The sequence below is a fragment of the Lepus europaeus genome, chromosome 9, assembly GCF_033115175.1.
Source record: "Lepus europaeus isolate LE1 chromosome 9, mLepTim1.pri, whole genome shotgun sequence".
Lineage (NCBI taxonomy): Eukaryota > Metazoa > Chordata > Mammalia > Lagomorpha > Leporidae > Lepus > Lepus europaeus.
The window spans coordinates 79,176,714-79,465,071 of NC_084835.1; the positions used below are offsets into that span (position 1 = coordinate 79,176,714).

Genomic DNA, 288,358 nt, shown 5'->3' on the forward strand with positions numbered 1-288,358 from the left:
TATAGAGAGCTTTCATCTATTTCTTCACTCCTCAAATGTCCAGGATGCATGGGGGGGCGGGGTCAAAGCAGAGAGCCTGGAAGGCAATCCAGATTTCCATGTGGGTGGCAGGAGCCCAGTCATCTGAGTCCTCACTGCTGTTTCTCAGGGTCTGCCTTAGCAAGAAGCTGGAGTCAGGACCTGGAGCATCCTAACCAGTGCTATTCCAAACGCTATCACAAATGCCCATCGCACTTGATTTTTTACCTGGGGCCAAAGATTTAATATCCTTTCCACTGGGATTTTTTTTTTCTTTTTGCCTCTCTTGATAATTTTCTTTTTATAATTCCTCAGTAAAATTGTGCTTATCTCCAATAAGTTCTACTGTGATGTAAACTAATCTACACCCTCCCTTTGAATACTGCCCCCTTAAATGCTTTTACTTCAGAGATGTGGTTTTTCTTTACTTTCTCTAAACTCTGACATAGAAAGTTTTCTTTCTACCCAAGAATTTTGATGATTTTGCTTTTATGTCTGTCTGTACTGACTTATTCAATAAAAATTTTATCCCAGCTTTAGTTTTTCAGAGTAACTTCTTAGGATCTTGTTTACCATTTCCCCGACTTAGACTATGGCTTTCTTGTGAAGATTGTGGCCATATCTTCAACTGTAGCAGGATTCATTTTACAGAGACAAGACACCAAGGCCTTTTAACAGGAAGTAGTCTTTTATTATTTATGCCAGCATAAGGCCTAGGTGAAACTTTTTATCCAAAATCCTGAGCCCAGAACAAAGAGGGGTATTTCCTTATATATGATTTTAGATTCTTTGTCTTCCTTATATGGTTACATGCATACATTTGATTCAATATCCTAATGCTACATGGTACCCACAGGAATTGATACAATACCTCACATACCAACATATTCACTAATATTTATTTTGCTACTGAGCTGTATGCTGTGTAGCAAGGGTTAACATCATTGTTTGATGCTAACATGCAAAAAAAAAAAAATATGCAAGCAGGTAGTAACTTTATAGGCAAGCAACTAACAACCACATTTCATTCCTAGGACAAATTCCTCCCTTTTTCTGCTTCTGACCTTGGGAAGGCTCCTACCACAACTTGAATCATGTTAGTTAGAAGCAAGTTTAATTAGAAGACAGAGGCCTAACCACACAGCCATTGTCTTTATCATCTTATATATATTTCTCTTTTTCATCAAAACACCCTTCAATGCTTCAATCTTAATCACACCACTTAATACCTAGAAAATATTCATGTAGGTTTCATTACTCCCCTCAGTCTGGATTCTCTTTCTCTCCTCACCATGCTCAGAGATAAAAATCCATACCTCAATAAAAAGGAAATTCCTACATACACGGGGCCTTAAAATATGATCTTGAAATGATTATAATTATTTATTATTTTAAAACATTTTCTCTGGCACCTTCTCTAGATGGAAATAAATGATGTCTAAATTTCCATATTTATCACATGGAATTGTCTTTGAAGCATCAATATTGTTTGCAATTTTTTCCAAACTAGGCCATCTATATGTAAATTAAACAGCTAGCAAGTAAGAGTGAAAATAAAAGAAATAACTAAGTACATGCTGGCTTATTTAAATAAGCTTTTGAGTGTAAATTAATGTTTGATATTTAAAAATTCACTGGAGTAATATTTCTTTTCAAATACTATCATTGTTTTCACATTCCAAAGACAAATAATTTCTAATGTCTATTATTGAAAACATTTGGAATCTTGGCATGGTATGAATAAAATGCATGTAGGTAAAAAGTGAGCTTTTATTCTCACCACTTGGATTTTTGATGTTGGCAAACAACCAAAGGCTTAATGTGTACACATATAGGTAAGTCCATAACTGCTTCTTCTCAAACTGATTTTCTCACAAAGTAATATGAAACCAGTTAAAATGAACTCAGAACTCAGTAGTTGTAATCAAACAAGGAATGAAGCTCAGTCATATGCCCCTAAATTCTTTAAAAAAAAATTAAAATTTAGAACCCCAAGTATTCCTACCAATGACCTTCAGTTCTGAGATGAGCTGTCAGATGCCACCAGGGAAATTACAAAGGGAAAACTGCCGAGACTAGAAAACCACTATGAGCAGAAGTTCCCATGATTCACATTGCGAGCTCAGCCTAGGGAGGAGCCAGCTGTTCACCTTTCAGAACACAGGCTGAGTGGAGGATGAAATTTCACTACCATGTAATGGAAAAGATCTCCAACTGCCTGGCTCAGGTTGATAAAATTTGGGGGATGCTATATATTTTATTACTTATATTTGTCTGTCCATGTTGGTATTGTTGAATTAAAAAAAAAAAAAGTACCATAAAGAGATAGAAAGGGGCGGGCTTTTGGCCTAGCAATCAAGCCACAGGTCAGAACATGCATGTGCCACATCTGAGTGGCTGGGTTCAATTCTGAGTAGCTTCTTGCTAATGCAGACCATGGGAAGCAGCAGTAGAGGCTCAAGTAGCTGGGTTCCTGCCACCAGGAAGGGAGATCTGTATTGACTTCTCTGCTCTGGTTTAGGCTCCCCAGCTATTTCAGGTGTTTAGAATGTGAACCAATGAATGGAAACCCTCTCTCTCATTCCTTCTCTCTCTCTCTCTTTCTCTCTCTCTCTCTCTCTCTCTCTCATTCTCTCTCTCTCTGTGTGTCTCTTTTTCTCATCTCTCACACACACACATAAATAAATAACATTTTAAATATTTAATGAGTAAATATACTTACAAAACACACACAAAAGATTTATCATATTAAGTGATTGTTGATTTGTTTGGGCAATAGCATTCTGGAACATTCTCATAGGAGTCACCAGCATAGAGCAGTTCATCTCTCTAATATTTATCTTTGTTTCGTTATTAAAATAATCCTTCAAAAGTGATTAGTTGACCTTCTTTCAAAATGACCCTTTTTTTCTCAAAGGTATTATTTGGATCAATTTTTATCCATGAAGCACTTCTTAGTTAATTGAAAAGGTAATTGAAAGCAAAAACCAACCTTGAAGCCTACTTGTGAAGATATTTTGTAATTACAACATTAATTGAGTTAATTAAATCACCATCATTTTGAAATTACCTTCACAAAGACAGTTCCTATGTCCACACATTATCATTTCTGGAAAAAGTATTATTTCTTCAAAAATGAAATATAGGCAATCCCCAAAAGTATCAAAGAGGATTTTAAACATGAAGGCAATGCTTCCAGTTATTTTACTTTTGCATTTGCAAAACAGAAACATGTATATATTCTTTTAAATTGAAAGCAAGTAATTTTATGCCTTGGTAAAAACATGACATTTGAAATACATATGAAAGCATATAGAAGAATATGAAGAATATGAAGAATAAAGATATTTTCCATATCTACAAGGAAATGAAGCATAGTATCATAAGAAGTTTTATGTAATAGTATCCATCCAAAAACTTTTGCATTTCTATCAGACTTCCAGTATAAGCATAGAGGTCTAAGTTAGTGTTTTTCTACCTTTTTACCTGGAGTTTATATAAAAGCAAATTTTTTTTAAATGGCAAAGCAAATATAAAACCTTAAAGCTTCATTTTCAGCAAAACCAAGAAACAAACTTTGGTGTCAGACCCTAAGGAGAACCCAGTGATTTCCTAACTTTTGCTGTCCATGTGTCATCCCTTCTGCTGACTACAAGATGGACCTGAGATTTGCTTCAACCAATGAAACAATGTACTGGAGTGTCTTCCTTGTTTAGGTCATTTATATAAAACTCTTTAGCAGACTAAAAGAAGTGACAAGAAGCCCATGGCAGCTCCAGAAATCTGCATGGGCTGCAAGACTTGAAGGCAATGTATAGAGACAACAATCAGCAAAAAGCTGGGACTCTTAGCTCCACAGTTGCAAGGAAATGAATACTACAAAAAACCTAAAAAATTTTGGAAGTGATTTTTCCCCAACAAGCCTACAGAAGAAAATATAGCCCTTCTAACACCTGACACATACCCTTGTGAAACCCTGAGTAGAAGACCTGGCTGGATTGCACCTACACTCTGACTCCAAGAATTGCTACAATAAACATGTACTGTTTTAAAACCACTAAGTATCTTGTGATTTGTTATTAGCAAGAGAAAATGAACTCACAGGTATGAGCCTCAGACAGCAAAATTATTGCAGATCTAAGAACTATTAAAAGGAGTTGAAATCAAACAGAATTTTTCTAAGTTGAAAGGGTCTATCAGGGAGGAACTCAGAAAGTGGCAGTAAAGCCACATTCTATCAGAGAGAGAATATACACTAAAACACAAAAGCTTTAGAACTTCCTTTCAAAAATGGTATGGGATCAGAGGTAAGAGTGTGGACACAGTTAAGGTTAGTTCATAGATGCGGAGGAAACAGCATTACAGAGAGAGTACCATGGATGCACCATGTGTGTAGAAAACTTAACTCACACCCCAAGAACCTCCTCAGTAAATTCCATTATCTTCAATGCTAATGGGGTTTATTCTCCCTAGAGAAGAAAAAAAATCATTTGTTCAGTAGAAAGAGTCAGAAATATTTTAGGATAATCAAAGAAATTAGATCAAAGATCACTGCAGTAGAGAAACTGTATCCTATAGAAGGTAGTATCACTACTTTAAAATGAACAGTTTAACCTATATACTATGCCATTCAGGTGATTAACCAACAAATAGGGCTTTTATCAAATTCAGTCTGATGACCACCAGGGATAAATAGCCAAACTTATAAAGGCTGGAGTTCTTATTTTTTAAAAAATGGGTAAAGGCAGAAGAGAGAGAGAGAGAGAGAGAGAGATTGATTTTTCCATTCACTGGTTCACTCTAATGCCTATAACAGCCAGGGCTGGCCAACCCAAAACCAGGAGCCAGGTGCCATCTAGGTTTCCCACATGGGCAGCAGTGGCTCAAGTACTGTAGCCATCTTCCACTGCTTTCCAAGGCACACTCAAAAGGAGATGGATCAGAAGTGGCACAGCCAGGACTTGAACTGGCACTCTTACATAGGATGCTGACATCACAAGCAGCAGTTTAACCCACTGTGCCATGAGACTGGCCCCAAGTTTGGAGTTCTCAATCTGTCCTGATGGTTTATGCCACTTAATGTATTTTGTTACAGGATCTAAATATTAAGGTCTCTCAGCTCACTGCAAAGTTCACTACAGTATCTTACAGATGAAGATATCTATCTAGTAAGCAAGGAAGCTGGGAATTCCAACTCAGGATCTCACAATATTAAATATCCAAACAAACGCTGTCACTTACTTTTCACTCCACGTCAGGCAGTTTTCTAAATACTTTACATGTGTTGGCTTAGTTAATATTCAGATCAGTCTGGTGAGATAGGTTTAATCATGTTAGCCTCTTCTCATGAAAAGACACCGATGAGTTATTTCTTTACTCTGAGTGAATATTCACCATTTACCATACACATATAATAAATATATGCTTATTACCATGGTTTGGATACGGTCTGAATGTGTCCTCCAGAAATTCATGCCATCAAACTGCAGTCTCCATTTTGAGCATATTAGCAGCAGGTGGAATCTTTAAGAGATGAGACTTTGTGGAAGATGGCTGGGTCATTAGGCGTGCTGCCCTAAGAAGGAGTCAATGTAGTTATCATGGGACCCCCAGTTAGTTCCCACAAGAGCAGGTTTCTATCAAAAAGAATGAGCCTGACTCATCCACACTGCCTGGTTTCCTGCCTTACCATGTGATCCCTCCATCTAGAATACCCTCCCAACACAATGCCATCCACCATGCTTTATGTATCCAGAAAGCCCTTCAACAAAGCTAAAATTATGCCAGCACCATGATCTTACATCATCAAAACTGTGAGATAAATACACCTCTCTGTATAAGCTTCCAGGCTTCAAATATTTATACATAGCGAGAGAAAAGAGACTAAGAAAATTAGTTTGCAAAATTACTTTGAAAATATTGTCTAAAAAATATGTCAAGTTGCTGTTTATTGTTGCTACTAAAGAAAAGAAAGGGATCTGTCAGTTAAAACTGTCTCAAATAAAGCAATACATTTGATATTGTTAACAACTCCATTATTTCTGCCTCCAGGCTTGCAATTAATTTAGTAAAATATACAACTCTGCCTCAAAGAACTCCCCATTGGCTCTCTAAAATGTAGAGGTTCTGGGAATGCCCAGATTTGGGGGAAAACAGTCATCTCATCATCAAAGGTGTAAAATGAAATGTGGACTATATTTGTATGTTTAGCAAACAATGTTTTAGGTAGAAAACAAAGGCATAATTTCTTAAAAACTCACTTAGCTTAATTTCTCTCTTGAAATATTAATCCCATTAATTTTAAACTATAACTTAACCTTCTATATATAAAGATAATTAAAAAGGAACCTTAATGAAGAATGGGATGGGAGAGGGAGTAGGAGGTGGAATGGTTTGGGGGTTGGAGGGCAGGTATTGGGGGAAGAACTGCTATAATCCAAAAGTTGTACTTATGAAATTTGTATTTATTAAATAAAAGCTCTCTATAAAAAATAGACTATAGTGCAAAACCTGGATTTTCATTTAATGTTGACAAAGTATAGAAAATGAAATGTTTTGTCATAAAAAGCATCCTGACTACATTTATTTGATTCACATTTGGTATAAATGTTAGCAGCCAAAAGAAGGCACTGTAATAGCTATCTTCCATAAATGAAATGCCTTGTTTTTATGGTATATGAAATAAAGCATTTGCTTATTAACAGAGAAAAGGAAATGAATAACTATAATTAAGGCATAGGTAAATCAATTAACAATAGATAAAATTAATGAATAATTACCATATCATATACTAGTCATGTTTGATGTCTTCCCAAAAATCTAAAACATGTTATTTGAACATATAAATAAGCTCAAAGATAAAATTAATTCTGTAGTAAAACATTGGCAAGTTCTTCATTACTTTTTACAGTAAATGTCAGTAAACACAATTGAGATGATTTTTAATTTACAATAAGACTTGTATAAACTGCCAAATTTAATCTCCTTCTAACATGTTTTTAATTGTTTAATCATTAAAAAGGTAGTTTTCTCTGTTTGACAGGTTCCCTGGAGTGTAAATATTAATGCTTTTACCTTTTTAAAAAATCTGTTTATTTGAAAGGCAGAGTTATAGAGAGAAGGGGAGAGAGAGAGAGAGAGAGACAGAGACAGAGACAGAGAGACAGAGAGCTAGAGAGCTCTTCCATCTATTGATTCATTCCCCAAATGGCTACAACAGTCAGGGCTGGAACAGGCTGAAGCCAGGAGCCAGAAGCTTCTTCCAGATCTCTGGGTGGCAAGGGCCCAAGCACTTCAACAGTCTTCCATTGCTTTTCCAGGCACATTAGCAGAATTTGGTTTGGAAGTGGAGCAGCCAGGACTTGAACTGGTGCCCAAATGGGTTGCCAGGATCGCAGACAGTGGCTTAACCTGCTATGCCACAATGTTGGCCCCAATTCCTTTACCTTTCTTTACAGCAAGTAAAACTGTAGTACTGTTAGTACAGAAATGAGGAGAAAACTTTGTAGAATAGAGTTCAAAATATAAGACAAGACTGCTAAGGTCACACAGGACCTATCTAAGAGCAATGTTTCCCAAGCATTAGAACAAGGGTGGATTGATTTAGGGTAGAGAGAAAATATTCAAAGATAAGGTAAGCTGACTGGAGGGCAAACATCAGATCTAAAACTAAATCAAGCTTATGGCTGTAAGGACATGTCAGAAGACAAGTTAGATTTCCACTGTTAAGAGAAGAGCAAGAAGCCAAGTGTTGATGTTGGCAACTTAAGTAGCCAAAAACACTTGCATGTTCATGCCTTTTTATATATACTCTATAATATTCCAAACGCACTCACATGGGAGCCAGCACGATGACATGCAAATAAGGACATCTGGCAGTGGCAAACCTGGAATGAGAACTCAGCTCCCACTTGGCAAAGCAATAAAAATAAGACAAAAGAATAATGAAGAGGAGGAGAAAAATCAAAACAGAAGATGAAGAAATAAGAGGAAGAAGAAGAGAAGGAAGAATGAGAAAATCCATGGACCAACTCATTTATCCTATGGGATAGGCAATGTTATAGTTCATGTCTTTCCTCAGTTGAAGACCCTCCAGTAATCTCTTACCTCATGGTGTAGCTAAGATGGACAAATAGAAATATCCAATATTTGCTTCCTTCTCCACAAAGAACAAGAACAACAAATAAGTAGCTTTCCTTTGAGGTAAGTATCTGAAGAGCATTGGAAATTATTTTGGGGAAAAAAAGGGATCCAGTAGTACACAGAGACCTGGATGTCAATATAGAGACAGAACAAAGCCAACCAGTAACTGAGACCCTGGTCCATTGGCTGGGACAATTCCCATTACAGGGGAAAAGATTAACAAGAAAGCCTCAGCAGAGCCCACCTAGTGGGCATTCCATAACCTCACACACTAAGGACCCAGAAAGGTGAGCTACTTGGAGAGCGCATGGTCAGATGTATTGATTTCAGCAAAAGAATTCATATTATATCCCCTACAAGCTCCCAATCGTAGTCTGTGGCAGCATAGTACCATTTTGAGAAAGAATCCATACTGCCCCAGAGGACAGAAGCTCCTGCACATCCCCATCCATCCATGGAGCCCCTGGTTTAAAAAAAAAAAAAAAAATCACTGCAGCCTAATGAATCCAGCTATACCTAGAACACCTAGCAATGTAATAAATAGTGAATATTTTCTGACCACCATGAAATCATATTAGAAACCTGCAGGCGGCTGGCGCCGCGGCTCAATAGGCTAATCCTCCGCCTGAGGCGCCGGCACACCGGGTTCTAGTCCCGGTCGGGGCGCCGGATTCTATCCCGGTTGCCTCTCTTCCAGGCCAGCTCTCTGCTATGGCCCAGGAGTGCAGTGGAGGATGGCCCAGGTCCTTGGGCCCTGCACCTGCATGGGAGACCAGGAGAAGCACCTGGCTCCTGCCTTCAGATCAGCACGGTGCACCGGCCGCAGCGGCCATTGGAGGGTGAACCAACGGCAAAGGAAGACCTTTCTCTCTGTCTCTCTCTCTCTCTCTCACTATCCACTGTGCCTGTCAAAAAGAAAGAAAGGAAGAAAGAAAGAAAGAAAGAAAGAAAGAAAGAAAGAAAGAAAGAAAGAAAGAAAGAAAGAAAGAAAGAAAGAAAGAAAGAAAGACAAACCTGCAGGCTCTTCCTGTGAAGCCTGTACGCTGTGGGCTAGTGGGGTGACGGCATTCTTCAATAAGAAGCACCAGAGACAAGTTTTGGTGACCATGTCTGTTTTATTAACAATCAAGCACACCTTTTAAAGGGCAGGCAGAAGGGCTGTAGCTAATTCAGGGCAACACTAATTCTATAGAATAGAGTTGATATTAGCACCGTTATGCTTCTCCAATCAGTTTGAAGGTCATGTAGGGTTTCCAGGTGGTGCCAATGGGCCTAGGCCACACCCAGGAGCTGTTTACCTGACTGGTAATTACAAGACCCTTCAACAGGGAGTGGGGGTAGGAGAAATGTGCCTGGGGCTCCTGCCCCTGCCAGCAGTCAAGCCATCCTGGGAGGCATGGTATGTCACACCCTCCTAACCTCCAGCATGAACTAGGCAGTCAGTCCCCCCAGCGAGGCACAGAATCACCGTCAGAAATCAACAACAAAAGGAGCTCTGGAAATTACTCAGATACATAGAGATTGAACAGCATGACTCCCAGTGAACAGTGGATCATAGATGAACTCAAAAGAAAATTGAAATTTTTTTAGTCTAGTTAAAATAGAAACAAAGACACCAAAACTCATGGACAGCCAAACAATGTTAATTGGGTTTATAAGAATAAGCACCTACATAAAAAATAGAAAGATAGCAAATGAACAACACAATAATGCATCGCAAGAACTTAGAAAAACAAGAAATCAAAACCAAACTTAGTAAAAGGAAAGAAATAATGCAGACTATCAGAAATAAATGAAACAAAACTACGAGAAAAAGACAAAATAGTAATGAAATGAAATGTTGGTTATTGAAAAGATCAACAAAATTGATAAACTCTTTGTCAATAAAATCAGAGATTAAAAAGAAGATGTCACAATTGATAATACAGATATACAAATGATCCCTAGGGACAATTATGAACAATAATATGCTAACAAATTGGAAAACCTAGAAGAAACACATACACTTTTGGACACAAATAAATCACCAAAATTGGCCTATGAAGACATAAAAAAATATGAACAGACCAAGAATGAGTGAAGAGATTTAATTGCTGATAAAATATCTCTAAACAAAGAAAAGCCCAAGACCAAAGTGCTGCACTGACTAACCTTAAGAAAGAATGAACACCAGTTCTTCTCAAACTATTCTTAAAAATTGAAAGGGAGGACATTTTCCAAACTCATTCTACAATGCCAGCATTACCTTGACTCCAAAACCAGACAAGGATACTACGAAGAAAGAAAATTATGGACAAATATTCTTATTGGACACAGTGCAAAAATTTTCAACAAAATATGAGTAAATAGAATTCAATGACATATCAAAAAGGTCATTCATCCTAACAAAGCGGGATTTATCCCAGGGAACCAGGAATAGTTCAACGTATGTAAATCAGTAAACTAATACATAACATAAACATAATGAAGGATAAAAAATGACTATCTCAATAAATGCAAAATATTTTTGATAAAATTCAACACCCATTCATGACAAAAAATCTTGAATAAATTATAGAATGAACATATTGCTACACAATAAAAACTTGATGAACACACAGTAAAGATAATATTGAATTGGAAAAATGTTGAACCATTTCCTGGATGAGTATTTTGTCTAGTAGTTAACATGCCAACTGGGATGTTTACATCCCATATTTGAATGCCTGGGTTTGATTACTAGCTCAGGTCCTTTGTCTAGCTTTCTGCTTATGTGTTGCCCCAGAGGCAGAAGGAATGGCTTGAGTAGTTGAATACCAGTATAATATAAGAAACCTTGATTGATTTCCCAGATCGGATTTGATCTCATCTAGCCTCACACTCCTGGATTAGAAGAATTAATATTTTGGGGCTGGCGCTATGGCACAGCGGGTAAAGCCGCCACCTGTAGTGCTGGCATCCCATATGGGCGCCAATTTGAGTCCCGGCTGCTCCACTTCCCATCCAGCTCTCTGCTATGGTTTGGGAAAGCAGTAGAAGATAGCCCAAGTCCTTGGGCCCCTGTACTCACGTGGGAGACCCAGAGGAAGCTCCTGGCTCCTGGCTTCGGACTGGCATGGCTCTGGCCATTGTGGCCAACTGGGAAGTGAACCAGTGGATGGAAGACCTCTCTCTCTCTCTCTCTCTCTCTCTCTCTGACTCTTTTTCTCTCTATGTAACTCTGAGTTTCAAATAAATAAATAAATCTTTAAAAATATATCAAAGAAGAATTAATATATTTTTAAGATCTTCTTATTTATTTGAAAGGCAGAGTTACAGAGAGAGAGTATTCACTCCCCAGATAGCCACAAGAGCCAAGGCTGGGACAGGCTGCAGCCAAGAGCCTGGAACTCCATCTGGGTCTCCCATGTGGGTTGTGGGGACACAAAAACTCCACCCAGATTCTGCTGCTTTTCCAGGTACTATAGCAAGGAGAAATTTGGAAAGGAAATGGAATGGCTGGGACTCAAACCAGCACAAATATGGTGTGTTGCTATCATAGATGGTGGCAGCTTACCCACTGTGCCACAATGCTGGCCCCAATTAATATGATTAAAATATACATACTGGGACCAGCGCTTTGGTGTGTTGGGCTAAGCCTCCACCTACAGCACTGGCATCCCGTGTGGGTGCCAGTTCTAGTCCTAGCTGCTCTTCTTCCAATCCAGTTCTCTGCTATGGCCTGAGAAGGCGGTAGAAGTTGGCCCAAGTGCTTGGGCTCCTGTACCCGCATGGAAAACCCAGAAGCTCCTACTCCTGGCTTCAGATCGATAAAGCTACAGCCAATTGCGGCCATTTGGGAAGTGGATGGAAGACCTTTCTTTCTGTCTCTCCCTCACTCCATCTGTAACTCTATCTCTGTAACTCTACCTCTCAAGTAAATAAATAAATATTTTAAAAAAATGCATACTACCCAAAGCAATTTACAAATGCAATGCAATTCCTAGCAAAATATCAATGACATCTTCAGAGAACTAAAAAACACCATCCTAGAATTTATCCAGAAGCATAAAAGACCCTGAATAGTCAAAGTAATCTTGAAAAAAAAAAAGGCAAAGGCATCACAATACCAAATCTCAAGACATACTGTAGTGTTATTGTAACCAAAGCAACATGGCTCTATTATTCAAAACAGACTTATAGACCAGTGAAATAGAATAGAAACCCCAGAAATGAATTCATACATCAACAGCCAATTTATCTTTGAAAATGAGCTAGAAATACACCCTGGATAAAGGACAGCTTCTCCAATAAATAGTGCTAAGAAAATGGAAAATTCATATGCAGAAGATTGAAACAAGATCCCCCACAAACACACATACAGACTTCTAAGCCCATATGACTATCAACACAAATTGGATCAAAATTCTAAGTATAAGACCTGGTACTACAAAACTCATTTATTTGGTGTCTTTTCAATTTCTTGATGTAGGCATCAATTGTATTGTTGTCTTCATTCATTTCCAGAAATTTTTTTATTTCTCTTTTGATTTTTTCTATGACCCACTGTTCGTTGAGGACCATGTTGTTCAGTCTCCATGTGTTTGCATATGTTCTAGAGATTCTTGAGTTGTTGATTTCCAGCTTCATTTCATTGTGGTCAGAGATGATGCATAGCATGATTTTAATTTGTTTTAATTTGTTGAGACTTGTTTTATGGCCTAAAACATGGTCTATCCTAGACAAAGTTTCATGCATTGATGGGAAGAATGTGGATTCTACAACTGTGGCAATAAAAGGTCTGTAGCTCCATTTGATCCACAGCATCAATTAGCTCTGTTGTTGCTTTTGTATAGTTGATCTATCCACTGCTGAAAGTGGGGTATTGAAGTCTCCCATTACTATTGTATTGGAGTCTATGTCTCCCTTTAGATCCATTAACATTTGTTATAAATAGCCAGGTGCCCTGTAATCAGGTGCATATATGTTTATAATGACAACATATTCCTGTTGAATTGATCCCTTAATCATTACATAGTGCCCTTCTTTGTCTTTTTTAACAGTTTTTGTATTAAAGTCTATTTTGTCTGATATTAGGATGGCTACACCAGCTCTATGTTTCTGTTAGCATGGAATATCCTTTTCTATTCTTCCGCTTTCAGTCTGCAGGTATCTTCCAAGGTGATCAGTGTTTGAGTGTTAGCCCACAGTGGGTGCAAAACTCATCCACACTGTCATATAAACCGCACAAAGGATTATGCAGTCCTTTGTGTGGACACCAGTCCCATGACAATGACCCACCCCAGAAAATCAGGGAACTCCAAGTGTGTGGAGCTGCACACAATGATTTTCCAAAGACCCATTTACACCCTGTGTCCTTTCATGAAGTCAGAGTTCCCCCCAGTCTCAATACACAAGGCTCCTACATTCACGGAGTGCAGAGGATCCAGCCTGTCCTGTCCAGAGAGAGGCAGAGACGTTCCCAGAGCCAGCTTCCTTTAGATATTCTACCTAGGCAGTTTGAACCATAGAGCCTGGGATATGTTGAGAGGCTGGGGCACCTCAACCAGTAGTATGTGGTGACCAACCCCCTGCCAGTCCTCCCAGGCAGACTCAGATTCAGTAGGGAATGCAGATTTTCTTCTCTGGTAAAATCCATGGACTACCGGTGTGCACAAGAGCCACCAGGCATGCATGGCCCTACTCAATTCACAAAGGTGCCTTATCCCTGCCCCGGTTGCTGTGTGCTAGCACGTGAGCTGCTGCCAAGCTGCTGCCACTGCTTCTGCTGACAAGATAGTGTCTTGCATTGGCCATCTGGTGGGCATGCACACAAAAGCTGCCACAGCTTCTACTTATGTCCAAAATGACACCTGCCCTCTCAGCCAGTTTCCAGGTCCATTGTAGGGAAGGTTTGATAGAAGCAAAGAGACAGATTAAGAAACAGAGAGACAGCTCCTGTCTGCTAGTCCACTCCTCAAATGCACACAATAGGCCCATGTTGTTTATCAGTACCATAACTAGGAACTCAGTTTGGGTCTCCCTGTGGATGGCAGAAACCCAAAAACTTGGGCCATCATCTGCTGCCACCTCAATTAGCAAGAAATTGGAATTGGTGATAGAGCCAGGATGTGAATTCAGACACTCTGATATGGGATGTGGGCATCCCAAGTGTTGTCTGAACAACTATGTGATCTTCTACCTCTGTGTGTGCTTTTATCTCTCTCATATCATCTCTTTAGGTCATTGTTCTTATGTTGTCTCATCCCCATCTGTCAACAACATAATTTTATGCTATTGAGAGAGAGAGAGAGACTTGTCATTTGCTGGTTCACTCCCTTGATGGCCACAATGGCTAGGGCTGGGCCAGGCTGAAACCAAGTCGAGTTTTTGTTTTGTTTTTTGCCAGGCAGAGTGGACAGTGAGAGAGAGAGACAGAGAGAAAGGTCTTCCTTTGCTGTTGGTTCACCCTCCAATGGCCCCCGCGGCCAGCGTGCTGCGGCCGGCGCACTGCGCTGATCTGAAGGCAGGAGCCAAGTGCTTATCCTGGTCTCCCATGGGGTGCAGGACCCAAGCACTTGGGCCATCCTCCACTGAACTCCCGGGCCATAGCAGAGAGCTGGCCTGGAAGAGGGGCAACCGGGACAGAATCCGGTGCCCCGACCAGGACTAGAACCCGGGGTGCCGGCGCTGCAAGGCAGAGGATTAGCCTATTGAGCCACGGCGCCGGCCTCAAATCAAGAGTTTCTTCTGAGTCTCCCAAGTAGGTGGCAGGGGCCATCCTCAGCTACTTTTCCCAGGCCATCAGCAGGAAGCTGGAGCAGAAGTGGAGAACCTGGGACACAAACGAGTACTCACATGAGCTGCTGGCATTTCAGGCCGCAGCCTTTACCCACTATTTTTAAAGTATTAGTAAGTATTAGTATTTTTAAATTATTAGCAAGTAGTATACTTTTGCATGAATTCCTTGAGATTTATGAATTATTAGTAAATATTAGTAAAGGAATTATTAATAAAAGAATTATTAATAAATAGTGAGAAACAGCCCTCATTTAACCTGAAGAAGAAAATTAAATTTTGATTTTATTTTTGTCAGCCATCACCTAATAATCACTTTTCCCCTGCTGGGCAAAATGGAAGGGGAGTGACTGTCAATATAAAAACACATTAAATTATATAAAAAAGTATATTTCATACATCCAAATTAGTAGTCTAAGATAACCCATTTAAGAAGACACTAAAGAATTGCTGGAAAATGGAATAAAAATGTTCATTTTAGTATAATTTGCCAATGCATATCAAAATGCACACTTTCCACAAACTTTTTGAAGACCCCTCAAGTATAAAAATCTGTTCCTTCCAAATTATATATATATTTTTGGATCAAGAGGGTAAGGTAGATAATGGAGCTTTGAAGAAAACAGCATTTCAGGATGTGGACTGGGGGGCAGGCATTTTGCACAGAGGTCAAGATACTGGTTGTGATGCCCACATCCCGTATCAGAATGCATGGGTTTAAGAACCAGCTCCTCTCTCAATGCCAAATTCTTGGTTTGGACACCATGAGAGGCAGCAGATGATGGCTCAGATAGTTGAGTCCCTGCTACCCACATGGGATACACAGATTGAGGTCTGTGCTCCTAGCTTCCGCCTGGAGCAGCCCCAACTGTTGCAAGCATTTGGAGAGTGATCTAAAGAATGGGAAATATCTCTTTCTCTTTCTCTCTCTCTCTTTTCCCCCTCTCCCCTTCTTTTTCTCACTGTGTGTGTGTCTGTGTGCCTTCCAAATACATAAAATAATGTTTTTTTTAAAAGATGTGGACTGGGAAATATATTCTTATTTAAGCTCTAATACATTGTTCTTGCTGTGGATCAAATAAATCCTGCTTCACCAAATTAGAATCATGAAAATGGAACTAAACCAACCTAAGTCTAATAAAATCCCCTCTATTTTGTTTTTCTTTCTATTCTTAATATGCGTAAGCCATTTTTAGCACTCCCCCAAGCAACCTTATATACTCATATGTCTGCTTTAACTTGTCTGTGATGATTCATATTAGGAAAATCCTGAGAAATTTTAATGCAATGACAATTGCTATGAAATTGCCCTTTAGCTTAGAACTAGTCACATCTTGTCAGAGAAACTCACTTAGTCTATGAGCCATCATTTCAATGTCACAGAACATCATAGCTACATGTTATGCAGTTTAACTTCATGAACTTACATATGTATAAGTGAATCTACTAAAGTTAAAATTGAAATCTATCTCATAATAAATAAGTGTATATATTTTGAAAAGAAAACAATAAAATCAATATAAATTATGTAACAATTACATAACAAACTATTCAGGTCCTTCTGGAGCCAGACTTCATCTATTAGTTTGGGCCAGTGAAAATTCTGGCTCTTCGGATTCACAATGCATGCCCCCCCACCTGCCCCCCACATTGTTGTTGCACTGTGTACAACAGGCAAAGAAAGATTATAGTAATGATAGGCTATAGATTTTTCTTTTCTTCAAATTGGTTTCTGAACATCTTCGACCTTTGAAGTTATGTGTAATAGCAACACGCTTTCTAGCACTGTCAATGTGTTTTCAGTCCTGGGTGTCTGTTCCTGTTCTCTCAAGCATTGAGTCACTGAAAGGCATCTTTCCCACTCTTGTAGATACTTGAAAAGGAGCCATGGACATGGGAAGCCAGAGGCAAAGGCAGAACCCTGAACATCTCCTACTTTGAGGACTCACATGTATCTAACCTAGCAACAAGCAAGCTAACAAACAAAACCAAGATGAACCAATTTATCTTGAAGGGAAATATGCTTCTAATCCCTCTTTAATTAATTTCCAATGATTTATTTGTTCACGCAGTAGGAAAGAATCTCACTTCACCTCTCATATTTTCCAGGAATGTATTCCTTTTTATTTTACTATTAATCAGTTTTTTCAGTTATACAACCAAGTACTTAAAGACCAAATAAATAAATGATCAGAATACAGAGACCCTTAAACTTACTCTGGGTGCCATTGTTAAATTTATGCCATGCAACAAACCCCAATTCTAAATAGTACCAGAGCTGAAAAGAAGCTGCCCCAGCCAGTTTTCACTTATTTTAAAAAAAATTAAATGTTACTGATGTTCCTTTTAGAAAATGAACACAGGGATTCAAGAGGATTCCAAGATGGCAGAATAGAGAAAGGGCAGACTGCTCTAGGCTAGGAGAAAATAGTTTTTAAGAAGATGAGAAAGTGAATTCTCAGGGTGAGTTGGAGGGAAAGCTGCAGTAGAGATTCTGTGAAAGGAGGAAGATGCCATGGATCTGTGTGGAAGATGCAGACAAGCAGTAATAACAGACAAAACACAGGACCCCAGCAATCCAGAACCAGAGAAAGCACCACCTTTGGAGAGCAATGTGAGATCAGACTGCAGCAGCCCATGCCACTGGTGTTATAGCCGAAGGGAGAGACTAGCAAACTACATTGTCTTTGAGTATGGCCCAGAACCCTGAGGGGAACAGGGTGCCCACTCATTCAGTGAATAAAAGGGGCACAGTTCTCTCTCCCCATCCCCCCATCAACAACACCTGGCAACTGGCTGAAAGAGGGCGGAAGCAATTTTGGACATATGTGGGTAGTAATGGCTGCAGCTCTGTGCACTCACCCAGCAACTAGTGAGGTAAGATGCCATCTTGTCAACAGAGGCACCTGAAGCAGCTCAGGTGCGTGCATCTGGCAACAGGGGGGGAGAAGGAATCATTCTGACATTAATAGAGGCTGCAAAGACTCTTATATGCACCCAATAACCAGTGGTGGAGAAGGCGTGATTGCTGAATGAGTAGGGCTGAGGCCCGCAGCTATTGTGCACTTATGTGATCCAGTGATGTTACCAGAGGGAAAATTCCACATTCCCCACTGACTTTGAGTCTGGCTGTGAGGCTGACAGGGAATTGGGCACCCATATATGACTGTGAGATGTCCCCAGCCTCTCAACATATCATAGGCTCCCGGTCCCAAACCACCTAGGAAGAACACCCATGGGCAGCTGGCTCTGGGAACAAGTCAACCTCTCTGTGGACAGGACAGACTGGCAGGGCAGAGTAGATCCTCTATACTCTGTGACCATGGGAGCTCTGTCTGCTGAGACTGTGGGAAATCTGTGACAGCATGAGAATGCAGAGGGTATAGCTGGGTCTCTGGGCAATCACTGTGCAGCTCCACATAATCAGGGCTCCCTGACTGATTGGGGTGGGTTATTGCCATGGAATCTGTGCTCACACTGAGGAGTGCACTGTGAAAAGAAACAAAGAAGGGCACTATAGAATGATTAAGGGATCAATTCAACAGGAAGATGTGACTATAATATTTATATATATATATTATATATTGGATGTATATATATATATATTATATATTGGATGTATATACATCCAATCCCAGAGTGCCTGGCTAAATAAACAAATGTTGGTAGATCTAAAGGGAGACAAAGACTCCAATACAATAATAATGAGGGACTTCAGCACCCCACTTTCAACAATGGACAGATCAATTAGATAGAAAACCAACCTAGAAACATCAGAGATAATCAGCGCTATGGACCTAATTAATATCTACGGAATTTTTCATACACAGTTGTAGAATACACATTCTTCTCATCAGTACATGGAACTTTCTCTAGGGTAGACCATAAAGCCAGTCTCAGCAAATTCAAAAAAAATTGAAATCATATCATGCATCTTCTTGGACTACAATGGAATGAAGCTGGTTACTGGCAACTCCAGAATCCCTAGAACATATACTAACACATGGAGACTGAACAACATGTTTCTGAATGAGCAGTGGGTCATGGAAGAAATCAAAAGAGAAATTTTAAAAAGTCCAAAAATGTATGAAAATGACAATACACCTTATCAAAATTTATGGGACATGGCAAAATCAGTATTAGGAGGAAAGTTTATAAGGAATTGGTGTGGTGCTTACATCAAGAAATTGGAAAGGTGCCAAGTAAATGCCATTACAAATAAACAGCATTTGAAGCACCTAGAAAAACAACAACAAAGCAAACCCAAAATTAGTAGAAGGAAAGAAATAATTAAAATTAGAAAAGAAATAAACAAAATTAAAACAAAAACTACAAAAGATCAGTGAAGTGAATGGCCAGTGTTTGGAAAAACTGAACAAAATTGATACACTATTGGCCCAACTAACAACAACAACAACAACAAAAAGAGGTGGAAGACCCAAATCAATAAAATCATATATGAAAAAGGAAATTTAACAACAGATACCACAGAAATAAAAAGGACCATCAAGAATTACTACAAAGAACTGTAAGCCAACAAATCAGGACACCTAGAAGAAATGGATAGATTGCTGGACACATATAATCTACCAAAATTGAGTTATGAAGACATAGAAAACCTAAACAGATCAATAACCAAGATGGAGATAGAATCAATAAATAAGACCCTCCCAATAAAGAAAAGTTCAAGACAGAATGGCTTCCAAAATAATCAAAAGGGAGGGAAACTTCCCAAATTCTTTCTATGAAGACAGCATCACCTTAATACCTCAACCTTTCAGATGCAACAGAGGAGAAGTACAGACCAATGTCCCTGAAGAACATAGATGCAAAAATTCCCAAGAAAACACTAGAATCCCCAAGAAATACTAAAGAAATACTAAAATCTCCAAGAAATACTAAATCCCCATGAAATACTACAATCAAATCCAACAACACATCAGAAAGATCATTCACCTGGATCAAGTGGGATTTATCCCTGGGATGGTTCAATATTCACAAATCAATAAATGTGATACATCACATTAACAAACTGAAGAACAAAAACCACGTGTTTATTTCAATAGATGCAGAGAAAGCATTTGATAAAACACAATATCCTTTCATGATGAAAATCTTAATAAAATTGAGTATAGAAGGAACATTCCTCAACAAAATCAAGGCAATTTATGACAAACCCACAGTCAGAATCCTACTGAAAAGGGAAAAATTGGAAGCATTCCCATTAAGATCCAGAATCAGACAAGGATTCCCACCCTTATCATTACTAGTCAACATAGTGCTGGAAGATTTAGAGTCATTAAGCAAGAAAAATAAATCAAAGGGATACAAATTAGGAAGGAGGAAGTTAAACAATCCCTATTTGCCAATGACATGATTCTATATTTAGGGGACCCAAAAGACTCCACTGAGAGATTATTGGGACTCATAGAAGAGTTGGGTAAAGTGGCAGGACATAAAATTCACACACAAAAATCGATAGTCTTTGCATACAAAGACAATGCCATGGCTGAGAAAGAATTTCTAAGATCAATCCCATTCACAATAGCTACAAAAAAAATTAAATACCTTGGAATAAATTTAAACAAAGATGTTGTTAAAGATCTTTACAATTAAAATCACAAAACATTAAAGAAGTAAATAGAAGAGGACAGAAAAATTGGAAAAAAATCTTCCATGTTCATGTACAATTCTATTAAAATGTCCAAAACCAATTTAAAGATTCAATGTGCTCCCAACCAAAATACCAATGACATTCTTCTCTGATCTAGAAAAAGAAGATGCTAAAATCCATATGGAAACCTGAGAGACCCTGAATAGTTAAAGCAATCTTATACAACAAAATCAAAGCTGGAGGCATCACAATACCAGATTTCAAGACATACTATGGGAAAGTTATAACCAAAACAGCCTGGTACTGACACAAAATAGACTTATAGACCAATGGAACAGAATAGAAAATCCAGAAATCAATTCATGCATCTGCAACAAATTAATCTTTGACAAAGGAGCTAAAATCAATCCCTAGAGCAAAGACAATCTTTTCAACAAATGGTGGTAGGAAAATTGGATCTCCACATGCATAAATAGGAAAAAAGACCCCTACCTTACACCTTATACAAAAGTCCACTCAAAAAGGATGAAGGATCTAAATCTATGACCCAAACCCATCAAATTACTAGAGAAACTCTGAAAGACATTGACACAGGCAAGGACTTCTTGGGAAAAAACCCAGAAGCACAGGCAATCAATGCCAAAATTGACAAATGGGGTTATATCAAGCTGAGAAGATTCTGCACTGCAAAAGAAATACTCAGAAAAGTGAAGAGACCACCAGCAGAATGGGAGAAGATATTTGCAAACTATGCGACAGGTAAAGGTTTAATATCCAGAATCTATGAAGAGCTCAAGAAACTCAACAACAAAACAATCTGGTTAAGAAATGAGCAAAGTACTTGAACAGGCATTTGTCAAAAGAGGAAATCCAAATGGTCAACAGACACATGAAAGAATGCTCAGGATCACTAGCAATCAGGAAAATGCAAATCAAAACCACAATGAGATTTCACCTCAGCCCCAGTTAGAATGGCTGTCATGCATAAGTCAACAAATAAATGCTGGTGAGGATGTGGGAGAAAAGATACCGTAATTCACTGTTGATGGGAATGTAAACTGGTCCAGCCACTGCAGAAGACAGTATGGAGATATCTCAGAAATCTGAATGTAGATCTACCATATGACCCAGCCATCCCACTCCTAGGAATTTATTGAGCTCTTTACTTAGTTCAGGGTTAATCTTATGAGTATAAAGTTAACTGAAAATACATCTTTTTAAAAATTAAGAATGGGAATAGGAGAGAGGTGGAAGAAGGGTAAGAGCATGGGTGGGAGGTAGAGTAAAGTCAGAAATATCACTATGTTCCTAAATCTGTGTATAGGAAATACATGAAATTTGTATACCTTAAATTATTTTTTTTAAAAATGCAATCCAAGGAAAAGAAATAAAATGGACACAGAAAAAGCATGAATCAACCATAATTCCATTGTTTGCAAAGAATATGTTCAGATTTTTTTTAAAGATTCGTGTATCTGTTTATTTGAATGGCAGAACAACAGAGAGAGAGAGAGAGGGAGAGACAGAGACAGAGACCTTCCATCTGGTGGTTCACTCCCCAAATAACCACAGTAGCTGAGTAATGAGCCAGACCAAATTCAGGACCCAGAATCTCCATCCTATTCTCCTACATGGGTGGTAGAGACCCAAGTTGTTGAATCATCTTCTGCTGCCTTCTCAGGCATATTGGCAGGAAGCTGGATCAGAAGCATGGTGGTGGGCACTCAAACTGTTACTCTAATGTGGAATGTGGGCATTGCAAGTGACAGCTTAAACCACTGTGCCACAACATTGGCCCTAATTACAAACTTCCTTTCCCCACACACAAAAAAAGGGGATTAGATATAATTTTGTAGTATATCCAACTATATAATTTTACCATGTACTTAACACAATTTTTTTACTGTGTACAGGCAATGTTCTATGTTCTATGTTCCAGGTCTATTAACTAATGTAGTCATCCCAACAATCCTATGAACTTGGAGTTATTATTCTAACTTTACAGATGAGAAAGCTAAGAGAGGTGATAAGGAGGCATTCTAAGGGTTAGATGGCAGAGTCAGATCCATGTTGAAGCATGCTGATTCTAGGGTCCATGACTTTCAATCACTAGGAACCAATATTTAATCAAATCAGTATTTCTGGATACTTGGAATATATACTATCCAAACAAAATTCCAATGACCATTCTTGAAATCAAATTTTTACACACAAGAATAGTGGGGCCGGCGCCCTGGCTCACTTGACTAATCCTCCACCTGCAGCGCCAGCACCCTGGATTCTAGTCCCTGTTGGGGCACCGGATTCCGTCCCAGTTGCTCCTCTTCCAGTCTGGCTCTCTGCTGTGACCCGGAAAGGCAGTGGAGGATGGCCCAAGTGCTTGGGCCCTGCACCCACATGGGGGATCAGGAGGAAGCACCTGGCTTCTGGCTTCGGATTAGCACAGCGCACTGGCTGTGGTGGCCATTTTGGGGGTGAACCAACAGAAGAAAGACCTTTCTCTCTGTCTCTCTCTCTCTCTCTCTCACTAACTCTGCCTGTCAAAAAAAAAAATAGTGGATACAATAAAATATCTTTGAATTAAAATTGTTCAAATTATGTTGGAATCGAAGGAGTTTGAGATAATTAATAAATTTTTGAAGTGGTCAGTCTTACATTTGTGCAGAACACATACACAAGGACAAAGAGTCACTGTGAAACCCACAATTCCTTACCTGGCTGGATTGTCCTGTGGTTAAATGTCAGACAGAATGCATTCTAGAACTGACATAAACAAGGTTAGACTATTGCTTGCTTTTAAAGAAAAATAACCCAGTGTTTTACCTTTAGCTACACTGTTCCTCAAGGTAAAACTCCTGGATCAGTCTACTGTTTGGAACTATCTGCAGCATTCTACAATTAAAAATACTTTCTAGTACTTTTAATTCCAATGAAAATCATGTATGCATGTGTGAGTGGGTGTGTCTGTGTGTATGCATGCATTTAGAGAGAGAGAAAGAGAGAGAGAGAGAGAGACTTATTTGCAAAGTTGTGCACCAAGGCAGAGGTCTCTTTCCAATAATATAACATATATTAATGATGTTCACAATTTAATAATGAATTACTTTTTCTCTAAAATATCTCCCACTGTGATTATTTTAAAATTTACTGTATATGAGTGACATAGACATCTTTCATTTGATTATTGTTTATACCCCTTGCCTATACTCCCGCTGAACAATGGTCTTTTGACTTTTTACTTGTTGGACTCTTTTTGTCATGGAAAATTAAGCCTTTGAGTATAATGTAAATTAAAAATGTTATCTCAAAAATTAAAAATAAAGAAAGACCAAGAGAGAAGGAAGGAAGGAAAAGATAGGGAGGGAAGTATTATATTTTTAGAATTGTATGTATAAGCTGCATGGACTCTGTTCTCTTTATGAGAATTGATGAGAATTGTGTTGTGGTACTCACCACTCCTTTGCTGCGATACTGAGAATCTAATGTATTAATAAATTCCTTTTAAAAACTCCCAAAAAATACAACCAAAATGTTATTAAGGACTTCTATTTCCGTGCCATCCTTAAAAACAATTTTGAAACATGATCTCCTTAAAATTATTTAATCTTTACATAGAACAAAGACAAGAAACCAAGTTACCATTACTTTATTATATCATATAGATGTAGATACTATTTTAACACATCAACTTTTCCCTTATTTGAATCTGACAAGTACATTTAACAGCAAAGTAACTTCTTCTTTAAAAGTGTTTTTTTTTTCAGCTACTTGAAAGGCAGTCAGAGAAGAGAGAGAGAGAGAGAGATGGATGAGAGGGAAAAAAAGGAAGAGATATTTTCCATGCACTGGTTCACTCTCCAATGCCTATAAATAACCTCAGCTGGCCAGGCCAAAGCCTGGAGCCAGAAACTCCATTCAGATTTGCCACATCGGAGGCCTAACCCACTGCATCACAACACATACCTTGAATAGTAACTTCTTTTAGTAACAAAATTAAAGCTGTTTAAAGTGCTGCAAAAAATAGAACAAACTCCTTGGCATTTTAGACAATTAAGCACTCCCTCATAATGTAACAAAATCTCATCTGTACATTGACAAAAATTCAAGATCATTCAGTGAAAAAAAAAGATATTTTCCTGAATACTGAAAGAGCTAATTTTCACCTTACAGTTACAAGGAAAGAAAAATATTATATGTTTTAAATGATTGCATCAAAATAAGAAGACTTTAAGAGGGAAATTATTCTTTTAAAAGCTAAGTCTACAAAACCTAATTTCAGGTACTAATAAAAATATAGAACCCAATCAGAATTTCAGAGACATATTTAATTGAAGAACTTCTTAGTATGCAGAGGGCTACAGAAGGAATAAAGCATTTCTCATGAATGCTTTGTTTGTTCTGTACAACCAGCCCAGACCCATTCTATAAATGCCTTCAGACTCATGATGTACTCAGCTCCCTTCTCCATGATTCCACACTCCAAATAAGGTGAGTCGTGGAGAAGAAGTTGGCTGCTACATTGCCAAAATCAGATGACAATTGCACTGGCCTGGGAAAAGACAGAAAAGGGGGAGCCAAGCCTAGGGGGTAAAAATGAAACCAACAATATTGCCTTTACAACCACTCAGGTCCTTGGTTGGCCTCTTGCCTTTTGCCCAAGAGAGCCTAGGTCGTCAAGTTGCTCTGGCTCTCCAAATGGACATGCATTCTTCTGAAATCCTTTGTGTCCCAAATGGGCAACTCCATCTTTGTCTTTATTTCTTGCGTTATTTTTAAAATGTCTCATAAGGAAGCAAACTGATACAAATGATTTAGGTACAATGAAATATACCTAAAGGTGATTGAAAATCAGCATTCTTGGCTATCTAAGTAAGTCTCTGCTGCACATTTCATGGACAATATTGGCATAGAGATGAAAGAAGGGTGCCAAGAAGTATTGGCATGCCTTGAAGCACACCAGTTCTGAAACCAGGCAGCTGGTGGGGAAAAGAAATTTATTTTGTTGTCCTCAGGATGTGACTAGAACACAGTACAAGCAATGACAGGGTTGTGGGCTTGGGTCGAAAGACAGAAACTCTCCAATCAACGCTTCCAATAAGAATTGCCCCCAGCTGACTTTAGCCTCCAAATTCTAATGAAGAGGATTCAGTTATTTGATTCTCAGTAAAAGGGATGTTGATAGATAATAGAGAGAAAGAAAATAGTGATAGAGTACCTAATTTCAGCAAAACAAGTTTTTAAATGTTTTTAGTATTAGCTTTCAAGAACATCACTTCTTCTCTGGAAACTTGCCACCAGAAAGCAAGGAACTCTAGCTATAAGATATTCCTCAATCTACTATTAACTCGTGAATGCAACAGTATTTAAACAGACTGCAAAGCAAATGTATTGCACCACCTGTTTCCTCTGTCCTTCTTAGTGAAATCAGATAAGTTTTATTTGTTTATAATGCCAAAAAATGGCCATGAACTCTTCCTGTGATGCTCATATAACTCATAAGAACCAGGCATAAGAAACTCTCTCACTTTTCCCACTGCAGGAAAACCACATAACAGCCTCAGTTTATAGTAACATTTTTCTCTTTGTCTTCATTTCATTTTAAATGTTGTACTGTTTAAAAATTTTTTGTACACACTCGTTTCCAATTATGTTCCTATGGAAAAGAGTCACTCCATAGACCAGCTCAACAAACTTGCTCTCAAAGAGAGAAATTGGCAGGGTGGTGGTGGAGGGAGTTGAATCAATTCTTAAAAGTTGCACAATTTTTAAATTTAATGTTAATTGTTTCTCTCCTTAAACTTTCTTAAAATAGTAGTATTTAATATTTTTCTATTTTTAAACTATCATAAAAAGTGAGTATACAACACAGTATCAGTATAGCTTAGCTTTTATTAGATTAATATTTATCAAACATAATTACTAAGAAAATATTTGTAGAGAGGAGACCCTTTTAGCCCTCAATTCTAATGCTACAGCATGAGATTTGGTTGTTGTGCATTTTAATATTTTGCACTTCTTGGTAAAAATAAGCAACACATTGTTCTAAAAAGCAAATTGGTAGATACTGCTATATAAAATTTTTTAAATTCATTTTATATTCAGATTTTTTTCAACTTACAATGGAATTACATTTTTATAAATGAAAATATTCTAAGTCAAAAATTAATGTACTGCAACTGACCTACTGAACATCAGAGCTTAGAAACACAGTACCCTGTAGAGTTTCACCCCTGTGATTTTGTGGTTCTCTGGGAACTGAGGTTATTACTGCCCAGTATCTTGAGAGGGCATATTAACCACAATTACTAGCCTGAGAAAAGGACAAAATTCAAACTTGGAAGCATAGTTTCTATTGAATGCACATAGTTTTCACACCATGATAAAGCTGAAATATTATATGTAGCACCATCATAAGTCAGGAGCCATCTCTATATAAATCGTAACTGAAATTTGCAGTATCATTTTTGGAAACCTCCAAAACATATAGCAAAGACATCTCTAATTGTAGCATTGAGACATTATCTCTTTGTACATGCTTCTGCTAACGTAATGAATTTAGGTTCCAAGTTATTTAAGAAGTCAAGTCCATCTTCTTCCTGCTTTTCACTGCAGCAGCCTACAGAGCCAGCTGGAGAGCCTCTTCCTTCATAGTTATATGCAAGAACATAATCTTGAGATGGCATGTGCTCTTCATCCTGATTACACAGATGTAACTTCTGCAAAATTTTTAAAAATGGATTTATTATTGTTTAAAACAAGTTAAACATATGAACATAAAATTTATTTTTATTTACCTTTTATGTTTAATTTTTAACCAGTGTGTCCTCTAATGGATTCCTACACACAGAAAATGCACATGGTTGGTCTATATCACAATTGTACTATAAAGTCAGTATAGTCTACATTTCTAGTAATCCATACACATAAAAATTATGTATACAGTGTTATATTTAAGTACATTTGAGTTAGGATTAAATGCTAATTCCTGAATTTTATATATCTAGAAGTCTAGCTAGTCCACAAGGTTGAGAAAATATGTATCATGTTGAAGAATTTGACCTTGAAAGTCAAACAATCCTGATTTTTAGTCAAAGCTCTGGCTCTACCAACTAGTTATGGGATTTTTGAGCAAATTGCTAAACATCTTTAGGTTTCAATCTCTTCATTTCCAAAATGAGAATACAGTGACCATCTGGTAGGATTATTTTGGAAATTAATGGTGAAACAATAATGCAGATTTACTACATAGGCCTTAGAACCAATTTTCCAAGATAATCAAAATATGGCAAAACACAGAGTTGCACAAAAAAATTCATTGAATTTAAAATGTCAACCTAATCCATATTGCAAAAATAGGGCATTTGTAATGAAGAGAGACCAGGCATTCAGCCCTGTCTACTGCCATCAGGTATGCCACCAGTCTGTTTGTAGACTTGTAAAATTTCTAGGCCTCTACCCTTTCCTCCCCGGTAGGCTCACTCTGCCTCTAAATCAGAGCACATTTAACTGGCTTAACCTACCAATTTTACAAAAAAAAAAAAAAAGAAAAAAAGAAAAAGAAAATTAACAGCAACAACAAAAAACCCTGCTCTGGACACATCACAGAATATTGTCCATTTGTAGCCAAATCAAGGATTAAGGACTTCTGATCAGATGTTTCTGTAGGAATAGCATTGGTATCTTCTGATGAAAGAGGTGAAAACACTACACAAGAAAGAACTTCTAGGGACTTTGGCACAGAGGATACAATGCTATTTGGGAAGCCGGTATCCCATATCAGGGTGCCTCGATTCAGATCCCAGCACTGCTCCCAATTCCAGCTTCCTGCTAATCCATACCCTTGGGAAGCATCAGGTGATGACTGACCTAGATTAAGTTCCAGGCTCCTGGTTTCAGCCTGACCCAGCCTTGGCCATCACTGACATTTGGGGATGACACCAGCAAATGGAAGATTTCTGTGTGTCTGTCTCTGTTTTCCTCTCTAACTTTCAAATAAACAAATACAATAAACTAAAGAGAATTTAATCCAGAAATTCTAAACCCTAGATATACATACAAATCACCTGAAAAAAAAATGATGCCAAACTAGTTAAATGAGAATCTTTCAGGGTAGAGCACAGGCATTCATATTAGTTAAAAGCTTCCTCCCATAAAAAAAGAAAAAAAAAGCCTCCCATTGCATTTTGATGTGGATTGAGAATCTCTCATTTAATTAATCCTTCCTTTCATATTATTAATTTCCTCTAAATAAAAGCAATTTGTATTTGCTTGGTACTTAACATACTAAAAATATTTCATATAATGGTGATTATAGTGGATTATATATTTCAAAATTTTAGGGCAGTAAATATTAAAAGCTGTCACTATAAAAAATAAGCATTTGAGACAATTAATATGTTAACAAGTTTGACTTAATCACTCCACATTCTACATATAAGTATACTATAACATTTTCAACCATATAAGATTCATGATTATAATTTATAAAATTTTCATAAAATAAAAAACAAAAAATAAATATTTCACATGAATCTTGTTATTTATTGTTTATCCCAAAACTGTGTAGAAATGTTTGTTTTCCTTCTTCTATATAAAAAAGTTTCATGAGATAAAACAATATCTAATAATGAAACTTTAGTGAATGATGTGAGAAATCTCCACTTTTTATGAGATTTTAGAAATTAAGTGAAATAGAATAGAATAAAACAGACCTTTTACATTAGATAATGTAAAAGAATCAAAAAGTATTTTAAAATGACCAAAGCAAGCAAGAGAAGAGAAATGGAACAATATAGAAAAGCAGATTATGAAAATATCTTTTAATTTCAATTTCTCATTCTTTCCACTTGGATACTTAAATTTTACAGTCAAAAATACATGGGAAAACTCACTTCACCAAGTCGGGGCTGAGTGAAATTGTGCCACTCAGAGTAAGTGTATCTGCAGTTTTCCATCTCCACCTGTCCTCCCCTGCAGGAATCCAAGGTATGGTGATGCCCAGCCCCCCGACAGGAGTCTAAGGTCTGGTGTCCCTTCAGCATTTCAATGGTCTCTGGCCCTCCATTTCTGACTCCTGATCCCATGGTGCCACAAAAGCCTTGGCTAGAGTTGTTGCCAGTCTGTGTCATAAATCCATTGGCAGAGCACTGAAATAAAAGCAAATAAAGCCATTCATGTTGGGAGGAAATATCCAAGTCAATTAACAAGAAGATAAGAGAAAGAAAACACTTATTCAATCTTTCATTCATTGATCCATTCAACAGATATTAGTTTCTAATTATACGCAAAAATCCCAAGGCCTATGCAATGATGGACGTAGTCCCTCAATAGGTTTCAAGAAGCTCTTATTCCCATGGGGGGAAAAATCAAAAAATTATTCTACTATGTAGGTGAGCACAGACTGCCATAAGAGCACAAAAGCACAACATCAAAATTCAAACCCAGAGAGACCAGGTGGAGTAGTCTGGGAAAACTTGGAGCTGAGGGACTGAAGACCAGGAAGAGTGGGAGGAAGGATGCAATACCTTCAGGAGAGTCTGGACACAAAGGCAGTGGGGTGCTTCAGTCAGCTGAGAATGGTTATTGCATAGAGGACTGAGTGAGAGAGGGAGAAAGTGAAAAAGAGAGAAAAGGAGAGAGAAAGAGAGAGGGAGGGAGGGAGGGAGAGGAGAGAAAGAGAGCATGACAGAACCCACTCTGGCAAGGTATAAAAGGTCAGAGGATATAAAGATCTATAAACCACGCAAAAAATAGACATAATCATGAAGATTATGGATACCCAATGAAGTAATTTCACCTATTAGGGGGTGGAACATACTTAAAATTATCACTCTGGGCACTAATGTGGGAAATAAATATGGAGATAAGTTTAGTGTCACAGTTTAGTGACAGGGGTCACTGTATTATTGAAAAATGATAAGGACATAAGACAAAATCAAAGCAGTGATAATTGAAGAAGTGGTTGAACTCCATCAGAGTCTACTAGTGGTACAGAGGGATGAGGCAGAAAAGGGAAGAGTTAGAAACTGTCCCTTTGTGCTTCACTTGTGCAACAAGACAGAGGGTGTAACTCATTAAGATAGGGAAGATGTATTCATAGGCAAGAGGAGAGTGAGCAGTTTAATTGCGAAAACATAAACAAGAGAAACACATGGAACATCCAAGATGAACCTATGGATATGTGGATTTTGAGCTCAGCTGAGCAATCTAACCTGGAGATAAAATTCTGGAATTCACTATCAAAGATGTGGTAGTTGAAGCCACAGGAAAAGATATCCAGAGAAAATTGTACATCAAAGCCAGGTGAGTGGGGGACAGTTGGGGGGATTAATGATAGAAGCATCAGAAAAATCAAGTATTAAACTGTGAATTAGGGGGGTCGGCACTGCAGCATAGAAGGTTAATCCTCCACCTACAGTGTAGGCATCCCATATGGGAATAGATTCACGTCCTGGCTACTCCGCTTCAGATCCAGCTCCCTGCAATTGAGCCCGAGAAAGCAATATTTGAGAGAAATGTGATACCCCACATTAACAGACTGCAGAAGAAAAACCATATGATTATCTCAATAGATGCAGAGAAAGCATTTGATAAAATAAAACACCCCCACATGATGAAAACTGTAAGCAAACTGGGTATGGAAGGAACATTCCTCAAAACAATCAAAGGAATTTATGAAAAACCCACAGCCAACATCCTATTGAATGGAGAAAAGTTGGAAGCATTTCCACTGAGATTTGGTACCAGACATGGATGCCCACTCTCACCACTGCTATTCAATATAGTTCTCGAAGTTTTAGCCAGAGCTATTAGGCAAGAAAAAGAAATTAAAGGGATACAAATTGGGAAGAAAGAACTCAAACTATCCCTCTTTGCAGATGATATGATTCTTTATTTAGGGGACCCAAAGAACTCTACTAAGAGACTATTGGAACTCATAGAAGAGTTTGGCAAAGTAGCAGGATATAAAATCAATGCACAAAAATCAACAGCCTTTGTATACACAGGCAATGCCACGGATGAGGAAGAACTTCTAAGATCAATCCCATTCACAACAGCTACAAAAACAATCAAATACCTTGGAATAAACTTAATCAAGGACGTTAAAGATCTCTATGATGAAAATTGCAAAATCTTAAAGAAAGAAATAGAAGAGGATACCAAAAAATGGAAAAATCTTCCATGCTCATGGATTGGAAGAATCAATATCATCAAAATGCTCATTCTCCCAAAAGCAATTTACAGATTCAATGCAATACCAATCAAGATACCGAAGACATTCTTCTCAGATCTGGAAAAAATAATGCTGAAATTCATATGGAGACACAGGAGACCTCGAATAGCTAAAGCAACCTTGTACAACAAAAACAAAGCCGGAGGCATCACAATACCAGATTTCAGGACATACTACAGGGCAGTTATAATCAAAACAGCATAGTACTGGTACAGAAACAGATGGATAGACCAATGGAACAGAATAGAAACACCAGAAATCAATCCAAACATCTGCAGCCAACTTATATTTGATCAAGGATCCAAAACCAATCCCTGGAGTAAGGACAGTCTATTCAATAAATGGTGCTGGGAAAATTGGATTCCCACGTGCAGAAGCATGAAGCAAGACCCCTACCTTTCACCTTACACAAAAATCCACTCAACATGGATTAAAGACTTAAATCTATGACCCAACACCATCAAATTATTAGAGAGCATTGGAGAAACCCTGCAAGATATTGGCACCGGCAAAGACTTCTTGGAAAAGACCCCCAGAAGCACAGGCAGTTAAAGCCAAAATTAACATTTGGGATTGCATCAAATTGAGAAGTTTCTGTATGGCAAAAGAAACAGTCAGGAAAGTGAAGAGGCAACTGACAGAATGGGAAAAAGTATTTGCAAACTATGCAACAGATAAAGGGTTGATAACCAGAATCTACAAAGAGATCAAGAAACTCCACAACATCAAAACAAACAACCCACTTAAGAGATGGGCAAAGGACCTCAATAGACATTTTTCAAAAGAAGAAATCCAAATGGCCAACAGGCACATAAAAAATGTTCAAAATCATTAGCAATCAGGGAAATGCAAATCAAAACCACAATGAGGTTTCACCTCACCCCAGTTAGCATGGCTCACATTAAGAAATCTACCAACAACAGATGCTGGAGAGGATGTGGGGAAAAAGGGACACTAACCCACTGTTGGTGGGAATGCAAACTGGCTAAGCCACTAGGGAAGTCAGTCTGGAGATTCCTCAGAAACCTGAATATAACCCTACCATACAACCCAGCCATCCCACTCCTTGGAATTTACCCAAAGGAAATTAAATTGGCAAACAAAAATGCTGTCTGCACCTTAATGTTTATTGCAGCTCAATTCACAATAGCTAAGACCTGAAACCAACCCAAATGCCCATCAACAGTAGACTGGATAAAGAAGTTATGGGACATGTACTCTATAGAATACTATACAGCAGTCAAAAACAATGAAATCCGGTCATTTGCAACAAGATGGAGGAATTTGGAAAACATTAGGCTGAGTGAATTAAGCCAGTCCCAAAGGGACAAATATCATATGTTCTCCCTGATCGGTGAAAACTAACTGAGCACCAAAGGGGAAACCTGTTGAAGTGAAATGGACACTATGAGAAACAGTGACTTGATCAGCTCTTGTCCTGACTGTTGATGTACAATGTAATACTTTATCCCATTTTAGTATTTTTTTTGTTCCAGTACTAGTGGTTGAACTCTGTAATTAACACACAATTATTCTTAGGTGTTTAAATTTTAACTGAAAACTGATCCCTGTTAAATATAAGAGTGGGAATAAGAGAGGGACGAGATGTACAATTTGGGACATGCTCAATTGGATTTGCCCCAAATAGTAGAGTTAGAAACGTGCCAGGGAATTCCAATACAATCCCATCAAGGTGGCATGTACCAATGCCATCTCACTAGTCCAAGTGATCAATTTCAGTTCATAATTGATCACACTGATAGGTCTAACATTCAAAGGGATCACACAAGCAAGACTAGTGTCTGCTAATACTAACTGATAGAATCAAAAAGGGAGAGAACGATCCATCATGGGAAGTGGGATACACAGCAGACTCATAAAATGGCAGATGTCCTAAATAGCACTCTGGCCTCAGAATCAGCCCTTAAGGCATTCGTATCTGGCTGAAGAGCCCATGAGAGTATTTTAGGTATGGAAATCCAAGACACTCTGGGAAAAAAAAAAAAAGAAGAAGAAGAAGAAGAAGATCTAAATGAAAGATCTCAGTGAGTGAGATCCCAGTGGAAAGAATGGGACCATCAAAGAAGGTGGTACCTTTCTCTGAAAGGAGGAGAGAACTTCCACTTTGACTATGACCCTGTTGGAATAAGATCGAAGTCGGCAAACTCTAAAGGCTTCCATAGCCTTGGCAACTCATGACTAGAGCCTAGGGAGATTACTGGCACCATAAACAAGAGTGTCAAATTGTTAAGTCATCAACAGGAGTCATTGTGTACTTACTTCTCATGTGGGATCTGTCCTTAATGTGTTGTCCAACATGAAGTAATGCTATAACTAGTACTGAAACAGTATTTTACACTTTATGTTCCTGTGTGGATGCAAACTGATGAAATCTTTACTTAATATATACTAAATCGATCTTCTGTATATAAAGATAATTGCAAATGAATCTTGATGTGAATGGAATGGGAGAGGGAGCGGGAGATTGGAGGGGTGCAAGTGGGAGGGAAATTATGGGGGAGGGAAGCCATTGTAATCCATAAACTGTACTTTGGAAATTTATATTTACTAGATAAAAAAAGAGAGAGAGAGAAAGCAGTATTTGGGCCCTTGTACCCACATGGGAGACTTGCAAGAAGCTTCTGATTCCTGGTTTTTGCCTGGCCCATCCCCAGCGGTCCTGGCCATTTGGAGAGTGAACCAGTGCATGGAAGATCTCTCTCTCTCTCTCTCTCTCTCTCTCTCTCTCTCTCTGTCTCTCTCTCTCTCTCTTTTCCTCTCTATTCCTCCCTTCTCTCTCTGTATCCCTACTTTTCAAAAAAATAAATAAATCTATGAAAAAAAAAGACAGTGGAGATAATGGAAATTCTCTTCTCTTCACCCTTTTGTAACTGACTTTCAAATAAATAAAATATTTAAAAAGAAAGAATCTCCTCATAATTAGGCTCTCTAATGTGGGATCTTCTGATCAACATAAGATTTTTCTATCTTATAAAAGATTTGTGTATTCATTTGAAAGGCAGGGAGAGAGAGAGAGAGAGAGATTGAGAAATTGATTTTCTATCCACTGGTTCTCTTCCCAAATGACTGCCAACAGCCAGGAACTTCATTCCATCCCGGTCTTCTAAGTGGGTAGCAGGGGACCAATTACTTGGGCCATCTTCCATTGACTTTCCTTGTGTATTATTAGGAATATGGATCAAAAACTGAGTTGCTGGAACTCTAACTGGAATTCTGAAATGGGATGCCAGCATCACAGGCAATGGTTTAACTCACTGTGCCTCAATACCAGCCCCAGGATTTTTCCATTTAATGCACAAAATTTCTTATTAACCTGGAAAATTTTCAGCTCAGATGATTTACCAAACCTTGAATAATTCTATAAATGTCATACTACTATTTCTTTACTTTAGGGGAAAGAAACAGAAAGGAGAATTAAAAATAGCCATTTGGTGGCAATGCTATACTATATTTTTTACTAGAGTTACTGCCTTAATATAATTCTATTTAAAAAGTGCTGGCTATTAAATTTCATTTATGATATCACTTTGTCATAATAAATACAAATTCAAAGACCATATTTCTAAGCTAAGAAAAGAAGAAGTGAAAAGAAATTAAAATCAAAGTTTAGCCTCCAGTGTGGGCATTCATACCCTCGCTAATTTTCTATTCCATCCTGTCCATCTCCATCTGCATTCCCCAAAGTTATTCTCACTGGGCAGCAACAACTCTTTATCCATATCAATAAAGTTCTAGATTTACTTTTCTTGATTTTTTTCACCCAAATCCTAACCTAATCAGAATGCCTTCAATTAAAACTCTGATCCAAAACTAAAATCACCACCTTTTCTCATTGTATTAATATGGGCTTGTATACTCATTATGAAATTTATTGTCATTTGTATAACTTTCCTACATGAATAAATAATTCCAAACCTCTTTTAGAAGTGTTCCTGAGAGTGGTAAAAATTGTGAAGTGCCAATCAATTCCATCAACTGTAACCCCAAATGGCAAAGAATAAATATTAAGGAAAAGTTATTCATTACAAGATATAAAATAAGAATTTACTATGAGTAAAGAAATAAAAAAAGAACTAAATCCACTTTTCTGATCTATTTTCTGATTTTAGACATGTCAAACATAGAAGGGCTCTGATTGTGGATGATGGGAAGAAGTCAAAAGCGGGAAATGACACCTTTACCCCAAAATACAGAGAACTGGCATGTGGTTAGTGCCTCTGGCTATAACTTTGCCTCTTCATCTCTATTTTTCACTTTGTGCCTTAAATCCAATCAGTCAATAACTTATTTATGACTTTAAAAATATTCTCTGCATCCTTATTTTTTTTTTATTTTCCAGGAATTTTTTTTATTAAACTTTTATTTAATGAATATAAATTTCCAAAGTATAGCTTATGGGTTACAATGGCTTCCCCCCTCCCATAACTTCCCTCCCACCCGCAACCCTCCCCTTTCCCGCTCCCTTTCCCCTTCCATTCATGTAAAGATTCATTTTCAATTCTCTTTGTATACAGAAGATCAGTTTAGTATATATTAGGTAAAGATTTCAACATTTTGCCCATATAGCAACATAAAGTGAAAAAACTACCATTGGATTACTAATTATAGCATTAAATAGCAATGTACAGCACATTAAAGACAGAGATCCTAAATAATTTTTTTTCAAATTAATTAATTTTCTATGCCATTTCCATTTTAACACCAGGTTGTTTTTTTTTTTTTCATTTCCAATTCTCTCCATTACCATCATTCCAGTAATCTCATGTTTAAACTTCAAAATCTCCAAAACTTTCATCTATCTCATCTTTAATGTCTTCCTATTCTCATTAATCTCCTTTCTGACTCAACATCAAAGGCTTACATTTGGTCAAACTCCCGCAGAAAAGCCTTGCAGAAGTCTTTTGCACCAAAGCTATTCCTTATCAAGAGAATAAATCCAAAATCGTCCCCGTAGGATATCCACCACTTCTCTCTTCTACCTCTCTCTCTCCATACCCTCAACCTCGTTTAAGTTTTAAGTCTCTATTACAAAACATGATTTCTTTATTTCCAGATCAACTTACTTATTACTTGTTGAACAGTCCCTGAACTTTGCCATGGCCTTTTTTATTCCTTAGGCTTTTTCCTCTTCTCTGATAGAATTAAAAAGGAGAGAACGATCCATCATGGGAAGCAGGATACACAGCAGACTCATAGAATGGCAGATGTCCTAAAGAGCACTCTGGCCTCAGAATCAGCCCTTAAGGCATTCAGATCTGGCTAAAAAGCCCATAAGAGTATTTCAGGCATGGAAACCCAAGACACTCTGGCAAAAAAAAAAAAAAATGAAAATGGCCTAAATGAAAGATCTTTGTGAGAGAGATCCCTGTAGAAAGAGCTGGCCATCAAAGAAGAAAGTACCTTTCTCTGAAGGGAGGAGAGAACTTCCACTTTGACTATGACCTGGTCTAAATAAGATCAGAATCGGTGAACACAAAAGGCTTCCATAGCCTTGGCAACCCATGACAACAGCCTAGGTTGATTACTGACGCTATAAACAAGAGTATCAATTGTTAAATCAACAACAGGAGTCACTGTTCACTTACTCCCCATGTAGGATCTCTGTCCTTAATGTGTTATACTATGTGAATTAACAGTATAACTAGTACTCAAATAGTACTTTACATTTTATGTTCTGTGTGGGTGCAAACTGTTGAAATTTTTATTTAGTATATACTAAATTGATCTTCTGTATATAAAAATAATTGAAAATGAATCTTGATGTGAATGGGATGGGAGAGGGAGCAGAAGATGGGATGGTTGTGGGTGGGAAGGAAGTTATGAGGGGGAAAAAGCCACTGTACTTCAAAAGCTGTACTTTGGAAATTTATATTTAGTAAATAAAAGTTTAAAAAAAGAGAGAGAAGTTTATTTTTGGTGAAAAAAAGTTTTGGAATCCATGCATCATTTTTAATAATACATATTTCTTATCAACTTTGCAAATTCACTTTGTATGCATGAACTTCAAAAATTTTTGCACAGGGGCTGGCGCTGTGACATAGCATCCTGCAATGCTGGCATCCCATATGGGCCAGTTTGAGTTCTAGCTGCTCCACTTTCAATCCAGGTCCCAGCTAATGTGCCTGCGAAAACAGCAGAAGATGGTCCAAGTCCTTGGGCCACTGTAGCCACATGGGAGACCTGGAAGAAGCTCCTGGATTCTGGCTTCAGATCGGCTCAGCTCCAGCCGTTGCAGCCATCTGGGGAGTAAACCAGCAGATGGAAGATCTCTCTCTCACTCTCTCTCTTTCTCTCTCTGCTTCTGCCTCTCTATAATCTGCCTTTCAAATAAATAAATAAATATTTTTTAAAATTTTGCAACAAATAAAATTTTTAAATTTCATTCTCCACAAACTTTTGGAAGTCCCTGGTATACTTCCCACAGAATAACAAGTACATCAGAGGTCTCAAAAATCTATGAACAAAGAGAATGGAAGAAATCTTCCAACCCAACTCCTTTTCGCATAAATGTCTTTGATGTTTTCCAGGTTATCTTCAGAAGTCTCAGCAAACTTCTTTTTTTCTTATTATAAATGATCAGTTAGATAAACAAATAATATCTGGGAATAAACATTGTAGAAAGTGACCAAAAAGCTCATTGTTATAATAAATTTACAACATCAAAGAACAAGTTTAAATCAGAACACCAGAGATTGGAAAAGAACAAAAACAGTGTATCCAGTTTAATAAATGCCACTATACAAACATTTGAATATTTACAGACAAAATATTTATACCTACTAATTCTGGTCAAATTAAAAATATTAATTCATTCCTAAATTTTGAAATAACCTCATAAGGATGAATTATAAAAATTATGAGAAATAAAGATAAATATCCACTTAATTACTTACCACTCTGTCATCTCCAGGTGCTTCTGTGTTTGATATAATTAAGTTTTGCTGTGCTAAATCTTCAGGAAAATGTTTTCCTTTTCTGGCACCAACAATTCCACATACTAAAGTTAGCAATACAGCTGAGTTTAAAAAAATTAAAAACCTTAATTTAATACGCATTTGATATAATTTAATTTATTATGCATCATATATGCACAGTATAAAATAATCTTATGTGCAGAATATAAAATAATATTCATAGTACATTAATTTAATATCATAGTATAAAATAATAATCCTTTATTTTTGTTATTTGAAGCACAGAGGGAAAATAAAGCCAATAAGTGTGGTTTCCCCTAAATTATCTTGCCTTTCTAAATTAACAGGCCAGAATTTAGCTTGGAATTTACAATCTGCAGAGATCATATGCATTTTGATAATTTTTCTATATGATAGAGTGATTTAATTGTGCCCATTATGTTAAAATATTTTGAATTATGAGTTAAATTGTACATTAAGAAATCATTGACACTTATTTAAGACAAAGACATTGAAAAGGCTTACTGATTTTTCCCAAAAGTATTTTTGGCCAATACAAAAACACAAGACAGACCTTTTTCCCAAAATAGACTTATTTCCAACTATCTTAATTCAACATACTTTGTGTCTTGTCTGTTCACCATTTTTATTCTACTCATAATTGTGAGAGATTTGAAATAAATAAAACCAATAGGAATAACAATAACAAATCTTTACAATGTTCTACTGATTGTTTATGACAAACTGGCACAACAGGGCCCCAAATCCAGCCAACCACATGTTTTTGTACAGGCCACAAGCTAAGACTATGCTTTTAAAAGGTTGTTAAAAATTAAAAATAACAGATCATGATATGTGAAAACAGCATGAAATGCAACTTGTAATACCCATATAAAAGTTCTACTAGACCATAATTATGCCTTCATTTGCAAATTTTCTATATCTGCTTTCTTGTTATTGGGTAGATATAGTGGGTACTTCAAAAAATTCATGAAAAATGGAACAAAAAAAGAAATTTTATTTTGATACAAAAATTTTGAAATATGGTTTCATTTGAAGACCTTCGTATATAATCCAATTCTTTACAGGAAAAGTGTGACACATCTTGCCTACTCTATGTGGCCCTGTGTTTCCTTTAAGGTTCCATTTCCTAATCTTCTCCTCTTCCACTACTTTCTAGCTATACTGATCTTCCAGCTATGCATTGACTTCTCGACATATATTCAACTTGGGACCTCAGTACTGACTTTCCATCAAACTGAAACCTCTCCCCTCCCTCAGGTATTCTACATGGATAACTTTCACTTCTTCCAAAAATCAGCAACAACCTTCTCAGTTATGCCTGATTGAACTATCTACTAAAAATCTCAATCGCTAACACCAAAATCTTCACACACAAATTCCATTGCACTTTGTTTCCTAATTATTTTGCTCCATTTTTTTCCTTCACAGCATTTAACTTATTCATGCATTTTCTGCCATAATGCAATTTGTTTGTGGTTCATTTGTTTTTGTCTGTTTTGTTCACTAACTCCAAACACCCAGAACAGTTTCTGGTATACAGAAGTTATTCCATATATATTCATTTTGCTGAATTGATGAAAAATTATAAGCTTCTATTAGAAATTTGCCATACATGTCTCTAAGCACTCACTTTACAGATGCTGTCCCACAAGGTAGAACACCAAAATTGTTTCCTTGTATAGATAAGATGATTGAAGTAATTTGATCCAAGTCATATGGCATGCAAGTGACAAAGCTGGTGTACAAACCATGGCAGCCTGGTTCTATAGACTTGCTCTTACTAATGACTCCTATCACAGAACAAAGCTCATCACAGAACAAAGCTCATCCAGGCTGGAAGACTGGATGGAAATAAAAACAGGGTAAAATAAGGTGCCATTAGGAACTACACAACTTGCAAGAAGGGAGTTAGAGTGCAACATTGGCAAGATATACTCGAGAAGAGGCATTGTTGCAATCTGAACATCTCCCATAATTCTGTGGCTGAGTGGTGAGAAAACATGAAATTAAAGTGGGCTTTATTGGAATTTCATATGGCAGAACTTTCACATTGCTCTCTTTAGCTCTAAAAGAGGTAGCACTAGGATCAGGAAAGAAAAGCTATATTTTGGCAGATCTAGTGCAATACAAGGAACTTTCAAGTCCAAGTTTGAAATCTTTTACCTCAAGAATCATAATGCACCCTATAACACAAAATATATTAACAGAACTCAGATAATAACACAAAAGAAATTTAGAAAACAGATGTATGCCTAATGGATACTTGGACAAGTTTATTTTTTAAAGACCCTTTCCTGAACTTAAATCTTTTATTATTTATTTTAACTTTAAATAAATGAAAGTACTTACAAAACAGTAGAGCTATTCCCAGTAATATTGCAAGGATCGCCCATTTTCCAAGTTCTACTCGTGCACTCCTCGGGGCTGAGAAACACTGATTTGAGTGAGTACAATCACACAGATTGACTCTCAAGGTTTTTGTTGCAGATTGACCTGCTCTATCTTTTACAGTAATAGGAATGAAATATTCTTGAAGTTCAGCATTTTTCTGATACGAAAGACGGGCAGCTGTATCTGAAAGAAAATAAAAGAACTGGTTTTTTGTAATGACCATGTATCCAACACTTAGAATCCATTTCACAAAATTCATTTTAAAAACTATTATTCTTAAGGAAGAGAAAATAAATAAATAAAAATGGAGGGCTGTCATCAACATATTATCAACATTTTTGAGCCCTTTGCAACACTTTGTAAGACTTCCCTAAAGAAACAATTTGGCATTGGAGTGACCCAGTGGCATTCTAGCAATATTTAATATTTCTTTAGTTATGCAAACTAATAATGCCACATTGGCTATTATGGTTAAACCATTTTCCTTTAGAATGAGTGTACTCATAAAGAATTAACACCTTCATGTCAACACAAACGATGTCCTAAATTCAAATTCTCTTATACATTTATCTTTTGGTATCAATCCATTATATTTATGAATAAGGTAATTTTTCAAAACACAACAGAACTTTACCAATTAACACTTTATATCTGGTAGTAATCTCAATGCCAGAAAGCAAATTAATATTACTCAGGCTGCTTATAAAGCTTATACAAAACCAGGTAGGTCTATATCATAACAATTTGTTTTTATCAAGTGTGATAGCCAAATTTTTCCAACACTCTTGATATCCCATTTTAGTGACCTTATTATCATCTACCCCAAAGTTCCATAGACTTTCAATGACAGATACAACCTGCTCAAATTTCTGTAACAGACCAAGTGAAATGGTGGAGTAGTTTAGCATAAGGTGTATCCTGGAATTCATGTTGTATTTCTAAACCATGATAAATGCATCATTTTGGCTGTTAAGAACTTTCAGGTTATTTGGATGCACCACATATCTAAGAGCTCCTCAAAGAAACGTTCGTTAAACTTGGGTTTATTTTGGATCCTTCGGTACTACTATATGTGTAAGATAAGACCTCCCCCGTCGCGATCACAAGCTGAGCCACGGTCATATAATTTATTCACAGTAGTGCAGTAGCCTCAGATTTTCCTTACTACTCCGTTTTGCCCTCTTTAAATTGTCATCCTGTCACCATTGTCACCTTTGTAAGACATAAACCTGGACAAATGAGAGCTGCATTGCCATATTTGCAGACTTCAATGCATGCCTGCTGTTTGTTTCCTACTCTACAAGGGTCAGTCTCTTAGGACTGGCACATAAGGCCCTTCACCACCAGATTCTACCATTCCTGCCACCCACTTGGCATTCCTACAACAACCTTCTACACACAAGCAACACTGATTTCCTTATTCCCCTTGTATATTTCTTCTTTTATGCATATTTATTCACCTATTATATAATAAACAAATATTAGTAAGTAGCTAGTATCTAGTAATTCTGGTTAGGTGCTAGAAAAAGAAAGATGAATTACAAATGTTCTGAGAAATTCATGTACTGGAGGAGAGCAGTAAATGCATGGAAATTCAACAGGAAAGGTGCTACCACACAGCTGGAGAAAGCCACAGTGTCACTCCCACTTCGAGAAAGATTTCACCAAGGTTGAGCATTAAGCTGAAGTTTTGTCCATCTTGTTTATCTGTATAAATATCATCAGGATTTGGAACAGTGATAGATAGTAGGTGCTCCATAAATATTATGAATGAAAAAATAAAAATTTGAAAATTAAAAATTATCTTGTTTTTAAAATGTAATCTCACTTTGAGATTATACATTTTCTCTTGTTGGTGTAATATATCATTTTTAATAAAATAAAAAATACATTTACTTTCCTGTGAAATTCATATCCACAAATGCTAATGTATGGTATATAACTAGAGAATACACAATCTTAATCAAACAGATTAAGTTTTTATGAGGATTTCAATATTAAGTATATTTTCAAAATGATAAACATAATTATAAACTGCCCAATATTTTAATGAAGGATCTTTGCCCTTGTTATAGTATAAACTTTGCCTTCATAAAAATTATAATTTATTTTATTTTAATATTTGTGAAAGACTAGTTTATCCCTCCAAAATATATTAGTGGGAATCAATCTTATTTTATGTATTATGTAAGCAACAAATCTATTCCCTAGTAATTCTCAGTTGGTTTCAGGATATATCATTATTCATTATTAAATACCACTCATTATTAAATACCATTAACTCTGTGGAGGGTCCAGATTCTATTAATTTCTGGAGAAGTATTTCCCAAGCTGAAATAAAATGGAGCTCCATGGGCGGGCTCATCAGGATCAGCAGCTGAAATGTCAGTGTAGCCCATTGTTGATTTGCAGATTGTTACATAATCTTGAAGTATTTCAGGTGCATTATCATTCACATCTTCAATGTTCACTGCAAGTGTTCCAGTACACGATCTACCATCTACAAAGAAAGGAATAGGATTTAGTGTTGCTTTTAAATTTTTTTATAGTTCCTTAAGGAAAAAGATCATTTAGAATCCATATATCCATATATGGTATTTTGGTGCTTTTGTTTTTTCAAACTCTGATCATAACAGGAATGTAAATAAGATCAGAGTGATAAATTTGATATGGAGTTAATTTAAACTAATTACTGCTACTCTATCAAATACATAAATATTTTGCCAAAATGACTATCAAATAATAAAAATAAATATCTGAATTTCAAACCCTTTTTTAAATATTTATTTTATTTACTTGAAATGTTGAGTGACAGAAAGAGGAGACAGAGACAGAGAGAGAAAGAGAAATCTTTCATCAGTCGCAGCAACCAGGACAGGGCCAGGCCAAGGCCAGGGGCAAGGAACTCCATCCAGGTCTTTCCTGTGGGTGCAGGGGCCCAAGTACTTGGACCATCTTCCTCTGCTTTCCCAGGTGCATTAGCAGGGAGCTGGATTGGAAATGGAGCAACAAGACCTAGAACTTCTGCTCTGATAACATCGCAGATGGTGGCTTAATCTGCTGAACCACAGTGACAGCCCCATGATCTTTCTTTAGGTTCCTGGTATAGATGTTGAGCAGTAAGTGGCTACAGGACAGTTATTGTAATCCCCTGCAGAGTCAAACCACCCAGAGAGACTTTTAAAATATATAATGGCAAGGCTCCGCACAGGGATTCTGAGTCAGTTAGTCTAAAATAGTATCAATACATTGATATTTAATTTTAACATGAAGCCAGGGCTGAGAATCTGTGGGTGACTTTAAGAAACAGAATTCAAGGAAAGACCATTTTGAGTTAATAATCAGCTGAACCATATAAAAGCTTGATCAAGTGAAACAAAACTCTGGAACAATCTGATGATATCCTTTCATCTGCTCCTAGATTTGAGTTTTTTATGCATGACATTTAAAAAAATAGCTATTTAAGCATTTAAGAGTCTCCTATACTGGGGCTATAAAGAGAAATAAGACATGTCATCTTGTCACCAAGCATTTTTACCTCATTAGATGATTAAAAGAAATAGGAGTAGTTTTTTTTAAGTATCCCATATAATTATCACAAAATAATTCTGCACAAAAATGTCTGCAGTTGATTTTCTAATTCATTTACAAATTAAATACCACCGCCCCTTTCTTTTTACCTTGGTCTATTGCCAGGACTGTTATGTTATATAAGTCGTTTCTGAAGTCCATGGCCTCTCTATCCAGGGATTTGGAAGTTATGATTGACCCTGAAATTTCATCAATGGTGATCCACCCTTTTGGATCATTCAATTTTTTGTACCTTATAATAAAACAAGAGAAGCACATTTAGTAATGGAAGTCTTTTAAATAAGTAACCATTTAAACTATTCCAAATGTATTATTAATATGTGGTTACAGATTTCTTTGTACCTTAAGCCATTGCTATTTCTAGTTTCAGGGTCATATGCCTGATAGCCATTGATCTTTGAGCCCACTGCTGAGTTTTCTTTAATCCGAACATACTGCGCCGGAGGATTGCATTCAGGTCCTTCATCCTGATCTCTCACATGAATTGTAACCAATGCTCTATTCATGGTTGGCACTCTGGATGCAAAATCTCTGGCAAATGGATCTTCGTTGCTTACTCCAAGTTCAAGGACCACTTGATGGTTTTCTTCATAATTCAATGGCTTTAAAATGAAGAAAATGCATACTGGCATCAGTGTAAACTACATTTGCTATTTCATAGAGCAAGTGAAATTTTGTCAATATGAACAGTGCTGCAAACATTCTATGTTCACATTTTGTCAATATTAACTTTTACCCCTTGCTTAAGAGGTGATTCTGTGCTATTCCTTTAGCAAAAATGGTCCAAAAGTCCACGCAGCTGTTTTTACAGAGTAATGAAAAAGAAATTCCTGGAACATCATTACTGTCATCTTATTAAGGAAAGTTATCCTGAACCGCCAAGTAATGCAAAGAGATGACAGTGCCTAATCAGCAGGTCTAAAGGTCATCTTAGTCTCTAAGGGAAGGCAACTTTGGCTGACTCACTAACTACTATTGACAAGGTCCCAGAGCTTCCACAAGCCATGAAAAGTTAGATATTGTCTTAAACAAAACTGAAAATGAGTAACGATTTTATTTTCTGTCTAATACAGAAGAGAATTTGTTTTAATTGCCCTACAAGGCATCCAATTGGGTCATTCATTTCAGGTTTTCCTTTTATCAAAGTCCACCCAGAATCTGATTATCTCTTAGGAATCTGTTTTGCTTTTTGGTAGCTCCTTTCTGAATGACTTAAGTTAAACTTTTACACATACTCAATACAAATTTGTATGAAAATTCTACTTGTGACATTATGAGAATTATACTTTGAGATGGTCTATAATTTATCCAGTGAAACTCGGACAATGGAAACACATAAGAGTAAGAGAAATGTGATGTACTTAGGGGTAATCTTCATTAAATATACATTATAGCGCTGCTCTAAACAGTGAGGATTAACTTACTGAATCCTCACACCTTTATAAAGTGGGTGTTATCATCATCACCATTTTACAAAGTAGGAAACTAGAAAAGAGAGAGAGAGGTGGAATTTCCTAAGGCAAAAGACTCTTCTGGGCTGGAGTTTGACCACATTATCTGGTATCAGTCTATTTCTTTAACCATCAATCTATAACCCTTCCACTATACTATGCTGCTTAATTGGGTCACCGACCTCTGAAAACTATTAAATCAATATTTTTTAAAGAGTCTATTTATTTATTTATTTATTTGAGAGGTAGAATTATAGACAGAGGGAGAGACAGAGAAAAAGGTTTTCTAGCCACTGGTTCACTCCCCAAATGGCAGCAGAGGCCAGAGCTGGGCCCATCTGAAGACAGGAGCCAGGAATTTCTTCTGGGTCCTCCAAGCATGCAGGAGCCCAAGCATTTGGGCCATCTTCCACTGCTTTCCCAGGCCATAAGCAGAGAGCTGAATTAGGACAGGAACTAGCACCCATATGGGATGCTGGCATAGCAGGCGGAGACTTAGCCTACTAAGCCACAGCACCAGCCCTTAAATCAATATTTTTTAAAAGATTTATTTATTTATTTGAAAATCAGAGTTACACAGAGAGAGAAGAGTCAGAGAGAGAGAGAGAGACACACACACACAGAGAGAGGTCTTCCATCCACTGTCACTCCCCAAATGGCCACAATGGCCAGAGCTGTGCTGATCCGAAGCTAGGAGCCAGGAGCTTCTTATGGGTCTCCCACATGGATGCAGGGGCCCAAGGACTTGGGCCATCTTCTACTGCTTTCCCAGGCCATAGCAGAGAGCTGGATGGGAAGTGGAGCAGCTAGGACTCAACCCGGCACCCATATGGGATGCCAACGCTTAAGGGCAGGGCATTAACCCACTGTGCCACAGCACCGGCTCCCCAATATTTTTATAATAATTAAATTTTAGCAAAACCAGCAAAATACAAAAACATTAATTTGCACTGTACTTCAGAAACACTTTCTATTTGATTCTCTTTGTTTTTACACAGTCAACACGTAGGTAGGCATTGAATAAAATTACAGACGATAAAGAAAACTATTTTAAACTTTTTTTCACACCTATGCATTAAGATTGATATTTAAAACTGAGCATAGAGAAAATTTTTGATATTAATAGACTGACATACTGATTATCATGAGTCCACTAAAAAGTTGAGAAAATTTCTGAATCTTACAGGCTACAAAATGTACATAATTTTTTAAATTTTTAATGAATATTCCAGAAACTGGAAAGTCAAGAGGGACAGAGCACTAATATCTGTTCATCTGATGGAATGAACACTGTCTCACAAATTCACAAATTACACGTGTAGGTACTATTTGCAGAAAAAGGGCAACTGCATGAAAGAAATGGAGGAAACTTGGAGTACAGATGCTGCATTTATAGTAACAGTGCAGTTTTTCTAAGCTTAAACTGGATATTGCTTTAGTGACTTAAAACTGCAATACTAGAAATCTGGTAGGACCAAATCCCAATAATAAATAAAAGAATGTGAATTCTTTTTTAGTTTCATCACTAAAAATTATTTCAAAGATATTTTATATCTGCACTGAGGTATTTACAACAGCCTAGAAAATATGTTGTCATGGAGACAAAACTGAGGTCTCTCCATGCTGAGCATGATCAAGAACAACAGCAGAGTCACACGAACCCAGACACACCACGCTGCTGATGAAAGGGAAAACACTGAATTGGAAAAATCATCCATGACCGTATCAGCTGTGTTAGCTCATGCTCTACATGGCTACAGGAAAGTCACCTATTGTGAAAAATTATAACACTAGTCCCAAAAATATGGCAAGACTATTTAATACAAAACACTAATATCCTACAGTTTAACAAGTGATTTAACTTTCACTATTGCATTTTCATAGTTATTAGGGAGGCAGAGAAATTATACAGAAGACAACTTTCCAAAATTATACCGCCATGAGAAGCAATTTAGTATAGTGCTTAAGAGTGTATGCTTGGAGTCGGAGACATAGGTTCAAATCCTGTTTCTGTTACATCCTTGTTGTATGATTTGGGAAAGTCTCTTAATCTCTAACAGCAAGTTTCTTCTTCTGCACAACTGTTGTACGAATAATGTTCAAAACTGTAAGCATGGGGCTGGCATTGAGCATAGAAGGTAAAGCTACCCCTGCAGCACTGGCATCCCATATGGGTACCAGTTCAACTGCTGGCTGCTCCACTTCTTTTTTTAAAAAAAAGATTTATTTATGTATTTTGAAAGTCAGAGTTACAGAGAGAGGTAAATAGAGAGAGAGAGGTCTTTCACTTGCTGGTTCACTCCCCAGATGGCCACAAGGGCTGGAACTGCACCCATCAAAAACAGGAGCGAGCCAAGAGCTTTTTCTGGGTCTCCCACATGGGTGCAAGGGCCCAAGGTCTTGGGCCATCTTAGACTGCTTTCCCAGGTCACAGCAGAGAGCTAGATTGGAAGAGGAGCAGCCCATATGGGATGCCGACACTTCAGGCCAGGGCTTTAACCTGCTGCGCCACAGTGCTGGCCCCTGCTCCATTTCTGATCCAGCTACCTGCTTATGATCTGGGAAAAGCAACAGAAGATGTCCCAAGTGATTGGGCCCCTGTTACTCAATAGGGGACCTGGATGAAGCTCCTGGCTTTGTCCTGGTCCAGCACTGGCCACTACAGCCACTTTGGGGGAGAACCTCCTTCTACTCTTCCTCCTTTCTCTGTAAGTCCGACTTTCAGAAATAAGTAAATAAGGGGCCAGCGCTTTGGAATGGTGGGCAAAGCCACCGCCTGCAGTGCCAGCATCCCATATGGGCACCAGTTTGAGACCCAGCTGCTCTATTTCCAATCCAGCTCTCTGCTATGGCCTGGGAAAGCAGTAGAAGATGGCCCATGTGCTTGGGTCCCTGCATCTGCGCTAGAGCTCTGGAAGAAGCTCCTGACCCCTGGCTTTGGATTGGCACAGCTCCAGCCATTGTGGCCATTTGAGGAGTGAATCAGAGGATGGAAGACCTCTCTCTCTCTCTCTCTCTCTCTCTCTCCCCCCCTCCCTCTCCTTCTCTCTCTGTGTAACTCAGACTTTCAAGTAAAATAAATAAATCTTTAAAAAAAAGAAATAAGTAGATAAATCATTTTTATTTTTTTTTAATTTTTTTTTATGTTTGACAGGCAGAGTGGACAGTGAGAGAGAGACAGAGAGAAAGGTATTCCTTTTGCCATTGGTTCACCCTCCAATGGCCGCCGCGGTAGCGCACTGCGGCCGGCGCACCGCGCTGATCCGATGGCAGGAACCAGGTGCTTCTCCTGGTCTCCCATGGGGTGCAGGACCCAAGCACTTGGGCCATCCTCCACTGCACTCCCTGGCCACAGCAGAGAGCTGGCCTGGAAGAGGGGCAACCGGGACAGGTTTGGTACCCCGACCGGGACTAGAACCTGGTGTGCCGGCGCCGCAAGGCGGAGGATTAGCCTGTTGAGCCACGGCGCCGGCCTGATAAATCATTTTTAAATAGTAGTATAAAATAAGTGCTTTACACTACAGTTCTTAGTATTCTCTCTAGTTGTCACACAGGCAGAGAAGGGAATAAGTGTTGTATTTTTTTTTATCAACAGCCAACATAATGTATTAACAAGAAATGTCAACTAATAAGACAATGTTTGCAAGGTTTATTCAGCTAGAAGAAATATACCTGTGCAGTACTTGGTTTAACCTACTAATTATTTAATCCTTTAGAGAATACAGGGAGAAGAGAAGTAGACCCCCCATCCTGAGTAAAATTCTGACCAGGGCATTAGAACAAGAGGAATACTTTAAAATAATTAGTGCAATGATGTCATTTTTTCTTTTAACCAGTAAGGAGAAGGTTAGTCATAACTGGGCACATAGCCTACATGACAAAAGGATAGATTTCAAAGACCATAATAATACAGTGTCCGGCTTTAAAATAGAAAATGACTCAGTTAAAAAGCACGTAAAGATATAACTTGACTACACAATCACAATTCTTTTCTAAGGAAAAGGGTAAGATATCTTCATAGACAACTGTAGCTATCAAAGGAACTCTATATTTCCTTCAGGTTTCTAGACATTTGAATAAAATATGGGGAGGCCAGAATGTAGTCAGACAGAAGTAGTAACTTCTAGCATTCCACAGCAAGTAGAGATCAGTACAGAATGAAGTATTAGATACTGCATAAAGAAATGGACGAAAGGAGCTGGTTGGCTGCAAACACAAAGAAAAGATAAGAAAATGTAATAAAGGAAGCTATAACAGAGTAAATGTAAATTTTATTGATCAAAATGATAGAGGGTAGTAGGAACAATTCAAAGAGAAGAGAAGATTAATCAAGGAGCTGATGATGACAATAGGAGAGAATTTTAAAAGACAATTCGGAAAAGTAGAAACGAGTTGAAGTTCCAAAAAGAGCAGACCTCCTTGAACAAATCAAGTCACTATTTTATCAAGTCAACTATCCTAAGTATAGAAGAGATATAAAGGAACATGACCAAGAATATCAAGCTAGCAAGAGAGCAGCTCAAGGATTATGAGTAAGGCTTTGTCTCAGGCACATCTGGGTTTGCATCCTGGCTGCATGAATGGAATTATCTGTCCGGACTGGTGAAGACATTGAACTCAGTGCAGGGGCATAAGTCAGCTATCCTAGCTAAATGGGCTGCAGCACGTTCCTTCTCCTTTCACTCAGCCTTCACATCTGGAAATCAAAACAGCAGGGGTTGTTGTGAGGGTTAAATAAATCTCCTAATTCAATGTCGTTGGGGTTTTATTACACTGTTTGGGAGCATGGAAAAAAGAAGGAAAGTAGCAAAGTATTTTTAAGAAGCAACTATAAAATTGACAATAAAACTTAAAAGCAATTGTGCAAAAGAAGAAAAATGCAGACAAATCTCTCTCAGCTTCTGGATATAAATCTTACATACAAATTATAAACAAAATTCAACAGTAAAGAATATTAAAAAAATAAATCTTCTACTTAAAACAGCCATGTCTTTAAACAATTTCATTTCTAGGCATTTATATTACATGTAAATTACACATTGTGAAATAATGTATATACACAGTTATTCATTGTAACATATTTTGAAATAAAATAAAAGATTATAATTTCCATTGATATAACCTAAAATTACTTTTATATGGAATTGGTTATGTTATAGCCATACCATGGATATTATACTGTAATATCTACCATATTCAAACAGTAAAAATACAAAAAGCTATTTACACCCAATGTTTAATGGCATCATAGATAAGTTGTTGAATAAAAATAGAGCAGGTCAGGGACCATGGAATATTAATTGCTATGGTCTAAATTCCCTTAGATATGGCAGTGATTGGTTTGTATTATATATCTGTACCATGAAAGTGTAATGATCTCAGAGATATCTTTAGTGAAGAAAAATGCATTTGTTTTAAAAAAGAAACATGGTAAAACTAACAAACATATTTGTATATACATAAAATATATTTTCAAAAGCAAATAGAAATTAATAATACTATGGATTCCTTCAGGAAAAACTTATAGGGGAACAGAGTGAAAGTGAGATATTTTACTGTACACTTTTCCTCTTAAATTTTTAACTGGATTGATTTTTCAAAACTTAATTTTATAGATTGATAAATTTTAAAGTATATTATAATATAGTAAATAATCTATTAACTTTTTTATCTATTGACATTTAAAACAAGTGATATACTACAGGTTAAACACTTGGCATAATGTCCAGCATTTCCTAAGTAATAAATGTTCTCCGTTTTTGATAAGGTTCGTTTAAGATCAAGGTATCAACATGAGAATATAATTGGATTGTATGATAGGATGCTGCAAATGGCCACCATAACATAATGAGTACAAACTGCCATATGGTCTTAATGGGGTGTAGCATGGAGGAACATAAAGATCACTGACTCCGTAGCTATACAACCAAGCTTGAATTCCAGAGTGAATAATTACTATACTCATATGCTGGACTTTCGTGAATTTATGTACCTCCATCAGTCTCAAGTTGTTTTTCTTTTATTAATCGTAAACTGGGGATATTAATATCTTATCATAAAGCGGATGTGACAATTAAATATAACTTATATAAAATTGTCCTAGTATCATTTCCTGTGACATAAAGTACACTCAATTCATGGTAAATCGTTCTAAAATTTTCTGAATGTTAAAAATTGAGCAGGTATTCATTTAAGACACCTGCATTCCACATTGCAGTGCCTACGTTGAATTCCCATATTTATCTCTTGACTCCAGCTTCTGCCAATGGATTCCTGCTGCTCGCACAGGAACCCTAGATCGGGATCTGGCCCAGGCCCAGCTATTGTGAGCATTTGAGGAATGAACAAGCAGATGAGAGATCACTCTTTCTTCTTCTCTGCCTCTAAAATGAGCAAAAAAATAATTTTAAAAGTTAAAAAATATGGGATAGGCATTTGGCACAGCGATTAAGCTGTCCCTTGGAACGTTTATGTCTCATATTAGAATGCTTGGGTTCAAGTCAGCTCTACTTTCCATTCCTTACTTTGGCTAAGGCACATCATGGGAGGCAGCAGGAGAAAGTTGGAGTGGTTGGGTCACTCCAACCCATATCAGAGACTCAGACTAGTCCAGGATCCTGGTTTCAGCCTGACCCAATCCTGAATGGTGCCGGTGTTTGGACAATGAACTGGCAGCTAGAAGACCTCTCTGTCTCTTTGTCTTTCAAATAAATAAAATAAACTTTTGAAAAAGATAAACAATAAAATAATTAAAAATTCTCTAGATATTTGCAGTAGGGCATATTTAGTAAATATACATGTAACTATTCATATTATTTTCAATTAATGGAAATAAATACATACACATTTTATTGGGGTAGAAATTGTTATATTCTTCACATGTGGAATGAAGTTAAACTGACTTGGAGACAAAACAGGAAATTATAACACATTTCTGCCATCCATCTTGAAAAAGTCTAGGTCATAACCCAAAAGCCACTTCACCAGAAACAAAACCACTGTCTATCAGTCTTTCAAAATGAGAACTATTACAGCATATGGACCACAGTTCCCAAAGGCACTTGGAAAAATTATTTTTAGTGTTTCTATGGTCAGTATTCCATGGGAAAAAGATACATGGAATAGATTTATATATACTCACTGACTAGGTTTTCAGAGATATATATTCTTTTGAGAAAATTTACTATAAATAATTTTTATTAGTCAAAATAAAACTCATAACAAAAATTTAATTCCTGGTGTTATTTAAATGTTGCCTCCTTAAGAAAGACAAAACCACTGAGGTTTTGAAAGAATAAGAATTCTGATGAGACAAGTTTCTTCCATGAGTCATGAGTAATATCCTTGAATGACAGAGATCTGAGGGTAGCCTTCCCAGTCAGAAGAAAGGTAGCCCTCTGAAAGGTTGCAGCTGGAATCTCTGACTGAAGTGGCTGTAGTTGGCCTGACCTATCGATTCTGGATCTCAAACTACTCTTTTGACTTATTTCTAGAACAAAGCCACGGGAAGAGGAGGGCAGAAGGATATCTAAATAAAACCTTTACAGAACACCTGTTGCAGTCACATCACTGTTGAGACAAATGCCTATACCATGTAGGTTTCCAGCCTTGGAAACTACAGTAGGTGTATAGTAACTTTTTCAAAAAAAAAATAAAAATATATGTATCACAGACTCTCAGCCCACTCTGAACTTCAGCTGCAGCTTTGGTGGACAAATCCCATTTGTGCTAACAAATTCACAACTCCTGACTCTAGATTTCCTCCAAATCCTAAAAGCATCCTTAGCCAATGGCAGACAAAGCTCAGGCCAGGCACACAGAATTGAGTTTCCCTAGGGGTTAATCTCTAAACAACAAGACATGGATTTTGCAGAGGGGAGTAAATGCCTCAGGTACCCATCTTTGAGTAGATAGTTCTGAAGTATGTTCTATAACATGGCTTGTTTTGGATGAACACCCAATAATTCAGACTTAATTGATTTTTCATCTTTCCCTCTTACTTCCTCATTTGCACTCTGGCTTCCTGGGATCCACTTCCTAAATATCTCCCTACCTTGAGAACTTTGTCTTAGGATCTGTTTTCTCCAAAGTCCAAATGAATACTGAACTATTAAGATGGAAAACCCTCAAGGCCACTTTCTTACTTCCTCTCCTCTTACTGTCAGTTATAAAGCTTTTTTTTAAAGTAGATAGTGTTGGTATTCAATTTGAGTGGATTGCATTATATAAAATTCAAATAGAGAGGTCTGAACTCCTGTCTGTCCAAATAAAACGTTCTTTTTTTGTTTTAATCTAGAAATATAGAGCCAAGGGTCATTCCCAGAGCCCATCCTACCCTCATAATCAGAGTCCTATAATGAAACAATCAACCAAATACATGATATATACAACAAAAAATAAGTTCATCCAGTGCAGTCTGATACAAAACTGTTTCATCCTCAATATCACCTTCTAAAGGATCAGGTACAACCACACATATACAATAGAAAGGGAAAAATATGAAGTCCTAAAAAGAATCAGAAATATTTTCTAGAGAAGGTAAGTCTCAAAGAGACAAAGTAGCATTTTCAAATTAATTATATCTGTTTTGAATAGCATTAGAGTTATAGCCAGGAACAAAGACATGGGTTACAGGGAGAGTAATTTGGCTACAGTAAAATAAACACTGAGAATCAGATTCCAAGATTAAGATTCTGAAAATCAAAGTTCTCCAAATACAAAATCTGCCAATGAAGAAGATTCTTATAACTGAGAGTATTTGAGCACATTTGCTATAGAAGAAAGGCAGATATTAGTTGAGAATAGTCAAGCCAAAAAGATTACAAATTCCTTTCCAACTTCTAGAGTTTATAATCTATAACTATTTAGTTGATTAAAACCTTTTAATTGCCAAGTTGTCAATCGTCCATCATTACTTTACCTTTACAACATACAGAACACCTTCATTAGTGGTTTTGTCTGTGCTGATTTTGAAGCATCCATTTTCATTTCCTTTTAAAATGGTAAAATTGGCCCTCCAATTGGAACTATTAATTAAATCCTTATCTTCTACAGGTATTCGTAAGATTTCCACATTATATGTGTTTTCCTCGACTGATGTTTCATACTGGAAAGAGAAGGAACTCATTAAAAACTTATGACATAAAGAGAATTTTTAATAAAGACAGTTAAATGTTTCATCCATTCCAAAAATGCTTACTGAGTTTTTATGTAGATCATTTTAAAATAATGAATCACAAATACTATTGTTTCTTTAAGTGTAATCTTTTAAATGAAAGAATTTCATTACAAATGAAGACTCTAATGTTACTGGCCTTTTACAAAAGGGAGATAATATAAATACTAACATAAATAAACAAAATAAATGTATTCATCATTTATTTATATTTTAATTATATTCACAAAGTAAACATATATACTTCGAAGTATGATAAATATTTTATTCATATTCAATAGCAACTGATAAAAAACAAAGCAGTGACAAATTTCAATAGTATATGCTTACAGCATTTTGTCTGAAAGTGGGTGCATTGTCATTTGAATCTTCTACTGTAATGATACATGTTGATGTGCCAATCAATCCAAAAAACTGACCATCCATGTCTTGTACTTTCATTATCAGTATGTACTTGTCTACAACCTGAAAACAATGCAAATATTTGATGCCTTAAACACTTTTGTTTAGATTCATAAATGAAACCTCAGTTGCACATTCTTCCATTTGTGTTCACCTGTACTTTTATTGATTTCCTCATTCATATACATTCTAATAAATTCTTAGACAAATTTGAAGCTGAAAATCTAGGTAGAGCTTAAATTACCAGAAGCCATAAGTGCGTAATTAGCAGATAATAGAGAAGTTTCATGAGAGTCATGGGGAGAACACAAAATAAGAACATTTGAATTTCAATAATATGTATATGAGAGACACTACCCAAACACCAGCAGGAAGCGAAGAATTCAATCCTGGTCACCCATGTGGGTATCAGGAACCCAATTACTTGGGCCATCATTGCCTCCCGTCATTGCCTTCCTGCAGTATCAGGAAGCTGGTACCAGGACCTGGAGTCAGTTTTCAAATCCAAAGTTCTCCCACATGGGATGCAAGCATCTTAATCATTAAGCTAAACACCCATCTCAGAACATCTGTGTTCTACACAGTATTCTTTTAAAAGATGATTAAGCATAATTTGGGATGAGCTGAGCTAGAGGTCAAAGCAACCAGTTAAAGAGTTCTTGTGATAATCTATGACAAGTGGATCCAAATCTGAGTCAGTAGCAATGAGAATAAGTTACAAGAAACTTACTTAGGAGTTAGAATAAAGTAAGCCTTGATAACAGATTCTTTACACAAGTTAAGAACAAAAAGAAGACTGAGTACAGAGCTGATATCCTACTTGGGTAGATGGGCAGATAGAGATATCACCAATCTACATGGGCAATGCAGAAGGAGAGACATTTCTCTTAGAACATGAACAATACAGGGATTATCAAGGACCAGTGAAAATAATGTTTTGCTTTACACATGAATTTTATATGACTAAGAGAAATCTAAGAAAGGTTCAGAAAACACCTGGCCATATGATTCCATACTTAAGGGAGCTATCATCACCATAAATGATAGTCATCATCACCATAAATGGGAGTCATGAGTGTGTAGGTGATGATTGAATTATTGCAGGGCTCAGATTAACCAAGATAGGTCACAGGATGAGAGCTGAGGATGTAAGGAACAACAGCACTTCAGGCATGAACGAAATAGGAAATCTGGACAATGGGCACAAAAATGGAAGAATCAGAGAAGCAGGAAAAGAATCAGAAATCTAGAGAATGAGTTTTAGTAAGTGCCAACAATATATACAGACATGAGGTAACTGTTATATTTCGTAATTATGTAATCTCTGCTGACTTCTGTAAGTGAGGTTTTGCAGAGTGTGGTGATAGTAAAATGGAACCATTATTTCATCATGCAATCATCATTGTTGTCTTTTATCTTACTATTTGTGGATTCTTTCATTTTTCTTCATTTCCTATTCCCAACTTTCTAATCACTCAGAATTCGTTTTACTTGGTCTCCCTTCCACTTTAGAAATAAGCATTTTCACCTGCAGTTGACTCTTCCAAAGGCTTTGACAGCCCCATACCCTGATTTTTTCCATCATGTAAATTGTGTTTCTTTATTCCCTTTGCTCATTTTTTTACTTCCTGTGTTGTTCTCCACAACAAACTCCATAACAGTTCCTCATAAAACCTCATTACAATTTTTTTCATCCACCAAGTAAACCTGGGTTTGACCACAAAACTGTATTAACTAAGTTGGCTAACTTATTTAATTTTTCTAAACTACATCAGTCTCAATCTAAAAAACAGGGGTTTGGGGTAAGAGACTCCATTTTCACTTGATTGCCATATCATTTTCTCATACTCCACAGATGCAAAAGCATTTCTATTATTCCTCTCACATTTTCCCTTTTAGAATCATTAAGTTCGTCACATAAAATGTTTCAGTCCACCAAGAAATAAATAAATAAATAAATAAATAAAACTTCTGTTCTATTTTTGATTCCTTTTTACAGGTTTCCACCATGCCACAAAATTTCTAAAGTTTTTTTCTTTGTAAGATCTCTCCTAGTAATATTAACACTTTATTTGTGTTATTCTAGCTATAGGAAAGATCATTAAAATGTTCTGATAAGGAGGCGGCAAGATGGCGGAATAGGCAGGAAGCACATTTAGTCCGGGGGGAGAGAAAGTTCAATATAAGTGGAGATACTGCAGGGTCAAGGAAGAGTAGCGGATGAAACAGCAGAGGAAACTCTTCCGGAACTAGTGATTCACAGTGGACCTGCGTGGAGAGCGTGGGAGCCCAAGTTCGGGACACCAGCGGCAGACTCAACGCACCAGCGCTGGAACGCGAGGTGAGCCGAACCTCCATAGCCCGAGATACCAGCAGGCAAGCGGAAAGAGGAGGCTAGAGGGAACGAGGCTTGAAACTCCGTGGGGAAAAGTTCACCAGGCTAACTAGAAGAGAGAGAAAAAAAAATAAAAAAAGTGACTGATACGGACACAAGTTTCTCTCTCTCCGCTCACCTCTCACAGGCGAGCAAGACAGAGCAGGCGCCATTTTGGACATACGTCATAAGCAGGGTGACCTCAGGTCTGCACCGGCCCTGAGCCTAGCAGAAAAACCTGACTCTGTGGGGAGGGGTGAAATAACAGGAGATTAGCATCTAACTTGGCAACCCAGTGGGAGACTGCAGGAGAATTGGAGCCCACACTGAGGACAGCAGAGATTCCCTGTGTGGTCCTTGGGAAAGAGCTTCCGATCTCTGGCTCCTGTGGGTATATCATTTGCCTGCTAACTACCTCCAATTACGTTCAGCTGTGCGGAATTACTTCCCTTTTAAATCAAAAAAAGAAAGAGAGATTTACCACACCTAACCTGGGAGTGTCATCCTTGACACACCCTCAACCCTGAGGAACCAAACACAGCTCTCAGTCCACACTCATCTCAAGCCTCTAAGGCTCCACTGAAAGCAGACAGTCCACTTAATATAGAGCCATAGTGTAACAAGAAAAAACACCACAGTGAAGAAACCAAATATCTCCAACATGCCAAACAACAAACGCAAAAACCAAGCTAACAAGAACAAGGAAGAAACTATGACGCCCCCAAATGAAAAAGACACCCCAATTCAAGATTATGAAGATGATGAGATCGAAGAAATGCAAGAAACGGATCTCAAAAAATTGATAAGAACATTAAGAAGTTCTCAAAAACAAATTCTTGAACTACAGAAATCCTTCATGGACAAGATAGAAAATCTCTCTCTTGAAAGTGAAATATTAAGGAGGAATCAAAATGAAATGAAACAACTAGTGGAACAAGAAACTCTGATAGTGACTAGAAATCATAATGAAATGAAGAGTTCAATAGATCAAATGACAAACACATTAGAGAGCCTTAAAAACAGAATGGGCGAAGCAGAAGAGAGAATATCAGACTTAGAAGACAGAGAACAGGAAAGGAAACAGGCAAACCAAAGAAAAGAAGAAGAAATTAGAAATCTAAAAAATATTGTAGGGAATCTACAGGATACTATTAAAAAACCCAACATTCGGGTTCTAGGAGTTCCTGAAGGCATGGAGAAGGAGAAAGGATTAGAAGGCATTTTCAGTGAGATACTAGCAGAAAATTTCCCAGGTTTGGAGAAGGACAGAGGCATCTTAGTACAGGAAGCTTATAGAACCCCTAATAAACATGACCAAAAGAGATCCTCACCACGACATGTTGTAATCAAACTCACCACAGTGAAACATAAAGAAAAGATCCTAAAAGGTGCAAGAGAGAAACGTCAGATCACTCTTAGAGGATCTCCAATTAGACTCACAGCAGACTTCTCATCAGAAACCCTACAAGCTAGAAGGGAATGGCAAGACATAGCCCAGGTACTAAGAGAGAAAAACTGCCAGCCCAGAATACTATATCCTGCAAAGCTCTCATTTGTGAATGAAGGTGAAATTAAAACTTTTCATAGCAAACAGAAACTGAAAGAATTTGTTGCCACTCATCCTGCCCTGCAAAAGATGCTTAAAGATGTGTTACACACAGAAACACAGAAACATGGTCACCAATATGAAAGAAGGTAAAGGAAGGAAACCTCACAGCAAAAGATCACAGGAAGCTCAATTTCTCTTTGACATAGAATTAAACTCTGATGCTCTGTTAAAGCAATGTGTTAAAGTAATCTATTATGTTCTCTTGATGTCTGTTAAATTCTAATTGTTCAAAAACAGCTGAATTTTTATTAAGAGCTATGGGTTATTTAAATATGTGCTTTTTTCAAAAATTTGAATAATCACCTTGTAACAATGATCAAATTTGGTCTATGTTATGTCATGATTTTAAGAAATCTTATTTCAACCAGATATTTTGGATTTTGAGCCTTCTAGGCATTCTTGACAGGCATTCAAAAAATCAAAGTTTCAAACAATCTGGTCTCTAAAATTTCCAGTAAATCCTGGACTTTGGTTTTTCCAGTTTGGGCCCAACTGAAAAAATCGAAGGACCTATGTCTCTCATCTTATAGAGACACCAACTAATCAGTCTATTTGGAGTATATTAGAAGTACTGTCAAGATGTGATGTGGTACCAGACTTTAAGTTTCTATAATGGAAAGTGCTATTAATACAAATGTTTGAGAATTAAAAAGTCTAATGATCTTGTGTTACTAGACATGATAGTTATCTTAATGAGAAAGCCCCAGAGGCTTAAAGGGTTAAATACTTGTAAAATCCTACAGGTGCTTTCAAAAATACTGTGAAGTAAGCAAGTGCCTCTTGTTGGTTGATGAGTTTATAATTTTAAACATGGCGACTTAAAGTCTTTTGTCATCCACAGTTATATATGATCTGCTGCTCATAAAACTAAAGCGTTGTTGGTTCTGTGTTTAGCTGTCCTCCTATAGGTTCCTATGGACTTTTTCCAGCTACTTTTATTGTATTCAGTACTTTGGGATGGCTCTATAAACAGATGAAGCCAATAATGTATTAACAGTACCAACTGAGAGAAAGTATGGTTAACTGAGGTTACTAAAAAGAAAAAGCAATTCAAATCAATTGGCAATCTACAAAAAGAGTTAAAGATTTTAAAAGCTATTATTAAAATTGCTATATTGGTCTATTATGCTATATTATATGTGTGTACATATTGTATGTCCACATGGGAAAATTTTATTAAGAGTTTTATTTTAAATGGCTTATAGATAAGATTGTCCATAAATTTAAACTGCTAAAATCAATCAAAGATACATTTTAATTTGTGGGACCTGAATCTGTGTATCATATGTTTTAGACTTGTTGGTAGAAAGAAACTAAAAACATTTTAGATGGTTGTGCTTAAGTTTACTGGCTAAACAAACTACACCATGTTAGATATTTAAGAGGTGTTTTCAAATACATGATTCTTAAAATTTATAGAAGGCATTGGACCTTCTGGTAAATGTTTTCTTAAGTTGTTATCTAATGGTTGAAACGGTTTGCTAAGTATTCATGTGATATTGCTATTGTCAGCAAGCGATCTAGGACTTGCTCCCTCATTTCTCTATTCTAAGCCCAACTTGTTCTTTCATTTCTCTATTCTCTTCAAGGTAGGAAACTAATTCTATTATGAAGGAATCTGTAGGATGCACAATTTAATCTTTAGACCTTATAAAAGAGATGGCTAACATTTTTCTGCAATAGCATAGCCAAAATAAGAACTCAAATAATAATCTCATAGCTAGATTCACTTCGCCATCAGCGAAGTATACAGTAAGTAGAAAAAACCTCCCTTTCAGACCAAAGGGAAAGAAAGTTTTAAAGTGAGAATATAATTTTCCTCATGGGCATTGTCTACCTTAGAAAAACTACTACAGAACATGCCTGTGACTATAGACTTGTAGTTCAGGCCACCGAAGATTAGAGATGGGAAACGGGCACTCCCTTGACTTGCATCCTCTGGTCTGCTTTAACACAAACCAGGAGGAAAGGAAAGCTCGGCATCAGAAGCAATGGGTGGAAGGCCTATTAATGGCTGATCTGTACAGTGATCTGCCCTCAAGGAGACCCAACAGGCCAGTCCACTGCAGTGGCTTTCAATGTGGTAAGCCTGGGCTTCAGCAGAAGTCAGCTTGTGAAGAGCCCTGGCAGCTCTGCCAAGAGTTGGATCACTGGAAATGGACCTGCCCTGGAGTCAAAGGATGCCCAGGTCAGAGCCACAGATCTTATTGGCTCTAAGCTGAAAAGCCCTTCACTCAGCCCAACTTCCAAAGTGACCACTGCAGCTGAGGGGATGGTCAAGTAGGGTCAGCAACATCGCAGGCAGAACTGTAAATTTCTTGTTAGAGATGCCCCCTGCCTTTACCTGGCCAGCTCTCCTCCCAGGCCAGCCAAGTAATGAAAGTCAACAGAGTGCCTTCCCCTAGGAGGTTCACACCTCCCTTAGGATATACCCCATGTGAAGAGATAGATAGGTCTGGGCCTCTGAATTTACAAGGCCTAAAGCCCACCAGATTATTATCAAGCCGCTTCTGTCAGGTTCTATTTGCCTCTCAATCAGAAAACTTAATTGTAGCTTAGACAGCACCTTTCTTAGCTCCTCTAATAATGACTCTGTCCTTTGTTCTAGGCCCTGTCTAGTGCACTTGGGCCTCATTCCTTTGTAATCATAACCTCTACTCTACCACCAATGGCTCTACTCCCAACATGTGTGTACTGATGGTCCTCTTCCCCACTTAATGCTGTATAATTGTTCAAACCTGGTAAATGCCACTCTTAGGATCATTGGTTACTATCCTCACTCTGTCTTTTATGACCTTGTCTAAATATGATCAGAGTCGGCAAACTTGGAAGGCTTCCATAGCCTTGGCAACTCATGACAACAGCCTAGGATGGTTACTGGCGCCATAAACTAGAGTGTCAATTTGTTGGGTCAACAACAGGAGCCACTGTGCACTTGCTCCTCATGTGGGATCTCTGTCCTTAATGTGCTGTACATTTTGATTTAATGCTATAACTAGTACTCAAACAGTATGTTTCACTTTGTGTTTCTATGTGGGTGCAAACTGTTGAAATCTTTATACTAAATTGATCTGTATATAAAGAGAATTGAAAATGAATCTTGATGTGAATGGAAGGGGAGAGGGAGCGGGAGGGGGGAGGGTTGCGGGTGGGAGGGAAGTTATGGGGGGGGGGAAGCCATTGTAATCCATAAGCTGTACACTGGAAATTTATATTCATTAAATAAAAGTTAAAAAAAAAAATGTTCTGATAAGCTACATCACACATGCGAAGGTGATTCATCCATCTCAATAATGCTGAACTCTGAGTTAGATGTAGGCTGACAAACCAGAGCAATAAAAACAACAAAATATTAAAAGATTTTATGCAATAATTTGACTTTAGCAAGTCAATCAATCTCTGACAGTCACATTTCTTCTTTACTAACTGTATATAGCACCTATTCTGATAAAACAAGGAAATTAAAATGATGAAATAAAACTATACATAAAACATCTGAACACAAAGTACTAAATGCATAACATTATGCTACTATAATCATCCAAATCATATTATGGATTTCTAATAACTCATCAATTTGATCTCAAATATTTCCTGATTATACCTATATAATAACAGGATAGGGATCAAGATATAATCTATAATCATGGAACAAGCAAAACTTACTTCTCACATGACAGTTGAAGACTTTCCTGAGTGGGAACCAACCAACCACACACCAGAAATAAAATATTCTTCAATATCAACTATTTTCATAATAAATAGCATTTCATCACTTTTATAAACACTGCTTGATCTGTATTTTTATTCTTAATGACCTCTCTTACATAAGAAAATGAAAATAATATAAAACACAGAGAAAATGGCAAGGATTCTTGTGCCTAAAATAAAATTGGAAACTCTTAATTCATAGACTAGCAAGTTACAGTAAATGGAGGGTAACAGGCTCAATCCCTAGTAAATTGATATTCCACGGACTGTGCAATCTACCTCTCTATCCAAGTAATGAGAGACAGTGGTGATGACACCTGTGCTTGGATGCACAGAAAAAAGCCCAGGAGATCTTGGTGTTTGCTCCAAAATGCTGTATTTCAGTCGCGTGTGCATTGTGTCAGGTTCATCTCTGTCCGTGGCACAAACCACCCCGACAGTAGTACCTGCAGGTTTTAAAAATAATCTTTAATTTCCACAATTGTAAACTATTTTTAAAATATTTACACTTTTTGGAATAGTGGATACCTAATTTAAAATACACTACTTAACAAGAGGTATTTTGTCTTTAGCTCGGATTGATGAACATGACTTCAGATTTCTAACATAAAACATTTTGATTGTGAGAATCAAGATATACTTGTGTTTTGCTCACAGTTTAAAATGTTTGATGGTAAAGTACTAAAAGAAGTTGGCTAAATGCAATCAAGAAAAATTCGGAGCCAGTGTTGAGGCATGGTGGATAAAGTCACCACCCGGGACGCCAGCATCCCATATGGTCACTGGTTTGTGTCCCAGCTGCTCCACAAAAGCAGGGAAGATGGTTCAAGCATTTGAGCCCCTGCCAATCATGAGGGAGACCCAAATGAATCTCCTGGATCCTCGTTTCAGCCTTTCTCTCTCTCTCTCTCTCTCTCTCTCTCTCTCTGACCTTCAAATAAATGAATCTTTTAAAAAGAGAAATATATATACATATATATATATATCCCCAAATATTTCAATAACAACAAACCTTACAGGAAGAGTAAACCATGTCCCTTAGTAATTCAGAATTTTTTTAAAATTGAACTTTGATCAGCAGCAAAATCAAGACCAATTAGAGGTATAGTTGAATAGATATAAGTTGACCTTTTGTAAGCCAGTCTCTCTTTTCTGTGGCCTTTTTTACTAGTCCTTCTTTTGATTCATTCTCTCGCATCCTCTTAGTATCACACCTTTAACTGCTCTGAACCTACTGGTGTGAAATATTTAAAGTACCTGGCATTAAATGAGGCAGTAAAGTGCTTGTGTTACTTTGAAAGAAACTGAAATTCTCAAGAAAGAATTTTAAACCGATCACCTATTTTGGAAAAACAAAAAATGTAACAGATTCACAGAATTGTTAAGCTAAAAGCATTATAGGTCATCTAACATAATTAACTCCTTTTACAGGTAAGAGAACTGAAAGTAACTCCCATGAGTTCCCACAGTGACATAATGGCCTCTTACCAAAAACTAGGTTCCCAAACTCTAAATCAGTGATTTTATTTTTTAATTATACAAGTGACTAGTAAAGAGGTTGTCATCAATTATATCAAATTATCAAAATAAAATATAATGGCAAAAAGGAGTTACAATAATTGAGTGACTTTCTAAATGACTACTAGAAACTAATAAATTGACAACATCATCCTTTATGACTGTGCTCACATTTTTTCAACTTTTTAATATTTATTTTATTTATTTGAAAAAAAAAAGAGTTACAAAGAGAGAGTGAGAGACAGAGAGGGGGATAGAAAGCTTCCATCTGCTGGTTCACTCTTCAAAGGTTTAGAACAGGTGGGGACTGGGCCAGGCTGAATCCATGGTCTGTGAACTTTCTACACATGATGGCAAGTGTTGGGGATGGAGAACATGTGATGTAAGTTTCTCTAAAATTATTTTCACTATTCATTCTAATATGGAACTAGTGAGTATGTTCAACAGAAGAGACAATATAAACAAGAAATGTAAAAAACTGTGTCTTCAGTGGATGTCATTCAACATCTCCCTAAATAAAACCTCATTAAAATATCTGAAATATTCTCTTGGAGGTGAGAATAAAATTAAACCCACATATGAGAAAATGAAATAAAATATATAAGCCAAAAGTAGTAAAAGTTTAAATAACTATTAGATACCATGACAGCTAATTAGTGTCATATGGACAATAACAAAAGCTCCTGAATATCTGGAAAATGTGTACTTTGATTAGAATAGATGGAGTAAACATTTTCCAGTACATAGATACTAGTCCAATATTATCTCATGTGATCTAACCTGGAATATAACAAGCTCAATGTCTCAAAAATACGCACACAAACATATTTAACATAAAAGCGGCCTTACCAAGTCTACTACTTTCTGGAACTTTAAAATTATAAACTGCTTCAGTAAAAACAGGGTGGTTGTCGTTTTCATCCTCCACTTTGATAGGCAATGGAAGAGGAAAGTCTGCAGAATATCCATCTGCGGTGGACGCATAGGCAACCAACTGTAAGACAGGAAAAAGCTAATTTAATAGTCCATCAGATGCTATCAAAGAGATGAGAAGATGTTCTATCTGTTACCTTCTTTGCAAAACTTTCCAGTAATAAAGCACTTCAAAGATTTTTGTCCAATAGTTCTGAAATTATCAAAGCATCAAATAGAGAAATACCTTACAGCAAAGATTATTTAGCATTTTGTGGAAATAGATACCTTGCAAATAAAACTTAAGGCAGAGTACAGTGAAGACAGGGATGACTCTGTCCATTATTCTGGGGAATTAAATGTGAATATGAGTAAATGTGAATATGAGGGTTCTTTAAAAAGTTCTCAGAAAAATATTACAAGATAAGCTTACTATGGTGTAAAAATCAAAATCCCTGCAAGTTTTTTTTGGAATATGCATTTTCCATTGACTTTTTGAAGACCCCTCATATGGCAACTCAACATCATCCTTATTTTCTCCATAACCAGAAAGTTACATCAGGGAGAACAGTTAAACCCAACACAATGTGAAAAATCCCTGCTACATCATCTAAATAATGCACGAGTCCCAACCTTGTCACTTCAAAGATCTTCTATTGTTTTACTTCATAGAACACATATTTTAAAGAGTTTTTCTAACAAGATAAGTTTTTATTATTATTAATTAATCAAAGGCAATGAGATGTAAAAAAAATGCATTTCTAGTCAGTATGTGATTATAACACTGTGTTGAACATTTTCTAGCCAAAAATAAAGAATATCCTCCCTATGGGGGACACTAGTCATGTTTCTTATCCTAGAATAGAATCTCTCTTCCCAGTGGTGAATCAATCCCACTAAACCACACAGATGACACATGACCCATGCCATGTACCATATTACACTGAAAATTGTCTGAGTAATTTCCCATCAACTCTAAACTCATCCATATCAGAATGCTGGCTTATAAACCCTTATTTGAATTTGGTTTCCCATTTTTGCTTCCTTATCTAGATTTAGACATGATTAGACAGGATTAGACAGGCTCCATGGTGCAGTAGGCTAATCCTCTGCCTGTGGCGCTGGCATCCCATATGGGTGCCGGTTCTAGTCCAGGCTGCCCCTCTTCTGATCTAGCTCTCTGCTATGGTCTGGGAAAGCAGTGGAAGATGGCTCAAGTCCTTGGGCCCCTGCACCCACGTGGAAGAATCGGAAGAAGCTCCTGGCCCCTGGCTTCAGATCAGCTAAGCTCTGACTGTTGTAGTCATCTGGAGAGTGAAGCAACAGAAAGAAGACCTTTCTCTCTGTTTCTCCCTCTCACTGTATGTAACTCTACCTCTCAAATAAATAAATAAAATCTTTTAAAAAAAATCATACATAGGCATGAAGGCAAAAAAGGTAGATCAGTAAAAAAAAAAAAAAAAAAAGAAGATGAAGAAGAAGAAGAAGAAGATCCTGCCAATTGACTCTGGATAGGTCTTAGAGGAAAATGTAGTAGCAATGAAATAAATGTTTCATAATCAAAATCAACACCCAGGAAATTTACTGAAATTTAGATTCAAATACAATTAAACTCCATTGCCTTCTTTCAGACTTACCTAACAAAATTGAGATAAAGAGTCAATCAAGCATTCCAAATGTTGCACATTATACTTTCCTTTGACTTTAAGGTACCCTCTAAGAGTAGAGTATAAGGAGACAGGAAAGAGTAGATGGAGTGTGCATCAGAAGAAACACAGTTTAATAATGTAAAGTCACGTTTATCAGTAAAACCCCTACATCAAAAACATCATATTCTTCACGATCCACAGGTCGGGTACAGTACAGATTTCCAGTGTCTCTTTCTATGTAAAACAAATTTAAAGGTTCTTGGTCAACTCCACGACCACTTATTGAGTAGAAGACGGTATAGTTCTGTGCTGCATCAGATTGAACCTGAAAGGAAAAAAATATAGATGTAAAAACTTCAAATAAAATTCATTAAAAGTTTGCTGCTGTGTTTATATATTGTTTATTTTTGATATTTATTTATTTTTTATTTGAAAGGGAGAGAGAGAGAGGAAGCGAGAGAGAGAATCTTCCATCCATTGAACCCTGCTTGCCACACCTTTAACAACAATGAATATTATTGTTCTTTTATATCCTTTCTATTGTAATTTTCTCTTTAATAGGGAAAGGTTTTATGTTGCAATGGTTAATCTTTTGGGATGACCATGACACCGGCCCACAGGTTTTCCTTCTTTTATGGTTGAATAAAGTTCCATAATTTCTTTATACTTTCATCTATTGGTAGACACAGATATGTTTCCATATCTTGACTACTTGGGAATAATGCACCAATGAACATGAAAGTACAGACATCTCTTCAAGCTATTGATTTTGGTCCCTTCAAACAGACACCCAAAAGTAGGAATCCTGGATTATATGATTGTATGGAATTTTTAAGTTATTGAGAAGCTTCCACAATGTTTTCCATAATGGCTGTGCCAATTTACATCCCTACCAACAGTTTCAAGAGTTTCCTTTTCTTTGTATCTTTGTCAATACTTGTTATATCTTGTCTTTTTTTTTTTTTTTTTTTGACAGGTAGAGTTAGACAGAGAGAGACAGAAAGGTCTTCCTTCCATTGGTTCACCCCCAAAATGGCCACTACAGCCGGCACTGTGCCAATCCAAGCCAGGAGCCCGGTGCTTCCTCCTGGTCTCCCATGTGGGTGGAGGGCCCAAGCACTTGGGCCATCCTCCACTGCCCTCCCAGGCCATAGCAGAGAGCTGGACTGGAAGAGGAGCAACCAGGACTAGAACCCAGCGCCCATATGGGATGCCGGTGCTGCAGAGGATTAACCAAGTGAGCCATGGCACGGGCCCCTCTTGTCTTTTTTTTTAAGTTAACCATCCTAACATGAGTGAGGTGATAAACTCATTATGGCTTTGATTTCCATTTCCTTGATGATTAGCAATGTTGAACATTTTTTTCATGTATTTGTTGGACAATTGTTTTGTCTTCTCTTTAGAAATGTCTATCCACATCTTTTGCTCATTTTAATTGGATTATTTATAGTCCTTTTGTCATTGAATTATTATTTTTATTTTCTGCATTAACCCCTTCCTTATCAGACATAGAGTTAAATATTTATCTTATTCTGTATATTATTTATTAAAGGATTCTTCTATATTTTTAAAGTATGATACTTGATGCTTTGTCGAGAATATACTTGAGAGAGTAGTAGGAGAAGAAGCAGGACAATCATCTAGAAAGTTCAGGGGAGGGGCACGAGCTGTGGCACAGCAGGTTAAAGCCCTGGCCTGCAAGGCTGGCATCCCATATGGGTGCCGGTTGGAGCCCCTGCTGCTCCACTTCCAATCCAGCTCTCTGCTGTGGCCTGGGAAAGCAGTAGAAGACGGCCCAAGTCCTTGGGCCCTTGCACCCATGTGTGAGAATTGCAAGAAGCTCTTGACTCCTGGCTTCAGATCAGCTGAGCTCTGACTGTTGCAGTCATTTGGGGAGTGAACCAACAGATGGAAGACCTCTCTCTCTCTCTCTCTCTCTCTCTCTGACTATACCTCTCTTTCTAACTGTCTTTCAAATGAATAAAATAGATCTTAAAAAAAAAAAAAAGCTCAGGGGAGAAAGGAAAGCTTATTATACTAACAGAGTGTTGCACAGGTGGCAAGAAGTGGATAGATTATGGATATAATGTCAAGGTAGAGGCCATAAGTTGGCTAGAAATACGAGGTGAAGATAGAAGTCAAGGATAACACTGTCTTAAAGGGTCCTTAGCAGCACCTATTATCTATTTTTCCTGTTTTTCTTGATATTAAAATACACTGCTGAGCACAAGGCTCAGAAGAAAGGTCCTTTCCGGTTACTCTTGAAATTAGATACAACTACAAACAAAAATCAGGACAATGTGAGGTGATCAAAAATAAGCAAGAACCAGGCAGTGTTATAAAAGGTGAAGGAATGTATTCTCCCTTTTGGATGCAGTGATGAACCATCTTGAACCTGCAGAGATGATCAAGCCAAAAAACAAAAGCACCTGGGTCTGTAGTGTTAGATCATTCATTTACATGAGAGGAATAAATTTGTGTCTTGTTTAAGCCACTATTGTTTGGTATCTCAGTAAAATGCACCTATATCAATATCCTGCAATACTATAGGTATTTAAAAGAATAACTGCTTGGGCCTGGTTCTGTGGCGTAGTGGGCTAAGCCTCTGCCTGCAACACCAGCATCTCTTATGGAGGCCGGTTCATGTTCTGGCTGTTCCTCTTCCTATCCAGCTCTCTGCTATGGCCTGGGAAAGAAGTTGAAAATGGCCCAAGTGCTTGGGCCCTTGCATTAATGTGGGAGGCTCAGAAGAAGTTCCTGGCTGCTGGCTTCGGATCAGCCCAGCTCCAGCCATTGTGGCCATTTGGGGAGTGAACCAGCAGACAAAAGACCTTTCTCTCTGTGTCTCCCTCTCAATGTGTATAACTCTACCTCTCAAATAAAATAAATAAATCTTTTCCTAAAAAGTATAACAGTGAGAAAAATAAATGGATACAGAAATTGGCACACAATGTCCATCTCATTGTCCTTCCATATCTCTCATAGTGTAAATGCTAGAAAGATTAAAAAAAAAAAAAAAAGGCCCCCAAATTTTCCAGAATCCTCAGAAAACAAATATGGATCATCCTGTGTGCTTGTGCAAGATTTTAGATCTAAGCCTGGAGAGAGTAAAAAGTAAGTGTGAAAGACTCTGGAAAGATAGTTAAAAATGCAAACAGGTAGCACACAGGTCACAATACCAGCACTAACCGTAGTAATAGAAATTCACAGAGAAAAGGGTAAGCACAAGGCCACAGCCCTACGTTAGTCATTGTTTTCATTGTGTATGTTTCATTAAATTTGAACAAAAACACATAGCTTAATCATGTTATTATTCTGCTTAAAAATGCTAAGAATTAAATAATTAACTTAAACTTCAGAACAGCATGGTTCATAAGAGTCTGACCCCTACCTGACTCTTCTGCTTCATCTTCCTGTTCAATCCCATCAGTAAGGAAGCCTAAGCTCCCCACAGCTCCTCTGAGCAGTCATTCGTGCTGCCACTGTGTGCTTCCCTCATCTTCCATCTTCCACAAGAATTGCCTGCACAAGACTGCTCCTTCCTTCAGGACTCTGCTCAGATGGCTCCTCCACTAAGCCTTTCCTTCTGTTTTACCACTTTATCTCAGGGCTTGGTTTCCATCTCAGATGCTAGCAGATCATTACTAATCACTATTACCATCATTTATCTACGTCTATCTCCTTCACTAGTCTGCAAGCCACATGAGAGCAAGGGGTATGAGAAGAGTGCTATCCACAGAATATAGTAGGTACCAATAACTAATGCTAAATGAATGAGTAAATGCACACAGATCATTGAATGACTGTAGAATCTGTCTCACAATGTTAGTTTTTCAATGATTTGGGTTTTTTGCATATTACTCACTTTCATTATACTTCATAAACATCTTAAATCATATCTATTTATTTTGAAATGTACAAAAAGTTATCAAGGGCAGGCATTTGGTGCAGCAGGCACATCACCACTTGGGATGCCCACATCTCATGTTGGAGTGCCTATGTTCAATCCCAGCTATGCTCCTGATAATGTGCATCTGGGAGGCAGAAGATGATGTCTCAAGTATTGAGGTCCCTGCCACCCACACGAAAGATGTGGATTCAGTGCCTGTCTCCTCTCTCCCTCTCTCTCTCTTCTTCTACCTTTTGCATAAACAAAATTAAAAAGGAAAATGAAAAAGTTACTTGATCTGAGCAAAACAGACTCAGACCTAAAGCACTCTTTATTAGAAGGAATGTAAACTTACTTGTTGAAGCAGTAAAGGAAAAGGACCCAAGGAATTCTCTTGCATTGAGCAAGGAATAGGTGCCCATCTTCTCTTGGCTCGCCGGAGGACAGTTTCTTTAGTGTGTCTTTTCTTCAAGACCTGAATTCAGAGAATGAAACAGTAAGTCAACAGAAGTATCATTTTTTACTTTGGTATAAAATAGTGGACAGCCCATTACACTAACCCTCCCTTCTTAGAAATGTCCATGCTGCAGCTAAGCCAGTTAATAAAGTCTTTTTTCATTAAACGTGCAGGAAAGAATGTACCTAGATTTTAAAAGTTTTGTAAACTAGAGAATTTCCTTTTGTATACCTTTCTAATACTGACCTTAATTGAGATTAGAAAAATTATCTCTCTAATACTAGTTCCTCTTGCTCTGTCCAAACTAAGGACAGAATATATACAGCCCTTCCATATTCTTTCTGCTAAAAATTCATGCTCTCAGGTAAGAAATGGGAAGAAATGCATATCATTCACTGCCTTTGTTCTATGTGCCTTGTCTAATATTGTACGTGGCAGCCAGCACTGGTCATGTGATTACTTAAATTTAAATTTAGTGAATTTAATTAATTTAATAAATCTGACAACTAAATGAATTAAAAGTTCTGTACTTGGTTGCATCAGCCATAAGCCAAGTCCTTGGTAGCCATTAATAATGAGCTACCATATTGAACAGTGAAAATTAGAAAACATTTCTATCATTGCAAAGTGTTCTTTTGAACTCTTTAGTGAAGACTATCTCATTTCATGGTGTAGTAAGGGAGAGTTCATGAGAACTAAGTAATAAATAATTCTATTAACCTTTAGTAAGGTGCTAATCAGTCATTTTAAATTAGCTTTATTGTTAATAGTTAGCATAGATTAGGTGTGATCCAGTCAAAATCTTTAATCATCAGTGACTACTTTCATAGCCCTTTGCCTTCCTAATAAAATACTTCCAGTAGTACAAAATTTCTGAGTGCTATAATAGAAGAATAAGCAAACTGACACTGGTACATAAAAGCCATTAATTAGAATTTATAGGTGCAACAATAGATTTAGCAAAGGATAACTGAAGCCCATGTTTAACAATATTAAGAAAGAGATGAAGAAAGGAAAATTGGGATATAGGTAGACAGGAGAAAAGGGAAGGCAGCAGGGGAGAGGAGGGCATTCCCTATTTACCCTTTGTTCCTCATTGCAATTTTCAAATAGAGTATTTTAATAAGAACTAAACATGTCTGAAAATATACAATGTCGTTTGAATACCTTCTTCTGATGTTCTAGGAGCACAGTAATCTCTTTCTGTATCCCTGTCTTTATGTCAGAAAGCCATATGGTGAATGATCTTTTCTCATCAGACAGCATCATAGCTCTGACTGTGTACACTGACCCATCATCCAGAACTCTGAAATCAGGATCACTTGACTGGATAAGGTCTGCAGACCTGAGGCACTCTTTGAAATTAACTGTAAGAAAAATTTCCATATTGTAAGGTATAAAGGCTCCCACACACAAAATGTTACAAGAATTTCTATAAACCTCTTGAAAATCAAGAAGTGGCATGAAATAAACCACTTTGTCTATATTCTTCTAATGCTTAAAATCATAGATTAATAAAGTGCTTTTATATGTAATGATTGATATAATTAGAACATTTAATCTAGAATTTACTGCAGAATTCAATGGAGTTATAAAAAGTAGAAACATAATTTAAAATTATCTTGAATTATGTCATTAATAAGTAGCTAATTCCAAAAGTAAAAATAAAATACCATCCTATTTCCAGCCTTGGTAAACTAAATTTCTGTTTTTTTAAAAAAAAAAAAAAAAAACTTGTTTAAAACTTCTCACCTCTGCCGACTATTTTGTCTGCCTCCAGTTGAGAAGGTACATTAAATACCACCTTTTTGCAGGCCTCACCAGCAAAACTGAAGACCTAGAATAATAATAATAATAATAATAATAATACAATGTAGAATGAAAAACAAAGACCACATGATCACCCCAATAGATGCAGAACAGGTGATTCACAAAATCTAACACTCTCAAAAAACTAGGACCAGAAGGGAACTTAATCAACATGATAAAAGGCATCTATGAAAAACGTCCAACTAACTTCATAGCTAATAAAGAAAGACTGAATATTTTTCTCTAACTTTGGGAACAAAACAATGATATCGTCTTTCACCACTTCCATCCAACAGTACACTAGAATTTCTATCCAAAGCAATTATACAATAAAATAAATAAATAAAAGGCATTCAGATTGGAAAGGAAGAAGTAAAATTTCCTCTATTCACAAATAACACAGAAAAGCATAAGGAATACACTGTAAAAACTACCAAAGACAAATAAATGAGCTCAGCAAGGCTACAAAATACAAGACCAACAAATAGAATTTAAGTGCTCCTGTATACCAGCAAAGAAAAATCTGAAAACAAAATTAAGCCAACTCCGTTCACAATAGTACCAAGAATAAAATACTTGGGGACAAACTTAGTGAAAGAAGTATGAGATTTATACCCTAAAACCATAATACAATTATACCATAGAACCATAAAACATAAATCAAGATTAATACCATAAAACATAAAGAAATTTTAAAGCACCCAAATAAATGGAGAGATAATCCATCATCATTAATCAGAAGACTATTCATCTATAAATTCAATACAATCCTAGCTAACTTTTGTGAGGAAATTAGCAATTCTAATGGAAATTTAAAATATCCAAATAAACAAAAAAAATTTCCCAACTTCATAACTTTCTACAGAACCACAATAATCAATAGTATCAGTAGCATAAGGATACATATATAGACACATATAAATAAACAGAATGACATCCCAGAAATAAGTCTTTAAATTAATGGTTGGCTGCCAAAAGTTTAATGAAAGAAACAAATTTTAGACAAATTGCATTGAGACAATTAGAAATTAACACACAGAAAAGTCAATATGGACTCCTAATTAACATCATACTTTAAAAAATTAATTCAAAGTGGTTCAAAAATCTAAATGTAAAAACTAAAAGTATTTCAGGGAAAACTTAAGAGTAAATTTTAATTATCTTTGATTAGGCAATGACTTCTTGAGTATGATACCAAAAAGCACGTGATAAAGAAAAATTAATAAACAGGAGCTAATCTATATTTTATACTTGTACTCTTCAAAGGATATTATAAAGAAAGTAAAATATAACCTAAAGAATGAGAGATAATATTTTCAAATCATGTAATAATAACTGGTTTGTATCCAAAATGCATAAAGATCTCTTATAACTCAACAATAAAAAGACAAGTAACACAAAAAGTGAGAAAAGAATTTCAATAGATATGGTCCAAAGATATACACATGGCCAATAAGCAATTAGAAGGATATCTGGTATCATTAGGCATTGCAGGCAAACCTAAAGCAGAATGACATGCCTGCTGGGATGGCTAAATACATGAGGTGAAATAGCAAGGTGCAGATGAGAATGTAGAAAAACTGGAACATCTAGTGCATTACTGGAAGAAATGTGGAGCAGACACTTGAAAAGCAATTCTATTGTTTTTAAATAAACGTAAAATATGATCCAGCAATTCCACTCCACCTAAAAGAAAAGAAAATCTGTGTCCACACAGAAATTTGTACATGAATTTTAAGAGCAGCATCATTCACAGTACCCAAAAAGTGGAAACAATCCACGTACATGCTACAGCATGGTTAAACCTGAGAAATATCATGCCCAGTGAAAGGAAGCAGATACACAAGAGCCCATATTGTATGATTTCATTTAAATGAGACATCCCCAAAAGGCAACATATAGAGACAAAGTCCATTAGTAGCTTTCTATGGCTGGGGATAGAAATGAGAAATGGTTGTAAATGAGCATGAGTCTTCTTTTAATGTGATGGAAATGCTGTTAATGATTCCATAAACTGTAAATTTGCTAAAATTCAGTAAGTTGTACACTAATACAGACTAAGTGTATGGGCTGTAAGTCAAATGGGAATAAAGCTGTTTATAAAAGGGTGGGGCCAGCACTGTGGCTTAGGTCATAAAGCTATCACCTACGGCACCAGCGTCCCATGTGGTCACCATTTGTGTCCTGGCTGCTCCACTTCTGATCCAGCTCCCTATTAATCCACATGGGAAAGCAGTGGAAGGTGGTCCAAGTGCCTGTGACCCTGCACCCATGTGGGAGAGTTGGATGAAGCTCCTAGCTCCTGGCTTTGGTCTGGAAGAGCCCGGACCATTGTGCTCATTTGGGGAGTGAGCTTTCGCTCTCGCTCTCGCTTTCTCCCTTTCTCTCTGCCTTTCCCTCTCTGTAACTCTGCCTTTCAGATAAATAAATAAATCTTTAGAAAAAGGGGGAGGGTAAACAATTCAAGAAATCTGCCAATTTGAAAAAGAGTAAAAATAAGCCTTAAAAATAAATAAATAAGAAGGCAATTTTAAAGCAGCTATATTACTTGTGTTCTACTGAATATTGTTGCCAAGCAAAAGTTATCAACTTAGAGGGACAAATGAATGATTTTCTTCAACAATGCACCCATCAGTCCAAATAGGCTTTATTTTTGAATCTCAAAATAAAAATGTGTCTAATATATTCTAATCACAACCTTTGTTAACTCATCTAAATTATGAAATATTTAAATCAAATATAGCGTAATGTAATAATGCCCATGAATTCATTCAGGTTTTCTGCTTCATTGTTTCATCAAAATTTGCTAGAAACTAGTAAAGTTACTAGTCAAAGTGTAGTTACTAACCCATAAGCTGTACTTTGGAAATTTGTATTCATTAAATAAAAGTTTAATAAATGGGAAAAAAAAGAGTAACAGAATAAAAAAAATAAATAAAAACATACTATAACTAGAGTCCTACACTCTATTCCATTTCCATGTTCTCTAGGAGAGGAGTTCCTTCTGAAGTTGGATTTTTCCTCCCTTTGTCAACGTTCCTAGTTCCATTGCGTACACATGTGTGCAGCTGCAAGGTGTGCACATGTGACAGAATGCTGTGCTCTCTGAGGGCCTACATTTAGTCTCATCAGCTATTGCAAAGCAGCTCTCCAAGGTGCTATCCCTACTCATGTCCCCAGAGTACTTAACCTATTTCTCATAGTCAGTCTTTCAACTGATTTTATGACTTTTAAAGTGTTGTTTTTCTAAAGACTGCTATTTTCATTTATATTTTCTGAATTTCTAGTGTCAGCATTTTGTGTTTTATTTTGTCATTCATCTTATGTCCACTTTTGTCCTTTAATCATCTATTAAGTTTTTTTATTTTTCATTTATTTCACTTCATTTCATCTCATTTTTATTTGTAGATTTATGTGGTTTGCATCTTCACTCTTCTTGTGGTGTCTTTTGGTAAACAGAGTGCTTGAATTTTTAAATAGTCAACTTTATTATTCATTTCCTGTGGTTTTTTCAAGGCAGTCAATTTCATTAATCATTAGACTTGCATTTTATCTGCTACTTGAAGTCTTGCTCTACCCTGTCATAAATATATTATCCAATATTTTCTTTTAAAAATTGCAAAATTATTTAACATTCAACTTTTATCCACCTGGAATGTATTTTGTGTATAATTCATTTTAGATACCTAATCTCCTCTTTGTCAGATAGATAGTGAATTGATCCAGAACCATAGTAATTACTCTTCCTATGTTAATAGATTATGCATGGCTCCATAAATACAGAATCAGTTCCTGGGCTCTCTGCACTATTTTATCAGCATATGTGTTTATTCATTTCTATACTATCTAGATTTTCCTTTCATGAACATGATTCATTCTCCATTTGCTTATGATTAATTTTTGCTTTCAATAAAGCTTTATAATTTTTGATATAAAGGTCCTTCATGCTTTGTGTTCAATTTAGATATAGTAATGTTTTATTATTATAATGAATGGCACTCCTTGAAGTTTTCTAAGTGTTGATAGTTTAGAGAAATCATTTTAAAATACTGATTTTATATACAAATAGCTTGTTGACGTTTCTTTGTTCTAGTAGTTTGTCAATAGGTAGTGTTGGAACTTCCATGTAGCTAATTTATAGCCAGAAAAGTGGCAATTTAATTTTCTTATTCTATAACTCATTGATTACTGCTATCCTAATTTTTATTTTATGTGCTTTTTAGGATCTTTGCTAAAGGATTGAAGATAATCAGCAATAGTGACCATAGTGAATTTGTTTGGAAATTTAAACATAACTCTTTTACCACTTCACCATTTCTTTTTTCTTTTTTCTTTTTCTTTTTAAAGATTTATGTATTTATTTGAAAGTCAGAGTTATACAGCAAGAGAAGGAGAGGCAGAGAGAGAAAGAGAGAGACAGAGACAGAGAGGTCCTCCATCCGCTGGTTCACTCCCCAGTTGGCCACAATGGCTGGAGTGGCGCCGATCTGAAGTCAGGAGCCAGGAGCTTCCCCTGGGTCTCCCACATGGGTGCAGGGGCCCAAGGACTCAGACCATCTTTCACTGACTTCCCAGGCCATAGCAGAGAGCTGGATTGAAAGTGGTGCAGCCGGGACTAGAACCGGTACCCATACTGGGGATTTAACCCGCTGTGTCACAGCACCGCCCCTGCCACGTCACCATTTCTTATGCAACTTTTTCTTTTTTATTATATTCATACATTCATTCATGCAGTTTTGTCATGTATGCCTCATCTTATTAAGAAAGCTCATTCCCTCTATTCCTAGTTTGCTAAGGATTTTTATGCACATGTTTCTCATATATGATCTCTATAAGTGAGATTAAGTTACTATTTTCCAACTTCACATAATCCTTACAAAATGAGTTAAGTCGTGGTTTTTTCTGTTCCTTGAAATAATTCATATAAGGCAGAGATTATCTGTTCCATATAATTTGGAAAAATTCACCTATAACATATCTTGGTCTTGTGGTTATAAAGGAGTGTATGTGCAGATATTTTGCTTCTAATTCAATGTCATTGATGGCCACAGATCTACTTAGATTCTAAATACTTCCTCAAGTCGAGGTTGGCAATTTGTGTTTTTCTGGAAATTGCCCATTATGTCTGAGTTTTCGAATTCATTGGAATAATATATTAATATCTTATTTTTATCATCTGTGTCTTTTTATTGCAAAAGTTCTTTTATCTATACCTTCCTACTTTTTGTGTGACCAACATAACATGATTTGTCCATATTTACAAAGAACAGTTTTTGGTTTTGTTGATTCTTTTAATTGCTTGTTTCTTTTTTAAATGTTCTTTGCAAAATACATTATAAATATGAATTATCTCACATAATATATATATTAATTATTAAAAATTAACACTATGGTATTCACATTCAAGATTAAGAAAAAGAACATTGCTAATAATCTCAAAGTCTCTGTATATTCAAGTCCATCTCCTCAGTTACATGTGCTTCCCTCTTTCACTGCCCCAAACTCCAGTAACCACTGGTGAAGGATTTTTGTGTTTATCATTTATTTACCTGCCTTTGTTTAATTTTATTCTATGTGTACATGTTTTTAAACCTAAAGATGAGTTTTATTTTGCTGACTTTTACCTTATTTTTAAGATTTATTTTTATTTGAAAGGCAGAGTTACAGAGCAAGGAGAGAGAAAGAGATTGAGATTGGTGCATGCCCCAAATGACCACAAGCCAGAAGCCAGGATCTTCATCTGGGTCTCCCACACAGGTGCAGGGGCCAAAGAACTGGTGCCATCTTTTGCTGCTTTCCCAGGCACATTAGCAGGAAGCTGGATCAGAAGTGAAGCAGCAGGGACTTGAACTGGTACCCAAATGGGATGCTGATGCTGCACGCAGCGGCTTAACCAGCTGAAGCACAGCACAGGCCTCCGAACTTTGACTTTTAAATGCATTCAGTCATATTCTAAATGCATGTAACTTCCCTTTGCTCAAAATGTGACGTGTATTCATGCGGAGTGTTAGTAGTTCATTCCTTTTCACTGCTGTTTAGGATATCATCTTAAAGAAGCTACTATGAACTCATTCATGTAATTTTTTAAAGAAAAAATATTTATATATAGACTTCAGTTATGCTTCTTGAAACAATAAAGTAATTTAATACTATATTTTTGTGAGGGTTAGATATATTATTAAAAATAAAATAAATTAAAATGTAAAGGCACTCATATTAGCAAAATGAACCTCTGAAGACAATGGACCTTTGAAGATATTTTTAAATAATTTCTGTATAGAAGACTGCCCAATTAAAAAAAAAAAACTCAACACAAAAAATTTTTCAAAGATTCATGAATTATAGTGATAATCTGAGTTATAGAAGAATCCCTTTTAATGGAGAACTCCAGGGCAATATTAAATATATGATTTATAAAACCTAGGGTTAAAGGCAACTTTATACTAAAATGTAACAAGTTAAGTTTTAAAATATAATACAAAGTAGAGCATACTGCAGCAAAGGAGACAAAATTTTTCCTTTCACATGATAGTAATATATAAATTTTATTAATTGTATGATTGAAATACTATCAGAAAAAGGTATTAAATTCTGATAGAAAAACTGAATATGAAAGGAAGAGTGAAAATTTAAAATGCAATTATTGCACTTTTGTGTATTTCAGTTGTGTGAATTTTTTTTCTATTGTATTTATTTACAAGTCAGAATTAGAGAGAGGGAGAGCCAGAGAGAAAGTGTTCCATCCAACAGTTCACTCTCCAAATGGCCACAAGAGCCGGGGCTGGGCCAGAAGCCAGGAACTTCCTCCAGGTCTTCCACATGGGTGCAGGGGCCCAAGCATTTGGGCCATTCTCCACTGCTTTCCCAGGCACATAAGCAGGGAGCTGGATCAGAAGTGGTACAGGCCAGCGCCGTGGCTCAATAGGCTAATCCTCCGCCTTGTGGCGCCGGCACCCCGGGTTCTAGTCCCGGTCGGGGCACCGGATTCTGTCCCGGTTGCCCCCCTTGCAGGCCAGCTCTCTGCTGTGGCCCGGGAGTGCAGTGGAGGATGGCCCAAGTGCTTGGGCCCTGCACCCCATGGGAGACCAGGAGAAGCACCTGGCTCCTGCCTTCAGATCAGCGCGGTGCCCCGCCACGGCAGCCATTGGAGGGTGAACCAACGGCAAAGGAAGACCTTTCTGTCTGTCTCTCTCTCTCTCTCACTGTCCACTCTGCCTGTCAAAAAAAAGTGGTACAGCCAGGACATGAACCTGCATCCATATGAGAGGCTGGCGCTGCAGATGGGGGGGGGGGCAGTGCTGTAACGCAGTGGATTAACGCCCTGGCCTGAAGCTCCAGCATCCCATATGCCGGTTCAAGTCCCGGCTGCTCCACTTCCAATACAGCTCTCTGCTGTGGCCTGGGAAAGCAGTAGAAGATGGCCCACATCATCGCCCCCAGTTATATGAATTGAAAACACAAACCAAGCTTTCAAAAATGACATTCTTTTTCAATAGAGGAAAAAGAAGCTAAATAATGGAAATTTATGGAGTGTCTGAAATTTAAAGCATCTTGACTGACCAAATTACCGAATTTTAGTCCTCATTTTCTTCTGAGGACACTGGTCTTCTGAAAAATGGAACTATTGCCTTTCAAATTCTCACCACTTCAAATGTACACATGCAAGATTTACAGACAATTCCCATAAATTTCCCTTTAACCAAATTTATTGTAAGCTGAGAATTCTGATTAAGTCAAAACTATGAGTAATCTCAGGTTACCACAGATGCCATATATGGAACTCAACTGCCATGGAGATTACAACAGGCCCCAAAATTGTGCCCAGGTGTACTTTCTCATAGTTACTAGGAAGGTGCTGCTGTTATCTATCTGTATCTTAATGGGGACATCAGTCTCCTTTTTGCAAGGTAACTGACTATACATTCATCTAAATATATGCTAAAATTTTGACTTTCTTAAGATCCTAACTTTAAAATAAAGTACTTGGGGGGGGGGGGGCAGTGCTGTAACACAGCGGATTAACGCCCTGGCCTGAAGCTCCGGCATCCCATATGCCGGTTCAAGTCCCGGCTGCTCCACTTCCAATACAGCTCTCTGCTATGGCCTGGGAAAGCAGTAGAAGATGGCCCAAGTCCTTGGGCACCTGCATCCATGTGGGAGACCCAGAAGAAGCTCCTAGCTCCTGGCTTCGGATTGGCGCAGTTCCAGCCATTGTGGTCAATTAGGGAATGAACCATCAGATGGAAGACCTCTCTCTCTCTCTCTCTCTCTCTCTCTGCCTCTCCTATCTCTGTGTAACTCTGACTTTCAAATAAATAAATAAATCTTAGAAAAAAAATTAAAAAGCATTTCTCACTTCCTTTATTTGCCTTAACCTTTCTTTTTCACTAATATAAAAGTCAATAGAAATTATTTATCTCCCTTTTATTTTAAAAAGATGAATATGTTGGAGTCTGTGTTTGGCCTAGTAGATAAGACGGAGATTAGAAACTCTGCCTCATATCGGAGAGCCTGGGTTCAAGTCTGAGTTCCAGCTTCTGGTTCCATCTTCCTGCTAACCCAGATTCTAGGAGGCACTAAGAAATGGCACCAGTGGTTGGGTCCCTGCCATTCATGTGGGAGACCTGGATTGAGTTCCTGGCTCTCAGCTTTGGCCCAGCCCAGCCTTGGGGAAGTGAGTCAGCTGATGGAGAGCTCCTTCTCTGTCTCTCAAAGAAAAAAAAAAAAAAAAAGTCCAATGTTCTCAAGAACAACCAAAATGTTTCAGCTAAGGAGTCATATTATTCTGATGTTGCAAAACCTGAAAAGACAGAAGGCATGTTTGTTGACATAAGTTGTAGAGACACTCCACACAAAGTCACTCCAAAAAGTTATTTGGGGAAAAAAAGGATTAAAAGATATGTTTTCTTTGATACGAACACATTTTTGAAATCCATGGATAGTTTTCTTTCACAATGCACCTTTCCCACAGGCTTTTTTATGTAGCCTGGTATAGTCCAAAGGAAAAAGTACAGAGCCTGTGAGGAAAGGTTATTCTAAATATTGTGTTTTAGTTCTTTGTTAGAAAAACCTTTTAGCAAAATGATAGATTGTGTCCCAGTATGTACCATTTATCATCTACAAGGAATAACAGGATTCCCAAGGTGGATTTGTATGGAGAACAATGCTAAACATATACTAAAAAGGAATCTCATTATTTGTGACAGGCAGAAGACAAGTGATCTAAAGTTACCATCCCTAACAACTTGTGTTACATTAAAAAAGAACATTTTGGAAGACCCAAAACTTCTGACAAAGGTGAGGTGGTCTGAAGTATTTCTCTTCCGGTTTCCTCCCTTCCCCTCTCCTCTTCTCTCCTCTCCTCTCATCTCCTCTCTATGGGCTCTGTGTGTGTGTGTGTGTGTATTACAAAGTGTATTTGATCAAAGTTTATAGTGTGCTTGTGGAAGGGGGCTGAGAAAGAGATGAAAGGGGGAAACTATACTTTGGGAACATTCCTAAACTTTTGGGAGGGCTCCGGGGAAGGCCAAGAAGCTCAGTCTCAGATTTGTGTTTGAGATCTGCTTTGAAAAATGTTTCTCCTTAGAACAAGCAAGTGCTTTTGAGAGATCCTTGAAAGTCTCTATAAAATGAGCAATGTTTCTAAAATGCTGTCATTCATGTTATATTGCAAAGTTGACAGTCCTGTGAATCAGAAGAAAGTAGAGACAGAAGAGAGTCAACAGTGGGTGGAGATGCAGTGTTTGTAAACCGCGGAATGCAGGTGAAATAAACAAACACCCGGTGTACACGCTGCACTATTTAGGTTTGCTGAGGAGCCACATATTCCAGGCTCGCTGAAATTATTTTCAGAAATAACACCGAGTGTATGCCAAGATCAGAGCTGAAGCCTTCTCTGTTGAGACTCACAGCACCTTCGCGTCTTGCCACACCCCGCACCCCATGTCTCCTGTCTTCCACGCCCTCCCCTGGAGAGAGCAAGAGAAATCTGGAACAGTTTACTCTCCCCATCACCTAATTCCTTCCTAGGAAAAACACAGACACCAATATTCACGCCGTTAGAACATAAAGACAGAAAACGCTCAAACCTAGCACAGGAGGGTACATCATTTTGCAAGCCGCTCCCACTGTGAGAGTCTTTATGTCTGCCTGGTTAGCCAGTCCACGCGATTCTTGGTGCAGTTCCCTGACCCTAAATACTTGTCTACCTTAAATCACCGCTGCCGATCCATATTCATACCTCGCTGATTTAGAGGGAGGGCGCAGCTTGGACCCACCCGCCGCGCTTGGGGCCAGTGGAGCAATAAGAACCCGCAAAGCCAGGGTGGACCCCTCCCAGCGCCGTGCCCCAAGCCCCAGCTCCGCTGCGGGTAAGTCGCGGTCCGCGGTAGCAAGTGCAACTCCGACCGGATCTGAAACTTCGGTCAAAACTCCTATTTTTCTCTATAAATTTCCCTGCTTCTCAGAGTCTTCCCTAACTTCCACTTCAAGAAGGTCTCATTCTCAGCCGCAGGGTTTCGGGGAGCAGGAGACCTCGGGCTGGGCGCTATGCCCGCGCAGCTCTCCCCCCAGCCCCACTCAGTGGGACCCCATCCCTTTAGTCTCACCCTAACCCTATGGCTCGACTTCACCTCAACCTCATTCCCACACCCTGCCAGCGACCCCAGCCCGCACCCGAGCCTTCCCACACTTAGCGCCCCAGGCACCCTCCGCCCCCGGCCAGGTGGCTGGCGGGGGTGAAGGGTTGAGGCGAGCTCCTGATTAACCTTAGGGGAGCAAAGCTGGGAAACTCGTTTTGCAGAGGCAGCCTCACGCCGGGATCTGCTCCGACGGCTCCCCTCACTCTCCTCAGGAACTCCCTCGTCAGAGGTCACTGCGACCCCGGCCGAAGAGGGTGAGGGCAACTCCTTGACCCTCACCCCAGGTCCGAGACTTGCTCGCTCTGGGATCCTGAATTCCTGGCCAACAAACTTTCTCCCTCTCCACCCAAAGTGTCCCCAATTCCCTCCTCCAGCCCAGCCTGAGACCCCTGACCGAGCGGGACGACCGCGGAGACGCCCGCCCCCTCGCCCCGAAGCCAGAATTCAATCAATCCGGGTGCCCCCCCCCCCAAAAAAAAAAAAAAAAAACCAGAAATTTCCCTCCTCACCCCTCCAGGCCCGAAACCTGGGACTCCTGGGACTCACACTCACCCCGCAGGATGAAGCTGAATCCCTCGAGGCCACCTTGGCTCACTCTACTCCTGAGCGCTTCCCGGCAGGGCCCAGGGAGCACCCAGCCCTGCCCACCCCAGCTCCCGCAGTCGCGCTCCCTGGCTCACCAAGAGGGGCAGCAGCAGCAGCCTGCAGAGAGCTCCGCGCAGGGGGCTCCGCGGCCCGGCGGTGGCCATCGGGGCGCGGGCAGGAGATGGAGAACGCGGGCGTTCGGAGAGGAGACCGACCGCGAGAGGTGCGGCAGGTGCTGCTCTCGCTGCTCTTTGCCTTGACGTCGCCTGGGCCTCTCTGGCTTGCCTGCCCGCGAGCCTGCTTGCTCCTGACTCTGGATTGGACCCAGGAGCCGCCGAGCCGCCCCTCCTTGTTATTTCTCAAGTTTTATCACCGCTGCAGCGCCTGGGGAGCTGCCTGAGCCTGCCCCTCGCTCCTTGGCGGCTGCCCGGGCTCTTGCTCAGGGGAAAGCGGTCCCGGGCCCACCCTCCCCGCGCGCTCTCCCACGCCCCTCGCCTGCCCAGAGGCGTCGCGGCCGGATCTTCCCGCGGCGTCCCCATCGCTGACGCTGCTCGGCGCATTCCCACTGCAGAACCCAAACCCGCCCGCAGCGTTCCCTGCCCCAACAGGCGCCCTCCTGGGTGCCAGGAACAGCCTCGTGATTGGATCAGAGGAACCTCCCTTCCACTTCTGAACGAATTCTGGACGATGTATTTAGGTTGAAACAAAATACATACATTCTCTCCAGCTTTGACTAATATGACCAGAGAAGGAAAAGTATCCGGCGGCAGGAATAAACTGACATTTGGTGTGCTACAAATTAAAGCCATGCAAAAGAATTCCGATCTGACCCTTTCACACTCCTAATCGAGTGATTAACCGCAGAACTGTGTTTAATGCTGATTTGGTGGCCTTACATAGCCTTCCAAGAATTTGTTCCTGAATATAAATTAATTGGTTTAACACATGGTAATTGTATTAAGATAATATTTCTCAATTATTTTTTTAAATTTATTTGACAGGTAGAGTTATAGACAGTGAGAGAGAGAGACAGAGAGAAAGGTCTTCTTCTGGTTGGTTCACTCCCCAAATGGCCGCTACAGCCGGTGCTATGCCGATCAGAAGCCAGGAGCTAGGTGCTTCCTCCTGGTCTCCCATGTGGGTGCAGGGCCCAAGGACTTGGGCCATCCTCCACTGCCCTCCTGGGCCACAGCAGAGAGCTAGAATGGAAGAGGAGCAGCCGGGACTAGAACCCAGTGCCACAGGTGGAGGATTAACCAAGTAAAACACAGTGCTAACCCCAATATTTCTCAATTTGTAGTCAAAGGAAAATCTACTGGGCAAAACCTTTCACTGTAAACATTGAAGCTTTCATGTTCAATATCATACAACATTTATCAGGGTCCAAGGAAAAACAAGCATAGTGAGAAGGACTAGACCCATTCCCTGATCAAAGCAATTCAAAATCTAAGAGGGAAAAAAGGCAGGCATCAGAGTCTACTATATGTAGCTTATGACATGGGGTGCACATTCCTTTATTTCTCCATAAACCAAGTTCTGTGTGCTCTAAGACCCAGTAGGCTTGATTCCAGAGGAAATCCCTCTCAGATAGGTGTTGCTACTCAATGTGCACTCAAATATTTGCAGGTCAGGATCCCCAGACAGAGCAATCAGGAAAGATGCTACAGCAGCTTCCAATCAGCAGGCCCTGCCCACCTCTAAAAGATTCCTTGGTAAGCCATATGCTGTCTAACACTTGGGGCTTTCCTGAAACAGCCTCAGCATCAGTGATCAGACACTCTCAGCTTCCCAGTCCTACCTCTGAGATACCCAAGGTACCCCTTTGCAGAAGGCTGTGTGGAAGAGCCCTTATGTTCTAGGAGAAAACTCTCCAAACTCCAAACCTTTGCACATGATCTCAGGGAAGGGGTCTCAGAGCATCCTCTAGGCCATGACAACCTTCAGAAACAAAGTGGAATCTGCTTTCCTGGATCATGGATGAGGACTGGAGAAGCTAACACCAATTTCCCAATCTCTCTGATTTGAATTCACAGTGAGAGTGAAGGTTGAGCATAGGGTTGAAGAATTACATTTAAGAGTTGAGTGTTGGGGCCAGCACTGTGGCACAGTTGTTTAAAGCCCTGGCCTGAAGTGCCAGCATCTCATATGGGTACTGGTTCCAGTCCCTGTTGCTCCACTTCTGATCCAACTCCCTGCTAGTGTGCCTGGGAAAGCAGCAAAAGATGGCTCAAGTCCCTGGGCCCCTGCACCCGCGTACGAGACCTGGAAGAAGCTCTTGGCTCCTGACTTCGGATAGGCTCAGCTCCAGCTATTGTGGCCATTTAGAGAGCTATCAGCAGATGGAAGACCTTACTCTCTTTATCTCTCCCTCTGTCTGTAACTCTGTCTTTCAAATAAATAATACAAATATTTTTAAAAAAGGAAGACTCTTGGTATCTTGACCATCTTACTAAAAAAAAAAAAAATGAGTGTTAAGAAATCCTAGAAGAGGGGTAGGCACTGTGGCGCAGCAGGTTAAAGCCCTAGCCTCTAGTGCCAGCACCTCTTGTGGACGCCAGTTGGAGTCCTGGCTGCTCCACTTCAGATCCAGCTCCTTGCTAATGCTCCTGGGAAAGCAGCAGACGATGACCCAAGTCCAGGCCCTGGGGTCCCTGCACCCCTATGGGAGACCCAGAAGAAGCTCCTGGTTCCAGGCTCCTGGCTTCGGATTGGCTCAGCTCTGACAATTGCAGCCATCTAGGGAGTGAAACTGTGGATGGAAAACCTCTCTTTGTCTTTACCTCTCTCTGTAACTCTGTCTTTCAAATAAATAAAACAAGTGTTTAAAAAAAAGAAAAGAAATCCTAGAAGAGAGGATCTATCTCCTGTGAAGAATCCAAGATGCTTGACCTAAGAATAGAGTAATGGGGAATGGTCGAGGCAAAGGCAGCAACAAAAGGCCATGAACAGCTCTGGAGAGATTTTTGAGAACACAACAGGTGTTGTGATGCATCAGGTTAAGCCCCTGGCTGCAATGCTGTCATCCCATATGGGAGTGCCAATTTGTGTCCCAGCTACTCAGCTTCTGATCAAGCTCCCTGTTAGTGGACCTAGGAAGGCAGCAGAAGATGGCCCAAGTAACTGGGCCCCTGCCACCCAGGTGGGAGACCATGACGGAGCTCCTGGTTCCTGGCTCTCTCAGGGACCAGACCCAGATTTTTCAAAAGTGACACAGTGGCATGGGAAGCATTTTAAAACCATGCTGAGAAATAGACTTTCATCTTGAAATAATGAAGGCTCGTTCATTCCATCTGTAAAGATAATTACTTTCACAGAAGTGTCACTTTGAGTGAGTTTGCAGTCATTAAGAAACCTGTTCTTGTCTTGATATGTCTTTTTCTTGATATTTAGGGAATGAATGGATTTGGATTATTTTTTCTTTATTTTAGGTATTCTATGATTTCAAATTTATCTTCAGATTAACTAGAGTATGACCTTATTAAAGTTATTCTCCAAGTAACTAAGACTATAAAATCTCTCTTCTGGTTGTTTTGGCTGTGCTGCATAGGAAAAGATATTGTTAAGCCTACACACTGTATGACAATTGCTCTGAGCTTCCATTTATAGCTTCTACAAAATAAATGTTCTTGTAATCCATTTCATAAAGACTATAAAGAAAGCATACTGCAGATAGTTCAATTCGCAAAATTCTAGCTGCAATGTAAACATTGAATAATCACTTAATGTAGTGTTTAGTAACTACTTTGGAATTTCCTATTTTGTTATAGCATGTACTTATCCAACATCAATGCATTAGTCCAAGTCCTAACGCAAAGCAATGCATGTTTAAATTTAGAGAAGATTATTTTTAAGTTTTTTGTTTGTTTTATTTGAAAAGGGGAGAGAGAGAGAGAGAGAGAGAGAGAGAGAGAGAGATGGACCTACCTGCTAATTCACTCCCCAAACATCTACAACAGCGTAACAGCCAGGGCTAAGCCAAGCTAAAGCCAGGATTCCAACTTAACAGCTAGATCAAATATCCATCCCTAGAGAAGAATGTTTAGAGACTGTTGTAATCACTACATAAATGTGACTTGGAGATAAATTACCTACTATTTTATATGTAAATTATAATTTAAAAGGAGTTTGGTAAAAATTTATTGAAAATATGAACTGGATGCTTCCTATAATAAAATGAATTTGAAATTATCATGAGATCTCACAAAACATCAATGTCCTTTTTTAATAACCTATCCCTCAAACTGCGAAGTTGATTAGAAGTCACTGCTCAAAGGAAACCAGACAAAAATTGCAAAACAATTTAATATTTCCCTTAATTTATATTCTTGGATTGAAGGATAAGAGCAACAATAAAAAAGGTTCAAAAACAGAAGTGATTTTACTTGAAAGAACAAAACTTGAGAAAGCCAAATGAATTATAACATTTTTAGCAGCAGAAGGCAAACAAGATAATTAAGAAGAGTTCTCTGTCCCCAGCAAGGATCCTGGTCACAGAAAGGGGAGTTGATCCTAGGAACTGGGAGCTGACCCCTGGCTCACTGAGCCAGGCCACCTTACACAACCGGGCTCCAACAGGTATGGGCCTAACACACCCACTCATCTCAGTGGATTATAGGGATAGTGGCATGCCAAGTGTGGGTCTCCTCAAGTCCATAAAACACTGCAAGGCAACTCTGTGGTGTCAAACTTGTAAGCAAGACATGATCAATTTGAAAAGAAAACTAAGAGATTTATTTGAAGAGTTCTTTATGTGATTCAATATGAATTCTGCCTTGGAATGTTAGCTCAGATGCACTTTTGCAATATTATTATTTAGGGTAAATAGCAACAGTGTGACTAGAGACCCTCCACTAACTTCCCAGAGCAGCACCGAGAACAGCCTTTACTTAATTATTCATTGCCAAGGACTGTTGGAGGCTTGGAGATAACAGAAAGTTTAAATCAAGCATAATCTATAAATATCACATTGCTGTCCAGTATGGGAGCCAACCCAGAAGCCCTATCTTTGCTCCCTTCAATTTCCCATCGGGAGCACTCACCTCCAAGCTCTAACTCCATGCTTACAGAAATGCTCCAGATAAAAAAAAGGGAACCTCACGTCTAGACCAGATGATCCCAGGCCTCCAAAGAAAGACGTTCCCTTTCCCCCTATTCTGAAGTAAGGCCTTACTTCTCATCCTAGGATTAATTTTTCCTCAGAATGATTGACAGCAGGATTATCCAGTACTTTTTGGGGAAAACTTATTCCTATTCACAGAGAGGTGGCCTTTCACTACAAGTATGGCAACAAGCATACAAAAGTCTGACCTTTCTATAGATTTATCCAGTCTGAGCAACACCGTGATAATAGTCCAATGCACACAGGGTATGTATGGCTCAGAAAGGTGTCTCTTTACTAGTTAGTGAGTCATCAACTATTACAATGGTTTTACTCTTCTTCCACTAAAATCGTCAGACTCCTTGACAAATATCCTCTTCTGCAAACAGTCCTTGTAAGCAGGGAGGAGCAGTCTCCTTGTGATTTCTCACTGGCCAGGAGGGAATGGTAATTTCCACACAGAAAACAAAACCCCATTGTGTGACTGATAACTTCTTATAGTAACTGAATAAAATCAGTGTAACAGAGCCTTGATACAGGGTGAATTTTGAGCCCTGCTCATCTTGGAATCAGTCCCTCATTCTCCTCTTAGGTTTCCTTCAGAATGAAAATCTCTTCCCACTGGGAGGGGCTGGAGTTCCTCCTGGACATTCCCATGTCCTCAGGAACTCAATGTGCAGAGCATTGTTCAAGATGAAGGTTGCAGGTGTGAGTGGGCTGCCTTCCAGATCTCATGTGTCATTTATCTCAGCGTCATTCCCTGATTCACTGCTCCATCAGCCTTCTCTTTTCCCAGAAGTTTAGGAAGCCCTTTGCTCCATATCAGCCTGGGGAAGTGAGCATAACCAGTTCCAGTGCCTGCCAACTAGCTCTGGAGTAGAGAAGCAGCTCTTCCGTCAGCTTTCGACTGACAGCAAATTATTTAACTCAACAGTTGTTCTTTTCTTGTTTTCTTCATTAATAGTCGTACGTTGATTGTGTATTCCTCTTGATTTGTCTTTTCAGCCTGCTCAGTTTCCCAAGCCCTTATGTCAGTAGATGAGGCATTGCTTTCCACCAATTAACTGTTTACTGTTCACTGAACACACCCAAAGCCACACAATTGGTTCTGTTCCTGCATTGCTTTCAAGTGTTACATTTGCATTTATTTTTCACTATTCTAATAAGCAGTACTCCACCCTAACAGATAAGCACTAGTCTTAACTTGTAAGCATTTATGTATCAGATTCCCATTGCTCTAAACAATGTTAATACAGAGGTCCTATCTGAACATTAGAAAAAATGAGTATTAACCCTCCTCTAAGGCATGTGGAAGGTACCAGAAAGGTTATTTTGTAGCATGTTTAATAAAAATGTGCTGCTTCTCCCACTTTCCAAGTTCTGTGGAAGATAACAAGGAAAAGCCCTGGACTTAGCTATAATACTTCACTTTTCAAATGAGAAGACTCTCTGACAAAATCCTGTACCCAAGTCCCCAAAGCAATAGTTAAGTCTGAAAATAAATGATTCCAAACTCAAAGACTGACATCAACCAGAAGAATGTCTTTGCTTCTTACTCAAAATGGCATAAAGTTGTGATTAGATATAATCTAGACAATTTCTCAACCTTCCAACTTATCTGATTTAAACTGCTGTACTACTGCAAATTGCCAAGCAGAAATTAGGGATCCCTGGATCCTAGGACAGGTGAACTAAAAGAAATTATGAATGGACAATCACCGTGGATGTGATTATGTAACCATTTCTCCCTTATTGTGCCCCGCCTTTTCAAAATATCCCCAAGATAATTGACATCAGTGTCAATCAGTCTCAGCTTCTTCTTCCTCATTTGGTACATGGAAAGTCAGGTTTTCTCTAACCAATAGATATGAGAAAGTCATGAGAACAAGCAAACTGATACAAGTATGATATAAAATGAAGAAAATCTTATTTTTGCATATTCCATTATTATAATGTATGAGTTACTCTTTTTTAATGTTTAAGATTTAGTTTATTCATTTGAAAGACAGAGAGAGACAGAGATTTCCCATCTTTTGGTTCACTATCCAAACATCCCCAGAGAGCCAAGACTGGGCCAAACCAAAGTCAAGAGTCGGGAACTCTATTTGGGTCTCCCATTTGGGTGAAAAGGAGCCAAGTGTGTTAGCCATCACTTGTTGCCTCCCAGGATGTAAATTGTAAGGAAGCTGGAGTCAGGAGTGGAGCTGGGACTTGAATCCAGACATTCCAATATGGTAATTGGGCATCCCACCCAATGCCATAGCTGCTAGGCCAACTGCCAGCCCCTAAATTATTCCTTGAAAATAAGATCTGGGACCGGCGCCGCAGCTCACTAGGCTAATCCTCCGCCTGCGGCGCTGGCACCCTGGGTTCTAGTCTCGGTTGGGGCATCGGATTCTGTCCCGGTTGCTCCTCTTCCAGTCCAGCTCTCCGCTATGGCCCAGGAGTGCAGTGGAGGATGGCCCAGGTCCTTGGGCGCTGCACTTGCATGGGAGACTAGGAGGAAGCATCTGGCTCCTGTCTTCAGATCGGCGCAGCGCACCGGCTGTAGTGGCCACTTGGGGGGTGAACCAACGGAAAAAAAGGAAGACCTTTCTCTCGTCTCTCTCTCACTGTCTAACTCTGCCTGTCAAAAAAGAAAGAAAGAAAGAAAGAAAGAAAGAAAGAAAGAAAGAAAGAAAGAAAGAAAGAAAGAAAGAGAGAGAAAGAAAGAGAGAGAGAGAGAAAGAAAGAGAGAAAGAGAGAAAGAGAGAAAGAGAGAGAGAGAAAGAAAGAAAGAAAGAAAGAAAGAAAGAAAGAAAGAAAGAAAGAAAGAAAGAAAGAAAATAAGGAGATCTGAATCTTGATCTTCTAGGCTCTCTCGGGGACACTATTCCCAATCCACCTATTTGCAGAATGAAGAAGCATTGTATTAGGGCCATTGACCAGGAATATGATAGATTTTTCACCAAGATCATTAAAGGGCCTCTGGTTTATTCCTTTCTTGGCTCTTAATTTTGAACAATTCGGGGACAAGTTTCTTTAACTCAATAGAGTCTTTGTATTTGACTATTGTTGAGGCAAAATAAAAGTGGCTTGTTTTGGCAAGCACATAGTATTAGTAAAATGAAGAGACTTGCTCCAAAAATGATAAGGACCCAAGTCTGCCAGATTTGGGTATTCTAACCTCATCTGTTGAGAGACTCTAATGAAGTTTTAAGTTTTTAACTTGTTCAACATGGTTGCCTTGGGCTAAGTTCAGGTATTTTTCAAATATCTTTTCATATCAAAAAAGCAGACAATTTTGGAAAATAGTTTTCTTCTCTATTTGATCCAATGGCATTATCTATACACCTGAATAGGTCCAAATTTACTTCAGTCAGTTGGTCAAAAAATGGTACTCTTGGCCTTTATATCTTCTCTTTGAATCATAATTTATATACAGTAAAGTTCACACACTGTAAGTGTATAGTTTGATGACTTTTGACAAATATAAATGGCTGAGCTAAATCATTCAAAGCAAGATGTGGAAAATTTCTTTCAATTCAGTAAGTATCTACCCCTACCCTGGGGAGCCATTGTTTGCTGCTTCCTGAAAGTAAACAATAGCGTTGGCTTCCCTAGAATTTCACATAAATGGAATCACACACTGTATTCATTACCTATTACTTTTTACCTATTGCAAAACATTTTTGCATTACTCCAAAATTTAATGACTAAGAACGAAGACTTCTTATTTACACTAACTATGGTTTCCAAGCTTGGCTTAGCTAACTGTTTCTGCATTGAAGGCTCTTATAAAGGCTGCAGTCAAAATATTTACCAGGTGATATCATTGTCTCAAAGCTCAGCTCTGGGAGAATTTATTTTTAAGTTCACTCGTAGGCTGTTGGCAGGCCTGATGGCCTTGGTGACTGCTGGCTGGAGACATGAGGGTTTTTTTTGTTTTGTTTTGTTTTTGTTTTTGTTTTTGTTTTGACAGGCAGAGTGGACAGTGAGAGAGACAGAGAGAAAGGTCTTCCTTTGCCGTTGGTTCACCCTCCAATGGCTGAGGTGGCTGCCGCGGCTGGCGCACCGCGCTGATCTGAAGGCAGGAGCCAGGTGCTTATCGTGGTCTCCCATGGGGTGCAGGGCCCAAGCACTTGGGCCATCCTCCACTGCCTTCCTGGGCCATAGCAGAGAGCTGGCCTGGAAGAGGAGCAACTGGGACAGAATCTGGTGCCCCGACTGGGACTAGAACCCCACAGGTAGAGGATTAGCCTATTGAGCTGTGGCGCTGGCCTGACATGAGTTTCTAATCACAGGAACTTCTCTTGGGCAGAAAACAACAGGGATTGCTGATATACCCTCAGGACAAGCAAGTAAGATAGACTCCACAACAGAAGCCAACAGCAGAGTGATAGGGACTCACCTGCTGACACTAACTCAGTTAGTATCAGTTAGTATTAGCAGGTGAGTCCCTATCACTCTGCTGAATTCTATTGGCTATAAGCAAGAGACCAGGAAGTAAGATTACATAAGGGTGTGACTACTTGAAGGCAGACATCACTGGACACCATTTTAAAGGCAAACTATTACATAGTATAGATACCTTTGTGTCTGGTTTCTATCATTCAATGTATTATACATTCATTCAACATGGTTGAACGTATATCATGACCCCTTTCCTGTTGAGTAGCATTACATTGCATGAATTTATTAAAATATACTTAGCTATTCTTTTGTGTTCTCAGCTTTTAGCCATAATGAATAAAGCTGCTATGAACATTCAGGTTCAAGTCATTTTATGGGCATAGGTTTTCATTTCTTTTTTTGTATATCCCTAGTAGCAGAATTGTCCAGTCAGAAGATAGATGTTGTATTTTATTAGAAATTGCCAGACGAGTTCCTTACTAGCAATATGTGTGAGTTTCAACTCTTCAACACCATTGCCAATACATTTTGTCAGTCTTAATAGATTTGGCCATTATGGAAAGTGTATTTTAAATTATTTATCTCAGGGCCGGCATTGTGGCAAAGTGGATTAAGCCACCGTTTGCAGCAATGGCATCCCATATGGGTGCCAGTTCAAGTCCCAGCTTTGTGCTTTAGATAGACAGCACCTTTCTTAGCTCCTCTAATAATGACTCTGTCCTTTGTTCTAGACCCTGTCTAGTGCACTTGGGCCTCATTCCTTTGTAATCATAACCTCTACTCTACCACCAATGGCTCTACTCCCAACCTGTGTGTACTGATGGTCCTCTTCCCCACTTAATGCTGTATAATTGTTCAGACCTGGTTAAGGCCACTCTTAGGATCATTCGTTACTATCCTCACTCTGTCTTTTATGACCTTGTCTAAATATGATCAGAGTCGGCAAACTTGGAAGGCTTCCATAGCCTTGGCAACTCATGACGACAGCCTAGGGTGGTTACTGGCGCCATAAACTAGAGTGTCAATTTGTTGGGTCAACAACAGGAGCCACTGTGCGCTTGCTCCTGATGTGGGATCTCTGTCCTTAATGTACTGTACATTTTGATTTAATGCTATAACTAGTACTCAAACAGTATGTTTCACTTTGTGTTTCTATGTGGGTGCAAACTGTTGAAGTAATTATACTAAATTGATCTTCTGTATATAAATAGAATTGAAAATGAATCTTGATGCAAATGGAAAGGGAGAGGGAACGGGAGAGGGGAGGGTTGCGGGTGGGAGGGAAATTATGGGAAGGGGAAGCCATTGTAATCCATAAGCTGTATACTGGAAATTTATATTCATTAAATAAAAGTTAAAAAAAAAAAAAAAAGGAAAGAAAAGAAAAAAAAAAAAAGATCCAGCTCCTTGCTAATGCACCTGGGAAAGCAGTGGAAGATGGTCCAAGTGCTTGGGACCCTGCACCCACATGGGAGACCTAGATGAAGCTCCTGGCTCCTGGCTTTGGCCTGGCCCTGCCCTGGTCATTGTGGCCATTTGGGGAGTGAAACGGCAGAGAGAATGAACCTCTCTATCTCTCTCTCCCTTCTCTCTTTTTCTCTGTAATTCTGCCTTTCAAATAAATAAATCTTTTTTTTAAAAAAAAAGTATGTATTGCATTGTATTTTTCTCTGGTAACTAATGATGGTTAGCCATTTTTCCACATGCTTATTTGACATTTTTAAGTATAATTTGGGTTATATTTATTTTATTATTGTTTTGTAACAATACTTACTAACTACTAGCACATATTTCTTTTACATGCAATGCATACTAAACATGAATTATTGAAATATTTACTAAAAAAATCAAATTTTGTAACTTTGAAGAGAATATTTGTTGAGAATGTAACTCAATTCCTTCTTCCTCCCTGACATTTTCACAGGAGCTGTTGAAGTCTTTGTCCCATAGATGGGATTTATAGACAGTGAGATGGAAGTAAATGTGTCCTAGATAGTGCACTGTTGCATAAACATTTGAAGTTTCCTTTCTGGATGCCTACAATCACTGAAGATATAGTCTCAGCTCTTCAAGAGCCTGAAAATTATGAGAAATTTTAACTACAAGGTAGCCATGGCTGATCAAGGTCTGTTACCTCCACAGGTGAGCAACAAATTTAGGAGCAGTATCATCTAGCAGCATAGTTTTTTGCTTATTTTGTTGTTTAGCTTTTAATTTCACTTTTTTTCATTTGTTTACTTTCTTATTTTTTTTTTATTTGAAAGATCCAGAGACAGAGATAGACAGAGATCTTCCATGCACTGGTTCATTGGTTCACCCTCCAAATGACCACCAGAATTGGCCCAGGCAAAAGCCAGTAGCCTAGAAATCAATCTGGTTATTCCATGTGAATGGCAGGGACCTGGACAGTTGAGCCATCATCTGCTGCACCCCAGGGTCTGCATTGGAAAGAAGCCAGATCGGAAGTAGAGGAGCAGTGTTTTGTACCAGGTACTGCTATACGGAACATGGGTATCCCAGAGTCTTAACTGCCATGCAAAACACTTGCTCCAGAAGAGTAGTTCTGAACTCTGGCTTCATGTTGACACGCATGGAGCTAACTTAATGTAATACCAACATGTAGGCCCCACCTCAGGCAAATTACATCAGAACCACTGCGTGAGTTACTTTATTTTTGTTTGTTTTGTATTCTTAAAAGCTTGAACTGTAATGTGAAGGTCAGGGAAGACATTCCTGCTCTAGATTCTTCCTCAAAATACAGTTTTTTTACTAACATTATGTACACCACTGGGTGCTTGAAGGTCCCTTGCTCACTCTGAAACATAATGATCAGGAGAAAAAAAAAAAAACTCAAGAAATAATGAGACAAAATTTTGGAAGAATTTGGACCTTTGGGGTTGTGTAAAATGCAGGTTCTTCATTAAATCTTTTTACAGAATGGCTTTATTTTCATTTAGAAGTAATGTCTTCATTCCCCATTTTTAGCCCTCCTTGCAACACTTATGTAATCTCTTTAATCTATGTTTAACAAGGAAGGTTTAGGTCTACTTTTGTGTATCTCATCAAGTCCTTTCATGGTAGGAATGGCAAAATATACTGCAGTTTCTGCCCATTTTGTTGATTCAACTGTTGTTGTATGTGCTCTTAATTTACTTTCAAAGTCTCTCCTTTGAGTTACATAAAATTCCAGTAGAAGTCTGTATCCAAGACGTGTTTCCCACACATGCCCATTCAAGTTCAATTATTTCCTTTTCATAGATAAACATTCATCACTAGAAAGCTTCCAATGATTCCACTTTTCCATGCCAAGGGGAAGAAATAATTATTCTAACTCTTGGGGCTTGGTATTTTATATGGTTTCCAGATAAACTATGTATGCCATTAGGATTTTCCTCTTCTTGCATTAAACATAATAATTACTTTGATGTCTGCAGCCATTATCAAGAAAAAAATCCCACCTTGTTTTGGTATTCATTCCCTACTTGGGTAGCCAAAATTATCATGCAATAATCTTAGCATCATGGTATAGTAAAAATGAGACAAAGATATGTTTCCATGACTGCTTATCAAATGCTGTGGCACAATACCTTTTTAATAGGGATTTATGCCTGTATTCAAACTATATCTTTTTTTTTTTTGCAATATCTCTGTTCATCTCCACTCAGAGAATAAGGGTTTTCAATTTCTTTAAACTATCTTCATTTAGCTCACGCCTTCCCTACTTTTTTGTCCATCTCACACTCTCACTTGGGACTATAATAATATTCTCCAGCCATATGTAATTCAAAGTGATGACAATATGAGTCTTGAAACCACAAGTTTCTTCCACATATCTGTTAGGAAGAAAAACCTCTGACAACTAACTAATTGCATGGTTTTAAAAGTGATTATTTTAGAGAGGTTTTCAAGGAAGATTGAGTTGCAGACTATGATTGGAGACCTGAAGAATAGAAGGGACCAATGATCTAAAGAAAAAGCATTCAGTTTGAGAGAACTATGAGAATAAAAGCCTGATCAAGACAAGTATGTTTGGGAAACAAAGAATCCAATGGGTCATGGAATAGAGGGACATAACAAAGGGTACTAAGACAAAAATTAGTAAAAAGAAGCGTCAGAGATAACACAGAACTTATAAATCTTTTTTTTAAAGATTTTATTTGTTTACTTGAAAGTCAGAATTGCAGAGAGGCAAAGTCTGCAGGGGCGGGGGCTGGGGGGGTCTTCCATCTGCTCCCCAAATGGCTACAACAATTGGAGCTGAGTTGATGCGAAGCCAGGAGCAAGGAGCTTCTTTCAGGTCTCCCACGCAGCTGCAGGGGCCATCTTCCACTGCTTTCCCAGACCGTAACAGAGAGCTGAATCGAAAGTAGAGCAGCTGGGACTTGAACCGGTGCCCATATGGGATTCTGGCACTGCAGGCAGTGGCTTTACCCACTATACCACAACGCCGGTTCCCAAACTCATAGACTTAAAGAGTTTAGGTTTTCTTTTCATCTTATCTTTTTGTAAGTAACCATTGAAGGATATTGAATGGATAAGGTGAAATGAACTGAAACATACTTTTTTTAAAGACTTATTTTATTCATTTGAAAGACAGAGTTACAGAGAGAGAGAGGTGTTCCATCCACTGGTTCACTCCCTAAATGGCTGCAATAGCCAGAGCTGAGCTGATTCAAGGTCAGGAGCCAGGAGCTTCTTCCAGGTCTCCTACACAGGTGCAGGGGCCCAAGGACTTGGGCCATCTTATTCTGCTCTCCCAGGCACATTAACAGGGAGCTGGATTGGAAGTGGAGCAGCTGAGACTCTACCTGGTGCCCATATGGGATGCCCGTGCTTCAGGTCAGGGCTTTAACCCGCTTTGCCAGCCCCATGATGCATTCACTTTTTTTCATTTTTAAAATTTATTTTTATTTATGAGAAAGACAGTAACAGAGAGAGAATGAAGGAAGAAAGGAAGGGGAGAGAGGGAGAGAGGGAGAGAGGGAGGGAGGGAGAGAGGGAGGGAGGGAGAGAGGGAGAAAGGGAGAGAGGGAGGGAGGGAGAGAGGGAGAAAGGGAGAGAGGGAGGGAGGGAGAGAGGGAGAGAGAATGAAAGACCTTGTATCCATTAGTTCACCTCTCAAATTCCTGCCACCATGTGGATGGCAGGTAGCCATGTATTTGAGCCGTCACTTGTCGCCTTGTCAGAGTGTGCACTAGAAGGAAGCTGGATCAGAAGCACAGCAGAAAGTCAAATCCAGGCATTCTCACTGCTGCACCACACCATTTATACATTTTTAAAATCACTGAGGGTTGCAAAACAGCAGATGATAAAGGGATATCAGTGATAGTGTTTATAATGTAACGAAGTCAGAAATTCACAGGACTGATGTACAGATTGGCAATGACATGTGAGAAAGAGAGGACTCCAGAATGCTCAGCCTGGCATCCAGTGTCTGTGTGTCAGAAGTTTGCAGGTCACACCAGGTTGCCATCGAGGTATTGGCTGGGCCAAATGTTCATCTAGAAATGCGACTGGGAAAGCATTCACTTCCAAGCTCACTCAGATTCTGGGAAGGATGCCTTTTGGCCGTGTAACTGGTGGTCTGCTTTTTGCTAGTTGTTGGCTGAAGGCTGCCTCCAACTCCTATAGGACTCTAGGGGCTTCTAGAGGTCATTTCAGTTCCTTGTACAAGGGCTTCCTTACTAGGGCCATTACTTCAAGCTAGAGAGAACTTATTTATCCATTCTGCTAAAACATCCCATTACCTTTGCCATATTTAATTACAAGCAAGTCAAGGATCCCACTATATTCCAGAGGAGGAAAGTATACCAAAAGCAGAAGCCATTAAAGGTTTGCCCAAACAAACAGGAAACCAGGATAAATATCCACTGACTCCTGTTCTCCTTTGGGTGAGGGTGGGTCCTTGGGAACAGGAGCTCCTCTGACCTTCCGGACTATATTTACATACAGACTGAGAGACACACCAGCAGGTGCTCAGACAGATACTGGCAACACCCAAGGAGCTGGCAACTGCAGCTCTGCTAAGACTGGATAAAGAAGGTTGTGGCATGGGGCACAAAGGGCTTCTGCTATGGCATCATTTGAGTTTCTCTTGTATAGGATTAAAAAAAAATAAAGGGGACTAGAGAAACAGATGAAGAACAACTTAAAGTTAACAAGTTTTATTCCAGTGAGAGGAAAAAAAAAAACCACATGGTGATTAAGAATTCAGACTGCAAAGCCTTAACATCTAATCCAAATACTGATTCTGCCAATCCTAGTGCTGCCACCCTGAGATAGTTATATACCATCTCTGTGCCTCAGTTTGCTCACTCATAAAATGGAATATTAATCATTCCTACCTTGTGGGGATGAGAAGAATTAACATATGTGAAGTTTTACAAGAGGATATGTCTCAAGAAAACTACTGTATGCAAGATGACTATTGTTTTTATCAAGCATTTGTTTATTTGAAATGATCAAGCAAAATAGATAATTGATAATATAAGATACAGAGCTCTGATTTCATCCTGGATGGTTCTGGTTTGTTAATGTTACCTCAAGGGATTTTTTTTTTCTTAATAATATCCCCTTTTCACTCAAAAAAGGTATTCTGCTTTGGAAGACAAATTATATAATCACCCTATGTGAGGCATGTGTTAAAGGTGATGGATAACCTGGGAACTTTAGACTTTGGTGGTGCAAGGCTTGGTGTGAGTAATCCTGAAGATCTCTCAGAAAGTTGGAGGACAACCTGTTCTAATTGCAGCCTCGTTTGTGAGATCAGCTGGGTAGTCAGCTGGAAAGTGCTGATTGAGGTGTGTTCTCCCTGGTCCTTCTGTAAATCCTGCCCCAAAAGCATTGAAGCTATAAGAAAAATACCTACAGGCTCTGTTCTATCTGTGATTCAGTGACCTTCTTCTTACACATTTCCTTTCTAGAGACTGGCAATTGGAATACTGACTTGTTTCATCTGCCATGTAGAAAGTTTCACATCACATGTTATAATTTTTAGCCTTTTTTTCTCTATCTTTGCTGGTTGCTGTTAACAGAATAAAAGTGAGAATATGCACATTTTTAAAAAAAAATGATTCATTGATTTGAAAGAAATAGTTTACAGAGAGAAGAGGAGAGAGAGAGCTTCCATCTACTGGTTCACTCCCCAAATGGCTGATGCAGCCAGGACTGGGCCAGGACAAAACCAGGAACCTGGAGCTTCTTCCAGGTCTCCCACATGGGTGCAGGAGCCCAAGTATTTGGGCCATCTCCTGCTGCTTTCCCAAGCACATTAGAAGGTAGCTGGATCAGAAGTGGAGCAGCTGGGACTCTGATAGGCACCTATATGGGATGCCAGCTTTGCTGTGGATTACTTTACCTGCTATGCCACAACATCGGCCCCTAGATGCACATTTAACATCAATTAAATGCTTATGTGCAATCTACTTCTGAAATAAAAGACTTACTAAAATAATATAAAGCTGAAAAAATTAAGTATCAGTAAAGCAACTGGAGGAATTCATTGGCACCATGGAATCCTGAATTTAACTTTATTTCCTGGATTTTTAGGCAAAATACCACTCTTTAAGTTTAGAGTTATAGCTCTCATAGTTTGATAAAAGGAAATATGAACATTCAACTATCCTTTTAAACTTTATGTTTAGTATGCAAAGAGGACCATGTATGTGGAATCTGCATTCTTCACTTATTTCTTTAGTAGAAATACTTTTTTTGCCTAAGAACTCTGTATGTTTACCCTCTGCCCCTGTCAATTCTGACTTTCTAGGCTTCTGCTTCCCCATGAGTTTAGTTGTTGGTTCTAACTGGTCCCTTTTCCATGGGAATACATTTATTTTCTATTTTTAAAATTTCTATTTATTTGAGAAGCAGAAAGACAGAAAGAGACTTAGATAGACAAACCAGACAGAGTTCCTGTCTGCTAGTTCACTCCCCCAAGCACCAAAACTGAGAGCCAGGAGCTAGGTGTGTGGCACGGACCCAATCACTTGAGCCATCACTGTTGCCTACCAGAGTCTGCATTAGCAGGCAGCTGGGATTAGAAGCTGGAGCTTGGTGTCAATTCCAAGTACTCCAAAATGCGGTGCGAGTGTCTTAAACACGAAGCTAAATGCCTGCCCATAGCAATAGTTTTTAAGCTTTTAAGTCTTTACTCTTCCCCCATCTTTGTCCCTATTTCTTTTGTCTCTCTGAAGCTGCTGGCCAAGGTTGTCATCCAATGAGCATTAGTAGTCATTGTACCCTACATAGCCTCCCTACAACAGTCAAGTGCTGCCCAACAGCTGCCACCTCCTGGACAGCTACCTGTTTGGTCTTGTCCTGCTCTGCTTTTGGAATATATGCAATGTAATTTGCATGCATCTTACTGGTTAACAGCATATGTGGAAAATTATACTTTATTGACTATTTAGTACGTGGTGCAGACCTGTGTTCCTGCCTTAAGTTTATGCCTCCAGTTCTCAAGCATGTGGTGAGTAGCAATCATGGAAAACGGTTTACATTCTAAAGTATTTAATTGACTGAGATTGTGGCATTTCTGATCAATGTACTTCAACTATTTGGTACCTATTTAGCATCTAGCACAGTATCTTGGATGAGAGCTAATTTAAAATAAGTTGAATAAAACTCTCTGAAAACTTAGTAAACTTAATTGAATTCCCTTGTTCCTATCAATATAGCCTCTGTGAGTCTGATTCAATGCAGGATTTTATTTTAATAAGCACCACAGGTGATTCTCATGCAGATGGCCTGTGAACCATGCTTTAAAAAAAACTAATGCAAACCAATATTTCAGCAATCTCACCCTAACTGAAAGCAATGAATATTCTACTCTGTTTTCTCTCTTAAATCCTAACAAAATAAGTGAAAAGGAGGCATCTAGCAGAAACTCTGTAATTCAAACCTCTTTACTATGTCCAGGTGTTCTGAACAGGGGAACAAGGGAAAAGTCACAGAGGCAATCAATAATGATACAAAACAGTCCTGGACCTACCCCATGCACCAGCTACCACTCCATGCTGCAGGGCATCCATGAAAAGCTCTTCTTTAGTCTGAACATGAGGTTACACCAAATGACTTTAAAAGTAATGAATATGGCTAAAAGCCATGTCACAGTGAAATTCCTCCATAAAGTAATATCTATGCTGTTTTAACATTTTAGCTGCTCCCTTGATATTGCTGGAGTGGGAGGTATAGGGACAGATGAGGAGAGATCTTCCTGAAAAGTAAGATTAGATCTCACTTTTAGGATTTCAGTTCTCTACCTAGAAGTACAGAACTAGAGGAGAGGAAATAAAAAAATATACAAATGATCCTCCCAACACACATACAGAAGCAAAATTTTAAAAAAGCACATATACGTAGCTGACTTACTCTTTACTAAACTTTCCCATCATTAGCTGGACAGTTTGTCCCTTACATGTTAAGGTGCCTGGCTCTGCATCTGTTATCTTCTCAGCAACACTATCAGCTCATGGTACCACTTAGTTTTTGCCTCCCAGGCTCACTGTTGAACATTTTATTTCCTTTCCTGTAATGTTTAGATGAAGGTTTTCCTCTCTCTCCTTGTACACAGAAATACTGTGGTTTCCTCTGTAGAATACTCACCTTGTCTAGTGCGGGAGGAGTACATGTATCTGTGCCACCTGCCTTGCCTTCTGGATTCGCAATACACTTCCTGAAGGAGCAGGCACTGTGGCATAGATACTGGCATCCCATACCAGAGTGCCTGACTTAAGTTCCAACTACTCTGCTTCTGATCCAGCCTCTGATAATGCACCTGGGAAGGTAGCAGATGACAGCCAAAATACTTGGTCTCTACAAACCATGTTAGAGACCCAGAAGAAGTTCCTGACTCCTAGTTTCTACTTGGCCTACCCTTGCATGTTGAAGGCATTTGGGAAGAGAACTGCAGATGTAAGATTTCTCTCTTTCTCAGTCTCTCTCCCCATGTCTGACTCTGCCTTTTAAATTAATAAAGCTTAAAAATATACTTCATGAGTTGAGGCCTGACGGGCACTTTATAAATAATTAATTTGGATTTAACAAACATGTAAGAGTTACTTGTTGAATTCTAAGACATAAGTTCTTCTAAGTTGGTTTCTTCGGGGAGTTAGAGAGGAGCCCTGGCTAAAGGAGAAAAAAGCAGTACAGTTTTGAACATAGTGACAATAATGATGGTCACAGATGATTTTCAGGGGCCAGTATTGTGGCACAGTGGATTAGACTGCTGCTTTCAACTCCAGTATCCCATATTGGAGTGCAGTTCAAGTCCTGCTATTTCACTTCCTAAATAGCTTCCTGATAATGCACCTGGGAAGATAGTCCAAGTGCTTGGGTCCCTGCTACCCATATAGAAGGCACAGATGGTGCTCCAGCTCCTGGATTCAACCTGGTCCAGCTCTGCCTGTTTCAGCCATTTTGGGGGATGAACCAGGAAATGGACGATTCTCTCTCTTTCTGTCTTGTGGTCACTGTGTTTTAGGAAGAGAAAAAGAAAGGAGGAAAGAAAGAAAGGAAAAAGAAGGAAGGAATAAATTATCTTTAAAAAATGATTCTCATATTGGCCAATGAGTTTAAAATTGAGAAAAAATTATTCCTCATGATATCCTCCAGTCTAATCTTGGTCAGGTAGGAACCTAGTACATATGTGAATTCATTCATCCAACATATGGAGTGTCTACTGCTCTACATCATTGTATATAGGGAAAGAGGTAGACTCTTAGGAGTTATATTTTACTATGATACAAGGGCCCAAGCAGGTTTATGCAATTATTGGTGATGGGAAGAGCTAAGCACAAGCCAAGATATTCAGACATTACATCTACTGTCTCCTACCTGCACCACCCCAAGGAAGCAGTAGAAGGAAGATAAACTTTGCTTTCTTTAAATGCAAATATTTGCTATTCTTTTCATTCATGTTTCTACAGTGAAAAAATAATTAAATGTGGACTCTACATCATATCTATAATGGAGAATTTATGCCAAAGAGAAGGAATATAGTGTGCAATGAATCAAAATACATAATTTGTGTAATATTTCCTTTTTCTATCTCTGCATGACCTGCATAACACAATGTGAATTCATCAAAATGTACCGACTGCTAGATTTCTACAGCCATGCAGATGTAATCCTCACTGATCTTTGTACAAGGAGAAAAGAAACACACACTCACCTACACATGCATGTATACTTACGTGTCAGTTCAAACTTTATAGCAATGTGCTTTTGACATACAGATGTCTTCTGGTTAGAGGAGATATATAAACTAAATCTGTAGAAAAAGTTATGTTTTTAGAAAATAGGAAATGGGCAATGAGTGAGCCAGGGTATTGCAAAAGAAGGGCATCCACCATGGGTGAAGCAGATAGAAAATCTGCAGGTACAGGGAGATTAGTATTAGAATGTGATTGTGTGTCCTCTAAGACCATAGAAAGTCCTTAGGTAGGAGAATGCCATAATCCTGTCTGTTCTTCTATAGCAGTTTGAAGGGCGGAAGTGGGAAGAAATTGGAGGCACAAACACCACTGGAGCTGAGTGTTGCTGAGAGTTTGAATTGGGATACTGGTGTCAAAGGAGTGGGGAATAGCAGAGGTACGGTACACCTGATTCCCATGAATTGGAGGGGTAGAAGCACAAGTTCACTCAGCAGAGTTCTTTTGCATGATCTGGAACTTTTTTTTTTTTTTTGCCTGTATTGAACACTTACCATGTGCCAGGAATCGTGTGACGTGTTTTATAAGCATTAGCCCATTAATTACTCACATCCGCCATGTCTTGACCTGCAGTGGAATATGTAGGAGGGAAGACAAGATGATTCATCATGTACTTGCTCATTATATGCCCAGTGCCCAGTCTTTGTAGTCTATGTTAAGAAGGTAATACAAGACTGCCCTGGGAAGGCATTAAATGTAGCATGAATGAATTATTTTGTGACTGAGGTTTTGTTTAAACTTGTCAGGAAGTTTGGTGGATATCAGCAACAGATAGGATATATTATGCAAAGAAGAGAGAAGAATCAAGTATTCTCAGTTTCAAGCCTAAGTAATTAACGAGGAGAGAGCCACCTACACAGGAAACTCAATAGGATGTGAGTAGACGTGGTAGCACAGTTAGTTTAACTTTTACACAGTTAAGTTTAAAGTGTTAGGTGGTTAAAAGAGTTCTCACAGAAGAACTGAATAAGAGCTCTTGGTCAATGTATACCTCATGTAACCTTTCTGGGCTTCCATTATTTAAAGGGTTCTAAGCACCTAGGAAGAACAGCATATTATTCTCAGGATGTTACCAGGTGGAGTGACCAGAGCAATGTCAGGAGTTAAGATTTTACAGTGGAGCCCATGGAAAGAGATTAAGACAGAGACAAAAGGAGAAGTCTAATCAAACTCAAAACAATTACAATCAAGGTTGATGGAGTTGGCCCTCTTCCAGGTAAAATAAATATGACCATGTGTCAAAAAATTCATGGAAAATTGATAAAAGATACATTTATTTCAGTGCAAAAATATCTTGGAATACAAGCATAATTTATTCATAAAGCATATTTCCATGAATTTTTTAATGTCCACTTCTATGTCTGATTAGGAGTTTTAACTGGCTTTTTAGGAAAGTCTCGCTATTCACACTGACTGATAGGCCTTGAATGAGTAAGCTTCCTGAATGCCAACAATGACAGACCTGGAAACTATTAGGACATTCCCCAAAGGGTGTGGCAGGAAAAAAACTGGTCAAGTTTCTGGGAAAGATGGACAGAAACATCATCGAAAGATGTCAGCTGTAGAGTGAAACCAAATCCATGAGGATTCCCAACCGAGGCATTCTCCTCTCATAGACCAATACTAATAGTCAAGATATATTGAGTGCTACTTCTGTACTGACACTTCTCATGAATTAATTTTTTTTAAAGATTTATTTATTTATTTGAAAAGCAGAGGCAGAAAGAGAGAGAGAGAGTCTTCCATCCACTGGTTCACTCCCCAATTGGCAGCAAAGGCTGGAGCTGGGTCGATCTGAAGCCAGGAGCCAGGAGCTTCTTCTGTGCTCCCACGTGAGTGCAGGGACCCAAAGACTTGGGCCTTCTTCTATTGTTTTTCCATGCCATGGAGCAGCTGGGACTCGAACTGGCGCCCATATGCGATGCTGGCACTGCAGATATTGGCTTTACCTGCTACACAGCGCTGGCCCCACGAATTAACTCTTTAAAAACGATTTATTTATTTGAAAGGCAGAGTGACAAAGAAAGGGAGAGACAGAGAGAAAAAGAACTTCAATGCCACAATAGCCAGGTTTCGGCCAGGCTAAAATCAGGAGTCAAGAACTTCATCTAGGTTTCCTATGTGGATGGAAAGTAACCCAAGTACTTGTCCCATCATCTGCTGCTCTCCAGGTACATTAACAGGAAGCAGGGTCAGAAATGGAGAAGCTGGTATGCTGGCCACTCTGGTATGCGATGCAGGCATCCCAAGCAATGGCTGAACCTGCTGTTACCCTGAATCAACTCTTTCAATTTCAATAACAGTTCAATCAAGCAGAGTCCTCCACTCTCCTCAATACAAGGAAGGAAATTAGGCAGAGAAAGCTTACGTGACTTCTCAAATTCCACAGCTAGTAAGGGGAGAGCTGAGATGTGTACCAGGACATCTTACTCTGGAATCTTTGCCCTTAAAATTACTATGGTGGCCGGTGCCGTGGCTCAACAGGCTAATCCTCCGCCTTGCGGCGCCGGCACACAGGGTTCTAGTCCCGGTCGGGGCACCAAACCTGTCCCGGTTGCCCCTCTTCCAGGCCAGCTCTCTGCTGTGGCCAGGGAGTGCAGTGGAGGATGGCCCAAGTGTTTGGGCTCTGCACCCCATGGGAGACCAGGATAAGCACCTGGCTCCTGCCATCGGAACAGCGCGGTGCGCCGGCCGCAGCGCGCTACCGCGGCGGCCATTGGAGGGTGAACCAACGGCAAGGGAAGACCTTTCTCTCTGTCTCTCTCTCTCTCACTGTCCACTCTGCCTGTCAAAAAAAAAAAAAAAAATTACTATGGCAACTACCAAAAACCCATAGAGTCCTAGGAAAGGGATTGCTAGTGTCTGCAGAACAGCTGGGTGAACGGTTGCAGAAAGGCTTGAGGGAGTCATCTTATATATACATAAGTAGAGATTCTGCTTTCCATCCAATTTGAACCCATTACTTTTATGGTATTTCAAACTAGGCAATCACTCAGCTAAGAGGTAGTTCAGCAATCTTCACACTATCCATTCTGAACAACTGGCTCTATAAGAACCAGTCAGCAGGTGATCTTTGGGAAGAGACATACTGTCAACTGACAAATGTTCCAAGACCAAAGAAAATATTTTCAGTACCTGATTTTCTTAATTTATTTTTTTAACATGAAAGAGGCTGCAGATGTAACTTATTTAAAATTAGCTGTTATTATTAGGAATGCCTTTAAGGGGGACCACTCTGCATACCTCTCATGCTTACAAACCAGTTTTTAATCAAGTATCTTACAACCAGCCTCAGAAAGGAGTTCCAATATCAGCCCCCATTTTAAGATGGCAAAAACAGACATGGAAAAAGTACAAAATTTAACCAATATTCCATAGCACTGCAGTTGTTAGAACATTTACATAAATGTAGTGGTAACAACGCACCAAAGATAGTTGCAAATCAAATTCCAAATTCTTAAAGTCTCAGGATTCCAGAAAAGGATTTGCTTCTCTAAATAAGAAAAACACAATCCCTTAAACTTACACCAGAGCCATTATTAACAAATTCACACTAATTTTAAAAAACTACTTAACTTACTTTGTCATAGTAAAATATAAGAATCTTCATAATTTATTAAAACTTTGGGAAATTGTATTTTAGACTGAGCAGTAATGTAGTATTGAAAAGACAAGCATGTTATCAAATAATTATCCAATGTTAACTCTGAAAATTAATTGTTATAAGCCAACCTTCTAAATTAAAGACAGCCACATTATTAACAATCAGAAATACTAGAAAAACTTTTAAACGGTCCATATCATTAGTTTACAGAGAAATTCACTAACTGATGTAAGCCATGATAGCTCACCTAAAATTTGGTTGGCTGCTAATTTAGTCTTTAAAAACTTAAATAGTTTGGCCCATTTTTGTATTTGTTAAAAAACAACAATTGTAAAATATTTTTCAAAGTAACTTTACAAACACATAGATATGAGTAGGCATCTCATCTATGAAGTTATAAAACATGTACCCTATATAGCTTTCAACTGTATTTCAAAGCTTATTTCAAAACCATCACTATTTTGCATTTGTGAACTATATCCTTGCATGAAATATACAAACTGTAAATGTGCTATCGTTACTACATACCAGTTCTAATTAAGCCATTGTTTTGTTAATACACAATGCTGCATCTAATAAAGCATGACATCATTCTATAATTTCACTATAAAATTAAAGATTCTTTGTTGAGGAACAAAAGAGCAATCACCAAGATATTCACAACAATAAAGTTAACAGTATATTTTTTTTTTTAAAAAAAGAATGTGCTAAAAATAACCTCCCAAAAAAGAATAATTCACTTCAAAAGAGAAAATAATAGACAGCCCTTAAATATACTTGAGTTTCCCAACTTAAGTATAAAATTTAAAGACATAGAAAAGAGAAAAAATAGAATAAGAAGAGGAAGATGGAGAGAGACCATCTAGCATTTTAAAGACAAAAATTTTGCAAGAATAAAAATACATTCTGAAAGCATTTTTGAGACTTAAATTTCACTGACAAAAGGTAATGGAGTAAGTGTAGATTCAGTGTAAAATTTTATATAGAATAAAACCTAAAACTAAACTACACCACAAAGGAACTGCAATAACAGTTGATGTCTAGGTAGAAATCCCCCTTTGCGTTATGAAGAGAGGTTGTTACAAGATAAAGCAATGGCAATAATGCAAACTTTAGAATATATAAGAAAATAGTTTCCAAACACAATTAGCTAACAATCTTCTGTTGAGTTATACTTCAAGTAGTCTATAATATATACATGAATCAATTGCACTTCATTGCACTCTAAATTGGCTGCTGTCATTATACCCAAATGTAAACAATAATGCAGACTTCACTAATTTTTCTAGTTGTAGTACTCCTTGATGAAAACAAGTAATTAAATGCCTGGTAAAAATTGAAAGATGAATATACTTCTTTATAAAGTCTCTGTAAATGCCCTTGGCCAAAGAGATTCTATCAGAATAAAAGGAGAAAAGTCCCAAAGATAACATCTACTTTTGAAAAAGTCTTCGTTTGTAAATAAAAGAAAAACAACAATGTAATATCGTCACTTGGCTTTTGTAGACTTTCTAGAACACACTCATCTCTTTATGCATGTTTCTGCTAGTGTCCTAAATTTGGGCTCCAAATGATCCAAAAACTCAAGCCCATCTTCTTCTTGTCGTTCACTACAACAACCAATAGAACCAGCTGTGGATCCCCTTCCCTCGTAGGTATACGTGAGGACGTAGTCTTCACCATGCTTCTGAGCATCCTCCTGATTACACAGATGTACTTTCTGCCAAGGGAAGAAACACCACAGAGTTTATTATTATTATTTTAAACACCATAACTTACTAACATAGAAATAATTGCTTTGATTTACCTTTCATTGTTTAATTTTTAATCAGAGTGTGTCCTCTAATGGATTCCTATATATAAAAAATGCACATGATTGGTCTGTATCATAAATCACACTATAAATTCAGTCTATCGCATGTTCAAAAATTCATACTTGTGTGTACAATTCACAATCATACAAATGTTCACTTTAAGTAATCATTACTTTCCCGAAATGCATCCATTGAACTGAACCCTGAATTAACATGGGTTGTTATCTTTCCAGATAGGATCAGACTGTGTGCACGGGTAGCGTCTGCCCCACACTTTTGGTTTCTCACTCACGAGTTTTCAGATGAGAAATACTATCACAAAGTCATGAAGGAATGATTTAGATGTCATCACACCTTATTTCAGTATGAGTATTAAGGAAATATATGGAAAAGTAAATAACCACTTAAATATGAACATAACTAAATCAAAATAAAGGAGAAATGACTTTTCAATCACTAGGTTAAAAACTACTTGAAAACAAAGGATTAAATATATCCTACATTGTAATCACTTATAAAGTTTAAAGCAAATGAAAAGAGATTGGTGGGACACTGGGGGCGACTCACTTCACCGAGTCGGGGCTGAGTGAAGCTGTGCCACTCCGAGTAGGTGTATCTGCAGTTGTCCATCTCCACGTGTGCTCCCCTGCAGGAATCCAGGGTGTGGTGATGCCCGGCTCCCCGGCAGGAGTCCAAGGTCTGCTGTCCTTTCACCATCTCAATGGTCTCCTGCCCTCCACTTCTGACTCCTGATCCTACGGTGCCACAAACTCCCTGAGCAGAAGTGCCCACGGCATGGGTTGTGAAGCCATTTGTGGAATACTGAAATGAAAAGAGTTTGGATGAGGAAACCAGGGAACAAAACATTATGAGAAAGAACAGCATCATTCTGATGATGCCAAGATTGTGTGTGTGTGTATGTGTGTGTGCGTTAGAAGGTAAACTTTCAGAAGCCGGAAAGCAAATCTGTCTGGTTGATGCTGAGTACCTAACCACCACAACCCCAGTATTTAATATAGCATCTGACACAAAAAAATACAAAATGCAGAAGTCAAGTGATTGGTATCTGGAGAGAAGTTAGAAAGCTTGATAAACTGTAGTTCTTTAAAAGCATCTTAAAATCCAGTGCAACTTCAGTTGTTACATCCTTCTAGCATCTCACACTTCAAAATTAGCACTACTGTCTCACATGTATTTATCCTGCTCAGTTAGAATTCATTAACCATTATTGTCTGGAGCAGAAACAGAAATCATGAGTGGCTAGTTCAGTTCCCCTTCAACTCAAATAAAAAGAATAGAAACAAACTTGTCATGAAAATCGTAGCTGGAATAACAAATCCTTGCAACCTAAATAAATGGAAATTACCCAAGGAAAATAAGAAGAGACTGAAAGCTGATTTGATAGGTTGTGTTTTTGGAAACAATAACACAGTTCAAGTTTTGTTTTGCCAAACCCTTCCTAGGCACCGTCATGCCATGGTTTACTAAATCTGTCCTGCCCTAAACATCCATGGCACTCTCTATAGGGAACTGACCTGCTCCTCTGCCACATACTGGGCTAGAAAACAGAGGCAGAGCAATGCAGCCACTGCTAGAGTTGCTTTTCTAGATAGTCAGCCTCAGGCTTTCTCTAACCCACATCACAGCCAGAAAGAACCCATTAAAGTTTTTCCCACAATGATCAAAGCTGGTGGTGATTTTATTGCTGTTACTGGAAAAAAATTTTAACAATTATGCTGGTGATCTGTGACTAATTAAATGCAACATTTTACAGCACAAACAACAGTTTAAATATATGTGGAAGAACAAGCTTAAAGTCAAAATCATGAAACAGTTGAAGTAGAACATAATAAGGACACACTAAACAATTTTCACTATTAAGTAGCACTCAGTGCCCAAATTCAACCCTATATCACAATGGAAATCAAAGTAATCTTATCACTTGCCTGAGACTGATGACATTTTATGGTAAATTATCTGATATCAGAAATAACTTTGCAAAGAAAAGGTAATTTTCAAAGAAATATACATTATAGGCTAATACATCCTCTGTGTTATTTTATTTAATTTTTTAAAGATTTTATTTATTTATTTGAGATGCAGAGTTACAGACAGAAAGAGGGAAAGACAGAGAGGAAAGTCTTCCATCTGCTGGTTCACACCCTTAATGGCTGCAACGGCACAAAGCTAGGCCTATCTGCAGGTAGGGACCAGGAGCTTCTTCCAGGTCTACCACACAGGTGCACGGGTCTAAGCACTTGGGCCATTTTCCACTGCTTTCCCAGACAGAGAGATGGATTGGAAGAGCAGCAACTGAGACTTGAACTGGCACCCATATTGGATGCCAGCACCTCTGATGTAGGCCTCGCCTACTAGGCCACAGTTCCAGCCCTTTTATTTTATTTTATTCTAGTTTAGTTTACTGTAGTTTAGTTTATTATTTTGGAAGGCAGAGAGACAGAGCCAGAGAAAGAGAACCCTCATTCAGTTGTTCACTCCCTAAATTTTCTTCAGTGGTCTTGGCTGGGTCAGGTCAAAGCCAGAAACCAACGATCAATCCAGTTCTCCTACTTGGATGGCAGAGGTCCAACGACATAAGCCAAAACTTGCTGCGTCCCAGGATATAGATTAGCAGGAAGCTGTTACTGAGGGTGGAGCTGGAACTCAAACTCAGTACTCAGATACGAGTCACGAGCATCTTAACCACTGGGCCACATGCCCACTCCCTTCTGTGTTATTTTAAAAACTGCTTACCACCACTTTGTCATCTCCAGGGGCTTCCGTGTTTGATACGATTAGGTTCTGCTGGGTTAAATCATCAGGTAGTACTTTTGGTTGCTTGGCTGCCACAGAAGCCCCACAAACTAATGTAAATAGGACACCTGGAGGAAGAAGACAGTTCCTTAAGTTTATCCTAGAATAATTTAAAGTTATGAATTGATAACATTACACAAATAATCATAAATTAAATAGTGTGTATTAAAACGGCTTTGTAGAGCACACAAATATAATTACATGCATCAAGGCAGTATACAACAGAAAACATTGCCCTAAACAACTATGTCACAAATACATGCTGCTTGCTGCATTGAACTTTCTATCTGTGCTGAGACGACCCTAGAACTATACATAAAAGCACCTAAACTACAAAAATTAACCATATTTGCATGTTAACTAGAAATACGGAAGTACAAATAAATCAATTCAAAATAACAGTGCTGATTCTTAGAATGTGTCTTGAAAATTACTTTAAAGACTTTGTTTGAATTCAAGAAAGGACTTACAAAATAGCAATGCTATGCCCAGCAATATTGCAAGGATGGCCCACTTTCCAAGTTTTACTTCCCCATCGCCAGTCCTTGCACCTGCGCGAAGTGTGCAATCATTTTCACTAATGCAGTCACATAGCAAAACATTCAATGAAGTGACTTGAGACAGGCCCAGTCTATCTGTAACTCTGATGGGTACTACATATGGCGCAAATGGAGGATCATTCTGATAGGAAAGCCGCACTGCTGTGTCTGAAAGAAAATAAAAGCAAGCATTACACAGTGAAATTAGCTTCTCCTGAAAATAAATGACTGTTGGGTAGTTATCAACCTTCCCTACAACTGGACACTCCTGATGGGTTGGCACGACCACTAGGAGAAGGCAAATGCAAACCGACTGAGCAGGTCTCATTCACAGCTGTTGCAAATACCTTGCACCCTGAAGTTTGTATATGCTGCCTCTTACATGGAGGTGTTTGTTCTCTTGTAAAAATGTATTTTATCTGTCCATAATTAAATCCTTCCTATTATAATCAGTAACTTTTAAAATGATTTGCCTATACATTAAAATATTTATTAAAATTGTCAATGTAGTTCCTTTTATATAATACCCATCAGAGAATAATAATTCTCTATGTTTTCCAATGCTTAAGAAACATAAATACTTGTATTGTCAGAGACTGATTCTGACAATGTGGAACACGCCTGGACTTGCCCATACTGGCAGGTCTTGGGTCATGCTGCCCTAAGGGACACTGGACCCAGTACATATATTTTTTTCTCTTACAATGCATTTTTCAGATCAAGGATAGAAAATGTCCAGACCAAAAGCCAACGCAACGTTAGGTTTAGAACCAGCGATATTAATGGTACTCTGCATGCAGATGCCACAGGTTAGAGAACAGCCCTCTCTCACTTACCTACCCGGTGTGACACTCTCAATTTTTTGTATAACTCTAAATATGCAAGTGAATTCCTGGACAAAGAAATCACTGAATTCATTCCATTTAACCTATTAATTCATTCCATGGTTAACCTGTTAAGTCTACTGTGTAAGAAATAACAATAATAATGAGACCAACAAACCAAAAACTTATGATTCATAATGTGTCATGGTCTACTTCATTATCTCACTTACTCTCCTCCTCCAAGAGACTCCATTTTACACATCAGTAAATTGATGTTCAAAGAGAAAAACCAGTATGGTCAGATTTGCATAACCAGTAAATGGTAGAGCCAGTGTTTAACACTGAGCCTATCTGACTTCAAAGTCTCTTGAAGCTAAATTCTTTTTCAGTTGTTTCCCAAACTCTTGGATGATTAAACAGAACAATAAATCTTTTAAAATTAAATTTGTGACCAACATCTTAGTGTCAAAGTTTTATTTTGCTAAGTAGGGCTATTAAAAAGAAATTACCACCTCCTGCCAATATTACTTAAAAAGAAATGATATTATGACACCAAATAGTAGCAAGGGCAAAAATCAAAGAATAAGATTTGTATTTCTCAAGAAAGATCAATTAATCACACATATACACACAAAGTCATTAAAAACCCAATTAAAGTCTTGTATATTCACAAAGCAGATTCAAGCCACAGTACTTCTTTTTCTTCCTAAAGGCCCTTGTTTTTCTTTCCCCTCCCATGCTCCCTTTCACAACCTCTCTTTTCTAATGTGTCACAACAGGAAATGGAGGAAGATTCACTGAATCACAGGGTTGAAAAACATACAAGGGGAGCAGTGCTGTGGCTCACTTGGCTAATCCTCCACTTGTGGCGCCGGCATCCCATATGGGTACCGGGGCTCTAGTCCCGGTTGCCCCTCTTCCAGTCCAGCTCTCTGCTGTGGCCCGGGAGGGCAGTGGAAGATGGCCCAAGTGCTTGGGCCCTGCACCCGCATGGGAGAGCAGGAAGAAGCCCCTGGCTCCTGGCTTTGGATCGGCGCAGCGCTGGCTGTGGCAACCATTTGGGGAGTGAACCAACAGAAGGAAGACCTTTCTCTGTCTCTCTCTTTCACTGTCTATAACTCTGTCAAATAAATTTTAAAAAATCTTTTTTAAAAAAGGAAAGAAAAACATACAAGGGCATTGAAAAGTTCTCGAGTCATGAAAACTGGTACTAGGCCATGATGGTCCATGGGTAGTGTGAGTAGGAGGTGGAGAATGCTCCTAGAGTCAAGAGCTGTAGGGAGGGATGCAGTGATGGTGATGGAGAGAGGTCACCTTCACTTTTCACCATTGTCATCACCGTGCATCCTCTTGAGCGAAAGTCAAAAGTTCCGACTGGGAACCAAGCTGGGGGAGAACCCCAAAGAAACTATCACAGGCATGAAATGGTCAGACATTAACACTGTGGCAAGGAGGATGACACGGCAGACACTGGGCTATACACGGGATTCCCATCCCAGTAAAGAATTTGTTGTCCCAGCTGTTTGGGAGGCTATCTGTAGTTTTAGTGGTTATGCTTTTTTGCCCTTATTCATATTCCCTGGGGGCTGCTGCATCCATGAACTGAAATGAGATGAGATAAAATAAGGGACCAACCAACAGGGAACCACTTTCAAAGTTCATTTAGCTCAGATTCCACGGTTAGCAGAGACTGTCACTGGTCTGCACTTGTCCAATCCCTTCTAATCTTTTCATAGCTATTGAACCCAAATACATTCCTTAATAAATATTTGCTTAAGATATTCTGTCCTGGGGCCGGCGCTGTGGCACAGTGGGTTGAGGCCCTGGCCTGGAGCGCTGGCATCCCATATGGGCGCTGGTTAAGAGTTTCGGCTGCTCCACTTCCCACCCAGCTCTCTGCTATGGCCTGGGAAAGCATTAGAAGATGGCCCAAGTCGTTGGGCCCCTACACCTGTATGGGAGACTGGGAAGAAGCTCCTGGCTCCTGGCTTCTGGCTTCAGATAGGTGCAGCTCCGACCATTGCAGCCACTTGGGGAGTGAACCATCAGATGGAAGACCTCTCTCTCTCTCCACCTCTCCTTCCCTCACTGTATAACTCTGACTTTCAAAATTTAAAAAAAAAAAAAAGATATTCTGTCCCAGGGCCAGTGCTGTGGCATAGAAGGTAAAGCTATCACCTGTGATGCCGGCATCCCATATGGGCACTGGTTTAAGTCCCAGCTGCTCCTTTTCCGATCCAGCTGCCTGCTAAAGAGCCCAGGAATGCAGCAGCGGATGGCCCAAGTGCTTGAGCCCTTGCATCCACATGGGAGGCCTGGAAGAAGCTCCTCACTCCTGGCTATGGATTGGCCCAACTCAGGCCTTTGTGGCCATTTGGGGAGGGAACCAGCAGATGAAAGATCTCTCTCTATATGTCTCCTCTTCTCCTCTCTCTCTCTCTCTCTGTATCTATGCTTTTCAAATAAATAAAATAATCTTAAAAAAAAAAAAAGCCCAACAGCACAGGCAATAAAGGCAAAAATAGATATCAATTTTAGAAGCTTCTATACAACAAAGGGAAAAAAATAAAGAGGCAAAAAAAAAAAGATATTCTGTTCAAAGCCTTCTTCCTGGGGAAGTAATCATGACAAACGGAGATTCCCTTATGATTTATGAAACTATTAACATGGACAGAATCCGTGTAAGTGGAAGGCTGGAAGTGATCACATTAGATCTAGTCCACGAGAGTATGTGTGTTCAAGCAGGAATCAGAATCCACTAAATGCCTTTAGGAAACCTGGCTCACGATTGGTGACAGAGCCTACGGAGGCCAACGGCTCACAACACCAAAATTGAGAAACGTGTGTCCTTTATGGATGATCCGTACAGTGACCTAGTCTTCTACTACATCAAGAACAAAATATTTTAGGCATCCTAATGTTGAAGAGGACAAAGCGATATCTAAAAATGCACACCATTAATTTTTGCCAGTCTCCACATTCTCTGTACTTCTGAATCAGAACTTGCCAAACTGAAGTCAAAGGGCGGGCCGTTTATGGGCTCATCAGGATCAACAGCAACAATCTCCACGGAGGACATGGTGGTTTTGCAGATCGTCACTGTCCTTTTAGGTATGAACGGGCCATTATCATTCACATCTTCAAGAATAATTCCCAAAGTCCCAGTACATGTTCTTCCGCCTAAGAACATCAGGGTGAAAAATACATTTTTTATGTTTTGCGTTTTCTCCAGAAAGCATTCATTAAAAAACCTTAACATATTTACCAATGCCTGTAAGTTATAGTAACAAGCACAATCAGAAGTTATGTTCTCAGAGAATGTTAAATGAAAAACATTACTTTCAAAGGGGTTCTAAAGACAATAACTGTTATTTAGATGTGCTTATTCAATCAATCACAGTAATAAATATGGAAGATATTAAGGAATTTTGACTGATTTTTAAGAAATGACAAGAGTCTGGTGTATTAAACACAGAGGCATCCCAGGAGGTGCGTGTTGCACACAAGCATGATTGGGAGACAGTGAAGGGGGAGGCAGAAAGGTGCTGACTGACGGTGGAGAGAAGGGATAGAGTTTAAAAGCCAGACTTATATCCTTAATGTGCCCAAGGCTTTGCAGCCAGGAAACTGACTAATAAAAGACATCTATTAGGAAGATTAGAAAACATAGAAAAGTTCAAAGGGTGGGAGACTGCAAAAGTAAAAAAAAAAAGTCACTTGCAACCTAAAATAATCACTGTGGGTATGGTCTAAGTAATTCATCTATCTATACAGTTAGTAAAAACTTACTGGATAACTACTCTATATGAAGCACTGCACTGCAAAATCTGAGGCATTCAAAGATGAAAGTCATGGATCCAGGCCACAACGTAATGCAGTTTTGAAGGCTGACACTGAACAAAATCCAAAAATTCTGTCTCTGAATTGTTTTTTCCTTCCTGCTTAATAAGGAGATATTGGACACTAGATGTAGGGAAGAGGAGGAAAACCTGTGTCACTTCCCTGGTCTGTGACTTATGTGAAGCTGCCAATCTAGGGAAGCTGAAAGACTAGGCACAGTCCTGAAGTCACCACCTGGACTAGGGCACCTGTGGCACAGCGCTTGTGCTGCAGGGCTTGGACCTGTGATAGCTGCATTGTCATTATGGATCAGGAGCACAGGACACCAGATGGTTTTGAACCACTGGCCACAGAGAAAGAACAAGTGAGATGGGGTATAGTGTGGGGACCAATGTTAATGGCACTACAGGTTACGTTGCCATCTGCAGTGCCAGCAGCTCATATCAAAATGCCCTTTCCAGGCCCAGTTTGAGTCCCAGCTATTCCATATTTCCAATCCACTTTCCTGGTAATGTATCTGAGAAGGCAGCAGATGATGGCCAAAGTACTTTGGACTCTGTCATCCATGTGGGAGACCAAGATGGAGCTCCTAGCTTCTGGCTTTGGCCTAGCCCTGACCCAGCCGTTGCAGCTAGTGGAAAGAGTGAACCAGTGGATAGAAAATCTTTCTATCTGTATACACGTGTTTATCTTTCCATTTCTCTGTCACTCTGCCTCTCAAATAAATAAATATCTTTATTTTAAAGGATGAAAGAAAGTGTGTGAGAGAAAGAAACAAAGACATAAAACAAACCAACTCCTCTTACTTGCCATAAACCTGCAAATTAAAATGTCTAAGGAGCAAGATTAAGGAAAGCCAACAAAATTATTATTCGGAAGATTAATTCACTATATGCAACACATCCTTGAAATAGGTATATTTTGAATTTTCAAAGACACAGAGATGGACAGCCAATTAAACAAAAATGAAATTATAACTCAAATTCCCATAGAAATAAAACAGCAACATTCATCTAATAAGAGTTACTGAAGAGAACAGACACCATTGCAAGGGAGTAAAACTTAAGGAGATTAATTGCCAAGAATATTCCAGAAAACATGGCTTTCCTGATCAAAAGTATATTCTGACTCTAGTACTAGATAAACTCACAGAATACACATTATGTTAAAACCACAGACAGCAAACTTAGAAACTGTAAGAGCTACCGTGAAGCTGTTACCTACAAAGTGGTTATAATTACATTGACAGTGGAACAACTGTACAGTGCCATGGGAAAGAAATTAGTGGCTGAATTTTAAACCAAGTAATAGTATTAATTAAGAATTACAGGAATATTAGAACATTTTTCAAAACAACAAAACAGAATATTCGAAATCCACACTCAAACACTGCAAGAACTAACAAAGGATGTACTTCAGCAACAAGAGAAGAGAACTAGGGGGAAGAAACGAGAAACAAGAATTAATATAGCTATCTTCCACTGTACAAATTCAGAAAATATTATTTTATTAGACAAAAGAAGCAAGGAGATATGTATTTTATCAACCTGGCCAGCTTTTCCATTAGTGCAGTATAACCTTTGTCTCTCAATCTCTCTTGTTCAAATAGTAGGTGGTGTTTTCTTGCTCTCTCTGATATTGTAATTGCTGTGTGTCTAAACATTTCTTTCCCTTTGGCTCCAGTTGAAAGCACATGCCTGACTTATTGGATATGGTTAATTGTGTTGTCTTTAAAAATTGACCTCAATTTTCCTTCCATTTAGAGACACTCACTCATTAACTTCCAATATATTTTTTGAACATTGTGATTAGAACACTAAGACCTGAGGCATCTAACTCTATTCCACGGTTGCTTTTGATCTGTCAATGAACTAAATATTCCTTTTTTTAAAAAAAAAAAAAAAGATTTATTTGAAAGACAGAGTTACAGAGAGGCAGAAACAGAGGCAGAGAGAGAGAGAGAGATATCTCCCATCTGCTGGTTCACTTCCCAAATGGCCACAATAGCTGGACTGGGCTGATCCAAAGCCAGGAGCCAGGAGCTTCTTCTAGTTCTCCCATGTGGGTGCAGGGACCCAAGCACGTGGGCCATCTTCTACTGCTTGCCCAGGCCATAGCAGAGAATTGGATTGGAAATGGAGCAACCAGGTCTCAAACAAGCACCCACATGGGATACCGGCACTGTAAGCAGTGGCTTCACCCTTTACGCCACAGTGCCGGGCCCCTAAATATTCTTTTATTCATTGATATCCAGGCATAAAATGCTCATCTTCTAATATTTTTTTTTTTTTTGACAGGCAGAGTGGACAGTGAGAGAGAGAGAAAGGTCTTCCTTTTCCCTTGGTTCACTCCCCAATGGCTGCTGCGGCCGGCACGCTGCGGCCAGCGCACCGCGCTGATCCGAAGCCAGGAGCCAGGTGCTTATCCATGCGGGTGCATGGCCCAAGCACTTGGGCCATCCTCCACTGCCCTCCCGGGCCACAGCAGAGAGCTGGACTGGAAGAGGGGCAACCGGGACAGAATCCGGCGCCCCAACCGGGACTAGAACCCAGTGTGCCAGCGCCGCAGGAGGAGGATTAGCCTATTGAGCCGCGGCGCCGGCCTCATCTTCTAATATTGATATAATGCAATTCTATATGGGTAAATGCTAATTACAAATCAACTCATAAGGCACTCAACTGATGGTTCCATGCTTGATGTGCATAGCCTTCTTCTGTCAAATGTTTAAAAATATATAAAGGTAATCTCCTCTTAAACACTAGAATAATATGGTAAAACTAGACATCCAAAATTCTACCAGAAAAAGGAGATACCTAGGTAAAACTGCCAATGGAATTTAGATGAAGAAGAAAAGAGAGGGGTCGGCGCAGTGGTGTAATGGGTAAAGCCGCTGCCTGCAGGCATCTCATATGGGCGCCAGTTCGAGACCTGGCTGCTCCACTTCCAATCCAGCTCTCTGCTATGGCCTGGGAAAGCAGTAGAAGATGGCCCAAGTCCTTGGGCCCCTGCACCGCGTAGGAGACCTGGAAGAAGCTCCCGGCTTCAGATCGGCGCAGCGCCGGCCATAGTGGCCAATTGGGGAGTGAACCAGTGGATGGAAGACTTTCTCTCTCTCTGCCTCTCCTGTGTAACTCTGACTTTCAAAATAAATAAATAAATCTTAAAAAAAAAAAAAAGAAGAAAAGAAAAATTGAAGTTAAATCTTAGAATTTACCTATGTTGGGGAGAAGGAAAGGTAGTTAGACAGCATGCAGGAATGTGAAGAAAGGTAGACATGGAGGTCATGAGAGAGATGTTTATCAAGAGGAAACAGTGCTGTGGAGAAGCAGGAGGGTGTGGGGTGAGCACAGACCCACAGCATCAGGGTTTACGGGTAAAGACCACTTTGCATTAGAAAACAGCAGAGGGCCCTGATGAAATCAGCCAGTATCAGAATCTGATCTAAATTCCATGAAGTATTTAATTTCTCAATTATTCCATCTCCTCTACAACAGAGGAAGATGTAAAATAAGAATTACAGCCCAAATATCTAATTTCATACAGTAATTTTTATCTCATCTATCAATAAATCATTTTCCAAGTGCTGTTAAAAATGTAAAAAAATGGATTTAATTTTCATATTATTTTTCTTCCTTTCATTTGCTTTTGACCGAAATCATTTCTTGGCAAAGGGACCAGAAAATCTGAGGCCTTAAAAGACAGTCCGTCAAAAGCATAGCTGCTCTTCTACAACTCATGTAGACTATTCGAGTGAAGGAACTATGGGTCTTCTTTGTGGCAACATCTCTCTTTTCACAATTCCTAAGTCACATTCTGTTTGGCCTTTGCTCCATGGGTCGCACAGTACCCCTTCTCATCTCTCCATTGGCAGCCCTACACATTCTATACGTGTGAGACAATCACTCCCCTCAGACTGTGATGACTCCTGAATGCTGTACACTTTAACTGAGGCACTGACAGCAGCTGTTTTCAATATACAAACTCCTGGACTAGCAGCACAGACACATAACGAGATTAATGAATTGGCTTGTATATTAGGAAAGACAACAAACACCACTGTTACTGCCTTAACATATCTTCATGATGAACTGAGCCAGGTTCGAAAAGGCATCTTGCAAAATCGCACAGCCATTGATTATTTATTGCTAAAAAACCAAATTGAGCAATTGCCAGGAATATGCTGTTTTAACCTAACTGATAACTCAAACCTAGTTCAAAGGGAAATTGACAAACTGCATAAGGAAGTAAATAAAATACATATGTCAACAGGAACGTTCTGTGGAAACTGTGTTCTGTGGAAACTGTGTTCTTCGAAAACTGGAGGTGGCTATCCTGGTTCCTGCCCTTCCTAGGACCACTATGTATCATCTTTCTCGCACTCTTGCTAGGACCATGCATCTTAAACTGTCTTGCATGCTGTGTGTTATCTAGGCTTAAGCAACCACAGGGCATCAGACTCCAAACAGTACTTCAGACAATGCCTCTGAAGAAACCCACATTCGACCGGGTACCTTTAGATCGACCTCTAGAAGAATATCCAGCTTCTGCTTCCCCAACAATGTCCCCTGTCAGCAGGAAGCAGCCAGAGTGGTTATCCCCCAGCTCTCCTAACAGAGGTTAGGAACCATTCTTCTGGGGGAGGGAATGTGAGGAGTCAGACAGGTTGATAGGCAGTCAGGTTGGTCCTGGTGGAAATTTAAGGTGCGAAATACTTGCTTTTCCCAAAAGCTACCTTTAGCAAGGTCAAAAGTGCCTATCTCATTTCTTAGGAATTTCCAGTTTTACCATGAGAATAGCAAGGAGTGGCAATTCCATCCCTCTGAGCTCACCGTTTACTGTACAAACAAGTTACCTATCCCGCCTCATTACAGATCAGGTCTTCTGATGGATTTTGGCCTTGCTGTGCAGCTGAATGTGAAGCTAATGGCTAAGTTTTTCCCACCATGGTTGTACTTAAAAACCCCACTACCACCAGCCCTTCAGGTCTTCCTTTCTTGGAACACTCCTCCAGGCCACTTCGGCAGGAGGTTTCCAACTTGAATAAATCCAGCTTTCTCACAGAAAAAAAGGGAAAAAAAAGTCTGTAATTGGCTGAAGGTAATCAATAATAATCACAACTTTACCAGTTCAGTCAATGGATAGGAGCCATTTCTCATTACTTCAAAGAGAGAGAAGTGAAAGAGCTAAATCATCTTCGAAGATTACTTCTAAATTCTAATGTTAGCATATTTATTTTTCAAAGACCCAGAATTCAAATGTCTATTATAGTAAAATTATATTTTATGTTCTAAATGAGTCTCAAAGAATCACTGAACTCATATTTCTCTTAATTGTATATGAAACACAGAACATAAGTTTACATGCTGTATGCTTACACGAATTCATAGTATTCTCTAATTTAATCATATACTAATAATCATGACAGTGTTTATGTTTATGTAATGTCCTGAATGAGCATTTCAGCCCCAAGTAAATGGTTACATTTCCTGTACAGAGGTATAGCTGTTTTCTAGAAGTGAAGTATGTGGCAATCAGAATGTTCTCCTTGGAGTAAGCTCTCTTGACAAGGTGAATATTTTAACAGAAGTACACAGATAAACTGGAGCTAATTTTATTGAAGTAATTTTCTCAATTTTTAATGATTGCCTTAATCTAATAAATTATGATTTCAAGTTCTATGACCAAATTATTTTGTAATTATGTCTAATACCAATGCTGCTACTAGAAAAAAAGACACGTGTTAATAAATTATAGCAGACCTCTCAATTACTCTTTAAGTGATTCTAGGGAGAAATGAAAACAGAGAATATATAAATTCCATTTTTAAAATGTATATTATATTTTTTCAACTCAGGCTGTTCACTGCTGAAGATGCATGTTTCTGGTTTAAAAACAAATTGCTTACTTTGATCTGATGCTAGGATTGTAATATTATAGATTCCATCTTTGATGCCTTCTGCTTCTCTATCCAGGCTTCTGAAAACCTTGATAGATCCTGAGTTTTCATCAACAGTGACCCACCCTTTAGGGTCGTTTAATTTCCTATACCTGTTAAAAATGATAAATTAAAATAACACGAAGGATTGTAAGTCAGATTATAATATTAATTCAAAATAAGTTTAAATTTGAAAATTACAGTAAACTTGAAGTTAAATATAGTAGAATTGTAAATACCTTATGCCACTGCTACTTCTTGTTTCTGGGTCATATGCTTGATATCCATTGCTGCTTGTGCCCTCTGCTACATTTTCTTTAATTCGAACAGTTTGCATTGGAGGGATACACTCAGGGCCCTCATCTTGATTTTGTACATTAACGGTAACTGCTGCTGTGCTCATGGCTGATCTTGAACTACCCTCTAGTGAATATGGGGCTTCATTAACTACGCCAATTTGCAGGGTCACCTGTTGTGTTTCTTCATAATTCAGGGGCTACAAAAGCAAATGTGTCAAAAAATCAGATCAAATCATTTAACACTTGGCAACTTGACCTAATGTATCTAACTGGTTACCTATGGAAATATGTAGGTGCTGTGTTGAGAACAATCGTGGAAATATTAACACATGCCTAAAAACAGGGCAGTGGAAGAGAAAGGGGAATCTTTCAACTGATTCAGTAGTTGGGTAGAAAGGGCAAAAATGGGGCCGGCGCCGTGGCTTAACAGGCTAATCCTCCGCCTTGCGGCGCCGGCACACCGGGTTCTAGTCCCGGTTGGGGTGCCGGATTCTATCCTGGTTGCCCCTCTTCCAGGCCAGCTCTCTGTTATGGCCCGGGAAGGCAGTGGAGGATGGCCCAAGTCTTTGGGCCCTACACCTGCATGGGAGACCAGGAGAAAGCACCTGGCTCCTGGCTTCGGATCAGCGAGATGTGCCGGCCGCAGCGGCCATTGGAGGGTGAACCAACGGCAAAAAGGAAGACCTTTCTCTCTGTCTCTCTCTCTTTCACTATCCACTCTGCCTGTCAAAAAAATAAAAATAAATAAATTAAAAAAAGGGCAAAAATGAAAACAGAAAAATTCTTCCTCAGTTCCAAATTTAATACAAGTAATGAAGGGGCTTGTATGTTAACACAAAAGATGCTCCTTTAGGAGGGGTCTGTATCATAAGTATCAAAAGCAATAGGTATTTACTGTGCCACTAATTTTAGGACAGCTTTTCTTACATTCCTGAGATGAACAAAATTATTTGTCCTTGGTTTGGGTTGAAAATGTGAGTCAAATTTTGTGAAATGCTTTAAGACAACAGAGATGAGAAAATAAAAAGTTTATGGTCATTATACTTTCCTTTTAAAAAAATGTATGTATGTATATATTTAAAAGGTAGAGTGACAGAGAGAGGGGGAGAAAGAGAGGAAGAGAGAGAGAGAGAGAGAAAGATCTGCCATATGCAGTTCAGTCCCAAATGCCTGTAGCAGCAGGGGCTGGACCTGGATGAACCAAGGAGCCTAGAATTCTCCATAAAGGTTTCCCATTTGTGGGCAGGGACACAAGTACTTGAACCATCATCTGTTGCCTCTTTGGTGCATCAGCTGGAATCTAGGCCAAAAGTACATTAGCTGGTACTTGAACCAAGCACTTCAATTGGGATGCCAGTGTCCCTGGGATAGCAGCAGGTTCTTTACAGATGTTGTAGAATAGTATTAGAAAGAAATGTAGGACATATTCACATTTTTAAATGTTTGAGGATTCCCATTTTGAACTTGGATGCTAAGAATATACTGAACATGGATGAACAAACCTACAAACAGCCTCGTTTGGGTTTGAGTCATCATTTGGGAAAGTCAATAAGGTACCCAGATACAGAAAAAACAGTCTAGGAAAGTTTGCACTGCCCACCCCCCGGCATCAAATCTTTTTTAATTACAAGAAATTGGTTACAAAATGGATAAAATATGTTAACTGAATACATACTAGCATATATATTTTTTAAAATCATACCTATATAAAGTTACAAAAATAAATATTCTCTAACATAGATCCCCAACATAGCATTTACATTTACCTATGTACATTAATCTAACATTTACCAGAATTCTTTTCTTCCTGTTAAAATCTAGTGTCCTATTCTATGATATTATAAACTTTATACACTACAAATATTAATTTAATGACTTAATCTTACCTTAACTACACACAGGACTCCTTCATTAGTGTTGGGATCTGTTGTGATTTTAAAATTTCCATTTTCATTGCCCTTTAAAATGGTATAATTAGCTCTCCAGTTGGGAGTGTTAACTAAGTCCTTATCTTCAACAGTAACGCGCAAAATTTCCACATCAACTGTATTTTCCTCCACTGACGCAGCATACTAAAAGAACACAAACAAACAAACAAACTTAGTTAGCACTCACAAAAATAAAACATCATCTAAAGGAAGCCCTGTTCATCTAATCTCCTAAGTACTATATTCACATAATTTCAAACTCTGATTCCAAACCACTGTTATGTTATTGGGGTTACTTCATTTGAAATTATGTGTCATGATCAGAGATGTGCACACTTAATAATTAACACCAGATTATTATCTTTCTCTTATTAATTTCATATACTTACAGAAGGAAGGGTAAATGTTGGCATATTGTCATTCACATCTCCAATATTAATGATACAAGTTGCAGTTGTCTGCAAACCAAAATATTGACCATCCATATCTTGTACTTTTATTTTCAACTGATATTTATCAATTAACTGAAAACAAAAAGAATTTAATTACTGAAAGGAATCAACGGCATTACAAATGAAATCGACATTTAAACTGTATAATTTTCCTTGTCTTAATAATTAAGGGGCACAGGATTAAATTTCATAGCCCTCATATTCTAGAAGAATTTTTCACACTAGTAATTTTCATTTAATTTATGAAAAATAGTGTCATTTCTTAATGTGCCATCAACTCAAAAACTATAGAATCGATTGGCTTTATGGTTTTTTTTTTTTTTTTTTTTTTTTTTTTTTGACAGGCAGAGTTAGACAGTGAGTGAGAGACAGAGAGAAAGGTCTTGCTTTTCTGTTGGTTCACCCCACAAATGGCTGCTATGGCTGACGTGAACCAGGAGCCAGGTGCTTCCTCCTGGTCTCCCATGCAGGTGCAGGGAGACCATGCACTTGAGCCATCCTCCACTGTCCTTCCGGGCCACAGCAGAGAGCTAGACTGGAAGAGGAGCAACCGGGACAGAATCTGGCGCCCCAACCAGGATTAGAACCCAGGGTGCCGGCGCGGCTGGCAGAGGATTAGCCAAGTGAGCCGAGGCGCCAGCCTTGGTTTTATCTTTATTCAACACAAATAGAAGAGCTATAGCCTTAAGTACATTTTAAACTGCCTGTTAATTACTAAGAATCTTTATCTTCTATTAAAAGCATATTCTAATATTTTTTTACTTTTTTATTTATATAAAAGGAACAAATTTCATGTATTTCATACATACAGTTTTAAGAGCATAATGATATTTCTCACACCCCTCCCTCCTACCCTCTCTCATTCCCACCCTCCTTTCTTCTTTTTTTTTAAATTTTAATTTGTACTATGGCATACTTTCAATTTACTTTATAAACACAAATTTAACATTCAAAAATATATAGCAGTAAATCAGAGCTGGCATGGTGGCACTGCAGGTTAGGCTACCACCTGCAATTCTAGCATCCCATATGAACACCAGTTCAAGCCCTAGCTGTTCCACTTCCAGTCCTACTCCCTGGCAATGCACCTGGGAAAGCAGTAGAAGATGGCAAGTGCTTGGGGCCCCTGCTAGCCATGTGGAAGACCTGGATGGAGTTCCAGGCTCCTGGCTTTGGCCTGTCCAAGTCCTGCATGTTTCAGCTATTTGGGGTAGTGAACCAGCAGAAGCAAGATCTCTCGCTATGTAATTCCCTTTAAAACAAATAAATGTCTTTAAAACAATAATGTAAAATATTCCCATGTAGAAAAAAAGATTTTAAAGATTTACTTTATACTTTTAAAAAGATCGATAAATGAGGATGAAAATAAAGTTCTGGGTCTAAGTAATGTCTCCTTTCTATGGAAAACAGAATATGGTTTTAGATATTACCTAAGGCATGCTGCTACTTTAAAAAATGTTTCTCCTCATGGGGTTGCATTTATTAGAAGAGACTGAGTTACGGAGGATTAAAAACATCATAATAATGCCTTCCAGACTTAGTATTAAGAAACTTAGGCTCTATAGGCCAAGGTTGTGGTGCAGTGGGTTAAGACGCAACTATTGATGCTGGTTTCTCATACTGGAGTGCAGGTTCAAGTCCTGGCTACTTTAGCTTCTAATTCAACTTCCTACTAATACACCCAGGAAGGAATAGAAATGATGGCCCAACTACTAGGGCCCCTGCCACCATATGGGAGACCTGGATCAAGTTATTGGCTCCTGGCTTTGACCTGGTCTAGCCCTGGCTATTGAAGTCATGCGGGGAGTGAACCAACAGATGGAAAATCTCGCATTCTTGCTCTCATTCTGTTTTTCTCTCTCCCCCACTCCATGTGTTTGTGTGTGTGTCTCTCTCTCATTCTTTCAAGTAAACCAATTAATTAAATGTTAAATAAACTAAAATAATAAATCTTTTTTAAAAAAGAAACAGATCCCTTTTCAGGCCCAAAAATAACAAATAGAATGTTGGACGGCTGGAAAATTCTCTTTGCCTAGGTTTCTTGTTCTATGAAATGTTTATTATGATCATCCTTTCTACCTAAATCATTTTTCTTCATAAAACAAAACATGTGAAAATCTCTCTTCACCGTCTACCTAGAACACTCACCTTAGTTATACAAGGCCACCTTCTTTTCTCTTTTTATTTTACCTTCTTTTCTTAATTCAATGACCTCTTAAACTTTCTTGTCCTCATACATTACCTAAAACAAAACTAAAGTTTCTCTTCATCTCTGTTTTGTATGAACATAATTTCTTTGATTTACCCTTCCCTAATCACATTTCACACTTGAAAAATAATGGCCTCATTTGAACTGAAAACATTCAAAACCTCATGCTAGAATAATTTTAGGAGGAATTACCTGTTTTATTTGTAATGAGCTAATGTTTATTGGCTATAATCAACTGGCTGATAAAACAATGAAATGAAGTTTTGAGACCCTAAAGCTTTATTTGTGGCATCTTCAGATGGAAGAGAAGTTACGATGGTTTAAGGGCTTACATGGTTGCAGGCAACAGACGATAACTGGAACTCTACGGCAAAAAAAAAATTACTATAGAGCAATCCTGGGATAACTCCTCCACTGACTAAATGTCTTTCACTGATTCTACCAAAAGGAGCTATATTTTTTTTTTATTTATTTATTTATTTTTTTACAGGCAGAGTTAGACAGTGAGAGAGAGAGAGAGAGAGACAGAGAGAAAGGTCTTCCTGCCATTGGTTCACCCCCCAAATGGCCACTACGGCCGGTGCACTGTGCAGATCCGAAGCCAGGAGCCAGGTGCTTTCTCCTGGTCTCCCATGCAGGTGTAGGGCCCAAGGACCTGGGCCATCCTCCACTGCCCTCACGGGCCACAGCAGAGAGCTAGACTGGAATACGAGCAACCAGGACAGAATCCGGTGCCCCAACAGGGACTAGAACCCGGGGTGCTGGCGTCGCAAGTGGAGGATTAGCCTAGTGAGCTGAGACACCGGCCCCAAAAGGAGCTATTTAAGGAAAAGTACTTGTGTTCTTTAACTTGTGAGCTGAATGAGGTGTTGTGTTGTTTTTTTTTTTTTATAGAACAGTTTTTATATGAAAGATATCTACAGTTATTCAGACTAGAGTATTTGGAAGGCATTTGGTCAAATATAAACTAAATTTGTCACTTCAAAGATAATAACTTTGCTGTCTATGGTAAATTGTCATTTTCAAGAAAAATGACAAGTTTGGAAAACTCTGATCAACCATTATGGTATTAATGGAGGTGAGGAGGAGAGAAGGAGAGTTTTCTAAGACTCCCTCAAGAAATGTGTCAATATTTGGAAAATCTACATAACTCAGTGGGCCAATATTTTCCAAATGACTGATGCATGGCTTTAGAAAATTTTAGATTGGTGCAATATTCACTCACAATACAAGAAAAACCAATGTATTTTCAAGTAACAAAATATGAAAGTTCATTGATAGGACTTGAGAGTCTACATTGCAAAAACCTTTAAGAAACTACTTACTACTTCTCAAAGAACATCCACTGTGATTTGAAATGACTATTACAATATTCTTTTCTAACTTCATCTCAGATTTTCTACATATACTTAAGCAAAAGCCACTTGTAACAAACTGACTACAGGAGGAAAATATGAGAATTCACCTTGTTATATTTAAGCCAAGCATTAAAAGGTTTGGGGGAATATATAATAATGTCACTGTTCTCATTTAGTTATTTATTACTTTGGGAAACTACTTAAGTTTTGGATTTTCGTAGTCTATTGAAAAGAGGAAACCAGAGATTGGAGATATAATATGGACTCTATTTCCATTTGTGTAAGGAAAAAACATAGATGATATTGTTGAAAAAAAGTGATTCAGACACAAAAGAGAAGAATTCCTGTCTCAGTAGATGACAAATTTCTGCACATTCCCAAAAGACAAACTTTCTGTATTGAACATTTCCTATTACCATAATATTCAGGAGAATAAATTATTATTTCAGAATTAACACACTATAAATTTATTTAATGACCTCTAGTAACATATTTAAAATAATATTATCAGTAAATAGCTTCTAAAATTTTCATTTGATTTGAAACACAGAGAGAGAGAGAAAGAAAGAGAGAAAGATCTTTCATCTACTGGTTTGCTCTCCAAATGCCTGAAAGAGCTGGGACTGAGCCAGACTGAAATCAGGAGCCAGGAGCTCACTCTGGGTCTCCCACAGTGGGTGGCAGGAACTCAACTACTTGAGCCATCATTGCTGCCTCCCTCGGTGGATATTAGCAAGAAGCTGGAATTGGGAGTGGAGCTGGGACTCCATCCTGGCCATTTCCATACAGGATACAGGAATCCTCAAGCAGTGTCATAAACCATTGCACCAAATGCCCACTCCAGTCAATAAGTATTAAAATATTAATCAAATAATCTTTCTAAAATAAAGTTTACAACATGCTTTTCAAAAACACATCTTTGGCTGATATGCAGAGACATAAAGGTACTACTACATAGCTATAATACAATCAAGTTTTATGTATTAATATTCGAGTTACCTCTCTGTCTAACTGAGATGACGATGTGGTGATCACACCCGTGTGTGGATGCATGGAGAACAAGGTGGGTGACCTCGGCAGCTGCTCAAGGATAGAGTACTTGAGGCGTGTGTGCATCGTGTCAGGCTCATCTTTGTCAGTTGCACATACCTGTCCCACAGTAGAACCTGCATACAGAAAAATCCTCTTTAATTTCCAAAACTTCCACATTTTCAACTTCCTCTTTGCGTCACTCATCTCCCCTGATCTCAGAAAAGTTCCACATCACATTTTATATAGTAGAGTCAAGGCTTTTGTGTGTGACGTCTACACAAGATACCTCATGCTTTAAATATGCTAGCACCCTATCATTTTGAATCTGGTAATCATATCTATATTTACTTATTTAATGCATGATTTTTTAAAAAATATTAATACTACCCCTCTATGACATTTGTATTTTGTAAGTAAAGAATTCTAAATATTTTTTAGCCTTTTATGTCAGTCTGCAATTAGTTGGCCATACGTATCTGTTTTGTCTAGGAAGCCCTGCTTCCATTATGTCATTTGACAGGAAGTCTGAAAAACTGCATCCGGGCTTCCAGTTAAGATGGATCATTTCACAAGATTGGCAAAACATTTGTATTACTCTCAATGACTTCTATGGTCATGCCCAGGATATTGTCAAGCATTCAATCACTAGAGAACTTAAGTAGATATATTCAAGTCTGTGTCTCAATTGCTCAAAGAATTATTATGTTCTCTTAGAAGTATTTATTTGGGGCCAGCATTGTGGCTTAGTGGATGAAGCCACCACCTGTGATGCCAGCATCCCATATGGGCATCAGTTTTTGTCCCAGCTGCTCCACTTCCAATCCAGCTCCCTGCTAATGCGCCTGGGAAAGCAGCGGAAGATGGCCCAAGCACTTGGACCCCCACACCCGTGTGGGAGACCTGGAAAAAGCTCCTGGCTCCTGGCTTTGGTTGTTGCAGCCATTCTGGGAGTAAACCAGTGGATGGAAGATCTTTCACTCTAACTCTTTTTCTCTCTCTCTCTCTCTGTAACTCTGCCTTTCAATCCTTTTTTAAAAAGTACTTGTTTTATTTCACACAGGAAGCAAAGTAACATTTATTAACTGATTTTTGAAGTGCTGTGCTTGGCATTCCATGTGTATTCTGCTTCATTTAATCTTCATAAAAATCTGGCATAGCGATGACCCATTTTATTGATGAGGAAACTCCGGCTTGTGAAGATTAGAAAACTTGCTCAGGGTCTCACAGGTATTTCAAGGCTGAGCAAAATCTTACCCATACTCCCTTGTTCATGCCCCTAGGCTGTGGTGCTTCCTGACAGCCATAGTGAAGCTCATTTTGTGAGTTAATCACATTCAAGTTGTCACATATTGCTAAAGTAGATACTCACCCACTCTGCAGTTTTCAAAAACTGTAAAAACATAAGTTGTTTCTGTAAAAATTGGGTAGTTATCATTCTCATCCTCTATTTTGATTGGTAAGGGCAGTGGAAGTTCTGGTGTATACCCATCTGGAGTTGATGCAAAAGCAATGAGCTGTGAAGAGAGTACAATAAAGAGAAAAGTGAAAATAACTTTTAAAACAAAATATGGTTCAAACTTGCTTTGGCTTTGACTTGGAGACTCTTCAGCACCATGATGAGTCTCACTGTCTGTTACTGTTTGGGTGTGGTCATAGCTTCAATGCCAAGAGGTAGCTGATTTTGTAGTGTGACAGCATTTTATGTTTAAATTTATCTAATATAATAACTTAGATCATGCTAATTTCCATTTAATTGCTCTGTATTTTCATGAGTGTAATGGTTTTTATTACTATTTTTTCCAAAGCAGACTTGGGAAATGTTATGTTTTATTTGAAAGTTTGAAGTGCACAGATTTGAAATATAACCTTCTCAATCTTTCTTTACTTTGGATTCCTTAGGATTATAAATTCCCCAACTACAATTAACTGTAATATTATCCTATTTTTCTAAATGCAGGTTATAGGCATTTCAATGGTTATTTTTCCAAAAGTGTTTTCATAAGAATTTTTAAGTCAAAAACAGCGATTCAGAAATGGAACAAATGAACGGATATATGCTGTTCATGGAATATGTTTATTTCTTCAAATTGCACATTATGAATTTCCATCCCAATTTTTCTCATAACAGGTATGATAGAAACACCAGATCATCACAAGCACTTTAAAAGTCAATGTAGCAATTCTAAACCTCAGTACTTAATTAAAACCTTTGCATGTTTATTTAGTTAATCAGATATTTTCATGAATAACAGATTAATCCAAAATAGATGTAAAATAATTAAAATTTGGTTAAGAAAATGATCAGGTCCTGTTGGGAATCAAGACACTATTACATATTAACATTAATGTGAGTTACATGTAAACGCACATTCCACCTTGAAAAGTCAACCAGATTACTAAAAGACTGAATAAACTTAGTTAAGCACTGGCCACACTCACCTGCACACCGTAAGTTAACTTGCTCCCATTGCAAAGGTATTTAGGTGTATTTAATTTCTGAATCTCCTTTACTTCCTCTAGTACCTAAACCATCGAGTCTCTAAACCATAGAGTCCAAAGGTATTTTCTGCCAACTAAATCACTGCTCATCAAAGTGGTATTTTTCTTTCTTTTCGAAAATATATAAATACTAAAACCATAATACTAGCAGTAACTTAATAATTTTACTTATTCCATAAAAATTGCTCTTATCTCAAGTCTATTCTGTGCTATCAGCTATAGCCAGAACATTGACTACAAAGAAGAAAACAGAAAAGGACAAATGAGATGAAAAGGCCAATGTTAATAAATGCTAATACAATATAAATGCCAGACTTTACCTCAAAAGACTCGTATTGCTCACGATCCACAGGACGAGTACAATACAGGTTTCCAGTATCTCTCTCCACATAAAATAAATTCAGAGGTTCTTGGTCAACTCCCGGTCCTCTTATGGAATAGTATATAGTGTAGTTCTGTGCTGTGTCAGATTGAATCTAGAGAGTAGACATAATAAGCATGAGACAAATTTTTATTTCAGCACAATTTTCATCTGTGTATTTATGTAATGGCATGACACTGCTATTTTTATTACAAAATATTTGCTGCTTTAATTTATTATTACACATAAAGGAAAGACAGCAATAGTTAGGACACCTAATAATTGAGAAATTTCAAAAATCAGCCATGAGCAAAAGTATGTAATGCCATTTTAGTTTTCTTTCTTTACTTGAGAGGCAGAGATAGAGAGAAAGGTCTTCTGTCTTCTGGTTTACTCCCCAAATGGCCGCAACAACTGGAGCTGTGCCGATCTGAAGCCAGGAGCCAGGAGCTTCTTCTGGTCTCCCATGCAGATGCAGTGGCCCAAGCACTTGGGCCATCTTCTACTGCTTTCCCAGGCCACAGCAGAGAGCTGGACTGAAAGAGAAGCAGCTGGGACTAGAATCGGCGCTTATATGGGATGCCACCCCACAGGCAGAGGATTAACCCACTGCGCCACATTGCCAGCCCCTGCCACCTTAGTTTTCTTGAATAAGTAAAGAATACATACAGGAGGCAGGCGACGCAGCTCAATAGGCTAATCCTCCGCCTAGCGGCTCCAGCACACCAGGTTCTAGTCCCGGTCGGGGCGCCAGATTCTGTCCCGGTTGCCCCTCTTTCAGGCCAGCTCTCTGCTATGGCCCGGGAGTGCAGTGCAGGATGGCCCAAGTCCTTGGGCCTTGCACCCACATGGGAGACCAGGAGAAGCACCTGGCTCCTGGCTTCAGATCAGTGCAGCGCGCCGGCCACAGTGGCCATTGGAAGGTGAACCAACGGCAAAGGAAGACCTTTCTCTCTGTCTCTCTCTCTTTCACTGTCCACTCTGCCTGTAAAAAAAAAAAAAAAAAAAAAAAGAATACACACAGGCTGAATGTACCTATGTGGACTGTACCTATGTGGACCAAGTATTTATGACTTTTCCTGTCTTAGAAAATGAAGTATTTTGAGCATAAAAATATTATTCTGTTGTCCAGTTTTTTAGATTGAGTTTTAATTACCTGCACATAATATTTAAGACACTGAGTTTAAAAGTACTAGCTGCAGGGTCAAAACTTAGAGTAGAAGCTGGCATTGTGGTATAGCGGGTAAAGCTGCCGCCGGCATCCCATATGGGCACCACTTGGAGTCCTAACTGCTCCACTTCCAATCCAGCTCCCTGTTAATGCGCCTGGGAAAGCAGTAGAAGATGGTCCAAGTGATTGGGCTCCTGCACTCACATGGGAGACCCAGATGAAGCACCTGACTCCTGGCTTTGGCTTGGACCAGCCCCGGAAGATGCAGCTATCTAGGGAGTGAACCATCAGATAGAAGATCTTTTCTTCTCTACCTATAACTCTATCACATTAAAAAAGTTATTTAAAATTTAAAAATTATGATTTTTATTACTTTATTACTTTATTTATTTATATTACTTCTCAGCATCTTCTTTATCACAAGAGCCAAGTGAAAAAATATATATATGAGAAAACAAAAACTGAAAAATACCCTGGCTAGGATGATATTCTGGTCCTTGATTCAAAAAGCAATTTTTTTCCCAAGCTGTTTTCATTCTCTCAGTAAGATCTTTTTTATATAACAGAATTTATGTAGTTATTTATTTGTTTGAAGGAAGAGTAACAAGCAGAGAAATCGAGAGGCGAGAGCTCCTATCCAGTGGTACATTTCCCAAATGTCCACAACTGCAGAGGCTGGTCCAGGCCAAAGTCAGAAGCCAGGAATTCTACTGGGGTTTCCCACATGGGCGGCAGAAACCCAAACACTGTGCCTACGTTCTGCTACCTCCCAGGTGCATCAGCCAGAAGGTGGATTGGAAGTAGAGGTAGGACCTGATCCCAGACATTCCAATATAGGATACAGGTGTTGGGGGCTGCTGCTCCATGATGCCTGCCACAGTAAGATCCTGACCCTCTTCATACCAATATTAATAGAATAATTAATAGAATAGAAAAACAAGTTTTTCTCAACTTTAATAGGATCTTCTCTCAACTGCATTAAAATTGTTGGTAGGGTATAAAGGAGAATTCTACAACCATTTCAGGAACTGAGGGAAAAGAAAGTCAAGTCATAGATTAAATGGCCATAGCCACTGACAATGGGAGACAAAGAAGTTTAACAGGATTGCCTCTAAAACTTCAAAAAAAGGAGAAAGAGAAAAGGTGGATGCAGTGGGATGTAAGAAGTGGACTCAGTGGGTCAACGCTGAGGCATAGTAGGCTAAGCCTCTGCCTCAGTGCTGGCATCCCACATGAGCGTCGGTTGGTGTCCCAGCTGCTCCTCTTCTGATCCAGCTCTCAGTTATTGGCCTAGGAAAATGTAGAAGATGCTCCAAGTCTTCGGACACCTGCACCCGCATGGGAGACTCGGAAGAAGCTCCTAGCTCCAGGCTTCAGATTGGTCCAGCGCTGTCCGTTGAGACTATTTGGGGAGTGAACCAGCAGATGGAAGACCTCTCAGTCTCTGTCTCTCCCTCTCTCATTCTGTAACTCTACTTCTCAAATAAATAAATAAAATCTTAAAAAAAAAAAAAGAAGTGGACTCAGGAATAAGCAATAGAGGTGTATGTGCCTTTCTCTCTGTGGCACTTGGCTTTTTATCCATTATTATGGGAGATATTGTGGGATTCCTCATGCTATGTGCAGACTGTAATACTCCTGTTAGTAGAAAGATTCATTAAGGAAATGCATTGGAGAATGCTGGATAAGTTTTACAGTTGTATAAATGGCCTTTGTATGAATAAAGCAACACAAAAAAGTGTTATGCAGATACAAATATATAATAGACATGCCCATTCACTCATATATTCATAAACAACTATGTTTCAAAAACTGTATATTCAGTACCAAAATTCTGAAGATAAAAACAGAAGGAAAGTAAATCGTACCTGCTGAAGGAATAGGGGGAAAGGACCCAAAGCATTCTCTTGCATTGAACAAGGGATGGGAGCCCATCTTCTCTTGGTACGTCGCAGAACTTTTTCTTTAGAAAGCGTTTGGTTAGGTACCTCAATTTAGAAGACAGAAGAAAAAATTAAAATCAATGACTATTTTATTCTCAAACAGTGAACTCTGATACATCTTTCTCCCTGTGTGAGGCTTGGCAAGGGGCCATATAACACCATGGAAATGCTTGATACCAAAGTAAACATCAACATGGCAAAAAAGATGATGCAGAAACAGCCCCTGTAACTGTCATTGTAACATCCTCTTGAGAAAGTAACTTGGTGGAAATATGGAAGAAAGAGAAATGGAATGAGAAGCTGAGAAGCAAAACTTAACAAAGAAAATCAGAGCTGCCACATTGCCATGCAAAAGCATGGGAGGAGAGATACGCCAAGAAAATAACCTTCTAAACAAAGCACAAGCATCTTCCACTCACCAACTAGGCAGAGCCAGGGAACCAACAGAGATCTGTGCCAGAATGAGGAGAGAAACATAGTGATAACTCTCAAACTACTACAATGAGGAATGGCCAGTGGTTGACCAGAAATCACTTTGGTTTGGGGTGTTAAAATACAATAAGCATGTGCATGATCTAAACCTCCACCTATAATACAGTCATCTATTTTCTAAAACTACAAAGCATACTAAAAGGCATGAGAATAAAGTCTTTATCCAAAGAGACAGTTTCAAAACTTGGTTGTTGGAAATCCATTCTATGGTAAAGAACAACAGATGCTTTTGCATGTCTAATCTCAAATTCTTATACTGTAGTTTATCCCAGCTTCTCCTTTATTGTCTCAAATGAAAAGGAATGATAAAGTTTAATAACCTATGTTGCACAACTCTCTTCTATTTAAATACTATGAAGTTGTCTCATGAGTTTCATTCTTCTTTAAACCAGCTATACTATACCCCTCTGATTTTACATCTTCCTTGGTAATGCTACTTACACCTGAAGAAAACATTATTATACTTTCTTTTATATAGTTGTGTATACCTCTGTTCGATCTTCCAAAAGGACAAATATTTCCTTCTCTTCCTGGTTTTCAGTGTTGGAAAGCAATATGGTAAAACTTCTCTTCTCCGGGGACAAAATAATAGCATTTGTTGTAAAGACTGAACCATCTTTTAAAACTTGGAAATCAGGATCACTTGAATGAATTAGACTTGGAAATTTAACACACTCCTTAAGGTTAACTGTAAAAAATATACATAGCAAGACATAGTAAAACAGCATTCTTTTTTTAAAAAAAAAAATCTATATATATAGGGAGAATTGAAAATTAATTACAATGACACTTGTAAATTTTACCTTTTAAAAGGACAAGTAAGACTATATGGTTAATTAAGTTGTGCTTAAACATAAATATCATTTCTAATGCACAATTCACATCCTTTTAAGTTTATATTTATTTATTTATTTGAAAGGCACAGTGACAGATAAAGGGAAAGAGGAAGGAGGGATTTGGGGGGAAGGAAGAGAGAGAGACAGAGAGAGAAAGAGATCTTCCATTTGCTAGTTCATTCACCCAAATGCTCACAACAGTCAGGACTAGGCCAGGCTCTAGTCAGGAGCCAGAAACTCCATCCAGGTCTTCCATGTACGCAGATGGGACCCAAAGACTTGAGCCATCACCTGCTGCCTCCCAGGGTATGCATTAGCTGGAAGCTGGATGGGAAGTAGAGGCAGGACTAGATCCCAGACACTCTAATGTGGGATGCAAGTTTCCCAAGCAGCGACCTAACCAGCTGTGCCACAGCATGTACCCTCCATTTCACATGATTTTAAAGAAGACATTTGTCCTGAAATAAAAGCATGTGAACTACAGTGTTTGAGTATTTAGACCAACATGGAAACATTTCCTTATCAAATGAAACTCATACTGGAGTAACACATAAGAACATCTGAAATAAGGTGAACAGAATCTATCAAATTAAAAGAGGCAGCTATTAAATTAAAAAATACAAAACATTTTATGTCATAAAATAATCACCCTATGAAGATACTTCAGGAAGTTCATGGAAATGCATATTATGAAAAAGCTATGCATAAATTTCAAAACAAAATTTGCACCAAAATTAACTTATCTTTTAATTCTATTTTCCCCAAAGCATTTGAATTACCCTCATATTCTGTGTTTTCATTGGTTTCATATTCTCTTACACATTTAAGTTATGTAAAACCAATTAACTGCTTAAAAACCATGTTTAAAGGGTGTGCAGAGCATTGTGGTGCAGTGGGTTAAGCTGCTTCTTGGAACGTCCATAGTGTATGTGAGTGCCTAGCTTGAGTTCCAGCTGCTCTGCTTTTGATCCAGCTTCTAGCTAATGCATGTCAGAAGGGAGCAGCAGATGACTCAGTTACTAGTGTCCCTGTCACCCATATGGTAGACCTGGAGGAATGCTGGCTCCTGCCTTTGGCCTTGTCTAGCCCTCTCTGTTGCAGGCATTTGGGAAGCGAGCCAGTGGGTGGAAAATGGAAGCCCCCCACACACACCTCTCACTCCTCTCTCCATCCCGTTCTCTCTCTCTCTCTCTCTCCCTGTCACTCTGCCTTTCAAATAAATGAATAAATAATTCTTTTAAAAATTAAAAAAAACAATAAGCAGTAAGATGCCAATTGTTTTAGGATGAACATTCCAAAACAATATCTTTAAAATTCAAGAAACAATTTTAATGTTATTTCTCAATTTTGTAGGAACATGTACACTTATATCACATATATTTTATTCCTCATCTAACATAAATGCTAATAATTATTCAAGTTAAACTGTCTTATCATTGGGGTTTTTCAAGAACAATATTTCTTTCATTGTGATGACACAGTACAATTGATACATACTGTATTAATTTTAACTATTAGTCCCAATACAGTTACCATTCTTTAAAAAAGCTAATTTTAATAGATCATACCAAAGTAGGATGTATTATATATTCTGTAGTTTCTCACCTCTACCGATAAATTTTTCAGCATCTAGTTTAGAGGGAACATGTAGGGTCACTTTTTTGCATGCATCACAGGCAAGTGTTAATACCTAGAAAAAAGTCAAATGAATACTATGAATTAAAAGGTCCTTTTAATGTTGCTCTAGCATATATAAATTATAAATGTTAATATAACATATAAATGTAAATATGATGTAGGATATAATATTTATACAGATACTAATTTTATAGTAAGTAAATATAGTTGATTGGTTAATAAAATGTTAATTAAAATATAAGCCAATACATGTAATTAATAATAATTGATAACAAGTACATTTACATAATAACCAAAATAAAATGCATACTGGAGTAAGAAATTAGAAAAATATTACATCGAGAAAAAGAGTAAAATGATAAACTAAGAGTCATAGCTTCCAACTTCACAAAGGGTGTACATTCAGAGAATGACATGTTTTTTGGGTCTTTGTTTGCTATCATGAAAAATGGATCTGGAGCCAGCGCTGTGGTATAGTGAGTAAAGCCACAGCCTGCAGTGCCGGCATCCCATATGGGTGCCAGTTCGAGTCCCGGCTGCTCCACTTATGATTCAGCTCTATGCTATAGCCTGGGAAAGCAGTGGAAGATGGCCCCGGTCCTTGGGCCTCTGCACCCACGTGGGAGACCCGAAAGAAGTTCCTGGCTCCTGGCTTCGGATCAGCACAGCTCCAGTAGTTGTGCCCAGTTGGGGATGGAAGATGTTTCTCTCTCTCTCTCTCTCTTTCTGCCTCTTATTTGACAAGTAGAATTACAGATAGAGAGAGAGAGAGAAAGAGACAGAGAGAAAGGTCTTCCTTCGGTTGGTTCACTCCCCAAATGGCCACTACGGCCGACACTGAATGATCCGAAGCCAGGAGCCAGGTGCTTCATCCTGGTCTCCCATGCAGGTGCAGGGCCAAAGCACTTGGGCCATCCTCCACTGCACTCCAGGGCCACAGCAGAAAGCTGGACTAGAACCCAGCGCCCATATGGGATGTCTGTCGGTGCTGCAGGCAGAGGATTAACCAAGTGAGCCATGGCATTGACCCCTCAATCAACTTATAAATGACTATAAACTATAGTTACCACATCAAAAATATCTTTAAAAAACTCAATGCATTTAAATGGAAGCATTAACATATTGCCATGAATTTGGAGAGTATGCATGTATTATGCTCCACAAACAAGCCCATAACATTGAAAGATAAACTTACTTTTGAAAAATTTTCATAAATGAAAATTACAGTCTTAGAAAAGAGTTTGCTTAAAATTTTTACATGAGTTCATGAGTTATAGTAAACCAATCCAACGCCATGTACTTAAGCATTAGAATTTAATTCTGTTCCATCTGAAACTTCTCAATGGATGCTTCTAAAAGATTCACATTTTTTTTCTATAATTTTGCAAATGTGTTTTGTCAAAAGCAAGATAACTAACTAGCATTACAGTGCTACAAAGTTCCATAAACATAAATTATAATCATTAAAGTTTGGATGAGTATTTTTATTTCCTAGTATATTAAGGCAACTTGAGTTCTGCAATTTAAATTATGTGTGAAGAATAAAGTAAGGCAGAAACTGTGTTCCATTTGGAAGTTAGAGACAGTTACAATGAAGATGGCCGGCACTGCAGCTCACTTCGCTAATCCTCCACCTGCGGCACTGGCACCCCGGGTTCTAGTCCCGGTTGGGGTGCCAGATTCTGTCCCAGTTGCCCCTCTTCCAGGCCAGCTCTCTGCTGTGGCCTGGGAAGGCAGTGGAGGATGGCCCAAGTGCTTGGGCCCTGCACCCGTGTGGGAGACCAGGAGGAAGCACCTGGCTCCTGGCTTTGGATCGGTGCAGTGCGCCGGCTGTGGCAGCCATTTCGGGGTGAACCAAAGGAAGGAAGACCTTTCTCTCTGTCTTTCTCTCTCACTGTCTAACTCTGCCTGTCAAAAAAAAAAAAAAAAAAGGAAGAAAAAAAAAGAAAAGAAAATGAAGAGACTGTGTGTGAACTGGAAATTAAAAGATAAGAAGAATTTTCACTGGTTGCAGAGTCGAGACAGAATAAGAGTAGAATCAGATGATCTTGAGAATTTCAGCTCAAGGTAAAAGAACAAATCCAATTATTCCTTCAGCAAATTCAAGGCTATAGCAGTGATCAGAGTGAAGTCCTTGCTCTCATGAAGACTGCATTATGAGAGACAAAAAATAAAGTCACAGCGCCAAGGCAGAGAGAGAGAACTACTATGAGAAAAAAGCAGACAGAGAGGGTGACAAAGGAATACCAGAAACCCAAATGATGTGAATAAGCAAACCACTCAATTCCCTAACAGGCAAAAACAAGCCTTGGCCTTGGAAGGGGGCTTCCCCTGGTGTGCTGGAGGAAGGACAAGAAGGGGCCACGGTAGTGAGTACAGGGAGGGGAGAGTAACGGAAGATGAGGAATACAAACGCCGTATCCGTTAGGTCTAAAAGGTCATGGCAAGGAGTCCATGTTTGTTCTGCACACAGAGAAGCGATGGCAGGTTCAGAGGCAGTGAAGTGGCATAACCTGATACCGTATTTTCTGCAAGCTGTGTGAAAAACAGGCTGCAAAGAAGCAAGAGTGGAAGCCAGCAGACTAGCTGGTGTCTACAGTAGGAACCTAAAAAAGGGATGATGGTGATTTAGACTAAGGAAATAATGGGGGAAGATGAGGAATATCCAAATTAAGACAATTCTTCAGATAACAGTATCTTGGGCATCCATTCATTTGTGTACTCAACAAATAGTTTTTGGATTTCTACTGTGTACAGATACAGAGCAGTAAACATAATCCTTATGAAACACTCAATCCAAGGGTAAGATATATTTATAATTTCAATGTAGTAGGACAAATGCAATGATTGGCAAGTATGGGGAGCTATGAGATAGCAGGAGGAACTATGCTCATCTGTGAGCCAGGTGACGTCATCTAAGTATGACAATAATTTCACCACGATAACAGGAGGCAGAGCTTAAATTCCAAGCATAGGAACAACACATGTGACAGCCTGGGGATGACACAGACCTGAAAAAAGAAACCTGGAATGGGTGACATGGGTAGCTTGAGAAAGAAGAGGTTTAAAATGGACTCAGATAAGTAAGTGTGGGACAGATTCCGAATGGCATCAACAAAGTATGTGGATTTCTTTCCTTCAAGACAGTAAGAAACCAGTGATTTGTTTTAAGTAAATAAATTACATAGGCAACTTCATATTTGAATATGATAAGCCTGAGTGATGTGGAGAATGGATCAGGGGAAACAACTTTCCTTTCCAGTAATGACCACCAGGGAAAATCAGAAAATGCCATGCCACAATTAACTGAAAATGACAAATAATATATATTTTAAACATCCTACACCATCAAAGAGCTATCAAAATAGCAAAGAATTGCCAGAGAAAAACTCAAGCTAAGGCTGGAACACAGAGTAGTAAGAGGATCCCAGAAATGAGTTCTGACTTGCAAAGATTTGCCTCTGATCTTTTACCTCAATAGAGAAAAGGAGTGAAATCAAAGTATGTGGCCCACCTAAAATCTAAGATCCTTTCCACATTAATCTGGAACCCTAATGTTACACCCCCATAACAGGGTTAAGCCAGAGGTGAATCTGTGATTCACAATCACATCATTTTCTTAGCCTAGAAACATTAAGCATGAATTAAAGCAGATATGGCATGCCATTACCACCACAGATACCAAAAGGCACATGACCAAATTCAATAGCCTCCCTTATTAGTTAAGGCTCAAAAATCCTATTAATGAGTACTTCTGCAATATGACTTTTGTATACCGTAATCACAACATCAAAGGGAAAGCACTAGAAGCAGCTCCTCTAACTTAAAAAACAAGATGTGTTTTCCAAGGTCACCTTATGTAGTTTACATTAGGTTGAAGACGTATTAGGTAAGAGGAAGATATTAAATGCATATCAATTGCAAAGCAAAAGGAAAAAAAAAACTATATTTACTTAGAACCCCCAATAAAATTACCATAAAACAGTAAGAGTCCAATAAAGTAGAAATAATAATATATAAAAATCACTAGTCTTCATATCAATGAACAAAACCATTTTCAAAGCAATAAAAAGAATGCCAAATTTAAGAGGAACTATGCCAAACCTATTGAAGAAAAACCTGAAAACGTTTTTCAAGGACTAAAAATAGACTTGTAACAAATAAGAAAGGAAAAGGTACACTATTTTGGATATTTCAGAATATTCAGAAAATTCATAACAATAAGAGAAATTGATTTCAGCGATAGTGGAGCAATTTACAAAGTGACATACATTTGTCAATTCTAAGTTACATTAAAATTTTTATGAGCCAAATAAAAATCCCAACAAAATGTTTTTTAGGCCGGCGTCATGGCTCACTTGGCTAATCCTCTGCCTGCGGCACCGGCACCCCAGGTTCTGGCCCCGGTTGGGGCGCCGGATTCTGTCCTGGTTGCTCCTCTTCCAGTCCAGCTCTCTGCTGGAAGGCAGTGGAGGATGGCCCAAGTGCTTGGGCCCTGCACCCGCGTGGGAGACCGGGAGGAGGCGCCTGGCTCCTGGCTTTGGATCTGCGCAGCGCCAGCCATAGCGGCCATTTGGGGGGTGAACCAGCGGAAATGGAAGACCTTTCTCTCTGTCTCTCTCTCTCACTAACTCTGCCTGTCAAAAAATAATAAAAAAAATGTTTTTTAGCAATAAACAAGTTGATTCAAAAGGCTATGAGAAGAAATTTTAGAACGAATATACAGAAAAGTTATGAAAAAGAAATGAAGAGTTATTAGTCTTAGCAGGTTTTAAAATCTTCTATAAAGTCTCAATAATTAAAACAATATAGCATCAATATATAAATAGGCTAGAGATGCATTAATTGGAAAGGAAGAAGTAAAACTATTTCTATTTCCATTTAATATGACGCCATATAGTCCATAAAGATTTTGTTCCACCCATCAATTATTTATGAACATTTCTGTTTATCCACATTCTTGCCTACTCAGCATGGTGTCCAACCATTGGATGTTTGCCATCTCCTCAGGCTGAAATGACATTTCACTGTGGTTTTTAATGCATCTTTCCTTCTGATGAATGACGGTAACTTATTCCTTATATTGTAAAAGGCATTTTATGACTTTATGGCAGTTTTTCATGGCCATAATCCCAGTGAACTTTTTCCTCTTGATTTATAAGTAGTCTTTAGATATTACATTAGCCTTTTAAAATATAATCTGTCAACATTCTTATCAGTTACATTTTGATATTGCTTTTTATGTTTTTGCTTGGCTTGTTTTGTTACCACAGAGAACTACATACATATTCATTTATGTAATTTATTTTTTATAAATTGGCCATTGAAATCTGACTAATAGGCTTTCTTGATTCCTAATCTAGTAATAATCCATCAGGTTTTCCTCTATTATATATATGGTATCACATTTTACACTTAGATCTTATATCTATTTACAATTTTCCATGGTATTCTGCATTAGGTATAGATTCAATATTATATTTTGCAAAATACTGCCTTGTTCAAGGTCATTATTATATAATGTCTTACACTAATAAATAAATCTTTAACGATGTGATGGGTCACCTGCCATTCCTATCTAATCATATACAACCTTTATGGAAGGAGGGGTGCTATCTACCAAAACTACCCAGCCATTGACACATTTATTTGTCAATTCCACTTCCGGTAATAAATTCTACTGATATACCTGTCCATACAAGAAATTATATATATTTAAGTTTACTGACTATGACAGTATTTGTGACACAAGTAAAATGATCTACCAGGTATTTTTAATGCAGACTCAATGGCATTTAATGGTCAACTGGGGAGGAGAGCAGTGAGGAAAGAAACGTAAACTACCAGACTTCATATTTGAGGGACAGGTGTATAGTGGTGTCATGTACTGAAAAATAGGACACTAAAAGAAAAAATATTTAGAACATAATAAATGTTGTGCCGCACACATAGGAGGTAACGATATAAAAGGACCTACTGTTCAATAATAGCATCTAAACTCACATTAGAAATTGAAGATTTATTGCATCTGTGTAGTAGTTTAAGCAATGAAGAGGATGAAACGACCTGAGAAATGGCTATACATTGCAAGGGTCAAGACTTAGAAAAGAGTCCCAAGGTAAACCAGCATTAAAGAGAAAGAAAATCAGTCAAATTCAAAGAAGCAGAAAATAGAACAGTGTTTGCCAGATATGCCGGGGGAGGGAGAAAACAGGAGCTGCTGTCCAACAGGTATAAAGCTTCAGTAATGCAAGATGAAAAAGCTGCGGAGATAGGCTACACAACACAGTGCTTATAGTGAACGATGCTGTACTAAACACTTAAAAATGTGCTAGGAGGATAGAGCTCACATTTTGTATGCCATTTGTAATACAATGTGAAAAAAGATGAAGAAAAAGAAAACTAGATGGGGAATCAAATTCAAAATATTCAGAAAGTTCATAACAACAAGAGGAACTGAATTCAGGAATAATGGTGCAATTTACAAAGTGCGATTGTACAAAGAATGAAAAATGGCATTGGGATTTGGTAAAGGAAATCCTTGGTGACCTGAGGGAGACACGAGTCATTAGGGGTTCCGGGAGAAGGCAGCACTCAGGTGCGGGAGACCTGTAATGAGGTGAGGCAATATTAGGAAGCAGGGAGAAACTGATTTATGGAATGATGAAGGATCCCTTGGGTGTATGGGAAAGAGGTAACGTAAAGGCTACCCCACCCTCGGAGTCACTCTTAGTTAATATAATACACTTGGATAGTCTTTACACATTTCTCACTCTGAGGCTCACAACCACAACCACAACCACCACCAGCCGCTGGCTGCACAGGCCAGAGCCACACAGCAACTGGGGATATTCAGTTTCCTGTTAGCAAGGTGCATGCACAAATACAGACTAGAGCCACAGAGCAACTGGGGGCTTCCCACTAAGTCTCTGGCTAGCCAGGCCCAGCGCGCCTCTGCTCTCTACCTGCCTCCCGGACTCTCAAACTCTGAGGCCCAGGAAGTCGAAGAATCACGCACATTTGCCTTTCTGGGAGGACACGCAGCAGGTGTACACAGATCAATGAGATTCACGCCCTTTCCTTCCAAGAATATGGGCCGATGATTTAGAAAGAGAAGGCAGCTTTCTAAGAACCTAACCATAATTCTTAGTCACCCCAACATATTTGTGGCCGTTATTTGCTCCGTTCTCAGTTTCCTCAACAATAAAATGTTAACTGCCCCGTACTTGGCTGGCGCCTTGCCTGCTATGAATCTGACCTGAAAATGAACGGCTTGGGAAGGGCGCGCTAATAATGGTGACGACGGCAATGTCGTGACTTTAGAAAGGTAGGAGAGGGGACAGTCTGGAGTGTTCCGACCCCGGATCCCCACCGGCCCAAAGGCTCCTCGGGCTGCCGTTCGCGAGTTCCTCCCCTTGTCCCCCGGAGCTGAACCCGCGCCAGCGCCGGAGGCTCCACGGACAAGGGCGCTGTGGGGGCTGAACACCCATTTCTCTATTCCCAGAAGACCCGGGAAATCCCATCTGGGCCACCTTTGATCCCCACGCCGGGCCCACCCCCAGGCTTTCCCCCACAACGGAGTCCCGCGCCTACAGCCTTTCCCAGCGAGATCCGGCCTTTTCCGCTCGGGAGGGGGCTGCCTCGCCCCGAAGACCACCCATTTGGTTCCCAGATCCTGGGAGGGGCCGTCGCTGTGGCGCTCCTTAAAGTGGGAAAGAAGCTGGGGCAGGGGACAGCGTAGGGGCTGGGGTCGCAGAAAAATCCAGAAACCTCCAGGGGCAGGCAAGAAGTCAGGACCTGGAAGACCCCTCCCCTCCAAAGATGTCGGGGACGGTAGCCCCATACCCCAACAATGGAAACTACTCAGAGGGTCACCTACGGCCCGCCCACCTCCGGACTTTAGAAGCCGAGTGGAATTCCCCTCCCCCATTCCTTGAACCTTCTCACCCCCAGATCCATCCATCAAGGCACACCAGGATAAATCCTACGAAAGCTTGTGCGCAAGGACCCCCGCTTTCGGTCCTGTCCGCCCCGCGGCGCCCCCTCCCCGTGCCCGGAGCCCAGAAGAGGTGGAGGTGGGCGAAAGTTGTCCGCCAGCCCCAGCGAGGGGCGCGGAGGAGCAGCCGGGCGCACCCAGCTCCCCGGCGCGCGTACCCAGAGGCCACGGTTTTGGACGCGCGTCCGCCGCCCGCGCACGTTGTATCTGCGGAGACACCCGCCGAGCTCTCCCCTTGGGGCCGCGACCGTCGGCCTGGGCGCCCCCACCTCACCCCCACAACTGAGGCTCCTGAACCCCGGGCTTGGCCCGCCACTGCCCCCACCCCCAAGCCTGCGCCCTCAGCTGCTCCCCTCTCCCCCCCACCCCGCGATCGGGCGCACTCGGTGCCCTGAGCAGGTGGCCCCACGGCGGCGCTCACCGTGAGGGTCAGCAGGAGCTGCCCGCAGAGGACTCCGCTCCGGGAGCCCGCGGGTCGTGCTGCCGCCATGGAGCCGGTTCGGGAGCAGGTCGCCGGCCGGGGCACCCGGAGGCCAGCCGGGGCGGAAGGCCGCGGCCGGGGAGCAGGCTGGGCCCGCGGCGCCGCAGGAGTGCGAGGCCGAGGAGGTGGAGCGCGCGGAGAGGCGCTTTTCTTCTCTTTCTCTTTCTCTGAAGCGCCTGCCGCTCACCCAAGGGGCTTTTCCTCTGGCCGAGGGTGGGGCTCAGGCGCGTCCCAAGACACCGACGAGCCCCTCCTAGCTGTTTTCTTAAGACTCCATTTCTTCACAGGGCGACAGGTGGAAACTCCCTCTCGCCGCCACCCTTCTCCCCGCGCTAGGTGTTTCTCACCGGCGGACGCCACCTATATGCCCCATCTCCCCCGCCCCGGTGTCCGCCAGGCAGGCCCAGCCGCTGGCCCTGCCCCGAAGAAGCCCTGACTGTACTAAGACTCACCCCGGAGCGCCGGCCGCCGGCCCCGCCCAGGCCGCAACCCGACGCAGGCTGAGGTCCCTGCCCTGGGGCCAGTGACAGATCCGGGACAACCCGCCCAGAGCTGTGGAGGCTGCGTTTTCCGTCCCAGCTGCCTAGGGTCCACTCGGTAGAAGGCTGATTTTACACACTCTCCACTGGGTAACGTGTCCTAGAGACATCTGAATACAGTTCGCACAACTTCTTTTTATTATTTTCTTTAAAGTCTTCTCTTTTTTAGGAATGTGTTGGTCGGTATGAAAAGGATCAAGAAAATAATCGTAACTTGGGGGCAGAAATGAAAAGAAATTGGAGAATCTCGTCTAAGGGAAATAACAAAACCAAGGGTGCATTGCTACGTAGAATGCCCCCAATCCATGGCCCAACCTCAGCTACCTTCCCTCCAAGAAGCTCCTTTGTCACAAACAAGGCCAACCACAGGCCGCCTTGCCACTTGTCTCTTAGTTGGGCCCCTGAACCTCTCCTGATAGAGGTTTTTCTCTCTTGACTTCCAGTGAAACCAAAGTGAGAAGGGAAAAGAATGGGTTAGTTTCCATTTTGATTACAAGTGCACTTGAAACTGGACGACGAATGACTGCAGCACGTAGTCGCCTGGATTTCTAAAATGCAAAAGCTGTGTGTCCAGAAAGCAATGACATGGCATTCTGACTCATCCTCCTGCACTTCTTCTCAATTACTGACTTAAACCAGGCATGTCTGACCACAAAGGAGAAACTCGTCTCTTCCACTTTGTTTGCCTTAAGCCTCTTCAGGGATGTTTGGAGAAACCCGTTTGGGAAAACCAACCACGACATTCACATCGCTTCATTTCTTGAAAACATTTACCAACACAGAGCCATATTTAAATTAAAAACTAATGTTCAACAGCGAAGGGCTTATTACATTCTCTGTATTACTCCTAGGTTCTGTTGGATTAACAAATGCCATAGTGAGCTGTTCTATTGTCTCCATGCCCATAAAATTATCACTGAGCCTTCTGCTAGTAAAATGGGCCTGGGTCATAAACATGAGATTAATGCTAACATCCTTCCATTTCCATTTTTTTTTAACTCTCATGTTTTTCCACTAATGGTTTCAATAAGCACACTTCATCCTATTAATGATGACATCATGATTTCTAGTGTGAAGCTTTTCAGAGAACAGAGAAGCAAGCTAGTTTCAGGTTCCAGAAATCTACTCAGACTGTCATCATAGCCTTGGACAATAGGATGTTTCCAAACTCTTGTCTACCCTTATAACATCTAATGCCTTTAGGGTGGCTCATGCTTTTCCTCATTCCAGAATGAGACAGAAGTGAAATTTGACAAGAATTCAGTTTAGATGTTGTCATCTTTCACACTAGGCAACCAATTGAAACTATCAAAATGATGATTTTTGTTTGTTTACCCAAGAAATATAAGCCCTTACCCTAAATATATGGCTCCATTTATTTAATGTATTTACACTACAAGTATACTTCAAAAAGTTTGTAGAAAATGGAATTTTATTTAAAATAAAAGAAATTTATTTTTGGTATAAAAATGTGAAATTCACCGGCGCCGCGGCTCACTAGGCTAATCCTCCACCTTGCGGCGCCAGCACACCGGGTTCTAGTCCCGGTCGGGGCACCGATCCTGTCCCGGTTGCCCCTCTTCCAGGCCAGCTCTCTGCTGTGGCCAGGGAGTGCAGTGGAGGATGGCCCAAGTGCTTGGGCCCTGCACCCCATGGGAGACCAGGATAGGCACCTGGCTCCTGCCATCGGATCAGCGCGGTGCGCTGGCCGCAGCGCGCTGTCCGCGGCGGCCATTGGAGGGTGAACCATCGGCAAAAGGAAGACCTTTCTCTCTATCTCTCTCTCTCTCACTGTCCACTCTGCCTGTCAAAAATAAAAAAATAAAAAAATAAAATAAAATAAATGTGAAATTCCTGCAGATTTTTTTCATAATATGCATTTTCATGAGCTTTTTAAATACTCCTGAATATCTCTGAAACGGATTTCTCAATAAAATAGGTTTGAAGCAATAGGCTATGTCTAAAGAGACAATGAACTGTGGGTAGATGTGAATATGATTTCCTTGGCTTGACCTGATTCTCCCCTGTGCCAACATAAAAGGTGCACAAGGCCAAACGCAAATAGCAACTTTACATCTTGGGTTGCTCCAGTATTTATTTTATGATAAAATGGTACTGGATGCTATCTATTGTACCTTCCACATCTAACATCAAACTATTCAGACTTATGATAATTTTTTAGAAACTTGGCTAATAATTGGTCTTCATTTCAGAGTTATCATAGAAGACTGAAACATAATGGTCCTTAGAGATAAATACCAAACACCCCTAGCCCATGGACCCAATCTAGCCAGCCCAGCTTCACAATTTTCTAATTTCAGAGGCCAGAAGCTAATCACATTAAATGTGACACACACACACACACAATCCCCCATACTGATGCACACATAGAGACGGGCTTCCCTGAGCTGGGGTATTCCTGTCTAATCCTCCCTTTGCTAGGGACTGAGGAGGAGGGACCCCCCACAGACAGAGGTGATCTCGTAGAGGAATCCATCTTGGAGTCAGGTATGGCAGAAAGGAACTTAAAAGCAAAGGCAACCCAGACTTCATGGGGAAAAACAAAAAAGAGATGAAAGGATATGGTCTGGTTACTTTATAAGTGGGAGTAGGGAAAGAAATATCTCCTAATCACAATAAAATAGGTACAATTAGAATGTTTACTGCTCCAGGACAGCAGGTCAAACCACAACCTGCAATGCCAGCCCCTAATATGGGCACTGGTTCAAGTCCTGGCATCTCTACTTCTGATCCAACTGCCTGTTAATGTGCCTTGAAAAGCAGGAGAGGATGGACTATGTACTTGGACCCCTGACACCCACGTGGAATTCCAGACTTCTGGCTTCAGCTTGACCCAGCCCTAAGCCATTGTGGCCATTTGGGGAATGACTCAGTAAATAGAAGATCTCTCTCTCGCTTAAAAAAAAAAAAAGTGTTTACTGCTCAGAGTTATGGCGTTGAGTAATGAGGTGATGCATGGAAGATATGCAGAACAAAGCTGGACACATTCAAAGTGCTCAGATATTGTTAGCATCCCTCTTCCCCACACTGTACACACTATTCCACATGTCTGGTTCATTCCCCAAATGGCAGCAACATCCAGGGTTGGGCCAGGACAAAGTCAGGAACCTGGAATTCCATCCAGGGCTCCTACATCTATGGCAGGAGCCCAAGGGCCTGGGCCATCCTCCACTGCTTTCTCAGGCACATTAGCAAGGAGCTGGATCAGAAGGGGAGCATCTAGCACCTGAACTTATAGGCTGTGGCTTAACCTGCTGCACCACAACACTGGCCCCAGGATTTCATTCTGCTTCCTTGTGTATGCATACCACAATTTCTTTATCCAATCATCAGTTGATGGACATCTAGCTTGACTCCATATCTTGGCTATTTTGAATTGAACTGCTATAAGCATGAGAGTGTAGGTATCTCTTTCATATGTTGATTTCATTCCTTTGGATATATTCCTAGGACTGGGAAAACTGTGTCTAATTTTAGTTTAATGAGAAACCTCCATACTATTTTCCATAATGGTTGTTACCAATTTCCATTCCTACCAACAGTGCATTAGGGTACCTTTTTCTCCACAACCTTGCCAGCATTTGTTATTCTTTTCATTTTTGGATGACAGCCATTCTAACTGGAGTGAATTGATACCACATTGTGGTTTTATTTGCATTTTCTTGAATGGAGGAGTGCATGGGTACATACTATTTATATAAGCTATAGTTTCGGCTTCTCTTATTAATCCTCTTAGTTCTGTTCATTTTCTCTTGAATATACAGACTCTGCCTCTACAGTATCTCTAAGCTTGAGGGAAATTGATATGTCCAGCTCTTCACTTTATTTCTAAAAGGTGGTAAACATTCATCTAACCACACCTTCTCGATGGATTGGGCACCCCTCTCTTCCCATTTTGCCTGATTGTTTGGTCTTTGAAGTAAAAGCAGTATCTAGAACATGTATGGCTCCAGGACTTTTTTGGTCCCTTCCACAATTTTACCTTTTGGAGGTATCTCATTTCCTTGGAAGTGATGTATAAATTCCCAGTCTACTTCTTAATGTGGAGTTAGCAGTTAGTGAAGAGTTGTAGTAGGATAAAGAGTATTCGTATTGGGTAAAAGGGAATAAGAGTTTTACTGATCTGATCAATATTTTCTCAGTGGCTTGCAAGAATAAACCATTTCTTCTTCTCTCACAATGGAGATAATAATAAACTGCTTCAACCAATTTTTGTGGGTCTTAATGTTAATTTAATGTAATTCAGTGAAGTCCTCATCAGACTTCTAACATACAAAACTGTAAGAAAGTAAATATGTGTTATTTTAAGCCACTAGCTGTTTAATAATTTGTTACAGCAGCAATAGAAAACTAACTTATGTAGATAATCATCCTGAAAAATCTAGTCATAGACTGGGCATTTGACCTGGTGGTTAAGACGAAGATTAGGACATCTGCATCCCATATCTGAGTACCCGGCTTAGAGTCCCAGCTCCGCTCCCGATTTCAGCTTCCTGCTAATGTGAACCCCAGGAAGCAGCAGTGATAGTTCAAGTAGTTGGGTCCTGACACCCATGTGGGAAACTGGATTAGGTTCCCAGCTCCTGGCTTAGTCTTGGCCCATCCCTGACCATTGCAGGCATTTGGGGAATGAAACAGCAGAAGGGTACATTGTCTTGCTGTCATAATCTGAAACAAACAAACATTAGTTCCAGGGCCTTGGGTTCCTTTCTTTCAGTGTTTTATCCTCTTCCACGCCATGGTCCTATTCTAGACTCTACCATTACAAAACACTGAAACAACTGGGAGCATCCTCTCTGTGATCATCACCTTTTACTTTCACATCTTCTGTTCTCTGTTGTCTCAACTCCAGCAAATCTAAGACTGCACTCGTGTCTAAATCTGTACGTTCTACCACATTTTGACTTTCTCTCACTACTTTAATGGCCCCTTTTCCTCTTCACTCAGCTTAAGTTTCTTGATAATCATTACACTCCTTATAATTATCCTTTGTATATATGTCTACTTTATTATTATCCCTTATAATAAGCTTCATTATTCTCTCTTGTCAAAACTACTCCCTGATTAAATCTAACTCTCCACTTAACTAGCCACTGCACACTCACAGCTGAATGTAGCGAGAGATAAGCTCAGGTCCAGGCTCAAGAGTTTCACTTTAAGCTCCTGATTGCTATCAAGCAGGTCTTCATAACTGCCCTGCAGTCCCCGTGTATTTGCCAAGTCCACTCATTTCCCTATTCCCCTTGGAAACATCTTCATACCTCCCTCTGTCTGCTCCAGTTGACTATGTATTCCACTTTTACCTGCATTTCCCATTACTTACTTTGCTTTCTGTTTCCCAGAGCAAATAGAAATCAGAAGTCATTTCAACAGGCCTCTCTACATCAACCTACTTGCTTCATTTGTGCAAAATGGCCTTTTCTTCTACACTATAGATGGACTGCCTGATTCTGGCTAAGGTCAAACCTTCCATTTGTATATTCATTCCTGTGAGGTTCTACCTACTCGAGGACATTGCTCTAGCAATTCTGCTCCTTCTCCCCTACATCATCAGTTTAAACCATATAGTATCTTATAATAAATGAATGAAACCAACAAAAACCTCTGCCTCTTTGTATCCCATTTTTTCCTTCTAGGTATCACACCCCCTTTCTCTGCTCTCCTTTACAAAAACAAAAACAAAATAACCTTCTGGGAAAAGCTGTTCTATATTTACTGTCTTTAATTTCTTTCCTCTCTAGGTATGGCTTTTTTCAAAGAAAATTATTTATTAAAAAGGCAGAGAGAGAGAGAGAGAGAGCTTCCATCCACGGGTTCACTCCAGATGGCCACAACAGGCAGGGTTGGGCCAGACATAAGCTTGGGGCCCAGAAACCAATCCAGTTCTTTCATGTGGGTGATAGGAACCAAATTAGTTGAGCCATCACCTTTGCTTCCCAGGGTGTGCATTTGCATGAAGATCTAGTCAGTAGACAGAACCAGGTATCTAACCCAGGCACTGAAATGCAGGTGTCTCCACTGGCATCTTAACTGCTAGGTTGAACATTTGCCTATGTCAGTTTGGTTAAATTCAAACATCTTGCAGGGTTTTTTTTTGTTTGGGGTTTTATTTAATTTTTTTGTGCCTTTTCTCCACACTTGATCTTAGCCAAAAGATCAAAAAGCTATTGGAGCCTCCTCTCTCTCTCTCTTTGCCAGAATCTCAGTTTTTAATCAGTGGAGGGCTTCACCTCCCACTTACTTCAGATTTTGTTGAAAGCAGATTTTCTAAATACAATTTACCACTAAATCCTAAACAATATTTGGAATGTCCTTCATTTTGGCTATGTTCACCAACACTATGCTGATCCAAACCATTATCCTTTGCAGTTTGCTGTTGCTTCTGGAAAACATAAACGAATTTCTTTTCTACTTGTCACTCTATACCTCTTAACAACTACCACCACCATACAAAAGAAATAAATCATCTCAATTTGCTTGGGTTAGGAATGGAGGAGAGAAGTACTATGCAGGAATATTTTTAGTATCACAAAGGAGAACTCATTCCACTTGCATCTACTCCGAACACCAATGATCTTATTCCTGAGCCATGGTGACAACAAGCTGGCATTCAGCAAACTGAAAAGACTCTGAAAAGAACAACCTTTGTTTGGTGGGAGAAAGAGAATCTCTAGGACTTGGAATTTCACACAAACTTAGGATATAGAAATTGCTCCTACTTCCATGGACAAGAGGATTGAATGTGCTATGTGGGAAACAGCACATGGTTTGACCATTGGCAATGCTGGTAGTTCCGGCAGATGGAGTAGCTTCAGACAGAGACTCTGGTTTCCAACTTAGAAACAGGATGTATTTGCCAGAAACTCCCATAAGTACCTCAAGTTCAAAACATCCCAACTTATGCTATTATCTTTCCCTAACAAGGCTGCTTGCTTTGCTCCTCATTGTAGTTAACACTTTCATGATCTTCCTACTTACTCAAGAGAGAAACTAAGGAGTCATCCTCACCACCCCCCTGCCTCCCCCTCACATCCCGCCAGCGTCCAGTTTCATTCCTGTGTTGGGTCCCTCAGCTCTCATCTGCACCATCGTAATTGATCTCCAAGCTCTGCAGCCTGTTCTCCATAACACTGGCTTTCAAACTGCATTTTTGTACTCTAGTGGTTCTCATTTCCTTGCTTTGCTTTTGGTTTTGCTCACATTGAGAGTCTTTATGTCTTCTTCAACGACAATGTGTTCCACATTGCCTACGGAGCCATCCTTGACTTCCATGTAGAAAACTCTTTGACTCCTTCATGTGCACACAAACTTTAATGGGTGCCTTTGTTATTACAACTGACCAAAGTGTTGTAGGTATTTGATTTATACAAGTCACCTATGTCTCCTCTGGAATGCACTGATTTTTCATTTTTCGTATCTTCCAATAACTACAGAAAGCTTTATGTTTCTGAACCTCAGTTTCCTTATTGGTGTGTGTGGAATAAAAACATCTAAACTGGGATTATGTTCTTAATGTGTTAAAAGAGAAAATATTTCTGAACACATTCTGTTATGCTAGCACATAGTAGGTACTCAATAAATTTTCTCCAACATTATTTTTTTAAATATTTATTTATTTATTGGAAAGGCACAGTTACAGAGTGAGAGGGAGAGACAGAGAAAGAGAGGTCTTCCACGGGGTGCCGGATTCTGTCCCGGTTGCCCCTCTTCCAGGCCAGTTCTCTGCTATGGCCAGGGAGTGCAGTGGAGGATGGCCCGAGTGCTTGGGCCCTGCACCCCATGGGAGACCAGGAGAAACACCTGGCTCCTGGCTTCGGATCAGCACGATGTGCCGGCCGCAGCACGCCGGCCGCGGTGGCCATTGGAGGGTGAACCAACAGCAAAGGAAGACCTTTCTCTCTGTCTCTCTCTCACTGTCCACTCTGCCTGTCAAAAAGAAAAAAAAAAAAAAAAGAGGTCTTCCACCAACTGCTCCACTCCCCTAAATGACTGCACCAGCTAGGGCTGGACCAGGCTGAAGCCAGGAGCTAGGAGCTTCTTCTGGGTCTCCCATGTGGTTGCAAGCATTTGGACCATCATCCGCTGCTTTCCCAGGTGCACTATCAGGGAGCTGGATCCATCCAAAGTGGAGCAACTGGGACTCAGAACCAGTACCCATATGAGATGCCAGTGCTGCAGGCAGCAGCTTCACCAACTACACCACAGTGCTGGCCCCCAAAATTATTTCTTGAGTTCCCTCCAAATGGCAGGTAGTGTTTTAGGTACAAAGATTCTTGCTTTCTGGGAGTTTATGCTCTAGTGGATGGAAAGGACAGGAAATAATAAACAATGAGCATAAAAAACAATGTGTCAAGTGACAACATAATCCATTGTACCTTGAAAATTCACATTTTAAGTGCTAACAAATTTTAATGTCCTGAAGGTCCAGGTAAGTGGTCAAAATAAAGGACATGTTAGTTGAACAGGGCAGCATTTTCTTTATTATTCTACTTTTGTGAAGGATGATACAGAAAATTCGTCTCTTTTTTCCTCTCTTTAAGTCTGCCTTCAAAAATACCACTGTCAGGGCCGGCGCCATGGCACAGCAGGTTAATCCTCTGCCTGCAGCACTTGCATCCCATACAGGCACCGGTTCTAGTCCCGGTTGCTCCACTTCCAATCCAGCTCTCTGCTATGGCCTGGGAGAACGGTAGAAAATGGCTCAAGTCCTTGGGCCCCTGCACCCGTGTGGGAGACCAGGAAGAAGCGCCTGGCTCCTGGCTTCGGATCAGAGCAATTCCGGCCGTTGCGGTTATTTGGGGGAGTGAACCAACGGAAGGAAGAGCTTTCTCTCTGTCTCTCCCTCTCACTGCCTGTAACTTTACCTCTCAAATAAAATAAATAAAATCTTTAAAAAAAAAAAAAAACACTGTACAAGTGTCATGATAGAATGGCAATTGATAGCTTTCCTGTGTGGGACATGAATGGCAAGCTGTGAGGATACTTTCTAAAAGGAAGATCACCTGTCACCTCCAGCCCTGGCCTTCAGAAAGACAGACCCTATGGCTACGTCTCCCATTTTTTCAAGAGAAGTCACATATATGCATTTACAGTGAAATACCCTGGTTTCTTTTTTCTTGCTTGAAAGGCAGGGAGTCAGAGACTCAGAGAGTTCTCCCACCCACTGATTCACATTCTAAACACTGGCAGCAGTCAGTGCCAGACCAGGCCAAATCTAGGAGACAGGAACTAAATCCGAGTCTCCCACATAATTGGCCAAGTGCTTAAGCCATTGCCTATTCCCATGTTGTCCATTAGTAGGGAGCTAGAATTGGGGGTGGACCTGGAAATCAAACCCAGGAACTCCAATATGGGATGCAAGTGTGCGAAGCAGCGTCTTAACTGCTATGCCTCAGTCCTGCTCTTGTCCTGATTCATTGAAATCTTTATTGATTTGAGAATTGGGGAGAGAGGGGAGAGAAATCCATTCTCTGTTTTACTCCTCAAATGTCTGCAACAGCCAGGCCTGGGACAGGCTGAAGCCAGGAGTCTGGAACTCAGTCTAGGTCTCTTACATGAGTGACAGGGATCCAGCTACTTGAACTATCACCTGCGGCCTCCCAGACCGTGCATTAGAAGGAAGCTGGTATTGGAGTGGAGCTGGGACTCAAACCAAAGCACTCCCATATGAGTTGTGAGCATCTCAAGCATTTCAGTTGCTACATCAAGTACTTGTCTCTTACCTTAATTTGTAATGTAGCAATGTATTCATATTTTTCCATCTATAAAAGCTTATTTCCCCTTTCTCCCTCCTCCCCAGTAAATATTTAACAATGTCTATTCTGGTAATCAGGATTTAAGCTCTGAAAAAAAAAGCTAAGGTTTTATTTATGTGACCTTTAATACAAGTTTTGCTTTGTTATATTAAGTAAAACTTGGCAGGTGAAAATAGATGTTTTGACACTTGAAGTATACATTCCCCTAACTATGCTATACAGAATATATATTTTGCTACAAGTCAGGGTCGCATTGGTCAAGGATATTTGCACATTCTCTCTCTGATTGCTGGATCTCGTTGTTAACCACTCTCCTTAGACACAGCGCCCTGATTTTGTTCACTTGATGCACTCAGCTGAAAACCCCTAATTTCCACTCTGCATTGCAGAGTGGGATGGACCTGTGACTAACCTCTCCCGAGGGCAGGTAGTACTCCAGGGCAGAAATTGGTGAGGGGATTTCTAGAGGCGCTCTCTAAAGTCAGGGGTCCCTTTTCCTTTCGTGCTTTAGACACAGAAATGACGGCTGGAGCTGCATTAGCCATCTTGTGACTATAAAGCAATCTGTACAAAGGATAATTGGGCAGAAACAGCGAAGTCTCCTGAGACATTATACCACCAAGAAGCCTTCACATGAGTCCAAGTTTCCATTTGTATCGAGAAAAGACACTTATCTTGTTGAAGCCACTGCTACTTCTATTACCAGCAGCCTACTGCAAATCCCAGCTGATTCATAGACACCATTTAAAAACTAGCCATCTAATATACCCTATGATGCAGAATAGCAGAATTCCAGCTCAATGAATTACAGTATAGAATCACAATTTGTCATACAGCAAAACCATAAAATTGTTTTCTTTGTGATATACTGAAACTGTCACATATGGACTATGATGGAAATTCATTGTATTAATTAACAACAATGATTCTTATTTTATTTATCTTTATATTGACTAACTGGAAGATGAGAACATGCCTCAGTTATTAGAATGCACCCAAACATTGGACCTGTCAGATCTGAGAAAACATATCATCTCTTGAATTACACTGTTCTTAGAATCAGAACATAAAAGCGGGGCTGGCGCTGTGGTTCACTTGGTTAATCCTCCACCTGCAGTGCTGGCATCCCATATGGGTGCCCGGTTCTAGTCCCGGCTGCCCCTCTTCCAGTCCAGCTCTCTGCTGTGGCCCGAAAGGGCAGTGGAGGATGGCCCAAGTGTTTGGGCTCCTGCACCCACATGGGAGACCAGGAAGAAGCACCTGGCTCCTGGCTTCGGATCGGCGCAGCGCCAGCCATTGTGGCCATTTGGGGAGTGAACTAACGGAAGGAAGACCTTTCTCTGTGTCTCTTTCTCTCACTGTCTATAACTCTACCTGTCAAATAAAAATAATAAATAAAAGCATACAAAACATGCACTCAGTTTAAAGGTGTGTGTATTTAAGGAAGATGTTTTCATTTAAATTTTTAATTTAATGCAACAATTAAATATTCAATACCATGTATCTAAATAAACACCCTTCCAAGCACAGGAATTAGGGAGAATATAGTGAGTATAGTACTATTCTTGCATTAAATAATATCACAATTTGGTTGATAACAGCAACAAATAAAATTCATTTTTGAGTTGAAAGAGAAGTTAATGAGCTTCATGACTTGATGAAGATCACATGGCAAGTTAATAAAATAATCCAGTGTTTTCAATAACTTCTTATGAAGTTGGGGCTTTGACTTTAGAGGGGATAGACTGTTTTTTTTTTATGAATATCTGTTTTCTTAATTAATTAATCTATTTATTTGAGAGGCAGAGTTACAGACACAGAAAGGAAGAGACAAAGAGAAAGGTCTTCCACCTGCTGGTTCATTCCCTAGACGGCTGCAATGGCCAGATCTGAGCCTATCTGAAGCCAGGAGCCATGGGCTTCTTCCAGGTCTCCCATGTGGGTACAGGGACCCAAGCACTTGGGCCATCCTCTGCTGCTTTCCCAGGCCATAGCAGAGAGCTGGATCAGAAGTGGAGCAGCCGGGACTTGAACTGGCACCCACATGGGATGCTGGCATTACAGGCGGAGGCTTGGCCCACTAAGTCACCAGTGATGGCCAGAGGTGAGTGTTTTCAACTGACCTATTATTATATCCTTGTTGATAACCATAAAATAATTAATATCCCCCTTTGCTTGGAAGCCAATCAGAGAAAACTGGAATATCTTCAAAGTTCACCGTTTTTTTTTTGGTTTTTTTTTTGTTTTGTTTTGTTTTGTTTTTAATTTGACAGAGTTAGTGAGAGAGAGACAGAGAGAAAGGTCTTCCTTCTGTTGGTTCACCCCTCAAATGGCCTCTAGGGTCAGCGCTATGCCAATCCGAAGCCAGGAGCCAGGTGCTTCCTCCTGGTCTCCCATGCGGGTGCAGGGCCCAAGCACCTGGGCCATCCTCCACTGCCCTCCTGGGTCACAGCAGAGAGCTGGACTGGAAGAGGAGCAACCGGGACAAGAACCCGGCACCCATATGGGATGCCAGCGCCACAGGCGGAGAATTAGCCAAGTGAGCCATGGCGTTGGCCCCTACCATTTTGAACTCTTAAGTCAAAGCAAATGAGTTCTCACAACAAATTAACTTCATTGTATTGTGACTTTGATTTAGAAAATGATTTCCATCCCCTCTCTGTTTTCTTCCTACGTCACATTAGGTATTTATATATATATAACGAAAAACTCATTTATATGACACAAACACACAGTGGTCTGTTCACTCACTTGAGTAAGTTTAGAGGCAGGAAGTCCAGGCCAGGGTGGTAACTCACAGTTACTGAAGGTCCAGCCTCTGCAAATCTTTATGTTCCACCATCCTCAGCACATCGACTCCAATCTGAAGCTCACAAAATGGCCACCTGAGCACCAGGCATCACATCTATGTTCTAGTTATCATGAAATAAAATCAAGGGAAGGAAAAGAGAAGAAGAGGAGGAAAGGAGGGGAGAGTAGAGGGGAGGGGAGGGGAGGAGAGGAAAAGAAAAGAAAAAGTATCTTCTAGGTGAATCAGCTCCCTTAGAGACTCCTACTCAGAAGTTTCACACACAGCATTTTGGCTTGCTTCTCTTGGGCCAGAATTTAGGACATATTCACAAACTTAGTTCAGGAGGGTTGGGAACAACGCTCTCTAAGCCAGACACGTAGCCACTCTGAGAAAGAACAAGGTTAGGCAAGGCTGGTAGACTGACACATAGCCACTCTGAATGTAATCAGAGCTCCATCTCTGAGAAAGAACAATGTTAGGCAAGGCTGGTAGACAGCCAGCATCTCTGCCACGATCTCTGAGCTATCGAGCAACGTGTCTGTCAGGAGCCAGTGTTTACCTCTTCTTTAACTTGAAACATATCTAATGTTGGAACATTAACATTAAATTAATATTTCAGTGTAATGACTGATACCGTCTGTAGTTAATAATTGTTTCCTATATTCTATCTTAACTTTATAGTATTATGTAATAATTATTGTAATGCTAAATTAGCATTACATTAAAATACTGAAATTACTCTGAAAATGTGTCTCAGTTTTCTTCTGTGTGACTTCCAGTCAAAAAGAAGCAATCATGGAAGACTGGGGTTACTAAATAAAAATAACTGGTTCTGACAACTTCTTAGTCACACCTATAAAGTCAGCCGCTTCAGCCAAACTAGAAATTTTGAAAGATCTATGGTGATAAACCAGCTCAGTATTGAATGATTCTATCAGGACACCTGCTAGCCGAAATGATCAGAAAATATTTGCTTAAACTACCCAAGGATGTTCAATTTGGTTTTTAAACATAATTTGATAAATCTGCTGCACAGACTTAATCAAAACTAGTGAGATTTTGTTGAAATTTTTTTTCTTAATTATGAGTTAACAGGATACATTTGGCAAGTACAGTGGCAATGGAAATGCCTTTATCTAAATTTAGCCACATCCTGTGTCATTGCACACCCTCCAATATATGATAAGTACAAAGTTTATCAAAGAGGCCATTAGCCAGGTACACAAGAATTTGCAGTGAGGGCTTGCTGCTGTCTGCGTGGTGACATGTGGTCTTGAACTGGGGTCACCAGCTGGGCAAGGACACACTTCCACACCAAGTGGTAGGGGATAAACCTGCTGCCTGAGGCTACCTGTGTTGCTCGCTCTAACTCCATTGTTCACCTCTTGGTTTTTGCTGCCTTTCCTGATGCCTAATGTCTTATGTGGAATTTATGAAAGTTTCACGTGTGTGCAAATCGCCTGGCGAATCTTGAAAAAGGGCAGATTCTGAATTAATCAGTATGAGGAGGGGCCTGCGAATCCACTTTCCTAACAAGCTCTAGGGTGAAGCCCTTGCTGGGACCCGGCAGGCAACACTGTCAAAGAACTTGTGCTGGATTGAAGGATGTAATAAGCAGAGGCATCCTCAAGCTTTGTCATACAGCAGACACAATGGAGGAGATTGTTCACACAGGTTGCTGGCTCTCATGCTCAGAATTTCCTAATTCAGCCTATCTGGGCCAGGGACCCAAGAATTTGCATTTCCAATAAGCTCCCAGATAACGCTGATTGTTTTGGTCCAGTAATCACATTTCAAGAGCCATTAAATCAGGATTTTAGTAGGGATGACCAAGAGGTGAGAAATACAGTAGACACACCTACCTTCTGTAGGAGACCTACTATGGATAGAAGGTCTTTATGAACTTGGGTTTCAAGGGAGGCTGGATTTTATATATGTCATCCACTTTTTAATTCCTAATTTTCTGTATATTTTAGGAAATGAAAAGTGAAATGAGGAAATATTATCATTTCTAATTTGGATTAGAGGGCTTTTTTTAAGTTTTTCTCGAACTTTACATGATAGAAAATAACTGTACGTGAATTCTAGGTAAAACCTTATATATTTCAAATGAAGCTTTGGAACTTCTTTATAGTGTTAAAATTCCATGTTACACCATTCTAAATTCCTCAAGCATGGATAAACAAAACTGTAAAATTGCAAGTATTAAGTGTTGCATACTGAAAATTAAATTTTAAAAATTCTGAAATCCGAGGCCAGTGCTGTGGCTCAGCTGGTTAAAACCCGTATGACGCCACTTGGTGTTTCAGCTGCTCCACTTCACATCCAGCTCCCTGCTAGTGTGCCTGGGAAAGCAGCAGAGGATGGCCCAAGTGCTTGGGCCCTGCAACCCACTCAAGAGACCTGGAAGAAGCTCCTGGCTCCTGGCTTCGTCCTGGCCCAGCTCCAGTAGTTGCAGCCTTTTGGTGAGTGAACCAGTAAATGGAAGAACTCTGTCTTTCCTCTCTTTCTGTAACTCTGTCTTTCCAATAAATGATTACATTTTTTAAAAAAGAATTAAAATAAATTCCGAAATCTCACCTATGCTCAGATAAAATACGGAACAGAGAAATGTAGCATTTGTTTTTAGTTGTTTTTGTTCCCCTATCCTCAGGGAATAAACATCTAACTCTGTAGACTGGTTTGTCAAAGGACATTTTGTTCCCATCAATCAAAAAACTTACTTTAAAAAGGAATCATTTTAAAATGATTTATCATCACAAAATATATAATAAATGCACTTCACACACTTGTTTTCATAAATGCTTGTTATAGACTTAAATTCATGTGCTTATATATAAATATATATTTGAAACTATTTGCTATTATCTTATTGACGGTAAAGATTTGAGGTAATATAAGCATGGTTTTATTTTTTATATTTATACAAACACTTTCTTGTCCAATAGATATTCATTTTATTGGGCTGTACAAAATATGCAAAAGTCTATCCATTCTTAGTAATGTTTTTCTGCTTTACTTTTTTTTCCATTTAGCTACATAAGTAGAAAGACAAAGGCAATATCTGGCAACATATAATGTTTTTTCAGATTTATTAGGCAAAGCACAAAAAAGGGACTAAGAAAATACAACAAAATGTATTGGATATTTTATTATCCTAATTTGACTTAGGATTTTCAGTTAGTATAACTAACATACTATTAAAAGGGACTTAGCTTTTCTGTGATAACAAGTCTCAAGTTTAAAACATCTAAATTTTTATGATTTTTATTTATATGAAAGGCATAACAGCAGAGAGAGAGAGAGAGAGAAAGGGAGAGATCTACTTTCTACTGGTTCATTCGCCAAATGCTCATAACTGTTGAGTCTGGGCATGCCCAAAGTCAGGAACCAGGAACTCCATTTGGGTTTCCCATATAGGTACAGGAACCCAAGTACTTGAGCCATCATTTTCTGTGTCTCAGGAAGCACGTTAGCAAGAAGCTGGATAGGAAGTAGAACTGGGACTTAAATCCAAGCAACCAAGCCCTCCAGGGTCAGATGCGGGTGTCCTAAGCAGTGGCTTAAATGGCTGCACCCCAATGCCCTTGCCACAATGCCCATTCCAAAATACCTATCTTGAGCTTTTTTCAGGTGACATAGCATATGACATTTTCTACAATTAAACATATGCAAAGATGTTAAGTTTTATAAATTTCATAGGTACAGGAGGAATTAAAAGTTCAGTGAGGTTAGAAAGTGTTCTATGAAGTTCACTTATAAATATTACTTAGGTATCCCATTTTCATATGAATTGTTTGAGATCTGGATCAAGACAAAGAAAATAGAATTTTTATTTTACTATAAATTTATAAAAGTTATTCATAGCTATTAAATCATTAATTGATAATCAACTGACAATTAACTGATATGAAATAAATCCACAAAATGCAATGTTTTATTGAACTGAATTTATAAATAGTCTAGTGGAGTTTCATAAATTTAATTATTCATATAATTAACATTTAATTTGGGGTATAAACAGAGAATGACTGAGTTGCATAAGTAAATCAAAAAACAGTCCTACTTTCTCCATGAGATAAATTTTAATAATATTTTGGAAACATTTTAAGTAGCCAAAACTGCTTAACACAAATTCATTTCCCATACTTTCTAATATTTGTAGAGGTTTTTCTCTTGCTTACCAAGAAATCTACCTTTGGACATGAATTGTACTTTTACATTGATATAAATTTTCTTTTTCATACTTAAAGCAAGCATAAGAAAAAAACATGAAGACAAACATATGAGCTAATATTTGGCTAATGATTTTTAAATCCTCAGAAGACATTCCATATCTACATTTAAAATCATAACTTATTATGATATATTTCCAATTTTATAATATTTTAAAATTGCAAAACTAGCATCATTGTCAGAGTAATGTGCATATCAAAAAACAGAAATTGCAGTATCATCCTCAAATTATCTTACAATGGCTATAAAATCATACATTACGGGTAGCTTAGAAAATAAAATCCAAATTATTAAAACTACTTTTTTTTTCTTGCATTACCCAACTCATGTGAGGAAATACCTTTTACTAGAAATTTTACCTGAGAATAAGACTAAGACTAAACACAAAATGTTTTTTAAAACTCATTTTTTTCAACAGCTAACTAGTTAATAGGCTAAAAAATATAACCTTTGTCTGAATCAGAAATTGTCATGTGATGTATGCTATTATTGCTTATAAATTTGTAGTTTGCCACAAATGGCTAAAAAAAGATATTACTTAAATGTGTAATTATTTTGAGATTAGGTGCTTTGACTACAGAGTAATTTATTTGCTCATCTGTTTTTTCACTTGAGCATCACTGAGTAAATGTTTGGTCAGTGTTGATGTGATAGATACCAATTTTTTAACATACATATGCCAGACACCATTTCTGATATCTATTTTTAAAACTAATTACAACTGTAGACAAAGTATTAAGTCCCAGTATAGATGACAGCTCAGTTTTTGGTCTATTGCTTAATTCTTGTGTATTAGGGTTCCAGCCTAATGCCTTCAGGGTGAAAGTTACACAACTGATGGGCCAGCATCAAACTAGAGTGCATGTTCTTGCCAAGCTATTTATAATTTTAGATGTTACCGACCAAACAAAACACAGTTATGAGTCCAGGCTAACCCATGAGCATCAGAGTTGCCATTCTTTTGCTGGAAATCGTCTCATGCATTCCTTGGCAAATCTCTGCTGCTCAAGCTGCAGGGACCTTATTCTAGTCCTTGTCTTTCCAACAGTTCTAGAAGCTGTAAGGAGCTGATAAGTTACCCACATGGGCAGAGACCCCAGGACCGAGCTCCTGAAGGAAATCCATACTGGGAGCACCCTCCCTAAGGAGTGAAAAATGTAGTAAGAAATGAGCTTTTTTCTTTCTTTTTCTTTTTTTTTTTCAAACAAACTGAAGACTGCACTTAGGAATAATTGAAATTCCTTTTAAAGACAAGTAGAGAGAAAGCAATTCTCTGGCACCCAGCAAAAGATTTCTAAAAGCACAATTCTCCTCAAGATTTTGAAGAAAATATTTAACTTACCCATCTATAAGGAAAATTCATTTTCAATGAGCTCCACTATACCCAGCTCGCCTACATTCTCTTCCCAGTACACAGGAGTTCAAATAGCAGGTACAAGACAGCACGCAGTCGCACAAAGGTAGTATATACATGCATGTAAAGGAAAATTAACAAATGCAGCCTTAATTTCCAAAGAGACTCCAAGTGATGTCAGACAAGGAGCATTTAGGGAAACCTCATACTTACAGTATCTTACTGTGTACATGACACAAAATTTATCTCCAAAAAACAGTAGCAGATGCTGCTATTGTTTACATCCAATAAACCCTGAAGTTTGTATTTGTAGATGGTGCTGTATTAAAAGGCACAGTTATCACTTTGCACACGTCTTTGCTAATGTCCTAAATTTGGGTTCCAGATGATCCAGAAACTCCAGGCCTTCTTCTTCCTGCCCATCACTGCAGCAGCCCACGGAGCCGGCCACAGACCCCTTGCCTTCATAGTTGTACGAACGCACGTAGTCCGCTGAGTGTTTATGCTCCTCATCTTGGCCACACAAATACACCTTCTGTTTAGAAAAAGAGCACAGTTTATTATTTTTTTAAAAAACACCTAAACATATTAGCATAAAAATGATGTCTTTGATTTACCTTTTACTGTTTAATTTTTAATCAGAGTGTGTCCTCTAATGGATTCCTACACATAAAAAATGCACATGATTGGTCTGAATTATATTCACTCATAAACGATATCAAATAAATAAATGCTCCTAGTGAACACAGTTATGAATATTAAGGTGACACATATATAACTAGCTTACAATTTCCCATTTGAACATAAAAATGTGTGTACTTGAAATTGACCTCTGTAAATTCTTCAACTATTTGGGGGAACCCAATATAAGCTTATTGGGAAACCAATGTAAGGTTCTTATGCTTATATACTATCATATAGTCATAATAGTGTAATATATTAAACTGCCTAATATCAAATTATTCTGATTAATCTGAACCCCCCCTCAAAAAAAAATCAATGAGCTTAACAATCTATCTGTTTGATTTTGATAGCTAGGACTTCATAACCACATAGAGAATTCAAGCTCACTGAAAAGTATTTATAATTTATATCTGTTCACTACCCTCTATTTCACTCCTGGTGGTTTTTCCGGTAATTTCCAAGGAAGAAGCCATCCATCTTTTATCCTTCATAAACACATCTACATATGACACTCCTAGGTAAAATTTTGAAAGTCATATTTTAAAAATCAAACTTTAAAATTAAATCATCTTGCTTTTTGGTCTTGAATCTGAGTTCCATGTCTATTATAATTCAACATGACAAAGGTGATATGTTCTAGGTGCACAGGGAATGAAATAGTTGGGAAATCCGATTCATAAATAGAGCTCAACTTTCACATAACAGAAACTTGAAAACATTGGAACTTACTTCACCAAGCCGAGGTTGGGTGAAGCTCTGCCAGTCCGTGTATGCATATCTGCCAGTGTCCATCATTCCTTGCCCTGCTCCTTTGCTGGACTCTAAGGTCTGATGTCCACCTCCTTTGCTGGAATCCAAAGTGTAGCCTCCTTTGACCATCTCAAAACTTTGCTGTGTTTTGATTCCCTGGCCCCCAAGGGTACCAACAGACATGCTTGTGTCACAAATGTTGGACGTCTGTGTGGGGAGCCTAATGTTTGCTTCCTAAAAATAAAGTTAGAGCTATAAAATGAATGAATCAAATTAAAACTAGCAATACACTTTCATTTCTTCCTTATCAGAGGCAAATCAGTTAGCTGCTCTCCCTCAGTTCCCATATGCAAAATTGGGATAATGTAACCAGGACACAAGTGCTGTGAGTTAAACTGAGTTCTCCTAAAATTTCATGTTGATGTCCTAACTCCCAGTACCTCAGATTGTGACCTTGTCATTATATAATTTCATATATAATTATATATATATATATATATATCAGGTAAGATCAAACTATTCTGAATTAATGTCATTCCTTACAAAAAGCGGAAATTTGGACACAGACTTTAACACAAGGACAATGTAATGTGACGATTTGATTTATGCTGCCATAATCAAGCACTATCAAGCTGGAGAGAGACCTGGAGCAGATCCTTCTCTGGTGCCTCAGAGGGAGCAACTCCCAGCCAACTTCTTAGTCTCGCCTTTCTAAGTCTCCAGAACTGTGTGTTTGTTTCCAGTCACTCAGTTGGTTATGGCAGCCTTTGAAACTGATACAACAGGATTGTAAATTCATTTAAATGAATTAAAACATGCAGGTCCGGGACAGGCATCTGGCCCAGTAGATAAGAAGTCACTGGTTAGGATGCCTGCAGCCAAAAATAGAGAGCCTGGTTGTGAGTCCCTGCCCCCTGACTCCAGCTTTCTGCTAATGAAAACCCTGAGAGGCAGTAGGTAACGGAGACCTGGGTTGAATTCAGGCTTCCACCTCAGAGAGGCCATTTGGGAGCAGACCAGGAGGTTGGAGTGCTGTGTGTGTGTGTGAGTGTGTGTGTGAGTGTGCCTTTCAGCCTCTCTTTAAATAAATAAATAAATAAATAAATAAATAAATAAATAAATTTTTTGGGCCAGTGTTGTGTGACAGTGAGTTAAGCTATCATTGTGACACTGCCATTCCTTATTGAAATGCCAGTTCATGTCCCAGCTGCTCTGCTTCCCCATCCAGCCTCTTGTTAATGCTCCTATGAAAGCAATGGATGACGCCCCTGACACCCTTATGGGAGACCTAGATGGATTTCCTGACTTTAGCCTGGCCCAGACGTGGCTGTTCTAGGCATCTGGGATGTGACCCAGTGTAAGAAGATTTCTTCTCTCTCTCCATCTCTGCCACTCTGCCTTTTGAATAAATAAACAAATCTTAAAAAGCAAAATTTGCACTTGGAACTCTGTGGCATAAAAAGTCTGGATGAACATCAACTATTATTATTTTTGCTATTATTATGTAATCCTCAAACAGTCATCACTGGATCACCAGATAACTCAAAGGGAAATGAAATCCTATTTACCATCACTTCTTCTCCAGGTCCTTCAGTATTCGATACAATTAAATTTTGCTGGGCTACATCTTCTGGAAAACATTTCTTTACTGTTCTCTGAGCAGTGACACAGAAACATGTAAACAGAATACCTAAAAATAAAAAAAGAGATTGATGTAAGAGAGTGTTCATTTTCACTGTAGTATATATCAAATCATTTGATTATATGATTTTTTAAACACGTTGCATAGATTTTTAAGTTTATATCATAAATTGAGATCTCTTTAGATCATAAAATTTAAAATAGAATTTTTAAAAAATGCATTAGTAAGATTAATAATAGCTCTTGGCCCAGCTCCAAAATTAACTTATATGTGTCTCTCATTTCTTCAACATTGAAGAGGCAACTTTATTTGACTAAAATCTCAGATAGTATTATTGGTATTAAATTCATATGGTAACACTTTAAAAAAAAAGGCTGAGAGAACAACAAAACAAAAAGCATTACACATAAAGATACGAGAAAGGCAATTACATAAAATGGGTGTTTAGTTTTGAAAGTGTACATAAATTTATATAATACTAGTAGAAGCTTGCAGTTGAAACTCTAATGAATGAATTAAAGCACAGTAGACCACGGGGAAACAGAGAGAGAGAAAGAGAGGGAGCAGTCTGGGCAACATTTCTAATATTTTTCCATCTTCAGAAAAGCAACTTGCAAAATGCAAAAATCTTGGATCCCTGGGGCCAGCACGGTGGCGCAGTAGGTTAATTCTCCGCCTGCCGTGCTAGCATCCCAAATGGGCGCCAGTTCTAGTCCCAGCTGCTTCTCTTCCAATCCAGCTCTCTGCTATGGCCTGGGAAAACAGTAGAAGATGGCCCAAATGCTTGAGCCCCTACACCTGCTTGGGAGACCTGGAAGGAGCTCCTGGCTCCTGGCTTCGGATTAGTGCAGCTCCCACCATTGCGGAGATCTTGGGAGTGAACCAGCGGAAGGAAGATCTTTCTGTCTCTACCTCTCACTGTCTGTAACTCTACCTCTCAAATAAATAAATAAAATAAAATAAATAAATCTTGGCTCCCTTGTGCATCACTTTCCCTTGATAGTATCATAAGACCATTTTCTACTTGTTGGAATCTTCTAAAGATAAATGCTAAATCACTTTGTTAATAATAATAGAGCATAAACATCTAAACAAATTTAAAACTACCTATTTTCATTCTTTTTATATTTATATGCATTCCCTATATAAGCTAGATCTTGAAAAACTATAATATTTTATAGGGGAGACAATCTTCATAACTTTATCCTTTATCTTCAACTTACACATGAAAAAATGAGTCCAAAAAAAGGAAAATTATTGACTCAGCCATTTGAATTTTACTTTAAATAATTTTATCTGCTCTTAGTGATATACTTATTCAATGACATGGGATCCCAAGTCTTAAAGTAGATAGAAGAATTTGAAAAGGACACATTCACCAAAGGCTATCAATGTCATTAAAGAAAAGAACTGCCATATTGTTTTTCTAAACAGATACTATTTCAGCAAGCACAGGAATACTTACATAACAACAGTGCAGATCCCAAAGCCATGGAAAGAATGGCCCATTTTCCAAGTATTACATTTGATGGTTTAACATCTCTCTGACTTTTAACATCCATCCTACACTCAGATGGAATAGTGCAATCACATACTTTCACTGATAACACATGTTTTGCAGCAAAACCATGCCTGTCTTGTATTTGAATAGGCACGAAATAATAGTTATAATCTAGATTTTGCCGTTCACGAAGGATAGCACGTTTACCTAGAGGGAAAATGATAGAGAAAATGTATATTGATATGATCTTTCAGTGGGAATATTATTCCTCTTTGATATTCTTAGGGAGAAATTAAATAGAATAAAGACTCCTTTTTCTGTCTTAAAAATTATCTTGACTTTTCAGAAAAAATAATTAATATCATTTTAGACTTACATTAGACTATTCTGTATCTTACAGGTTATTCAAATATTCACTGAAAATGAATGTATATGTTTCCTTAAAAGATATTCAGAACAAGAGACTAACCTTACTACAAACATATTTTAAGGTATTACCCTAAAATGAATGCATATTTCCTAAAATGAATGTGTATTTATTACAATGAACTACAGTGAAAATAAAGCTCATCAGGCATGTTGAGTTCATATTGATTACAAAATTTAACAGAATTACTTACCATCTTTTGATTCTAAAGTCCAAAGTTTGTTGGCAGAATTATCCAGAAAGAATTGAAAAGGTGGGCCATTTTCTGGCGCATCTGGGTCTACGGGTTCTAGAACAGCAAAATCCTTTTCGTGACGACAGATGGTCACGTCTTTATCGATTTGTGGTGGATGATCATTAAAATCTTCCAAAAGAACTACTAATGTCCCAGTGCAGGAACGGCCAACTAAGATAAAATAAACGTAGGTTGTTTCGTCACTTAAAATTTATTTTTGGCAATTTACATTATACACAGATGACATCTGCTTTCTGCTAGCTGCCTGAAATCAGTTTGGACACTTGTTTCCCAAATCTCTACAGGATTAGTTCAAAATAGTGACACAGTACACTTCCTTGAGGACTGATGGTTGGATCTGATGATTCCTTCAGTTGTTTTCCAAAGCTAAAAGGTATGAGGTTATGAGGATCGTCACTACAAAATAGCCTGTTGGACACAAAACTGATTCTTACATCTTTCTGGGGAGCACACATGATTCATCCTTAGAGTATAAAGACTCTACATTTGTTCATCTGTCATCTTCTTAGCGGCTGCTACTTTTGATCACGTATTCTCCACTGAAAACTTGTCAAGTTTCTCATCAAACCCTCTTGGCACTCTCCTTCCTGTTTGCTTGGGTACATTCTGTTGTCCTTGCAACACTAATGCCGTCTCTTCATGAAACTGCCTGCAACCTCTAGAGTCAGTGGTGGCCATGTTTTCCTTTGTTTCCTCAGAACACTGTGCTCATACCTTGACTAGCACATATTATCTGTTCATCACCACTATTATTTACCTAAGACTTCACATGTAAGTCTCAATAAATATTTTTAATTAAAATAATGCCTACTGAGGCTGGCATGGAAAAGCAGGTTAAGTCACCAAGCAGGTTAAGCTGCCACTTGAAATGCCTGCATTCTCTATCACAGTGTCAGTTCAAATCCTGGCTATTCCACTTTCAATCTGGTTCCCTGCTAAGGTCCCTGGGAAGCAGGGGATAATGGACAAAGTATTTGAGTTCCTGCCACCCATGGGGGAGACTCCCAGATGGAGTTCCTGACTCCTGGCTTCAGGCTGGCCCAACCTTGGCTATTTCAGCTACTTGGGGAGTGAACTAGCTGATGGAATCTCTCTCTTTCTCTCTCTCTCTTTTCCCCACCCCTTTCTGTTTCTTCCTCTGTGTAAATATATCTTTAAAGTAGTGCCCATTACTTTTGTTTAAGAGATAATGAAGTTCAAAACATGTTCAAATTCTACCATTTGTGATAATAAACTGCTGTAAATAGCATAATTTCAAAACTGAAATAAACAAAAATTGATTGTGTAATTTCTCATTTATATAAATGCTGGTCTAATTTTTGAAATACATATGTTGAATTTATCATAAAGACTATTAAAATTACATGCAAATTCAATCCACTTTTCCTTTAGTTTAAAATAGTCTTTAAATCACATAATAAATATCACGTAGTGTATTTTAAGGAAGTTTGTTTCTGTTGAGTAACTAGAAAACAAATTTATTCAAAATAATTTTTTATAAAATAACTATCTATTTTAAAACTGTTCTATCTGAACAAGTTTCAAAATATCTAAAAATAAAGAAGTAATACAACTATGAAGAAAAGAAAGTGTAATAACATAAATATTTTGAGACTGACAGAAAATTGTTAGTAAAGATAAACACAAGTAACTTCCTAATGAGCAAACTAAGAAAATTAATGTGAAAAAGAAGCTTTTGCAAGTAAAATGTTTAGTTACAGATACTATACATGAGTTGATATGAATACTATGAATTTACCTTTAAAATTTAAGTAGAGATTCTTTTTATGTCAAGATAGAAATCATAGTTTAAAAATCTAATGAAAATACATCAACCAAGGGAAAGCAAATCAGGTTCATTTAGTTTTACATTCAACCAGCATTTATCACATAACATTATCATCTATCTCAATTTTGTTTTATTTGGTCTATAAAATTAGAATGAAAGATTCTGAGCATTATTTAAAATGGATGACAAGCCAGAACTGAAAATAATGTCTTAGAAGAACATTTCCAAAACTACAAAATGTTGACAGTAAATCTTTTTTTTTTAAAGATTTTTATTCATTTGAAAGGCAGAGTCCCAGAGAGCCGAGAGAGAGAGAGAGAGAGAGAGAGAGAGAGAGGTGTTTCCATCTGTTGTTGGTTCACCCCCCAGGTGGCGGCAATGGCCAGAGCTGCACCAGTCTGAAGCCAGGAGCTAGGAGCCTTGGGCCCTCCTTCACTGCTTTCCCAGGCCATAGCAGAAACCTGGATAGGAAGTGGAGCAGCCGGGACTCGACCAGTGCCCACATGGGATGCTGGCACTGCATGCGACAGCTTTACCTGCTACGCCACAGCACCAGCCCCAGTAAATTTTCAACTTTGCTTCCAGAAAATAGAGCCCAAAATAAGGAACACCTCAACAACAGGGATTCTGGGAAACAAAAGTTCTCCTCTGCTGCTTGAATGTTTCCAGTAACCAGAAGCTTATTGTGTTATGTATCAGCCCTCTGCATGTACACAGTTACTTAATTAATTGTTAGGAGGACTTTAGGTTCTTTCCTATTAAGCTACAACATGCCTGATAATAATTTCTTACAATTCAGTCATGGCTCTTTGAATTGTTCACACAAAATATTTACCACTTCCACCTGGTAACTCTTGAACCATGGTTATTTTAAGAAAATTCATTTCACAGAAGCCAAAAATAGGACTGCATTTTGTAATGTTTAAACTCAATTTCCCATATTAGATCCAATTGTTCCAAGTGCCACGTGCCTCTGGGATTGTAAAGCTCTTTGTAGTGAATCATAACCTGATTCCGGAGGTTCACTGAGCTCTCAAACAGAGCAATGTTAATTATTAGTACATGCATAAAATAAGCATAGGCCAAATTCTGTGCTAGATATTTGGTGAAGGAACTGTCTACCATATAAAGGAACCCTTTTACAAAATTGAGCTCACAAACTACTTAGAACAGAATGTACATGAGAAATCATGGAAGTACTCTTTCGTGGAGAAAACTCATCACTTGCTATATTAGCACATTATTCCCAGTGCAGAAGTGCTGAAAAGTTACAGAGAGAAGAACTGAATGAAGACTAGTTGGAATTATAACAGAAATTGTCGTTGCCATTCACTTGAAATGTTTAAGGCAACTGAATTTCAAATAGGAGGAAGGATGTCATTCTAGGGAGAAGGTATGTTCAACAGTGCTGTTGAAATTGACAGCAGGGAAACCAGCCTGACTGACCAACAAGATTAACACAAGAAGCACAAGGAGGTAAGTAGGATTCTAAGAAAGATAAAATTCCTAAATCATCATCCACAAATGTTTGTGATCATCAGAACAATGTGTCCACACACATACACACACTTGATCTTCATGAAGTTCACAGAAAACATGTGTTGTGGAAAAACAATTTATGGATTTCAATTTTTTCAGTAAAATAATCTTGTATTTTTATTTCCATTTTTCACAGACTTTTAAAATTGCCCTCATATTAGGACTTTTGGGAAAAGTTTAAAAAATAGTTGATCTGGGGCCGGTGCTATGGGTTTGGGGTATAACTGCTGCCTGCAGTGCCGGCATCCTATATGGGCACCGGTTCAGGTCCTAGCTGTTCCATTGCTGATCAAGCTCTCTGCTACGGCCTGGCCCAAGTCCTTGGGTCCCTGCACCCACATGGGAGACCTGGAGGAAGCTCCTGGCTACTGACTTCAAATTGGTCCAGCTGTTTCAGCCATCTAGGGAGTGAACCAGCAGATGGAAGACCTCTCTCTCTCTCTCTCTCTCTCTCTCTGCCTATGCTTCTTGGTAATTCTGCCTTCCAAATAAATAAATATTTAAAAAACATAGCTGATCCATTCACTAATTAGGATGTGCAGCACAGTATTCCCATCCCAAGGGAATGGAAAAAGGCTGAATAAGAAAAAAAAAATCCTGAATGGGCAGGTTTATGTATGAATCACCCTGTCTTTCCTGTATGAATTGTAAGCAGCTGAAATATTCATTGATTTAACCTTTTATTTCTCTTTTAGTAAATTTGGCTCTTGCTTTAAAATTACAGAAAAAAGTAGGGGCAAAATAACTGAAAAAATATTCCCTGTATTTCATTATTAAAATGTCAAGGGAAAAATGAATAAACATGAAAACTTTCACTGCTAACTTTCAACTTCTGCTAATTTCCATGGGGTTGGGTGTGTATTTGCTCCTATATTCACCAATTCCTTCTAAAGAAATTCAATGATTCTACAGAGGAAGCATTGCTGTATCAGTTAGCTCATGTGGAACATGACGTGTAGTTAAGAACAGTGGAAATCTTGGATTAGGAAAACAGCAAAAACAATGGGCTCTGTTACTAAAGCCCAAATTCATTTACCTTTATTACTAATATAAATTTGCCTCAAATGAGTAAGTATGTAATTGGTATGATGAAATAAGACAGTTTAACTTCCATATATTTTGTTTTAATCTCTACTTTGTATATTTTTTAAATGTAGACATTAATATAGTAGTATGTGTGTATAAATAAACATACTGGGGCCAGCGCTGCGGCACAGTGGGTTAAAGCCCTGGCCTGAAGCACTGGCATCCCATATGGGCACTGGTTCTAGTCCTGGCTGCTCCTCTTCCAATCCAGCTCTCTGCTATGGCCTGGGAAAGCAGTAGAAGATGGCCCAAGTCCTTGGGCCCCTGCACCCATGTGGGAGACCCTGAAGAAGCTCCTGGCTCCTGGCTTCAGATCGGCACAGCTTTGACCATTGCGGCCATCTGGGGAGTGAACCAGTGGGTGGAAGACCTCTCTCTCTGTCTTTATCTCTCTCTGTAACTCTGCCTTTCAAATAAATAAAATAAATCTTAAAAAAAATGCAACTTTAACAAATGAATATTTATAAACATACATTTAAACATATTACAATTGGTTTACTGAGAAGAGTGTGTGTTCAAAAGTATGTGTTCGAGATCATTAATTTGCTGTATTTGAGGACAATAGATTCTGGAATCAACTTTGAAGAGAGATTCAAACCATAGTAAAACAGTTATAAGAAATGGTTTGATCATTTCTTTGGGAAGTAGATAAATTCATTTTTAATGAATAATTTATCATTCATTAAGAGATGCTGAAAAGAATCCTATATTGAACCCAATTGTTTTGTGTGGGCTGAATCATTTCAACAGATTCAAATCATAAAAATCTAAACTTGTTGTTCTAGTAAAAGGTGAAAGGTTATACACGAACTTGTTCTTCTGAATAAAACAATAATCCTTGGGTACGACACCATTTTCTCAGCAGAAATCAAATATGGGTCTTAAAACTTAGACATTGGCCATTTGCTACCTGGTAGTTTTGTGTTAGTGATAAACTGGGGCCTAAATTAGCTGTTCTCCAATACAATAAGCAGTAACAACGCAAACACTGCATTAAGTTTTGATCTGGAAATAAACAGATTGTATCCCAAGGTTTCCTTAAAAAGCTACCTTATGTTTATATTTTATTTCTAGAAAATGGCACTCACCTGCATCCATCGCAACTACTGAAACATTATATTGGTTGTTTTTGACAAATTTTGATTCTCGATCTAGTTCTTTTAAAGTTCGTAAGTCGCCAGTGTTCTCATTAATTTCAAACCAGTTATCTTCGTCTCCTACCTTCTGATACCTAATTTTTAAAAACAAAATGTAAATGAGAAAATCAAAGAAGCAGCATAAATCTTAAAAATTTTCATTTCAAAAAATATATCCAAGTTTCTTAAATTTAAAATCAATTCCTGTCCCAATTAAAATTAAAGATCTTTTCACAAAGTCATTACCTTAAGCCCTCACCACTGTGTGTTTCTGGGTCTAGTGCTTTGTATCCAAGGAGTTCCTTGCCAGCTGGGAGGCCATCTTTACTCTGAATAACTTTCACTGGTGGCTGGCACTCAGGGCCTTCATCACTGTCTTTAATGTTCACAGTGACAGTTGTAGTACACATCGTGGGAGGTTGTGAGTTTGCTGCTTTAGAGAATTGTGCTTCATTAAGTACACCAATTTGCAAAATAACTTGGCGACTGACTTCATAGTTCAATGGCTGTTCAATAAACATACTTTAGTCAATATACATTATTATGTAGAAGATTTATGACGATGATGTCAAGTTTAAATAGAAAAGGATTACCATTTTTACATTTCAAATGTTGTCAAACCTTGGTGCTAACATAGTTCAAGACATTTAGCTTCCTAAAGCAACATCGTCAAATGCAAAATTGTTGATTGCAAATTATTTAAGATTCAACCAATTTTTTTCTCTTCACTTTTTTGGAAGCTCCTGTTTTCATTTTTTATTACAATTTTAAATATTAATTGAAATTAAGGAAAACGGCTGCAAGGATAATGTTTTGTCAAACTTTGTTTTAAATCTTTGTGAAACAAATCAAGATAAATTGTATATTACTATAGTTTTAGAGATTTTTTGACTAATTTATTTATTTTTTACATATTTATTTATTTATTTGAAAGGCAAGGTTATATAGAGAGAAGGAGACACAGAGAGAGATAGAGATCTTTCATCCACTGATTCACTCCCCAAATGACTACTGTGGCCAAGGGTAGGCCAGGCTGAAGCCAGGAGCCAGGAGGTTCTCCCAGGTCTCCCTTATGGGTACAGGGGCCCAGGGACCATTTTCTGCTGCTTTCCCAGGTGTAGTAGCAGGGACTTGAACTGGCGCCCATATGGGATGCCAGCACTACAGGCCACGGCCTACATAATGCCAACCCCTGTGCTTATTCAAAAATGCATATGAATGAAGTTGTACATTGTTTAATTTGGGTTTTTTTAGATCTTGCCTATTTTCCTATTGGACTATGATCTTTTAACTTTTTATTTGTAGAACTCTATTTAGTAGTGCTATCAAGCATTTGATTATAATGTAATTTAAAATATGCTCTCAAAAAATAATACATAAAATATTAAGTTAAAAAAAGATTCCATGACATTATAAGGGCCACCAGGGATGATAATAATAATAATAATAACAAGTAGATATTTGGCTTTAATAAAGCAGTTGCTCTGAGTATCTGAGTCAAGAAAGAATGATATTTAACATCACATTTGCAAAGCATTTTGATTTGGATATGCTTAGTTCCTGATCAAACTGCTCAGTCCTATACTGGATGATTAGAAATAATCCTGAAACAATAGTGAAATAGTGAAGAAAAGCAAAGGAAAAAATCTAGAATCCCCCCTCTTCCATCTCCCCACAGAGAAAAGCAAAAAGAAAGGGAAAAAGACGTTTTCTAAAAATCATGTCAGGAAATAGTTTCTGGATAAAACTTCTAAGATCTTAAGTTAGGGAAGGCTGTGGATAGGACTCAAGATAGGAATCAGTGAGTGTCTAAAATTTCTTATAAAGTTAATATCTGATTGAATATTCAATATTCATCTAATTTGTTTTTCTCATATTTATAACAATGAGTTTTGTACCTGATATGACTTTTCTCTAAGAAAAAATGAGGCTAAAATAATAGAACAAAAGATTTTATGTAAGTCAATCTAGGTCATGGCAGTATCCCATTGCACTCTTCTATTCCATATGTACAAGAATTACTTTAGTATCAATGTGCAAACATAAGTTAAAATGGTTTAAAGGATAGCCTGATTGTATTTTTACCTTGACAACACATAAGACTGCTTCGTTTGTATTTGGATCTGTGCTGATTTTGAAATTCCCATTTTCATTTCCCTGTAGGATTGTATATACAGCCTTTGAGTGAGGAGTGTTTGGCAAATCCTTGTCGTGTACCGACATTCGTAAAATCTCAACATCAATTCTGTTTTCTTCTACTTCTGTAGTATACTGAAAAAGAAAAGGACTCTTGTTACAACAAAAGTATAGTTTTAACATGTAAAATTGTATCTAAAGAAAAAATAAAGCAAAGTGATATAGAAATATGCAATTACATATTGGGAAAGAATTTATAAATTTAATGTAGTTTTTTTCCTCTTCTTCTAAACTGCTCTTTCAAATCTTCTCCATTCATAAGAGCTACTTAGATCTTAACTTCTGAACTCTGAGATTTTCCCACTCATTCTGGCCCTTAAATTTGTCTCTTCTCTGAACTTCTACAATATTCAGAGTGTATCTCCTTTTTCTAGACATAGTAAGCACTTAATGAATGATTAAACATTATGGATTATTATAACATCCATTGATTTCTTACTAATGACTAGTTTATAAACCAATCTTTTTACTTATTTTTGATTCACTCATAAACACTTTAAGGGAAAAGATTTCTCTTTTTAGAGAATTGTTTAAGATTTATTTATTCATTTGAAAGTCAGAATTACAGAGAGAGAGGGAAAGAAAGAAATAGGTGGGAAGGGAGGGAGGGAGAGAGAGAGAGAGAGAGAGATCTTCCATCCACTGGTTCCCTCTCCAGATGGCTGCAACAGCCAGTACTGGGCCAGGTTGAAGCCAAGAACAAGGAGCTTCATCTTAGTCTCCCATGTGGGAGGCAAGGGCCCTAGCATTTGTGCCATCTTCTGCTGCTTTTCTGAGGCCATTAGTAGACAGTTGGTTTAGAAGTGGAGCAGCCAGGACATGAACGGGAGTCCATATTGGATGCTGACATCACAGGCAGCAGCTATACCTGCTATGCCACAATGCTGATTTGCCTTTCTGGAGAAAGTAAACCATAGCCGCCACCCCCCCCCCCCCCCAACAGACACAAAATGTGATCACTGAAGCATAAGATGTTAAAAGACTAAAGAAAGTCATAAATCAGAATCTGCTAGATAAAAGATGAATTTATAGAAGAATGACAATGACTGGAGAATAATGGTTCTAGATTTGAATCCTAATGACTTCTTGTACATGGTCTTTATGAATGAGATCTTAGGTTACTTAACAGATATTTAATTTCTTCATATGAAACATAGGATAAAACATGTTCTCACACAGAGTAGGGATGAATGCAGAAACTTTGTGAACATGCCTGTCACCAGGCTTGCATGGTTTTCCTTCTTTGACATGAACTCTGTTATAGATTAATGAAAAAAAAATGGAAAGCTACTCATTAAAAGTTCAGGAGACAAGAATCATTTTCTGGAAGTTAACAACATATACTTTTCTTTCATTGTTTACTGCCCAAAGGACAGTTTGCTCAAATATGAATCAAGGGTGGTGGTGGGCCAGCCTACACTAATGACCCCACAGCATAGGATATAAAGCTAGTCCCTTTTTCATTTTAATAAGTTGAAGTTTAAAGGATATCAGAGAGAAGATCTTTTCTTCTTCGGCTTATAAAATAATTTAAGTCCAAGGAATCTGATACTAGAGCTTAGCAGCAAAGAAAACACTGAACTATGAACTGTGTCAAAGACAAAAATGCCCTATGGTAGCTGATAGCATGACTACCTTCCTACAATCCAGAAATAACTGACATTTCAATTACTCCTACAGAAGTTTCCTCTTCCCTTTGTTATTTGAAATTGTAGCTATATACACCAAAATGTGTGCCTTTACAGAGCTACCTTACTCTAGATTTTTATTTATTTATTTGAGAGGTTGAGCCACAGACAGTGAGAGGGAAAGACAGAAAAAAAGGTCTTCCTTTTGCTGGTTCACTCCCCAAATGGCTGCAATGGCCAGATCTGCGCCAATCTGAAGCCAGGAGCCAGGTGCTTCCTCCCAGTCTCCCATGTGGGTGTAGGGGTCCAAGGACCTGGGCCATCCTCCACTGCTTTCCCAGGCCACAGCAGAGAGTTGGATTGGAAGAGAATCAGCCGGAACTAGAACTGGTGCCCATATGGGATGCTGGCGCTGCAGGAGGAGGATTAACCTACTGCGCCACAGTGCCAGCCCCTGTTTTTTTTTTTTTTTAAAGAAAAAAATTGAACCTAGAGAAATGAACATAGAGATGTACTCACAGAAGTTTCTGTGAAATATGGTGAATTGTCATTTTCATCCTCAAGTGAAATAGTAACTGTTCCTGTATTACATAAACCAAAAGGTTGACCCCCCATGTCTCGAACTTCCATTACTAATTGGTAAGTATCACAATTCTGAAAAAAAACAAAAAAACAAAAAAAAGGAAAACGGGTGCATTGATGAACTATTCCATTTTTTCTACCTTGCAATTTTCATAGCTTCTGTTCAGATAATGATTATTTCACATACATTCTTTCAAAAATGTATTTTTTAAAAAACACTACAAATACAAGAGATTAGCCAATCAATACTGTAGGAACTGATGTGTCCAGTATATTTCAAAATTTAAAATTATAATATTCATAATAGCCAAACATTAAGAGAAACCAACATACTCTTTAATAGGTAAATGGATAAATTAGCATTTCCACGAGAAGTAATATTATTCAATACTAAAATGAAGTGAGCTAATAAGCCATAAAATGACAAGGAGGTAATTTAAATGTATATTGCTCAAGTGAAAGAAACCTTTCTGAAAAGTCTATAGACTGTATTATTTCAGCTACTTGATACTCTGCAAAAGGTAAAACTGGGGAGACACTAAAAAGGTCGGTGGTATTCAGCGACTGGAGAGAAAGAAGAGTGAGTAGGAAGGACATGGAGGATTTTCGGAGCAATGAAACTACCCTGTGTGATACAATAATGGTGGATACTGCCACTGTACAGTTTTTCCAGACCCATGGATTCTGCAGCACTGAGGGTGAAGCCCCATGTAAACTCTGGATTTCAGATGGTAATGCTATGTCAGTGTAGGTTCACCAATTGTCACAAACGTACGACTGTCATGCAGAACGTTGACTCTGGGGCAGCTGTGCCTTGGTGGAGTGGGGCATATATGGGGATCCTCTGTACTTTCTGTTCATTTTTCCTGTGAACCTACAAGTGCCCTAACAAGTAAAGTGCATCAATATTTAAAAATTACATATGATTATATAAAATAAAAGTAATATTTGCAAAACAAAAGTAAAATAGACTTCAAACAATTTTAGTATCAACACATCAAGTCAGGTCAATGAACTCAAGTGAAACCTTGATTAATACCTTGTACTTCCCCAACATCTCTGTGGGAAAAAAAGAAGTTTCCAGGGAAGTCCTAGCTACAACCTATGGAAGTTATACTTTCTCTTGGGAATTCAATATCCATTTAAACATAGTTTAATGTCTGGGAAATTAATAAATCAGTTTATTTACTTCTCTGTCCAGTAAAGGTGTGGTTGTAGTGATGACACCTGTATCTGGATGTACGGCGAAATGCTTTGGATGATCTGGGATTTGTTGTAGGATTTTATATTTCAGACGAGTGTGTAGAGTGTCAGGTTCATCATGGTCTATGGCAGTCACTTGTCCCACAGAAGTTCCTGTTTACATAAATACAATATTGTCAAAATTTTAAATCACAATATAATGAAGCTATAAACATAAATAAAATCAAGGCACTTATTTTCAAAATCTTAGTTTTATAGATAAGTTGAGGAATCTATAAATGAGCTCCAAACATCTCCAAGGCCTTCTTCCTTAACCTTCAATGAACCGGTTACTCTGAATAACATGATTTGCAGTCTACATCTACAAGAACAGTTCTCATCTTACACTTAGTAACAATAGTTCTCCAATTCTTTCTCCACAATGTACTGTCTCAGTTCATGCACTATTTTTGCATGATATTTTCTTTGTATACCTTCTCTCTTTTACACCCCATCACGATCATGTTAATTAGGAGAATAGTGCATGTTCTCAGGTGATAGCAAAGAAGGATTTTATACTTTTATATTTCAATAAAGATGCTGAGTTATTAATATATTCAGGTAATTGTTAACATATGGAATACACAAATATTCTGCAAGAGTCCAAGTATCCTTTGCATAAGCTTCAGGGCCCAGACATGAGAGTGTTAGGAATGTTGCTTTAACTATATACTTACTGTGAGAAGTCCATCTTACACATGCACACAGATTGCAACAGCTTAGGTTAAAATGAAAACTAATATCCATTGTTCATTTCATAAAGGCAATCAGAAAAACAATACTGACATAAAATTTTTAACAAAAATAGTGTTATACAAACATAGCCTGGAAAAGTCAAACTCTTCAAATTTCACATGTGTGTTAAAAACATTGCTTCACACCATAAAATGGACTTTTCTATAGCTTTGTTATATCACTCTATTTTCCTGGATTTAAAGGGAAAGTTCAGTTTTTCCTACATCTAATCTTTCACAAGTCCTTCAATAAATAATAAGCAATAAAACAAATAGTGAATAAATGAATGAATGAAAAAATAACCTCTCATTTTACTGGAAGACAAGATGGCTGTTGGCTTACCTGTAACTCTCTTGTCCTATGAATCCCAGGCTAATTCTTTTTATACTGAACAAGTGATTTCGTCCAATGGAAAAACTGAGCAACATTCTCTGTATTCCAGATTTTCTAAACATACATATGTAAACCAAATACCAATTTCAACAACAACCCCCTCCTACAGAGAATTGAGTCAAATAATTATTGCTAGAATTATAAAGTCATGGTATAAAATGGAAATATATGGAATTTTATTTTATTTTTTATTTTTTTACAGGCAGAGTTAGTGAGAGAGAGACAGAGACAGAGAAAGGTCTTCCTTTTTCCATTGGTTCACCCCCCCAAGTGGCCGCTACGACCGGCACGTTGCGCCCAGCGTGCTTCGCCAATCCGAAGCCAGGAGCCAGGTGCTTCGTCCTGGTCTGTCATGCTGGTGCAGGGCCCAAGGTCCTGGACCATCCTCCACTGCACTCCCAGGCCACAGCAGAGAGCTGGACTGGAAGAGGAACAACCGGGACAGAACCCGGGGTGCTGGTGCCGCAGGCGGAGGATTAGCCTAGTGAGCTGTGGAGCCGGCCTTGGAATTTTATTTAGAAACAGTCTTAAGAGTTCAGAGTAATCAAAGGTTATTGAGAACAAAGCCATGAAAATTCTATTTATAGTGGAAAAAACAATGTTTACATAATCAGAAATACCAAAAAAGGAATGAAATGCACTGACATTAAACCATTTAAATTATAATGCTTAATGAACTATCAAATAGTTTTCATATCGTAACACTATAAAATGAGAACTTACCAGATCGGCAATTTTCAGGAACGCTAAAGACTGTCAATTTGTTTTCAAAATATGGAGCATTATCATTGTCATCTTCAACTTTGAAAAACAAGGGGAGTGGATACTCGAGTACATAGCCATCTGGGGTTATTGCATAGGCATAGACCTGAAAGGAATAAAAGCCATCAGCTTCTTCTCAAATGATAAATTACACACACAAATATACCTAGTGGTGAAGGAAAATGTAACATTTTAAAAAATCATGAAGATTTGTTAATTATCTCTTTAGATTACAATTGTCCTCAGGCATAGTCCTAGACTTACTGATATTTGCATTCCTGAAATACCTAATAGAGTAACACAGAGCCCTACATTAGGTACATCTTCAGTAAATATCCTATTTTTTTTTCATTCAGTTCCACCCATTTTTTTTCTTATTAGGAAAGCATTCCTTAAGTTTGCCCTCTGTAAAAAATTGTCATAAGGTTTATATTATACATCTTTTAATAGATTCTTTCCCCTCATGACAGTGGCATTAAAACATCTCTTTACCTAAACTAAGTCTACCCTTCCTTCCTTAATTTACAGTGTTGCATTTTCTCTTCAATGAAAATGAAGTTCATTTGTATCCAACCATGCTATCACTTGTAGTTTGAACTATTTCACATTCTACTAATTTGGGTGAATGATTTCATTTCAGGCTAAATCCTGGCTTTATCTTTTGCTAATAGTGAGTCAAGTATCTCCAAAATATGTCATAATTGAATCATTATTATAAACAACATAATCTAAACTAGGAATGTAGTTTGAATTGAAATAATTGAATTGAAAGCATAGCCAAACTCTTTAGGAAAATACACTTATGTTCATAAAATAGAGTAATTACTTAGAAGTAGTTTCTTATTTAGTCATTAAAACAACACTTAAGCTCTTTGAAAGCAATGGTTTGCATACTAGTTCTAATTGCTCTGCATTAAAAGCAACAGCAATATACTTAAATGCTGCTATAATAAGATTAATAAAGAATATGATTAATCATATTTTAGCTAGGTTACAAGAGTGCTATTTAAATGCCATGTGTGCGTTACTGTGAAATCCTTTCCCCTTATGATTCTTGTATAGCTTGAAAAAAACCTCAGCATTTTCAGTTCTGTCACACTGTATTTTGCTTAAATGTATGCTATCTTCAAGTAAATCCAAACAGCTGCTAACAGGAGTTGAGAATTGAGTTTGATCTTGCGGTGAGAAACATGTAGTGTAGACTGAGCAGAGGGACAGGGAAAGCGGTGACACCAAGCTGAATGTGCATAGAACATGACTAGTGGCACATACAGAAAAGAGTAGAGGGATTCGTATGCCTGGAAAAGTATAATGTTGCAAGACAGTAAGTTTCTGGTAGATTAAGAAGGAACCAGATTGAAACCGAGTTTTTAAATGTACAGATTTTCCACAACACTCAAAGAGGAAAGATATTTGGGCCAGCGCCGCAGCTCACTAGGCTAATCCTTCACCTGCGGCACCGGCACCCCAGGTTCTAGTCCCAGTTGGGGTGCCGGGTTCTATCCTGGTTGTTCCCCTTCCAGTCCAGCTCTCTGCTGTGGCCCAGAAAGGCAGTGGAGGATGCCCCAAGTGCTTGGGCCCTGTACCCGCATGGGAGACCAGGAGGAAGCACCTGGCTCCTGGCTTCGGATCAGCGTAGCGCGCTGACCATAGCGGCCATTTAGGAGGTGAACCAACAGAAGGAAGACCTTTCTTTCTGTCTCTCTCTCTCTCTCTCTCACTGCCTAACTCCGCCTGTCAAAAAAAAAAAAAAAAAAAAAAAAAAAAAAGAGGAAAGATATTTGCTACTACTCTGTTTTAAAGAATAACTCGGTGTTGTCGAAGAAAGCTTTCTTATAGAACAGTTCTATGCCAATCTTGAGAAAACAACCTTATATGACTCTCTGAAAGATTAGATAAATTTAACGATTTAAGACCAACTCCTCAAACTATAATAGTATGTGACTCACTCAGAAAAATCTTCAGATGCCAAGATTTAACAATACAACAGGAGGCAACAGCAAGAACAGGGGCACAATAAAAGTATGCATTGAATTGAACACTTGACTACTATTTTTCATAATCTACAGAATCAGCTTGTTTCAAATAATAATCTTATTAATATTTAACATTTACATAGGTTACATGAAAGTAAATTGGAAATTGCATCAAAATCCCCAGATTTGAGGACAAAATCTTAGAGCATGTGCATTGTTTCATCTACCATTAGACTATCTCTATAAATAGCACCAACATTGAGAAGCACCAACATTGTGGCATTTAATGATCACAACCACTCTGAGTGATGTAAGACATTAGGAGCCTATAACAGAGAAGAACACAGATCATAAAGGTTGTGAGGTGCCTAAGAATACTTAACATCTGCTAATTTAGTAGATACTTAACACCTACTAATTTGCACAAGAATAAACCATCTAATATAAAAAAACTGATGAAATTTTTGATTCAATAGAAAACTATTACCAAGATATATTATTTTATAAGGCATATTTAAATTTTAACTCCTCCTTTGACAGAGAAGCCTTTTATTTCATTCCACCTCAAGTGATTTTATAATTGCATCATGTTGATATTTTGAAGCTATACTTAATTTAAAGAATTTTCCTAATTTGCAAGTGGTCTCTCTTAATGCAAGTTACCTGTGTTAGTGGGAATTAAGAAAGCACAAGTAATTCTGAAAGGAAAATTATTTAAAAGCCTAACTTTCAGAATAAAGTTCAAACTATTTTATTTGTTTTTTTAGAAAGTTAAAAATTGCAAAATAACTTTTAAAAAAAATTTTAAAGTATTCTCTCTCCTTCCACCAATGATCATGATAAAAAGCAAAGATATATAGCATATTGTCAAACAAGATCCTATTAAATGATTGATCAGCAGAACAGAAAATACAATGCAGATTGCCAAATGCAGAGTAGGCAGCTTTTTAATACTTAAGAGTAACTTTTAGAGTGACACCTTGTCTTCTTGTAAAACAACTGCAAACACAGCAGAGAACTGACATAGTCTTTACCAAGTATTTATTTTGCATATAAATAAAAAGATCAAAAAGGGTTCCTAAGGTTCTTTGCTCGAATGGGCTATTTTTAAGCAGTTTCAAACAACACTCCAACCAAGGTTTGTGGTTGTTGTTGATTCTTTTTAAGATGTAGAACTTTCTATAGCTGATATGTCTTTCTAGAACATTTAGTTATGCATTTGGCTTCCTCACAATTGTTTACTGTCATGGTTATGCTGTCATTATGTGACCACCAACTCCTACTCATCTTCCAGATGTCTGCTAAGATACTAGTCCCTGGATCCCCTATTATGAGATAATTTCTATTTTATATGCTCATTTTAGCAAGTCAGTTCTTCACTCTTATAAATTGAAGACAATACTATGAATTTAATTAATTATTATTCACCATCATTCCTAAGACTCACTATGAATTTCTCCTATACATCAGGTTAGACATCTCAACACTAAAGAGATGTGTGACATTTAAAACAAAAGAAGGAGTTACTTTTCAAAGGATTTAGAAATTGTCTTTGGTAGGATAAGATAGAATAGGATGGATTGGTAAATTTGTTCTGGATTATTAAGGAAGTAAAAAAGTACCCAAGGATCTTATTGGCAAAGACAGTGAGAGAGAGGAGAGGAAACCAGCACAGCACTATGTAGAAGGGCTGAAGCCATGAATCTAACACTAGCACACATTTAGAATCACCTTGGATTATGGAGTCCCAACCCAGAACAACATCACGTGGTTTAGAATATATAGCCGTGGTTGAGAATAATTGAGCTGTTTTATTATAGAGAACTTTGAACTCAATAAAATTCTGTTACTTCCCCATGATTCCACAGATAAAAGTCTGTCAAAATTGTTATTAAATTTTGAGATTTTATTTATTTGAACAGCAGAAAAATGGATAAGAAGGGAAAGACAGACACTGAGAGCGCCAAATCTTTACTCACAACAGCAGGGGTCAAATCAAGTCAGAATCTGGGCACTCCCACTTGGAACACAACCACTTGAGCCACCACCTCCTGCTTCCCTAGGGACACAGTAGCAGGAAGCTGAGGTTGGCAGTGGAGCTGGGATCTATCCTAAACACTCTGAGAAGGCATGCATGAACCCCAAGCAAGGTTTTCTAACCACTGCAATAAATATCTGCCCCATGTCATATTTTTTAGGCTTTCCGTTAGGTTTATTGATTTTACTATATTTACTGTTCCGCTTCATCAATGGCACCAATAGAAATTTTGAAGTTTGTGTTGCATGTTGATAAGACTTAAAATATATATAAGCAGAATTGGAAATATTAATAAACCAGTAAAAGATATAATTCTGAATAAATGTTTCAGTAATCCAACCTCAAATTTATCGTATTGCTCACGGTCAATGCTTCGTGTACAATAGATGTCTCCAGTTTCTTTCTCTATGTAGAACAAATTGAAAGGCTCTTTGTCCACTCCTTGTCCACTTATGGAATAAAAGACAGTGTAATTCTGTGCAGCATCAGACTGGATCTAAAATAATAAGCGACAATTTAGGTAAAGAACAAATATGTTGCAATAAATATCTTCAACCTAACTTCTTATAATTTTTAATCACTAACTCTCTTTCTTACTCATCTATTCTTTCCTGCCTCTGCTTATGTTTTCCAAATTTTCACCTGTCTTCTTCAATGTGCAGTCACATCACCTGCTTGTTCCTAAATTCTTTTATCATCCATATATTTATAAAACTTGTGGAGTGACACACCATTACCATTCCTAGTGACTTATTCTTATTCCTCTGTAAAGTGTAGGAACACTTTCAGTGATGGCGAATTATTTGGAATTGATAATTATATCATTTAAAAACGTATGGTAATTGCAATGCAACATCTCTTCCACAGTTAATTCTTTGAAATTGCAAAATTTCAAAATCACCACATGTTTGCATTCTACCTATGTGACACACACAGTCTTACTTGGGAAACAGAGCAGTGGGCATTTTTTAGAAGATAAATGTTAATTTAAGTGAAAAATAAATTAATGCAATTTTGTAGGCATGCTTGCTTTTCATGAGTGATAAAAGCCCTAGCATGGTATTTGGATAAATTTGGATGCCTACTAATGAACTTCAGAGAATCAAAATATAAAACACATTTCTCAATATCTAAAAATGATTTTTGGAAATTAGAACTATATTGGGTCAGTTCTATGTGATCATAGTTCTGGTGAATAATCATCCTATTTCTACTTGATTCACATAACATGCAATTAAATGAAAAATTAATCAACAAAAAATTGACATCTATAAAATCAAGTAAGATGAAATGTACCTGTTGAACATGCTGTGGAAATGGACCCAGTGAGTTCTCCATCAGAGAACATGGGATAGGAGCCCATTTTCTCTTAGTGCGCCTGAGGACTGTGTCTTTGGTCTGCCTTTTCCTAATGGCCTACATTTGATGAGAAGCAAAGAAACGTAGAGAAAATAAGTAAGGAGTTACACATAACAGTGTTGTGAATATTCTCTGTAGTATTTCTGTATTTTATAACAAGAGACAAACATACACGTACTGACACACAAATTAGATTTCAGACTACATTATATTTTCCAGTTCCACCTATCTGCTGATTCAACCACCTAACCAGTCAGAAATTTATAAGATCCCACCTGGAGACTCTACAGATCTCCCTAAAATGGATAATCTATCAACAAATACTTAAAAGTTGATTTTATTCCACTAGGCATGACACAATCCAAATCTGCTCAGATCCTTATTACAGGGCAAGTATTTATATACCCACATAAAAACACAAGGCAGCATTTGTTCAGTATGTTTTATTTTATGTATTCTGCAGGCTCTTTACAACTAGTACATAAAATCATGTTTCACAAGCCTAAAGAAAGTTCTAAATTCAGTGGAGTTTGTGTCATCCGAAGGAATCAAACTGGGAAACCCTCTTTTAAATTGAATCGCATTTTAATAAATAGATTTTATAGACCAAAATCATTTGCTGATTTTGCTCAAAGTGAGATGTGAGTTCCAACAACCCTCTCCATTCCCCATTTCTTGGTCCAGTCACCACCAGTCATTCCAAGAAAAATAGCCTAGCGTCAAAACACTGAAGCCTCAAGCCAATCCTGTAAACTGGCTGTGCCTCCACTCTGGAGAGAGGGACTTCTGTAATTCTCTATGAAGATGAGAGAAAGCTTTAGACAATCTCATCTCCTCCATGGGTTGGGAGAGAGCCACATGGGTGGAGTGTCACTTTTCACTGAGTCTGATATCCGCCCTACCTTGTCCTTATTCTTCAGGTTGGTTATTCTTGCTGCCACAACTCAATACACTCTCTGAAACCTCTGATATTCTGACTTGACTTTCTGGCCAGAGTCCTTCATCTTCATACACTTTTGCAAATAGCTCTACCATTTCTTAATAGTCTAGTCTGTATGCATATTAAATATAAGTGGAAAAGAACGACAAATGGTCAGTTAAGCACAATGATTCTAACCTGAAAGGAGGAGTATAAAATGAAAAAACTCTCATATGCTGATTAAAATACTAAATTACTGAAGATCATGCCGATTATACCTTTTTTCCTCTGGCTGACAATTCAACCTCTATTTCTTTTTGTTCCTGTCTCTGATAGTCTGAGAGAAAAATGGAAAAGCTCTTCCTTTCAGAAGACAAAATGAGGTCACGCGTTGTGTAAATTGAGCCATCTTCTAGAATTCGAAAGGCAGGGTCGCTAGGCAGGATTAGGCTGGCTGACTTGAGACACTCCTCCAGATTCACTGCAGGGAAGAAATTTCACAGCAATTTGTCAGATAAAACAGGAATAAAACAAGTTGTACAGGAATGGCAACTGCAAGTTGGTGCATGAGATACAGATAGAGGGGTGGTTCCACTTGAGCACCTGCTGTTCTAAAACTTAGGGACATGACAATTAAACACCTAAGTCAATGGAGTTATATTTCCTAGCTCTCTCATCATCAATTAACTTAAGAAATAAAATATTTTCCTAATATCACTGAATTTATTTTGTTTCCACCTTATCTCTTATTTATGGATTTGTGTGTGTGTGTTTGTGTGGGGTCTTCACCTTGACAACTTTTTGTCTTTATGATGGTGCAAAAACCATATTCATTTAGCTGAAAATTTACATGAAATTATGAATTTGGATATTTTTATGTGCTAGTAAAATGTGATATGTGGTAGCCTTCTCAGGATATTGGGCAGTGATCAATTCTATAATCAGAAATGTGCTATGTTGCCAAGCTATGATGTTTGGTAGGTCGAGTGTATAAAAATCCATGTTGAACTTTCAACAGATTTTTCAGGATATCAACCCACTGTAAGTTAAGGAACAGAGTGTGTGCATGTGTGTGTATGTGTGCACGCACAGAGAGATACTTTTGTTTTATAAAATATGTATTATATTTGTATGACAAATCAGTAGATTTTGGATGTGTTTGCAATAAATCTTCAACAGCTATAACAGGCTGGCTTCAAGTAAGTAAACTGGTCCATTTTAAAGTAATAGTCCTCTGTAATACTGAAAATAATCTTAGTGGGGAGAGAATTTAGCCGAGTGATTAAGACACCGACCAGTTAAGACAATTGCATCCCTCATTGGAATACCTGGTTTGATACTGGGCTCTGGCTTCTGACCAGCTTCCTGCTAATGCAGATCTTGGGAAGCAGCAGCAATGGCTCAAGTAACTGAGTTTCTCCCACCCAGGTGGGAGTCCTGCATTGCATTCTCAGCACTTGGTTTTGACTTGGATGTTGCAAGCTTTTGGAAAGTGAGCTGGTGGATGGGAGCTCTGTCTCTGTCTAGCTTTCTCTGTTTCTTTGGCTCTCAAATAAATAAATAAAATTCTTTTAAAAAGAAAATAATATTTCTATAACACATCTTTTTTTAAGATTTGATAAATGTAATGCTTAATATGTGTATGGTTATCCTCAAAATATTTCCTATACAGATTCATATTTAACACATTTAGTGTCTTTACTGTGTGTCTTTACAGTATAAACTATCTATCTTTTTAAGTATTTAAATTAGTTTATAGACATTTAAAACCAAGGCACTAGATAAAAGGCATTAGATAAAACTATGTCTGTCTTGGAAAAGGATAGCACTTCAGGTGTCAAAGTTTGCTTTCCAAATGAAAACTCAAGGCCAGTGAAAAACCTTGATGAAAAGAAGTCACCTTTGGACTCAGAATAACCAACCTGTCCTGTCCTGTCCTTCAGAAATGACTTTGGTTGTAAGATCCACCAAAATGTTATTTGTCATTCACAATATATGTTTTGAAATAAATCAAATAAATTCTTGGTACGTGCATATGCATTGTGATCAACCTCAGTTACAAATTTTATATTGGCAATTACATTTGAGACATCCTTTTCATGTCTAATCAATTAAAGAATCTTGGCTTTGGCCTAAGCCATAATAATTTAACACTCTAGTGTGTGCTAATCTTTCTGACAAGAAAAGTATACAGTAACTTTGGTATTTTAATTATTTTTAATTACCACCAAAAATCAAGTAGCCTATCTTTCATTATATGCCCAATATTAATGCCAAGTAGGTTCCACATAGGTTTTATACCTAACATTACAAGAGCAATCTGATGCTAATGCACCCAGTTACAACTACTAAATGCTTAATACAATTTCTCACCTTTGCCTACAAGTGTTGCAGCCTGAAGATGAGAAGGAACTTGAAGAGATATTTTCTGACAAGCATCGCAAAATAATAGCTGAACCTCAAAAGAAAGAAAAAACTCAGGAATTGCATTTGTCCACATATTTTTACATTATACTTTTGACCTACTGATAAAATATTATCAATTTTGGAAATAAGTTTAATATTTTAATTTCTGAAATATTCATTTTAAAAGGGAATAGCCAAGGCTAGCCTCCGCCTGCAGTGCCAGCATCCCATATGGGCTCTGGTTAGTGTCCCTGGTTGCTCTTCTTCCAATCCAGCTCTCTGCTATGGTCTGGGACAGTTGAGGCTGGCCCAAGTGCTTGGGCCCCTATACCCACATGGGAGACCCAGAAGAAGATCCTGACACCTGGCTTAGGATCAGCCAAGCTCCAGCCATCATGGCCATTTGGGGAGTTAACCAGCATATGGAAAATCTTTCTGTCTTTCCCTCTCCTTGTCTATAACTCTTCCTCTCAAAAAAATAAATAAAATCTTTTTAAAAGCAAATAAAAGTGAATAGCCAAGAAAGTGGTTTCAGGGATACCACAGGTATTTAGAATCAGTTAAAAAAAATAAGTAAATGAAGTTCTTGGTATGTAAATTATATTGTATAATTGTGAGAAAATCAGTTACGATTAATTCACTGACTTTTTAGAGATTATTACATCCAAGACCATTTGTAAATGTCATTCATTTTCTGTCTGTTTTCTTTCTGTTTATCAAATGACTGTTTTTTGATTCTTTAAATCAACTTACAGGCCAATTTTATGACCAGTTTTTCTCTGATGATATATTTCTAGAATTACAGATATATTGTTTGCATTGAGGAAAGAAAAGAAACTAACACTCATATTAGGATTTGCACTTCTTTCTCAAATCACTTCAAGTCTACTGCATATATGGTAGCAGTCTATTTACATAGTTTACAATTCTATAAACCCTCCTCAGGCGGATAATACAAAAAAACAGAAATAGTAAAAGTCACATTTGCATTGTTTTACTTTAAATAACTGCTTTTTTTTTTTTTTAAAAAAGACATTCTTATTGAAGTGAAGTGATTTCTTGTATGTTTATTCCTAATGTTAAAGAATGCACTAAATTTATATCTAAAGAACTTTTGAGCATAAAGCATGCTATTAGTAGTGCTCTAAATATAAAATGTTGAAGAAGCATTTCACAATTAAAAACATATACACTTACATATGCGTCTATCTGCCCATATACCAATCTATATATCCGTATATAGATAAGTGCAAACACACATCTATTTGCATACAGATAAGTTCATACTTATACATATATATGACATTTTCACAGGATATATTCACTCTCCACCCTCACCCTCATCTTCTTTTACCCCTGTGCTAGGGCCCCTCTGCAGGCAGAGCCAGTGGAGGATTCCTGTCATGAAGTCCTATTCCAGTCTTCAGGACAAGTCAGTGGCTTAGTGATGGAGCTGTGGTCAGACGTCTTTTTGGTCAATGTTGGGGTTAAGGATAAATGGGCATGGGATGAGTCAAAGGATATTGTACAAGGCAGGGACCAAAACCGCGAGAAATCTGGATAGAATCTCTTGGGAAATTTTCACAACATGTTATCCCACTAACTCAAGATGGTCTTGGAGTTCTGTTTTACTCAAGCAGTTGCAGGATGAGAAATTCACCTGTGATGCTGCATCATGTATTATTTATGTGGAGAATGTTTATTCCCATACAGGAAGGACTTCCAATACTGAAAATATAATTTAAAGCTAAAATATTCTGCTAAAACAAAGCAAAGAAAGGGAATTCACAGCTCAGAAATGCTGGATGGAGATGTGAAACAACTTCCTCTCCTCCATCCCCACCAAGAAAAAAAAAAATGTCAAGCTAAAGAAGGTTGCAAAGCTGTTAAAACCCAAAGTGAAAGGCGTTAATGCTATTTCCAGTGACTGTCACATCTTTCTTTATTATTGTTCTTAAGTTAAACTGCTTGCTGAAACTGAGTGCGGCCCTCCTCTTAGCTCTTCCTGAGTAAAATGAAGAAAATCGTGAATAATTCATATCCTCACCCAGAATCCTTTTCCTCTTCTTGCAGCACAATGGGACTCAGCCAGTTGAATAATAGGAACTTATTGAACAACTAATAGCAAAGCAAACTTCTGAATCTTCTTGCCTGAATGCCTGAGGAAAGTTTTCATCCCATGACTCCCAAGAAAAAGCACCCCACCCAGCGGGACTGCACAAGGCATTCCCTTGAGAAACCTGAACATCTTGACAGCAGGTGCTGGACACTGCCTCCCTGGCCCACAGGTCTCCCAACTCTCCCTGAATTTTTCTCAGATCTGTTTACATTTTCCCTGGCCTCCCAGCCCCTCCTCTACTCTCTCACAAGCCCCAGCTGGAAGAAGTGAGCGGGCAGTAACATGCTTGGGTTCCCTAATCCTCTGGTTAGCTACTCACCAGGAGAGAGAAAAGGAGCTGCTTACAGAAGATGCTCCCTGGGGCGGTGCAGGCCACAGCCATCAGAAGCAGTCCCGAAGGCCAGGGATGGCGAGCAGAGAAGAGGGAAGCCTGGGATGCAGATGAGGGCCCTTGGACAGGACTTGCTGCGCCACCTTGGCCCAGCTGAGCTTGCTTTGGAAGACAGTCAGGAGGCGCGTGACAGAGGACAAGAAGTGGCAGCAGGAGGATTGCTTTGCTCCTAGAGCCTGATCAGTCTTCCTCTTCCAATTCACTTCCCTCTGGATGTAAAGAGGTTTGCCCACAAGTGGGGAGAGTGAGGCGCAGGACACCCCAACCCCAGTCACTAGCTCCTCCTCACAGCAGCTTTCAAAATTTCCCCTGCCACTTAACACATAGGCCCAAGCAGGAGGGAACACCCTCCACCCTCAGCCCTCCTCCTTCCCCCCAGGTCCATGCGAGGAAGTCCTTCCCAGTCATTACCCCCTCCTACGGCCTCCCCTCCTTCATGGCCTTATTAACCTGCCTTGCCCCCTGGGTACAAACATAAATCGTGCACGAACTCCCTGCAAGGAGGTGATGCCTCCTCAGCTGCCATTGGCAGCTCAGGGGACACAGCCTGTGTAATCACAGTCAGCAGTCCTTATCTCCTCATCAAGCGTTTAGGTGTAGTCTGCCATCCAGCACCGTGGCTCTGCCAGGGACCCAGCAACTTCACACATGCCTGTGTCTACTCCCACAGTCTGTCTACTGTCATCTAAGAGTCACAGAGAACTCGCCACAGCGTATACCTCACGAAAGCAAAATAGTAAAGAGTCAGGATACAATTTCCACACTGCTTTTCCTTTGTTACTCATGAAGCCATTTTTTTGTCCTTATCTTATTTTCAAGGAAATCATGTCTCTCTAAAATCCCTCCATTCACCCTAACCTCTTGCACATTGCATACAGGATTTCATGACCTGACCTAATGATACAACGATGTCAGCAAGTTTAGGGTTTTTTTTAAACATTAATTTAATTTTTTAAGATTTATTTATTTATTTGAAAGTCAGAGTTACACAGAGAGAGGAGAGGCAAAGAGAGAGAATCTTCCATCCCCTGGTTGACTCCTCAATTGGCCAGAACAGCCGGAACTGCGCCGATCTGAAGCCAGGTGCTTCTTCAGGATCTCCCACGTGGGTGCAGGAGCCTAAGGACTTGAACCATCTTGTACTGCTTTCCCAGGCCGTAGCAGAGAGCTGGATAGGAAGTGGATCAGCCAGGACTAGAACCGGCGCCCATATGGGATGCCGGCATTGCAGGCAGCGGCTTTATCTGTTAGGCCACAGCGCTGGCTCCTTAACATTAATTTTAAAACTCTTCAATTGGGGGTAATTCAGTGAGCTCAAAGATTTTGATTGCACTCAGCAGCTGTGAAGGAACTTAGGGGATGACAGTAAATATTTTCAGATGCTAGCTGCTTACTTTGAGATATATAGAAAGAAGTGGAATTCAAAGTTGCTGAACCACTGCTGCAAATTAAGAATCATAATAGACATTTCTGTGACTCCTCCCAGCAGGCCAAAGAGGGCTCCTTTTAGGGGAGGATAAAATGCCATGAGAGTAAGGTAAGTGCTTGTTCTTTGTGCTTCAACTTACAGAAAGTGGAGAAGAAGGTATTCGAATCCAGGTTTGTCTGCCACCAAAGCGTTGCTCTTATTTTTATCTGCATGTTTGTTTTTGCAAGTTTTTTAAAGATATACAACCAGTGGGGCCGGTGCTGTGGCTCAGTAAGTTAATCCTCCGCCTGAAGCGCTGGCATCCCTTATGGACACTGGTTCTAGTCCCGGCTGCTCCTCTTCTGATCCAGCTCTCTGGTATGGCCTGAGAAAGCAGTGGAAGATGGTCCAAGTGCTTGGGCCCCTGCACCTGCTCGGAAGAAGCTCCTGGCTTCTGGTTTTGGATCGGCTCCACTCCAGCCCATTTAGGGAGTGAATCAGCTGATGGAAGACCTCTCTCTGTGTTTCTCCCTCTCACTGTCTTTAAGTCTACCTCTCAATAAATAATAAATAAAATCTTTTTTAAAAAGATATACAACCAGATTTATTAATTGAACAATTATCTAAGGGCCCCGAAACCAGACACTGACCTCTGCTAGGAGAGAGCATCATACAGGAAGAATAAAGAGGACAAAAAAACAGGATTTTTTTTTTAAAATGCACATTTCTTAAAGAACACACAAAAAAGTTTGAAAGAGTAAAAGGGGCTGGCGCCACAGTTCACTAGGCTAATGCTCCGCCTATGGTGCCGGCACCCCGGGTTCTAGTCCCAGTTGCTCCTCTTCCAGTCCAGCTTTCTGCTGTGGCCAAGGGAGGGCAGTGGAGGATGGTCCAAGTGCTTGGGCCCTGAACCCATATGGGAGACCAGGAGGAAGCACCTGGCTCCTGGCTTTGGATCAGCACAGCGCGCCGGCCGTGGCAGCCATTTGGGTGATGAACCAACGGAAAGGAAGACCTTTCCCTAAGTCTCTCTCTCTCTCTCTTTCTCTCTCTCACTGTCTAGCTCCGCCTGTTGAAAAAAAAAAAAGAAAGAGTAAAAGGAGGAGCCATAGCCAATATTAAGTATCTGAGCAATTTAGAGAAAAATTAAAGGACAAGTTAAGAATAGACCATTGAATTCTCTGTTCGGAATAAATAATTCATTTAAGTATATAAATTTTCTATAATTGGTTTTTCCTTCATGAATTTATGGTCAGAGAATTTAAATGTAAAGATCAACATGACCCTTGCATTTATTTAGATTTTAGATTAAATTACATTAAGAAAATACGCATATCTATTAATTTAATGAATGTGTTTTAAGGAAATACAGTGACAAGTCTCACAAGAGTTGTTTATGCACAGCCAGCCTGCAAAAAGAGCTGGTTATGAATAGCCTCAAAGTCTCAAAACAGCCATTTACAGGTAGAGCCACAATCTCCATCAGGTGACTCAATTTATTCTAGGACTATAGACTGGCAAGGATGCTGTGCATGTTGATGAATCATGACGAGGCACTTCATTTTAAATACACATGGCTGAGGATAACAGAAACTACAACACTAAAATCAGGAAGTGTGATCTCAGTACGAGAACAGTGCATGAGCAAAGAAAAAAGAAATCTTGGCTATAAAGTCATTTAGGGTCCTATGGTAGCATAGGATATATATGTAAATATACTGCAGTGGAAAGCACCTTAAATTTTATTAGAATTGTAAGCTATCTGGATAAAGGGTTATTAAAAATTATGAGTACAGAATGTTATCTGGTAATTACTAGCAATGGTCTCTTAAAGCTGTTTTCATAGAATACTGATTAATTTTACATAAAGTGACCATTCCCCATTATTATCAAAACTACTGTCAGACTTATAAAGAGAAATGTCAGCACACATGGCTAGATGATTTAAACCCTCTATTCAGCATACATACCTAACTCAAACTTACTCAAGAGAAACTAAACAAAACAAAATTCCTTTATCCTTAAGGATAAGGAAATTTGCTAGGGCATGTAACTGGGAAGTTCAGGGATATCCTAAAGTCAGGCATAAGTTGTCGCCACCACTTAGCTCTGCCTTTCTTTGTGCCGGTTTCATTACCATTCAGCTCTCAATGCAGAAGCAAAGATGGCCACCAATAGGGCTAAAGTTACATTCTATTGGCTTAGCAATCCACTGTTGAAAGAGCATGCCTTTCTCCCAACAGCTTGAGCAATTGACCCGGACCATTGACCCAGACCTTGCACATAAGCCAACAGTCATGGGGTAATAGCTACATCACATGCCCAAGAAGCTTAGAAGAAGCCATTGCCCCAAGACAATTGTGTGCTACAGTCAGGAGAAGGGAGAATAGCAGCTCAACAGACAAATCAACAGCTATTCACTAAGCTTACCTTTTCCTTACCATCATTTCAGTATCAGTCAATTATCCAACCATTATTCATTAACACCTTCTACATGCTAAGCATTATCCATGGTGCTGGACGTGGTGGCTGCCCTTGTGAAGCTTAAAATTTTCTATGAGTATTTGTTTTCAAATCCGTAGAGAAGTGAATATAATACATTTTTAGGCCTGTATTCATTTCCTGCTATTTCTTTCAATTATTATTTTATTTGATGTTCTTAAAAGTTAAATGTTCAAAAGTATTCAGATTTTATTGTATGCAAATGAAATTTTACTATCAACTATTTATCTTATATGTTAGGAATTGAATTATTAAATGTTCATTTTTTTAAAGATTTATTTATTTATTTGAAAGGCAGAGTTACAGAGGCAGAGGCAGAGAGAGAGAAAGTCTTCCATCTGCTGGTTCACCCTCCAAATGGCCTCAGTAGCTAGAGCTGGGCTGATCTGAAGCCTGGAGCTTCTTCCAGGTCTCCCACATGGGTGCAGGGGCCCAAGCACTTGGGCCACCTTCTACTGCTTTCTCAGGCCATAGCAGAGAGCTGGATTGGAAATAGAGCAGACAGGACTGGAACAGGCACACATATGGGATGCCTACACTGCAGGTTGTGGCTTTACCCGCTAGGCCACAGTATCAGCGCCTAAATGTTGATTTTTAAACATGAGAATATAAACTCAGTATCTAAACTTGGCTAAGATAGAAAATTAGGGAAGAAATCACACCTATAATCTGAAAGCAATCATCTATCATCAGTCTTTGCAGTCTAGTTTCTGTGTATAGGATTTTTGACACTTTTAAACTATGCTACGAATGTAACTTTGCGATGTGCTTTTTCCCTTTAATAGTACAAAGAGTCTCCTATATCATGACATTTGTCCTATGTCTTTACAAGCCCTATACAAATACCATGTTAGTAACTGTAATAAATTCCTTCAAATAAATGTAACACAGTTGATTTATTTAATCACTTCTTAATATTGTGCATTTAAGCTATTACTAGTTTTTAATTACTATAAAAACCTTGTTTATATATAAATCTCTTTCTAGAATCAGTATTATTTCCTGAACTAGAGTTTCACAATTGGAGTTCTGTATCAAGATATAAGGGATTTAGTGGTGCTTGGTGAATAAAATAAACTTGCAACACAAAAGAAAGAGTATAAATGTGTATTCTCACTGACAAAGAATGTTACAACAAATATCCTACCCGGATTGAATATCATGATTTTATTTTTAAAATGCCACTAGTTTGATAAGCAAGAAATCAGTTATAATTGGAATTATTTACCTTGTCATAACTTTGAGCGTTCATCTAGTGCTGACAAACCATTACATTTCCCTTTTCATGAATATGCACCTTTAGTATGTTGGCTCATATTTGAAATTGTGAGGAAATTAAGATACTTAAAATAAACCAACTGAGCTAATAATTATCCCTTTTCAATGGGGATTTTTTTTGAGATGAGAAAATTGTTACCCCTTTTAATTGCTAGCCATTATTACATCTTTGTAATTGAATCTGAGGACATGAAAAAGTGACTTTGCCTTATAAGTCCACTGAAACTCTAATCTTACCCAATAAACCATTAATATTTCTGAACTGACAACCACAAAAATCACTCAGAGCTTTATAAATTGATGTGCAGGCCGGGTTGAAAAGCAAATGTTGTCATTTCTCCAGCAAATGTGATGCACACTCAGCGGAATCTTTTTTTTTTTAAAAGAATTATTTTATTTATTTGAATTACAGATACAGGGAGAGGTAGAGCCAGAGAGAGAGAGAGGTCTTCCATCCACTGGTTCACTCCCCAAATGTCCTCAATGGCCAGAGCTGAACTGATCTGGAGCCAGGAGCTAGGAGCCAGGAGCCAGGAACCAGGAGCTTCTTCTGGGTCTCCCACGCAGGTACAGGGGCCCAAGGACCTGGGCCATCTTCTACTGCTTTCCTAGGCCATAACAGAGAGCTGGATGGGAAGAGGAGCAGCCAGGACTCGAACCGGCACCCATATGGGATGTTGGTACTGCAGGCTGGGGCTTTAACCCACTGAGCCACAGCACTGACCCAGAGGAATCATTTTTAATTTCTGCTACTGAACTAAAAATAAAACCTACTCCTCAAGGTTCTTGCAACTGGCTTTGGGAATAACAAAAATACATGTCCATTGATTTTTGAAGGGTTTCATGAAATATCCCTAGGAATTTTATGTACCTAAGACTAATCTAACAAGCAGACTCATTCCAATGGTTCAGATGCTGTGCTGCAGTTCTACGAGTGAGGATGATGGGTTAGAGTGCTGGTATTTCTAATAGCTACTATAAGTTGCCATTACTTCTCATGTACTGAGAAATTATTAGAAAGATGAAAACAGGAAATTGAAACTGTTTTGCATGATCCTAGAAAATACTTTTTAGCATGGATAGAGAAGAATGTAGATTGTGTTGTCTTTTAGTGAAAGATTCCTTTTCTCTATATGAATTTGAATTAGAAACCTTTGGAGATGTGCGTGAGCACCTGCACACTTATCTTTTTTATATTTTAAGTTTTTTTTCAAAGTAACCTTTTATTTAATGAGTACAAATTTCACTAGCACACTTATTTTTCCCCTAAGATGGATCAAAGTTCTTAGCTACAATGTAAAACCCAAGGTTTACCATGCTTAGCTTAGAACACTTTGCTAACACTTGCTATTTGCCATTGTTCTGGAAGATACGTACATTTTGCCAAAGGCCAATGGTGTTACTTTACTCTGTTTTGAATGCTAGGGAATATATTTTTGTACCATTGTGTGCTGCAGATTGCACTATTGGAGATGAGAGGGTGGATTTGAGGTTTGTCCTCAACTCTTAGGGTAGAAGATGAAGTTTTCATAATAATAAAAAAGAGTTTACAGGGAACAGAAAAAGGGTATACAGGGACAACTGAAGACGGGATGCTAGGGCAAAGCTGGAAGTAGGAAGGATCCATGAAGGACTTCTTAGGTCTCAGGATTATTTTATTTCACTTATTACGTTTGAACTTGAAAAGAATTTTTATTTCTTTAATTGTTTGGATTGTCCCTTATGTTGTAAAATAAATAAATAAAAAATGTGTGTGTGTGTGTGGAGAGAGGGAGAGAAAGAAAGGGAGAACCAACCAAGGCTAGGAAAAGAATCAACACAGAAACCAAGCAATAGAAATAAAGTAGCCTACAATTTACATTGTCTCTAAGCAGCCTGAAAAATGCCCTGTTTACCTAACATACCTAGCATAATACAGTCTGGCAGAATATTTTAAAAAATGAAATGCAAAGTATTTAACAATTTTTATAGTCTTTTTTAAATAAATTAATTGTATACATCTCAACGAACTAAAATAGTTAAAAACACAACACTCAAGATTTATAAATTATATGGAGCAAAAATACAGCCAGCAGTAATGGTAAACAACTTGATGGAAACACTCAACATTGAACATCTACTTGACTACAATATTGAAAATTAGCAAAAAGGAAAGAAAAAATGCAAAAGGAGAAAAAAGACATGATGTAATGTGACAGAAAAGAGAAGTTGAAAAATTTAACTCAACTGGTTTCCCTGGGTACATATCATGCTGTGCATTGCATCAAGATTTGCTCAAATGAAAGTGAAAAGCGACATTGTCACAGTAATTCAGAGAATGACCATAGGACTGGGGACAAGGGAATGACACTTAAAACACTCAGGGTAGAAGGGCCAGGGAGATCTTTCCAGAAATTTTGCATTTTGAGTCCGAAGGGAATATAGTAATGTGCAAAATAAGTAGGAAAGATGTTTGACGACATAATGGCACAGTGAGCTAGATCGCCAGTGGGAGTAAAGCAGTTCTGCAGAGCTGGAACACAGGGAAACACAACAAAACAGAGACATTATTTCAGAGCTCATTAAGAAAAATACCAGTGATGAATTTGGAATAATCTCTCTGAGTTGCGCAATTTATAAATTTCATGCTGTTATCTGCATGGTGAAAAATTTACAAATCAAAGAATATAAGACAAGGACTTTTGAAACTTAATATTGAAGTTCTTTATGGTCTAAACAATTCAGATTCCAAATTTCCGAACTCTCAACAAATTTCAGTTAACATGAATGGCATAGAGGGGCCGGCGCCATGGCTCACTTGATTAATCCTCCGCCTGCAGCGCCGGCATCCCCTATGGGCACTGGGTTCTAGAGCCGGTTGCTCCTCTTCCAGTCCAGCTCTCTGCTGTGGCCCGGGAGAGCAGTGGAGGATGGCCCAAGTGCTTGGGCCCTGCACCCGCATGGGAGACCAGGAGGAAGCACCTGGCTCCTGGCTTCGGATGGCGTAGTTCCAGCCATAGCAGCAATTTGGGGGTGAACCAACGGAAAGAAGATCTTTCTTTCTGTCTCTCTCTCACTGTCTAACTGTCAAAAAAAAATGAATGGCATAGGGTGGAGAAATCTTTACTATTGTAGTGATGTTACACAACAAATAGACAAAACATACATTACAAAGAATTTTTTAGAATCTGTTTTTCCATTTTCATTAAGAAAGTATATAAGAACTTTCCACTGATATAGTGTATATGTAGAATAGAAATGTGATAAAGGAAAGACAGTAACTCATGAATATTTTTGGACAACACAAGAATACACTTTTCCACTTTACTATGGTATCCTTTATATTAATAAAGAGTGATTAACATTAAACAAAAGAAATTGCACCCATGAAAGAATATTTTTATAAAATGGCTTCATTTAGCCATAGGGCTCAAATTATCATTGCGTTAGAACACTTCTGAAATCATTGCTAAGAGACAATTTCCCAGCATGGGAAAAATTCCAGGAAAATGAGTCTACAAAATGCTCTTTCGGGATTCCCAGGTCCCATTCTCAAGAGTCTGGACTCAGGGCCGGCGCCGTGGCTCACTAGGCTAATCCTCCACCTGCAGCGCCGGCACAGCAGGTTCTAGTCCCGGTCAGGGCGCCGGATTCTGTCCCGGTTGCTCCTCTTCCAGGCCAGCTCTCTGCTATGGCCCGGGAGTGCAGTGGAGGATGGCCCAAGTGCTTGGGCCCTGCACCCCATGGGAGACCAGGAGAAGCACCTGGCTCCTGGCTTCGGATCAGGGCGGTGCGCCGGCCGCTGCGTGCCGGCCCCGGCAGCCATTGGAGGGTGAACCAATGGCAAAGGAAGACCTTTCTCTCTGTCTCTCTCTCTCACTGTCCACTCTGCCTGTCAAAAAAAAAAAAAAAAAAAAAAAAAAAAGAGTCTGGACTCAGGTTGCAGGGGGCTCAACATTTTGCCAGGCCCTGATACTGCTATTCTAGAATGAATCCCCTAAATATTAATAAGTATCTGTTTCGTTTCCAGTATACTGCCAGAAACTGTGAGAAAAGTAAAATGAGTAAGGGAAAACAACCAATGCGCTAAAAATGTATACAGCATTGTTAAGCAGACAAAAAAGTTTGTATAGCACTGAATGAACAAAGTTATAATCACATGCTAAACACTGGCATAGGATGTAAGTTCTTCAGGCATTCAGGAAAAGGTCATTCAGTGTCGACTGGGAAACTCAGAATGCCAGGCAATCAGCACCTGTGAGTGAGCCAAATACTAGGTGACCTGTGGGGAATGCAAGTGTAAGACTAGGGGCCCTGAGTTGACACAAACTGAAACTACACGAAAAGCAAGGCGAGACACATCAAGGCTGCCCTCCCGTCCTCCTGGCTGTAAACGCAACCGATTTCAGAGGTGAGTATATCCTGGAAGTGGAGAATTAAATGTAAGGAGGAGTTAGATGAAGAAAAGGGAGGGTGGGCAGCACCTGAACCCGGGGAGACACAGGTGTGTATGTGAACAGGGGGTGAGCAACACGGAGAAGGGGACAAGCCAAGTCCACGCAGAGACCAGCTTTAGCCAGCTGGTTTTTACTGTGTCCCTTCTTTGGGCTTTTAGGGCCTCTACTCACGGTATAATAAAAGAAGCAGATGAAACAAACATTATAACACAGCATGACGAAATAACTGTGTCAGAATGCCATGAAAGTACATAGGGGAAAGATAACTCAACATAGGAGATAAAGAAAACAATGGGAGTGGATCTGATTTGTCACAAGGAGGACAGGATATTTGAGCTGAGCTTGAAAAACAGACAGAAGTTGGCCAGATAAAGAGGCCAAAGGAAGGCTGTTCATCCTTGAAGCGTTTGATCAGCACCCATAAATGTGAAAGAACTGTGTTTATTCAGGGAACTGTCAAACTTTACTATGTGGGCAGAACTTGAAGCTGTATCATGTGAAGAGTGGTTCAGTAGTTGGAAACTTTTGTCCCATCCCCTCTTCCCCCTTCAAAAATGATTGAAAGGTAACATTATCTGAGCAGGCTTCAAAAATTCATGGAAAACTCACATTCTCTTTTAATTCCATTTTCTCCCAACTTATTGAAGCCCCCTCATGTAATATTCTTTCCAAATATTTATCACATGGGCAAAGCTTACGTGTGCTTTTTATTCTTGTTATGTTTTAGAACAGCTTTAGGTTTATGGAAAGATTGCAAAGTGCAGAGAGCTCCTATGTATTTCATACTTGCCTTCCCCTATTGCTAATATCTAATGGCAGATTTGTTAGAATTAATAAATCAAATATCAATATGAAGGAAATTCAGAAAATTTATGAAAAAAGGAAATTAACAGGTTTATTTTGGTGCAGTTTTGAAATCTATGCATTTTTTTCATAAAGCACATTTTTTATGAACTTTTAAAAAATGGATTCCTTTTCTAGTTGTTTTTAAATTTGTTTATTTCAGAGTCAGAAAGACAGAGAGAGGAATAGACAGACAGACAGGTAGGCAGAGGTAGCTCCCACCCCGGGTTCACTTCCAAAATGTCCACAACAGCCCAGGCTTTGATAGGTTCAAGCCAGGAACCTGGAGCTCAGTTCACGTCTCCTATGTGGGTGGCAGAGATGCAGCCACTTGAGCCATCCATCACTTGCTACTTCACATTGGCAGGGTGCTGGCATCAGGAGAGGAGCTGAGACTGGAACCCAGGCACTGCCACATGGGATCTGGGCATCCTACCCAGCACCTTAACCTCTAGATAAAACATTTGCCCAGTTGCATTTTGTTTCTGTAATTGTGGATTAGCATGTAATCCTTGCACACTTTTCAACACATATACATAGTTGAAACTGACTATACTGGGCACTCAACCTTTCCATTTCCTTACCTTTTATTTTTCCATTAACTTTTTGAAAATCCTTCTGGTGTGTGGATTTCAGTCTTCTGTGCTGAAGTAAACTTTTAATTCCATTTTCCACGAACTTATTGAAATACTATTGTACAATATTATTAACTAAAGCTCATTGTTCTTTTCAGATTGATGTTATGTCCTTTTCTATCCCAGGATCCATGCAGAGTACCATGTTACATTTAGTTACTCTGTCTCAATAGGTGCCTCTTGGCTCTAAAGGTCTCTTGTACTTTCCTTGTTTTTGATGACCTTGGCAATTTTGAGAACTGGACAGGTATCATATGTTCTACTGGGACTTGTCTGATGTATCTTTCATACTTAAACAAGGAATTTCACATTTTCATCACATTATATCATGGTACAAATATAAATATGACATCTCACACTTGTTTTGAAACATGCTAAGAAGCAGAAAAATATTCAAAGGGAAATAAAGAGAAAGATTTAAATACACTATTAAGAAGGACTCAGGATTAAAGGGAAGGAAGTTGTTTGCTTGAGTTCACAGGGCCTGGAAGTAGCCAGTCAAGACTCAAAACCAGTTGTCCTGATTCAAATCTATTGTCTTCCACTTCGTTGAGTTAAAGTGGATATGAATAGGACTGAGGCCTGTAAAGTTCCTCCTGCAGCTGCGAGTTCTGGGTTAGCACGGATTACGCATGTCTCTTCTGAAATCTGTGCTCAGGGAACTGGTGTTGGCAGTGGAAATCAGTTCTGGTGAGAGTACTTGCACAATGGAAATCATCAAATGTTCTGCGTAAGTGTTTCTGTAATTTTTTTCCTGTAAAGTTGGTTAAACATTGACCAGCATAACACTGATTGTTCTATTATTTGCTTTATTTTTAGACCTGAATAAACTTATTGTATCTCAAATTGTGAGTGTAAATATACACACACATACATGTTTCACTTTCTTATAGAAGGTAAAATAGATTAACCATGGTGAGCCTAAGTAAAAGATCTATCTTCAGAAGGTTAAGATACCTAAGTGAAAAAAACACCCATGAGTAAAATGGTAGAATACTCTGAAAAAAGGAAAAATAAAAAACAAAACCCCATAGGTTATTGTCCCAAAATATGTTGCTTTGTTATTGTTGGTGATGTTGTTTCATTCATTTTTGTTTGCTTTGCTTTCGTGTTTGCTAAGCCACCAGATATTTATGTCTTTATTCTAGGTTGCAAAGAGAAATGTGTATTTCCAGAAGCCCAGCCTGATTTGAGAAGTGCAAATGCATGTAACACACTGTGAATCAGAACACTATGTATAGTGCACAGATTTAAACTAGGAAAGTACAAAAGGAGTTCATCCCTCCCCACCCTGTACATCTGGTCTTGGTAGCTACCATTTGGTCACTGGCTGAAAGACACATGTCTAAAAAGAGGCAGCTCTGTATGGAGTCTCCTTTGGTGGAGGCTGTTGAAAAGGCCAACCAACAGAATGGAACACTCTTCCCACTCCAATTAACTCCCAAATGAGGATGAGAATGAGGTATTCTGGTAGAGGTGACCAGAAGGAAATTGAAAAAAAATTATGCTTGATTATATAGCATTATATGCCCAGACTGTAAGAATGATGATTAAGAATTCCAGAGGCAGGCATTGGGCACAGCAGTTATGGTGCTACTTGCAATCCCCCCATGCCATGTGGGAGGGCCTGAATTTCAGTCCCAGCTCAATCCTGACTCCAACTTTCTGCTAACGTGTACCATGGGAGGCAACAGATGGTGGCTCCAGTAGCTGGGTTCCTGACACCGACATGGGAAACTTGGATTGACTCCCTGACTTTAGCCTGGCCCAGCTTCAGCTGTTGAGTGTGCCTGGGGCGTGAACCACCAGGTGGGAGATCTGTCTCTCTTTCAATTAAAATAAAAATAAAAAATAAAAATTTTAAAAACAAGAATTCCAAATTCATTTGAATAGGAAATGGTGATTCCTAACTGGTGAGGGAAAAAAAAAGAAATATTCCCCTGAAGAAAAATATCATTTCAAAGGTCTTCTTAGTGTTTAAAATGATTACACGTAACACAAATATTTTACAACTAGTTTATTGATTTGAGATCTTGTGTGCATCTGTGACATCTGTGAAAAACATATTTATTCTTATGTAATTGCAAATTGGTTCTTGAATGTCCTGAAAGGGGCCACTTGATAAGCTAAATAAATCTACACACTAGCGCACACAGAAAAAGTAGATAATTTTAAGAGAAAAAAAATGTTTCAACAACACATAGTATTAGAATGAGTTTGAGAAAATTTTGTCATTAAGCACAAAACAGACCCGTCTAGCTAGTTTGTGTTTTATTGGATGTACTAGATTAGTGTTTCCTAAATTCAACCAATTATCAAAAACCCCTGGGGTGCTTGTTTAAAGTACAGATTCCACAGACTTACTGAATCAGATTCTTGAGGGAGTGGCTTAGGAATCTACAGTTTTAACAAGCAACCCAGTTAATTTTGATGAATAGCCAAGGATAATAAACACTGCCCAGATCGAGGTTCTCAACCTCACACACTTCAATCAATGGTAGAGTCTGAAAAAACATCCTGATGACTGGGGCCTCACCTCAGACCAATTAACTCAGAAGTTCTGACATTGGAGCTCAGGTACATGTGTTCGGAAAGTCCCTTCCGGGTGATTTTAATGTGCTAGTAAAACTGATTTCCACAGGCCTGGCTAGAAAATAGGTTAACCGAATGCTACTCTGCAACAAAAGTCAGTGAACTCACAAGCAAACTGTCCAGTCTATGAATATCTATTGAAACTTTGAAGAAAGAATGCCAAATTTAGGGACATTTCGAAAAGTTTTCTGGAATAAAATGGGGTGGATCTATTCCTTCTGCTTCTTATTTCATTCACTTTTGAACAGAGAAGTAGAAGGAAAGGAGAAGCTAAAGAGGAAGAAATCGCATGCATATTCTGCGCATTTAAAATCTCTAAGGACAGCTCATCCATTCCACTAGCATTTTAAACTTGCACCCATCTTTGTGTGCAATATGATAAAAAATTGATTTTTTTATCATCCAGTCTTGTAGAAAAAAGGTATTCCTTTAACTCAAAATAAACAGATAAATAAAAATAACTAGGATTAATAGTTTGATAATGAAATAAATTTTGTGTCCATCTTAGGTTGACTATAAATGCCATTAAGTTCATTCAAGAAAATATGGAAATAAGATAATCAACAGGTACAATTTACAAAGCTGATATATTTACTTGTAATTCCTTTCTTTGGACACACAGAGAAAATACCATACTTTGCACTTATTGATTTAAGATTTCTTTTGCTTTCACATTCTCTGTGGTGTATTCAAGTTTACAGGTTCAATGAAACAAACGATAGCATTTTTGTTTTCTATTGTTGTTTTTGGGATACATTGCCGAATTATAGGTGAGTATGTACATTTGTGTGTATTCATTTCATTTAATACAATACTATAAATATTTCTGAATTTATATTTGTGTTCATTTGTTGTACCTCCTGTAGTGAAATACCACAAACTGGGTCACTTAAACAATAGAAATGTACTCTTTCACAGTTTGGAAAGCCAGGGTTAACTCCTTCTGAGCACTGTGAGGAAACCATCTGCTCCTATCCTGTCTCCTTGGCTTGCAGGTTAAATGACCATCGTCTCCCTTAGGTCTCTTCATATCTTCTTCCTGTATGTATAATGGTTCTGAAAAGTTCATGGAAATGGAAGTAAAAGATAACTTTGTATTGGTTCTCTCTGTGTGTCTTTCTCTCTCTCTCTGTAACTCTGCCTTCAAATACACAAACAAATCTCAAAAGTGAGGAGGGGACACTGTTGTGGTACAATAGGTTAAGCCACCACCTATGATATCGGCATCCCTTAGGAGCACCTGCTCAAGTTTCAGCTGCTCCACTTCCTATCCAGCTCCCTGTTAATGTGCCTGGGAAAGCAACGGAAGATGGCCCAAGTATTTGGACCCCCAGCACCCACCTGGGAGACCTGGATGGAGTTCCTGGCTCCTGGTTTCTGCCCCTTCCAGCCCTGACCATTGCAACCCATTTGGAGGGTGAACCAGTAGGTGGAAGATCTCTTTCTCCATGTCTCTTCCTCTCTCCCTGTGACTCAGTCTCTAAAATAAATAAATAAATATTGTTTAAAAATATAACCTTATACTGTTGTGATTTTTAAAAAAAATTATGCATACAGGGGTCTTCAAAAATTCATGGAAATTCATATTATGAAAAAAGTATACATGGATATCAAAAGTTATTTGTACCCAGAAAAACTTATGTTTTAATTGAATGTGTCCATGAAATTTTTGAAATAATGTCATATGTCTTTACACTTCTAATGCTTCCTACCTAGTGAGACCTCCAACAGGCCCCTGAATGAATTAATTATAGATTGAAATAATTTGACTAGAATTACTTTGTGTGATATGATAAAAATATAAAACCATCTGAAACTGCTAAGCAAAATACCAATAACAGATTTTCATTTTAAAAAGTGAGAAAGCTTTGCAATTTTTCAGTCTGAAGAAGAGGGATCATAAATAAAGCAGTAGAAACAAGAGAAAGGAAAAAGAGGGAACAGAAGATCCAAGAATGACTCTTGTATAACATTAGCTTATGAATTACTCCTCAAGGAAGTGAGGTGATATGAACTTGCAGTAGTTGGAGAAGATACAGTCAGTTCCTCCAGGTTATACAAAATCTAAGAAGTGAAAACTAGTATCTGGAATTTGGGACTGAAGGCTTCAGTGAAAACATAGGTATAGGAACCATTTATGTTAGGTTGAAGTAGTTGGAGACATTGACCCAGACAAGCTCAGTCAGAGAGTTTAGAATGGGAAGGAAAAAGGAGCAGTAACAGAGGAACACTGTAGAGATAAAGAGTTTGGCAGAGAAGTACATATATAATCTGAGGAGCATAGTTGGGAAGAAAGGAGAATTGTCTCCCAAGAATTTCTAGGAGAGGTAGTGATCACTATAGTTGTCAGGATTCCTGAATTCAGACAAAAAGAATGGACAGAAGCTAATGATGACAGAAAAGGAATGTATTGTGGGAATTTTAGAGACATCATAGAATCAATGGAAAAGCTGATGAACCAAAATTAGAAAACTCAGAAGAGTCAGGGAGACTTTGCTCTAAGAAAGCATAGTGAATGTGCAGTCACAGCATCATCTAGCCATGATCTTACAACTGGCAACACCACCACAGGACACTTGACATTGCCACCCTCATAAGATCTCAAACACAGTCCTCATACAGCCTGGAATATCATCTCACCTACTCTCAGTCTTTGTTTCCATTGCTCAAGTATCAAATCCCTAGGAGAAGGCATATAGTCTCCTAACTCAGGATGCCAGAAGGCAGGAAGAGGGACTTGCTCCCTTTTGCTCTGTCTCCTGCTAAGTTGCTTGATGGATGTATTCCCTACATTAAAAATAAAAATAACAGCTCCTTAATGCTCATTCATTATTATATTTGAGTCTCTGTTCCAAGTACTTCATAGATATTAATCTATTCAATCCTTACAATCACCCGACATGATTAGAATTATTTTCCATTGAAAGAAAGGTTAACCTGAGAAGTTGATAGGCTAAATGGCTTGCCAAATATCACACTTCAGCAAAGTAGTAGAACAACTGTTTCAGCCCAAATTTCAGAGTTATTTTAAGGAAGGGTCATGATGACTAGCACATGTAGGCAACAACAGATTTGTTGACAATTTGATAAAGCAATGTGAGGACCAGAGCTGGTGGGCTCTTGAACAAATATAGAATCCGTAGACTTGGATAACAATACAGAGTACCGGTTGAGATTTGAGATTTGAGGAAAGGAAGTGAGAATCAATGGAGATACCCTTTTAGGTGTACATAGGCAGAAAAGGAGAGTGACTTTGAAGTATACCAGGTCTTGATTTCAATTTTGCTCAGAATAAGTAAGGACATTACTCTAAAGAAACAAAATGAGGATAGAGATTTATCAACAAATGGTAAGTCTTTGCAGTAGCCATTAGCTAGGGACCATGAATAGGTGTGTACCTTAATCTCTTTTTTAGTAATTATATCTATCTGTACTCAACGGATCAATTGAAGTGAAGAGTACATAAATACAGGCTTCAGGTTCATTTGTCAGATCCAATAGAAACCCAAGGTTAGAAAGTAAGAGAGTAGATGAAGTTATAAACTGTAGTACCTGAGCTGAACAAATAGCATCATCATTATATTAACCACCATTGTAATGGTAATAGTAATCATTTATTGAATAGTTCCTATGCATCAGCATACTATTAAATACTTTACATATATTATCTCAAGTCATGTTCAAAACAACTCCATAAAGTTGGTACTGTTATTATCCCATTTTATAGACAAGAAAACTAAAACATACAAAATTTAAGTAACTTCCCCAAGGTTAGAGGGATGAGACAGTACATAGTGAAACAGGGTTTGAATCCATCTGACATTGCCTAGGACACTGTGAATGGGATAAAATGTAAGAATCAAAGATTAGGAGTTGGAAAACAGGTATAATAAAGATAAGGGAGTGAGAAGCTAAGCGTTACAGCACATGGATCATGGTCAAAGAACAGGGCATTTGAGTTTATTATTTTACCATTCAAAGAGCTGTGGGTGGCAACAAGTTGGAAAGTTCCTATGGAAGAGGTGAGTCTGCTTAGTATCCACGTCTACACAAAATGGAACACAAAAGCAGAGGGTGAAAACTGGTATAAAGGTGATTCTCCCTTCTATGCCCTGGCCAGGGAGTTCTGGGCGACATTTCATAAGGGTGTCAGAGGTTCACAAGGAATTGAGCATCAGCCACCTGCAGGGACAACCGACTTCAGGAAAGTACCTGTGTACTGCCCTTTTCTTTTCCCATGTTTCTCCACTCTCCCTCACTTCTGCCATCTGGGATTGCTTCCCACATAAACATCCTGCTCACAAGACTCCAGCTTGTCTCAGGCTCTGCTTGTGGGAGATCCCGGGCTAACACAATGGGAAGTATCCTACAAGACAAACCCTCAGGATAGAACATTCCTTTCTAGAGGTGAACAGCCAAGAGAAAGAGGGTGGGTGAGAAAGATGGAGGAAAATTGACTATTTAATCAGTTGTAAGGGCTGGTGAGGCTAGAAATTCAGATGATGGTTGCTGCTGTAGACTAGTTATAGTTGTATTCCCAAGTCTGAATTCTGCAGAGCAGCAGGCTGGCAACTCAGAAATTCTATGTTGCAGTGTTGAGAAGAATTCCTTCAGTTTCAAAGATATTCAGTCTTTGCTCTGTTTTTTAAAGAAATTTATCAATACATTAAATTCTCAGGGTCACCAGAAACACATAATTACTACAATACAATTCTCATCAACCCTCATGTTATTATGAAATGAATATAAAGAGAACAGATTTGTATTCAACTATATTTCATAGACACAAATCTAAAAATATAATCCTTCCTTCTTTTCTTTCTCCTTTCTCTATTTCTTTCTTTCTCTCTTTCTCTCTCTTTCTTTCTTTCTCTCTCTTTCTTTCTTTCTTTATGCATTAAATTGATTGGATAAGGCACATCTGTGTTATGGAGGATAATTTGCTTTACTTAAAGATAATCATACCTAAAAATACCCTTACAGCAACATTTGGACTGGTGTTTGACCAAAGAGTTGACACTATAGTCTAGCCCAGGAGATGCATAAGAGTAACAATCACAGGTTTTAGCACATCCTTATGAAAAAACACAATCTCTGCTCTGGAATTAGCTTCTATGTTAAAGGAAGTGCAAGCACTAGTTTACACAAATAGGAACAATGGGGTCAAATCTGGAGCTGGTATTAGGAATAGAGAGGTATATATAACAGTGCATAAGGGAGAATTTTTTTTATATGAGAGTACTATTCTGTAATAAGGATTTAATGTCTGGGCAGGCACACTTGCAGCTGGTCTTAACATGCTGCTGAGAATGTTCCTTGAAATTTAACATGGAAATGATCCATAGTAAATAAAGTGGAGATGTTAAGGGCTGGAGGCTAGAAGGTTTGGGAAGTGGAAATATTTGAATGAGTTCATTATGTGAGACAGTAGAACCCATCACATGGTTATGTTCCTTGAGAAGGGTAGAGGGCACTACTTAAACTAAGGGAAGGAAGAAAGCACCGATGTGAGGATGTTGCATCTTTAAATCAATGGTGATTCTCCTCTATAGACTGAGGCTGGGCATAAAGGATGCTGGGACTTCTCCTTACTGACTGTGGGGATAATAAGATTCCAAACGGTAGAGACCATATGTGAGTTTGACATACTTCTCACAATGAGTAGCATTAATTAGTGGTAATTAACACACAGGACCCAGCAATATCTGGGGTGATGGATAATGAATGATGGGGTCCTGAGAGTTTAGATAGATGATGAAAAAGTCATCAGATGATGGCAACAGTACATTTGAGATTGGACCCAAGAAGACCCAGATGACAAGGAAGTTATATGACCAGAGGGCTCATTTCTCATGGAACCTATTGCGTTTACATTCATGTCTGTTTCTCAACTAACACATATAACCTCATGGGGGTTAATTATGTTCAACAGATCGAGCAGGGTAAAAGACCTGCCTTTGGTTCACAGACAAGTCAGCATAATGTATTGGAGCCAACTGTAAATGGACTGTTACTATGTTATAGCTCCACTCAGGTCTTTTCTGGACACAATGGTGAAGGGAAATTATCCCATTGGATAAAACCAAAACAGTATAATTGGAAGACGACCTGGCCTGAAGTGCAGATATTCCTGAACTTCTAGACAGCGATTAAATGGCTCAGGTGGTTGGTTGGGATCCTCAAATAGAAGAGATTAGTACCAGAGTTGTGACACAGAGGGTTAAGTTGCTGTTTGTAATGCCAGCATCCCGTATCAGAGTGCCCGTTGAGTCTAGGCTGGTCTGCTTCTGATCCAGCTTCCTACTAATGCACCTGGGAAAGCAGCAGAAAATGGTCCAAATATTTGAGCTCCTGCAACCCTTGTGGCAGACTAGGACGAAGTTCCTGGATCATCTATTTGGCCTCATCCAACCCTGGCCATTATGATTGGTGGCTAATTTGGGGAGTGAACAGGCAGATGGAAAATTTCTTTCTCTCTCTCTCTCTCTCTCTCTCTCTCTCCTCTCTCTCTCTCTCTCACACACACACACACTCCACCCCACCTACTGCTGGTCTGCCTTTCAAATAAATAATTTTTTTAAAAAAATTAGAATATTAGGGAAATCTGAGAGAGTGATGGTGATAGTAGTGGCAAAAATAAACAAGGATGTCTAGATCCATCTGCTAACATTAGTTCCACCACATCATCTAAATAGTGTCCTTAGATAACATACTGTGTGCTAAATGATCAACCTTTCAGTTGTCTTTTCTGTTCTGTGTCTATAACATTTCTCCATTTGAGAAGCAGTGTTGTTTAGACAACGTTGGAGAGTTGAAGTTCTGTTGTAGTCACTACAGGCTCATTAGGTATGTTTTATGATCTAAGAAGCATACTTTGGTTCCTACCTGGCCTCTACCATAGGACATTATATTTTAGTTGGAAGTTGCTAAGGTCTACAAATGTTCATTGATTAGTAAATGTCTTTAAAATATTTAATATTCGGGGCTGGCGCTGTGGCTCAGTGAGTTAAAGCCTTGGTCTGAAGCACCGGCATCCCACATGGGCGCTGGTTCTAGTCCCGGCTGCTCCTCTTCCGATCCAGCTCTCTGCTATGGCCTGGGATAGCAGTGGAGGATGGCCCAAGTCCTTGGGCCCCTGCACCCACGTGGGAGACCTGGAAGAAGCTTCTGGCTCCTGGCTTCGGATTGGCTCATCTCCGGCCGTTGAAGCCATCTGGGGAGTAAACCAGTGGATGGAAGACCTCTCTCTCTCTCTCTCTCTGTCTCTCCTCCTTTCTGTGTAACTCTGACTTTCAAGTAAATAAATAAATCTTTAAAAAATTTAATCTTCCAATTCAGGTACAATCTGAGACTCTCAATTTATTATTCTACCTTTATTAGTAAAAATTATCAGTGATTGTATTTTTAACCTCATTAACTTGCTATATTTTATTGTTGTTGCTAATAAGATCGCTTTTCAATATCTATTGCATATGTTTATTTGAGTCTGTTCTTGAATAAAGATACCTAGGTGGTGTAAATGGGAAATGAAATCTGGCCATAGTCTTACCACATCAAGCCATGAGGTCTGGGGTAAAGTTGTGTCTACCAGGGGAAGAGTTTCTTTTCCTGTTTCACACAAATGCACCTGAACACTATGTCCTCTGTGAGAGTTCATATTTGTGTATATATATAATGCTATAATCTGGTAATGTTTATATTTTAAAATTTATTCATTTTACATATTTTTCTTTTTCACTCATTTATAAGGTTTTATTTATTTTAAAGTCAGAGTGACAGAGAGAGAAGGGGAGAGATAGAGAGAAAGAGATCGTCCATCTACTGATTCACTCCCAAAATGTCCACAACAGTCAGGGCTGGACCAGGACAAAGCCAGGAGAGAGTAACGCTATCAGAGTCTCCCACCTGGGTGGCAGGGAATCCAAATACTTGGGCCATTATCTGCTGTCTCCCAGAAATATTAGTAGGAAGCTGGGTTGGAGGTGGTGAGTGGACTTGATTCCAGCTACTCAGATATGGGACATGAGCATCCCAGGCGATAGCTTAACACACTGCATCATAAAATATCTGTCCCTTTTTCATCCATTTTTAATTTTTAAAGGTTTGTTTATTTATTTGAGAGGCAGAGTTACAGACAGAGGGAGAGAAAAAGAGAGGTTTTCCATCCTCTGGTTCACTCCCTAAATGGCAGCAGTGTCCGGAGCTGGGCCAATCCGAAGCCAGAAGCCAGGAGCTTCTCCCAGGTCTCCCACATGGGTGCAGGGGCCCAATACTCAGGCCATCTTCCATGGCTTTCCTAGTCCATTAGCAGGGAGTGTGGGAGGCTGGGCCCTCTCCCACAGGGAGCTTGATTGGAAAAGGAGCAGCTGGGACTCCAATCAGTGCCCATATGGGATACAGGTGTCACAGGCCACAGTGCTGGCCTTTCATCTATTTTTAACAAAAATGCTTTTAATTTTCTTCATTCACTAAAACATAACACATTTACTTTGAACAAAATTCCACAGGGATGCAGAAATAGTAGCTGGTACTATTTGGTTTCTAGGTAACATTTTATCCATCAAGATCTTGTCCCTCACAGTTAACAACTTTAGGGCTACTCTCAAAACCTTATAAGGAAAACACAAGGATTTATTAAGAATGACTAAATCTACATTCTGTGATTGGAGCTGTAATCACTTGACTACAAATATTTGTATAAAATAAATTGAGGTGTGTTTCAAAAGGATTCCTGTGAAGCATAGTTAATCAACCCTCCATCAATCATTTACTATTTTAACACCCAGACATGTGTTGATTGTAATGTTATATGAAAATGGCAACAACTGTTCTCTCTTCCTTTTCCAATCCTTTCCAATTTCCTCTCTTTTCCTGTTTTAAGTCTTGTTTCACTTGTCAGGATAGTGTTAAGTAAAGTGAGATGAAGCATTCCTTCTTCTGCCTGTCGTGCATTCTTGACATGGACTTGGTCACCATGAGTGGCAAAATCCTGGAGATGAGCAAAAATTCTGTGTCTTGTACTCCAGTGGACAATCAGCTTGGCTATTTACCATCACCTGTGGGTCTAAGTGCTCCGCTCAGGACTCCTTGGGTACACCTACTACAATATTTCAGTTTCCACTCTCCAGTCATCCCACTGAACTGTTGACTTTGCTGCTGTCATGCATAACCCAAGCTATCATCCTCCCATCTCTGAGATTGACCAGGGCATTACTGTGTCATGGTCAATAGTGTCACACTGTGCTCCAGATCTGGCAGCCTTTCTTCACATCCATTTCTGCCATCCCGGCTCTACTTAGCTGTATTATCTTGAACAGGTAGATTAGTAAGCCCATGCCTCAATTTTCTTGTCTGTCTAAAAGCATAATAATAGTCCCTACCTGATAGGTTCTTGTGAGGCTTATGCGATAACGTGTGTGAAGTACGTAATTAGTGTGTGACATGTAGTATGTGCTCATTATTTATTATATACTAAACTGGGAAGGGAAAAAGAAGACCCACTCATTCCCAAGTCAGGACAACCTGCAGGTGTCTTTCCATGGTGCTCTTGGTGTTTCCGTAGTCTGCTATGTGCTTTTCTAAAACTCACCTGGGACCATTCTTTCTCGCATATCAATGAGAACTCACAGTGTGCAGTTTTTTATAGTCTTTGTCCTTTATTGGCCACAAACCACCCTACAGAAATGTATGAATACATCAGGCCTCCCTGTAGGTTTAGAGACATGAGAGCGGATGGTAAGAGTTAGGAAGCAAGAGCAACAAAATAAACCAAAGACATATAATTTTAGAAGTACATCCTAAAATCCTATCATTTACTCAACCACATAACAAATGTTTCTTAGTGGCTTCTGTCATTCTCAGCTCTGGCCCTTGCAACAGAACTTGAATTCCTTCTCATTTCTTATTCATTTCTCTTTTACTCTGGGTCCGACCTTTTTCTCTCTTCTGCTCTAAATTTATGGTTATTTTTTAAGTAAAGTCACAAGTGGTTTATACATTTCATCATCCATGTATCCATCCAGTCCTCACTTCATGAAGTCTTCACCTGTTTTCATCAACAAGCTTATCTAGGAATTTCCTAAAAAATGAGTATTCCCATGGCCAGAGTTGTGGCATAGAGGGTAAAGCCACCTACCTGGGAGACCCACATAGAGTTCCAGATTGCTAGCTTCAGCCTGGCCCATCCCTGGTCATTGTGGCCATCTGGGGAACGAACCAGCAGATGGAAGATTTTCTCTCTCTCTTCCCCTCCCCCCTTCTCTGTATCACTCTTTCTGTAACTCTTTCAAATAAATAAATACAACTTTTTAAAAATAACAATTCCCTCCTAAAACAAATCTCTGGTGCAAAATGCAAACATTACCAAACTATAGCTGTCAATCACCCATAGACAAGTTTAAGGTTGCTTGCTGGGTTGGGAAAACTGTTAATGTTAAGACAATGTACTTATCTTCCTTGATTTAAAAAAACAATAATGTGGCATAGCAGGTAAAGCCACCTCCTGCAGTGCCAGCATCCTATAAGGGCGCTGGTTCGTGTCCCAGCTGCTCCACTTCTGATCCAGCTCTCCACTATGGCCTGGGCAAGCAGTGGAAGATGACCCAAGTCCTTGGGCCCCTGCACCTGTATGGGAGAACTAGAAGAAGTTCCTGGCTCCTGGCTTCGGACTGGAGCAGCTCCGGCAGTTGCAGCCAATTGGGGAGTGAACCAGTGGATAGAAGACTCTCTCTCTATCTCTCTCTCTCTCTCTCCATCCCCCTGCCTCTCCTTCTCTCTCTGTGTAATTCAAATAAATGAATAAATCTTTTTTAAAAAAAACAATAATGTATTAGGAATAGCTGCTCAGTTGTGTCAAACAGGCATCTTACGAAATACATTGATCTGAGAGACAGCGTCTTATTCCTACAGTTCTCCCATGTCTTCTCTAAATCAATTACTATGTTTATTTCAGAATTCAATGATTCCTAAACAATGAAAAAAAATCTTTGCTGTCCTAAATCCAAAACTCAAAACCTTGCTCAAGTTTCAAATCAATTTTTTTTCCTTTTTTAGTAGTATTAATATAAAGAGAACAGATTTCATGAATTCTATAGGTACAATTCTAAGGATAAGTATACTTTCCACCCTTCCCCTCTTTCTGCCTAAATCCCTCTTCTTCATTCCTTCTTTTCTTTTTAGTTTTTGCAAAGACATAATTTCAATCCCCTATATAATCACAGGCTTAATTCACCCCTAACCACAATATTCAACAAGTAAAAAGTAGGAAGACCACAGTTCCACAGGAGCATAAATAAGGGCTAAAAACAGCAACCATGTCACATGATGTCCTTTTCATTCCTATATTGTTTTTGTATCCTATGTTAACAGCCACATATCAGAGAAAACATGTGATATTTGTCTTTCTGTGACTGGCTTATTTCACTAAACATAATGATTTCCAGTTGTATCCATTTTGTTGCAAAAGACAGGATTTCTTTCTTTTTTATGGTTGAATAGTATTCCATAGAGTATAATACCACATTTTCTTTATCCAGTCATTAGTTGATGGACATCTGGGTTGATTCCATATCTTAACTATTGTAAATTGAACTGCAATAAATGTAAGAATACAGATAACTCTTTCATATGCTGATTTCACTTCCCTTGGGTAAATTCCCAGGGGTGGGATGGTGGGGTCATATGCACATCAAGGTTTTAAACCTAGATAATAAGTCCACTGGTTTAAACACACACAAAAAGTAATGTTTATAGAGCTTCGTATTCATTCTTAATACTATTCTATGTGTTTTATATTGGTGAATTTATTTACTTCTTGTAAGATGGGAGTTGTGAGGAGTGAATAAAATAGCTGGCATAGTCACTGATGCTATTGTTATTGGTTTTTTAAATGACTTATTTATTTATTTGAAAGGCACAAATGAGGGGGAGATAGAGACATATATATGTATAACATATATAATATATGTATATTATATATATGTGTATATATATATATATATATATAGAGAGAGAGAGAGAGAGAGAGAGAGAGAGAGAGATCTTCCATCTTCTGGTTCACTCCCCAAATGGTTGCAACAGCCAGAGCTGGGCCAAGATGAAGCCAGGAGCTTCTGAATCTCCTACGTGGGTGCAGGGGCCCAAGCACTTGGAAATCCTCTGGTGCTTTCCCAGGCACCTTAGCAGGGAACTGGATCAGAAGAGGAGCAGCCATGAAGTAAATCGGCACCCAGATGGGATGCTGGCATTGCAGGTGGAGGCTTAACTTTCTATGCCACAGCTATGGCCCTTATTTTTATCTATTTATAAACAAAAAAGATAAGACGTAATAAAATTTTTAAAAACCTAAGACATAAAGTGACTGTCTAAAAACACATAAGTAGCTGAAGCTAGAGGTGGTGAAGGATCCAGGCAGTCTGTCTTTAATCACTGAAAAAAATCTTCTCTGACAAATAGTGGAATATTTGATGGAGAATATATTTAAAAGTACCCTCTGAAAATTAAAACACCCTCTGAGAAAGGGACTCCTAAACTCCTAGAAAAATAAAGACAGATAGTGCAATATGAATAATTTGTGGGATAAAGAATGTGTTTGGATGAGAAATTGAAAACACAGGAAATCAAATGTCAAAACAACAAAATTTTTTTTAGTTTTGGTTCTATTTATATCTTTCTACCACCCTGGACAGGGCTGTGAGAAACCTCACATAGTTCCACTTTTGCTACACTTACCTTAAATTCTCATCCCTTGTTCTAGTCCATAATACTTGGGAGTGTTTCTCAGAGTGGCATCTGGATTAACAGCATTGGGAAACACCCAGGTGCTAGATAAACCTGAAATTCCTGACCTCCTTCCACACCAGAAGAATCTGTTTTGGGATTGGGAAAGGAGCAAGAATAGGGAAACTGCATGCTTAGCAAGCCCAGCTGGTCGCATTTATGCACACTGAAGTTGGCAAACCACTGCCATGCAACTTTCTGTGAATTTTCTGTTCTGGTTTTCAGTAGTGAAAAAACTGCAAAGTGATTCTATTTACCCGAATTCTATAGGCCTGGGTACCAGAAAACAAGCAGAATGAGCTTACCTGAAAGTATAAGTTTTTCTTTGATGTGTCAAACATGTCGGAAAACTCAAAAATCTCTTTTCCTGTGAATGAGAACCAAAGTTACACCTCAAGAAGATTGGTACAACTAACCTAACAGTAATGAATCTATTGGCAGAGAACAATTCAAAATAAATGATCCATTAGTCTTCTTTGCAATGTCTTCTGCTACTATTTCTAGGTGCTCCAAAGTAAATTTACTTACTTATACAAGAAATATTTGTGTAAGCATCTCATTGTACACACTTGCAGCCAAGTATGACATTTTTGAAGAAGGCTTTCTGATTTAATACATGCTTTCCAAAGCCAAACCATTAAAAAAATGTTCATAGTATGAATATTTGTTACTTAGTTAAGTGTTGTTATATTTCTACTACTTATTATAGCAACTGGACTCTTTGGAACATCTGAAATATAACTGAGCCTAAAGAATGTTATGCTCTCGGCCGGCGCTGTGGCTTAACAGGCTAATCCTCCGCCTTGCGGTGCTGGCACACCGGGTTCTAGTCCCAGTGGGGGTGCCAGATTCTATCCCGGTTGCCCCTCTTCCAGGCCAGCTCTCTGCTATGGCCCGGGAAGGCAGTGGAGGATGGCCCAAGTGCTTGGGCCCTGCACCCGCATGGGAGACCAGGAGAAGCACCTGGCTCCTGGCTTCGGATCAGAGAGATGCGCCGGCTGCGGCGGCCATTGGAGGGTGAACCAACGGCAAAAAGGAAGACCTTTCTCTCTGTCTCTCTCTCTCACTATCCACTCTGCCTGTCAAAAAGAAAGAAAAAAAAAAAAAGAATGCTATGCTCTCAAATTTATAAGTCAACTGGAATTATGGAAAACAGGCAAATTGAATAGTTACATCATTTTTCACAGTGAATTTCATAGTTTTATTAACTTTTAATTTCATAAAAATTAATTTATGTGAAAAGTTCAACTTCCTTTTCCTATTATTTAACATGAAAAGATAGTTATAATCCATTTTAAGACTTATTTCAAGATATAGAGAAATGGGCCAAGATTCTACTGATCTAGAATTATCAAATCTGGAATCATTTTTGGAAAAGATTGACAAATTTAGGGCCTAAAGCTTGACAGTTGGTTCTTCCAAGGCATAAAAGAGGACAAGTTTCTACCTGTTTCACTGGTGATTATCCCAACTCACAATATGATTCAATCTGTCTATGCATGGAGACCAAGTTTTAGTTTCTTGTTAAGTAATCATCACACAGAGTATTTCTCACTATGGGTTGATAAAACATTAGCTGATCCAGAATAATGAAAGTCATTGGAAGATACCAGGTAGTGGGTGTTTGAGGTTCATCTCCTTGTATGGTGTTTGAGAGGAGAGTTTATAACCCCCAAAGTTACACTCCTAGGGTCTATTTATTATAATAATACATTACAATATCATATTATCTCTCATCAGGGATCTCAAAGGGATTCTACAAACAGTAATTTCACCTTTTCCTAAGGTATGTAGGCATAGCCATTCCAGAGGACTGGGAAGAGGGTTAGAGAACAGTCCCAACCTGTTCAACCCTTGAGAGACTGAGCCAATGGGAGGCCAACCGTGAGCCAGTTCTATGAGTAGCGAGCATAATGCCATCTAGGACCAAACTTCACAACAACTAGAGCTGAGTTACAGAAATCATCCTCCATTTCTAATTTTATTAGGAACCAAGCAAACTGGGGTAAAAATACATCCCTTATAAAAATTGTAAAGGTGAGTGTTTGGCCTGATGGGTAAGACACTGATTCAGATGGCACATCCCACATTGGAGTGTTGGTTTGATGCCAAGTTCCAGCTTTCAAGTCCATGCAGATTCTGGGAAGCAAGGATGATGGCTCAAGCAATTGTATTCCTGCTTCCCAGGTAGGAGACCTGGATTGAGGTCCCAGTTCCCACCCATGCCCAGTCCAATTCTGGCTACTGCAGGCATTTAGGAAGTTCACCAGTGAGTGGGAGTGCTGTCTGCAGCTCTACCTCCATCTCTTCTTTTCAAATAAAAAAATTATTTTTTAAAAAAATGAGAAAACTTGTTGAATGGAAGGTGATAAAGGATATTTTTTCATACTGTGTATAGACTGGAGCCAGGCAAGTTAGAAACAAAAGATACAATGACTGTAATCAAATCTCTAAGCTAAAGTGCTCCTAGATATGACCTCCCAGTGGCTTAGGAATGACTTTAAGTTTGGTGACCAAAGGTCTGGATTTTCCTAGTCTCAGTTTACATCTTTTCCTAGGACACAATAACATTGGTTGTTATTCTCAAATGTGTCCTGGATTGGGTGAGAGTATAAGATCAGCTTAAGTGCATAGTCTACACTTGAAGACTTTTCTTCAAAAGGAAAGAAATAGCCACAACAAGTGAAGAGAAAATGCTCAGCTCTGCTTATCCTCTCTAAGCCTCAAGTTTCTCATAAGGTGTAGAGGTAATGATACCCACTTAACAAGCTTGTTAGGAGGATTAAATGCAGTGATGCATGGAGAGTCTCCAGTCCTCACTGCCCACACAGGACCTGGAACATGGTAAACTCCATTTGTCTCCCCTTTTCCTGTATCACACAGAAAGAAACTTCTAGCACAGATCGTCCCAAAGAAATGTAGGAGAGTTAGAGCATCTTCTTTAGCTTAGGGAGCATCAGTCCACACGAATTTCCACGTAATTCCAGGAAGCCTCAGAAACCTAACTACACAGTTTTGGGAGTTATAAATGAGAAGACAGGAGCATGGCTCCTTCTGACAGGATATCAGCTGTGTGACCACCCCAGGGTCTGCAGATGGTAGTCACCTAAGTACCAGATGGAGCCAAAGCTTCTGTTCAGATTACTCTCAGTTAAATACAAGGAATAACCTTCTAATTTGGCTGTCTAAGATGCAATGAGGGGCACACAAGTTACTGAGCTCCTTACATTTAGTCAAGTCAAATATAAGTGGGTTAATAGTTTCACTTCAGATGGATGGTTAGCCTAGTACCAGTAAGCTTCTTCCTTGTTTTCTGCCATAAATGTCAATCAATCTGGTATTGTATAGTTCTGATGTTTTCCAGAAAAATAGGTCCAGCCTATATATTTCTGCTTTTCTGAACTCTTAATGAAATGTATTATTTAGTTCTTGTGTTTTCTGATGGTGTTATGTATGTCAATCTGAAGAGACCATGCCCTGCACTCATTCTGACTATTCCGCAATTCCTATCTCAAATGCTGAGCAGACAGTGGGTGTTCAATAAGTATATAGTGACTAGAAAGGCACACACATTCCTAAAGATTTTTCCCATGGCTGTCACAGATACAAATTGGTACTATGATCAGCATCACCTGTGGCCATAGAACATATTATTCATGTCTTCCTATGATGCAAGAAGCATGACATTCAGCACACTCTAAAAATGTATCGGTCCTTTGATTGTGACTCAAACTCCTGACTATGGAGACTGAAACTAGAAAAGGCTGTGTCCACAAGGCTGATATGAGTAAAGACATAATATACCTAAACACTGCTACTAAAATATATGTGGTCAACAACTAAACTATAAAAATACACCAAAACAATTAATTGCTGTTCAGAACATAAGAGCTTTTTTTCTTGAAAGCTTGGAAATGTTTAATATGGTTATATCAAATATAAACCAAAACTTCAAGATCATAAATAACATGGTATGAAAGTGATGGACTCAGTTAAGGACACCAATCATTTCAGATCATTTAGAAGTTTTTGTTCATTTAATTGAGTTCCAGAAAAAATCTTTTAAATTGAAGAAATGCTTAACACAGGTACTTTCAGAACTTAAAAACATATGAATAATAAATTTAGCTAGTTGGGAAATGTTTTACAAAGTTATTCACTTTTATTGGTATTTTTACATAAAATACAGTATTAAATTTAATCTATAAGAAATGTGAATGTGAAAGTACCTACATTTGTGCAAAGCCATAAATATAAAATATCATATAACTATTAGGATCTGCTGTTTTCTCTATAATTTTTTTAGCTTAATCCAAATTTTCTAAGTTGTTGTCTTGGTTTCCATTTTTCCAAAAAGTAACACATAATTAAAACTTTATGTGAGAATACTTAGTAATGAAATCGCCTCTGCCATCCTCCACTTCCCAACAAGTACCTTGTGTGTGAAGAGCAAGTATTATGGATTTGCCCTAAACGGTATTTCAAAATCTAGGGAATTTTGAAATTTTTTTACAATTAAAACTCTTTTGTTTGCAAGTTATAGGAAGTTGGTCCAAGGGATCTGAGTCTAAAAGGAAAAGAATGGAGCAAGAGGGTCACAGGATAATAAAAAAGAGATGCCAATATTGTGAGGAAGACAACATCTTGTCCTTTAATCGTGCCCCGTTCACCTCCACTCTCTTCTTCAGCAGATTGTCTTCTGCTTTCACCAGCAGAGAAGTGAAGCTTTTTTCTTTTAATCTCCATTTTAGTTAACATTAGCCAAGAGACCCACCTGGTCTTGTACAGTTATTCTTAAGTCTTGTGTTCACCGCTGTGACCCAGCAGGAGAAATATTATGATTAAGAGCTTTCCCTGAAAATATGGAGCTAAAGGAGCTTCCAGAGGAAGGAGAGTGCTGCTCTTGGGAGAATCAAAGCATGTTATAGAAAGAACGTTCTGGTTATCCACTAGGACTAATGGATGTCCTTGGGAGCCAGGGTGTCAGGCTCTGGCTTATTTTGGATATCAAAAACATTTTTTCTTGGCCTTTTAATTATGTTGCTTGTTGGAGTGATGAGCAGGGGAACAGTTAAGAGAAGAATGGAAAATGTCTTGGAACACGGGGGTTATAAAATCTTATGAGAAGGCCGGAGCTGCGGCTCACTTGGCTAATCCTCCGCCTGCGGTGCCAGCACCTCGGGTTCTAGTCCTGGGTGGGGCCCCAGATTCTGTCCCAGTTGCTCCTCTTCCAGTCCAGCTCTCTGCTGTGGCCCGGAAAGGCAGTGGAGGATGGCCCAAGTGCTTGGGCCCTGCACCCGCATGGGAGACCAGGAGGAAGCACCTGGCTCCTGGCTTCGGATCGGCGCAGCGCGCCAGTCGTGGCAGCCATTTGGGGAGTGAACCAACGGAAAAGGAGGACCTTTCTCTCTGTCTCTCTCTCTCTCACTGTCTAACTCTGCCTGTCAAAAAAAAAAATCTTATGAGAAAAGTACCTTCTATATACCAAACTTGGCCTATGACTTTGCTAGTTATCCATAAGGCACTGATTGCCATTTGATCAATAACAGGACCCAAAAATGCTGTGGTCTCTCTTTTAATATTATTGTTGAATGCCAATAAATTATAGAGATCCTATGTAACTAAAAGAATATATTTAGTCTTCATCTATTTCTATTGGGTATTTATTCAAGCTTCAATCAAAACACTGAATTTCCACTTTAAAAATATTCCAACATTCATTTTGGTCATGGAGTCCATTGTAAATTGCTCCATAAAAAGTCAATGCACATGCTTTTTAATAACAGCAAAGTCACAAATGTTCTCTTACTCTGTGCCATAAATAAAATAGTGACAAATGAGAACGTGGAAAGAAACAACTCAAAATTGAACATTATTAAGATTTCCCCAAACTAAACTTGTATGATTGTATGAGTAGCTGGGTACTTTAGCTACCTAGGAAAAGTAAACAGGTGCCTGCTCAACACCCAGTATTTCTCACATACTGGCACATACACACTACATCAAAAACATCTGGAGGGTTTTTTTGTTTGTTTGTTTGAAAGTTTTATTTATTTATTTGAGAGGCAGAATTAAGGGGGTGGGGGGCGAGAAACAGAAAGAGAAGTCTATCATCTACTGCTTCACTCCCCAATGACCACAACAGCTGATCCGAAGCCAGGAGCCAGGAGGTTCTTTCAGGTCTCCCACATGGGTGCAGGGGCCAAAGCACTGGGCCATCTTCTACTGCTTCCCCAGGCCATTAGCAGAGAACTAGATCAGAAGTGGAGCAGCCAGAATCCAAACTATCACCCATATGGAATGCCAGTGCTACAAGCAGAGGCTTAACCTACTCCACCACAGTGCCAGCCCCAACTGGAGAGTTTTTAGGTATACTGATGCTGAGTCCAACCCAGCCAGATTCTTAGTCAATAGGTCTGTCTTGGGTCCTTTAACTGTTTTACTTTGTTGATTTGTTTTTAAATGTCCCAGGTGATTCAGATGCATAGCCATGTTGGGAAACTGCATTTTAACTAAAATGCCTAATCTTTCTGTGGCTTTTATTAACAATACTTGGCAATGTATATTCATCATATAATTCATAAAATTCTTAAAATTCAGAGTACAAGTAGAGGAGACTGAATTTTGTCCTGGTGGTTATACCATACTGACCAAATTTCTACCAAATACAAAAAGTGCATACAGTCTTTATTTTCATCTATAAAATGAGATAAGATGATGTGTAAAATTCCTGTAAGCCATAAGTATATTTAACATATGTAATGAAATGAGTAGAAATATTCATTATCATTTTCATCAAAAGAATAAGGGTCACATAAATAAACATATACATATATGTGCTGATAAAAAAATAGAATATATTCCAGGAGTAGAGTATATCTGGGACTCAAATCCAGTCACTCCAGCATAGGATGCTAGTGTCTCAAGCCATGTCTTAACTGATAGGCCAAATGCCCACCACAAGAACTAATCTGTTTTATTAATGGCCTTTTGATATGTCCTATCTTTTTATCTGTATATATATATATATATGTATATGCTTATTTATGTGATCCCTATACTTTTGATGAAAATGATAATAAACATTTCTACTCACATTTCATTTTCACATCAAATTTAGGGAATTACATAGGTTAACTAAGAACCAACTTATTTTATATACTCATACAAGCACTCAGACACTCACAGATAAATCTACCTGAAAGGCCAGCTTAGTCAATCATAATTTAATCCCTGCCTTGGTCAGCATTTTCATACAAATCTCTTTCCAATCCAGAATAATCATGGTGACATGTCTAGAAAGTAGTTTTCAGTCTGCTGAGCTTGGGCAAAGAACAGTTTCCAGGGTGGGTGGGGTGAATTTTTTTTTAGTGTGTTATCACGCCTCTGATTAGGACGCTGTGAGTCACTGTGTGTTTGGCATACTCTCAACTGAAACATACTTTGCTTTTCTCCGGGTTGGTCTCTCCCTCACTTATCATCATGGGAAAAGAAAAAATTAATGAATGATAGATTAAGATATTACTTCTCAAAAGAAGATCCTGCTTTGGAAGTGCAGGCTAAGGCTGATGTCCCAGAACCTTACACTGATTAGGTTGTCCTCAACCTTAAAAATATTATCTGTAGTACAAGTCTCCAAATTGTGTGCATTGTTTGCTGATTTTATTATTCTTAAACTTTAGTTTATGTATATTCATTTTTTGTCCTATTAGAACATGGCTGTAAATTAGTGATCCATCAGTGATTGCTAGAATTCTGGGTGGCATGATTATAATTCCTTTCTTAAAGTTTTGAGATTATCTTTATCTTTAATCTCTCTCATACCCTGAAAAATCCACGGCTATATCATGTTTCCATTCCTCTCCTAGTTAATTTTACTATGGAGGCATGAGTACTGAACCTGTGATGGAGAAGAAAGAGCAGAATTATCCAAGTGTTTTATTTAGGATAAATAGCTTCACCCAAGTAAATTCTACAAGGCACTGCTAATGTTGTCTTCAATTTTCATTTACTCAAGTGAGAGCCCAAGTCACCTCCTTGTGAGTCACCCAGCGAAAATCAGATTCCTATTGCAAATTTACCTTCGGACCTTGGCACTAAATTGCCTTCAATAAGACAACCCACCCTCTGATGCTTTGGGACAGATCAAAGATTCCCTCACGTGATGTCAGAGCAGCTGCACTATCACCACCTCTTCAAGACCAGATATCTTCCTGCTCTGAAGAGCTCAGAAATCCGACACTGACTTTTAGATTTATGAAGCAGATAGCACTTGATTTGCTTCCAAGACACTAGCTGATGGCTGATTCTTCATCGATGGTCACCTTCATTTTGAAGCTTGCAAAGAGCTGACAATTCCAGAGCTGTCATGTCAAAGAAACAGGCCGCTTCTCTCACCTACAAAAAATAACTCATTGGCACATGCAAAAATAACTTAGTTATGGAGCTTGGAATGTTTGATAAAATAAAAAAAGCCCACTTACTAAATGTATTTCAAATTGCAAAAACCCTTCCCAAATGAAAACTCTTGGACCATTTAAAATGATCTGGCCATGTATAAAATGCATTACTTAGGTGTGTAGGGACTATTTATATGGACAAATGTGTGTTGGATTTCTGGCCCCAGCTAAGGCACACTTTCTAAAGAGTGAAGCAATGATCAGACTGCCACAGCAATCATTGCTCCCAGGTGTCCTGCTGGTGCTGGCTCCTGAGTACTCCTTCATGTAAAGTTCTCCACCCTGGCACCCAAGCCCACAGATCTTCCTTGTTGAGACTTGCCCCATTGGTCTTCTGAGGTCAGACCAAACCCAGGCAAAAGTCATGATTGCTAGCTGAAACAATCAAAAAGAACTTGATTGCATTTTGCAACTTGTCAGCTGGGCAATGCTGGTGGTTTAATGATTATAATTGCGGGATCCCAACATGCTTTCCTAGAGATTGGTATACACATCCAAAACCTTGATGTGTACTCTATTAGCTTCTTTAAAGCTTAAACCTTCACAGATTCAGGAAGTCCCTGATTGTGGGAGTTTTGTTTGTTTTATCTTTGACTCATTCCTCAGCAGGAAACTTCCTTATTGCCTCTTTGAAGAAATGCACCTTATTTGAGGATGTCTGATGTTATTAAAATGCAAAATACACAGAAACAGAAGCCGGTGTTAAACCTTCCTCTGTCAATGACTTTTCACTTCACTATATGAAGAAGTTTCTGGATCTTGAGTCATGGGTGCTCTGTGTGTAAGAAAGTAAGTATCCTATCAAAGAAGCACACCTTATATAAACGTTTTTAAGTTTAAAATGAAAACAAAGAAGTATGTTTTTGTATAATTTTTATCTCAGCAAGTTTTCTCTTGTTCGCACTGGCAATTTATAGAGTCCCACTATGCTATGAATATCCTGCTAGTTAATTTTATTCTACTTGAACTGTCTTCTTGCAGGTAGTTCTTGTGAAATTCTTTGAAAACTGAAATGGGAAAGATTGGCAATCTTGGATGGGCTGGAAATAAAGAGCAATGCTAGACTACTCATAGATAGCAGAGCCATGCAATGGGACCCAGGACCTGGGGAACAACTGGAAAAATGTATTTATTAATTCTTAATTGACAAGTAGAAATTGCGTATATGTATCACATATAACACAATGTTTTTTAAAAAAAGATTTATTTATTTGAAAGTTAGAATTACACCGAGAGAGAAGGAGAGACAGAGACATAGAGAGGTCCTCCATCTGCTGGTTCACTCCCCAGTTGGCCGCAACAGCCAGAGCTGTGCCAATTTGAAGCCAGGAGCCAGGAGCTTCTGGGTCTCCCACGTGGGTGCAGAAGCCCAAGGACTTGGGCCAACTTCTACTGCTTTCCCAGGCCATAGCAGAAAACTGGATCAGAAGAAGAGCAGCTGGGACTAGAACCGGCACCCATATGGGATGCCAGCACTGCAGGCAGTGGCTTTACCGACTATGCCACAGCGCCAGCCCCTAACATTATGTTTTGATGTCTATGCACATTGTGGAATGGCTTAATCAAGCTGTTTAAGATGTGCATCATCTCTCATACTTTGTTTTCATGCTGAAAACACTTAAAGTCTATTCTCTCAGTATTTTCAAGTGCTCAACACATTACTGGTAACAGTAGTCGCCATGATGTACAATAGATTTCTTCAATACTTTCCTCCTATATGAGTATGTGTGTGCTTTGACCAGCATTTCTCCAGTCACTCCACCCTCTAGCCTCTGATAATTACCATTTTATTCCCTATTTCGTTGAGTTTTACTTTTTCTATACTCCATGTATTAATGAAACCATACAGTGTTTATTTCTCTATATCTGGCTCATGTCACTTATTATAATGTCCACCAGCTTTATACATACAACAAAGACAGGATTTCATTCTTTTTCATGGCTGAATAGTAGTTCATTGTATGCATAAGAAAGTTCATGGGAAATGCAGACTGTGAAAAAACTTATGCATGAATTTCAAAATTTTTTGTGCCAAAATAAATTTACCCTTCAATTCCACTTTTCCACATACTTTTCAAATTACCCTCACAAATGTATCACATTTTCTTTATCCATTCATCCGCTGATAGACATTTAGGTTCATCTCATTTCCTGGCTATTGTAAGTAGTATCATGATAAATAAGAGACAGCAGATACCTTTGCAACACACTGATTTCATATTCTTCTGATTCCTAGTAGTGGAATTGTCAAAGCATAAATAGTTTTAATTTTTTGAGGAACTTCCATACTGTTCTCCATAATGGCTATACTAATTTTCATTCCCACCAACAGGGTATAAAGGTTCCATTTTCTTCAGATCTTCACCAAAGTCCCCATCTTTTGCAGTTTCGGGAACAGTCATTCCAGCAGTGAGGTGTTATCTCATTGTAGTAGTAATTTGCATTCCCTGACCATTAGTGATGCTGAACATTTTCTTAAATGCCTATTGACTATTTCTATTTCTTCTTTTGAAACATCTATTCAGATCCTTTGTTATTTTTATGAGAGCTAGTTATTTTTTTCTAATTTTTTAAAAGATTTATTTATTTAAAACTCAGAGTTACAGAGAAAGAGAGAAAGAGAGAGATAGAGAGAGAACTCCTATCCCCTGGTTCACTCCCGGATGGCCTCAACAGCCAGGGCTTGGCTAGGCCAAAGCCAGTAACTAGAAGCTTTATCCAGGTCTCCCACATGAGCAGCAGGGGCCCAAATACTTTGACCATCTTCTGCTGCTTTTCCCAGGCAATTAGCAGGGCGCTAGATTGGAAGTGGAGCAGCCAGGACTCGAACCAGCACCCACATGGGATGTTGGCATTACAGGCAGCAGTTTAACCCGCTACACCACAATGCCAGACCCATTTTTTTCTATTTATTTCTATTTATTAAAAATTTTCAACATTAGTCCCTTATCAGATGTAGGGTTTGCAAATGTATTTCTCCACTTCATATGTTGTTTATTTTGTTAATTGTTTCCTTTGCTGTGCAGAAGCGTGTTAGTTTGAAGGAATCTGTTTTGTTTACTCTTGCTTTGGTTGCCCCTGGTACCCACGTCATAATCAAAAGTTCTTTACCCAGGCCAATGTGATGAAGCTTTTCTCATGCTTTCTTCTAAAGCTATACAGGTGTAGGTCTTACATTTGAGACTTATAATCCATTTTGAGTTGCCTTTGTGGATGGTATATGACGAGGGTCTTAAATATATCCTTCTGCATGTGGACATCCAGTTTTCTCAGCACAATTTATTGAAGAAACTGTTCTTTTCCTATCACATGTTCCTGGCATCTTTTTTGAAAATCAATTGATTATAAAAATATTCATGTTTATTTAATTTCATCTTTTGTGAAAGAAATCAAAGATAAAAAGCATGCATGGCAATAATATAAATAGAATGCTGTAGTGTCACTTTTTAAGCTTGCTATCTTTCAAATGTAAATAGGATTGTAAAGATGGCAAACGTGCTTATGTATATTTTACAGATAGATTATAAAGTGTCAGTAACCAGTCAATGATTCTGAATCAATGGGCCAGATGTGAGATGTAAGTTGATTCCATGTGTAAATATGTTGTTTATTTTTTGAAAAAAGTATTATTTTAGTGCACATTAACCTATCCATAATAGATAAATTAAATATTTCCCCTAGCTTTATATTAAAAATATCTCATTAAAGGATGTATTTCCTATGCACTCAATACTGAGTTAAGCAGTTTGATATAACATCATGACTTAATTATCAGGAGGTCTCAGTAAGGTTTTTAACAATTATTTAATACAAGGAACCTGAAATGCAGAGTGGTGAAGTAACTTTCTTATTTCATCTAGTTAATACAAGATAAAGCCAAAATTCAAACCCAGATAATCTGCTCCCCGTAGTTCTGAATTCTGATAGTGTTTATATTGCTGATACCCTGCTTTCCTTAGAAACACACTGGTACTTATTTGAATAAAGCAGGCACAGTCTGCGGTGTGGAATATTAAGCTGAGGCTCAGATACGAGGGCTCAGTTAGCACAAACGCAGTTGCTACATCCTTGGTGTGGTAGAAAGATCAGGATTGCTTCAGCCAATCTGTCACCAACTCCCTTTGAAATGTAGAGCCAGCTGCTTAACTATTCTGTGCCTCAAAGTTCCTTTCTGTAAAATGGAAACAAGGATAAAAGACATTCTGACACACTGATTCAATCAATGCTTGTATCTCTCTGTTCTGATGCTCTAAAGGCCTAAACCTGCTGGCTTCTAAGATAGAAATGAAATTTAATACCTGCTTTACTTAACAAGGACCTCAGACACTGGAAATTTTAATGTTTTGCATCTATTGTTGTAAAAATAAGCTTTGCTCCAGTTGCATTACCTACAAATAAGAAAAACTGTATTTGGGAAGAAAAACATTCTTTAGCCATAAGTCACTTTCATCAGTGTCATAATAATTTGTCTTGAAAAATATTTCTAAATATAATCATATGTAGATCAAATACAATGTTCATATAATTTATGCTTAGAAGACGATTGTATTCTCGCTCTCTTTTTGAAAATAAAATGATCCCCTTTACTTGCCACATTATATTGTTTTTCAAATAAATACACCCGATCAAGCTGTTTACTTCCAGCATATTACTGTAATAACCTATAAACAGGAGCCATCTACTGACACATTTAGTATTGCTCATAGTTCATAAACTGGTGCAAACAGAACTTGCAAAAATAATTATCAATCAAAAATGAGAAATGTAGAGATAATGATTTGCATGATTGTAGTATTATGACTAATTACAATCTACTGGCAAGCTTTGCTCATAAACTCCATTTTCTTCCTGTAAAACTGGCTCCGCAAATTGTAGAAGCATATTGCTATGCATATATCTATTCATCCCACAAGTAGTTTTAGAAAGCCTGCTCTGCTGTGTGTCAGGCACCCGCACCATGGAAAGCAGGAGACAAGTGATCCCTGCTTTTAGGAACGGGGTCTTGCAAGAGAGGGCAGATAAGTAAGCCCATTACAGTGTGTGCACAGCACCTGGCAGAAATGGGACATTGGCTTGGGAACACACCAAGGACACAAGACCACTACTCTGTGGTGATGGGTAAGGAAGACAGGCTATTGGGAGAGACCTCCAAGCTACTCTCTGAAGGATAAAAGCTACCAAGTAAGGGGGAGATCAGACTGGTTAAAAGGCCGGAGAGTATTTTCAAACGAGAAAACAGCCTGCATGAAACTCTAAGGAGGAAGACATGGGTGCATATAAGAAACCAAGAAGAGTTTAATCATGCCTCTGCAGGGAATTTGCAGTAGGGAAGAAGAAATGAGGATTAAAGAGCTTAAAAAAAGAATCAGCTTGTGTAGTGTTTTGCTATTAATACTAAAATTTTGGGCTCTCTTCTAAGACCACAGAGTTCCAACCAGTATAGCAATATAACCGGAGTGGCAGAGTTATTTAGAAACCATCAATGTTCACATGATGTCAAATTTGTTAGACTACATTATGCTTCTATATAAATAGAGGCTTCACAAAACTGCCTGGCATCCTTTCCTTCATCCATTTTTGTTGGAAGACATACATCACAGTCACTACAGCCATTTCACAGGTGAAAAATGGACAATGGTACATTTTTTGGAATAATTACAGACAGTGGCAAGAAAAGCCTCATCACCTTTAACACCATCGCTCCCATACTTGCTCCCACCTTTTGCTGTAACTGTCATACACATGTCTTCAGAAGCACTCTCCTCTCTGCAGGTGAAGCAGGGGAATTGTCTTGAAATGTCAGTGCCACAGCATTGAGAGGATCTGGAAAGCACTTCTAAAGCCACAGTGACTGTCCCCAGTCCAGCCTCATCACACCATTTCATAGAGGTAGGCTGTGTGGTGCTTTGCACTGTGAAAGAGGGCACTAGACTGGATAAATGCTGAAGGATGGAATTGATTCCCACCTTGTTATGTCTCTACATTGTGTATGGAAAGGACACTGGGATCGGAAATCATATGACTTGGTCTTTAGTGTTAGCTGTGCTACCTACAAAGTCACCGAACCACTGTAGCCTCTTTCCCTTCCTCTGTGAAACCAGAATCACATTCCTGCTTCATATAAGGATATAAGGATAAGGAAAGTAACTGCGTAAGAAAAAGCACCTAATGTAAAACTTCGGGAGTAACAGCTGTACTTTATTAAGTATCTACTACGTGCAGGCCACGCTGCATATCAGGATCTTTGACACTCCTCTGATAGGTATTGTTTTTTGCTTCATACAAGTGGGAAAGCTAAGGACTAAAGAGGTTAAATAACATACCCAAGGCTCCACAGCTAAGTGGTGGCAGAACTGGTATTCAAACCCAGTTCTAGCTCATACCAAAGTCACAAATGGTTTCTGTTCAATGAGTCTCTTTCCCCTTCCTTTCCATTGCTTACACACCAACCATAGAGTGCTATAGGTTATAATTTAACATCATGAATCAAAACATACTTTTATCAGAAAAACCCAAATACATATTTATGTATGTATCATGCACATCATTTCATGAGCAACACATTTTTGCAATATAATTAATTCAAGTACTAATTCTGTCCCACCCTGATATTATGTTCGTCCCATTCCCGATACCATCTCCATGTTGCAGAGATGTGCAATCCTGCTTGTGCTTGCTCAAGCGAAACAGAGTCAGTTACTCCTTACCACTCACTCCTCCAGCAGCAAAAGCCATCCAACAGTCTGGGATGAGTAATGGAGTGACTAAAACCAACATAGAAAGACAGCAGGGCCCTTTTAACAAAGCTACAATATAAAGGAAGCACTCAAGCCAATTCCATCAACTGCAAATGATTTACTGGGTGAGCCACACCCCACCTGGCCCAGCAATTTCCCATTTGTCCCTTCCCAATCCTGCCCATCCCATGTCTCCACCCTCCTGCTGCCTGCCCTTCCCAGGCCCCTCCCTCCTTTTACGATGACCGCACCTCTCCAGCTAACAGCTCACAACCACACCCTGTCTACTGTGCTGGCTCTGGCTCCAGTTGATCCTCTTTGTCCTGTCGGGGCCAGTGGCCCTGGCCCGACATGAGATGCAGCAGGCTGAGGCTGTCCCTTATCTAATCCTGTTTCCTGTGCTTATTGTCCTGAAGGCCGAAGGCACAAGATTTTTCATCCCACATTCCTGCAGGCAGGATGTGACTTCTGATTAAGGTTTATGATGTTCTTTGCTCTATCTGCAGAGCTTGTACCCTGATCATTGCTACTTTGTAAACTTGCTCTGTTTCTGTGCTATGCATGATTGCACACAATGAATGTTATCTGTATGGGGTCTGGGGTATATATATCCTTGTCTTTCTGTGTGCTCGGGGCTGGAGACTGAAGGGTTTCCTTAGGGAGACTGCCTCCAGTCCCTCATCGCTGGGCCCCCTACTTTGGCTTGGAACGCGACGAGGCAATAAACGTGGTGATGAATTGACTGAGTGCTGCGTGTCTCCGTGTGGTTTGTCGGGTGGCCTCCGACATTGTCCCAACTCTCAATCCCGTGCCTCCTATCTTAATGGAGCTTCTCATTAATGTGCCCTCCTTGACTCCTCTATAGGAAAATCTCGCCTGTATTCCTTAGCCTGTCTTCTTGCATGTCCCTTTGCATTTTATGAAGCCTTCCCATGTTGTTTCAAATCATAACCAAGTCTGTGACCTGCAAACCAGACTGAGTAAGCTTCCTGGAAGATTATTCTCAAAGGCAAGTTGTCTTGATGACGATTACCCTCCAATGGACTGCTTCTCAGGTGAGCTCCCCAAGTCACCAGGCAACGCCTTGTATAAATGCTACATGATGTCCATTCTAGTTGCCAATTAATGATTAACAATTAGGATATGCTTATTTCCTTATAGTAGTCATAATAACAATAATAATCATAATAACTACCATTAATTGGCCTAGCGCCTGCTGTGTGGCAGATACCCTTCTGGCATTAGCATTAGCTCTCAATCCTCATAAAAGCCCTCTGTGTGGATGCATTTTTTTAAGATTTATTTATTTGTTTGAGAGGAGGTGTTACAGAGAGGGAGAGGCAGAGGCAGAGAGAGAAGTCCTCCATCTGCTGATTTACTCTCTAGATGGCCACAATAGCAAGGGCTGCACCAGACTGAAGCCAGGAGACAGGAACTTCATCTGGGTCTTCCACATGGACGCAAGAGCTCAAACACTTTGGCCATCTTCCTCCCTTTTCCCAGGCATACTAGCAGGGGGCTGGATCAGAAGTGGAGCAGCTGGGACTTGAACTGGTGTCCATAGGGGATGCCAATGCTGCAGGCAGCAGCTTAACCCACTAAGGCACAGTACTGGCCCCAGGGATATAATTTTTATAAAAATTTTTATTTATTTTCATTTGAAAAGCAGAGACACAGAGAGTTCTTCCATCAACTGGATCACTCTCTAAATGCTTACAACAACCAGGAATTGGCCAGGACAAAGCAAGGAGCCCAGAAATCAGTCTAACACTCCCATGTAGTTGACAGAGACACAATTATTTAAGCCGTCATCTGATGTCCAGGGTGCTCATTGGCAGGAAGCTGGACTGGAAGTGGAGGAGCAGTGATTTGAACCAAGTGCTCTGATATGGAATGTGGATGCCTCAGCCACTGTGACATCTCAGCCTCTAAGCTAAATGTCCATCCTCTTTAGATATGTATGTTTAACACAATGTACAAATTAAAGCAAAAAAAGACATTTGTTTATTATCATATTATATTAAGTGCCAGAGACAAATTACAAACCCAGTCTCTCTATGCTTCCTAATGCCTCCAACATCTGATCTTTCATCTGTTCCTATAACTTCTGTTCCTACATCACAAAGATTAGAAACCCCATGGGCCCTGGTGGTTCCTCCTTATCCATCACTCTCCTTAAACAATTCCTGACTACAAGTCCAGATTCTTTCTCTATCACACATTTTCGTTCCCTTTTTCCCTTTTCCAGTGCAAAGTTGAGCCTTCATTACCTTCCTCCTAAACCATCACAGTTACTTTCTGACCTATCACAATATACTCTCTCACCTTCCCTCCAAATCTGGTCTTCACACTGCTTTGTTTCTCCTATTTTGAAAAAAAATTACTGTTTCCACTGTCAATTGAGTAAGGGAAACTTATCACCCTGGTATTAAAAAAATTCTTTATAAAATGAGACCTGTTCTATAGGCTGTCTTATTTACTTCAAGTGGTCATAAAACATCCCAAGGGAAGTTGAAGAACAGACACTGGTGACAAAAAGGGATTTAAGATCAGGATTAAAATATTCAGAAGGGTCCTGGTCAGAGGGGTCCTGGACAGGAAACCAAGGCAGAGTTTCTCGCAGGGAATGAGAAATTTGGAGAGCTAGAAACATTGTAGATACATCAAGAGTGTTCAGGAAGAATAGACTCATTCAGTAGAGGCTCATGCTGCAGATATAGGAGTGATACAACTTAATGGCAAATATGAAATATGGACTGTAGTGACAGAAGTAGGAGTTGGCTTTGAGTCTAAGTGAATTATGGTGTACCCATAGCACAAAGAGGAAACAGTAAAGACACCTTTTGATCTAGAAAAACAAGAATTCTGGTTTGGACATGTAACTCAAACCCAATTTATACTTAATCTTGAGATGACAAGCTTTTGGTGGTACTGACATGACCTAGTATGCTACTAAAATAAATTAAGCAAATGTAAATTTTGCCATAATCATCCAAGAATTATCTGGTTTTTAAAAATTGCATTTTGTTTCAAAAGATTAAGTCCCAGGTGTTGCATAAAAAGAAAATGTAGTTATGCTTCCAACAGAATCTCATTGGCATATTTAGAATCCCTTTTATAGTTTATTTCTATGATTTCCTTTGGCTTTAAATAATAGCAAAACCAACTTCTCCCTCACTCTTAGGGCCGGCGCCCTGGCTTAACAGGCGCCATGGCTTAACAGGCTAATCCTCCGCCTTGCGGCGCCGGCACACCGGGTTCTAGTCCCGGTTGGGGCGCCGGATTCTATCCCGGTTGCCCCTCTTCCAGGCCAGCTCTCTGCTATGGCCCGGGAAGGCAGTGGAGGATGGCCCAAGTCCTTGGGCCCTGCACCCGCATGGGAGACCAGGAGAAGCACCTGGCTCCTGGCTTCGGATCAGCACGAAACGCCGGCCGCAGTGGCCATTGGAGGGTGAACCAATGGCAAAAAGGAAGACCTTTCTCTCTGTCTCTCTCTCTCACTATCCACTCTGCCTGTCTAAAAAAAAAAAAAAATATATATATATATATTAATACATTATGAATGTTGGGGGGGATTGAATTTCACTGAAGACTCCTACAGTTAATCTTCTCCATGTTTAAAATTGAAATAATGCATTAATATCTGTACATTGAACTTAAGTTAGTGACTAGAAGAATTTCAGGACAATTAATCAATGACAACAGAGTAACTCAATTCACAAGTAATGAATCCTAAAATAAACACTTGTTGAAAGTGAGTTAAGGTGCCAGTGTTGTGGCTTAGTGGGTAAAGTCACCATATGCTACCCCTGTAACCCATATGGGCTCCGACTCAAGTCTTGGCGGCTCCACTTCCAATCCAGCTCCCTGCTAATGGCCTTGGAAAAGCACTGGAAGGTGATTCAAGTGTTTGGGCCCCTGTCATCCACATGGGAGACCCTGATGATGTTCCTGGCTCCTGTCTTCAGCCCAGCTCAGCCCTGGCCATTGTGGCCATCTGGGGAATGCACCCACAGATGAAAGATTTCTCTTTCTCTTATTACTCTCTTTCTCACTCTCTCTCTCTCCCCCCCACCGACTCTCAAGAACTCTGTCAAGTAAACAAATAAATCTTTAAAAAAAGAAAAGAAAAAGAAAGTGACTCCAACAGCGCTTAAAATTTCCATTTGTTTTATTCATTATTCTTGTGTATATACATTGTTCAAATAATTGAGGATATAGGTCAAAGGATTTTTAGAAATGTGAATAAAGATGATGAGAACTATACATTGCCTTCATAGTCCCTTGGAGAATAGGACAATATGGATTGAACAGTTTAGCCCTGTAATTATGAACATTATTTAGTTGGGAATAGTTGCTTGGCTCATCCTTAGGGAAAGAGCGTGTCTCCAGCATCCCTCATGGCTCTTTGGCACACCCAGAAGCATTCTTTAATGAATGAACAACCTGATGCTTCCCAACATGATGGGTAGAGAGTGACAAGAGGTATTTATGAAGAAGAAGGAAAGGACTGTTAACCAAAATGTCAAGTAGTGAAGAAGCAATTATCCTTTACATTATTAAATATTAAAATGCATACTTGCTGGGTCACAAAAGAGAGAAACTCATGCAAGTTCTAATTTAGTGCTCTCTGTAATGAAAACTTGTTTGAGAAAGTGATTTCTTGTGATTTAATCCTAGAATCATTTAGACATTTAAAGAGTAAGAAAAATTCAAATTATAGAATTTTACTAAATATTGCCAACCCTAAAAACTGCTCCAATTCAAAACTTTGTGAACAGTGACACAAGCAACTTACATTTTAAAGGGCTTTTTAACTTTAACAGTGATATTTACTCTGTTGTGGAGTTTTAAGGGTTTTGGCAAGTACATCAAATCCTATTTCCATAATTAAAATTATCCCAAAGCATAGTTTTATCATTCTCCAAAATTTCCTCATGCTAATTCTTCATAGTAAGTTCCTCCCATTCTCAGCCCATCTTAACTATTAAGATGTCCAACCCTATAGTTTTACTTTTTTTTTCAGAATGTCATATAAATTAAATTCTATGGCATGTAGTTTTGAGGATTTCATTTCTATTTTTATTTATTTATTTTTTTAAAGATTTCATTTATTTATTTGACAGGTAGAATTACAGACATTGAGAGAGAGAGAGACAGAGAAAAAGGTCTTTCCTCCATTGGTTCACTCCCCAAATGGCTGCAACAGCCAGAGCCGCGCCAATCCGAAGCCAGGAGCCAGGTACCCCTTCCTGGTCTCCCATGCAGGTGCAGGGACATCTTCTACTGCCATCCCAGGCCATAGCAGAGAGCTGAACTGGAAAAAAGAGCAACTGGGACTAGAACCAGCATCCATATGGGATGCCAGCACCGCAGGCAGAGGATTAACCTAGTGCACCATGACGCCGGCCCTGGATTTGGTTTCTTTTACTTAGCCGGTACTTTTGAGATTTAACAATGTGCTTATATCTACCAAGTCTATTCCTTTTAAAAAAAAAAAGATTTATTTATTTATTTGAAACGTGGAGTTACAGAGGCAGAGAGAGAGAGAGAAAGAGAGAGGTCTTCTATCTGCTGGTTTCCTCCCCACATGGCTGCAACAGCCAGAGCTCGGCCAATCCAAAGCCAGAAGACAGGAACTTCTTCCTGATCTCCCATGCTTGGGCCATCCTCCTCTGCCTTCCCAGGCATACCAGCACGAGCTGGACCAGAAGTGGAGTAGCCAGGACTCGTATGGGATGCCAGCACTGCAGGCAGCAGCATTACTTGCTATATACCACAGCACCTGCCCCAAGTCTATTCCTTTTTATGATTAAGTAGTATTCCATTATAGGATGTACATTGTTTATCTATTCAACAATGAGAGACACTCATTTTTCCAAATGTTTAACAACTATGAATAAAGCTCTTATGAATACTAACATATAGGTCTTTTTGTGTGAATATACATTTTCATTTCTCTTGAGTAATTACTCGAGTGGAATTCCTGGTTCACATAGTAAGAGTATGCTTAACTCTTTTAAAAATGACCCAGTTGTTTTCCAAAATGTTTGTGTCATTCTGTATTTTCACTAAAAATAAACAGGAAATGTGATTTATATCTCCCTGTGCTTTCAGTTTCCGGAATACCTAATGAGGAACAGTAATTTCAGCAAAGAGATAAAAATCATGGACTAAAATAGAAATCTTAAAAAGCACGGTGACAGATATGAATAACATTCAAAGGCTTGTTAGTAGACGTTTCCTGGCTGTGTCTGTCTGTGCATATCAGTCTTTTCCTTTATAACCCTCAATATATTAACCGCCATTATTTTTAATTCCCTTTCTGATAGTTCCATCATCTCTGTCATACCTAAATTTTGTTCTATTGATTGCTTTTCACTTGATACTTTGTTGTTTCTTCTTGACTCGCTGTACATCTCATAATTTTGTTATTGCTGAAGTTTGGACATCTGTGGAGGAATGGAAATTGAGATGAGCAGTTTCTAGGTTTGCATATGGACATACCCTTCCTCGTATTCAAAGTTTATTTGGGGGAATCGAGGCAATCTGGAGAAGAAACTGAGTTGGATTAAGGGTTTCTTGTTGTCTGGTTATATCAATATCCCATAGCATTCATACTCTTCTAGAGACGCATTGTGTTTAGGATGGGAATCGACTTGCAGTGACTTTCCATAATTTCTGCTTTCCCGTCCTCATGAGGTCATCCTCTTTTGCTGTTCCTCAGAGGAAACATACACACACTCTCTCCTTCCGAAACTTGCCCAAATTACTCCACTGATACAATCTACTAAATGGTCGTTAGCCTGGTGAGAGGGCAGCAGAGGGAGAGTCTGTTCCTCTGCTAAGCCTCTGCCCCATGTAGGCTCTGTGTCCCTGGATCTTGAGGCTATGGCCTTCTTGGTGTTCTTGTCCCGCCCCGCAGCTGTCATTATGGACTAACCACAAATTCCTGCCCTTCTTCCCAGGCGAGAATGTTGTCTGGTCTCTACACACTGTCAGAGTGGTGTGCCCAAGTGCAACAGTGCTTGTCCCCTTCTGCCTGCAGTTCAAGGCTCTCCCTCCATCACAGGCATAAGCTTTTCCTGCAGAGCCTGCTGTTCCCTTCCTTGGGGCTGGCACTATTAAGTATGCGTTCTCAGGGCCCTCACCAGTCATTTCTTCCAAGAGCCAGGTTAAATCCCTAGAGAAGAACCTGCAAGAGGATCCACAGCCCCTAAGGGCTCCACCCTCTAACTGCCTTACACTGGGCTTTCGGCCGGTTCTTTAACTGAATTCTCACCAATGCCCAACTGTGTGCCCCAGGGAAACAGGGGCACACAACCCTTTCCCTCAGTAGGTATTTTCCTTTTCTTATATTTCAACTTAATTAGTTGCCTTATGGCCTCCATTAAAAAAAAAAATCACACGTTTGTGCTTTGGCTATGTGTGTCAATGTTAAAAGCATGAGAGTGACGTTCTTCCCAGATGTCGAAATTCCAAGCAGAAAATTACAAGTTTTCCCATTTTTTTCTTTGCCATCTCATGCATTTCCAATGGCAGTCCTTGCCCTAGATTACATTAGCCTTGAACAACATTCAATACATTGACCTTAAACACCTGCTTTGTTTATTAAAATAAGCCAAACTTCATTTATATGGCCCCAAATACTAGTTCCATTTAATTTAACTCTATGGAACCTCAATGCTTCTTATATCTCAGTTACTTGTTTCAAAGAGTGGCACCCTAAATCGAAAATCAGCAGAGCCGGTTTATCTACTTTGTAATTTTCTTTCAGCTTATTTTAAGGTCTTCTGATCCCAACTTTCTTACTTTTTTTAATTGGGAAGTTAGAATAGAGGGTATTTATAATCCTGACTAGTGTCATAATTTTCATACCATTTGTTATTTGCATCATTTTTTAAAAACTCTGTTATGTCACATTATTTTTAGTTGTTATCCTGGATAAATCCACAGGGTAATGAATCCTCAGCACAGTGTACAAACTAGTAAACTCAAGAGTGGAATTGCCCAGTTCTTAATTCTTTTTTTTTTTTTTAAAGATTTATTTACTTATTTGAAAGTCAGAGTTACACAGAGAGAGGAGAGGCAGAGAGAGAGAGAGAGAGAAAGAGAGGTATTCCATCCGATGGTTCACTCCCTAATTGGCCACAACAGCTGGAGCTGTGCCAATCCAAAGCCAGGAGCCAGGAGCTTCTTCCGGGTCTCCCACATGGGTCAGGGTCCCAAGGACTTGAGCCATCTTTTAGTGCTTTCCCAGGCCATAGCAGAGAGCTGGATTGGAAGTTGAGCAGCCAGGTCTTGAACTGGTGCCCATATGGGATGCCTGCGCTTCAGACCAGGGCGTTAACCTGCTGCACCACAGCACCGGCCCCCAGTTTTTAATTCTTAATTCACAACTTTGATGCTCTCTACACCTGGGACACATGACTTTCCTAAGCCTGTTTTCTCAATGAACATAATCAAATAATATAAACTTGCTTAAAATAAAAGATGTAAATTATCTGGCACAGAGTCTCCAAAAGCTCAGTAGGCATTACTTAAAGTTTTTCAAAAACATTTGCTGAAAATCAAAATAGAGATGGGCATAAGCTGCTCTCGAAGACAGCATTGGAGGAAGAATGACTGACATTTACACTTGTCCTACTTGGAGCTTACCATATCTAGGACGCTAAGGAAAATCGAGACTACCTTGTAGTATTAGAAGTTTGGAAAAGGACCATCTGGTCAAGCAAAGTTGTGCCGACTTTGCATTCTTGGATCACTAATTTAAACTTCCTGGTCAAAAGAAAATTGGTCATGAGTCCTAAATGACAGTCTGCACTTTTCTCATCTTCAGGTCTCAGTTAAAAAATTTTGCTTCTGAAGAGAGTGTTTCTTTCAGCTTCATCAAATGTGTTTCATTCTGACTGTAAAAAGAGTAAGCAAGATGAACAAAGTGAAAAGGGGTGACATTGGTTAATTTTGACCTATTCAAAAATTAGCACATGACTGAGAAGAAAATAATACTTACGGAATTTATAACTTTTTATTTTTCATGTATTTTTATTCATAAAAAGGAAACCAGCTTCATGTTTTTCATAAATACAGTTTTAAGAGCATAATGGTACTTCCTACCCTGCCTTCCTTCCTTCTCTCCCTACTTCTTATTTTTCTTTCAACTTTTACAATGCCATACTTTCCATTTTATTTATAATCACAAGCTTAACTCTCCTCTAAATACAGAATTCAAACAAATAGTAAGTAGAAAAACCATTGTTCCTCAAGAGTATAGAGAAGGGTTATAAATAATAATCTAATCTCAAAATGTCAATTTTACTCATATACAATGAGACACTGACAATGCTTCCAACCACTGGCTCACTCCCCAAATGCACGCAATGATTGGTACTGAGCCAGACAGAAGTTGAAGCTGGGAACTCAATCCAAGCCCACACATGGGTGGCAGGGATACAACTAGTTGAGTCATCCACCTGCTTCCACCCTGGAATTGGGAGTACAACTGGAACTAGAACCCCGGCATTCTGATGTAAGATGCAGGTGTCCCCATAAGCAGCCTAACAGCTGCACCAAATATCTTCCCCTTCTGACTTTTTAATAACATTGAAGAAGTCCCTCTCATTCTGGCAGTTGCATTGTCTCTTCTGGAATCCATCTATCCTTTTGAGATTCATTGCAGATCCCATATCATGAGATACCCTTATTCATCTGATCGGCTAGGCCATGAAGGGTGCATTTTAACACACTCCCTACATTCCTATGGTGTGTTTCCAGTTTTGCAAGTTGTTGCTGTATGAGGGCCATGGCCATGGTTTAAATGCTATATAGTCTTGAAAATGCACATGGTTGACTACTACAGAGTTGAGAGTGATAAGGGATAAGCATCTCACTAAAAGCAGCAGTCTTCCCCAATTCCAATACAATGAAATGTGGAGAAAGCTATAGCAAATACAATGTAGCCTCAGGTCCCTTGTGTTAGGTGCTGGCTGATCTCTAGGCTCTTCTATCATCTCCTCAGAGGCTTCCCTGACGTCCAGCCAATGATTCAGGTAACAATCCAAGACAGCACTACTTTACTAGGCTGCAATTCTGATCTTAACCTTAAGCTGAGCTTCTCATTACGGTTTGCGCCTTTTCCCCTGTGGCTGAGCCCTAGCTTAGTGTCCCAGTCTGCGTAGAATAGGCAGCTTTGTCTTATACGTATTCCTCCTGCCCTCTGCTAGGGGCTCAAGAACTCATTCAGTGGCTAGGTTTTGCTTCTTGAGGCAATATCATTGAAATTGGCAGCCAGCGTACCTGCATGTTTCGACATTATTACCTGCTGTTGAACCATATGTCAAAGCTTTATAGTCCTACAACTTGATTCAAATCCCAGTCTCCACATTTGCAAAAATAATTCTGGCCAAGTCTTTTAAACTATTTGAGATCTACATTGCTCATCTCTAAAATGTTTTTAAAAGTGTTAACAATAATTATCTCTTAAACAATAAAGACTAAATATGATCATGTATTAATGGAAATTCTAAATAGCAGATGTTCAGTTGCTACTACTTCTTCCCCTGATAGGAAGCACATATGGGAACACTGTGCTTCCTTAATGACTACCTCCCTCTATTGTTCCCCAGCTTTATTTTCCTCTCTTCAAACTATTTGAATAAAATATAATGATTTTATGCTTTAGATCTGAGTTTCCCTATCTTTTTAATATTGTGGCACATACCTAAAGTGATCATATTTAAGCAGAAAAATAGGGGACGTAGGTAAGATTTCTGAGGAAGAGATAGAATCAACACAGGAGCACAGGCATTCTCAGGCCTGACCTGGAAGCCCTGAGTGCTAAGTTAATCATTTACCAGTTGAGAAACATTGCTTTAATGGACCTGTTCTGCCAATAATTTGACTTTCTTCACATACCTATAACTAACTGATGCTTCCTAATGTTTGCCACACCCAAGCAGGTTGCTGTGTTTCCAGACAGATTATTCCAGTCATTCCATTACAAAATCACTGGAGCTTTTTGAGAACAGGCTCATTTAGATATATCAATTCCCCACCAATCTTTTCACTAAATGCACCACAGATGATGAGCATCTTTTGTAAATCATTGCTGTAGGAAAGGAAAACGATGATCAATAGTCTGCATGGTGGGGAAATGTCAGCAAGACAATAAATAGGAAGCCTTGCATCCTTCTTCCCCCAGCAAACATCCAATTCAGCAATAATTCCCACCATTTTCTTCTTCAAGAAAGCCGCAAACCAATTGAGAGATTCTTGCATGCCAAGGAAATGTATACTAGCTGCATTGAAACTAATAGGAAAATTAAAGAAACCCTCTCACCATAATCCTTCTGCCAAGTACTCTGCTACAAACCAGGATAAAATCTCCAGTTTCCAGCTTTTCGTTGGAGAGGCTGTTCAAAGTGCTGATTTGAGTGGAGCTGAAGCTGAGAGACTTGCATCTGTCTTTCCCATCTCAGAGTGTTGATGGGACCAGCATGCATTGCATGTCCAGGGGCAGCTCAGCACCAAGGCAGTAGTTTGAACTAAGATGTGAACCCCCAACATTTCCCCTTCTCCTGCTCAGCACAGAGGATGTAGGCAAAAGCAAACAAGCCCAAACCTCAACTCTTCACTGAGGAGGAAAAGAATGAAACTGTATGCCCAACATAACAGCTTTTCTGATACAGAAGGCACTCAAGAAAAGAAAATTGCAGGCCAACATTCCTTATGAACTTAGATGCAAAAAATTTCGACAAAATACGAGCAAACCAGAGCAGGATTTTAACAGTTAAGATGCCTTCATCCCATATCAGCATACCTGGGTTTGAGTCTAGACTCTGGATCTTGATTTCAACTTCCCATTAATGTACATCCTGAGAGGCAGCAGTGATGGGTCAAGTAATTGGGTTCCTGTCAGTCATGTGAGAAATCTAGATTGAGTTCCCAATTTCCAGCTTCAGCCTGGTCCAGTACTGGCTATTGCTGGGAATTTGGGGAGTAAACCAATGTATGAGAGCTTTCTCTCTCTCTTCTCTCTGCCTCTCAAATAAATAAGAAATCTTCAAAAAAAAATACTAGCAACTCAATGAAACAGAATGTTTAAAGGATCATATACCACAATCAAGTAGGACTTATTCCAAGAATGCAAGGGTACCTACAAGTTTATGATATCATATCAACAGAATGAAGGATAAAAATCATGACTATCTCTATAGATGCAAAAGAAATTGCCAAAATTTATCATCCTTTCATGATAAAGACTCACTAAACTTAAAATAGAAGAAATGTACCAGCCAGCACTGTGGCACAGTAAACTGATCCTCCGCTTGGGGCACTGGTATCCCATATGGGCGCCAGTTCTAGTCCTGCCTTCTTCTCTTCCAGTCCAGCTCTCTGCTATGGCCTGGGAAAGCAGTGGAAGACGGCCCAAGTGCTTGGGCCCCTGCACCCATGTGGGAGACCCAGAAGAATTTCCTAGATCCTGGCTTCAGATTGGTCCAGCTCCAGCCCTTGCAGCCATTTATGGAAGACCATTCTCACAGTCTGTAACTCTACCTCTCAAATAAATAAAATCTTTAAAAAGAAAATTCTGCACTTCAAAAAAAATGAAGGAATGTACTATGTACTCTACAGAATACTATACCGCAGTAAAAAAACAATGAAATCTGGTCATTTGCAACAAAATGGAGGAATCTGGAAAACATCATGCTGAGTGAAATAAGCCAGTCCCAAAGGGACAAATATCATATGTTCTCCCTGATCGGTGACAACTAACTGGGCACCAAAAAGGAAACCTGTTGAGGTGAAATGGACACTATGAGAAACGGTGACTTGATCAGCCCTTGTCTTGACTGTTGATGAACAACTTAATACTTTATCCCTCCTAGTATTTTTTTAGTTTGTTCTCCTTAATACTATTGGTTGAATTCTGTAATTAATACACAATTATTCTTAAGTGTTGATACTTAACTGAAAAAATGATCCCTGTTAAATATAAGAGTGGGAATAAGAGAGGGAAGAGATGTATAATTTGGGACATGCTCAAGCTGACTTGCCCCAAACAGTAGAGTTAGAAACATACCAGGGGATTCCAATTCAATTCCATCAAGGTGGCATGTACCAATGCCATCTCACTAGTCCAAGTGATCAATTTCTGTTCACAATTGATCATAATGATAGGTCTAAGAGTCAAAGGGATCACATAAACAAGACTAGTGTCTGAAAATACTATCCTATAGAATAAAAAAGGGAGAAAACGATCCAACATGGAAGCGGTATACACAGCAGACTCATAGAATGGCGGATGTCCTAAACAGCACTCTGGCCTCAGAATCAGCCCTTAAGGCATGCAGATCCAGCTGAAAAGCCCATGAGAGTATTTCAGACATGGAAAGCCAAGAAACTCTGTCAAAAAAAAAATGACCTAAATGAAAGATCTCCACAAGTGAGATCCCAATGGAAAGAACAGGTCATCAAAGAAGGAGGTACCTTTCTCTGAAGGGAGGAGAGAACTTCCACTTTGACTATGACCTTGTCTAAATATGATCAGAGTCAGTGAACTCAAAAGGCTTCCATAGCCTTGGCAACTCATGACAAGAGCCTAGGGTGATTACTGATGCCATAAACAAGAGTGTCAATTTGTTAAGTCAACAACAGGAGTCACTGTGAACTTACTCCTCATGTAGGATCTCTGTCCTTAATGTGCTGTACATTGTGATTTAACGCTATAACTAGTACTCAAACAGTATTTTTCACTTTGTGTTTCTATGTGGGTGCAAACTGTTGAAATTTTTACTTAATATATACTAAACTGATCTTCTGTATATAAAGAGAATTGAAAATGAATCTTGATGTGAATGGAAGGGGAGAGGGAGCGGAAAAGAGGAGGGGTGCGGGTGTGGGGAAGTTATGGTGGGGGAAGCCATTGTAATCCATAAGCTGTACTTTGGAAATTTATATTCATTAAATAAAAGTTTAAAAAAGCATAATCTATATGTATCATTAGCCAGAAAATAAAAGAAGTCATGTGGGGTGTGAAGGTACATAGCACAGCTGGGTTGGCTTCCTCTGCACCTTGTTCAGGATGCCCTCTTGTGAAAACATTCATTTATTTTTCTCTCTATTTTTAATCAAATTTATCAAACAGTTTATGTACCATAATTTTTCTCTATTGCAATGATGTAAGAAATGATTCTTTCTGTAAATTTACAGATTGTGCAACCATTACCTCCATCAAGTTCTATTATATTTCCATCACCTCCCAAGTGGTCCCCATTAATTTGCCATCAGTTCCTACTCCAATCTCCAGCTCCAGGTAACTGAAGATCTTTCTGCCTCTATACATATTGTTTCCTTGATTGTTTCATATAAATGAACTATTTATGTCTGGCTTCTCTCACTTGGCATAACATTTTTGAGGTCTATCTATGATATACTGTTTCAGAATTTTGTCCCTTTTCATTGCTGAATAATTTTCATTTGTGTGGATATACCACTTCTACTTAGCTTTAGTTAAGGGACAAGTGAATTGCTTCCAGTTTTTTTTTATGATTTATTTTATTTATTTGAAAGACAGAGTTACAGAGAGAGAGGTCTTCTATCTGCTGCTTCACTTCTCAGACAGCCTTAACGGCCAGGGCTGCACCAGGCCAAAGCCAGGAGCCAGAATCTTCATACAGGTTTCCCACATGGGTGGCAAGGGCCTGAACACTTGGGCCATCCTCTGCTGCTTTCCCAGGCACATTAGCAGGGAACCAGGTTGGAAGTGGAGCAGCTGGGATTAAAACAGGCACACATATGGGATGCTGGCAGTGCAGGCATCAGCTTAACCCACTACACCAAAGGGCCAGCACCACTTCACAGATTTTGGCTATTAAAAAAGTGATCACATGGATAGTATATATTTTTCAACTCTGGAATCCCACTGGCTGCTTCCAATAAATATTTTTGCTTTATCAATATTTCCCATTTTGGAGCCATTGTCACTATATTTTCCTTCAAACATATTTGTACTATCTTATTTGAAGTCTTTCATTTATGTAGTTTTCTTTTGAAAGCCAGGAGACAGAAAGAGTGCACTCCCATCCACTGGCTCACTCCCCCATTGCTCATAATGGCCTGGGCTGAGCTACAGAAGAAGTGGGTAGTGGAATCTGGTGGACAGTTGTTATCTCTGTCACAATACTTGGCTCTAGTCATCCAACTATTTAAATGTAATCGTCTTTCCACAAATAGAACATACTTGTTGCCTTTCCAAGGGAGGTAATCCAAAGTCTGATTCAGCTCGCAGGTCAGAATCCCTGGTTTGAAGTACCGTTCTTTTCATCAGATCAATATGTTATGTCCCTCTTACCCCTGTCCACCAAATAAACAATAACATGAGGAGGACAGGATAATTGCAGTAGAAACCACAATTTGGAAAAGGAAAGCATGAGAAACACAATGGAGAGCATGACCTAGAGCAGTCATCACTGTGCTGGATGGGAGTCGTTCATGTGCCTGCTCTGGCAGTGGAGTACATCTCTGGATGGCCCATCTGCCAGGCCATGGTTCTGTGCTCTGAGAAGGACTTCTTTGCCCATGGTCCTTGCTTTCCTAGAGATTATTTCTCTTCTCTTATACTCCATGGCAATTATTTTAAGTGAATTTTGGAGAGTATGCATTCTTTGAGGAATGCTTTCAACTCACAATTTTCCTTTTGCAGATATGTTTCCTTTATTAGATATATTAATATCTAATTTGTCATGATCCCTTAAAACATAATGATTGCATGTTTATTTTCTTTGATGAAAAAGTATTCACTCCCCAAACGACCACAAAGGCCAGTACTGCCCATGCCAAAGCCAGGAGCCTGGAACTCCATCTGGGTCTCCCACATGGGTAATAGGGCCATTTTCCACTGCTTTCCCAGGTACATTAGCAAGGAGGTGGGTCAGCGCTCATATGGAAAGCTGGCATCACAGGTGGCAGCTGTTAAGTGCCATCACAGGTGGCACTGAGCCACAATGCTGGCCCCTATAGGAATATTTTCTTAAAATCAATTGCACACTCCTATAAACATATTCAAATATATATATATGTATTATTTTCATGTTAAGCATATCTGTTTTCTGACTTTTAAGCTGTTGCCATCTTTCATGTACTAATTTTTTGGAAATTTCTAACCACTTCACCTACAGGTACAAACTCAGAAATTTATCTTGAAAATCATCACATGTAATATTTTACCAAATATTTTTGATATTTGAAGGAAGATAACCATATTTCCAGTCTACTGTATCTTGTCCTTGTGTATGTTAACGTGATCTTCAAGCCCATGTCACATCTTTTATGTCTGTAATGACTGTATCCAATTTCTGTAACATTATGCCAAAGTCTAAGCTCAAATAATAAAGAGATCCAATGTACTATGACCTTATTTAAATAAAAATGTATTTCTTTCATTCATAACATAGTCTCAAAATGACCAGTTCACATTTCTGGGAAGCAGTAGTGATGGTTCAAGTAGCTGAGCTCTTGCCACACATTTAGGGCAGCTGTCTTAGGTTCCAGGTTACTGACTTAAGCCCCCCTCCATTGTAGGCATTTGAATAAATAAATAGAAAAATATTTTAATAACTTATGTTACACCAGGTAATCACTAACATTTTTAACATGCTTTTCTCATTTCAAAGAGTTGCCTCTTCATGACCATTTTGCTAGCAATGTTCTGTTGACATCATGTTTTTCCTTCTGCAGGAATATTTTTCCCGTATTTTGGTATGGTGATGGTCCTCTGCCTTTAAATGCTGCAGAGAAAAAAATTATTTAAAGTAAGCAAATTGCCAGCTTCAACATCTCTCCCTCTTAAAACAAATGCTGAAAATATGAGGGAACTTCAAAAAGTTCATGGAAAAGTAGAATTAAATGATAGTTCATTTTGGGTGAGAAAAAAAGTTTTGAAATCCAGATATAGTTTTGCATGATATGCATTTCTCAGGAATTTTTTGCAGGTCTCATCTACAACTACTTCTAGACTCAGTAGATTTGGACACTGATTTGTTACTGTTGCATAAATTTCAGAAACTTATACCTAACTTCTGTAGACTGAAGTTTTCTCATCAACAAACAAACATGGTTATCTTGAGGAATAAATACATATTGCAAAACACTGTCCCTAGCAAACAGGGAGACTATGATACCATTTTATTTATAATGAGTGATGACATAAATACCACAAGACAGATCATATTGCATTTGAGGAATAGACATAAAGGTATCACATGGCCAATGTCTACAGTATGTCAACAGTAGAGACCAGCTTCCATTTAACTCAGCTTTGTCTTTTCAGTTTATTTGCTTTGTTTACAATAGGGTCTACCTACTGCTCTGTTTGACAAATTATATGTAAAAATTTATGATCATTTGATGTGCATAAAGAATCCCCCCTTTAAAATTACTTAGAACAAGAAAAACAAATATGGTATCTCCATCAGTCAAGGAGAAAGGTCAAACTAAGGGATGTATAAAAATAATAAAAAGATCAATAGAAAAGATATTCTAACATGTCTCAAAACAAAAATCAATAGTTTATGAAAACTAGCTCCAAGTGTTGTTTTACTTGCCCAACATTTATAAACCCTGTAATATTTATAAGCTCATGGAGAATAAAAATTGCTGTTGCAGTGTGGCCCATGATGAATAGCAATGCATTGCTGAAAATATAAGAGTACAAAAAATGTGATGTATATGAGTGAAATTGACATTTCCAGATTTGATTATTATTTAAAGCCCTTGTCTATACTCTTAAGGAACAGTGCTTTTCTACTTCATACTTGTTGAATTCTTTATTTAGTGGGGGGTTAAGCTTGTGAGCATAAAGAAAATTGTAAGTATGCCATTGTAAAAATTAAAAGAAAAATAAAGAGGAGGGAGAGTGGTAGGGAGGGTGCAGTGGGAAGTACAATTGTGCTCTTAAAACTGTATATATGAAATACATAAAATTCGTTCCCTTTATATAAATTTTTAAAAAGTGAAAAATGACATTTCAAAGTACTTAACTGTCTCAGTAATTTGTCACACATGTCAGCATTTCTGATTAGCTATTATTTTGAGTTTGGGGATTATATGTAATAAAATTTATTACTTTAAAAATTTTACTGTTGCAAAAAATTATGTTTTTTGTCCCTGTAAAATTATTGGTGATTCTATTTTCTTTTACTTGTTATTTATTTATTTATTTTTACATTTTTGGTTGCACAATACCCACAAGTGTGACTAACAGGCATGAATGCCTAATCTAAAAAAATAGAAGAATAATCATCCAGGTAGCTCCTATTTAAACTAAATAGGATTAACAATGCTTTGTTTAAACAAGTCTCCTTTTCAGTAGTGAAAGATGTTCTTTCTGTTTGGTGAGTCATCCCTAACCAAAGGCATGCCAGAAGATGCAGTGAATAGGTGGGGATAAAACAGCCTCTGTCTTGTGACTTCTCTGGGTAGAAAAAGGCAACCTGTGTTGATTAGTTAAATATGTTTTTGATTAAGTGGGACATTCAATGGTCAAATGAATAAAAGTGTCTAAAATATAGTCAGTAGTTTATTTTCTCGTTACACACATGGCTTTGCTCTGGTTGATACGATTTGATAGAGTGTCAAGTCTGGACACATTTGCAAACTCATGGAGTTCTTATGAAATATTATCTTACCAGTAAAGTTGTTTAAAAATCCAGGAAGAGACAGACATCTGGCCTGGCAATTACGACCCCAGCCGAGTTGCCTTCATTCACCTCTGGCTCTTAATCTCAGCTTCCTAATACTGCAGGCCCTGGGAGGCAGCAGTGATGGCTCGAGGGACTGGGTTCCTGCCACCTACGGGGAAGACCTGAATTGAATTGCTGGCCCTTGACTTCCCCGCTTTGGCCTCCAACCATTGCAGGCATTTGGGAAGTGGGCCTGTGAATGGAAGTGTTTTCTACCTATCTGTCTCTATCTCTCTGTCTCTCAAATAAACAACTTTTACACCCTGGGAAAGCAACATATTACACTGAAGAATTGAACCTACTAATCCCTAAGAAGATTAAATTTGTAAAGCTTTCTCTATGTTATTTCATATTTTTTTTCTATCTTTACATAACAAGAATTGGCACAAAGATCAATAAGGAAGCAAATGGTACCTGAGTTGTTAAATGGATGTCAGGAAATAAGTGAACTTTAAGGTCACGAAATTGATGTTTTGAAAGTTCCACTGGGTTCTCCCTCAGAAACTGCTTCATTTTACTTTGCACATTTTAAATAAGTTTTCTTAACTCACTTTCAAATCTAGTGACTATTAGAAACAGCCAAATAGGAAAGAGAGTTAACACTGTATACAAAGGGGAAAATAATCATTAACAATGATTCATAATATCAATTCTGAATTACTGGCAAAAGAAGGAATGATACCACAGAGAGGGAAAGTGCAATATGTGTTTTCCAAGATTTTCATATTTAAATTTTTGATGCTTATCTGATAATTAAGCCTGACTACAACTTGCTCTTTTCATATGCTGTATCTCTGCATGTCAAAGAATTCGGTTGCAAATAATCAAATTGTCAAAAACATATAAATGAAAACCAAAAAATCAAACTTGTTCCCACTACATTCCTGCAATCAACTAAGATACTAAAACCTAGAATGTCAGCCTGTAGACCTACAGCTGTATAATTAAATTACAATGTGCGATTAGGGAGGCTGGTGTTGTAGCATAGTGGGTTAAGCCGTGGCTGGCAGTGCCAGTATCCCATATGAGTGCCAGTTCAACTCCTGGCTGCTCCACTTCTGATCCAGCTCTTTGCTAATGGTCTGGGAAATAAGGGGAGGATGGCCCAAGTCCTTGGGCCCTTGCACTCACGTGGGAGACATGGAAGAAGCTCCTGGCTCCTGGCTTCAGCCTGGCCCAGCCCTAGTTATTGTGGTCATTTGGGGAGTGAACCAGCATTTGGAAACCTTTCTCTGTCTCTTCTTCACCCTGCTTTGCAACTAGGTAAAATAAAGCTTAAAAAAAAAAAAAAAAAAAAAAACCAGAAAAGTGCAACTAGCGAAATGCTTACTGATGGATGTTACATCCTTGTTATGACACCAATCACAGTTATTCTATTTCACTGGTGTTTCCACAAGGTGCTGTTAGCCAATGACATTCTCATCTCCACTAGAAAGGAACAATAGAGATTAAAAGAGACAACAAAGATCCTCTATGAGCTGCCTGCTCCCCAAGTTACACCAGCAGGGCAAGGCGTAATGAGGAAAAGCCCTTCCAGCTTAGGTCTATGGTTTTCATCCGTTAGCAGGTGCCACAACCACCTGGCAAGTTTATTAAAACACAGCTTGCTGAGCCTCACCTGCAGAGCTTCTGATTCCCGTGCCAAGGAGACTGTACCCTGAGCAGAGACGCCCCACTCCAGCACAGCACCTCATGACTGAGCAGCAGACACCTCCAGAACCCCAGGACAGTGCTCTAGACAAGAGCGGAAGTCTCAGCCAGCGAGCCTCCTCTCCTCCATCCCACATCCATGCTGGTCGCATGCATGTTTAGCTGAGTGAGAAGTCAGGTCACTGAGTCTTTAACAGAGATTAGGACACCTGTCCCCAGTCATCCGACCTGAATGTGCAGGAGCTGTGAGGTGGGAGTGCATTTTTTCTTCTGAATGTGGCTGAGCTTGTAGCGGGGTGGAGTGTGTTAGGGGTGACGGTGTCACTGCAGCAAAGATGGAAACGCAAGAATAGCCACAAGATAAGAAGCAACATAAGAGGAATGTCTTTGTGAATCTTTGGCACACAAGTGGGAGTTGACACCAAACTGGAGCGATAACTCCCAAAGTAAATGAAGAGGAGAGCAGGAGGGCAGGGACTGAGCCAATGTAATCTCTCAGCAACCTGAGAAAACTGCCTGTTTTTCGTCACTGTCAAATTCCAAATGAATTTACAAAGAAAAAAGAATTGCTTTCAAAGTGATACAGTAAGACTTGTAAATATGGGCTTATTACAGGTAGAAATTTCACTTGGGTTACAACTAACACTTTATTCTTTTTTTTAGAAAATTTTTATTTAATAAATATAAATTTCAAAAGTACAATTTTTGGATTATAGCAGCTTTCCTCCCCATAACCACCCTCAAACCACCCCATCTCCCACTCCCTCTCCCATCCCATTCTTCATCAAGATTCATTTTCGATTATCTTTATATACAGAAGATCAACTTACTATATATTAAGTAAAGATTTCAACAGATTGCACCCACACAGACACACAAAGTATAAGTACTGTTTGAATACTACTTTTACCATTAATTCGCATAGTATAACACATTAAGGACAGAGATCCTACATGGGGAGTAAGTGAATAATGACTCCTGTTGTTGATTTAACAATTGACACTCTTATTTATGACGTCAGTAATCACCTGAGGCTCTCGTCATGAGCTGCCAAGGCTATGGAAGCCTCTTGAGACCACAAACTCCGACCTTATTTAGACAAGGCCATAGTTAAAGTGGAAGTTCTCTCCTCCCTTCAGAGAAAGGTACCTCCTTCTTTGATGACCTGTTCTTTCTGCTGGGATCTCACTCACAGAGATATTTCATTTAGCTCATTTTTTGCCACAGTGTCTTGGCTTTCCATGCCTGAGAAACTCTCATGGGCTTTTTAGTCAGATCTGAATGCCTTAAGGGCTGATTCTGAGGCCAGAGTGCTGTTTAGGGCATTTGCCATTCTTTTTTTTTTTTTTTAAACTTTTATTTAATGAATATAAATTTCCAATGTACAGCTTATGGATTACAATGGCTTCCCCCTCCCATAACTTCCCTCCCACCCACAACCCTCCCCTCTCCCACTCCCTCTCCCCTTCCATTCACATCAAGATTCATTTTCAATTCTCTTTATATACAGAATATCAATTTAGTATAAAGATTTCAACAGTTTGCACCCACATAGAAACACAAAGTGAAACATACTGTTTGAGTACTAGTTATAGCATTAAATCACAATGTACAGCACATTAAGGACAGAGATCCCACATGAGGAGCAAGTGCACAGTGGCTCCTGTTGTTGACCCAACAAATTGACACTCTAGTTTATGGTGCCAGTAACCACCCTAGGCTGTCGTCATGAGTTGCCAAGGCTATGGAAGCCTTCCAAGTTTGCTGACTCTGCTCATATTTAGACAAGGTCATAAAAGACAGAGTGAGGATAGTAACCAATGATCCTAAGAGTGGCATTTACCAGGTTTGAACAATTATACAGCATTGAGTGGGGAAGAGGACCATCAGTACACACAGGTTGGGAGTAGAGCCATTGGTGGTAGAGTAGAGGTTATGATTACAAAGGAATGAGGCCCAAGTGTGCTAGACAGGGTCTAGAACAAAGGACAGAGTCATTATTAGAGGAGCTAAGAAAGGTGCTGTCTAAGCTACAATTAAGTTTTCTGATTGAGAGGCAAATAGAACCTGATAGAAGGGGCTTGATAATAATCTGGTGGGCTTTAGGCCTTGTAAGTTAAGAGGCCCAGACCTATCTATCTCTTCACATGGGGTATATCCTAAGGGAGGTGTGAACCTCCTAGGGGAAGGCACTCTGTTGACTTTCATTACTTGGCTGGCCTGGGAGGAGAGCTGGCCAGGTAAAGGCAGGTGGCATCTCTAACAAGAAATTTACAGTTCTGCCTGCAATGTTGCTGACCCTACTTGACCACACCCTCAGCTGCAGTGGTCACTTTGGAAGTTGGGCTGAGTGAAGGGCTTTTCAGCTTAGAGCCAATAAGATCTGTGGCTCTGACCTGGGCATCCTTCGACTCCAGGGCAGGTCCATTTCCAGTGATCCAACTCTTGGCCGAGCTGCCAGGGCTCTTCACAAGCTGACTTCTGCTGAAGCCCAGGCTTACCACATTGAAAGCCACTGCAGTGGACTGGCCTGTTGGGTCTCCTTGAGGGCAGATCACTGTACAGATCAGCCATTAATAGGCCTGCCACCCATTGCTTCTGATGCCTAGCTTTCTTTTCCTCCTGGTTTGTGTTAAAGCAGACCAGAGGATGCAAGTCAAGGGAGTGCCCGTTTCCCATCTCTAATCTTCGGTGGCCTGAACTACAAGTCTATAGTCACAGGCATGTTCTGTAGTAGTTTTTCTAAGGTAGACAATGCCCATGAGGAAAATTATATTTTCACTTTAAAACTTTCTTTCCCTTTGGTCTCAAAGGGAGGTTTTTTCTACTTACTGTATACTTCGCTGATGGCGAAGTGAATCTAGCTATGAGATTATTATTTAAGTTCTTATTTTGGCTATGCTATTACAGAAAAATGTTAGCCATCTCTTTTATAAGGTCTAAAGGCATTTGCCATTCTATGAGTCTGCTGTGTATCCAGCTTCCCATGTTGGGTCGTTCTCTCCTCTTTAATTCTATCAGTTATTATTAGCAGACACTGGTCTTATTTATGTAATCCCTTTGACACTTAGTCCTATCTTTATGATCAATTATGAACTTGAACTCATCCCTTTAACTAGTAAGTTGGCATTGGTACCTGCCAACTTAATGGGATTTGGAGTCCCATGGCAAGTTTCTAGTTCTACCATTAGGGGTAAGTCCAACTGAGTGCTAACACTTTATTCATTTTTCAGCCTTTTCATTATGTTAAGCATTATCATATACTATTTACTATGCATTAAATTGGTTTTGAAATTTTGGACAAAAGTTTAGGCGTTAAATCCCCTGTGTAATACAGTCCATAGGTGATTTTGTGAAATTATGGAAACCATGTCTCCAGATTTTGTCTAGTATCTACAGTGTTGCAGCTTTGATCACTGGAACTTGTCAAGATTTTACTTAACATCATAGTTGATTCCTACTAGTCCATGAAAACAATATCTTATGAAAATGAATATTTGTGTCTATTTCAAGAATTATTTTCCAGTTGACAAACAAGATATTAAGCAAAAAGAAAAATATGTCATCTAAATCATGAAAGCATGTATTGAAAAGCAACATATTTCTCTTAAAATACACACTTGCATATATAAATTTTGATATGGGGAAAGTGTTGAATTCATATTTTGAAAATAATTCAGTGATTTTAAATATTAGTATCAGCTGGGTCAAAGAAATCCCTTGCAAAAGGATCTTGTTTATTTTCTTTATATTTACTAAGAGGTTGTTGTTTTAAAATGTCCAAAACAAAAATTTCTTTCTAAACATACACCAAAGACTGCTTTTAAAATAGGAATCATTGGGGGCTGGTGCTGTGGTATAGTAGGCTAAGCATCCCATATGAGCTCTGGTTTCTGTACAGTCTGCTCTTCTTCTGATCCAGCTCTCTGCCATGGCCTGAGAAAGCCATAGCAGATGGCCCTACACCTACCTGGGAGACCTGGAAGAAGCTCCTGGATCCTGCTGGCTTCAGAAAGGCTCAGCTCTGGCTGTAGCAGCTATCTGGGTAGTGAACCAGCAGATGGAAGGCCTTTCTGTTTTTCCCTCTGTCTATAACTCTGTCTCTCAAATAAATAAGTAAAAATCTTTTTTAAAAAATAGAAATAATTGTTAAGGAGGAAAGAGATAGCTTTTAACATGTTATTTCAAAGTAGTTTTAAATTTATACAACAAAAATTATGAGGTAGTAATACAAACAGTTCTCATATTCCTTTCATCCAAAAGATGCTTTTAATAGCAGAACAGGATAAATATGAATGAATATGGAAATATCTGCTGGATTTTAGAGCTGTTTCTAGCTATACTAAATCATGGCAAATAATAAAGTGAAACAAAAGTGATCCTTTTAATTCTAGTTTGCTGTTTGTTCATTGCTCAATCTGTGCCTGTATAATCAGTAACTCATCCATTTACTTATGGGTTCAGCAAACATGGCAAGAATCAAGTCTTCGTGCCAGGCACTTTACAGTCACGGTTTCGTGAAGTACAGGTTGGCAGGGGAGAATTTGTGAGCAGACTCGCTAGATAGGTAAAGTCAATTTATTTTAAGTACAGATTAATCAAATTAAGAAAATGGATTATAGAACAGTGAAGTATCTGCTTTTTCAAATAGTTTCCTATGTTAATTAGCATACTCTAGAATTTAAATTAGTCACATCAACATAGCCTTTGTTAATTCCAACATCACATGCTATTCAATGCTTAAAATTCTGAAAGTATTCTGAAAATATATACTGCATTTCACTGCTATCAAAATAAGAAAAATAAATAGTCCTTCCCTGAAAGAAGTTTTATTGAGTAACTTGTTTCACCTCCAATGTTTCCTGCTACACTTACATCAGAGAACTTCATCATGATTATGTCTTTTTAATGTCTATAAAGTTCATTAATTGTTTGGTCCTCAGTATTTTTAAATAATTTTGAGTGGTCAGTATTTTCTTTTTTTCATATTATATTATATCCTCAGATCATTTTGTAGTTAAAACAATTCAACCATTTTTATTAATAGTACCCTGGGGAAGCAAGTTAGTAAGAAAGGAAAATATTTTCATAAAAATCTTTAAAAAGTATCCAATCACTGGCAAGTAATGAAAATTACTTTGGTGTCTTTACCCTAGTTTGTGGGAAAAAATAGAAAGTGGTAATATTGATAATGATATAACTCAGAATAATCACATTATTTTTAATTAACACACAACATCTACAAAAATATTATTTTCAAGAGAAAATCTGCTTAAAGGATTGTGCCTGGTATGCAGCTACACGTACATCTCCCCTTAACCAGGGCCTTGGAACTCCCAGTCTGCCTTCTTCCATTATTTTAGCAAAGCATGCTAAGAGAATATAAACTAATTTAATACTGGCACAAATAATATTTATTTAGGAACTAAAGGCTATCATAATGTTGTGATCCAGTGTCATCTAGTAATGACTTAGACTCACCATCTTCTCCCCTCCATTAGTATAAATAGTGTGTTGGTGTAAGTTGCAGAAGGATCATCATTGCTTGAGTGCCTAAACTATGAACCATGGATGAATAACATACATGACAATTAAAGAAAGACAATAAAAATAAAAATATTAAATTCCAAACTAGTTGCAGTATTTGGAACAATATTCTTGGCACCATTTGACAAACTTATTCTATTAAAATAAATTTTACCTGTTGTTTAAGACCTACAAGTACTGCTTTTAAATGGGATAGGTAGGTAGATTATCAGGCCCATTTAGCATTTGCAAGAGTTGAGGATGATACCTGCACATTTGACTGGAGCTAAACATGAGGGTGTTCCCGTGGTTCACCCCTTCCCTTTGGATCTTCACACTAGAGGACTTCCCTTGCAGGGAGCTCCAGATCACGGACCTTTCTGAAATATTTTATACAAAGACAAAACATCAGAGAGAAACTTTTGTGTTTCCTCTGTGGTCAAAAACTCATATCCATTTTACTATCAGGAGCCTATATTAAAGTCAACTGCAGCAGTTCTGGGTACTAATTCTGCAGAGGATAATTTCCCTTATCTTGGAATTTTCCAATCTTCAATCACCTGCATTAGTGACTCCAGAGCCAAAATTCATCCTATTCTCTCTAGTCCTAAAGAACCATAGAGCAAACAAGTTCATTACAAGTCACTCTGTGTGTGCAGGCAGTAAGTAAGGTTGGAAAATGATTCCAATTTTGTCAATTTCCAAACTACTTATAAACTTAACTCTTCATGTTTAACCATCAAATTGTGATAGGGATTTGTATAGCTTTCTGGTTAAACTCCAAATTTTAGAGGAAGTAGGAATACAGACAGGCACCTACCTAAGAGAATGAATTTGAATTAGAATGTGAACTGAAGATCCCTTGGCACCCACTGCCAAGGGAAGGTTTAATATTAACTGATTTTATTATATGCTAGCACTACACTATGCAGAGTAGATGGAACACCTTTTTTTTTTTAAAAAAAAGATTTTATTTTTATTTATTTGAAAGACAGAGTTACAGAGAGAGGTAGAGACAGACAGAGACAGAGAGAGGTCTTCAATCCACTGGTTCACTCCCCAGATGGCCACAACGCCCGGAGCTGTGCCGATCCGAAGCCAGGAGTTAGGAGCTTCTTCCAGGTCTCCCATGTGGGTGCAGGAGCCCAAGGACTTGGGTCATCTTCCACTGCTATCCCAGGCCATAGCAGAGAACTGGATCAGAAGAGGAGCAGCTGGGACCAGAACCGGCGCCCATATGGGATGCTGGTGCTTCAGGCCAGGGTGTTAACCTGCTGTGCCACAGCCAGCTCCTGGAACACCTTTTTTAATCTCAAATTTGATAAGGTTATTATCCCACACTGTAGATGAAGTACTTGAGTCGTGGCTGCGTGGAGAAACTTACCTGAAGCCATGTAACCAGCAAGCGGAAGAAACTTATTTGAACCCAGGAAGGCTTCTCTTCCTTCCAGTGTTGGTTCTGTCAACCACAGATAGGCTGCCTTCAAGTATTTCCATTCGTGAGGCACATTTAACACTTTGGAGTCTCCAGTAAAATTCAGAGGCTTAGAGTTGTAGGAAAGGTGACTTCTTTGTTAGCATTTTCACAGATGGTTCGTTACTATATTGTTTGTTCTGTAGAAACAAAGCAGGATTTACTGAGTAATGAGAGGCACTTAGACCCACTTCATATAAAGATAGGCACAAACAAGATCTCTAGCCATTATATTATACCTTATGGGTCAACAGCATGAGTGAGTAAGCCCAGGTTATTGGTGTGGAAGGAGTGAGGCTACAGTTGGCCTCATGTAGAGAAGATTCTTGTCTCCTGTCCCAAACTCAACATTTTTCTACTTTTATTCTTTTTAATCATCACTTACTTCCTTATGGAAGCATGAAAAGACAGATGAGATGAATTAAAGTAGAAAGGATGTACTTATTTAAGTTAGCTAAGGTCAATGAGAAATAATTTCCCAAATATAGCATCACTTCACTATTTAAAGATGTCCTTCTCCTTTGCATATCATTGAAATTAAATATGTCCAAATGCTAAGAAAATGTCTTTATTATTCTCTCTTCCTATCATTATTTCCTTTCTTTCCCACAAGATGACCTCCTTAACCCCAGCATTAATAAAAATACATCATACACTTTGAGACCTCATGCTCTCCATGTCTACAAAACATTGCCAAAGAAGCCCATGTTTCTCCCAACCTCCCTCTGTAGAATTGTCTACCTCCTTTCTTTCCCTCAAAATTCCCCTTTCTCAAAGAGACTGATATTATATTCAGTAGGAATTGAATTTGAATAAAATAATTAATACTACAATGTAAACTATGAAAAATGCTAAGAAGTATGTGTAAAGAGCACTATCTATAACATCAGACAGACCCAAGTTTGAACCCTGTGTTTTTCTCCCATTTACTAACCAGGAAGTTTCTCTGGATCTGTTTCTTCATCGCTATAAAGGTGGAGACTAACATAGATTTGTTGTGAACATTAAATGTGATAACATTTATACAAAGTATAGTGCCTGAACATAGTGAATTACAAATGCATGCTTTCTATCTTCCTATTTGAATCTATTACAATATTCCAACATCCTACAGAAGAACTTTGTCTATACACATGATTCCAAAATTGGCAGTCATTAATGTAAATTGTTGAAGTCCTTATTGAGTTACTCAAATCATTCTTCATCTCACTCTGCCAGTGGTTTTAGAGCTGTATTTGAGAGGATGGATATGCATATTATAAATATGAACTTACAGAGATAGTCATAATCCAACTCAAGACTTCTTATTTATAAAAGAAAACAGGGGTAGGGGCCAGCATTTATGGCATAGCTGATTAAACAGCTGCTTGAAACACTGGCATCCCATATCAGTGCTGGTTCAAGGCCTGGCTGCTTTGCTTCTTATCCACTTCCCTTTTAATGCATCTGTGCAGTGGATGTAATGCAGTGGATGGTGGCATTGGGTTCCCACAACCCATGTGGGAGACCCAGATGGAGAGCCTGGCTCCTGGCTGCAACCTGGCTCAGCCCTGGCTGTTGCAGCCAGCCGTTTGGGGACTGAACTTGCAGAAAGATCATGTCTCTTTCTCTTTTCCTACATCTCTGTTTTTCAAATAAATGAATAAATCTAAAGGAAAGAAAGAAAGAAAGAAAGAAAGAAAGAAAGAAAGAAAGAAAGAAAGAAAGAAAGAAAGAAAGAAAGAAAGAGAAAGAAAGAAAGAAAGAAAGAAAGAAAGAAAGAAAGAAAGAAAGAAAGAAAGAAAGAAAAGGAAGGAAGGAAGGAAGGAAGGAAGGAAGGAAGGAAGGAAGGAAGGAAGGAAGGAAGGAAGGAAGGAAATAGGGCCAGGTGCTTGCTCTAGCCATTAAGCTGCCAATTGGGATGCCTGCATTCTATATCAAAGTACCTGGGTTCAAATTCCAGTGCTGCTTCCATCTCCAGCTTCCTGCAAATGTGCACCCTGGGAGGTAGACATGATGACTCAAGCAGCTGGGTCAATGCCTTCCATGTGGGAAACCTGGGTTAGATTTCTATCTCCAGACTTCTACCAGGGGCTACAGTGGGTATTTGATGAGTGAACCAACAGATGGGAGCTTTCTCTCTCCCTGTCTCTCTCTCGCTCTTGCTCTCGCTCTTTCTCACTCTCTCTGTCTCTTTCCAACTCTTTCTCTGTTTCTCAAATAGAGAAATTTTTAGAAAAAGAAGAAAGTAAATATTCTTAGATATAATTGGCAATTTATTCAATGCACCATTCCCTAGGCACCTGGTTCAGGCACTACAATGGCCTTGACACAGGTAAAGAAGATACTGCTTGAAGACACATAAAGGAAGCATTCACTACAAACCTGTTGCAGAAGGATGAAGCCAGGAGTCTTCAAATCTTATCAGATGGTTGGCTTATTTGTGTAGGCTTTTTAGTTACATCTCTTCTTTTAAGATTGGGAAAGAGATACGTGGGGGCACTGAATTCTTGCCAAATCTAAATTCCCAGGAAACTATGCTAAAATATGGCTGTAAAAATATTTCTTTCTTACTTTATTATCTAAGGAAATTTCATTCAAGAAAGAAAAATAAAAAAGGAATAAAGCACACCTGTTCTTTGGTTTTTAGAATGTAGGAAAGGTTGTTTATGTTACATATGTGCCAACATGTGTGTCTAGAGTCTCCAAAACAAGCTTTAATGAGTAATATTTTATCATGTTTTTCCCACAGAAGTATATGGCATATTTCCAACTTATCTCCATTCATTCATAGCTTTAAAACACTATACACAGAGAAACTTTAAATCTGCCTTTGAATTGGATGTCTAATGAACAGCTGTTAAAAGTAAGACCTCTCATGCTCTTTAGTTCATAATTAAGTATAGTTTTTAGGTATGAAAATTCAAAAGAAAAAGAAGTTTCATTCATTATCTCATTGCTCTTGTCTTTTCACAGTTGTCTCTACATAATTTTTAGGGAAACAAAAGTCTCTATTAAAATATAACAATGTCTCTTTAAAAAAGTTTCCACCACACAGCCAACAAACCAGTTTAGCAACTTTCCTGGGTGGATTCTCAAATGAATAATTAGCCCTGAGCAATGAAACTGTCCAGCAATACCTCCTCTCGAAATCTTTGATCTGTCTCACACTGTAGGGTTTGCAAAGAAGATATTTATTTCATCCTGCATCAGAATATGAATAGGGAAAAAGAACTTCCTTTGCATAGATGCACCAGACCTGGGCACCTAGTGGTGGTCTCCTGGATTGCACCATGTTGCGAGGTGAGGGTTTCTACATTCCCGTGAGACTGCTGCTGTCTCACCGCCTGATAGAAATGCTCTTCTGGTTTCTCAAACCCCACCTTCAAAAGCTGAAATTATGTGACTCACACTTATTTTGATACCATCAAAGTTTTGCTAACAATGTGGAATTTTTACTTGCCCTGGTTAACAAGTATATTCCTTGAGTCATTAGATGAATCCCAGGCCTTGTTTAATAGCCTAGACACAAAAACTCAACCTCTTGTTTGTTTCAGACCCCTCTAGTCCTTCCTCAAGGTGGCCATGAGGGGTTCTGAAAATTGTGTGACAAAACATGGTGATGTAGGTACCTAAAAGTCACATCCAAGAACTCCATCAAAACAGTCCTAGACTCTTGACTCCTTTGCTCAGAGTGATTGTAACAATATCGTAGCTAACAAACACACAGTTGGATGAATTTGCTAATAGATGTTTGTATACTGTGCAATACCCGTGACTCTTCATCAAACTGCATTGTGTGCCAGACTTCTGTGTCATTGGTGAATATGCCAGTTTCAATGGTTTTATTCACATTGGAGGAGTAATCATTTGGGGGAGTAGTTTCAGCAGATATGCTTTATTGGCCTTAATAGATAATAAATTCCTTGAGACAAGAAGAGTATACTGTACATTTTGTATTCATCACAATACATAATGAGGTGCCTGACGCATTGGCAATTAATGAATCCTAACTGGATGAATGTACTTGGGCAGGTGACCGCTTGAAAGTATCCAACACTGGAACTTCACAGAGACCAGGTTCTTCTCTATGGCCATACCACCTTGAACATGCCTGATCACGGAAGCTAAGCAGGGTAGGGCCTGGTTAGTACTTGGATGGGAAACCCAGGTTCTCAGTCACTCGTTGTTTGCAATATTTTTAAATCATTGAATATACTGAGTCTCGGTATTTTGACATATAAAAATAACAGGGTGGCTACCTGCAGACAGTTACAACAGAAGAAAGGGATAGAGAGTTAACGCCCCTAAGAGGTCTGTGTTTGTTTTCAATTTCTCATTTTTTTCCACTTAGAAATCAAATCAATAGACTTTCTTGAAAGTTTGAATCCTCAACAGATTTTAAATGTACCACAGGAGTCTGGTGAACGCAAAGGATGCCGAGAACCATGGAGACCCCAGTGTCTTCTGAACAGTCCTTGCGGAAATGCTGATGCCTATAGGGGAGATGGACAATAACTTACATACACACAATCTACACTTTGGTTGTCTTTTAAGTGTTCAACAGTGTGAGCAACTCATTTTGAAACCATTTAAAGATTCCTATATTTTTTTACTATCCATCCTTGACCAATAAACCCATGGACTGACTGCTGAAATACCTGATTACACCAACTGGAATTCCCTTGATAAACTCCAAGTATTAAAACTCATTGATTCAGGGCCCAGTGCTGTGGCATGGTAGGCTAAGCCTCCGCCTATGGCATCAGCATCACATAAAGGCACCAATTCATGTCTCAGCTGTTCCTCTTCCGATACAGCTCTCAGGTTATTGCCCGGGAAAGCAGAGGAAGATGGACCAAGTGCTTGGGCCTCTCTAGCTATGTGGGAGACCTGGAGGAAGCTCCGGCTCCTGGCTTCGGAACAGCCTAGCTCCTGCCACTGTGTCCATTTGTGGAGTGAATTAGCGGATGGAAGACCTTTCTCTCTGTTTCTCCCTCTGTCTGTAACTCTACCTCTCAAAGAAAGAAAGAAAGAAAATCTTAAAAAAAAAAAAAAAAAAAAAAAAAAAAAAAAAAAAAAAAAAAAAAAAAAAAACCTCGTTGATTCAAATAACTAAAACTCAGTGAAATCTAACTAATTGGAAACTAGACTGTTCTGTGATTTCACAGAGGTATGGACAATGCAGTTGGGTCATTGTGTTTCCCCAGACAAGACACAAGGTAGGACTCCCTTATTTAAACACATGAGCATACACCATGGTCATGAATAGCAGATGAGGTCATTTGTTATCTGTAATGCTCTACAGCTGCTCATGCAAGACAGGATGCAGGAAATCCCACACGCAGAGCCTGCTTTCACACAGAAGCAGGGCTGTGGCCACCCAACCACAGGGCAGCAGAAGTTGAGATCACACTGCCCTCTCTGCCATGCCGTCCAGCAGGTTCCCTGGCATATGCCTTGGACTTACTCTCTTCCTACATCCAGCAAATCAGCCATGCAAAGGAAATGTTTTCAGAGTATACTCCAAGAATGCTTCTAAAAGGAATTCCCATTGTATTTTCAGTTCAACTGTGTCTTCATACTCTCAGTACTTTCAATTAATTATTTATCAGAAAAGCCTTTTTTCTCTATCCCCAATGTTTTACCTTGACCTCTGAGAAATGTGACATATTTAAGATACCTGAAAAAACAAACCAACCAACTGTACATAAAATGATGTCTCCAAATGTGGGTTTGACACCTGTCCACTTACCAGTCTCTAGTGTGGATAAGTCTCCATAATATGGGCTTAATATCTAATTCATAGAGGTTTTGTAAGGTTCAAACATGAAACAATCCAGAAATGAGAAATGTTTCATAGCATTTAAAAAACCTGCACAATTAAAAAGATTAGCATCTCTTAGATTGTTCTTGCACTTTGAAAATGGGACAATTATCAGAAGCCAAATACAGACTGGCCTAAAAGCATCTTCATCTGAAGTCAGTTCCCTGGCTTCTGACATCTGCTTTGCAGAAAAGAGCTGGAAACAGGCTGAGTGACCTCTATGCAGAAGCTATTCCAATAAAGAAAGGCAATAATATTCTCAGTTTTGTGGTCTTACACAAGTTTTTGGGTATTTGATGAAGCAATAGAGACAATAGAGAGCAAGTAGCATTGGTACTAATGAACCAGGAATCACTTTTCTGAAGGCCAACGCCCTAGGCTATTTGCTTGGCAATAGTCTGTAGAGGCCAAGGTCTCTGTTCCTAAAGAAAAACACTAACTAGAAAATGGAGAATTTTGGGTAATAGTCCTTCCCACAATAAAGCCCTTAAGAATAGCCAAAAAGGCAGTCTAATACACACTTAAGTTCTTACACAAATCTTTCCTCTCTCCATGATTTAACTTCCTTTGTGTGACACAGCTTTTTTAATTGTAAAAGAAACTGCTGAATCTCAAAATGCAGTTTATCAAACAACGAAGAGTGTTCACTGCCAAAAGGCAGTGCACGCCCTTTCTTAATCCACTTTGCCTGATGTAGCCCAGCCTTTTCTGCAGCCTTCTGAGTTCTTAAGAGAGTGTTTCTACTGCAAACACCAAAAGGAAATGTTTGGAGTGAAATGAACTGTAGACTAACCCGGAATGCTGGGAATTGACATCAAAAGAAGAGCTCAACAATAGAGGCCTACGCTGTAGCGGGTAAAGCCGCCGCCTGCAGTGCCCGCATCCCATATGGGCACCAGTTCGTGTCCCGGCTGCTCCACTTCCAATCCAGCTCTCTGCTATGGCCTGGGAAAACAGTAGAAGATGGCCCATGTCCTAGGCCCCTGCACCCAAGTGGGAAACCTGGAAGAAGTTCCTGGCTCCTGGCTTCGGATAGACACAGATCCGGCCGTTGAGTCCAGTTGGGGAGTGAACCAGCAGATGGAAGACCTCTCCTCTCTGTGTAACTCTGACTTTCAAATAAAAAAAAAAAAAAATCTTCAAAAAAAAAAAAAGAGTTCATCAATAGCAAGTTTCTAAGAAAAAATTTATGTTAGTAGAGTCAAAAGAAGCTTCAGCCTTTTTTTTTCTTTTTCTATTAATTTTCAGATACTTTTTATTTAGCATAGTTTAAAGAAACATTTTAAAAAATGGAAAGGGGTGACACTTAGGCAGTGGTTTAGACATTGCTGGGACACCTATATCCCATGTCAGAGGGCCCAGGTTTGTGCTACTGGATTCCAGATTCATGAAATGCACAGCCTGGCAGGGAATGGTGATGGTTCAAGTGGTTGTGTCCCTGCCACACATGACCCAGATTGAATTCCAGTCCCCTGGCTTCAGCTAGGTCCAGTCCCAGCTGTTATAGGCATCTGTGGAGTCAGCTAGTGAATGAGGGATCTCTGTCGCTCTGTCTCTGCCTTTCAAATAAATGAAAATAAATTTTTTAAAATTTTTGGTTAATAATAATTGTACATATTTATTGGGGACAGTGTGACATTTCAACACACATGTGTACTGATCAAATGAAGGAAATTAAGATTCTCCACTCTGTCACTACTTTATTCTTGGAGGCTTGGAACTCCTGGCTTCTATTTCTCAGGAAATATATAATCCATTATTGTGCACTGTAGTCATCCACTGTGCTGTGTAACACTAGGAACTTGCTCCTTCTCTAACTGCATTGCTGCCCTTTATCCAACCTCCCTCTATCCTTGTCCCACCCATCCCAGGCTCTACTCATTACTACTCTAGGTTTAGATTCTCATTTTACTTCCCACATTTGAAAGAGAATATGTGGAACTTTAAAAAAAAAAAAAGGTTTATTTATTTATTTGAAAGGCAGAGTTACAGAGAGAGGAAGATACAGAGAGAAAGAGAGAGATCTTCCATCTGCTGGGTTGTTCCCCAAATGGCTGCAATGGCTGGAGTTGGACCAGGCTAAAGCTAGGAGCCCAGAGTTTCATCCACGTATCCCATGGGTGCAGGAGCCCAAGAACTTGGGTCATTCTTCAACTTCCTTCCCAGGCTCATTAGTAGGGAGCTGGACAGGCAGTAGAGCAGCTGGGACTTGAACCTGTGCCTATATAGGATGCCAGTGCTGCAGATAGCAGTTTAATCCACTGTGGAAGTTTATTATTAGTTTTTAGTTTTAAAATTAACACTTTTTAAACATGTTGCTATGTTCACTTCAAATATAGATAATATAGATATGTACAGATACGTATATACTATTTTTTCTTGAAAACAGAGATGTTAATATCACACAGTGAAGGATTCATGATAATTATCATAATGTGAGGAAATAATGATCATAATGTCATTTATATATGTTAGAGGAAAACCTAGGGGAGAGACTGCAAGACTTTGGCCTGTGCAGAGACTGTGGATAACACTCCAGAAGCACATGCAATAAAAGCAAAAACAACAAATGGGACTGCATCAGGCTAAGAAATTTTGCACAACCAAGAAAACAACCAACAGAGTAAAGAGGCAGTAAATAGAATGATAGAAAATGTTTGCAAACTCCGGATCTGATAAAGTATTAATATTCAGAATAAGGAGCTCTAGAAACTCAGCAACAACAAAACAAGCAATCCAGTTAAGAAATGGGCTAAGGATATCAGTAGACAGTTTGCAAGGATGAAATACAAATGGCCAACTGACACATGAAAAAATGCTCAGGATCAGTAGCCACCAGGGCTACTGGTAAGAACCACAAGGGATCACCTCACTCCAGTTAGAATGGTTATCATCCAAAATCAGAAAACAATAAATGCTGGAAATGTTGTAAAGAAAATGGTACCCTAATACACTTTCAGTGGGTACACAAATTGATAAGACTATTATGAAAAAACAGCATACAGATTCCTCAGAAAGCTAAAAATAGAGTACGTGGTATTTGTCTTTCTGGGTCTGGCTTATTTCACTTAACATAGTACCCTCCAGTCTCATTCATTTTGCTGCAAATGATAGGATTTCATTCTTTATATGAATGAATAAAAATACTTCATCTGCTTATATGTAACATTTTCTTTATCTGCTAATCAGCTTATGGACTCCTTGGTTGATTCCATGTTGGCTATCATGAAAAGTGTTGTAATCTCTTTGGAATGAGTTCATTTCTTTGGTATTTATACCCAGTATAGGATTTCTCAATCATATGCAGTTCTATTTCTTGTTTCTTAAGGAATCTCCGTACTATTTCCTATAGTGGCTGTACTAATTTACATTTCCCTCAAAGGTATATGAGTTTACTTCTAAGCATCCTTGCCAGCATTTATTACCATTTGTCTTTTTAATAATTGTCATTCTAACCAGGAAGAGGTGAAATGATAGCTTGTGGTGTTGACCAAGCTTTTCATGTGTCTGCTTGCAGTTTGTATTTCTTCTTTTTTGTAAAGATGTATTTCTTCGTTTGCAACGTAGAGTTACAGATAAAGAGGAGGAGACAGAGAATGAGTAAAGGAAGGAGGGGGAGAGAAAAAAAGAGAGAGAGAGAGAGAAAGGGAAAGAAAGAGAGTGGGTGTGTTCTATCCACTGGTTCACTCTCCAAATCCCTGTAGCAGCAGGGCCAGGCAAAAGCATGAGCCAGAAACTCCAGCTAATTCTCCCATGAGGATGTCAAAGGGCCTTGGACTATCATCCACTTCCTTCCCAAGTGCATTAGCGGGAAGAAGGGTTGGAAGTAGGGGAGCCAGCACTTGAACCAGCACTCTGTTATTAGATATGAGCATTCAAACCTGCAGTTTAACCCTCTGTGTCACAATGTCCACCCCTATTTTTTATTGTGAGAAATGTCTACTGAAATTTTTTGCCCATTTCTTAACTGTATTGGTTGTTTGTTTTTATGGTTGTTGCTGCTGTTGAATTTTTTAAGCTTCTTCCATATTCTAGATATTAATCCTTTGTTGGATAAAATGCTTGCAAATTTTTTTTCCTTTTTGTCAGCTATCTCTTCAATCTCTCGACCATCTCCTTTGCTGTGCAGCTTCTGAATTTGACATAATCTCATTTATTTAGCTTTGTTTTTGATGCTTGCTCTTTTGTTGTCTTATCTAAGAAAGAGCTGCCCATGTGTTGAAATAGTTCCCATATGTTCTGTTGTTGCCGTTCATAGTTTCAGGTTTTACATTTCAGTCTTTAATCCAATTTGAGTTCATTTTTGTATATGATGAGATAGGGATCTAATTTCATTTTCACACATATGTATGTCCAGTTTTGCTAGTAGTATTTATTGACGAGATTGTCCTTTCTCCAGCTTTTGTTCTTGACATCTTTGTGAAAAATCAGTTGGCTATTTGTAGTTGAATTTATTTGGGGGTATTCTGTTCTGACCCATTGATCTGTGTGTTGTTTTTTTAATGCCAATACAATATGCTTTAATATCTTTTGCTTTGCACTATGCTTCAAAATCAGGTACTGTGATGTTTGCTTTTTTATTTTATTATTTTATGTGTTGCTCAGGATCACCTTGGCTATTCTGGGTCTTTTGTTATCTTATATGAATTCTAAGATTGTTTTCTCTATTTCTGTAAAGAATGCCATTGATATTTTCATGAGGACTGCTTTGAGTCTGCAGATTGATTTGAGTAGTATGGACATTTTAACAATATTAATGCTACCAATCCATGAACATGGAATGTCTTTCCCTTTTTTGTGTGTGCTCTCTATATCTTTTCTGAATATTTTATAATTTTTATTGCAGAGATCTTTCACTTCTTTTGCTTGCATTTATTCCTAACTTTTTGCAACTATTGTAAATGGAATTTGTTACTTATTTTTCCTTCAACAGAATTATTATTGGTATAAAAAATTTTATGTTTTTTTTGTATGTTGACTTTGTATCCTGCAAACTTACTGAATTTGTTTATCAGTGATAATAGCTTTTTGGTGGAGTATTTAGGTTTTTCCATGTATAAACTCATGTCATCTACAAATATGGGTATTTTGACTCCTTCTCTTCCAATTTTGATATCTTTTATTTCCTTCTGTTTTCTAATTGCTCTTGCTAAGACTACCAATATGATATTAAGTAAGAGTGGTGAAAGTGCAAATCCTCATCTTTTTCCAGCTCTTAGGGAAAGGCCTCTCAGCCTTTCATCATTAAATATGATATTGGCTGTGTTCCTTGAATTTTTAATTTGTTGAGAATTCTTATTATGAAGGGACGTTGAATCATATCAAATGCTCTTCTAATCATTGAAACAATTATATGGTTTTTGTTCATCATTCTGTTTATGTGATTAATTACAGTTATTGCTTTCTGAATGTTGAACTACCCTTACATCTCTGGGATAAATCCTATGTGATTGTGGTATTTGATCTTTTTGGTGTACTGTTGGATTCAATTAGCTAATATTTTGTTGAAAATATTTACATTTAAGTTCAATAAGATATTGGTCTGTAATTGTTTTTCTTGTATTGGATTTTTGTTTATTTTTGTTATCAAAGTAATGCTGATCTTGAAAAAAAAGAATTTGGCAGAGCTCAATACTTTTTAAATTTTTGGAATAGATAGAGAAATGTTGGAGTTAACTCTTCTTCAATCTTTTGTAGAATTCAATATTTTGTAGAATTAAACTGAAGGTTGTAAAGCAATCAGGTCCTAGATGTTTATTTAAAGGAAGATTTTTAATTACTGTAATTTTTAATTACTTTTTATTGATCTGTTTAGATTTTCTGTCTTCATGATTAAATCTTGGTAAGTTGTATGTGTCTAGGAATTTTTGCATTTCTACAAGATTTTCCAATTTGCTTACAATTGTTTATAGCCATTTCCTATGATTCTTTGTATTTCTGTGATGTCAACTGTAATGTCTCCTGTTTTGTATCTAATTTTATTTATTTTTTTATCTTTTTCTTTGTTGGTCTGGCTAAAGGGTTGTATATTTTATGTTTTCAGGAATTAGCTTTCTGTTTCACTGACCTTTTATAATTTTTTTTAGTCTCAATTTAATTTATTTGTGATCTGATTTTTTTTAATTTCTATCTTCCTACTAATGTGGGATTTGTTTTTCCTTGCTGGCTTCAGTTTTTCATCTTATTGGTACAAGTTCCTAAAAGGTTACCAGAAAGCATTTGGAAATTAAACATTTTATTTTACTCCTAATAGGAAATGTATATGGTATGATAGAAATGTCGAAAACCCAAGAGGGAAGACTAAAATAATATTTGCCCCACTTTCAGATATGAGTCACAGCCAGCTTACATTTTCTCTTCTTGTTATAGAAAGAGCTCTGTGTAATATTAAATACTCTTTCCTTAGAACTCTGACAAATGTATACTCACATAAGGTAGAAAGGATTTTTTAAATTATTAAAATTACATGTTAATAAAGGTATCCTATAGTCTTAAAAGTTTTAAATCCAGTATATGAACTTTCTCTCCTTAATAAACTACTGAGGCTGTCCAGTGAGGCCGGGAGTCTGTGGGCCCCTCAGACACTGGTAGAATGTCCTTCACAAGCAAGCTGTCAGCTGTGGCTGGAAAGCCTGTCTCCACACCTACCAGCATCTCCCCCACGAATAGCTTCTTGCTCTGCATGTGTGACCCTGCAGCTTTAAATCACACCTTCAGGGTGGGGGCAGTCTTTCACTAGAGCTGGCGGGGGAGGGGCTGAGGCCCTGGGGAGAGTCAGACTGGCTCCAGGAGATCCAGGCTATCTTGTGTGACCCTTGCGGTCTTAAATCATGCTTTCAACTTAATCACAATCTTCTACCCAGAGCTAGCAGAGGAGCGGGTTGAACCTTTAGTGGGAGACAGGCCGGCTCCAGGAGACCCCCCACTATCTCCATGAGCCCCAAGCCAATCAACATACAGTATGTGGAACCCCGTCCGATGGGCACCCCCACAGAATGACCCAATGAAACAAAGCAGTAATGCCTTAAAAACCTGGGACACTTCCTAAAAGCCAGTGTCCTGCTCAGCACTCTGCTTGGTATCCTCTTGGACCAGACACTTTTTCTGTCGCTTGCCAAGCAAATAAAAATTTCTTTCCTAATAATATTTCTGCCTCTTTGCAAATTTTCCCTGGATTTTTATTTCTATACTAAGCTGAGGAAAAGAATCCATGAAACGCACTCTGGCAACTGCCCTCCCCTCTGTGACTGGTAACAACTACCATCTCTGCTTTTAAATGACCTCAATGACTAAACATGCAGGGCGGCTGCTGTGGGGCAGTAGGTTAATCTTCCGCCTGCGGCGCAAGCATCCCATATGGACATCAGTTCTGGTCCTGGCTGCTCCTCTTCCCATCCAGCTCTCTGCTATGGCCTGGGAAAGCAGTGGAGGATGGCCCAAGTCCTTGGGCCCCTGCACCCATGTGGGAGACCCAGAAGAGGCTCCTGGCTTCGGATCGGCGCGGCTCTGGCTGTTGTAGCCATTTGGGGAGTGAACCAGCGGACGGAATACCTCTCTCTCTGTCTCTCCCTCTCACTGTCTGTAACTCTACCTCTCAAATAAATAAATAAATCTTTTTTCTAAAAAAAAAAGAAAATGACTAAATGTGCAATGTATTATTTTTGAAAACTTATCAAAATGGTAGAAGAGGACTTAGAAAATGAAAATGTGAGTTTTGGGGATTTCTTCTCCTTAAGAAAATAGTAAAATTCTCTTTCTATAAGAAAATAGTAAATTTCTCTTTCTCAGAGAAATCAAACCTTTATAGTTCTGTGGCTAATTTTTTCATTTAGGTGAGGGGTGGTTCTTTTCATCTTGGTGAACATGTAGCTTGCTTTCTTGGGAGATGGGTGGGTGTATACAGTGTTCGCTTGTTGAGAGATATACAGAAAAAGGGCCAGCATCTGCTGGTTCACTCCTCAACTGTCTACAATGGCCAGATCAGGACTGGGGCAGAAGCTGAGAACTGGGAATTCAATGCAGATCTCCCAAGTGGGTTACAGGAACCCAATTATTGGATCCATCACCATTGCCTCTGAGGGATTATCAGGAAATGGGAATCAGGAGATAGAGCCAAGAATTGAACCCAGGTACTCTAATGTGGGACACAACTCTTTTAAACACCAGGCTAAATGCCTAATTGTTACTTTTGTTTTATTTATATAGCTATGCAGTTTTTGACCTGACAGTTTAAACTGTCATTTATTTCAAGCTGTTTTTATTTCCGTTTTTTTTCATTTTTCAAACATTCCCATCACCCTCAGTCTTAAACACCTATGCATTCGCTTATTAGTTTTTACATCTTTTTTTTTTTTTAAGATTTTTTTTTTTTTTTTTTTTTTTTTACTTAAAAGGCTGAGTGACAAAGAGAGATGGAGAGACAGAGAAAGGAAAAGATCTTTCATCTTCTGGACCAGATAAAGCCAGGAGCCTGGAATTCCTTGCAGGTCTCGCACGTGAGTGCAGGGGCAGAAGTACTTTTGGACCGCATTCCAGGCACGTTAACAGCAAGCTGGATCAGAAGCACAGAACGAGGACTCAGTAGAGAATGCTAGTATACAAGCAGTGGTTTAACCTACTGCGCCAGAACACCAGCTCCTAGTTTCTACTTCTCAATACTTCTTTAGCTTGAGTTCAGTTGGTACTTTGGAAAATATTCTATATCCTACCAATCTTGGAATCTAAAACTTTCACTCCAAAATAAGATCTGCCACTGCTGTTAACACAGAAACATCTTACCGCAGAATTCTGTGCCTATCTGTCTACACTGTGGGAAATCTTGAAGAACATCTCATTAGCACTGTTCATTCCTTATCTCAAGGGAAGTAGGAACCATTGATTTGTTAGCCACAGAGTCTTAGTTTAGACTTGGGGAATGACACCCGAGTTAAATGTTAGAGACTGCAGCTGACAGGAACTGAGTGAGCAGACCGGAAGTCAGAAGATCTATTAAAAATGGATCTAATTAAGGAAGAGAAAACAGAAAGTAGAGATAATACGGGAACACTAGCTGGGACAGGGCAAGTCCGTCTGATGCTGTGGCCATTCAGCTGCGACATTTTGGCCAATGCTTCCAGCAAGCAGGAAGTAGATGTCCTGACTACAGATGCCAGAGGCAAAGCCGGCAAGAAATAAGAGAGGTGCTTATTAACCTGGGAGCTTAGCTGAGAGGATTTTTCTCCATGACTCACACCTTCAGGGAAGCTAGAAGAATGTTCACAGAAACGAGCCTTGCCTAGTGGTCCCAGGAAGAAATAAAGAACCAAACGTGTACCAAGAAAATCAATTTTATAGACTAAATCACACAGGAATTATAAATCCCTGCGGACTTAACAACACATAACATTTACAGTTTATTAAGATCTTAAATATTTCTTAGAACTATTGTTTGACCATTCATGCCTTAAAGAGTGGTGAAAATAAAAATTAAGCCACTTGGAAACATTCTATGAAATTAATTCCCCCCAGAAAATTCTTGAATTTTGGAATAAGGAAAATTAGTCTAGCAGCATTCACAATATAATCCAGCATTCCTCTCTTGGGGGAGAAAGAGCTGTATGCTCAATTAGCAATTAATTTGACTGTCTTTAAGACAAGTCAATTCAGGAACACTTCTAGGTTTTTATTTCTAAGAAATAAACCTGGGTACCAAATACTAGTCCAGTTCTGAAGCACCCAGGTAATGGGGACACCAGGACCACAAGTCAGAGCTGCTAACTACCACTTGGGTCCCAGAACTGCCACCCTTGTGAAATGCTATTGGCCTCAGTCCACCTCTTAGCAGACATCTGTCTACATCACGAACAAAATAAATTTAAATTGGCAGTGTCAGCAGAGAAAATGGGATTTCATGGGTGTGGAGACAAACCAACCCTTCAGGTGAGAAATGACCTCAGGTCCTAGAGATAGTCTCTTCAGGGTGAGCTCTGGGAAACCACACATTCTAAATTCCTTTCTCATTGTTTCCTGCCCTGTAAAGAGCTGGCACAACACATGATGCCCTCAGACCTCCAATGCACTAATGCCTATGAGCTGGTGTGGAGCAGTGGTGATGTACATTGGTAAACTTATCTCCACCACCTCAGCTAAAGGGCTCACATATTCTCAGAATGATACAGATTAAGGGAAAGTGTGTAACTGTCAACTATTGTTGTGGTTTTCTGAGAGTTTAAACAGATATTTAACATTCATCCCTGCTGAAGAGAACGTGCATACTCAAAATGTTAAATCATCTGGTTGGCACTTGGCATACTCTAAATATGTTCTAGCAGTATGACCAGTGCATCGCAAATTAGCAACTGGTCCTAAAAAACATTGACCTAAATCTCTAAGAGTGGGTAAATTTCTTCAAATAGTTCTCATGGCCCTATTTCTCTTTTAAATCTCACCACCTAAGATATGAACACCTAAGACTGATAATAATAATGATGATGATACACATAGTGCATTGTTTGTATATTATCCCATTTCAGCATTCCCTGGGACATTGTAAGCAGTAGAATAGGATAGCTAAATTAACCTTATGAGTGATAACTCATAAATATACAAGTTTTTTAAGCAAAACTAAGAGACAAGATAGCAGATATTTGTTGTAACAGTTAAGATGCCTGGGTATCATATCAGGGTGCTTGAGTTTTATTTGCAACTCCAGCTCCTGATTCCAAGTCCACGCTAATACAGACCTGGGAGGCTGAAGATGATCGCTAAAGAGGCTGAGTCCCTGCCGCCCATATAGGAAAGCTGGTTTGGTGTCCTGGCTCATGGGTTCAGCCCCTACCATTGTATGAATTTGTGAGGGAACCTGTGGATGGGACCTGTCTGTTTCTCTCTTGTACTCTGTCTCTTGGTATATTAAATAAATAAGAAAAAAATCCCTAATAGATGATATATTGTTCATTTAAATATATATATATATTTATTTATAGTTTATTTGAAAGGCAGAGTTACAGAGAGAGAGAGAATAAAAGAGAGATCTTCCATCCACTGGTCCACTTTCCAAATGGCCACAATGGCCAGAACCAGGGTGATCTAAAATCAGGAGCCAGGAGCCTCTTCCGGGTCTCCCATGTGGGTACAGGGATCCAAGCAGTTGGGTCATCCTCTGCTGCTTTCCCAGGTGCATTTGTAAGGAGCTGGATAGGAAGTGAAGCAGCTGGGACTAGAACAAGTGCCTATATGGGATGCCCACACTACAGACAGCAGCTTAACCTGCTATGCCATGGCACCAACTCCATACTGTTCATTCTTAACTCAAAGTACCTAATTTATACATGTATTTGGGGGTGTTTTTGTGAGTGTGTGTGTATGCATGAGGATACTATGGTGTTAGAAATAAAAGTTATGGAGAGGCATCAAGATGGTGGAATAGGGAGAGAGCTTACTGCTCTAGTCTAGGGGAAGACAGTTTAGAAAACATGGAGAGAGTGCAGTCTCAGAGAAGAGTTAGGGGTAAAACAGCAGAGGAAACTCTACTGTGGATCTATATGGAGGGTGTGGATGTGCACAGCTCAGGATCCCAGCAGCCGAAAGTCTCAGCACCAGCTTTGGAGAGTGAGGTGAGACCAGGCTGCAGCAGCCCAAGCCACTGGTGATAAAGCTGTGGGAAGAGCCTGGTGTGAGTCTGGCTTGGAGCCCTGTGGGGGACAGTGTACCCCTCAACCTAGAGAGGAAAAAACAGGGGCATGCTTCTCTCTCCCCTACCACCCTGCACCTATGTCCTGTAACTAGCCAAAAGTGGGCGAGTGCCATTTTAGACATATGGAAGAGCTGCACCAGCTTGTGCCTGCACACCCAGCAACCAGCCAATAGCAGACACCTGAGTCTGGCTGGGAGAACTGACAGGGAGCTGGGTGCTCATGACTGTGGGAGCCTCGTGTGCTGGGACTGTGAAAACATTGTGGCTGTGTTTGAGGGTGCAGGGTGTGGCTGGGTCTTTGGACAATCACTATGGGCAGCTCCACACACTTGGGGACCCCTGATTCTCTGGTGAGGGTCATTGCTGAAGGATCTGTGCTCACATGGAGGACTGCACAGATTCTTTGTATGGTTCTTGTGGCAGCATGGATGAATATTGTATCCCCTGGGGCTAACGCCAGGCATTGATCTCCTTGGAAGAGGAGAGGTGAGTGTGAGACTGCGACAACAGAACAGAACAAACCTTCCCTCTGATTTGAAAAAAAGAAAAAAATATTTACCACGCCCAGTTTGGGAGTCACCTTGAATACTCCCATCACCTGGAGCACTGAACAGAGTTCCCTGGCCTCACCCAGCACATGCCTCAGGAAATTCACTGAAAGAGTAGACACTCAACTAATCCACAGAGGCATAGTCCAAAAAGAAAAGCTATCACAGGGAAAAAAAAAAAAACAACAACAACAACAACAAGTATCTCCACAAATGCCTAAAAATAAATGCAGCAATTCAAGAAACAAGAATAAGGAAGACAACATGACACTCCCAAAAGAACACAACACTTCAATACTAGACTGTGAAAATGAAGAGATTGAAGGAATTCCAGAAACAGAATTGAAAAACTGATCATAGTATTATTTAGAAGTAATCAGAAGCAAATCCATGCATTACATGAAAGAAATTTTTTCTTATGAAATTTAGATTTGAAAGAGAAATCAAAATGAAATAGTGGAAATGAATAATTCGATAGAACAAATAAAAAATGCAGTGGAAAGCCTTAAGAACAGACTCAATGAGGCAGAAGAAAGATTTTCGTCGTTAAAAGACAAATATCTGGAAATTTTATAGTCAGACAAACCAAAAAAAAAAAAAAAAAAAAAGAGGGGGCTGGCACTACAGTGTGCGGGTAAAGCACTGCCGGCAGTGCTGGCATCCCATATGGGCAACGGTTTGATTCCTGGCTGCTCCACTTCCAAGCCAGCTCTCTGCCATGGCCTGGGAAAGCAGTAGAAGTCCTTGGGCCCTTGCTCATGAAGAAGCTCAATTTTCAACTTAAACACAGGATACATAAAAGGTCAACAACAAAAATTACATAAATGCAATTTCTTCAATTCCTTCCAACTAAGGTCCAAATTAGTCACAGCAGTTGAAACAGGAGTATTTATAGAGTTCTCGATATATGTTCATGAAATTTGAAAATGATAGCACACAGGCGGTGTGTAATAATTTTTTCAGGTGCCAGCATTATGGTGTAACTGATAAAGCCACCTCTTGCCATGCTGGCATTCCATATGGATGCCAGTTCAAGTCCCAGCTGCTCCACTTCTCATCCAGTTCCCTGCTAATGGTGTGGAAAAAGCAGCAGAAGATGGCCCAAATACTTGGGCTCCTGCAACCCACGTGGGAAACCCAGATGAAACTCCTGGCTCTTGGCTACAGCCTGGCCCAGTGTATTGCTTCCTGATCTGAATTGCTCTCGGGATGGTTGTCAACCCAGTATTTCTTTAATCAGCATCTTGACCATTTTCTTCTCTCAGGAAGCATAGGACCTCTTGCTGTTTGATTCCACATCAGCCTCTTTTAGATCAGCTCTCATTTTGAGGACTAACATCTTCTGCTTGCTTCCTACAAAAGGGAACACAAGAGAAATCATTGAAGACATTGAATATTCGAAGATGTCTATATTCTATCCTTATACTACATGGATAGCTTGGCTAAGAATAGGATTCCAGGTGGATATTCATTTTCCTTAAGTTTTTCATAAGCATTTCCCCTCCATTTTCTAGTTTTCAGAGTTGCTAAGAAGTTTGATACCATCCATATTTAAGAATAGAGCAATAAAAAATTGGCAAAGATTCTCATTTCATGGTTTTTGTTATTACATAACCTGGCTAGGAAATTAAAATTAGGTATCATCTGACAGAATATTTACATATTTTGTAGATGGGTTTTCTATAATTTATTTTATAGAAAGAAATCTTCAGCTTCTCCCTTGAAGAAATAACTCTGGCCGTCAATATCTCTGAGCTAATGGAATAATGGAGTCAGGATCCGACCATTCAGAATGTCGATACTTATTGAACTTCAGCACGGGGAGTAAGGGCAAATACAAGCTCAGAGTCTCACGTTTGGACCTCTCTAGAGAGTGATCTTGTACTTATGAGTAAAGGAGGGACATCTGTGAAGCTGGGCAAAATTCGGAAGGTAGGGTACTGACTGCCCTAAACATTGACTCGCAGCCTTGTTTTCCTTTCCTGCTGTGTCTGTCTTTAATCCTTGAGACCCCTGCATTTTTTGACATGAATCCATTTACTTCTTACTTCAACTTTTTGTGGACTACTGATTCAAATTCCACCTGTCCATTTGATTTGTTTATTTTTTTAAATTCATCACTTATTTGTTAGAAAGGCAGAATGACAGAGAGAAAGAAGGTAGGGAGTAGACAGTCACACACACACACACACACACAAAGTGACGCACACAAAGATACAGAGACAGAGAGACACAGAGAAATCTTCCATCCACTCATTCACTCCCCAAATGCCATCAACAGCCAAGGCTGGCTGAGGCAGAAGCCAGGAGCCAGGAACTCCATCCAGGGCTCCCACATGAGTGGCAGTAACCCAATTACTTGTGCTATCATCTGCTGCCTCCCAGGTGCATTAGTAGGAAGCTGGACTAGCAGCAGAGGCGGGATTCCATCCCATGCCCTCCAATATAGTATGGGCCATCCCAAGCAGTGGCTTATCATGTTGTACTACAATGCCTGCCCTGTCTATCTGATTTTTTTTTTAAAAGATTTAATTTTATTTGAAAGTCAGAGTAACAGAGAAAAAGGTAGAGACAGAGAGCTCTTCCATCTGCTAGTTCACTCCCCAGATAGACACAACAGTCAGAGCTGGGCCAAGCTGAAGCCAGGAGTCAGGAGCTTGTTCTGAATCTCCCACATGGGTGCAGAGACCCAAATACTTGGGCCATCTTCTGCTACTTTTTCGCAAAGAGCTGGATCAGAAAGTGGAGCACCCAGGACACAAACCAGTGTCCATATGGGACACCTGCTTTGCAAGTTGCCCCTTCACCCGCTATGCCACAACCCCTCCTGTCCATCTGATTTCCACCTTCCAAGACATAGTTGTAACTGTCTGCTTTCTCTCTATCTTTACCCTTACACATTAACATTTGCTTTTTAAGAATCTTATACTACTTTAGTATTTAGATTTATTTATTTGTTTTATTTATGTGAGAGACAAGAGTTAAATATAGACAATGAAACACAAATATGAAAAACCCAAATGCCACCAAATGACAAAATTTTCAACAGCAATATTGGAAACTAGAAAATAATGAGTGATATGTTTTAAATTTTGAGAGAAATTCATTTCTAGTTTAGGATTTGATATCTATCCATGTAATCAATTAAGTGGGAAAGTAAAATAAAAATATTTTCATATATGTCAAGACTCAATTAAGTATAATGAACCCTTTCTTGGAAGCTGCTCTGGGAAAGGAATTAAGAAACAGAAATAAGGGAACCTGGGAAGCAGAATATTCAACAAGTGAGAGAATCCCAGAAAACAAAAAGGACAAGAAGAAAAGGGAATCCTACAACAGATCTGATAAGGACAACACACATACCACACAGG

The 288,358-nt window shown here is 38.9% G+C and overlaps 3 protein-coding genes across 6 annotated transcripts; all 3 read right to left on the reverse strand.

The window, feature by feature from the left end:
- Nucleotides 1-26,678: 26,678 nt before the first annotated feature.
- DSC3 (desmocollin 3) lies at nt 26,679-85,114 on the reverse strand. Of its 2 annotated transcripts, XM_062200251.1 has the most exons (17): nt 84,981-85,114; nt 73,604-73,688; nt 73,019-73,218; nt 71,750-71,869; nt 67,675-67,830; nt 65,794-65,938; nt 63,706-63,872; nt 55,661-55,795; nt 55,076-55,261; nt 45,047-45,306; nt 44,794-44,936; nt 43,389-43,613; nt 41,072-41,296; nt 38,678-38,799; nt 29,422-29,676; nt 27,325-27,367; nt 27,160-27,246 (listed from the first exon to the last, which is right to left on the reverse strand). In XM_062200251.1, the coding sequence occupies exons 1-16, from the start codon at nt 85,047-85,049 to the stop codon at nt 27,341-27,343; spliced, it is 2,520 nt and encodes an 839-aa protein (XP_062056235.1). In that variant the 5' UTR covers nt 85,050-85,114; the 3' UTR covers nt 27,160-27,246; nt 27,325-27,340. The 2 variants fall into 2 exon arrangements, with proteins under 2 accessions (XP_062056234.1, XP_062056235.1); XM_062200250.1 differs by lacking the exon at nt 27,325-27,367 and having other exon boundaries at nt 26,679-27,246.
- Nucleotides 85,115-107,260: 22,146 nt separating this feature from the next.
- On the reverse strand, nt 107,261-150,092 carry DSC2 (desmocollin 2). 2 transcript variants are annotated; one of them, XM_062201502.1, is made up of 17 exons: nt 149,591-150,092; nt 141,141-141,225; nt 139,188-139,387; nt 138,133-138,252; nt 135,053-135,208; nt 133,603-133,747; nt 132,201-132,367; nt 127,572-127,706; nt 127,141-127,326; nt 125,195-125,451; nt 124,926-125,068; nt 118,136-118,360; nt 114,288-114,524; nt 113,758-113,885; nt 111,571-111,825; nt 110,997-111,042; nt 110,822-110,909 (listed from the first exon to the last, which is right to left on the reverse strand). In XM_062201502.1, exons 1-16 carry the CDS (start codon nt 149,657-149,659, stop codon nt 111,007-111,009), a joined length of 2,544 nt encoding a protein of 847 aa, XP_062057486.1. In that variant the 5' UTR covers nt 149,660-150,092; the 3' UTR covers nt 110,822-110,909; nt 110,997-111,006. The 2 variants fall into 2 exon arrangements, with proteins under 2 accessions (XP_062057485.1, XP_062057486.1); XM_062201501.1 differs by lacking the exon at nt 110,997-111,042 and having other exon boundaries at nt 107,261-110,909.
- Nucleotides 150,093-168,686: 18,594 nt separating this feature from the next.
- DSC1 (desmocollin 1) lies at nt 168,687-197,893 on the reverse strand. 2 transcript variants are annotated; one of them, XM_062200252.1, is made up of 16 exons: nt 197,831-197,893; nt 195,360-195,444; nt 193,265-193,467; nt 192,005-192,124; nt 191,049-191,204; nt 186,656-186,800; nt 184,752-184,918; nt 183,500-183,634; nt 181,242-181,427; nt 179,403-179,662; nt 179,109-179,251; nt 173,544-173,756; nt 172,888-173,130; nt 171,349-171,470; nt 169,760-170,014; nt 168,687-168,881 (listed from the first exon to the last, which is right to left on the reverse strand). In XM_062200252.1, exons 1-16 carry the CDS (start codon nt 197,891-197,893, stop codon nt 168,687-168,689), a joined length of 2,691 nt encoding a protein of 896 aa, XP_062056236.1. The 2 variants fall into 2 exon arrangements, with proteins under 2 accessions (XP_062056236.1, XP_062056237.1); XM_062200253.1 differs by lacking the exon at nt 168,687-168,881 and adding an exon at nt 168,974-169,009.
- Nucleotides 197,894-288,358: the final 90,465 nt, after the last annotated feature.

Coding starts and splice junctions, on each gene's coding strand:
- DSC3 (XM_062200250.1), bottom strand. CDS start 85,049: ATGGCCACCGCCGGGCCGCGGAGCCCCCTGCGCGGAGCTCTCTGCAGG. Junction 67,831..71,749: donor TTCCTTTACTGCTTCAACAA/GTAAGTTTACAT, acceptor TTTTCCTTTCAG/GTTCAATCTGATGCAGCACA. Junction 55,796..63,705: donor CTCATTACTTGGATAGAGAG/GTAGATTGCACA, acceptor CATTGTTTTCAG/GTTGTAGACAAGTACATACT.
- DSC1 (XM_062200252.1), bottom strand. CDS start 197,893: ATGGCTGTGGCCTGCACCGCCCCAGGGAGCATCTTCTGTAAGCAGCTC. Junction 193,468..195,359: donor TGCAACACTTGTAGGCAAAG/GTGAGAAATTGT, acceptor TCTTCCCTGCAG/TGAATCTGGAGGAGTGTCTC. Junction 179,252..179,402: donor CACAGTGGTGAGGGCTTAAG/GTAATGACTTTG, acceptor TTTAAAAATTAG/GTATCAGAAGGTAGGAGACG.
- DSC2 (XM_062201501.1), bottom strand. CDS start 149,659: ATGGCGGCAGCACGACCCGCGGGCTCCCGGAGCGGAGTCCTCTGCGGG. Junction 139,388..141,140: donor TGAAAAATTTATCGGTAGAG/GTGAGAAACTAC, acceptor TATTTTTTACAG/TTAACCTTAAGGAGTGTGTT. Junction 111,826..113,757: donor CTGGAGATGACAAAGTGGTG/GTAAGCAGTTTT, acceptor TTTTCATTTCAG/TATTCCACAAATGGCTTCAC.